At 40.2% G+C, this 286,791-nt stretch overlaps 1 protein-coding gene, 2 long non-coding RNA genes and 1 pseudogene across 5 annotated transcripts; 3 read left to right on the forward strand and 1 right to left on the reverse strand.

Annotated features, from left to right (window-relative positions):
- Positions 1-48,560: 48,560 nt before the first annotated feature.
- Positions 48,561-208,318, reverse strand: CDH8 (cadherin 8). 3 transcript variants are annotated; one of them, XM_085589455.1, is made up of 13 exons: positions 207,766-208,315; positions 192,252-192,342; positions 191,897-192,158; positions 146,972-147,266; positions 129,897-130,016; positions 116,203-116,370; positions 112,352-112,539; positions 109,410-109,663; positions 101,696-101,832; positions 83,246-83,367; positions 75,722-75,839; positions 52,330-52,581; positions 48,561-50,620 (listed from the first exon to the last, which is right to left on the reverse strand). In XM_085589455.1, the coding sequence occupies exons 2-13, from the start codon at positions 192,260-192,262 to the stop codon at positions 50,127-50,129; spliced, it is 2,421 nt and encodes an 806-aa protein (XP_085445581.1). In that variant the 5' UTR covers positions 192,263-192,342; positions 207,766-208,315; the 3' UTR covers positions 48,561-50,126. The 3 variants fall into 3 exon arrangements, with proteins under 3 accessions (XP_085445581.1, XP_085445582.1, XP_077642395.2); XM_085589456.1 differs by lacking the exon at positions 207,766-208,315 and adding an exon at positions 205,824-206,216 and having other exon boundaries at positions 192,248-192,342; XM_077786269.2 differs by lacking the exons at positions 191,897-192,158; positions 192,252-192,342 and having other exon boundaries at positions 207,766-208,318.
- LOC146766380 (uncharacterized) lies at positions 83,258-90,036 on the forward strand. The gene is made up of 3 exons (XR_014957820.1): positions 83,258-83,394; positions 83,497-83,591; positions 84,745-90,036. It is a non-coding gene; the product is annotated as an uncharacterized LOC146766380 (long non-coding RNA).
- Positions 208,319-208,451: 133 nt separating the features above from the next.
- LOC146766381 (uncharacterized) lies at positions 208,452-219,707 on the forward strand. The gene is made up of 2 exons (XR_014957821.1): positions 208,452-209,461; positions 212,364-219,707. It is a non-coding gene; the product is annotated as an uncharacterized LOC146766381 (long non-coding RNA).
- Positions 219,708-226,547: 6,840 nt separating this feature from the next.
- LOC146766382 (peptidyl-prolyl cis-trans isomerase-like 4 pseudogene) lies at positions 226,548-231,612 on the forward strand (annotated as a pseudogene).
- Positions 231,613-286,791: the final 55,179 nt, after the last annotated feature.

A 286,791-nucleotide genomic window follows, 5' to 3' on the forward strand; every position in this document is an offset into this window, starting at 1 on the left:
TTTGGCAGCAATTTAACACCCTGTTAATTCTGAATTTTCTTGCTAAGTACTTCTCCCTCATTTACTTCATCCTGACTTTGATGAAAGATTTCTTCACAATATCCAATTCTAATGCCATGAGAATGCTCCATTTCACAAGGGCTCCAGGAGCATTCATGCTTCACTACATTTCTACTGAGTACCCCCCAGGTAGCACCAATGCTGTGTGAGACCTTGTAAAGGCCTTCCCACTTCAGGAAAAAATCTCAAGCATGTGCAAATATAAAGTTGACTATCCCTGGTTTTCATGGTCCCCCAAAATACCCTTCTATTTCTAATCTCCTTCCTTTCCTCTATTAAGCCACACAAATATATTTTTGTTCTTCATGCAATTTTCAAGCCACCTTTTGTTTTATATACTTCAAGGTATTCTCACAGTGGTTCCCACTAGCATCTCTCTCGATGTTCTGCCACCAGCTATCAGCATGCTCTGTAACCTGTACAGGCTAATAAGATCTCTTTGCTGATGGATATTCCTATCAATAATTTAAATTCCTCACAGGTATCCATAACTGAACATCTTCAGCAGTTTCTTTATTGTGACATGGCTCCTCATCACCCCCAGGTTCACAGCTGGGGAGCTCTGTCACAATCATATCTCCCTGTATTTATCTAATGTATTTATCTAATAAAGTTACAGGGCACTGATCAGGGGCTTATCTTAAACAACTGGCAAATTAATCCATTTCATTTGCCTGCTATTAACATCATTCCTTGTTAAGTGATTCCCAAACATTTTTCCTTCCTATTGACTCAGATACAGATGAAAACTATAAACAACAAAGTTCCTGGACAGAAGGCTGCATTTGGCTTACACCAATCTAGAGACACTTCTATGAAGTGGTATCATTTTTCTCTGCCTAAACAGTTTCCACTGTATTTGGACAATCCCAAATCCTTCAGGCCAGTTGGAAGTTGGCTTGAGAGGCAGCTTGGCCCATCAGCATGTGGCAAACTTGCAAGCCCTGCCCAGAAGCTGAAACTGTACCAGCCCAAGCTCTAATTTTTTGCAGCAAACTGGATGTGAGCTATAATTCCAATTCCCTCCAGCTTCCTACCAAATCTGTTCATTTGAGGCTGCCATTGGCCACCTGGATACATGGGACACCCTGACCAGACGTGATACAGTGGTGTTAAGGAGATTTCCCTGTTCAGCCTTCCAGGGGCAGCTCTGGCAGATGAGATCCACATGGTCCTGGAGATCCCATCCACCCCAAATTCATTCTATAATTATATGAAACCGCCCTCTGTTATTTTCAGCTCTCCACAAGAAAATGTTCTACAGCTGTTCTGTCCCTGACTGGGGGACTGAGAAAAGGAGGCTTTTCTCCAACAGTTAAAATGGAACCAGGAGCATAAGTTTGCTTTTAATCCTGTTTTACAGCAAAGTACAAACATATTGCAAAACTTCTGTTCCCCTGCTCCCTGGGACTCTGTGATATGTTTCCTTTCCTGAAAAGAAAGACAAAACACTCTCATACTTCAGCCTGGTGATTTGTATTATCATTTGCTATTTATAAACCTGATTTTAGTTCTCTAAATAATTCTGAGATTTTAATAAAAGAGGTACCCTGAAACAAAAATATAATGAAGGCAAACAAGCAAGGAAAGGATAATTGGATTTTTCTCAGGCTATGCTAATCTGTAGACTATAACTGCTGTGTGGTTACACTTGACTACTGTTAATTTGCATGTAGCTGGGAGCACTGGCATGAACCACCAACATATTAGATCACAACACCTGACACTGGATTCTTTTTCAGACATCAAGCATTTCATCCTGGAATTAGTTGATTAAGCATATTTAGACACACAAACCTACATTTCTTTTCTACAACTATAAATCAGAGAAGTTGCCAGTATTTGATCAAATGCTTCTAGCAAGGAGGAGCTAACTACAAGCTGTAGATGCAGTGGCTGTTTATGCCTTGCTGGGCAGAAACAATCATTCAAACATTGGTATTCAGACAGGAAAGTGCTTGTCAAGTTCAAAATGCTAATCACTGCTTGCTGAGAAATGCAGTTGTTCCCAGCCGTAGGGAGAGCAACACATAGCTGGCAGCAGGTGCAGCACGTTGTTCTCTCTATCCAGGGAAGGAATTCCTGGTCACCAGTGTGTCCTGGAAAATTTACAGGGTAAGAAACAACAATGCTTACACTAAACATTAAAAATAAAATTAAAAAATCATATCAAAAGGTTTGTAATCCTTAAATCAGAACACCTCCTTTTTAATCAGCAAAGCAAAATATGCTCTCTGGGGTTCACCATAACACTTCTTTGAACAAAGAGTTTGCTCATTGAATCCAGAGTAAACAGTGTTATTCAATTATATTAACATAATTTTATTAATTACTTAAATTACATATACATAATTTCTCATGTCTGTTTTCCCTTAAAATACCCTTTCTGTAAAAAAACTCAAAACCAAAACCCAATCTAGAATATTATTTTTTAATTGCTGAATATCTTTTTCTTGCTTATGTATTTGAAAAAAAAAACAAACCCTAAGTTTATGGTCTAAGTGAATAAGAAATATGATAAAAGGACAAGCCTGGACTCATCCCCTGTTTCAGATTTAGCCTGCAAGCAGATATATGTGTAAGGATCTTGCATCAACCCCATAGTTTTAAATCAATTTTGCATCTTTTTCCCCTAATCCTGGCAGCCCACTAGAAAATACGGACATGCTATGGTAATTGAATAAGTCTTTAAAAAACCCAAAACCAAACAAACCAGTGAACATTTATGAGATATGCCCAACAGAAGATTTCACTCAGTAGCCAGCCTCACCATGCAGCTCAGCAGGCCTAGCAAAGAGAGAACTTCCAGCACCTTTCCTTTCCTGAGGAGCTCAGCAGGGAGAGCTGCCAGGACTCTCCTCATTCTCCAAGCCCAGGGAAGAGCGTGTCCTGTTTGCAAACACCTCACCACCATGGTGCCTCCCTAGCACATAATCCTGCATTGAGAAACAGCTTCAAAACAGCTTTACAAAAGCAAGCAAGGGACCAGCATGACAAAAGAACTGTATAGGAATATTTCTCCCAGACCAAGCTCTGGCTTCCTCTCGGGGATACAACAGCAATGCTTAGTTTGATCCCAACTTCTCAGGCACACAAATGGTGTCTTCACTCTGGACATTCTTGATCTTCACATTCAGTCTTCTTAATCTTTGAGTATTTTGATCTACTTTTGTCTTCCTGTGTCATCCTTTTCCCTTGTGATACATCTGACACTGTGTCCATCAAACTACAGTGCCTTGCTCTATGACTGAGCTCACTGAGGTTCCTCTGATCCTTAAGTGAATTAGGAATAACACCAGATAAAACAAAAATGTTTCCAACATTCCATAGTCTGTATTGCTTCATATTTTTGGAGCTTTTTATATTTTGGGAGCTACTATAACACCCTGTAGTTATGACAATAATTTTTCTATATGGAAACTACTGATAGTCACAACAGAAACCAAATCCTGAAAACAAACATTTCTACTCCTCCAAGATGCAAACACCACTGACATCAGAACAACCCAACAGGCAGAGACACAGGACTTTGGAGTTCAAAGTTCCATGTCAGGCTCTGGGTAACACCTCAATGACATTGATATGTCACTCCACTCACATTTCTTACTGGTCTTTGTGAAATGGGGATAATGACAGCACTTTGAGATCTCTATAAGAGCCAAGGAATACAAAGCTGGTTATTACTATTAATAGCACAGAAACCAATATCAGCCTCTACCCAACTGCTGGGAAAACTCAAAACCAAAGCAATTGTTGCTAACAGTTAAGTTATTGTATTTCTAGACAGCCATTATCATTACATAATTAGAGTAACCAGGATCACATTTGCTGACTCATTCCACTGCCATCCTATCCTTACATGCTTTTCTGCCTATATTTTTCTTTTTGTTTTTCCCCTCCTCACATTTGAAATATTAAATGTAGAGGCTTTATGTATGCAAACAGTTTAATTTCCAGAAACACTCCACTCCCCTACCTGGCTGTTTAATATCAATGATGTTACTTAAAATAAAGTACAAGTTGGCTTTAAGATGCCTTGTTATGCCAGCTGACAGATTTTATAACAGGAGGAAATGATGGGACTGAGATGAAGCAGCCTGGATGTTCAGGCTATTTATATTTCTTTGACATAACTCTTCAGGTACAGATATAAATAAAAACTGTACATCAGGGCCTCAAGAATTGAACTCTGTATCTGGAGAAGCACCTGATATACAAGTTCCAGTGAACTCAGCTGAGTAGTAACATTTAGAAGTACTCCTCTGTCCCATTACTGAACACTTAACTATCTGCTTAGACACCAAGTTCCACCAATCTCTTAAAATTTCCTTAAAAGGGTGAAGTCTTTAAGGGAAATCTTCATTCAAAAGCCTCTAAATATCAGGCTCTTCAGTTCATTAAAACCTGAACAGCATTATATTGCTATGAATTCTATCCATTAAATTCATCTACATAAAAGCCTTCAATAGCAAATAATAATTTTTGAATGTAAGTTTCCAACCTCCTGTTGCAGAGGAAAATCTTATTTTTGCACATATCACAAGAAATTTTACTAAAACAATTCACTATATGAGTTCAGCAGTACACCCTCATTAGTGCTTTGTATTTACCCCCATGAGTTTCACTGGCCCTTCAATTTCTCAAGCATTGCATTTTTGGATCCCCTGGTGTAACAAATCATGACATCCCTAGGAAAGTCCAAATAATGCTATTACATATATAAAATACATGTCCAGTGTATGTGATTGAAATCAAGACCATTCTAATGCAACTTCTGAGGTAAATATTAAGTATATTTTCAAAGTCAGTGTTGCATTTTATTGGCTACTGCACATAAAATTCAAAGACTAAACCCAGCGTGTTATTCTGGCAACAAGCAATTATTTGAATAATCAGATCCTGAGCAACTTTCTGAGGTGCCTCAGGAGTCATAATTTACAGCACAATTGCTCTGTGTCAACTGCTGCAAAATTTATAACTTGTCCTGTGAAGGTGAAATCAGTTGTTCTGCACCTCCTGTTTACACGCAGTTCCATCCATTTTGCTCTTAAGTTAACACAGTTATCCCACTGGTTTAGAGCAGTGAGACACTTCTGACAAAGCCACTTCTCAATTCTAACAAATATGCTTTAAACTAAACTTAAATGCAACTTCTGGCACAGGGTACAGCTTCAGACTCTGTGAGCCACCAGCATCTAAACTCAGTTTTCTCAAATGCTGCTGCAAAAGCATTAAGGGAGAATTTGTCCACAGTTTTGATCCCAATTGCAAATAAGCCACACTAATTGCAAACATCAGAAGAGCAGAGCCTCTGGCTGGGTGAGAACCTCGCTTCACAGAATCCTGGAGTGGGAAAAGGCTGGGGGGGCCCCGGGGCTGCTCTGGTGGCACCTCCCTGCTCCAGCAGGGCCAGCCCAGAGCACAGGGCCCAGCAGTGTCCGTGTGGCTCTGCAATGTCCCCAGGAGGAGACTCCACAGCCTCTCTGCTCCATCTGCTCAGGGCTGGCACTGCCCAGGGCAGGAGTTCTGCCTCCTGGGCAGGGGCAGCTCCTGGGCTCAGCCCTGCCCGCGGCTCTGAATCAAGCGTTTAAAGGAGCTGAAAGAGTTAAAGGTTTAGCTAGATTTAGCTAGGGGAGATAAAAGTAATTAAGAGTATAGCAAGAAGAGCAGAAATAATAAGGAATAGTTAATTATTAGTGGATGGAATAATTAAGGCTATGATATAAATCATGTATTTGTCTTTATTGTGTTTAGACAGGATGGGATGTAGATCTAATTGTGAAAAAGAAGAGGACCATGGTGTGTACCTGGGCCCTAAAACTTGAGCTACAGCCAAGGGGTCCCAAGCCTGCCAAGAAGGCAAAAGTAAAGGGTCACTGTGACCTCAGAAGACCATTGACCCATTTCAAAACCCACTGACCCATTACAAAACCCACTGACCCATTTCAAAACCGACTGACCCATCTGAAGTGAAGGATATTTTAATATGCAGCAGGGTAGGTGGGGTTAAGTAATTAATATGTATAAGGCACTTTGGGCATTATATGAATATATAAGACTTTTTTAGATCAATAGAGAGCTGGAGCCTGTGATTTTTTTGCACTTGCCTTTGGAAATATTCCACTTGTGCCCGGTGATGTAATAAACATTCCACTTTTCAGCTGTAATTAGTTGAATAGTTGTCTGTCCATGCTTCAGCTCTGGGGCCATCGCTGGGGCTGGAGCAGAGCCTGGGCTGCTCTGACTGCTGCACACAGGGACAGCCAGGGCTGAGGGTCCCTCTCAGCAAATCCATGGCTGCCCTCTGTCCTGCAGGGCCACTGAACCCAAATGTAAGGGATAACACACGATTTACAACCAGCAGCTTGGAATTATACAGGAGATCCTTCCCTGCACGCCAGCTACTCGTGCTTTGAGCAAGAAAAGACAGCACTCAGGAGGACAGGAAAACTTCCAGAGGGCTGATACAATCCTTCTTTCTCTCAAATATTTAGGTGCTGAAACACCAATAACATGGTTATGGCTTTGTAAGCACTCAGTGTCCTTTATGTAGGATTGACTCACTTAATGCAAATTCTCCTCCAAAACAACCCAAGGAGACAGGACCCTGCTCTGCAGAGCTACATTAGACTCAGCACAGAGGGGTGAACTGAAAGAAATCACATCCTTTGTAGGAAAAGACTTTGGTCCCATCTATTTGCCAGAATTAAACCCCACCTTCTGAAAGTTTTACCTATACACAAAGTATCTGTAAGAGTATGGAAAAACTAAGTGTAAGTCTATCATCAGCCAGTGACCTCAACACAAATATGCCTTTACAGCTCACCCACAGAAAAGCACTTCAAGAAGGAAAGATGTATCTATAAAAAAATGAGGCAATGGTAGCAATTTTCAGAATTTAGGAATTTACAGCTTAAACAGACTTGTAACAAAGGCAAACACCATTTACCTTTGTTGCAGGGTTAGAAATTCAAGGAAAACGAAACACTTTTCTGCAGATAAAGTGCCACTAGAGATGAGAAATCATGTTTTCTATTATTCACACATTCATATCAAAATGTGTTTAAAGTGTAGACGTTAAAAAAAAAGAGGGAAAAAAGGTACTTAGCTTCCAGCAAAACAGATAAATGGTCAAGTATTTGATAAGTACAGACTTCATTTAAAAAAGAAAAACAAAACAAAAAAACCAAAGCAAAACAAAACAAAAACCCACCAAAAAACCAAACCAAAACAACAACAACAACAACAAAAAAAAAAAAAAAAAAAAAACAAGAAAACAAACTACAAAACCATTGAAGAACAGGGTGGGCAGCCCTGGTCCAGGTGCCCAGAGCAGCTGTGGCTGCCCCTGGATCCCTGGCAGTGCCCAAGGCCAGGCTGGACACTGGGGCTGGAGCAGTGGGAGATGTCCCTGCCATGGCACCCTGCCAGGGAACAATTCCTCATTCCCAACATCCCATCCAGCCCTGCCCTGGGGCACTGGGAGCCATTCCCTGTGTCCTGTCCCTCCAGCCCTTGGCAATTGTCTCTCTCCATCTTTCCTGCAGCTCCTCCAGGCCCTGCAGGGCACCCTGAGCTCAGCCCAAAGCTCCTCCTGTGCAGGTGGGCGATGCCAGCTGTGCCAGCCTTTCCTCCCAGCAGAGCTGCTCCATCCCCTGCTCCTCCTGTGCCCCTCTGGGCTCTCTCAGCAGCTCCAGGTCCCTCCTGTGCTGGCCCAGGGCTGGAATGGTCTGTCCCCATCTATAGGATTCCAACAGCACAGAGCACAAATATTTGCGTAAGATTTTAACTAAGTGACCACAAAAAGCAATTCAGGACTATTCAGGTTTTTTCTCTGTGCACATATAATGAGAGTTGTGTCAGCACAGCCACTCTGAGGAGCCCATTGCACTGTCCAGGATCTTTAGCCCAAGCTCCCTGCAAGCCTTTCAGATTGCCAACAGCTTGAGGTAAATGCAGCTTGAAGGACAGTGAAATTGGTCCTTAGGTGAGTAGATTTACTGTGCTTATTCATCTTAGCTACAAGAACATGATCTAAAGCTAGAGAGGACAGTGAATTATCACCTTGAAGTATTTTACACACAAAATATGAAAGGAAGCTATCCTACAAAATGTTGACTAAAGGTACAGTTTCAACATTTTTCTACACTGTAATCCAGGTTTGCTTGTTATCAACACAGACGCAGCTGTTAAACCTGCTTGGATGCAACTCCAGAGGAACTCAGTTGGATACACCTGTCAACAACACCCCAAAATATTCTTTAATTCAGAAAATGCAGCATTCTGTACCACTCTCCCATTTACATCACAGCATCACATATCCTACAGTCACTTTTAAGTCCTCTTTATCAGAAATTCTGCCATTTGCCTCTTAAGCCATAGATTTGGATTCATTATAATTACAAATATATTCACATGCCCATCAGATGAGGAGAGCTTTCTGAAAACCCATCTTTATTTGCAGTTCCTCACCTCTTAAAAGAGACAGGAACTGTGCAAGAGGGTGGCTCATGCAAGGCAAGAATGCTCTGCACAACTTCTGCTTCTCCAGCAGAGAACTGAGGATCCTGCATCTAAAGAACTGCTGACAATGGTTGGGGTTGTGGCACTTACTGCTCCTCCGCAGAAAAAGCAATACATTTTTTTTTAAATTAAAGTAAATAAAGATCACTGTAAAACATGTCCCACTGAAATATTGAACATGAATGAGGTCCTACTGCAGTGCAATTATTTAAACTTATTAGCAATAAAACATAGGTGCATATTATAGTTCAATATTAACTGCATTTTTATGCATTTGCAAGCACATATATTTAAAGAGAAGATAAACAGGGATACTGGACTAAATTCATGATTTTCCAACATGGCTCATCTCTTTTCCTGCCTGAATACTGCAGGAATTAACTTATCCATTAATTTATCTCTTATAAACATCATACTTTAAATTAGCAAATAATTTGCAAGACTCCTTGTGCAGATAGACAAACACAAGAGTAAAAAATAATAAAATGGTCATATTTTACATGCTATGTCTCATTTGCTCCAACTCTATTTTTTCCCCTCCTATTTTTACTAAAACTTTTTCCTATTGCATGGAAAAAGAGTTTTTAACATATACAGACACACATACAGGGTTTTATATATATGTATATACACACACATATGTATGTGGGTGCATGCATATACACAAACACAGGGAAATTTATTTCATTTTCTCTTGAGAAAATGAGTTTTTATATTTTTCCAACTGGCACTGGAGGGGAAAGCACAAAAAGAAAAATAGCTGGCAGAAGATCTGGTAGATCTATGCCAAGCATGGCTTTGAGCAGGATGAACTCCATGTGCTTCTCACCTTATGACAATATTTATATCTCATTTCTTCATAAGCTTTATTTTGTTCCCACCAGTCTACGTCAAAGTCACATTTGTTCGTGTGTTTGAACAAAGCCCTGCAGTAAAGACAGCATCTGAAAGGTTTGGGGAGGATCTGTGAGTGCATTGATCCTTGTTCCTGTTCGACTCTGCCAATGTTATGGAACGCTGAATGCATTCACTGTGACAGGTGATCTAACACAGCCACACAGCTCAGGCTCTGGGGAATTATCATTTTGCCCATCTGTCCAGGAGTAGAAAGTAGACTGTGTGCTTATGGCACAATATTTCATTTTCCATGTGCTAGGCTGAGCATGCTGGAGCTGGATGTGTCCTGTGGCACGGGGAAACAGCCCCGCAGTGCTGGGAGAAGGCAAAGGCACAGCACAGAACCAGCAGAAAGCTGCAGGCACGCACAGCTCCTGCCAGCTTTTCCTGCCAGGCAGGTTCTGCACAAGTGGGAAAAGCCAGGAGGGAGCTGAGGGAACCCTTGCAATGTAAATGCTTTACTGGTCTGGAAACCAAAATCAGCCAAACACTAAAAGTAGCTTTTTCGTTGCAATTAATATTTACAGATTTGTAATATGCTTCAGTGGTAACTCAATTCAACCTGAGTCAAAGCTGTGGAAAATGAATTTGTATAAGATCTTTAATGTTTGATAGAAGGTTTATATGGTATGTATTTGTATATAAATTTTGAAATAAGAAATGCCAGTTCTGTTTATTTCTTGTTTAAATATTTAAGCCACCACCTCCCTTTTTTTTTCTTTTTTTTTTTTTTTGACCCGACCTGTTTAACCAATGATTGTCCAACTAGTCAAAAACCTCATTTTTTACTTTAACTGGCTTCCCCTGGCTGCACCAGGGAAACCATCAGGAAGGCAAAACTCTTCTCACAGAAAATATCTGAATACCAATTCCAAAAAAAAGGTTAAATGGGAGTAGGTGCTATGAGCCAGGCTAAATCTTGACAGGATAATTTGCAGAATACATGAGAATATTTTTGAGATAAGAAATGGAAAAAAAAAAGAAGATTCACTACAAGGAGCTATTGTATGCTTTGCACTTAACACACTAACCTCAGTCACCACACACATTAATATTCGAACACTAAGGCTGGGAAATATCTGAGGTCTCCAGCATCCTGAGGCCTCACTGGGGAGCTGTCCCCTTGGTACTGAGGTTATGAACATTCTGCTGGGAGAACAAACCAGAGTTCTCCTCCTTATTCCCTTTCCAGGAGACAAAAATACACACAGGCAGATATGTGATCCTGGAAAATTGTCTAGCTCCTCAGCCAGCTAATTTAACTTTCCCCCAATCTCAAACATTACCCAGTAGCAAGGAAAGTGGCAGATTTGTGGGCATTGCTGTGTTCATCTCTACTTTCAAAAAATAAGTTTTCATATTTCTAAGCAAGAGGAAAAATATTAATATTATTTCCCCAAACACAGACCCATTAGTATTTTATTGTGAAGATAAATACTGAATCCTTCAACAGTCCAAAAGTGCTTCAAGTAATTCAATTTTGAAGAAGGTCTTAATAATATATGCAGTAGCATTTTACCCATAGCAGCAGGAATATTGATCTCACACCATTAAGGTTTGCAGCATTTTTAAAACCCATTACCTCTGTGCACATTAGCTCTCACTGGCAGAAAGGGCATCACATTTGCTGTTAACTTCTGGCAGGCATCAACACAAAAAGGTGATTCCACCTGCTGGAGTGTCTGCCTGACTGCCTGATAATGTCAATCAATAAACAAAATCTCTTTCTTACAGTTCTCATAAAACAAGACGTCTGCCACACACATGAATACAGAAGCTGTATTTCTGTACTTAAAATATTAATGAGCCTTAAAATACCTACGCTTACATTTGCTAACACACACCTCATAAATATCAGCAGATGCTTTATAAAGTATAAAAAGGAGTGGATCAGTGTAACAGGGGCTGGATAACAGCAGAACAGATTTAAAACACTGATGAGCAGCGTGTACAGCAGGTCAGCACAGACACCACTGAATCATAAAAGAAAGACCTGTCAGCTTTCAGATAAAGCTGGCACTTGATGATGATAAATTATTGACCAAGTGCTCTTTTTGAACCATTAGGAAAATTCTCTCTTCTTCCTCCACCATCCATTCAAGTCAGGAGTATACCACATGCTCATTTTAAAAAAAACACACAGCGAAAAGCAGAATTTTAGAGCAACAACAGTGGGAGTGTGAGCATATCAGCTAGGAACTACTCTTTGTTACAAATCTGTTTGGGTTTTCATCAGCAATGTCAAAATTACCCAGAACAATGCACCCTGTGAAAGTGTACCATTAAGTTGGCAAGGGGACTGGGTTGGTGAAAAAACATTAAGAATGCACATAAAAAAAAAAAAATAAAGACATTGCAGCAATTCTAATATCAGTGGTTTTCCTCCAATTCTTAGGATTTCCTAGGAATGGCAAAAGAAAAATAGTTCTGCCCTAGACCCAGGCAAAATTATTCCATCCTAATAACCATCTAATCAGTATTTCTTTTTTATACCATGAAATTTTATGCCCTGACACCCATTCTATAAAGAAGAGTCTCCTGCCACCCTCCCAGCTTGCTGTGAGGTCTGAGCTGTGCAAGCAATTACCTGAAGACTTCAAGCACCCCAAGAATTTCAGCTCCATTCAGCTTGCCTGGGTGTACAGCTGAAACCCAGACAATTCAACTGTGAAACAACTTGTTTTTAGGTTCACAACACATCTCTAGCAGCAACCATGGGCCCCAGAGGATTCTGGACACGCTAAATCCAATCCCCTTATCTAAAGTTGGTATTAACAGAAATACTTAATCAAAAAGTTAGATAGGATTTGCAAAAATATAGGAGATTATTTTGAAAGTGAATTAGTAATTTGTTACACATCAAACACATTAAAAAACCTACCAAAAAAACCCTAACATACCTCAAAAAACACAGCAGTAAACTTTCAATCTACTCTGGGATTAGATGTAGTCTGAGCCACTAAAAACTGAAATATAATGAAAGCAGAGAGTTAAATAACATACACTTAGTGCATTGATATTACAGGAACCCCCTATATTGTTTCCACCTGCTTATATAATTGTTTACAATTGGATGTTGAGAAATCAATGATCTTCAAATGTCCAAAAATCCACAAAACCCTTAATTTTTCAAAATAACTCAAAATTGAAAATAACTCAGTGATTCCATACATCCTGTGTTTCAATTTCTAAACACTCTGTTCTTATATTAAAGCAGGAAAGCCTTCAGTTTCACCTACCAGCTTTCCTATAAACCCCCAAAAAATGCAAATGAAAGAAAGAAAGGAAAAAGAAAAACCACAAAAACCCCCCAAACAAACAAAATCAAACAAACAAAACCCCGAACAAATAAAACCAAACAAACCCCAAACAAAAACCATGGAGACATCTTTAGCTGGGGCACACCTGTTTTTCCATGAGTCACTAAACCTATGGAAATTTACACCAATATAAGATTTTTCTCTGAAAAACTGCATTCTATAGTATCTATATACAGGTTGTTGTCTGGACTCTAAACACTAAAATATGCACATTATTTGCACTGTGTTTTTAATAAATAATCCAGCTGAGTCTAAAAAAAATACAGTTTAAGGTGTAAATTCTAGTTATTAATATCACATTTACTCTGAGGTATGAAGCTATGTAAGGAAGAGAGGAAGGCTTATATATGTACTTGACATTGTCTAAATAATTTGCCACAATAAATAACAATGCTCAGTATTCCTGTATAGGGTAAGCTAAAGCAAGACTTGAGATGACTTTAATCCTTTGAAAATAGATGTACTAATATAGACACATATGCCCATCAACCATTGTTAACAACTTACTTTAAAGGGGCAACATTTGAAAGCTGATTCTGCCTTTATAGCAAGTTCCAGACAGGACTTTTGTTGCCACAAATTTTCAGCACACTAAGGTTCTACCTAGGGCATAATGACCCCAGGAGAGACATTCAGATACTTGTCAAGGGCCTGACGTGGTTTGGAATGCCAGAATGCACAGAAAAAATTCATTTTTCACCTTACGCCCACCAAGACTTGGCAGCACCACGTAACAGTGACACTCTTACCCAAAATAGACATTTTTTTAAATAGTAGAGTTACTGATCACCTGTCAGTGCAATGTCTGACTGCTCTGCTGCAGGTACACCCTAGCAAATTTGGCTCAGTCGAATGTATCAGCTCATACTGCAGCATTCATCCAAGCAATACAAGGCGTTAAAAGAAAATCTAAAAATAAAAAGAAATACAAAAAACACCACAAGGACTGTTTTTTTAAAAATTTAGTCATAACCAAGTTCCTTATTAAAGGAATATAATAGTATAGATATAAGATGATCTTGCTTTTCATCCATTATATTCATAGGAAAAAAATACATTCTATTTCTGGTGCTCAATCTAACCACAGTGAAAAAAGAACCTTCTTTCTCAAATGGAATTACAGAAGCTCAGGCCTTAATAGAAAACCTGATCCAAAGTCCTCTAAATGTTGATGAGTGTTTCTGAAGGCCTCAATGGCCTTTTTGTCATGTCAGCCCATAATTAATATCACCTTCTAGGAAAAAGATTTAGGCTACTAGACATGGTTAAGTACAAAAATCAAAGCTCACTTGCACCAAAGGGATTATTGCTTCTATCCCCTCCTAGGTCAAAGACATTTCCAGCTTCAACAGCAAGGTACTCTGGTTATCTAGTTCATTAAATACTGGGAAGATTTTTTTTTTCTTAAATAATTAACGTACCTGAAGTTTGATATGATTCTGGCATCTAATTTACATGGCAAGATGTTTGTGTTTGGAATTCCTGAATTGCTTCTGCGTGAGAGGCAGGCTTTGATAAGTTTTTAATTAAACTGATAATATCACTTTAAAAGCTAAAACACCTAGAGTATAAAGGACACAAGAAATAACAGATTTTATAAGGCTTAGCTTTATAAAGCTTGCTTGCTTTGTGGAAGAAACTGCTTTTGTGAAAATGTGTGTTTGCCATCTGATTACTTCTGAAGAATATTTTAAGAAGGTTAGACACCTCTGACTTTAAGAAGTATTGTGTATTACCATTCCAATAATACAGTTTTGTTCTGTATTTCAAAGTGGGAGTGTTGTAAACCTTTCCTACTGAATTAAATAGCTCTGCATTTCATGCTCTCTGCTCTTTTCAGAGCGAGCTTTGCTTCAGTGTTAAATTCTATGCTGTAAAGTGACATTTCTACTTAATTACATTGTACTTGCACTTTAACTACTACAATTATTTAGAAAATATTGCTAACATCCTAAGATGGGGCCACCTTTTAAACAGGTAAGTTCCAGTTTGACTCTCAAACACTGAAATGAGGCACTACATCATCTGTGGAATGTTTTACATGCAGCTGAAGAAGGAAGAGAGCCAAGCAGCTTTCAAAGACACAAAAACCCTTTAACTGTGGGTAATGTATCTCCAGCATTCTGAGCTGTTGAACACATCAGGCAAAATGACCAAATAAGAACAGAGGTTAAAAACTGGCAAGACTCAAACAGGTCAGCCTACATGGGAATCTACTAAATTGAACAAAATAATCTCCTAGACAGGAAAGGGTATCAACCTAAGTCAGTGAAATCCATAAATCAAGCCTTCAGCTGCCCCACTGACGATTTTTGAGAATTCCATCAAATTCTCTTCACTGAAGACAATATAGAATGATGCCTCAGGTTTTAGCTTTTACATTTTTCAGATTCTGTGCTGCTTTAGTGTGTAGTTCTGAGCTCTGTATTAGGGGATGGTGAGCTCCCTTCACAGAGCAGGGAGACAAAACAATTCCTTCTCTAGCTGGGGACCAAGGACAAATGATCCAAATCTCAGACCCAAGAGCACAAACAGTGGTGGGCTGAAGAGAGAAAGACAAGAAGGGTGGGACTTGATAAGCCAAAGCTGGAATTGGACAATTCACTCCAACGTGCAGATGGGCCAGATCTGATCAAAGTGAGATACCTTGTGAGCGGTCGTCCATTCTGGGACCGTTCTGGGTCCATCTTGGGTGTGGGCCTGGCTGGGCTCTTGTGCTGCCCAAGGTGGATCCATTGAGGCCTTCTAGCAAATCCCTGCTTTATTCTGTAACTCTGTCCAGCCTCTGTTCTAGGCCAGCCTTCTCAAGGCATCAATAAAACGCCAGGTGATGTAAAAAACAGAGCCATCAAAAGGTTCCTGCTGAACATTTTGCCCAAAGTTTCCACATCTTCACCTTCTTAAGACAAAAGCAGATTTTTATCAGATACACTCAATGTTGGGCTGCTCTTCCAAAGAACTGATGCTTCCAAAGGCAAATATCAGAGTGGAGGAGACACAGGGCTTAGGTCAGACACCTGCTCTAAATCCAGTCCCAACTCTGCAGGGCTTAGCACACACAGTCCACTGGCATCACCGTGACTTTACACAAGGACTAAGTGCAAAATTCTTTGGCAAGCCACAGCACAGAAAAGGCAAATACTGCAATTCAGCCCTTGCTTGGATGGACTACTCAAGGCAGTATTCCAATGTTCCCTTAGAGCGTGATTTAAACACTGCCAGGCTTGGGGCTGATCTCACAGCGTGTTCAACACAGGGAGAACCTGACACACAGAAGGGTCAGACCTTCCTGATTGTTGTGTACTTAGCTACAAAATCACTGGGTTTTGGTTTTGTTGTGTGCTTTAAAAAAAAAAATTCCCTTAGATCTTTCTTATTTTACAGCAAATCACCACTACCACTGCATTTCAGAGAAAGTAGCCTATGACCAAACAACTGAGAATTGTATTTTATAAGTAAACAAATTAAGTACTATCATTACCTAAGAAGCAATAAATTAATAGATTAAAAACTATGAAATAATAATTAATAACTTGTTTGAGACAGATTTCAACACATACATTTATATTTTCCAAAATATCTTTCTGCAGTACAAATGTATTCATTCTGATCTTTAACAAAAAAAAAAACAGTCACAAAAACAAAAGATGAAGCCCAAACACTAAACAGTTTTACAGGAACTGATTCAGTGCAAGTTATTTTAGTCTGGCTTATACAAACTCTCATGTGGAAAAACAGTGTAACGTGACTATTAACTGAAAGAGTCTGAAAAACACCCTGGCACATATTTTCATGCTCCACATCAAAACAGAAATTAAACCTTTTTTTGTTTCTTTTGAGGAACAAACGTAACAGATACCAGCTCTGGAGTCCAATCTCTTGCTGTGCACTTGGGCATTGAGGCTGCCATCCAGCAGGGATCCTACCTATGGAATATTTTCCGTAAAGCTCAGGCAAACTCAGCAATCTCTCTCCACTTGTATTTAGCTTTGAAAACCCCTGTTTCTATTTCAGACTCTGAGAAGGGTTTATGGGCTCTAAAACTCTCACAGCTGGGCCAATAAAAGCTATTGCAACCCTTGGTCTCCACTACTTCCTTACAGCTCCATGCCAAGAGCAACCTTCTATCCTGTACAAACCTTCAAAAATAATTGGAAATGTTTCTTCTCTGAAATAATCAGTTTTGAGTTTCACTCATCAGATCATTACCAGTAAGCAGAAGACAAAATATGTGGTAGTTTTCTTTATCAAGCACAAAAATAGGGGGATTCTCAGGAATTCTGATGTGGTTGAACACCAAATAGGGATAAAGGATACACACAGGAGGCCACCCAGAACTTTTCACCTAAGAAGAAAAGTCAGCATGGTTGGAATTTGTTTGCATTGTCCTTAGAATGGTTTTTTTTTTTGTTTTTTTTTTTGGTTTTTATTTTCAGAAGGCTCTTAAGGCTCAAAATACCCTTTTCATGTTGCTGTGCATAAAGCCCTTTCCTAAACCATTCAGTTCTGCCAATAGTCCCTAGCTGCTGATAAGATACCAGGAGCAGTGCAGTCAGAACTCTCAGCTATTTTCCTGGGTGTTGCTTTCCCTACCAGCAGTGATTTTTCAATATACAACCCCACAGAGAGCAAAACACACTCAGACAGCCAATATTTGTGTCCAGGCTATATATTTATAACATTCACAGAGTACAGTTCATTCGATTCTTAGCAATGCCAAACTACAGTAACAATTATCTTATTAATGTATCATAGTGCAATTTAATTTTTTTAAATCAGTTTTATGCATAATGAATTCTTACTGTTCAGTAAATTATTACCTGAAGGATTTATTTACAGGCAACCAAAAAAAAAAAAATTGTGACTGTCTAATAGCTGTTTGTAAGGCTGTGGAGCTTTTTTCATCTTTCCGTGTAGAAAATATGTAGCTCATGGACAGCATCTCAAATTTCAGGAAAGATATTTTAGCCTAGTTTCATACAGAAATAAAGCTTAAAAAAACCCCAGCCCCTTCATGTACCTCTTCCTCCCAATCACTCCTTAATCTACAGGCCACTTTCTTTTCTTTTTATTTTACTTTTTTTGAGATGTCTGTCTAAAATAAATGACAGTAATTTACATTTCAGAGAAAACAGGATAGGCTAACAAATTATTAAAACCTTTCTTAAGAGACAAAAGTATACAAGGAAATCTACCTAAGCAAGCCCACAAGAAAGGCTTCTGTACAAGCATGCTCATGACAAGGTATTCTGCAAGACAAACCCTCACAAATTTTCTAGTATTGGTGTTTGCAGGCTTAACTGCAAGTGTTCCTACTTTCATTACAAGAATGAGGTAATATACATGCAGAGTATCTTAAAAACCATGATAATTTTAATATGTAGCTGAATTTAGGGTTATAAAAATATGCATTTTGTGGCAAGTAGAGCCTGGAAAAAGGACAGAAGTTAATACTTCAGAAGTAAGTTTTTGAGGCTTAGGATTTATATTTCAATAAAATCCTTTTTTTTTTTTTTTTTTCTATAATGTATTGTCCTCCTCTGGGAAATTAGGTACGCTTTCATCCTTTAGAAGCTTTAGTAACAATCAGCTAAGGCAAACACCTAAACCTGGATGAAGTGACTTTATCACTGGAGCTTCAGAACCCACCCACACCCTATTACACCTCCACTGACAGCCCTGGGGACACACTCAGTGACATTCAGCTGCTCACCAGGCTAATTCTAGATATGGCAATAATATTGCTCAGTCACCACTTATTTATGACAATTTAATTCCTCAAACATAAGCCTTATACAGTTTGTAGCTACCCAGTGACTGACTGACATCAAACACTTCTCTCATGCCAGACCTGAAGGATAGCTCTGCTTGAAAAGAAAATCCTACATTTTTCCTCTGAATAAAAATAAAAGGGAGAAAAAAAAATCCCAAGCAAAGCTCAGAGTGAAAGAGAAGAGCTATCCCATTCCAACCTCCAAAAATTCCAGTGATTCCTTTGCAGAAAACACTCTAATCATTGTACTGAAATTTAATCATCTGTAAGACCAAACTTGTCAGAAATCCATTGAACAAAGTTGAAAGTAAGAACCTGCCTCCATAATCCAAGCTGCATTAGGCCTGTGCTGAGTCCCAGAGGGGATAATTAGGTTTGCAAGTGTAATAATCCACTGTAATAGAACAGCCTTTGTTCTCACCAAGCAGGCCTTGTTCAAGCTCCCCATCTGAGAAACAGGAATTTCTGATGTCAATAATCAATTGACCCAAAGAAAACGTCCTGCACTTCAAGAATTTCAGAGGTTCTGAGATAAAGAGTTCTCCTCCCCTCCCCCTGCACCAAATACAGCTATTTGGGAAGAATAGTCACAACTGGCTCTTTGAACCCAAATAATTCTAATGCATCACACAACTAATTACAGATATAAAGTACAGATCACACAACTTCTTCCTATGGAATATGTAATGTGGCTGGGTCTACTGTAACTTTTATTCCAAATTATATGTAGCTGAGAGATATCAACTAATATATTTATAAAAATTTATACCTCACAGTCTCAAGCCCCCTCTCCCAGATACCTTCCAACAATGAGCCTAAAACCAGCAACTTGGATGATACAAAAGCCACTAACACAACACAACAGAAAGGACAGCAAAGCTTCAAGATCAGTTTCACCAACTATTAAAGAAACTGTGACTGTGCTCTTTTTCCAATATTAAATTAATATGACTATTTCCTTATCTCCTGCATCCCTCCAGGTCAGGAGCTGCTCATTTGAAGACTCCCTCAGCTGCAGCTTGTTCCTGACCCTCTGCATCCACCTGCAGCTGCCTGGGCTGTCCCTGGCCACACTGGCTGGATAATTTACTTTTCCTCTCTCATGGCCAGCTCCAGTGGCACTGTTCCCACCACACCTGCAGCCCCTTGAACCTTGCCTTGCTCAGAGTGCCTGCACAGCAGCTCTCTGGGCAGCTGGCTCTCTGTTCCTCCAGGAGGTTTCCATCAGCCATCACTCCAAACCCATGGAGCCTAACAGGGAGCAAAAGGAAAATTATGTAAAACCTAAATGTTTCTGCCAAAATTGTTCATTTTACAAAAAAAAAGAAACTTTTTCTTATTAAAAAAAAAAAAAAGGCAGAATTTTACTGTTGCTCACAACACCTCACAATAAATCCCATGTAATAGCAAATCCTTTGAAATGTATGGGCTCAGCCCAGCCACTCCCTCTCTGATAGAAGACAGGAACCATTAACAGAATAAATTTGTATTTTCTTCTCTCCAAGCACCCATTCTGCATCATATGTTTGACCCCACACCTATCCCTTCCTTACAGACAAAAAGCACAGTGTAGCACAGGAAATGCCACTCCTTGGAGCATCATTCCTTCAGCAGCTCCCAGTCACTTTTCCAAGAGGTGGAGCAGGGCCTGAGCAATGTTTTGGAATCACTCTTCATGGAAAACATGGCAGGGCTGATGGAAATTAAACCTCTGGGCCCAGCCTGGAGACTGATCACCAGGAAAAGCAGCTTGGAGCTGCCCTGAGGGCACTGCTGCAGACCTTGAACCCAGGTTATTCCCAGTCCATACACACCCCTGCAAGTGACTCCTGCTAATAATGGAAACTACAATTAACTCTGTCCTTCCATCTCCTGCTCTTTTTCAATTTGATGAAAATCCAATCTTAATCAAAGAGCATTGCTATGATTAATTCCATATTTTGTAGACTTGAGCCTATCATGAAAAAGAACATCCTTTTGGTGCTCGACTACAACAGGGTTTAATTTATTTTTCTAATATATAGTAATCCCTCTCTTTCCAATCTCCCATCCTCCCAAAAAAAAAAAAAAAAACCAAACCAAAACCCAACCAAACAAAAGAAAACAAACCCAAAATATGAAGCATTCTTTTTTTTTTTTTTTTCCATAAAATGCATGCTAGGACTGAAGCACTCTATTAGTTTTACCTCTTAAATGTGAAAAAGGTATATACAGAGCAGTTAATATCTGGGACATGTATCTCAGCGGAAAAAAATAATTTAAAAAATAGAAAAATCAGGGTTTTATCAGCAGTTGGAAGCAAACCAAAATTCACAACTGATTCCCTAAAAAGGGATAGGCCTCACTTCCCCAGCATAAAAAATAAATATACTGGGAGTTACACAGCATTGAAATATTTAATGCTGTTGAACTGAAATGAGAAAGATACTGCTTTAAAGTATTTCATCTTCCATGATAATTTTTCTCTTTATTTTAAAAAGAAAGAGCTACTTCAATGTTTTAACAAGCAGAATATTTTTAATACAAAACAAAGAGTCTTTGTTTCAATCATTTTTTTACAAGAGCTTAAAGAATTGCAAATTTTCTTTTTAATGAGTAATATAAAAAATAGGAGTTGCCATGGATATGAAACAACTATGTATTCCTCCCTACCCCCTCCAGGTAAAACACAAGTATTTCAGATTAAATTTTAAGTGTTTAAAATAAAAACACACTCAATGTGCATTAACAATGTAATTGCTCTATAAGTGTTAACTAACAATAGGCAAAAGTCTTGGTTCCATCTCTTGGTAATTACTTAAACACCCCCAAAAAGCTGAGAGGCTGCCTGTAGGTGTAGTCAAGGACCCTTTTCCTCCATTCTGGACAAAACCTGAACTCCAAGGGGGTCAGTTTTGGCCAAACTCTGCATTCCTTTAATTGCCATTTGTAACACTACCTAAAACAAGAAACAATCTGTTATCCTTTGGAAGCAAGGAGGGAGAAGAAAGGACTAGAAAGCAGGGGCTGTAGGGAGTTATGAAAACCCACTTGAATATTGAAGATATTGATTTGGGTTTTTTTGCCATGACCCTCAATCTATGGTTTCATGTGTTTACTTTGCTTTAAATTAAGCTGACAGCACAGCACTGAAAATGAAGCATTGGAAGGGGTAAAACTTTGACCCCTCAAATCTCAAATGAGGATGAAGAGCTATGTGTTTTGTAGAATCAAATATGGAAATTTTGGTATGGGCAGCATTTTAATAACAGACTTATAATGTTTACTAACAGAACATCTCAATGTGTAAATACCTGTTTAGACCCTAAGGTATTTATCAGAATTTTTAATTTAGAAAAAAGTCACACAAATATTAATATTCCAATAGCATCTCCTAACCAAGAAAGGAGAAAAATATCCAGTCCACATGCAAGAAATATAGTACTTCCAAAGGAAAAATTGTCTTTCGTCCCTCAACACAGGCAAAACCAAGACCCACTTTTGTAGCTGCTTCATAAACAACTGTTCTGTCTTGTCTGCCACTCTCAACCCCGAAAGCAGAAAAACATCCAAGCAGGAAACATTTTAACTTTTGTAATTGAAACTTGCTGAAGTCAAACTCAAATAGAAGTAGTTTCTTTGTAGAGAATAATGTCAGAAAACTTTAGTGAGAGGTGACTATGTCTCTCCCTGAGGTAGATTCCATCCTGCTGAAAGATCCAGCAGCAACAACAAATGGCCAATTCTGTCCAAGATTTAAAGCTTTTACTCGAATCCATGAAGAAAAATAGTCCAGAAGGGGATAAAGAGAGAAGCCAGCCGAAAATCAGCAGCTGTTAGGGTTAAATTACAGACCACTTCAGGGGATTGTAACTACTCAACCTCTAAGTGAAACGTAGAGGGATTTCCAAGGCATCAGTCCCAGTTTATATTTGCCCATTAGACACAGACTCAATAGGCTGTGAAGGAAGGGAAGCTGCCCAGTTGCTTTGGCCATTGGAACAGCAAGAGAGGTGAGAAAAGATCAGTACAGCATTGGGTGGAAACATGGAACTTGCCAGAGCTCACCCTAGGTCGGGGGTGGCTCCGTGTGGTGGGAAAGTCTCTCCTCCAGCCCGTGCTTCCAAAGAAAGGCTCAGCAGTCTCTGTTGTTCGGTCTCAAGGCAGTTTATTGCAATTTATCTAAAAGATTTTCTCCTTGGGCTGCTGTGGTTTGCTCACAGAACAGGCAGAGGCACACACACACCCTGACATCCTCTCTGACCCCGACTGCTTCTTCTCTCCCTGCCAGGGCTGCTGCTCTCTTTTATATGGGACATTACGTGTTACATGTTTACAGTTTTTCCCCAGTGCCTATTACCTATATTAAATGGTGCTTTTCTATCTTTTATACGGTACATTACGTGTTACATGTTTACAGTTTTTCCCCAATGCCTATTACCTATATTAAATGCTGCTTTTCTACTCTAAACCAATCTGTGAGTGCCAACATCACCAAGAATGTGGAGGTAAGGAAGGAGAAAGAGGGAGGACAGGGCAGGCCCAAATCCCTCCATCTTAAAACCTCTGACCCCCATGTACAAAACTAAACCCCCCCTGTACAGGTGTTAAAACCCCCCTGGTACAGCACTCACAAATTCCTCCCTCTACTTTGTGACTACTTCTACACTAATATCTAAACTTTTGTGACTTCTTGTTCTTCCTGCAAGGTTGGTAAATCATTCCATGGTTCAAACCCAAAATCACAGCTGTTTCCAGCTGCCTGCCAGGGTCTCAAATGCTTCTGACCTGGGCCTGGAACCTCCAAAAATGTCTGAGGGACATTTTGAGTTCTGACAGAAGTGATGAAAGCTGAGGAATTTCAAGCCTTGAGTGAAAGGAATATTTTTTGTCCCATGTGCTGGTGCAGGAGATGTTCCTGGGGTTGATTAGGCAGAGGTGGCTCAGGGGCGAGGAAATGTTTTGGCTGTTCCTCCATGCCCTGAGGAGCAGAGGTAGAGAGCTGCTCTCAGCTGGGTCAGCCTTCAGCCAGCCAGGACAGCACATTTCTGTCACTGTTTGTGTCACTGGGCAAACACATAGCTCTGGGGGCCACCCTGGCAAGTCACCTCCTGCTCGTGTCCCTGCAGTGGAGCAGTTCAGAGCCAGAGAACAGGGCTCAGTGTAGCACCAGAAAAAGGGACTCGGTTTCACAGGTAGACTTTTCCTGAAAATTAGCAGGCCTTAAGCAGTACTAATAGATAGGTAATTGTGTAGTTACAATGAAATCAACTAATTAAAGAGAAGCCAAATGGGAAATATCCAGTGTTCTCTTTTGGCAGGCAACACAGAAGAAAAGAATTCCCAATGCTTATCGGTATCCCTAAGCCATTTATATCTCTAATTCCAGACCTTTTCTCTGTCAGAGTTAAGGATTAAAATCTCTTATGAGAACAGTGTTAACAGGAGAAAAGCAAACAGGAAAGCTTAGTTTTGAGGTGGTAGTTATTTTCTGAAATTTCAGTCTGGAAAGTCTTATCCTCCCATCCTGATAAAACTTAATCTTTACAGTTACTCAGCATTTGGTGGTTTATGGCAAAGCCGAAGTCTGAAAAGAAACTGAGAAGTCAATTACCAAATTAGAATAAATTCATTTTGAATTGCTTTTTATGATTTTTTTTAGCCTTCTGAAACAAGTATGAAGAAGTAAATTCTATCCCATCCTCAGGCTCGGTATCAAACTCTTAGTAAATTGAGGCTACACAAGCTGTTGAGGATTACTGATGACAAAAAAAATATTAAATTTATCTTATCTTTTCACTATTTAGACAGTATTTGGGACAAGTATGGTGAAAAACAAAAACAGAAATTGTTTGACTGAACAACAGTTCCAATCTCTGGGCTATGGATCCAACTTTAACCTCAGTGGTGGGAAGGATGAAGCCAAAGCAGAAAAGGTGAGAAAGAAAAGACATTTATTCAGTAAGTTCACTCACATTTATAAAATGCTGTAATTTTAATGAAAATATGTTGTGATTTTTTTTGTTACACAACAAATCTGAAGTGTGATTTTTTTCCATCACTTTTATGAAGGGAAAAGGGAGCAAACACTGTTTTAACCTGGAGAGTCTTTAGCAGAACAAACCAGCTCTAGGATAATAATAGGATGAAATAATAATAAGAAAAAAAATATTTTCATGCAAGCAAGAGGGATAAGGATAATGTCAAAGAAATACTGTAAATCCATTTTCTCAAACTTTTTAAAGGTAGCCAGACAAGCCATCAGTAAAACTAATGTACGGTATAATTCCACAGTAGCAAAAATGACTACATGACTTAATGCATCTTTTCCATTTTTCTGTCTCCCGTAGTCCTTTTGATAACCTTATCATTGTGTAACCATCACAAGCAGCATCACCAGAAGTAATGGTTAGCTATTCTCAGACCACTTTTAAATTATTTACAGCAGCTCTGTTTCTATTTCTCTGACTCATTCTTTTAGACATAACAGGAAGTAGAAAACATGGAAATGGAAGAGTTATGACATTATATTTTTAGAAAAAATAGATAGCCCAAAATTATCCAGTCTGTTATTTCTTTTTCTCAGCAATACAAGAAAACACTGGCATCTTTCTGAACAATGACCCACCAAAGCACTGGAAAAAAACCTCTAACACCAGAACTTGCTCAATACCAAACAGATCCAGGTTCTGTTCTGCAACTTTTACAGGAAAAAGGAAAGATGAGACATTGCTAGGAGAGAAAAAACACTTATTTCTTTTAATTAATATGAAGGAACCTCAGTGATCAGACTAAGCCCAAAAGGACAATCTTGTTTAGTGCATCTTGCATGGGAAGAATGCTTTAAATGTCACAGTCCTCCCACCCTCCCCTTATGCTTCAGCACTAATTTCTAGTTTTTGGTTTTTTTGGGTTTTTTTAAAGCCTAGCAAAAAAAAAAAAAAAAAAAAAATTCAACTTGTGCTTTTAGCAGAGTGGTAAAGTGATTTACATAGGTCAGTTTCATTATTCATATTTTGGGGAAGAGAAGACTGAGGAAAGAGGAGAAAAGTCTTGGCAAGGAGTTCAGGCAAAGGAATGGAATTGAGGTCTGAACCCCAAAAGGCTACACACAGCTCTCAGTGCCATCTAGGAGCTGGGCAGGTTTAAAAGAAATCAAATTCGCTACAATGCATTTCAGTGTTCTCATTTTTTTAATTCTTTTTCATAGTATCATAAGACAAAACTATATCAAATGAGTAAAGAAGTATTTCTAAAAGGTGTAAGAAAGGGAGAAGACAACAAACACGACAAGAGATGGGGATCATATAAACCCTTCCTGCCCCAGGAGGATTTTCTCTTCCTCTTAGAGGAGCTACTCTGAGGATTTTGCAAATTGGCTTCAGGGCTGATCCCCTTTCTGAAATACAGAAAAATACAGGGGAAAAGGAAAGGAAGGTCTGGCTCAAGTAGTAATAAACCATTGGACAGCATGCCTTACACAATCTTCCAAAAGTAATTCAAAATGCCCTGGAAAGAAGCCAGCTGGCCTGGGAACTGGCTGCAGCACTGCAAACAATTCTGCCGTTCCACAGCGATGCACCGAGTGCTGCGCCCAGACACCAGGGAGAGCAGTGTTCTGTCAGCTCTTATCTCCAGCACTGCCCTGCTCTGCAAAGTGACAGGCTGGAATGGCACCTTCCTCCTCAACAAATCTCATCTAGAGATGGACCCAGTCCTGTCTAATTAGTGACTAAGTTTATTCCTACTGCCAAAATGCTCTGGAGTTAACTGAGGGCTGCTGCTGCCAGTACATGATGGAAATATTTTGGTGGGTTCCAAACACTTATAGAGAGCTCCAGACTGTACAAGGGGTTCCACTGGCAGTTTAATTCAGCAAACAGACCCATTATTACTGGGAATAATGCTTGAAATGGGAAAAAACCCCAAACCAACATCGGGCAGGCTTTCTGAATGTAGGCAGTGTGTCTTGGTTTGCAAAGACAGGTGTCTGCTAAGGAAGGCAGGAGCCTCCCTTGAAATGGAAAATGTAAAACCCCTCCCTTCAAATTGTTATAATTTGGAAATTAAGAGGCTCTCAGGCAAAGATACTGGGAGTAGGAATAACAGTTCTGTACTAGGAATATTAAAAATACAAATGCAATAGTACAAACAAAAAAAAAAAACTACTGACAGAGTCAGAATCCAACCTGACAGCCTGTGGGTCAGGAAGGTGACTCAGTCCCATCCCAGGGTGGCTCAGCCCTCCTGCAGTGCCAGCTGTGCTTCTGCTGGAGCAGGATCCTGCACAAGGGGAGAGTTTTCCTCTGCAGCTCCAGGGCTGGTGGGGATGGGCCTGGGCTTCCCCTGGGAATGCAGTGGGAATAAAGCTGCTCCTCTGGGAATGCAGTGGGGAGAAAGCTGCTCCTCTGGGAATGCAGTGGGGAAGAAAGCTGCTCCTCTGGGAATGCAGTGGGGAAGAAAGCTGCTCCTCTGGGAATGCAGTGGGGAAGAAAGCTGCTCCTCTGGGAATGCAGGGGGCAAAGGCTGCTGTGCTGTTCCCAGGTCAGATTGTATCCAGGTAGGAATGCTGGGCTCCTCCCCTGGGCAGAGCATTTCCCATGGATGATGGAATTTTCTCAGCCATGCAGGGACACTCACTGGCCATGAACAGAAGAGATCTCCTGAGGGAGGATGGGCTGTGGGAGAGATAAAGGGAACTGCCCAATGAACAGAAGAGAACTGCCCCAGCTCTGATAGATGACAATAGAATCTGTTAATTATGTTAGAACCCAGGACACAGGGTTTGGCAGACTGGCAGCCAGATCCCCTCTCTTGAGGGACAAACACACTCAGGAAAGACTCAGCAAGGTGAAACAGCAATGGATCTATAAATGGATTTGTGATTTACAAGTGGCAAGACAAGGGAGTTCATCCCCAGGACTAATTAACAAATGTGAAATGATCACCTAAGAGGAAAGTTAAAACACCTTGAAAAGCTTAATATATAGTACATAATTTGACCTTTAAGCATGATTTCAGAATTTCAGTAATTTTGTCCTTGAAACCTCTTTAAATGCTTTTAGCATTCTATTTCTCTAAAGTGTGCATAAGCTGCTTTAACTGGAATTATCTTAAGTGATAAAAAAGAATATATATACATTGTGATTGGGAAGTCATTTCCTTAGCCACAATGCTAGTAAGTGCCTTGGAAACTAAGAAATTCAAATTCAGCAGGTGTTATTGACCTATCTTAAAATAAACTAAGCTAAACACAATATACTACAACTTTAAATGCTATACCATACAATATATGTATATAAATAGATATATAAAAAATAGTTTTCTTGTGGTTCATGAGTGTCATGCTCATAATAAAAAACCTGTTATCACAGTTTATCACACAAAAGGAACTCTGAATGCAAACTTCATTGTTTCTTATAGAAAGGATCTGGCGACAATTTCAGCATGTCCATACTACTCCAAACTTTGGACTTCTATTTTTCATTGTGACTGGCAAAATGAGACTGAGACCAGAAGGCTACTACCATGCTGGATTACAAACAGAGGCTCTGTAATACTAATAGCAGTTTAATTAAAGATGTTTTTTTCTCAAAAAAAAGACCCCCTATTTTTTGCACCCTCTTACACCAAGTCTCAGTAACTCTCTATGGCACAGCTTTGAAGTTTTGCTTCTGCTTAGAGCAGCCATATGGCTGAATTTTGCACTTTACTTCATGTGACGTGTCTACTGCTATTACTACAAAATTAGTCCTAAAATATCAATATTACTTCAGGAATCCAAAAGACACTGTCAACTTACCCTAAAGAACACCAATTTTCCTAATTTTAACCAAAGCCTAGAAAACTTCATCTTTTTCTTTCCCTCTGTTTCTTGCCACTGCTCACAGCAAGAACTGCATGGTATAAAACCAAGTTGTTGTCACCAAAAATCAGTGAATGTGACTAAACAGACACAATGGGTAAAGAAGCTTCAACTTTCATAACTCCTTGTCAAGTGAAATCACACTTTGGAGCAGCACTGAGTGATGTTTCAAATATCTCTAAAAATAGCTACTTCCGTTGTGCAATTTTCTCATTGTTAAAGATTCTCTTTTCTTAATGCTTGATTTAGGTGTTTCCTTTTATGTGGTCATTTCACACTATTGCTCCTTATTATGCCCTGTTCAGCCACTGTCAATGCTACAACAGGGATTGCTGCAGCTCAGCTCTTTGTAGACACTGATGTCCCTGCCACAGTCCCTGTGTGGTTCCTTGCCCTGGTGCACCTCTCAAAGTGTGGCTCAGACTGCACACTGTAAATTGCATATGCTGGGACACAGATTTTACCATCCAGCATTTGCCTTTGTACCAAAACCATGCAAAATTTGCATGTCAAAAACTCCTCCAACTGCTCGAGCAACAGCCTCAGTCTGGGCTCTGAAAGTCAAGCTGTGTTCCTTCTGCTTCATACATCATCTTTCTAATAAAAGTTCTCAAGTGCAACCCAGCTGCAATTCTGCTGCTGACGCACATATCAAAACACCCCAGCTCGCCGTGCCATTGGCTGGGCAGGGGAGCAGAAATAAAAACCAGAAGCCACTCCAGGGATTGTGAGGGACTTGAATTAAGCACGTGGGACAGAGTGATGTCAGTAGATGATACCCAGGATCAGGCAGGAAGTCTTTAGTTGAGATGCAGATTCTGGAGCTGAGCATGGAGTACACAATACTATCAGTGAAGAATGTGGAATACCTAACTCCTAAAACATTTGCATATGTTTAAAGTAATGATTATTAGTATTATTTTGCTCTTTTCAGCTGAATTGTTTTCCAAAAGCTCTCAGCTGTCCTTAAATATCATTCCTTCTTTAACATGAACTCCAACTGTGGGATTTAGACAATGTTCTTCTGACGTGAGGGGAAAAAAACCCAATGTAAATCTAATAGGGAGTTTTGTCTGAGTAACAGTTTGTTTAACTGAATCTGTTTGAAAGCTATTCAGAATTGATCACAGAATTTAATCACATTGAATCACAGAATGGCCCAGTTGGGAAAAAAACCTTAAAACTCATCCAGTGCCACCCCCTGCCATGGGCAGGGACACCTTCCACTGTCCCAGGGTGCTTCAAGCCCTGTCCCACCCATCCTTGGACACTCCAGGGATCCAGGGGCAGGCACAGCTTGGAACATGGCAATTTGTTCAATTTTCTAGTCCATGACAAATATATCAGAAGTTAGGCACAGACCATGCTTTTCTAGAGGTGAAAATTCCATATTCTCTTAGGCTTCTCACCAGTCTAAACTTAGATTCATCTTTTAATGGAAACCTAGAAAAAAGTAATGATATTTATAAAGCCACTATCCTAAGGTTCTCTCTGCAAATAACTGGGTTTACAATCCTGCTGTGTAAGAAATTAGAATAGTTTTATGTCATGTTGTATGTCCTGCAGGGTATTTTTTGTATGTTTACCATGAATTTAAGCACAATGTCAGCATGCAGGCCTGCTGTGGGTGGTGTTATCTGTTACAGAGTCACCAGACTTCTCAAAAAATCATTGGTTTTGATTATATTTGGGAAGTTAGTCTGGCATTGATTCAGGTCATAGAGAAAGTGAATTATCAAGGACTGTGGCACAGATTAAGGCAGATCTCACAAATTCCATTTAGTTCTTATGCAAATTGAGCATTGTTTTGCTTGGATTTACAGCATCAGGGATGAGTTTCCCCTACCCCACCTGCCAAATTCCAATACACTAAATAATAAACTGTAGGAAATCTGGGAGGAGGTTGTTCTGGTTTTAAGTACCTGACTGTACTCGGTTTCTTTCTGTTTCTTTTCCAGAACCAGTGGCCTGTAAGGAACTGAGCAGCCCTGGATGCAGCTCTCCACTTCTCTGCCTATCCATGTGCAGCCTAAAGAGAGGTCAGGACAAGCACAGTGACTTACAGAAGAAGCTTTTCTTTGGAGTTGTCTTGATACCAGTGTTTCTCCAACAAAAATGAAGTCTGGAAACAAGGGAACATGATAGATTAGGACCATACCATGGTGGGTTTTTTGGGGTTTGTTTGGGTTTTTTTTAAGGATAATAAAAAAGAATGAATAAAAGTGAAGTAAGCTCAAACACACGACAGCACAATGACTTAAGACTTCTGCAAGTTAAGCAATTTGATTGAAAACAGATCTATTAACAGACTTTGCATGAGAAGACTAATATTTAGGAGTGACATACCTGAAAGATTAAGGCAGAAACAGCAAAACATGCAAAATGAAGGGTCCCTGTGAGAGTAACTGAAGTCCTTGTACATAAAAATATGTCCATGTAAAGCACCACCATCAGACACACCAAAAATCTGCCCTTCCTGGTCTTCAAGAACATTGGATGTATGATGTCACAACATATTTCTTTATTATATCACATCATGCTCCAGCTGACAGGTTATTTAAAACAATACTACTATTTTCAAAATGCATAGATGCAAGCCTTTCCTAAAGCTATCTTCTCCGATTATTGCTTTTTAAATATATTTAATTAAAAAAATGTTAGTTAATGGAAACTGTAAATGCACTACGGAGCTGCTCTCTATTTGTGGTATTTTAAATTTGATTGAAAACAATTAGCAGATGAGAGAGATGCCTGTGAGCATTCATTAAAATGAGGCTTGTGGTTTGTGACTGTTGAATTTCACTGTGCATCTGGAGCTGTTTGCACTGGTGGCACAGTTTCCTGTCATCATAAAAAAGGGACTGTTCCCTATAAAGGTTATGCTGGAAAAAAATAAATTCTATTAAAAATTTTTCCAAAACTTCCCATTGAGAGAGCAGCAGCTTATTACCCACAGGGAATTTCTCTATCAGATGACGATGGCTCATGGACAATTTAATTTGTTATTTAGCAACAGCTTGTAAATCCCTCTCATATAAATAACATGCAGTTGTAAAAGCTGACTGCTAATGAGATGATTGACCCTAAAGGTCACACTGGCAGAATCCCCCATTGTTTGCTTAAGGATATAATTTTCATTTCATCTAACTGAAAACTGACACCCGAGCCTAACATGACAAGATATTAAACAAAAAAATTCTGAATTACTGGAAGAACTCTGCCATTGTTTTGTGTTTGAGGTAAACATTGTTAGCTTGGGCTGAGCTGCTACCAAGGCAGTCAGCTGATGGATATGGGACTCTCCAGTGGACCATGGGGAGAGTTGAATACACTGAAAAATATCTGGTGAGCAAGTACAATATCAAAGGTGAGCACGGTCTGAACGTGAACATTCAATTTTTCAGTTCATTAAAATCAAGTTCAATTCCAAAACTCATCTCAAGGTGAGGTGATTGGGGTAAGGAGGTTTTACAGAGGTTTTGCTTGTGTTATATTAGGAAATTTTTTGCTGCTGCCTGCATTTTTAATATTGAGCTGTTAGAAGAATCTCAGGCAGCTTAGTACACTACAGGACAAAATTGTATGGAAAACAGTCCTGACTTAAAAATGGCCAACACAGTAAAAATATTTAATTTTCAAAATCTGTGTGCTCAGTAGTCTGAAAATAGCACAAAATTAAGTACAAGGCTGCTGTGACACATTATACTTTCTGTCACCTTCTACTTTCTCAGTACCTAACACAGCACCTGTCCTCATATTTCTTTCTTTTTTCTGCAGTCATGCAAAAAGCTTCCAAATTAATCCCGCATTCTTCCCTGTGTAGAGATTATTTGGGGGTTTTGTGCCAATGTCCATCCTGAATCATGTAATACTTGGCTGATGTTGAACAGTATACCAAAAAGAGAAATATTTAACCAATACAGGAGGGAACAAGCATTACTGATCTGAGCTAATCCAGTAAGACTAAATAACGTAAATGAACTGTGCAATACATTATAATTTTCAGCACATTAATTTGGGATAATCATGGTGATTACATAACTAGTTATCTGATCAAGAAATCCATGGACAGATCTGTAAGAATATTTCAGATATAGCAAATATATTGACAGTTATCTCAGTGCCTTTGTAAACCCCTGATATCTACTAGGGAAAACATCTCCACAAGACATAGCATTTGTAGTTATATATTATTCTAATCAAAATATTGGTTACATATAAAGCTCAAAATCATGGTCCATTCGGCAAAGTCTACTGATTTTACACCAGATAACTTTGGGCACTGCTCCAGCTCTTGGGAACACATTTGAAAATTCAAGGTAATTTCAAAGGGCAGCCTCTGCTGTTTAGTTCACATAAAACACAACATACACTCTCAGAAAGACTTAAATTAGCACTGATACTCACCAATCAATCTGAAGGAAATTACAGGCTGCATGCAGTGGATGATACCTCATCTTTATATTTATGCATATGCAGACCTTAATAAGAGCTCTGTGCTCTGCATGTCCCATTTCCATCTCTAAGGGTTCAACCGGGTATTCAGGAATTCAAGGTCTCTTGATAAAATAATAAAAGAGGATGACCATATTTTGAACATACTTGGCATTGATTATCTTGGGGTACAGTCACAGACTAGTTGTTTATGAGAATTTCACACTCCATCAGGTTTCTCTGTATTTTAGAGAAGTGAAGAGGTCATATTAATTGACAGGAAGAAAACACAAAACATGCCTGCTTGAGCATAAAACAAAGTAAGGATGACAAGAGTTTTCAGACCAGATGTGTGTCTAGGCTGACTTTCTGATGCTTGTATCCCCAGTTGTCTGTTCTGCTTATGCTGGATATTGAGTTCTGTGCCATACCCTTCCGTGTTATTATTTAACAAAATAATAATGAAATATTCAAATATCTTAAAGTTTCTTTTTACTTTGGAATCCTGCACCGACAGACAAAAAGCATCAACAAGAATGAGTCATTTGCTTAATGTCCCATTCTTAAGCTCCTCTCTCATTTTTGTCTGTTTTTCAATAAAAGCCAGCTCTGCCACTCTGCAAACATTAACCTAATATTGCAGGATATGGTTTCCAGTGCATACCAGGGCATTTATACTGCAGCACCACCTGGATGTACCCTCCCACAAGATTCACATTCTTTTAGTCTACGGCACAGACTTGTACCACCTTAACAGAACTAAAACACACCAATTTCTAGTGTGAGGAAGATGTCAATAAATAATGAGGCAAATGTATTTAATCCACTATAGACACCATTATTTTTCAGTGTAATGGGATGGAGAATTTTTCAAAGACATCAAAGTAAATATCAGGTTTTTGATTTAAAATATCCCCAAAGAAAAAGTTAAATGTAAAATTTTAAACACCCAGCCCCACATAAAATTAGATTACTTGCAATATTTTCCTTAATATATTTATTATGCTGTTCAATGTGAATGTGAAATTTTTCCCATATCAATTGTACCAGCACCTTCCTAGGAAATGTCAGAGCTCAGCAATGTCACCTGGATGGACAGGAGAACATCAACAGAAGGGTGACAGAAACCTCACTCACATCACAACTGTGGGGCTGGGGTTTCCTCCTGTGAGCCAAGGCCATGTGAAGATGGGGTTCCCATGGCAGATTTGGGAGCACACTGACAGTGGGTAGAAGAACCCTTCTAATAAATTGAGATTATTTAATCACTCCGCTCCTAAATCTGGCTTACAAGAGCTCAGGAGAAAGGGCAAAGCAATCTTAGATGTTGACGTGTAGCTGAGCTGGGCAAAATGCAGCAAACTGTTCACAGGGCTCTTCTCCTGGTCATGGGTTCTTGTCCTGACAAGCCTAGAAGAACACAATAAAAGCATTTAAGGCTCAAATGTTTTGTATCAATGAGAAAATAAGTGCCTGTGGCCAGAATAAGTTTATTTTATTCCTAGGCTGGCAACACAGGGTAACATCCTGTCTGAAAGAATTGCACAAAGGATTTTATTGGACTAATCAGGACCCCTGGTGAATAGACCTAATTGTTAAACTGTCATGGAAACATCAGCACAGTTCCAGGTGATTGATAACTTTTGTTATTTTCAAAACACAGAGAAGGAAATATTTAGATTACAAAGAATGCATAATCTGTCATACCTTTAAAGAATGTTGATCTTTTATGGAACTACTATTATCTCATCCTTTTATCCATAATCAACACAAAAAGCAAAGCAGAAGTCATTTGCATTCTCCTCAGTTTTACTGCTTTTCCCTAAAACTAAAGGAACAAATAGCTAGGACCTTTTATCATACAGGACAAATAAAATAGCAAACAAGATGAAAGCAGAATTGCTAATGGGGGCTGTTGCACAGACATTACCAGGGTCAGTGTCCAGGGAAATGGAGGAGCAGGATGTTAGGCAAACTCAGTGACAGCTCCTTTCACTGGCTCTGGATGACCACACTGAAATTACTGCAGATTCTCACTGGTGAAGGAAGTGGTTGGGAATTGGGATAGTTTATGGAATATTGTTACCTGTTGTGATCCACTAAATAGTTATTTAGTTGTTGTTTTGCACTGGGTGATTGGGAATTTGCATTGAGTAGTTTTTATATTGCACTATGTTACCTTGGTCTATTCCACACACCTTTCCCCTCCCCTCCCCAAGCCTCAGGTGTGATGGGCTCTCCCTGACCTGCTCCCCCCTCCCCTTCTCCTCACCTGTGTCCCATAGGATGTGGCTTCCCGATTCTGCCCCACCCAATTTTTCCCTGGGCTCAAAACTTTCCGGATCATGACTGTTGGGAAAAAATCTCATTGTCCAGAAACCCCCTGTTTATTTGGGTCACAGCTGGCACACTGGAGCAGAGCAGTGGAGAGAAGGGTCTCACTCAAACACAAGAAATCCAGCACTGCTTATGATCAGATTCATTGCTGATGCAGTGAAGAAATACGGCCAGTGCAGTCTGCAATAAGAGCAGGTCTTGAGGGTGGTAACAGAAGGGGGTTTGGGTGGGAATGCACAGGTTGGCAGAATGCACAGGCACAGAGCCCCTGTGGAGCTGCTTTGGGGTTTTATCTGCCTGTGTGACAACCTGAGAGCCTTTATTCACCCATCCCAAAGGGAGTGTCCCCAGAGGTCAGGCTGGACCTGGACATAACCTGCAGGGGCCCCTGCCAAGGAGGGGATCCACTCAGAGTCTGCCTGTAACCTTGGGACACCAGTTTGTCCAGTTGGCCCAACCTCCACTAACATTTTATACCTTTTTGCAGGTTGATGTGCACCAAAGTCAATTAGCACAGCTCCCCATCTCTGGAATATATTCATTATTTGAACACCCAGGGAGTTCCTCATGCAATTCCCACATGTGTTCTTATCTTAGGACAATTCACACTATCAGAGACAATCCCAAGGGAGAGGGGGTGTGTTGAGGGGGGAAGTAGGAGGGACACATCTGATGACTCTCAGACTGTCCCACACATTGGGATGCCTTGAGAAGGCTGGCCTGGAACAGAGGCTGGACAGAGTTACAGAATAAAGCAGGGATTTGCTAAAAGGCCTCAATGGATCCACCTTGGGCAGCACAAGAGCCCAGCCAGGCCCACACCCAAGATGGACCCAGAACGGTCCCAGAATGGACGACCGCTCACAAGGTCTCTCACTTTGATCAGTTCTGGCCCATCTGCACCTTGGAGTGAATTGTCCAATTCCAGCTTTGGCTTATCAAGTCCCACCCTTCTTGTCTTTCTCTCTTCAGTCCACCACTGTTTATGCTCTTGGGCCTGAGATTTGGATCATTTGTCCTTGGTCCCCAGCTAGAGAAGGAATTGTTTTGTCTGCCCACTCTGTGAAGAGAGTTCACCATCCCCTAATAGGAAGCCCAGACCCACTTGCTAAAGCAGCACAGAATCTGAAAAATATAAGCTAAAACCTGAGGCATCATTTGTAATGAAAAGGAGGAGTAACAGACTTGTTACTGGCTAACAGACCATACTGGGTATCAAGAATTTGAGTGAGAAACCTGCAAGCTTTCTCCCAGTGTCACCCAGAATGTGTTACTTCCTCCCACAAGACGCACCCTCCACTTTTCCCAAGCCCCCCTCCCTCTGTTTTCTCCTCACAGCCCAGCTGAGCACAGACAATCATGGCCATTTTCCCAAGACCTCCCCATGCTGGAGCAGCCCCTCCAGACCAGCAGGGCCTTGCTGTGGGTGCCACTGGGCTCCAGAGTGGGCTCCCAGCAGGTGCCACCACCTGGGATTCACTGCACTCCCACTGAGCACAGGCAGGGCTCCGCTCAGCAGCACCCACATCCAGAATCCTCTCCTCCAGCCACAACTCCCTCTGGAATACCAACAACAAACCTGTGCTGAGTACATTGATTCCCTAACTCCAGGACAGCACATTCCAGATTCAGGGCATGCTCAAATCACTACTTATCTGCTTAGATCTAGTAATACAAACATAGCATTGAAATGTAAAATTTCTGAGCACAGGAACACCAGCCCATGCCACATGATCTCCACTGAGATTGCTGGAGAGTAGAAAAAAAGCCAAATTCAAACTAATGTCAGAAGGAAATAATTTTAAACAGAGCAACCTTTATCATCATTTCATCTCACTGATGTGATGGAAAAAGGGCCTTTTATGAGGGAGGGATGAGTGTAAAATTTTTGAAGGTTCATTTCAAAGGCTTTTAAACTGATTATCCAGAGCATCCCTTTGGTACAAAAAGCAAACCAGAGTGATTTTTTCATCTCTTGAGACTACCATGCCCATTTGGACTACTCAGAAATACCTTTCCCACACAGTCCTTCCTTTGCACTCTCAGGAGTGCAGGGACATGCAGACTAATTTGCAGACCCAAAAATATCCAGATTTTGAACTGAGAAATTCCAGACTGGTTCATTTAAAATATTCGTAAGGAAAGAGGCAGCTCACTTATCTGAATATTGAGAAATCATTAATTATTAATTGGTCACACTGGTAAGACTGTGAGATGTTCTTGTTCACTTCAGCTGAACAGCATCCCAACTCTGATAACACAAGAAATAGTAATCAAACAACAGAAACACAAAATCTGCAATTTTCTGTTACACTTTCTCCAGCTGTGTTTTGTTGGATTGTTCCAGCTTTTGTCTGCTTTAACACAAATAGGGAAGAAATCTCTCCTGGTCTTACTGGACTTGCACAGGTTTTTGGTTAAGGTTCCTGCTTTATTACACTTTCTGTGGAGCCCTGCCCAGCTCCCTCAGTGTCTCAGTTTCAGGTGTTTAATTTGTGCAAGGTGTCAAACAGCATTTTGTTACAGCTCTGAGGTGTTGTGCAGGTAACTAAAAAAAATTATGCATCCAGCATAGTTGAATGGAAACTTCCATTATTGAATGGAAACTCAAAGGAAACTTGTAAAAATGTGTATTAGAGAGAAGAGTATTGGTCCCCTTCAATTCACTTTGACTCTTGATGGAACCAATCTCCAAGAAAAAATTGTTACAGGGCCTTGCAATGCTGGAGCCTCTAAAGCCTGCCTATTAATTAAACTCTTAATGTGCTCTTTCTTTGCTCCAGTAGGGAGGTAAATACCCAGATTAGTACTTGAGGAACCTCCTGTGAATAGCAGTGGTTTTTTACCCTCCATTATTTTGTCTCACCAATCCGGTATCTTTTGCTCCTTTTTCCCTTCCACCGTTCACTAACCTCAGGCAATACAAGAGCAAATTGTCCTTATTCTTTCTTTACTGTTGAGATGGACTTCAGAATTTATCCAGCCCGAATGTCACATTTTAGTTTTTTTTTTCTTCCAGAAACTTTATCATTTAAACCAAGTTTATCTTCTGCTCTCCTTGCACAGTTATCTGTTCACACAGTCCCAATTCCTGAAAGGGACACTATTTTGGCGCATAATATTTTCATTTAAATGATTGGTGTATGTTTAAAAATAATTTATCACCCAGGATTCAAAACACCTGCTGAACACACAGTTCATCTCAGTACCAAGGGGGTGATAAGTAAAAAGATAACTGACTAAATGGTGTTTAGCTCAGGAAAGTACATCTGCCTTCTTGTCAGAAACCAGAGTAGAGATGGGAGAGGAGAATTGGCAGGAGGCTGAATTTTTTTGTTTCTGGCCACATTAAGGTTTGGCATGCAACACATTCCACAGGAACATCATCAGCAAAGCACAGAGGTATCAGTCAGGAATATTTTTTGAGAGGATTGCACATAAAATGAGACATGCTCAGAGTAAAGGGTAACGAGGAATGGACCATTGTTCTGAAGTATCTGCTTGGGGACTATATAAATCCTCTTTATTGATCCATGTATTACAATGACAATTCCTACTCAAAAATTCAAGTTACTTATAGTCCCATAGATCTGCTTTAAGCTTAACGCATATTTTTTTTTTACAAAGCAAGATCTGAAAGTGCTTTTACCTTAACTTTCAAGAGGGATTAATTTTGCAAGGGACTGGACATTTTGTTTCTAATCTTCACCCGCTGTGGCTTGGGTTATAATACCCTTATTTATTTACACTCAGTAATGTGCTCTGTGTTACTGTGAGAGAGCAAAACTGTCCTGCTCTGGTCCCTTGAGTATCATTATCACTGCTAATAATGAAGGGATGGGACTATCATTGGGTTAAGAACGATTTATTGCTCAGATAAATATTTGTTTCAGAGGCTGTGAGATTTTAGAGGAGCAAGCAGTCAGCCATAGCTTAAAGTAGCTACAAGTTCTTTGTTACAAGATAATATATAACTTTCTATGTCTGATAGTTGTCAAAAGGTGTATTTTGTTTTTCTAACTTATCACTTTTACTTACTTCTACTGTACTGAGGATACTTTTGTCTAATGGACACCTGTCACACGTGTACACGTATGCTTCTATTATAATTTGTAAATTCTCTGTTTACTCTATAGAACTACACCCTTACATTATAAACTCTTCACTATCTTATTAGTACAGTTTTTCACTTATTTAAGGAATATTCTGACTCGCAACTATAGAAATATCAGTTTATAATTTTTCTGCTTAATGTCTGTGTATTGTATTTTTATGTTAATCTAAGCTCCTTCCAAGGCTGTAGATCAAATCCTTCAGGGTCTGTGGAAGTTTCTATTTTTGATTCCTACACCTGAGGATACAGAACAACCTTTTCTGATCTAGCTGAACTCATTTAAGCTACATCTAACTAGGGAGTTCCAGGAATGCATCCCATGTCCATACACAGATCTTGGCACTGCTTTTCCTGGAAAGGCATTCCAGCCTCACAGAGGGAAGGAAGCCACTACTAAGTCTGGAATTGCTTAAAGCTTGTACCAGCAGTGAAGCAGGACTCTGGAGCTTTTTTCAAAATGCATTTTTCCTCTTATTCTAAGGAAAATATGAGAGTGGCATCAGGACTTGGGGATGCTCAGTGCCTGCAGACAGCTGTGCAGGGGATGCAATTCCCAGCTCAGTCAGTGCTGTCCACAGTATCTACCAGAGTGAAGGATTCAGCTGCAATCAAATTCAGGCTTAAACTTCTGAATTCAGGGAAAACTTGGAGTTATATACAGCTCTTTTTTAGCATCAATAATAAAATCATCAGGATTATTGTGGTTCTCTCCCTAATACATGTGAAAATCAGTGGTGATGCAGAAATCCGTTTGTTCTATAAAACAGTCAATAAGAAAAAAATTGTTATGTTCTTTGATGGTTATGAAATTTTACCAAACTGAATGAAATTTTTTTCTTCACTCCTGAATTGGACCTGTCAGAGTGATTCCTTATTTTAAAAGAAATCCACCCCATATATCATTCCTTCAGTTTCCAACAGACAAAGGATTTGTATAAATATCATCAAATCAGAGGGATAAAACACTGCAACACCAGAAAGAGCTCCTGTGAGATGTTTGATTCTTTCAGCCCTGGGTGAAAGGCAATCTGAAACACAAAATTCTGTTTAAGGCATGGTCAGACTGTGAGCCATATATTATGGTTCAGACCATGTGACTGTGATTATGATTCCTTTATATCAAGAAAAAATAAAGTGTTTGTGTTGCAGTAAAGAAAATAACTTCAGTAGATATACAAATTTTCTAGGAGCTATCCCTCAAGACTAGAAATGCTAGAGAACTGTATAAATTGACCTATCAGTCCTTTTTATAAAGGGTGCATGTCAGGGATTTAAATGTCCATGTTTGGAGAACCTTTTTCAAAACACTGATAATTTCTTCGTCATTCTCTCTCATCCTACACACACATACTCATATTTATGAGTATGTCTCATTTACAGTGTATTTTCAAGAAAAAAAAAACAGGGTTTTTCTTCTTGTTTATGCTGCTTTCTGCTTTGCTACTCATCCCACAAATCACTACATTCCCAATCTAATTTGAGGCTTACTACATAGACACCAAAAACAACTGTACTCAGCCCCAGACTGCAGCACAGAGATTGGATTACAAATGGCACCTTATGTTTCAGCTGCTCACTCCCTTTCAGCTCCTGTGCATTATTTGGATTTCCATCAGCTGCCTGATACAACTCTGAGCATTTCCAGCTTGCACTGCACAGCAGAGTTGTGAAGCCACTGGGTACAGGCAGGAAAGTTCCGGTGATGTATGAGACTGCCAGAGGAACAGCAAGAGCTGCAAGTTTGAAACTTATTCTCTGTGCTCATGTCCTCAGAGAAAATCACTGCAAAGCACAGGGACATATTTTGTGGGTTTAAGTGTTAATTAAGTGCTGAATAGATCTCACTCTGGTTCCCTGCACAGAGGAAGTTTTTACCCTTTGAGGCAGGTGAACTACTCACAGCAATAATTCTTTTATTTTTTCTTTTTTTCAGCTGTAGCCCTTTTTCCTCATTAGCTCCTCATCACTTCTAGAAACTTCTTTGAATGTTTTATGTGTAACACCCAGTGCATTGAACACAATATTTTATCAACACTTTCAAAATTTGAATTTCAGCTTTTAAGGGAAATTCTTTTAGTAAATATGAAAATTGTTGGTGCGCACTTACCTGAACAGGAATAAGGATAGACCAGGATACTGTCCTGGCTTGTAAGATCAGCATGTATTCTATTTGCCATCTGCTGGAGGTTGGGCAGTTTTCTTATCTCTTCCAAGAACAATGCCTCCCTCCGGGGAGATCTCTTCTGTTAATGGACCATTGAATGACTCCCTGCATGGCCGGGAAAGTTCCATCATCCCATGGTGAGATGCTCCGCCCAGAGGGAGGAGCCGAGCATTCCTACCTGCATAAAATCAGCATTTTGGGGGACAGCAGGGCAGCCCTTTGCTGGATTCCCAGAGGAGCAGCTTCTTCTGTGTGGGATCCCCAGAGGAAGACCAGGCCCACCACTCCATCACCAGACCTTCAGAGAAAACCCCACCCTTCTACAGAATCACTGCTCCAGCAGCATTTCATCTGTCACTGCAGGAGGAGCAGCCACCATTTAACTGGACTATTACCACAACCTGACTCCTCAGGGTGTCAGGCTTCTGACTCTATCACCAGTTTTGTTTGTACTAATTACGGGGGTTTTTTTTAATTTAGTTTTTTCCTAGTAAAGAACTGTTATTCCCATATCTTTGCCTGAGAGCCTTTTAATTTTGAAATTGTGGTAATTTGGAGGGAGGGGGTTTACCTTTTCCATTTCACAGGAGGCTTTTGCCTTTCTTCACAGACTGCTGTCTTTTCAAACTAAGACAGATGCATTGAATTATATCTGACTTTATGCCTTGCTGAGTTCTCTGTGCTTCACCTACCATCTAAAAGCAATCAGAAACATCAAAGAAAAATAGCAAAATTGCCCTTCACACCTGCACCTGGCATGGGGTGGTACCAGGCCTATCACTGCCTTACCCAGCTTCTAACAAATCAATGCATCCAAGCTCTCCATGAGGACTACAGTTCCCAAAGTTCCTTGCCAAAAACTGAATTGGTATCAGACCATCAAATTCCATGATGAAATGAACACTTGTACCAAAAATGTGCCTTTTCTTCATACAAATTATTTTCTCATGACTGACAATATTTGACTGGCATTTCTTGCCAGAAGAAAATCCACAAAACACACTGAAAATATGACTGGAAATGGAAATCAAAACTAGAGAGAATCATTCTGAAAATTTAGAAAAATATATCTTTCTGTTTTAAATTGTTTTTTCTTTCTCTTTGCAACTGTAAGTTGGTTCTGGTAATAAAAGTCTTCACATCAATATGTGCACATTTGCCCATCACTAAGCATAAGAGGAAATAAATTCTCAAAATTGCTAGATTCTGTTTGTGTCACATTAGGATCGTCAAAAAGAACCCCACCTAATCCTTTCATAAATTTTTAAGTGATAAAATACTTTCAGAAACGGAAGCTGTGGGAAAACTTGAGAAATAGTTATTAAGGCAATCACAGGTTTGTAAGATATTAGCAGACTGCCTGAAAGGACAGAATCTTACTAGATTCTGAATTTAAAAGCTCTCAAACAAATTGCCACATGGACAAGAGCAGACACAATGCTAAATTAAATTAACTAATTAAGCCAGAACATTCATGAGGATGGGACAGAAAGAAGAGAGTAATGGAGAATTCAGTTTTAGTCAAACATTGGACTGGGTCTGTATAATCATGGGCTGGAAATTCTCTGATTTTTAGGGTTTTCTTGTAAATTATGAAAACAGAAGCAGCAGACATTTATGGCAGTCGAAATAAAGCCCCTTTGTCATCTACTGTTACTTTTATTTATGGAAGAAGCATTATATGGAACTAAATGAATAGTTGCTGTTTCAAGTAATCTAAGAGGGTTGGGAAAGATCAATTAAAACCCTACAGCATTTGATGATTCATCCTTGACCTTTTTTTTGCAGGGATTAATTGTACCTCCTGCTCTGTGGTGCAATGATATTTTACCCAGCCTGCCTTTATTTGGTGCAACAGGTGATTCTGGGTGGCCACAGCCAGTTCACACCTGACACTGCAGGAAGTGGCAGGCAGTGAAATCCTGGGACAAGGATCAGAAGGTCCCTCTGTCCCTCTGGAGGTGACAGGCTCTTGGCCACCTTCCCCACCCTGCCCTGGCAGACACTGGGATGAAACCCTGCAGAATCACCCTGGGCTTGAGAGCTGCACAAGAGCTCTGGGCTGTAGGAAAGAGGAGGTCACACAAATTGCCAAAATAATCTGGAGCATAACTCTAACCAGCTGCCCTGTCTCACACCTGAGACACTTGGAATTCAGCTCTGAATTCTACTTGTTCCTGTGATTTTAAGTAAAACATCCTGTTTCTGTGTTCCTGGGTTAAAGCTGTGGTATTCTTCTTTTATAAAATATGGGAAATATTCCCCAGCAATGTCTAAAGTGGTATTCCCTTGTGTATAAAACTCCCAGCACTGGTATATCAGTATCTGAAAATGAGTCCAAAAGCAATCCCATCTGTGACAGGAAATGTGGAAGTGGGGTTTATTTTAAAGGTGATTCAATTGGCTTTGTTGCTCCCAATCATATAAATAATATTTTAGTTTAAAAAATGCACATCTTTTGTTTTCATATTCATTGGTAAAACTGCCAGCTTGTGAAATTTGGCAGAATGAACTGTGTCAGTGTTGCCATCAGGGAATATTACACTAACAAAGGAAGAAATGACAAAAAGGCCCCCCAACCACAAGACCTGCTTTATAATTCAGAAACAAGCTGTTATGAAAGGCAGGGAACTGACTTTTTTTTCGCTGTAAATATTTTGAAGGTAAAAAATTCAAGACAGGGCTTGGCCAACCCAAAGACCCAAGATACAAAATGAGAACCCAGCCCAGATTCACTCATCATTTTGCCACCACCAGTTACCAGTGCTGCCTTTCTGGCTGTTTCTTCCAGGCTTCACAAATCAGAACATTTCCACAGGAATAAAGGAAGAAATCTATGTGTTCCTCAGCTCCATGGAATGAGTCTGTATTTAGATTGGATGTGAGTCAGTGGCAGTGTCCAAGCCAGGTTGGACGGGGCTTGGAGCACCCTGGGATAGTGAAAGGTGTCCCTGCCCATGGCAGGGGGTGGAAAATGATAATTTTTTTCTTTCTTTGTCATTTTCAATCCCACCCATTCCATGAATCTACACAAAATATTTGGCCTGGGACCTCCTGATGAACAGGAATTTGAGCTGTCAGGATTAGATTTAATTTGTATTTTGTGAGTGTCCAGAAAAATATCAGGGGAAAGTACGACTGCCCCTTACTAGAAATGCTTTCTCTAATCATGGAATAAAACAGGCAACCTCTATTCATCCCTTCACTGTGCCTGTGGTCTCACAAATCTCCTTCAAACTGGCACCAGAAACAGTGACAGGCGACGAAAGGGAATTTTGCAAGTTATTCCATATCCCCTCTGAAGAAAAGGCTGAAATTTTCATGTTGTTGATTTCACTGGTTTAATGTTTGCAGTGTGGGGGGGTAGGAAGAACAAAAAAAGAAGAGATAGTTGTGTTGCAATGCTAATGAGCACATTTACAAGGCTCTGCCAGCAATGCTGAGCTTCAGCTCGCTTTTATTAGCCATTTTGGAAGATGTCTTAGTTGCAGTTGCACAAAAAGCATTGTCAGGAGTTTTATATTTTCTCATTTTGAATACTGTGACATTAGTTGGAGAGGGTCTGGTTCTGCAGCACATAAGCCAGTATCAGTATTGTATAATAGTGCAGCTAGACTCATTTTGCAGTGTGATTACAAAACCCATCACTGTGAATTATACAGCAAGTTAAATTGGTTTCCACCTTCTGCAAAGCCAGAATATTATCTTGCACAAATAGTATACAAATGTAGAAATAATAAAAGTCCAACTTATCTGAATGATAGAGCACAGAAAGCTTTCATTGCTCACTCCATCAGTACTTTCTATTTTCTGCTAATGACACATGCTGTGGTCTGAAAGCAAACTCTAACAACAGAGAATGCTCTCACTTTTTACTTTTTACATTTTTACTTTTACTAAGCTTCAGTTTACTAGAACATCCTAAAAACTTTCCATGTCTGAAAAACAATTTTTCGAGCAACATTTTTACATAGAATCACAGAATGGCCCAATTTGGAAGGAGGCTTAGAGCTGATCCAACACCACCCCTGCCATGGCAGGGACCCCTTCCCCTGTCCCAGGCTGCTCCAGCCCCAGTGTCCAGCCTGGCCTTGGGCACTGCCAGGGATCCAGGGGCAGCCACAGCTGCTCTGGGCACCTGGGCCAGGGCTGCCCACCCTGCCAGGGAACAATTCCTCATTCCCAACATCCCATCCAGCCCTGCCCTCTGGCACTGGGAGCCATTCCCTGTGTCCTGGCACTGTATTGTCTGATGAACTTTAGATGAACTTTCCACTTCTCTTGATCAGAAGCACTTGTGAATGTCTGCTGCTAATTAACTTTTTTTTCCTATTATTTATATTTTTCTATTAATGAAAAAACACCATCATTAGCTTCAGATTTTTCAGCATAATTTAAATACTGGATAAGTACTTCAAATCATATGGGAAACTCAAGACTGTTCAGTCTTCCCTATAGAATGAAGGGAGCTTGGTGGATTTCACTCTCCTGGTGAGCTGCATTTTCTAGTCCCTGAACACTGACCCACTGAAAAAGAGCTACATGGTCTTAGTGAACTTCATAACATTATACTCCCAGTATTCCAGCTCAGCAGAGATGTGGTGAAGAAAGGAGCAGTCAAAGGAGGAGAAACAGCCAAGCAGCTCCACCAAACTGAAATTATATCCCAGGAAAACCAGATACAGGAAAAGTGCCAAACATTTCTCCTTCTAGACAGACCTTGGAGAAGCTTTCTAAACCCATTTATTCAGTTCTAGAATCCCATGACCATGCAGGCTGTTAAAAAAAATTGCCACGCACATTTGTAGGTAGATGCATGGATGTAGTAGAGCTGATTTATTTTTCTCTTTCTATTAAAATCAGCAGCTCAATCTCTAGCAGAGCTGTACAAATAGAGTTATTCCAAGCAGACTATTTTGCAGACATCCTGTCTGCTCTCCAGACTGAGAATTGTCACTGCTGTGCTGCCACAGAGCTGATGGGATTTGGAGTTGCCATAGTGTTAAATGTTTCTCCTGTGATCAGCAACTGCTGATTTAAATGAAAGTCTTGAGCCATTTTCTCTCCTCTGTATTTCACAGTCATTTCAAAGTCATCATAAACAAAAAGGTGTAATGATACTGGGTAAAAAATGTATTTAAATGAGCTTGCTGGGATCTGATTTCAAGGTCAGAGCACACAAACAGCCTCTGCTTTCAGCTGCTGTAAAAGACAGGACACACTGAGGACCTCCAGCCATCTGAGTTATATTTAATAAACATGTACACACATTTCCTTCACAGTGCTTTTGTGTTGAAATGCCTGAGCTGAATTTTGTGTCCCTACAATGTGCACAGAATTCCAGCTTTCATGGGTGCCATGATTTACTTTAGTGGTTGTGACAAACGATGTGAGACACAGGCAGGTGAAGGCAGGCCAGGATCAATGGGTCTCTAAGGCACTTGGCACTTGTAAAAGATTTTGAGTATTTACTTCTCAAATTTATCAGTATTAATAATTCTAATTTAATGCATTTTCCTTGTCACTTGCAATGAGTCAGTTGCTAATTAAATGCTGTTGAAAAAGATGAATTACACATTTACATGCTTAAAAAGAGTGCCACTAATATGTCTAAGTCTAGATGTGAAATGTAGAACAGTATGATCTAATCCCCCTAAATACTGTTGTTATCCAAAATAATTCTATGCTGAATTAATTATCAAAAAAGGAGAAGTACTAGAAAACTGAATGATTGACATTTAACCCTCTATTGGTTAAATGGTAATTGGCTATTGGTATAAATTTTATATTCAGGTTACATGGAATTAGTTTGCAGAATTAATAATTTCTGTTCAGTGGGGAGGCAATGACACAAGAAACAGCACATCTCTATTGACAGGTCAGAAATTCATTAATTCTTTTTCTCCCCTTTGCATTGTAGCTATTCCTGTTTAAAAGCTGTAGAAATGCCCAATTTTGAGCTCTGCCCAGTAGCAGTGCCTCTCATCTCTTTTTGACTGACAATGATGAGATTTCTGTCATGCTTTGCCTCTCCTACAGGGCCAGTGATGGGATTTTTTTTCCTGGAAATCTTATTACTGAATGCACTGTCGTGGTCTCAGATGGAACTTTCAATCAGAAAGGCAATCAGAAGGTTTTCTATTTGTGAGTTTTCCTACAAGAGAGCTCTGCTAAACTCTCTGGTGTAGCCTCTCACTCACAGAATGCCTTGCCCTGAACGCTGAGGTGGCCCCAGCCAATGCCATGATCCATGTTCACAGCACCTTCCCTGGCTCCCACCACTGGGATGTACACAGAAACTGGCCCAGCTCCCAGTTCCTTTCCTGTTTAAGCTGGTGTTGGATCTGCCATGGCAGCTCAGAACAGCCTGGCACCCAGAGCAAGTGATGAGTAAGAGTGTATTTGGTTTTTCTTGTAGTGAGTTACAGAAATATGTTTGATTTCATTGAAATCTGCAGGAGATCTCCTTTCCTACCTTTAGAGGACTTCACTGTTTAGATCAGTGTTTTGCCAAAAGGTTTAGATTCAATTATTCAAAAGCATTTTTGTTTTACTGCAGTGCAACTTAAATGTATTGGGTACTTAATGAAAGAATTTCAATAAAATCCTTATTATATATATCAAAGTTGTATATATATACATATGTATATATGTATATGTATATGTGTAGCTGCCCATAGACTACAGTCACTAAACCAAGGCGTGCTGCAGCTAAAAAAAAGTCAGGGGGTGATGTGTTAAGAATTCTTTGTTTGCAGAATAAGTGTTATTGAGGAGCTTTAAGTCAGTGGGTTGTTTTAACCAGGAATGCTTAAACAAAAATCATGTGAGGTTATTTTTCAGCATGGTGCAGTGAATCAGACACTTACAACTCCTGTGCTCCCATTACTGTCAAAATTCTGCAATCACTGTCAAAAATGGTTTCAAATATTCTCCTTTTTTTCCATTTTCCTTTTTTAAATTTTGTCTATATTCAACTAATTAATAAATAATTTTGAAGAAACGCCATTCCTCCAAAAATTATGAAGTTATTCTGGCAGATTCATTTTTGCATTGCCCAGGTAAACCTGAAAGAAAAGCAATAACAAGAGAAGTATTTATAAAAATATATTTCACAAAGTAGGAAACAATACAGGAGTTTCTCTGAATACAATACATGGAGTAAATAAACAAATGATAATATAGCTTCGAAACAAAGTAGAAAATTAAAATGATTTTGATGTAATACGTAGTTTTCTTATACAATTGCTACTTCTAAATGGCAAGTTTGCATTACAAATTGAGTATGCTTGCAGCTTCTAGTGTTCTTTCTCTGTGTGCAAGAGCCCTGGTGCATCACTATGAATATTATAGAAAAAAATGCTAATAACAGAAGCAGTAAAATTATGTACACACTGGTTCCTGCTCTAATACAGTGGAGAACTATAAGCATGTTTTTTTTTTTACTGTACTGTGTTATGTGTGGATTTCTAAAAGTCTATAGTTTAAATATTCACATGAACCAGTTTACTTCCAGCTGTTTGTGCTTGTATTAAAAACACCAGGTACTAAGATTTATGAAGAAGATATAAAACTGTCAAAAGTTTTCTCTGGCAATGTTTAATTCCTGCCAGCATTCTCTTAAAATTCAGCTACTGCAAATGGACAGGGAACTGCTTTAACCTGCAACAATTTGTCATTTTTCTTTTCAAAATGTACATGTATGAAACATTCATTATATATAGAAAAAAAATCTAACTGATATAATTTAATTTTCTTCATAATCTTACTCTATAGATTATCAGTCTTAATAAATAAAAGCAGTAATGGACATCAATAAAATATTTATTTCAAAGATTAAACAAATAAATTCGATCTTTAGCAATAAAATCAGCAATTCTTTCATTTATGTAAGTCCATCCCATTTCACAGTTTTTTCTTTCAGAAGATGAAGCACAGGGTTGATCCTTCTTCAAAAAAAAAAGATCCTTTTGTGAAGCAAGGTTTTGCAGCCCTGCCTGTGAATCTCTACACATTAGTATTTATTACCCATCACTGGAATGGATTAAGAACATGTGAATATTTTAAGGCTTGACACAATATTTAAAGATGATATTCAGTCTGTGGTTGCGTGGCCAACAATTACTGTATGTACAATGGATGGTCACTGCACAGTAGGAGCCAGTAGGAATTGGCAATGCTATTTCTGCTCAGCATTGCTAAGAAGACCAAGATATTGCTTTGAACATTTCTGTGGCGGGATCTTTGTTGGCAATGCAGAAACAAACCTTTAGCTTTACACATACTGGGCAGGAGCTACTGTTCAACAGCAAATCCCTGCAAGTCCATTTCCTAAGAGAGCACCAATTTCTTTTTTGTTCTTTTCAATTCACTGAAGATAATCAAAGATCCAATCTCCATCTTCTGAGTGGTCAAGTGAATATCAAATATCCAAAGACTTCTAGACACTCCACATACTTTACTTCACACTCCACAAGACTTAACCTCCTAACATATACTTTTTTTTTTTTGGTTCAACATTACAATGTAGTTGATTTTATAGATGACTGGCGCTAAACTTGCCTCTAAAACAAAAAGCCACATTAGTTTTAACTAACAGCAGTGGCCCTAGAATATTACATGATCATTAAGTCAACAGGGAAAAAGTTTGTAATCCACTGTCAAGTTTCTTTGTCACTTTCTCCGACTGAGTAAAGTTCTCCGAGTCTTTTAAAGCGAGGACCCCATTCACTGAGGTAGTCAAAATTCTGGTCTGAGTCTGATGTGGAGGACTCCAAGGAGCTAAGGGAACCAGCCGCTGACCCCTTTCCTTCATAGCCATAAATCTGGATAGAGTCATATGGCGGAGCTGTGGGGTCATTATCAGCTTCATGAAGCCTTACATTAATAAATTCATCAACATCAACACCATTAGGAACAGGTGCAAGACCCTGCCTGGGCATAAATTGAAGATCAGGCTTAATATCCTTACGAGGCAAAAATCCATTAATTCCATCTGGATTTTGCAAAGTTGCAATGTCAAAGGCTTCTGTGTCTTCCTCTCCACCTCCTTCGTCATCGTAGCGAATAATATTTTCCCTCACATCTTCATCATCTTTGATGATCAGAGGCTCATTCTTATGTCTTCTTAGTGTCACAAACAGCACCACAATGACTGCAAAGAGAGCACCACAAGCTGATTAGGCAAAACATTTCCAACCCAAACACCACATGGTGAGTGCAGCTGGGGAAGGTGAGAGGCTGCTTTTTGTGGGATTGGGAGTAATCAGGGTGAAAAGCTGAAAGACCTATGACTTCAACCCCCTTCACATGAAGGAAATTGGATCAGAAGCTCTAATTAGTCATCTAGTCTTTGATTATCAGCTCATATTTACATCTGAAGCTCAATTTTATAGAAGCAATAAGATTTCCCATACTTGTAATTTCAAGCCTCGACTTTTCCCTTTGGAAGTGAAGTCGTGCTATCATTATTCACACAGTCTATAATGATCTACATTAGGGATGGTGCTTTCAAAAATTAGAGGGTGTTTTTCTGAAAACATAGCCCTAATGGCAGAACAAAATCAGTGCTTTTTTTACCTGTTGCAAGAGAAGACTCCTATTATATAACTAAAAAGAGAGTGAGAAAATAAGTGAGATAGAAAGAGCTCAGCTCAATTTCAGAATCATGAATAGATGCATAAAAAACTCTAGACGGCTTATGCTTCGTTTTGCAGTTTAATGCTTAAACCGCAGTTACTGATGTAAATCTCAGTCACAAAGTGAAGCAGCAAAGTGCAGAAATAGGACTCTCACTTTTCTCTCCCTCACTTGATGTTGAACACAAATGTTGTATGTTTTATTAAAATATACCACAGTGCTTAACTTGTAAAGATTAAGTCTCTTGTGCCATTACAATCCAGAATAAACATCTAATAGAAAAATACAAATATAAATATATATAGAATAGAGAGAAATAAAGCTATAAGAAGGCATCCAAAGGAGGGAGCCCAGGCTGGGGAAGGGCCTGCAGCAGCCACCCGAGGAGAGGCTGAGGGCACTGGGCTGGGTCAGCTGCAGCAGCGGAGCTGAGGGCAGAGCTCCCAGGGCTGCAGGGGCAGCTCTGAGCTCTGCTCTGGGCTGGGGCAGCACCCAGGGAGCAGCTGGGGCTGGGCAGGGCTGGCTCAGGTTGGAGATCAGGGAAGGTTCTGTGTCCCCAGAGGTGCTGGCAGTGCCCAGGCTGCCCAGGGAATGGGCACAGCCCCGAGGCTGCCACAGCTCCAGGAGCATTTGGACACCAGGGATGGACAGTGGGGATGCTGGGAGTCTGCAGGGTCAGGGGCTGGATCAGTGATCCCTGGGGGGATTGTTGGGGGGTCTGCAGGGACAGGGGCTGGGTCAGTGATCCCTGGGGGTCTGCAGGGACAGGGGCTGGATCAGTGATCCTGGGGGTCTTCAGGGTCAGGGGCTGGGTCAGTGATCCCTGGGGGTCTGCAGGTCAACAATCCCTTGGCTCCCTTCCAGATCAGGACATTCTCTGATTCCATGATTCATACAAGTCTTGGGATATACAGCAGATCCATTTTCCATCAGGTATAGTCCACACTATGTTCACCTTGCTGCTCAACACCCCAATGTGATTTTCAGCTTCCCATTCCCCACCTGTTTATTCTGTAACTCGTGTGTGTGACTACGCCAGAGCAAGACTTTGCTCTCTCGGCTTCTGTCCAGCTCTTAGCACAGGAGGGATTCAGTGCTGCCAGCACTGCCAGTGCTGCTGCACGTGGTGCTGGACCAGACCATCCCTCCTCCTCCTCTCTGACCCCCACACCTCCTCGGAGCCCGCAGGGGATTTGTGAGGCCGGGCCGTGGCCCAGCACGCACCGAGCAGCAGGATGATGCAGGCCAGGATGGCGATGAGGGCGCCCATGCTGAGCCCGATGGGCAGCACGTAGGCCTCGGCGTTGCAGGACTGCACGGTGCCGTCGCTGCTGCAGCCGCACACGCGGATGGTCAGCGTGCCCGTGCTGCTCATGGGTGGCGTGCCGCTGTCGCTGATGACGATGGGCAGCAGGTACACCTCCTGCTTCTGCCGGCTGAAGCCGCTGTGCTTGGCCAGGATGCTCAGGGTGTTGTCTGCAAGGCAAAAATCTCAAGATGCGTCAAGGGAAATTTAGGTTGGAAACGAGGAAAAAGATTTTTACAGAAAGCGTGATAAAGTCGTGGAGTGGCGTGCCCGGGGAGGCGGTGGAGTCACCATCTCTGGATGTGTTAAAAAAAGCCTGGATGTGGCACTGGGTGCCAGGGTTTAGTTGAGGTGTTGGGGCTGGGTTGGACTCGATGATCTTGAAGGTCTCTTCCCACCCAGTGGTTCTGTGAAGTCTGTGAAAATGGCAGCGTCTCAGCTCGTCCTCAGTGCCCTCAGGAACCTCAGAGCAAACGTTCTGTGATCTCCTCGTGTCAGCAGCACGTGGCACAGAAATGCCTCCCCTTTCTGTCCAGCTGCCTCCAGAAGCTGGAATATATATGTATGTATATGCATATGTATATACATACATTGTATATTACATATATATATATATGTAATAGATGCATTTTCTTGTGTGATTAGAAGATCATGATCCCTTATTTCTCCTCTGCCTACAGCACTGCAGATATCGTTCCATCATGATTCACCACTTTTTTTTTTTCAAGTCATGCAGTCAAAAAAATCCAGCCAGTAAAAAAACAGAGAAATGAAATGTTAAAGAAACCCGGACTTAAAGCATATTCACCAATTAACACAAATCTTCCTTGCCTTACAAGCACAAACTACACATTTTCCTCTGCTATAAAGGATTTTTACTTTTTATATAAAGAGAAAAGTAAAGCTAAATGCATTAAAAGTTGTGGGGCTAATTTTAAGAGATCTAAATATTTATTTGACCTCAATGAAAACAAGAGAGCAAACCAGGCTGTATCTCCCATGGAGGCAGACAGCAAACGAGTCTAGGACATCTTACCTCTGCACACATATGCAGAAAGTTAATTTTAGAAATATAAAGAGGCATCTGACTGCATGGGATCCTACACACCCATAGAGTTACACAGAGAAATCTTTCAGAGTCAGTCAGCTCTCAGTTCACCTAATGAATACAAGCTGATTTTTCATAGGATAATCATACAGATTTTAATTTGCATAGTTACAAAAATTACAGATTCTAGACAGTTAAAAACACACATGTATGAGATATCAATAATCTTGTATGTGTCATAGTACTCAGGTATAAATCATGATTAGTGGCATGTCAAATATGCAGAAAATTCTGATTTCTTTATATAATTAAATATTCTCTAACTTTTAACTGCTTTATTCTGTGGAATAAAATAATAATTCAATATTAGGAATCATAATAACAGAGTGCATGTTGACTTCCACTAGTTTGCTGTTGGTATTTTGTTTAATAAAATGATTCAGAGGCACAGAGAAGAGGAAAGTATGTGTGTTTGTGTGTGAGTGTTGATGTGGGATCCAATGACAATTTAAAAATAAAGCTGCACACCTTGTTTGGAAGAAGAAGTTGAGGTTCATTTTCCTGATGCATCATGAACAAAAGAAAGCCTCCTGATATTTTATGCTCTAAAATGGACACGTGCAATGCTAAATGTCATTCCATGAAATGAAAGAAAACACTGGGAGTGCTCATATGAAAATAGGCTTCTCCTGAAGATCAGGTCCCTTCCCACACAAACATTCTGTGATTCTATAATTTTCTATTATAGAATCACCTACCAACCACATTTACAGGGCCTAGAGAGGTTTTTACTATAATTTATGTTGAAGATGATGTAACCATTTCAGCATTTTTCATAAATTCAGATTTTCAACACATGAAGGTCAATCTAAAAATTAGCTCCTTCATAGAGCAGAATAAATATGGTCACTTTGCAGAACAAAAAGTATTCCTAATATTTTTTTTTCCACAGGAATCCTGAGGTTTTATTTATTCCAGTTGGAAACAGTCACATCAAAACTGATGGCACCCTGGAGCTAAATAAATAGTCTAGTTCTTCCTTGTGCCCTTTTTAAAATGAAAGGAAGCATATGTGTTTACTGAAGACAAATTTCAGGTATAAGCTCTTAAGAATTCTGACAACTCAAATAGGACCAAAGTCCCTGATGACACCCAGTGTCACATTTGCCAGTGTGCTGCAGTGGAAAAGTCACGTGTGTTTGAAGTCAATAATTAACACACATTTGGAAGTGAGCAAACCCTGCACTCCTCCTTGCTTGGGTGTGCCAGAGGTGTTAACACACATGTGCAAGTTAAACCACTTCCATACTTGTTCTCTGCAGGGCAAAAAGGGAAAAGTCATGCTGGGAAAATAATTCTGTAGCTCAGTTTGCCTGAATATGGGTGTGTGGAGCTCTACCAAAGTAAGAGTGATTACATGATGTGCAAATGTTCCTTTTTTGATCTGATAGCCTTCTTTTCCCTCTCAGCACCCCTCCTGTTTTTCAAATACTGGAAAATAAATTCGTCTGCCTGCTGTCATTCTCCTGCAAAATTAAAAATATCCCAGCATAAGCTGCATCCTTAATCCTTTTGCTTTAACCTTTCAAAAGAGAAAATAACTATATGGCGCTCAATTTCCAGCTCTTTCTTTGAGACAAATCCCACTTAGAGGTGTCACATCTGTAGTCATTTATTTGGAACTCCAGAGACTTTTACACTTCTATAGCACAGTGCTCTAAAATCTGTACTGATACAGCCTGTTCCTTCCTGTGAACCTGCTGCAGCCCTTCTCTGCCCAAGCTGGAGCACAGGATTGATTACTGAGCCCAACAGCCCTGCACTTTACAGATATGCAAAAGAGAGAAGGCACCTGCTTTAGGAAGAACTGCAAAAGAGAAGCTGCACTTGTTGGGAACAGCTTCAGATCCCTTCCATCCTCCTGAGATACTCACTTCCATCCTGTCTGCTGCAGAAAATTCTAATAAGCCAAAACCAGAGCATAACAGAGTGAAAAAAGGAAGGATGCACTCTAAAGAGAAGGGGGCAGAAAAAGTGAGAGAGAGGAGAGAAGCATAAAATAAAAGTGCTCATCAGTGAAGCTTTGCTGAGTGTAAGAAACCAGCTGGTTTCTTGATTCCTGGTTGGAATTGATAGCCACCATGGTTATCAATTCAAGCTCAAAGTAATGAGAGAAAGCAAAAGAGATGCAAGATATTTGGGATATTAACTGTTAGTTAAGTGCAAAATAAGTTGCAATGGCTGGACAGTCAGAACTATTCAGAAGAGATGTCAAACAATGAGAAGAGAATAACTTTCTTTTCTTACAGATGGCTTGTTTAGTTGTGGTTTTTGTTGTTTTGTTGTGGGTTTTTTGTTTGTTTGCTTGCTTGTTTTTGTAAGAAACCATGTTTGATTAAAAGTGAACATGTTATGCCTGGAAAAAAAAAGAAACTGCCAAGCAGAACATAGAAAAAGCAAAATTAAATTACCAAATTGTTTTGCCAATGGGTGGCAAGTCCTCCATTTGACTTAGGAATTTTGTTTAGCAATAAATTCTTTCCCCTTCATTGCTATGTCTTAAAATAAATATACCTTAGTGTTGCTGGAGATGTGGCTCTTGAGTGAATAACAATGACTCCCTGGGTTAACATTTTAGTGGGTTCTTAGAATTTGAAGATAAATCCTGGCAGCTGATCAGCAATAAACTCAATTTATCTGATTTGCTTTCTCCTTTCTGGACATTCCAGAAGGAGCCTTCTCCAGGAACAGCCTCCAGCACTGCTGCATGAATGAACTTGGCAGCAGGTGCTCAGCAGGAGAGGGGACAATCACCTTCCCTCATCTTCCCAATTAACCCACTGATCCTTCATTACAGCGCTGCTGCTCGGGTTGTTTATTTATTCATGGTACTTTTAGCAAAACAAGGCAAAGCATGTGCACAAAAGCCCCAAAGTTCTCTGCTCACAGAGCTCTGAGCTGTCTGCCACAGGCAAAGAGCCACTGAGAGCTCCTCCAGCCAGGGAGGCACATCCAGGAGGGGCTTTGACATTCTCCATCTGAATCCTCCCACAATTCTGTGCCCTTCTCCGTGGGGAAGGGGCTGAGAAATTCATGGAAATGCCTGAACCCTATGAAATACCCTCTCCCTGGTGATGCAGCAGCCACCCAGGATGGAGTAAGATCTTAATAACTCTCACAGCATCAGTGTCAGAGAAGCACAGCTCTGGGCATGCACAAGTACAGCTCAGAGCCGGAGCTTACTTCTGCCTTTTTTTACACAGAACAAAACCTGGTGGCTCAGCTCCCTGGCTGACTCTCGGTCTCTGAAATTCACAAGCAGATTCTTGAAATAATCACGAAAGAGACTGTTTTGGGAATATCGCCCTCACAGCTGGAACAGAGGATGACAATGCAAAAGGTCTTTAAATCATATCCAGGGTGGTTTCTAGACAAAGGTAGTTTGCATAACCATAGCAATTACCACAGGGCCAAGTGCTTTCTGCAGATTCCCCAGCTGTTTTCAAATCTTCCAGATCTCTTTTGAGGCTCTTGGATGAATGATTTTGAGAAAATGTAAATGCAATCATTTTAATACAAAGCTACTTCTGGATTTTCTGGACTCGAGTGACTTTAATGGCATCAACAGCAATCAGGATGTGAAATTAGCAGGCAGGAGTCAACCCCTTCAACTCCCACTCTGTGCAGGAATGCATCTTGCAATTTAAAGCCAGACAATGAAATAACAGAACAAAAGTAAAAATCAGAAGCAGTGAGTTTGCATTCAAGTGTCATTTTCTCTGCACACTTTATTGCAATTCTTTAATTCCCATGCAGTCTCTAATATGTTGAGATCAGTGGAGTTCCCTGCTGTGCCACCTTACACCTACAGAATTCTGCCTTTCTTTTTTTATCCATTTTATAATGCCCTCAGGAGGATCAAATAATTAATGATATTAAGGACTTTGTGGTAGAAGTTGTTATCTATGCTTTATATATTATTTATGTGAAGAAGGAATTTTAATTGGAAACTCTACAGCTGGAAACAGCAGAATAACAGAAATATATGTTTCTTCCTGTTTATTAGAGCTATCATTCTTTGTACATTTTTAAATCTCAGATTCTCTGTAAAATATAGTTATTTGACACAAGTAGAAGAGCAGCAGGAATATCCTTACTCTGACACTCCCTGCTTTTTCTGATAAGGAAAAGACAGGGACAGCTCATTCATCTCCCATGTCTGTTCAAAGGTAGCACCCTTTCTTAAATAAAAACCCAAAACTTGAAATAACTGAGCAATTGAATTATTATCATCAAGGTTTCAATGGAAACTAGAGAAAACCAGAGCACATGACATTTGAAGGAATGTGAGCTCTAGAACACTCAGCAACCAGCTATAAGGGCACTAGAAAAGAACATTCAAGAGAATGCTGATGCCATTTCAGCTTTGTATAACCATTAATAACTGTAATTAATATGCATATGCCTCTTATAATAGTTAATATTCACTCGTGGAAACCTTACAATGTCAAACACAAATTTTTAAAAGATCCTTTCAAACATTATTATTTTCAGTTTTCTTCAGAATTCAAACCTAATGACAGAGAAATTGATTGATGATAGGAAGATTCCAATCCCCTTTTTGGAGCCTGAGTATAAAACTGTCAAGAGATACAGAGGTGTCTAAACAAGTCACTGTACAAGTCACCTTAATCATTATTATTTTTGAATATTTTCTCAGTCATATTTTCTTTCTATGAAGAGATTTACAAATAACACCTTTTTAGATGGGTAGGATTGCACTGCAGGAAAAACCCAATGACTGCAGCTCTGACAAGTCACTGCCCACAGTCCCACGAGTGCTAAACCTGTGATTTCAAAATTTCTCTTTTTTTCCTTTTGCAATTACAAAATCCCTGGGAAAGAATACTCCTGATCTCATTTCTGATCCACCACAAGAACCAGAAGTGACAACTCCAAGCACACCCTCATCCATGCTCACCTTTGAAAAAGCCACTGCTCACAATGGGCCCTGAACTGGAAAACTGAATTATTTGTCTCAGGCTCCACTTCAGTACAAGTTGGAAGCATCAGTTTCCTGCTTCCAAAAGAATGAAATTAAAATGCTTTATGAGAAACACCCATGTAAGACAGTGGTTTTTTTCTGTGTCTTAGGCTGAAACACATTTTAAAGGAATATTTGATTAAAAGGGTACAATTATAAGTTTGTATGTTATAAATTTGGCAATAGTTAGTAGCTGAAAAAATAACCTATTTGTTCATTAGAACTGTTATAACAATTTTGTTTCATGATTAAACTTAGTGTTTTCATCATGGCTGTATTTATAAAAAGTACATTTTTATGATGACATATATATATGTATGTATTTTAATATATCTATATGTAAAATTTGTAATGTGTATTTTTACAGCTGTACCAGGCCTTCCATGATGACTGTCTAAAAAAATCCTCTCGAGCAGGAATTTACAAGAAAAAGAACCCTTTGTCTAATCTGTATGGTAAAGACATAAATGTTCTATTCAAACAGAAGGCTTACAAAATCATCTGAAAATAAAGAGAAGCCATTTTTTACAGTATAATTTTGCTGATTTATGATGGCCAAACCATATGGACACTGAAGCATCCACAGGTATTTCAAACTGACCTACTTTTCATATATGTCAAGAATTTGTGATGTCTTCAAAAAAAGCAGATTGATGATTGCTATCAAATTTAATAACAGACATCACGTTCAGAGGAAAAAACTTTTTGTCATAAAAATTCAGCTGATTGATCAAATTCTCTTTCCTGTCCCATAGCAAGTTGCATTCCATACTGGCATATTTAATGGCAATTCACAAAGCATTCCTATGACAAATTAACAAACACTTGAATGATTTTGGCTTTTTTATAGACCTGAGGTGTCTGCAATCCTTTAAAACACCAATAAGGGCACAGGAAAAGGAAAAGCATTAGTGTGAGAAAATATATTGGTAGAAGAATAATTGAAAAATGTCACATATTTTTTATCTTTGATTATTTTCTCCTCTTTACCAGTTGGCTTAAATAATAACAGTTTATGCCAAAACTGAGCAGCTGAATCAACTAATGAATAAAAAAACCTAAACACATTTCCATGTAGTCCTTTGCAGAAATAAAAAGTACTGCTGGGAATTTTGAATAATGAACAAAGTAATATTTAATTGTGTATACATCATTCTCATATGTTAAAATTTCTTGGAAAGGGGAATAATTACGTTAGTGCTACTCTGTAATACAGAACTTGTAGTAAATAAATTCTTGACAGAAGAAAAAAAAAGCCAAATTAACAGCAAAGTGATGATGAATAAGCATTTCCTCCTACCTTTTCCCTTTGAAAATGTGAACTTTAGATAATAGTCTGTATAATTTCTAGTTCTATTCCTTTGGAAAAGTCTGAACTTTAGATAATTGTCTCTTAAGTATTCTAAAACTTTCCTTTGACCTTTAGGCCAGCAGAGCTATAATCAAACATAAGTATATGGTCCCTTGCAGTCTAGCAGAAACTCTTGTATTTTGTACCTTGGTTTTTTAACTCATTGAAGAAAGGACAGAAAATCCCTGCTGAAGAAATAATGATGTAGAACACATTGAGTCTGAAATAATACCAGTTTTATTGTTAACGGAGTAGAGAAATAATTAGTACCTCTTTCTCTCTTTTTAATTTACAGACACATAGAGCAAGTCAAAGCAGGAAATTTTGAGTTCTGGGTCTGTTTAAACTCCACCTTGTCTGAACTGCACCCAGCACATCTGGCTGAACCTCACTCACTCTGGTTTGTCCGTTCATCTCTTCCAAACCCCTGCTGCCACTTGGGCTTGACACTCCCATTTTGGGAAGCAATCCAGGCAGTGAGGGTGTGAGATGTGCTAAACCAGCACTGGCTTTTGCCTCTCTTTTTTCTCTCCTGTACCCCAGCAGCCAGTCACAAAGCTGTTTACTAATAATGCCACTGCTGTGACATGCTTTGCTTCATTCAGATCACATCACTGCGTGGCACGTGCATTGAATGGTACATCTGTAAAGTGTAAGAATTAATGCAGGTTGCCAAGCTCTGCTTAGAAAAAGAGATGAAATGGCTGTCAAATGTGCTCAGCATTAAAAATACATTATTAACACAGCAATTTGCATAGACTGATGGATCATTTTTGAAATCTACATATTCTAGTTAATTCTATTCTGTTGTTATTTTAACCAAAAAAGTTTCAGAAAGTGATATGGTGTTTTACAGCACTTTGATAAAATAATGTCTATATTTTGCATTTGAACCGAGAACTTTTCAATACTATATTACCAGATTCCAACAAAAATGCTGTAATGATAAATAAAAAAGCCAAGATATCCCAAGGCTGTGCCATCTGCTTTTCTTTGGAGGGATAATGGATTCTCAATCTTTCTATGAATACCTACTTAACAAACGCAGTGTGGGAGGAGAAGCTGGTGTGAGACAGGGATCTGAGCCCCTCAGGCCACAGTGACAGGTACAGCTTTAATCATTACACTGACTGCATGTTCTCTTCTGTGTAGGGCTAAATCTCCACCAGGTTCAGTGAAATTCAGACTGATTTTGGTAGGTGATGGAAAAGCTCCAAGAATTCTTGCCCATGTTCTTCACCTTCCTCACTTCAACACATCCTCCAGTTCTTATATCAGTGACTTCTAGATCTGGAAAAGTTCACAGACCTCGGGACTATGAAGACAATCGTGGATGTATGAAGTGAATCTTTCTTTCTACAATATAAACTGTCACTATCACAGTAAAAACAATAAAACTTAAGTAGGAACATTTTGGGTCTCGGATGTGATGTGTTCTTGCCATTTAAGTAATTTAACATCCACTTCTCCATGCCATAATAATCACCTTTTCCATTCCAATTCTGAGCTGAATGTACACAGGGGCTTGGTAGGGATTTAAAACAATTTACCAGTAAATCATACACCAGCCCTTAAAAACTAAATCTGTAATCAGACCTATCAACCATATTGAAGTTTTGTTGCAACAGTAAAAGCCAAATTCCAGCCCTACCAGTGTATTTCTATTATGCCACTTACTTTTTACATAATGTCCACTTTGAAATACAGCATCAGAAAGCAACCAGCAGACTATAAAAACAGCAACCAGCATTTATTGGAACACTGCCTTTTGGTACTGGTGTAATAAAAGTCTTGTCAGCACTTCTATTACAAAATGCCAATTTTCAGAGGTTTATAACTCTGACATAACAACTTCCTATGAAAAGAAATTTAGAATGCTCTGCCAAAGAGCATTGAAAGTTAAATACAGCTTATGTTGGCCTGGGCATTTTAACTCAGAAAATAAATTAAAACCAATTCTGACTTAACATTTTCTTGAGCTAGTGCCACTGAAGAAAAAAAAAAAAGTGTCTTTCATTGTAAAAAGTGCCAGATCCTGCAGTTCTTATACATGCAGAACTCCCTTGAAGTTCCCTGAGAACAATTTCTGTGAGAGCCCTGAAAGGAGTGCCATTATACATTTTTGTAAATGTCATCAAGAGTTATATTAGCTTTTTGTAATTTGAAAGACTGAAATGTTATGGTGTAACATTGCCCCTGGGCACACAGGCAGCATGATAATGACTTTGGGAAGACATTCTGATATGCAGATTACATATAACAATAACAATTTGTTATCACCAGACCATTAATGGCAGTAATTCAGACCTCTGTCTCACACCCGAAGGATTCACAGGATGCCTTATTACATGCACACCTCTCAGGATGTGATTCCCATGGGGAAAACTCATGGCCTTTTGAAATGCAGGGAAGAGCAAAAGGCATCCAGAGAAGGACTTCCAGGGAGGGAAAAAATACCAGTTACTCATCTATAGAGTGGAAAACATAGCTTGAAAAAGTTTTCAAATGAAACATCCCAGATATTCTTTGAAATGTTTCTGGACAGCATGCAAATATTACACAGAAAAAACATGGAATAGCCACAGGTTCCAGACTGGGGCCACAGCTGGATTATGGAGAATCACAGCAGGAACACACACACATCTGAATTTAGATTCCAAGCCCAGGACATACTGCAAGACCCTGCCTTTGCTCTGTACATGGTGTGACACAACACAGAACTTGGAAAGAAGCAGCCAGGGAAAGATGTCAGCCCTTGAATTCTGCTCACCACAGAGATGTTACAATGTCAGTGCTAATATGGGTGAATATTATCAATATATATGCTCATATATTATGAATATATGAAACTACAGCACCAGTTCAGAAGTTGTTTAGAGTTTCTCATGGAATCACAGGATGACTGAGGTTGGAAGGGACCTCCAGAGGTCACCTGGTCCAACCCAGCTCACCACAGCTACCCAGAGCCCAGGATCATGCCCAGCTGGCTTCTGAATATCTTCAAGGATGGGACTTTTAAAAATAGTAAAATATTCGTATTCACAATTGAAATATAAATGTGACAAAACAAAAAAACATCTTATTCAGTGTTTCTCTTCATGCCATAAAAAGAAGTTATGAGGTATAAATATATAAAGAATCTGTAAGCTGAGAGAACACCTTGCAAATGGTTCCTTTTTGTCTTCTAATTTGTGATGAAGAGTCTGATAAAGTACAAGTGAAGTGTTTAGGCAAAAGCTGCAATAGAAATACAAAGCATGATCACATAAAAATATTAGAAGTGATGGGGATTCTACTGGCAGAGGAAAATACATCTCAATATGTCAAAAAGACCTCTGTGATCATGAAACCATATAAAGTTTAAAAAGTATGTAAAAAAGCATATAAAGGTGAGCAGAAAAAAAAACAAAAACAGTAAATACCTTGAGTAAATACCTTGACAAAGTAATATTTCCTTATTGGGGAAAAAAACCAAAAATATTTAAGAAAAAAAATTAAGTCTAGAAAAAGCTATGGTCTATATATGAATTTTTGAAGAAAGTGATTCTGCTAGAGAGACTGTATTAGAACTCTAGAAAGTTTTTAGCAACTACATCTTTTGATCTTGCCTGATAGCACAAAAAAGGCACAAAACAATAAAAAGTTGATTTGTCTTTTTTTTTTTTTTTCATTTAAAAATAGAAAATATTAGTACAAAGAAGCCATAACAATGTGGATTAGATAAAGAAGATACAGAAGGAGATGTCAGGGGTAGAACTGATTCTCAACTACCTCCCTCTGTCTTCAGTATTGCAGCTCATATCAAAGATGCCAGCTGCCATCAGACTGGGCTCCACCATCTCCTCCCCTGACAAGCACATTCCTCATGTTTCCTATCTGGGACTTCCAGAAGAATCTAAAATATCCCTCCCTTACAGCACCTGAAACTCTCAGCCTTTACCAGCCCCACTGCCCACGGCTCTGCAGTGTTTGCACAGCACAATGGCAGCACAGACATTAAATGTTTTATCCAAATGCATACAGAAAACTCACATCCAAGCTAAACAGAAGTGTTCCAAACTCCAGAACAATTCCTCAATCAAAAATCCATCACTCCTGCAGAGTGCTCTGAGATCACAAGGTCTTAATGTTCATTGGGGGAACACTGCATAGTTTACAGGAGGGTCACATATAATGGATGAAAAGGTTATAGAAAGTGACAGGACCCAGCTAAGCAAGGTTAGGGAGCAACAAGTTGGAAAAGCCTACATGAATTAGTTTTATTTTTTATTATTTCCAACAAGCTATAGCTTAGCTTCAGTTTTAGGTTAGACTGAATGAGAGTTTCATAACACAGCACAAACAAAGCCAGAAAGCTTTACCTGTTTTTATGAAAGCAATGTGAAACTGTTATGTCATTAAAAAGAAGAAAAAATTCAGTGTTCATGTTCAAGACAGCCCAATATTCTTAGAACAGAACAGAGAACTTCCATCAGCATTCAGAGATTACTGTTGGTTCTTCTTTTAAGGTTTATGACTTCAACACCAAACTCAACTCAAAACTCCACCACGGGGACTTCATTCCTGATTTAGCTTTTAGAGTCAAATTACAAAAAAAACACAGTCCTACAGTTACAGTTAGTGTAGGCAGGAGCACAGTCCTTAGCCTACAGTTTGCTAGTCTGAGCCCAGAGTTAGTCAGGCCAGGCTGGGGCTCAGCTTTGCTCTCCGAACATGGGCAGCCAGCTCCCACTGCTTCCCTGATTCCTTCAATCTGCCCATATCCATCAGTTACCTTTGGAGGACCCCACCAGCTCTTCCTCTTCAGTGCCATCAAGCAGACATCTGGTCCTTTTCTTCAAGTTCTATTTATCTCTCCCTAACAAGCTGCCTTATTATCTCACTTCAAACAGGGGCCCATCTTCACTCCCTCTCTAATCAGTGCTGATTACCAAGTGTGCACATCCTATCATTTTAGGATATGCAAACTCTCTCCCCAGACTAGACAGGTCAACTGATGCATTTCATTTCTTTGCTGTGTTTGGCTCAGTGTGTAAGATCTCTGTGTTCAGTCAAATCATGTATTCTACCTCTTCCCTGCCCTCTGAATGGATTGCCTTCTAGGCAGATTTATTATATAAATATTACATGCTAATAATTACATAAATATGTCGCTAATTACTGGCTGCTTGCCAAATAAAGTACATCCTAATTAGACAGAATTAAATGAAGACTAACAAAGTGACATATTTTACCACAAGATCACCCATAAAAATTACAAAATGAGGAGTTGATGGTAAAATAACCTAAGTGGTACAAACCTCCCCCACCCAGAAAAAGTTTTGTCTCCCTTGTTCTCCAAAGGTTGATGTCAGAAGCTGCAGTAAAAATCATTGAAAAAAATCTCCTGTTTCCTTCAGTGTGTCACTGCTTTACTTGCTGTGACAGAGAAATACAACCCGTTCTTAAACAGTCCCCTCCTCAAAATGAGTAAGGAGGAAATAAAGGGGTATGTAAAATATAAAATATAAACTTATTTGAGCACACCAGACAGGTTCAGGAAAATGCAGAGACACAGAATTCACACAATAATCAATGTTGTGGTCACCCTGCAGGAACAATGACTGTGATTCCAGCAGTAACTCCTTCCTTGTGTAAAACACTTGTTGGATTGGTTCAAAACAAGATACAAATTAGAACATGATGTGAGCCTTTTAAACTCACATTATAATGTCAGTTGTATAGTAATTAATCAGATAATACTAAAGGCTAAGAATTAAAAATCAATACTTTCTATTTTTTAATGGAGCATCCACGTGCAAATAGTCTGATATAATGACAAAAGGAGATTTTTCTTAATCAAAGGAAAAATTAACAGTTAATAAGTGATGATTCCTGCTTAATTTTTTTTCTCTTTTACCCTGTTTATTTTTCCTCTAGTAGAACAGTGTTGGTGGTCTTTTAATCTTTACTGCAACTGAAAGTTTAAAATGAGACTCCTATCTAGTTTCTCATTAATTGACAGAAGTGCAATTAGAGCAACGACTAAATTAATTCCTCCTCAACAGTCTGCATTTAGGATATGATACAACAAAGAGATATTCCATAATGAGGGCAACCAAGGAAGGAAGGAAGGAATGAAGGACCAATCAGGTTCTTAGGGATAAAATCCAAATAGTCAAACCAAAACAAAAGCTAACCATGATGTGAACACAGAAGAACTTCTTAGATGCAATATGACTCTGCTCGGCAATATGTTGAGGAGGTGATGTGGCAGAGGTTCCACCAGAACCTTTGACCTCAGGACGTCTTTCCTCCTACTCAGAATTCAATCCATTTCCAGGAAATCAAACATAGTCAGTGCAAACATCCATGAACATTTCCATGACAGAAATTGCTTTTTGTAGAAAACCTTGAGGAATTAAATGTACCCATCAAGCCAGAAGTGGTACTTAGAAATCTCTTAACTCTTTCAGAAGGTAGCTGATTAAAAATCTGGAAATTTATTTCCAAAGATTATATATTCACTTGGCTATAAATACTACTATGAAATACTTCTAAAGTCCTAGAATATCATAATCATGGGTGCTGTGAGTTTTTAAGGAGTTATGTTAGAGCACTTAGGGAACCTTTGATTAAGGCTGCTGGAGCAATGTTTCACAGAATCCCAGGGTGGCTGAGGCTGGGGGGGCCCCGGGGCTGCTCTGGTGCCACCTCCCTGCTCCAGCAGGGCCAGCCCAGAGCACAGGGCCCAGCAGTGTCCGTGTGGCTCTGCAATGTCCCCAGGAGGAGACTCCACAGCCTCTCTGCTCCACCTGCTCAGGGCTGGCACTGCCCAGGGCAGGAGTTCTGCCTCCTGGGCAGGGGCAGCTCCTGGGCTCAGCCCTGCTGTGGATAAATCCCAAGGAGCTGGTACTGCAGATCTTACTGCTGTTAGTGTAGAAGTTTTGCACTCAGTAAGAACACAACCCTGCCTGCTAAGCAGTTCAGTCTTGAGACTTTGAGTTAATGTCTATTTTCCCATTATGTGTCTGAAATTAAGTCATACTGAAGATTCAATTTGTTTTTCTCTGCTATTTCTTTCATCCACGTTCCATGTTATTATTAAACCAGACAGATTTTCAAGCTAACTTACTGACCAAATTCTTTTGCTCTTCTGTTTTGTTTTCACAACCTTTTATCTCCTACTCACCCTTTAGATTTATTATAAAATTAATGCAATAAACTGGGAAAAGAGAGCTAAGGACGTTACACTACTGAGCTTGATGAAACTCCTACAGCAGGAAAATTCACAGCTGTCCAATCCATTCCCTCATCATGAGTAAGCACTGTCGTGCATATGGTGCACAACACTGACCTCAGATCTTTTTCACTCAGATTGCATCTGGTTCTCAATTAGTTTGATTTATAAAATGAAACATAATTGACATCTTGGCAACATTCTGTTGCTAGCAGCACAAATAATAAATTAAGAACGAGTGAAGTAAAAGCCTCTTTAGTCATGTATGCATAATGGCAGGCTGCATGTATTTGGGATTAGCTGGGTCTCATCACTCCCACTGGAAGCTGTTTGGGGCTGGGTCATGTTTACACTAATGCTCTGCAATAACTGTAATTGTGGTTGATTCAAATGACCACAAAAAAGGCAGTCTCTGAAAGGATGGGATGCTGTGGGAATTAGTCTGATTTTCCAATGTGCGTATACAAATCCTCTGTAGCTGTCTGAAAATTTGCATTTGGGAGGCTTGGAAAGAAGTTGTCACCACAGAGCTGAACTGAACCAGGACAGAAAGGTTAAACAGCACTTGGAACAGAAGCTCCCAGGAAACACTTGGCCAGTGCAAAACTGTAAAAAGTACAGACGTGCTGGGGAGCACAGCAGGGCTGAAGAGGAGCTGGAGATGCTTGCAAGAGGACAATCAGCTTACCAGATGGCCCCCTCCTTGCTGGTTCATCCATCAGCTTGGCCTGTCCAGTCCAGTGAAGACTTGATGGATCACCTCTGGCTTAGGGCGGAGGAGAGAGGGAATCTGTCTGGAGTCCTGCATCCTGAATACAGGAGAGGAGTGAATAAGGATTCAGGCAGACAGAACAGACAGAAGGGTCGCAGGGGGGAGGAGCTGGCAGCTGAATTAGCCTCTGAAGAGTTGATCCTAGTTCTCTGTTTCAGCTGTGTGCACCAAGAAGGAGTCACCTCTTTAGCCTATTGAAGTGGTGAAAAGCACATAACCATTGTAAGGAGCTTAAATCACCCAGACAGGGATAAAAAGTGTTTGCAGAAGAACTGCACTGACTCTTCACCTGGTTTGTGGTTCTAATCAGAAAGGAGTCTGGAAAGAGCAGTGATCTGCATGCAAGAAGAAAGCTGGGAAAGACAGCAGAAAGATGTGTCAGTGAAGGACAAAGGATTGGAGTGGAAAAGTGCTGGCTTCCCTTCTACATTAAAGCAATCACTTCAGAAAACAACACCACAGCCATCCCTGCCAGGGAAGTTGTTTCAAATCTCACTCAACTGATAGTCAACATCAAGGCAAAACAGAACTTCAGGGAATAACAGAACACAGCTGATAGTGATTATAGTAAAGAAATAAGGGGGAAAGGAAGCAGAAAGTTATCAGCAGAAAGACACTGAGAATATTGTCACCAGCATTCTCAACTAGGTGGGACTAACACTGCAATACCGGGGAAAAGTGTAGCCTTACTAGGAATAGTAGACAGGAGTCAGATATTTCACTTCAACTGCAATATAAAATCATACCATGAAAATGGAAATTCATCCACTATCTGGCAAGACAGAACCTCTGAGCACTACTAGAATGTACTGGGGTCCCTTGGGAATATCATCATTAACTTGGAATTCTACCAAGTCTTCTAGAATTTGAGAATAATCTAAAGATGTATAACACTGATTTCCTCCTTACGTAGCTCATCACTTGTCACTGAGAAAGAGATCCTCTCTTTCAGTTCTTAGGCACAGTCTTACTTCACAGGATGACATTACATCTTAGAATTGTCAGATATGCAAATAAGAAAATTGATTACTTCTCTCACAAAGGATGATCTAGCATGTTTTCTGATCCAAAGCAGTTTCAGGCAGGTGAATTGTCTAAGGACCAATGGTAAAGGAACCTGAGTATAAGAAAGAGGGAACTGCATGAATTATTTCAGGGCTTGCCACTTGCCACCCAATGCACAACCACTCACTCCAGCAAAGCTGTTTGCACTGGCTGAATATCACTTTTTGCATATTAATGGAGTGGAAGCTTGAATCAGTCCTGGCCTTTCCCGGGTGTCCCTGCCTGCTGCCACAGTGAGGGGGTGCAGCAGCACAGTGTCCCCAGGTCCCCTCCCAGCCCCACCATGATCCTGATAAACTTTCCAGCAGCAGAGCAAAGCACACCAGAGACATAATTCTTAAAAGGGGGCTCAGCAGTTTAGGATAACTTGCAGACCAGACTGTGTTACTTCACGCCTGTAAATCACATACTGTTTTAAGCTGAGAAAGGCAAGTAGGCATCCAAAATAAAATTAAGTATTTTCCAGAAAAAAAAAAAAATGCCAAATTATTCTTAATTCACAGAATTACAATGTTTCATAGAACTTAAGTACCTTAACTATCACATGATTTGTTTTGGCAATTTTTAGCCCTTCTTACTCAGCAAAATAACATCTTTATGCTTTGTTTTAATTTCTTTAACTTATAATTTCTATTAAATGTGAAAAAGGAACATATTGTACAAAATCTTTCAATCACACTACAAAGGAAATATTTCAATAATTTTGTATTAGCAATTTCATTATTCACTCTATTATTCATAAAAAAATCAATAAACTGAGGTTCTTCTGGCATGCAAAATTTATAAAAATGTTGAACTTTGCTATTTAACAACTCCAGTTTAAATGCCATGCTGAGAAAAAGATTGATAGTATGATATTTATAATACTTTTTTCACACTATGAACACTCCTGGAGAAACATGATGTGTGTCTGTGGATGGCAGATCCTGACACACAAGTGCCAGATAATAAGGTACTTTGTGTTTGTTATTTTTAATACATTGCAATGCTTTATTTTTAACTGCTCCTTTCACACTGCTTGCACCTTGTTATGCAAGTATTCCTTGTGATTTCTGGTGACAAAACCACATCTCTTAAAAGAGATGTTGATCAATGCTTTCCCTTACATTATGCCTCATATTCCTTTACATCTTCTGGATGCTATTCCATACCACTAATATTGACAGATGGTAGAAAAATAATAACTTATAAGATGCAAGACTGAACACATCACTTAATTTGAAGAAAACCACTAACAAGGATATGATTTGGAATGTTTTGGAGTTTGAAAATCTAATTACTGATATATAAAAGAAATGAGGATGATAATTAAACCCATTAGAAATACATAAGCATGTGCTTTCCCTTAAGCAGTTCCACTGTGGAACACCCTCTGGCATGTGGCAGCTGGGCCACAAAGCTTCCCAAAATTACCTGAAACCGCAGCAATATGTGAGGATGTGCTGCTCACATCCAAGGCACTGTTTGGGTGCTGTGGTTCTGGATGCTCACTGCACATCCACCCAGAAATGATGGGTTTAATGATGTCCTTGGTTTGGCAATTTGTACCTGGGGTCAGGGGGTCGACTTTGAAATTGGGCAAAGTGAAAGGAGGTCAGTGAAACAGAGGAGTCACCTCAGAGCTCCCTGAGGGATATATTTGGGGAGAAAAGTCAATCAAAAACACAGAAGGAGCTTCAGCTGGCAGCTGAGACAATGGCAGAGAGACTTATCCAGAAATGCCAAAAGAAACTGTTTCAGGGAAAGACTTATTTTAACACATGAGAGGTACTCTGGTGGGAACAAAAGACTCACCCTCCAGTTATGTATTTGACAGATGCTGCTAAAAATACATTGATGAAAATAGCTGGGGGAAAATCCAGGTTTTATTGTATTAAAATCACAGTGACAGAGAAGAACTTTAAAAAAAAAAAAGTTATAATCATTTGTCTTATTATTTGGGATATCTAAAAGTGCTTACATGTAATTGTTTTCCTCAGCTATTTTGAAACTTTAGAAATATTTGGGTTTTGATGGTAAAGAGGTGATGAAATATAAAATAATCCATAATATGCAAAGGCATGCAAGGCAGTGATTGAAGTGATTATACCAGGCCATGTCCTTTAAGACACCAGACACAGTGCCTGCATTTTCAAGGAAGCACAAGGAGGATATAAGCAAGATTTTAACTTGAAGGAAAGAACAAAAGAAATGGGAATTTAAGCATGATCACTCTTGGAGCTGTTATATGTATTGTAGATGTAATAGACTAAGCATGGCAGAGAATAAATACTAAGTTTGTTACAGAGAAACAACAGAACAGTTCATCGCTCAGGTGGATATATAATGAATGCTTCAATTAAAAAAACCCAAAATATTTTACTATGCACTCACTAGAATCAGGACCAAATTCAGAGCTCAACTTGCCAGATGGACACTGAATATTTGAGGAGAGAGGAAGCTGATCATTGATAATCACCCTATTACAAGCCAAATCAGGCTATTGGATTTCTTCAGGAATATGAGCTCATTCCAGTGAGGTTCTTAACCCAAAGGTAAGCCCTACAAATGGGCCAGGCAACCCCAGGACTGCTCTGCTACATAAGCCCTATAAGTAGTATGGAATATCCCATTTATCCAGGAAAGATGCAGCATTTCTCCTGTCAGAACAATTACTGTATCCAAAGGCACTGTGGAATGTTCAATTTGGGATTTATTCCATTAGGAAATAGATTATGGCATCAGAAAAATGGCATAGCAATGGCAGCTTCTCGTGGGAAAAATTTCGGTCTCTTTATGGCAAAGACATGTTTGGTAGTTTTTGACAGCAAAAATTGCATTGGCAGCATATCAAAATGTTTGCATGTGTGAAAATGCTCCCATCACAGAATTCTGTTCTCACTTGAACAATCCAAGGGAACCTGAAGGGTTCAATGCTGAAAACAGGTACTGCTGTGAGAGGGTTGTTTGGGATGCAGCAGGAGATCCATGTACTGGCACAAGGTTTTAGGTAACGCTCTGTGAAGACCATTCATCTGGAAAAAAAGGCTGTCTACAAATTCTAATTCCATTTCCAAAGGTCTCATATCAGTTTTCTGATGCCATGACAGTACAAAATCCTCATCAGTTGTCTAAATTTCTGTAATTTTTTTTTGTCATTTATTGTAAGCCTACAGTTCTTTGGAAGGGCTAATTCCAATCAGTCTACAACACATTGCTAGAGTGTACCAACACTTGTCTAAACATGAGATATTTTCATCTGAAATTTGAGGTTTTCTGGTTTAAAGTTTTTCAAACACACCACACAAAACACTAATTTTCATTTTTTTCCTGCTTCTGCTCCTATGCAGAAAACCCAGCACAAAAGCACGTGAAAAGTGCCCAGAGATTCAGTCAGGAGTTTGTGCAGTCAGGGACTTATGTCACACAGTCACAGGTTTAGTCACAGGTCTAACACAGAAAACATGACATGATTTTCATGTAGCATTAACTGCTTATATTTTTTTATATAACTCTGTTATTTCTCTTGAGAGAGGATAAAGGTTTTTGCACCTGGCATCCAAGTGCTCAGCATGCCTTGATTACAACTTGAGAGGGCATGATTGCCTGGATTCGGATTTTCACAAATCCCAGGAACCCAAGGCACTAAACCTATAAACCCCACCCAGTAATGGACATTTGAGCTCAGAAAGGGACAGAAGAAAAGCATCAGGAGAGATGGAAAATAAAGATGGCTAAGAAATGATCTACAGATATTCAGTGAGATGCATGATGGCATTTAAATTTACATTTTTTACATTATTTACTTCAGAAAGGCACCACAGCCTCTACAGTTTTAGGTATCTTGTCTACAGAAAGAATATGGAAATTCATAATATGGAAATTAATATGGAAAAAATAATATGGAAATTAATATGGAAATTCAACAAACCAAGCAAATTAAGAACACCAGTGCACCATTTCAAGGCACAGATTCTGCTGTGAGCACAGCATAACTTCTATATATGTAATAAAATTTTCTGAGAAGCGTTCTGGGTTTTTGTTTTTGGCTTTTCTTTTTTTTGTGTGTGTGTGGTTCCTGATGAAGATACCTGTTGTGTCACTTAGTTAAACACATTTCTCAACAACGCGGCCAATCATAATATTTGCAGTGCATGTCAGCAGCACAGTTAATTACTGACTATCATGGGAACTTGCCTTAGGGTAATCTGGAAGGTTTGAACAACAGAATCAGCCTGTGTGCAACAAGCTAAATTGATTAATGGTTATGCTTATGTTCTACACAGGAAGGCAACATTCCAAATCACAGACATGTTATGTATTCTTTGGCAGGAGGGACAGAAAGAGGACACTGCAGCTTTTTCTCCTGGCAGGTGCCAAACTGCACTGTTGGCACGCCAATGTCACCACAGTCAGCGTCATCGTTACGTGGTGGCCAAATGCCACACAGTTGCCTAAAGCACAAGGGAACCCAAAAGGGCAATATCATTTTGAAGGAAGGGGAGGTATTAAAAATTATTTAAATAAAGAAAAGTGCTAATTCTAGTAAGTAGAAATTGGGTTTCTACAGGAGGCTTCCTGAGAAAATGCAGTCCCGGTGTTGTATTCACATGTAGACAGCATTTCTTCAGCAACCATCAAGTTTCTGCTGCCTTGAAGAATTAATTTGTCAGGAATTAATTAATCTGGGAGGAAACTGAGGCTGAGGACACAGTCAGGAAGATGTCAAGGATTTTGGCCACCAGTGTGAGGGAGTGTTTTTTTGTTCCAAGCTTTACTGTGTTGAGCATTGATCTGATCTCCAGAAAGGAAAGGAGAGTTTGTTACAGGCATTTCCTTACAGTTCCACACCACAGCAGCTGGGTTATGGACAGCCCAGACACTCAGTAATACAAAAAAGGAGAAATTTCACTTGTGAATTCAGGGTTTTTTAGAGATCTTGATGTCTTTCAACAAGAATAATCACTCATGCTCATCTGGCAGATATATTCAAGACAAAGTCATGGTCAAGTTCATTGTTTAAGTGGCATAACTAAATAAAGACTTACTGAAGATCTATGATGTTTAAAGGACATAAAACTCACCTCCGCCAAATTATACCCTGATTTTGACTCTGACATGAGTATTTGCTTCCTGTGGGAGATCATGTTCTAACATCAACTGTGCACTGCATCCCTGACTGAGCAACTTTGATAGACAAGGATGGCATGCATAGTTGGAATTTCATTATTGGATACTGGAGGATTAAATCAGAAAAATCTCTTCAGATTTTTTAATTTCAAGATATTTCAGGTAGTTGTTTTAAGAGGATTTTCACATTTAACTGGTCCAAACACCTTAAAAACTGCATAAAACTGAGTGGCAATGATGTAACAAAATTGAACTTATTTTTCTAAACCTCGTTACATAGAAAGTTTCCTCACTCCTCCTCAGCTCAGGACTCATTTTGCCATTGTCTGTGAGTAGGAGCAGGAGTGGGTCTTAAATACGTAACAGATTGGAAGGACAAGGGTAATTAACAACATGAGCTCAGTATTTAAACATGAAGAGAAATGCTAAGATCTTTTTTACTTTGTCATGCTGTGCCAAGCAAACCACCTCACATTTAGGATGCTTAATTCAATTTGTGTTACACTGCTGATGATTATGAAATGCATTTTGAAGAGATTTGTTTTATCTTCTCCAGAAAACACACAGAGACTCATTTGCTACAAGAAAATAGAGATATAAGTAGAGCCATACTTTGTGAATGCTAGAAGATAAAAACACACCTAAAGAAATGGAAAATATAGGATATATTTAAGCAGTTTTAAGAATATAGGTGCAGTGTCATCTAGCAAAACAGTGTCATCATGCTTCTAGGTTGGAACAGATAGAATAAAAAAATGCAAACAGCATTTCCGTTTTAATTGACATTTCATGTGTTGGTTTTAAACCCCTGTGCAGCACACACATTCATCTTCCTATTAGTAATGGCCTAAACAGGGCTTTACTTTCTTACAATTTCAAGTAAAAACTGAATTTGTCTAGAAATCCTGGCAGGAGAGTGCCAGGAGTCAGAACTCCTGTGCTCTATTAAAAAGAGCCAAGACAGAACAAATTTGCTGAATATTCAAGTACAAACACATCAAGCACTCTTTATAGTGTTCTTGGGATCAGTCCTAGCTCCTTCTCTCACCTGACCTTCAAACTGATCTGTGTGCCAAAGAATAGGACCAGTATAAATTTACTGCCCAACAATATTAAATGGGTCTTTTTTTCCCATCACACGTCAATGGTCCTTTCTACAGCCCTGCAAAATGACATTTTGCCCTTCCAGAAGTGCTCCAAAGCACAAGGACTCAAAGTGCCCTTCTGGGCTTTGCTGACCTAAGGGATTTCTCTTTCTAGCAAAAGTTCCTCACCAAAATACTTTGGAACCTTTATACACACAACAAATCTTTGGGAGATTTAATAGATACTTAATTTTATGTTCCCATCCATAAACAGTCAATGTAGGAATCAAGATTTATTTATCAACATAGTTTCAGATTTCTATTTTACACCATATCTCTGGAATTTCAAATTAATAGGAATAATAGGGGCAGTAAATCCATCCTTTCATTTTTTTTAAGTCATTGACCTGTCTTCTGGATCTAAATTCCACATTCATATTACTTTCTTCTTATCCACTGTAAAGTTATTGAAATAGCTTAAGTGATATAATGAAGGTACCATTCAGCAGATTATTTACATTTTAATTGCACAAAGAACACACTGGCAAAGTAATTGGAAATCAAAACAATTTGAAAGTAACTTGTTGAGATACACACTTTATATTTGTTCTATTTACCTTCATTTTTCTTGATGGTGAAATTTGGGTTGTTGACCATTTCAGGAAGAAGGCTGTACAGGAAATAATGCCCATTTTTAGGATCATCCTTGTCAACAGCACTGACAATCTGAATTACCTGCAACATAAATGGGCTCATTAAGTTTTCACACTCCTGATAAGCAGACAGTGCTGAAAAGAAATTGTATGTATTGGACATATTTCATTTCTCTCCATGTCAGATTTAAAAAGAAAATTTCTAATTCTGCAAGGCTTTTGTGGACCTTAGACTGAAAACCTTGGGAAGAGGAGCTGTATCTGCCCCTTTTAAAATGTTTCCAGAACAAAGAGCCAGCAAATAAGGAGAGACAGGTAAGAGAGACCAGCAGATACTGCTGCTGATTTAGACAAGTAATAAATTATTATTCAACAAAAAAAGGAAAATTGTGCTTCAGAAACACTCATATTGCCTATGGCAAGCTTTCATTTCCATGACCACCCTTGTCACTGGACTTGGATATATAATATACCTTTAATCCTTTCTCCTTCCCCCACCCCATATTTCACTTCATAGACTAGTTATTATTTTTAAAATTAATTTGGATGTGAAATTTTGGATGAGAAAAAATCAAAAATTAAAAAAAAAATATATATAGAGGGTTGTATTTTTTCCCCTCAATTCTAATAATACCTCAGTTATTCCTGCACTAGGAAGATATGCTTGTGTGTTTTTTAATAACATCATTATTAATTAATGATTCATAGAATAATGCAAGGTAATTAGGTGAGAAGAGAGTTTTGGATAGTTCAGATAACTTTGAATAATTAAATAACTTTGTATGAAGTACCTCATATGATTTACATGACCAACTGCAGTGTCTGAAGTGGATTTACCTCTATTTTTAATTTCTACCTTTTACATTACCCAGGTCCTACAGCTGATCATCTTCAAATCATACAAAGTTGCACAGGACTATGAAAGAAATAAACACTATTTTTAAATAACCAAGTTTGGGTTTTTTTGTTTGATATTTTTGGTTTCTTTGTGATTGTTTTGTTTTGATTTGTTGGGAATTTTAAAATATTTGATGCATTTGATTTTGATTCCAAAGGTTCTCCAGAGAAGCAGAAACAAAACCAGCCATGGATCCAGATCCCACCCTCAGATCTCACTTTCAAGGCTAGTTAGCTCATGCTAGATGAGGTTCATAAGAAATTTAATTAGAATTATTGACCTTTTCCATGTCCATTGAATCCAATAACAATTGTCTTATGTATTTATTTGCAATGTCTAAATCAAAGCACCAATAATTTCTTGCACAATTAAATTCAAATTAGGAATCACTAAGAAATTTAAAGTATAGAGTGAAAAATGGAAGCAGAGGTTGATGCTATCCAAATTCATAGACTTTTATTTTAAAATTTCCATATTTCCCTAAGAAAATGACAATAACTAACATTTTATTCTGGTTTGACCACAAGGACTATCAGTCTGTATGTGTTATATACATGACAATAGTCCAAATCTTATTTATGTTGTTCAGGAGTCAAAGAAAAAACAAAATCTTACTAGATAACTACAAGGATCAACACCAAAACATAAATATTTTAAATTATGTATGTAAAAAAATTTTTGAGCAAGTAGTGATATCTGTAGCACAACCCAACATAGGAAGCAATGTGAAACAATTAATTCCTAGCCTAATCATTAGCCTAATCATATCATATTCTGGATAGGTCAGCTTTATTATTATTATTTTTATCAAAAATCTACCAAAAAACAAAACAAAACAAAAAAGATTCCTTAAATCCCTCATAAATAGGGGTGGTTTTTTTGTTTTGTTTTTTTTTTTTGTGGGTTTTTCTTGGTGGCTTTTTTTGTGTTGGGTTTTTTTAGGGGTTTTTTTGGTTTTGTTTGTTTGGGTTTTTTTTTGGATAACTGCATCTATCAAGGTGGAAACCTTGGCAGGATTCCAAACAAATGTATTAGAAGAGATGGACTAAAAAAATAGGCCAAGCTCAGCTTTTGCTTTTTTTACTTTATGAGGTAGATCTTCAATTTAATAGCTGAATAACAGATCCTAAAGTGGGAAAAATATAAAGAGTGGAAAAATATCTAAGTAGCTTCTGTCTGTCCCAATGCAGAGCTGGAGCCATTTGCAGATGGGAAGTATTTTCAGCTTTCTCTTTGCAGAGGAGTCAGGCACTAAAGCACCCACTGTGATGCGCCCAGGGCTGGAGCAGGTACAGGTAATTCATCATCACAGGGAAGTGCAGTTTGGGCTGGGATCCTGAACAAGCAGATATATTTAGACAGATATATATTTTATGGCTGTTCAATTTTTCAAACAGGTAGAATGGGAAAGCAATAGGGAAAAAGGATTATGACACAGTGAAATCTGGAAGGGCAAGTGCACATAACAGCTGCAGTTTGTCAGATGGTTATAATATTTTGTATGTACTGGTATTCCATCCATTCCCTACATTGTGAGAAGATCCTTTTACTGAAAATGCAAGAAAAATTATATGCAAAAGACAGGCTTAGTGCAATACTACATTTGTTGTGTTATACGCACATATCATGGAATTAAGAGTGAGTTCCCATAGCAACCTTATTTCTTTGTGTGTTTGCATTAAGATAAGGTCTTAAGAAAAAAACCCACAACAGAAAACATAATATATATGCAGTGATATTAAGTTGTGGTATCTTTTACTCCACAGGGGTCAGAAAAGTCCACTAATTCTCATTTCCAAGTTTTTATTAGTGTGTTGATAGGCACATTTTACTACTCTGTGTTGTGTGCTCACACAATGGAATACTACTGAGGTAATTCTCCAACTCTTAATTTGTGGTTCACAACATGGTTGAGAATCACAAAATCACAGAGTCACAGAATCGCTGAGGCTGGAAAAGCCCTGCAAGGCCATGGAGTCCCAGCCGTGCCCAATGCCCACCTTGTCCCCAGCCCAGAGCTCTGAGTGCCACCTCCAGCCCTTCCTGGGACACCTCCAGGGATGGGCACTCCAGACCTCCCTGGGCAGCCCTGCCAAGGCCTGAGCACCCTTTCCATGGGGAAATTCCTGCTGGTGTCCACCTGAGGCTGCCCTGGCCCAGCTGAGGCCGTTCCCTCTGCTCCTGTCCCTGTTCCTGGAGCACAGCCCGACCCCCCGGCTGTCCCCTCCTGGCAGGAGCTGTGCAGAGCCAGAAGGGCCCTGAGCCTCCTTTGCTCCAGGCTGAGCCCCTGCCCAGCTCCCTCAGCCCCTCCTGGGCTCTCTTGTTGTGTGGGACCCAAAACTTCCCCCAGTGCTGGAGGTCCCTCAGTAGGGCCAGCACAGGGGATGGACTCTGCCTTAGTCCTGTGGCCACACCATGGCTGGCACAGCCCAGGTGCCACTGGCCTCTTACCCACTACAGATGTCTTTCCTTTCCTGGTAATGACAGGCACCCCAAAAATGTTCCATTATAGAGAAATTGGTCAATATTTGTCATAAATAAAACAAGAACTGACTTTTTTCACTACATATCCAGTGAAAGTTAATAACCCTTTGGCTGCTCAGTCTTGAAAGTTCTGAAATTCTTACATGTAAAATTCCAACTTTGATGTTGTATTAATACTTCATGCATGCATTTGATTCTGTACATACATTTAGCAGAAACTTAGCAAATCAGCATATTTTGTTTAGCAGACAGCACTGGATTGTAATGAATAGTTAAATGGTCCCCTAGGACAACCTGAGTTTCTAATTTGTAGGTTTGTATTGCAGTTCTACAAAGCCACATGTGCCTGAAATAATTTGTACAAGGATAAATAGAAAAGCAGAGTTATTTTCAACACATCATAACTAGCTACGTGCAATTTTAGTACATGGTACTGTTTAAAACACTGTTCCTGTGATGCAACTCGTTAACCTCATCTAGAATGGGTCCTCATCACTAATAAACAATTTTCTGATTTAAATAAGACTTATTTTCCAACTCTGGAAAAGCTTTTGCAGTCCCATTGCTGTTCATGGTTATTTCTGCATATTTTGCAGACTCAAAACACCAGTAAGAGTAGAGTCACTACAGAGCAATTTTAACTTTCTCTGAAGAGTCAAATGCAGTAAAGGGATGGCTCTAGCTGAAGAGGCAAAGATCTACCTGAAGGTTTCACCCATTAGAAAGAAAAACAATCTAGTAGGAGAAGTGAATAAAATAGAGACAAACTGTGGGAAGCTGGAGGAGCACTGTCCTCAGTTTTATATTGCTCCAGTTTAAAGCTGGTTTCAGCTCTCATATATCGCTGTCTGTACTGCTCAAGTGAAAATTTTGTAGCTTTGTTTCCAGCAAATAGCACTTCCCTGGAAAAGTCTGAGAATGGACTGGAGAATAGTGAGTGAGGCACTTTTGTTACTCAACATTATACAAGTTCTGTTCTAGGTCTACAGGAAAATAATTTTACTGTGCTGGAGAACAACCAACAGCACAACTATAGTCAGCAAACCATTAATGTTCTGGATTTAGTAACTGGAATTTTGCAAAAAAAAAAAAAAAAAAAAAAAAAGGGATAATAGGAAAAGGCAAGAACTGATTTGTGGCTAACTTAGAGGTACTGTAAGAGTACATTCAAATTTTTGGGGTTTGTTTTTTTTTTTTTTTTCCCCTTCCTAAAACTGACATAAAACATTTCTGGCAATTCTCTGTTGTGTGTAAAAATGTGAAAAGAGCACAGAAATACATGCATAAAAATTAGATTTCCTTCTTCCTCCCTTTCCTCTCCTATCAGCCTGTGGTACCTTTACTCAGAGGTAGGTCAAAACAAGGAAAATGCATCTGGCAGCATTACACATCAAGAGTTTTTAATCCACTGTGTCACCTCACCAGCAGCTGTATTTGCTACTGCAATTATATCAGAACCCAAAACAGAATACTTAGAAAGTGAACTGGAATAGATGTTGCAATGTATATAGTAGCTGCACATAAGATTTTACCAATAGTTCAAATATAATTTCCTTTATGGTAAATTAAATTTGATTTAAACTTAGATTTAAATGGAACTGCAAATGTCAACAGATGGGAATACCTTAAGACAATTGTACCTTTCCTGCACATGTAACATTTGAGTTTAAGCTTTGGACAACCATCCAAATTAGGCTTTTGCTACTAGTAGTATCTTTCTCATATCACCTATTTCATAATTGAGATATATGTAGTTTCTTTAATTCTACATCCTGACTTATTAATAGGATTTCTACCAAAACTTGAATATAGAAATAAGCATATGAAAATACAATAAGGCAGTGGAGTTACAGAAATCTTTACAGGAGCTGATGATTTTTGAATGACAACTTCAATTCAGAACCTAACCTTGGTGATTATTCTGGACTGGTTACTGTTCCAGTAGTGTTATTTGTTTAAACACTGAATAAATTGCAGGATCAGTGCCACCTCATCCATGCTGGCAGCCAAATATTTAATAACCATCTGTAAAGTTCACAAGAGGATTCATACTCAAGAGTGACATCTGCCATCACATCAAGAGTGTAAGAAGTAATGGTAGATAAAGAATATTGTGCTTTAATGAAAGTTTTCTGTAAGTGCTTAAACAAAAGCCTCTTTTACCTGCTGACTCTTAATAATCTCATTTATTGTTTTATTCCAAAATGAAATGTGAAATTTCTCACCATCTCTTAAACCACCTGAAATTCAATAGGAATACCTAGATTAATCCAGTCAGAAAGCACTGTACAACAGAACTTTCTGATTTTAGGGAAACTCACTGAATCCTGCATATAGGAATAGTCATTAAGATTTAATATATCCTGGAAAATGCAGCTACTCAGCATCAGAAATCCACCCTGAGCTAAACAGAAATCCACTCTGAGCTAGAAGAGCTGAATTGCCAACAGGAACATGACTGTCTGCTCATAAGGGCACATCTCTTCAGTGGATAGAGAGAATTCTCATTCCTTAAGTGGCACATTTTTGACACCGTTTTACTAAACAAAAAGGGGTTCTAGAAGTCAAATCATCCTCTGTAACAATACAATCCTGTATGCAGAGCTGGGTTGTCATACAGTGCTATAGAGGTTGTCATTTAATGCTACTAAAAAGAAAATAACTTCTAACTCTACTGTCAGGTAACCTTCTTTAGAGAACAGTGAATTTAATGTCTAACACCCACATGAGACACAGGAATAGTTGGATTAACAAGCCATGTCAAGCTGTCAGCTGCTGTTTATTTACATAAAATGTCACAATCTAGAAATAAATTGCAAAGTTTAAAAACATTGAATTGTTGTAACACCCAATGTTTCTTTTGCTGGACAAAAGTTACATCTCATTTACACTTCATTACTTTCTAAATGTCTGTGCATATTCCTGAATCTTCACCTTGTCATTTAGGTGGCATATGAGATATTCTTCCTTCTCTGCTTCACTCTGCTTCATTTCTTTGAAAAAGACTAAACAGTTTAAATCCTGCTTCTGGCATGTTGCTGTTTACCTCACCTTGGCAAGTATTGTGTGCATTTCTTCATCAAGCTTTTCTTCATTAAATGAAGGAGGTAATAACATTTTCAATATTTTTTTAATATAATGAAAACTTGAACCCTTCTCCAACACCATCTTCAAACACAATCACAATTTACTTCACTTTCCATCAAGTTCTGGTTTGCTGTCTTATTTTTTTTCCCCAACTATCATAGAAAAGTAAGAATTGAATAGAGATTATAACAGATAAGGTCAAAGGGAAATGGGTTTAATGTTTTAACTGTTTAGTCTAAATTATACCTGGGAGCAACCGCAATGTAAGTCAATAACTGAACTGGAATTCAGGTTGGATTCTATTTTCACCTACTAACGCACATGAACTTAAGTGCTAAGCTCCATCACACAGAGTGTGACATTGGGAGACATTTGGACATTAAAGACACTCAGGATTTTTTCAGGATATTATCCCAAAGTAGTCACCTTTTATTTAAAACTATACTTAAGGGAAAAAAAGTTTATTTAATTATAGAAGACATTCCACAGAAAGTGATCGTGGGTTTATCTTAAGTTAATGCTAAGAGCTAAGAACACATGGGCACCCATTTTGTAATAAAGATGACATCAGGTGACAGGGAGAAACTCCAGCCCCACCTCACACTGTGGCAAGCACATTTATCTCACTCTCGGGATTTTTCATAGAGGTGCACAGAGAGAAATGAAAGAGGAAACAATTTCTATTTCTGCTCCTTATTTTTCCTATGTGGAATGTGTTTGGAGAATTGTTTACCTGTAGTGAGTGCTTGATTGGATTCTGGTGAGGATTGTTTGAGCCTGATGGCCAATCCAACCCACCTGGGGCTGGACTCTAGAGAGGGTCACGAGTTGTAGGAGAGTCAGAGAAAGTAGTATGTAGTTTTAGTATCCTCCTTTTATATGGCATATTAATGTTCTTCCCCACAGCTATAATAAAGAAATAATTCAGCCTTCTGAATTGAGTCAAGCCATTGGCATTTCTTCCCATTGGGTTCACCTGCATTTTCAATATCACACCATATAAAACCTGGGATACTCACTTGTCCAGGCTTGCCATTCTCACACAGGAAGGCCTCGTGCTCTGATGCAAACTCAGGGGCGTTGTCATTCACATCGAGGACCTTGATAGCAACAGGCACCCGGGACACCTGGCTATGGTTCCCTAAGGAAAGAAACCAAAGTACCCAAGGTAAGCATATTTAATTGGGACTTAAATACAGCAGTGCTGCACTGTGACCGTGCTCTTCCTGTCTCCTGCCCTCGCTTAATTGGGCTGCCTCATCTGCAACAGATCGTGGAGCTGGAGTGCCAGCTGAAGAGGGATGGCCAGGGCTTTGTGGCTGAAAAGAATAAATAGATCCCTGCTGCAAACAGCATTTGTTGGAGGTGAGCTCAATGAAGACCTTTCTTGGTCTAAATTGGTAAGATTTTTCTTTGATGAAGTTTGTATTGTTTTATTGATAAAGTCCATTATATATGGAAAAGGGAAGGCTGCAAGCAGCAGAGATTTATTTCTTTGTTTATCTTTGGCAGAGAACAGCACATTTTACTCCATTAATTGTTTTGACTGCATATCTATTATTTCTTCATTGCAGTTAAAGTACTGACCCACACTGGGAAAAAGATGGATGGGAGACTGACAGGGGTGAAACTAGACAGTAATTTGGACTATTAAAGCACTTTGATCATCTACCACTGACCAAAACAGTGACCTGTTAACTTCTTTTTTCACTGAAGTAACAACTCATTATTTATAATATAGAGCTATTTTGCATAAAATTGCTTATCACTGTGAAGAGTAGAATGAGTTGTAAGGCAAGAAAAGCTAAATCAACAGTTTGCATCTACTTTGAATAGCCTTCAGAGGCAGCTGCCTGTGTCTTTCCCTCAATTCAGCATTGTTAATTTACTCAGAGACTACTTATAAATATTTTAAATTATTTTTCCCCAAGGAGCAAGCCCATTAATTCAGTTTAAACTGAGGTCACCAGCTGATTTGGAGAGTTTGATAAACTGTTCCACAGCACAAGCACACCTCCACAGGTACCTCAACCCCAGTGTCAAAGTCCATCTCCCAGTGAATATTATTTTCTAATCATTTTCTACCTCATTTGTATCCTCAGTAATGACAAATCTCAATATTCAGTGCACTTCTTGGTACAAATGACTACAAAGTATAAGAAGATCAGGCTCCACCAGTGCTCAGGGACCAACTGGTGGCAGCTCTACAAATGACAGAGATGAATAAAGGCAGAATCACCATATACACAGTGGGTTTTGTGGTTTCCATCAGGGTTAATTCTGTTGTGACCCAATCAAATCCGATATCTTACAGCCCTTATTCCTCCTTGTGTGCTAAAGACATCCACAAGATGGGAGGCTCCACCCAGAAATCTAAATGTGCAAATGTCAATTGTTCTACTGACATTGAAATGGCATAAAAATAACAACTTTAAAAACACAAACTCAAATATACCAGTGCTATAAAAGGCTTTATATTTCTGGGATTGTTTGAAATATCAAAATTCCTCCTGGACAGGACATGGAAGATCACCACACATCAGAATGTAAATGTTTTCCATCTTAAGGAGCCAAAGCTTTAATATGAAAAGAAGCATATTACACAAGAAAAAGAAGCACTCAACAAAATATTATATGAACAATATTTATGTTACTTTGCATCTTATGATCTTGCTTACTAACAGGTGAGGGGAACACTTATGCCATGAAATAATAATGTATTTGAAACCAAATAAAACCTAATATGCAAATCATGAATTCCAAACATTTTAAACACTTTTTAAATCTTCACTTAATAAAAATACAGACAATTAATCTTAAGCTTATCAGAATTCTCAGCACTAGTGTCATATTTAAACACTAAAGATTTACTTTTATCTAAATTAATGAAATGATGGCAGTTCAAATTTTAAAGACATTACAGAGAAATGTAATTAATTAGATAAGCTTCTAAAGAAATTATTCATGTCCCTTGTGACTGCCCCCAAAATGTTTGTCTTTCATCAGAAATACAAACATTAAATTTAAAGATATTATAATTAGAAACTTGATGAGAATTCATTTAAAAAATTAATTTACTAAACACAAGAGAGACCCAGTTGGTTTGGAAATCTCCAAACAAGGGGATATCCACTGTCTTTTAGGCTTCCTGTAGCTGTGATGAAATTTGTTGTTGAGAAAAAGAGAGATGGGGGAGGGAAATGCATCTACAGCTTGTGCTGTCCACCACTCTGAATACACTTCATTATTTTGTCATCCCAAACTTGCCAGGGAAATTCCATTTTGTGCTAAGTGTTTTCCTGCACCCTGAGCACACCTATTCAAACACATTAATGAGTCCTCACTAAGCAAGCGCAGGTTGAAAACGCTGTCAGGATGGAAGAGTTCCATCTGTTCACCTCCATACGTTGCATGTCTGCAGGCTCTCGGTGCTAAACACGTACAGAGGATGGCCAAGCCTAAACCCAGATCTGCTGGCAGGGCCCCAAATGTTTGGGCTGGGAGTAGGAAGGGATTGGAGTACATCCAGAGTGGTCACAACATGCCCCAACTGCATGGTCACTGCCCTTCAGGGTGTTGGGTGTCTCACTGGTTACTATTCAACCTTCAGAACTTTTCCTCATTTGTATGAATGGACAGTCAGTTCTTCCTAAACTAAGAACAAAACTGAGTTTAATTACTGCGTGAGTTTATGTTTCATTTGGGTGTTTGCCCAATATACCCCTCAGTTAGTAGATTTAAGGGAGACTGAATCTTCTTGCATGCACCATGTAGACAGCTAGACTGACTGCTTAACTTCCAATCTGTTATTTTATGCAAAATCATAGAAAAAGGTGAAGTCAGAGACTCTTTAATGAATTAAACAGATTTTTAAAAGCTTTAGCACCATTATTTATTGTGATGCACAGTTTAAAAAGACCTACCTAGAATTTTGCAATATAAAATGTCATTACGGCTGTCACTTGAGAAACATCAGCTTTGAAAATTTAACACTCTGAGATGCAAAACTGAAAAATATTGAGAAAACTTCTACTAGTCTAGTTAAATAAAAGTCTTTTCAAGCTAGGACTGCACAGAAGGGCTTGGCCATCTGAGGACGCCACTCTGTGTCTAGATGAGCACAGACCATTTCTGAACTCCAGCAGGGAGATCCAGATGAGCACAGAACACACACACAGAAAGGAGCATCCAGACAGATCCGAGGAAAGGAAGAATCAATGCAGCATAACTAGTGGAACTTATTTTGGGTTGATAAATAAATTTCCAAAAATTATGGAAAATCCACTTGGGATTAGAAATCCATATTGAAAGGTTTGCAAGGGTCATAAGGACTGAAAAAGCTCTTCGGTTTTCTCCCCAGTTCACAAGACTCTACTAGAACATTAAATGCTTGAAATGCCCAACTTGGTGGTACTTCTCTGAGTAACCCACTGAAACTGACTCAGGGTTTAAAAACACTGTAGAATTTGGTATCAAAATGATGAGGCAGATCAAATAACCAAAGTCAAATTAAAGCAAACAAACAAAAAGCCAAACATAACCACTTGTTATTGGGATCAACACTTTTCATCCTTCCTGGAAAAGGTCCTACATAACTGTGCAGTATTGTAAGAAATTTGTATTACAAAGCACTGAGTGATATCAACATTGTTACTACACACAACAAGAGTTTCTAGGAGTAACTAGAGCTTATAAATATAATTTTTGGTCCTGTACCACAACTAACAAAATAAAATACAGCTTTTCAAATCCCATAAAAGCTTAAAGAATTCATAAACTTGCTTAAAATATGTTCTCCATTTTCCCTTGACTGATAAAATGCTTTTTGAGATAAAGAGAATTATTGTGGCCCAAAATGAAGTTTGTAATTTATTTAAATTGAAGAAATCCAGTTTAGTTCAGTTTTCCTTTAGGTAATTAAATAATTCAAAATCACTTCAACATTCTCTATAAAAAATCATTAGCTGTCTTGCATTTTACCTAAAATTTATTTATATGAATAGAAAGTAGATTCCTAGAAAATAACTCATTTATTATTATTATTATCATCATCACCACCACCACCACCACTTGATTTGGAAATGGTTATTTCATGCTTCTCTTATTCAAGGAAATTTCTACAATAATAATATTTTAAATCAGAAGTAAAGGAAGACCTAGTTCTAACAAAGAAATGAAAACAAAATCTGAATCAGTGACTTAATAAAAAACAACAGCACTTGGTTTACATCCCTTATGTTTCAAACTTATTAAGTTGTATTTTAACAGCTCCAGTCCCCCTGACTTTATCAAAGTTTTATCTGATGACTTCATTAAGATAATCCTCAGGATAAGTTTTTTCTTCTGTTACAGTTTATGTTGTTGTTTTCTTTAGGCAATCCTTTACTTCTAGAATGCCAGAGCTTATAACAATCTTTCTGTCATATAAAACTGACAAACCTGACTTAAAGAATCCTTAGATACACAGATGCTATTGTGAAACAGAGGTTTTATTTATGTTGAAGCTTAACTCTAGAAATCACATAGTGCAGCAAATACTGGGCTCGTTTGTCTGCAGCGTTGGGTAATGATCTGATTCAAGAGAGGCTGCGTGCCTGAAACCCTCTCCAACATTGTCAGGAAGACAGCAGTAATTGCCAGCATTTCTCTTAAAAATACCAGAACACAAGCTATTTCTGAGCTAGGACAAAATTCAGACAACAAGCTAAAAACCCAGACAGAACTGTTCAGCAGGAAGATTTAGATTCCCCATTGAAATGATTGTCTTTTTAAAGGATGAGAAGTCGTGGATTATTGAAATAGCAATATAAACATATCAGTACTTAGTACTTACAATTCCTGTATGAAGTGCTAAGACAAGAAACAAACACGACCTCCTAATTATTATTCCATTTGTATTTCTTTAGCACATGGATCTCGCCCGAGCAGCACAGATTGAGGCGAGTGTCTGTGTATACATGTGTGTGGGAGGGGCACTGAAGGGAAAGGATGTGGAACATATTTCTCAGGTTTGTTCCTTCAGTCATTCTTTGGGAGAAAAATAATAACAGAATCGAGAAGTTTTGTCTTCTTTCTCCAGCTCCCTGGGTTTATTTTGCTGTGGGCTCCAGAAGGATGAATGAGGCAAGAGCAAAGCTTTGTCACACTCTATTTCTATTTCCTCACCAATAGGCTATTGCAAGTTTAACTAAGAAGTGGTTTCATATCATCCACCTCTTCAAAGCTGAATTTGGAGTTAGGAGGTTCCCAAAGTTCAGCAACTCCCTCTGTAAAGAGGTGACTCGGGGAGGCCACACTCACCTACCTTTATTCAATATATGAGATGTGTCACTTAGGACTAAAGGACTGATTTTACTTTCAGGTTGCTAAAAATACTAAAACAAAAAATAAAGCTTGAAACTTCTTTGATACGTGCACACACCATGGCAGAAAATGTTAATTAAATACACCATATCCTTCAGGTCTTGTTTTTACTCACTTTCTTTTTCTGTGGGATATTTTTTTGGTACATAAGTGCACATGAGATATTACAATTATTTCATATAACCCAGCACCACTCAGATTCTGAATCAATTACCTAGATTATACAGAAAATGGAGACATGCCTCCAAAAAGACCAAATTTTTTTCATAAGTGATATTCCACCTAGCCCTGCACTCAGCTCTTTGCTTGCCACTGATTTATTTACTACATTTGAAATAATTTAGGATTCAAATAAAAATATACTTTAAGTTAAACCAGGGATTTCAGCTGGATACTTTGCTAACTTCAAAGGATCAACACTGATTTATAAAACTTGATAATAAATGTTTAAAAGGGAGCCTATTGCTTTCTTACAGGTACAAGGCATACTGATAGAACCAGTTAGCCCTCATTTTGTTTATCCGAGGTCAGGCTGTAATTTGACATACACATACAACTTCTCTGCTATTTTTCATGCCATGAAGATGTGCAGTTATTCAGCAGCTTCACAAATAGTTACTCTGTAATTACCTCTGATACTCTGTGAATTGTAAGATCCATTTGCAAAACCGGGAAAGGTTTGCAATTTTCTGCAGAAGTATCTTATTTTGCTTGGTGTATTTGCATGATATTGCCTTGTCTGAGTGCACAGACAGATCAAAAGGGCTTGGAGAGGAGAGACTAGATCAGAAAAGCAAAACAACCCCTCAAATGTAGTTCACAAGAATGAAAAAGGCCTCTTCTACCACAACCCTGGCTATAAGGGAAAATCAAAAGATCCTCTTCTATTTAGATTTAGCTGTGCATGATAAGAGAGAAGTTATCCTCTGCTGCAGTGAGAATGAGAACATGGGCCACACTGGGTGAGCTCTAAGTTTGTCCTGGAGGGAGCGGAGGATGCTGAAAGAAATTCATATCCACCTCGGGGCTGGAGGGGATTGGGAAGCAAAGACCACCCCCACACCTTGTGCCATCCTTCCAAAAACTCAACAACACTGAAACTCGAGGCTTTCTGGTTATTCCAAATGACTCTGAATGGTGATTTATCTTTAATCCCAATTATTTTTTGAAAGCTCCACCTTGGTGTCACCACTTGCTATTCAGTGGCATAAGCTCCAACAAGCAAATACTAGAAGAGACAGGAGATGCTCCATGTACTGGATAACACAAGTGCTGGTTACATGGAACACACCTATTGCATCTGAGAGGGATTTGGAGACTGCCATGGCATTCTCCTGGACATGCTGCAGCCCATGGCTTGGACAGGTGCACATTCTCTGGATGAGAAACTGGCTGATGGCCTGATCCAGGAATGGGGAATGGTGCCACACCCAGCTGGTGCCAGGCACCAGGGGTGTCCCCCCAGAGCTTAGTGTTGGGCCCACTCCTGTTCAGTTTCTTTATGGATGATCTGGATGAGGGAACTGGGGCATACTCAGTCAATTTGAAGACAACATCAGTCTGGGTGGGAGTGTGGATCTGCTGGAGGCAGGAAGGCTCTGCAGAGGGGCTGGGACAGGCTGGGTCCATGGGTGAGGGACAGCAGGGCCAAGTGCCGGGTCCTGCCCTGGGTCCCCCCAGCCCCATGGAGCTGGGCTGGGCAGAGGGGCTGGGAAGCTGCTGCTGGGAAAGGCCCTGGGGGTGCTGGTGCCAGGGGCTGACACAAACCCAGCTGTGCCAGGGGCCAGTGGCACCGGGGCCGTGCCAGCCCGGGGTGGCAGCAGGCCCAGGGCAGGGCTGTCCCCTGGGCTGGCCCTGCTCAGGGACCCCGAGGGCTGCGGCACCAGAGCCTGGAGGGGCTGGAGCGTGTCCAGGGCAGGGAACGGGGCTGGGGAAGGGGCTGGAGCCCCAGGAGGGGCTGAGGGAGCTGGGCAGGGGCTCAGCCTGGAGCAAAGGAGGCTCAGGGCCCTTCTGGCTCTGCACAGCTCCTGCCAGGAGGGGACAGCCGGGGGGTCGGGCTGTGCTCCAGGAACAGGGACAGGAGCAGAGGGAACGGCCTCAGCTGGCCAGGGCAGGCTCAGGTGGACTCCAGCAGGAATTTCCCCATGGAAAGGGTGCTCAGGCCTTGGCAGGGCTGCCCAGGGAGGTCTGGAGTGCCCATCCCTGGAGGTGTCCCAGGAAGGGCTGGAGGTGGCACTCAGAGCTCTGGGCTGGGGACATCAGGAACTGGGCTGGGACTCCATGGCCTTGGAGGGCTTTTCAGTGATCCTGGGCTCCTGTGAATGCACGGAATATGCAGGAGGAGAGAAAAATGGCTATGAAAGCAATGGGAATAAATGGATAGGATGAGACTTGGAAAGAGTTGGAATGGGCATTCTAATCAGAAATTGCAACATCTTTGCAATATTTGAGTAAGAATTACGGGTCCTTGTCTCTGGACATGTTCTGAATGCAAACTGCATGTCCTTAGAGGTTGCTCTGCATATCTAATTCTGACCACAGTGAGGTTTATATTCACAGTGGCACATAATAAAGATATATAACACATTAATATGAGTAAACAAATGCATAATTCAAAATAAAGTATTAGTAGAACTGCTTGAGAGAGTTGTATTGGAAGCTGCTGAAGTCATATCAGGTTTATGACAATGAAGCAATTCCAGTTTGTTCACTGATCCTAAGGAAATCCTTAAGGGAAAACAATAAAAAAAAGCAACACTGCTGATATCCTTCCACCCACACATATATCCAGAGACCAAACTGAAACAACTTCTGGCAGAAAACAACCTGTATTTGTGATAAAGCACTGTCTAACTGAGCGTTATTTATCTCTAACGAGGACACAAGTCAAGAGGAAGTTTGCAGTTATGTCACACTCAGTAAATTAGCTGTGCTACGTACTGAAGTGGGGAATCATTACAACTGCAAAATTAAAAATACAGCTCAAGTTTTAACGCTTACTAGCAATGCACTTATTAACAAATACAAGAAATGGCAACCTAGACATATTTGAAGTTTTACAGTTAAATTTTTGTGCAAAAGGCCAATGCAAATCAAACATGAAGCAAATGGAAAAATGATACTTAACTTCAAGATTGAGCAATATAAAAGCAACATTTGTGATCTCTAGAAGCATCTCCAAGAAGGAAGCATTGCTCTACAGGCCCAGCATTTCAGAAAAGAGGCTACTAAAAGATTTTGAGCTAAGGCTTTCCAATTTCTTGTGGCAAGCACCACTAGGAAGGAAAAAAGTTAGGAAAACAAAGAACCTCAGAATCATCTTTCTGATACTTTCATTATACACTCTAGAATAATAAAAGTGTGATGAAATGCCACTGGATCTGTACTTTTGTGGATCAAAGCACCACAAGCCTAATTAGGATTCCAGATTTTCTGAGGCAGTGTAATGCCTTAAATCATTGTGAGGAAGTAACAGGTTTTAATTTCTAAATATAACAATGAGAAAAAAATCCAGAAAACAATATGGTGTCTTTGAACAACAGAAAATAATTTGACCTAAAAATAAGGCAGTGGACAGGCAGGAAAAGAAATTGACAGAAAAAAAAAAATTATGACACAACAAATGTACCAGGACATGATTTGCTGCTGTGTTTTTCAATTCCAGCTTAACCAAGGGAGTTGTGCTGCCATAAAACAGTCAGGAATCTGTCCCACACTTTAGAGCAATTATGTTATTAATACACTAATACCTCATGCATATTAAAACCTTATAAAAATATTGACTTAGATATGCAAGGTCTTATTGTCAATTATAATTAGCTATGAAATTTCCTAATGACTAGCAACAATAATAACAACAATAAGCAGACTGATTGAGGACAAGCTGTCTGGAATATTTGGGGAGTTTTATTTGAAATTATTTCATGATTGAAGTAAAATAATTTATAGCTCAAATAAAATCCCTCCCTTACTCATAGACAAAACATCAAAATGCTTTAATAAAGATTTTTATTAAAGCAGAATTTATTATGGAAGCATTTAAATGTCATTACTTTTAGAGCTCATATTGCTTTCTGAGACTGATTTTCTTAACAGTGCAATTTAATTAATCTTATGTTTCCTTCACAGATAGAATATTGCTAGATATCCTGGATATGAATTGGGCTCTAGAAGTTCAGCATCAAACCTTCTTACTTGCATACCTTCAACAATAAGCAAAAAAGACCTCTACAGCACATCAGAATGCACCTTTAGAAAGACCCTCTTCTTTGTTTTTCAGACAGAAAACAGTTCCATTCTTTCCTGCCCTGCACCTTTGCCAAAGCTCAGAGCATGCTGCTCAGTCTTTATTCCAGACAGTAAAGCGCCTCAAGAAGATTGACTGAAATTACACTGAGTTACAAACCCCTCTGACCTGCTCTCATGCAGGAGAGCCAGTGGAGATTTCAGACAGTCCCAATCTGCTCAGAACTGATGAACTCAGGTTCTCAAATGAGGTGAATTCCACACAGTATTTCTAAGATTAATCTTATTTTCTTTAGAAGTTCTAATTCAAATGTTCAAAGTGCAGATGGCCAGTTGGTCAGGGTAAAGATGCACTTTGCTAATATAACATATATCTATATATCAGCTATATATCTATATGGTCAGCCTCTAAATTTTCTCAAACTAATAAATATTCTGTGCACTAATTAGTCATGTAAATTTCTTGTACATTTATTCCTTATTCCTTGTATTCCTTACTTGAATTCTTCCCTGCTTTATGCCCCAGGAAACCTTATTTCCTTCTCAAACACCACCCAATGCCCCAGTCTTTTGTGTTTTAAGCTTTGAACAGTGTTCCAACTCCTGTACAATTTTACAAAATGAGTATTTGCCAATCTAGAACTTGGATGTTCAGCCTGGATTTATAATGCCCAGAAAACAGAACTATCATTTAGAGTGTTGCTGCAAATCTCTCTCTTTTTCCTTGTCATAATGATGTTCACTATTTTCTTTAAACTTTCTTAGGTTTGTTTTGTTTTGTTTTTTTTTTTAACCTGAATGACTTAGCTGCTTTATTCACAGCATCTGTGAATCAGAAGTCTCCATCTTCTACTCAGCATCCATACCTGAATTTTAGTGCTTGCTCCTGAACTACTGAGGCCACTTCACACAGAGATTGTTTCACAAGCACACTCCTTTCCCATTTATATTTCCTCATAATACAGCCTCTCCCATGCTATTATCCATGTGGATCACCTCTCCTGCTCTTCTTGAGCTGTGTGAAACACTCATGGGAAAATCTGTGCTATGTTTGAGCATTATTTCACATCTGAGAACTGCAAACTACCTTGACAAGATGCACCAGCCCCCCACGGCCCAATGGCAAACCTTCCATGACCCGTTAGGATCTGAGGAGCTCTGTGTAACCCTCTAGTTACGTGCAAAAGGATAAAAAACACCTTAGCAAATTCCATGTTTTAGTGTGAAAATGATGGATTATATAGTTTGAGTTCCACTAAACCAGAGCAAAAAGGTCAAGCAGAAAAGGTTAATATTCCTGAGCTTCTCTTGTTTAAACCTCCATAAAGGCTTATTTCCTTCTCTTTCTCAAACTTACTGAAATTTACTCAGCCCTAAGTTAGAGATAATTATATGATGTACCAAAGTAACTCTAAAATGTTAGAATTATTGCTAATAATGCCTATAGTTATTTTTACCATAAAAGCCTAAATAATATTAAATAAATGAAAGCATAATAAAAGCAAAGGTATTCATGGCATTAAAAGTACATTGTAGCTGAAGGCTTGTTCTGAAGAAATATGTCTCTCTTCCTTTTTAATTAGTGTCCTTGCATTTTTTAAAGGAATACACACTATAGATAACTTTAGCAGTGCATGTGCTGGGTGATGATTCAATTATTCTATTTATGTTCTCGGTAAACCATATAGAGCCTTTCTGGCTTTATGCCCTTTCCCATTAGGTGACAAAATTGCCTCATACTTCTTCATTTCCAAAGAATGCCATTGGTGTGGGTAATTACCTGTGTCAGAGCCCACAGGTTTGTCCTTGAGATGCCTCTGCTCTGGGCCTGGAAAATATTTATTGTGGTCAAATCACCATTTACATTTCAATATCTTGTCTAGATTTTCACCTCTTGCTTTGAATAATTATTCAGGAGAATTTCTTCTTGTTGTGGCAGTTCTGAGGCTTTGCCCAGCCCTTGGGCAGGGGGCTGAGGCTGCCAGGGGAGTGCTGCTTGCTTGGCATATGGGGCTGAGTGCCAAGAACCCTTTGATCAAGAAGTCAATCCCAATGAAAATAACATTTCTGTGACTGCAGTGCCTGCAGAATAAGGACAGCAGAAATTCCATTTAAACCCTTCATTCCGCATTTAAACCTTGGCTAAAAGCACTGCTCCAGGCCACAGGCTTGTCCCAGGCACTGGCTTTGGAATTCCCTAGTGGACTGCTCTGTTGTGTGTCTGTGGCTGTGATGTGCAGAGTGTGAGGAGCACAGGATCCCAGAGTGGTTTGGGTTGGAAGGACCTAAAAATAATCTTCTTCCACCCCCTGCCACGGCAGGGACATCTCCCACTGCTCCAGGCTGCTCCAGCCCCAGTGTCCAACCTGGCCTTGGGCACTGCCAGGGATCCAGGGGCAGCCACAGCTGCTCTGGGCACCTGGGCCAGGGCTGTCCACCCTGCCAGGGAACAATTCCTGCCCAATATCCAGCCTAAGAGAGAGAAGTGCTGCAAATAATCATAACACAGCTCAGTGGAAAATATAAACTTTGAGTAGTCCACTCAGTGGTACATGGAGTGAAAGCAGGCTTGGAGAGTTTAAAGGGATCATTATTTAGCTGTCTTTAGAGATAATGAGCCAGGCTTTCTGTTATTTATTGATGTGTTTGTCACAAATATGAGCCAGCCAAGTGGAATATATTTAGAAGTCTTTACTTGTTGAAATCTATGGTGTCATTCAAGGAAGCTGAACTATGTAATATGCATATTCTGGGGGAAAAATTACTTCACTTTTAAAAAAGATAATTTCAGATAAGCATTGCTAATACTGAACACATTGCAGGATATTTTGTTTCCAAAGAATTCACTAGAATTCTGTATCTCAAGCAGATCTCATCTTCAGTTTTGGAGGGATGAATATGCAAATATCAGGATATTAATATCTAAATCAGAGGAATGTTGTGCAGTCAAATTCTATTGCTAATAAATTTCTAGGCTAAGTTAAACCAGGTTCTCTGAGATAAGTTATACTTTAGTTTCAAACTACACCAGTTCTCCATTTATTACTGCTGTTGTTATTTCAATTAACCAGCAATGATGGGCATTTTCCTAGTATTAATGGCCCACATTGTGAGTGTGCTAGGAAGTATCTGCAAGGTGGCTGTTCCAGCCATTAGAAAATGGAAATGGAAATCCATGGACCTGGAAGCAGAAAGAGAACAGGGTTTAATTATTACATGACTTATCCATGTCTGGCAATCTGATCTCTTGAATGATCAGTGATTCTGAGCTCCATTCAGAATCTGTAGGAAAAAATGGTCTAATAAATAAGTCATGGCTATTTGATTTTCTTTTCCTCTGACTAGCACTGACAACACGTAACGTGGTAAGTGCTGGCAAACCTGTGCAAGAAGCTGGGAGAATACTGAGGAGGTTAAACCCAGCCTGAACCCTGCTCTGCTTCACTGCCCAGCAAAATTGGCAGCCAGTTAACACAAGCATGTCAATGGGAGCAGGAGCTACAGCTATAATTGTAATCTACACAGTGAAAAAATGTATTTGTGGGTTCAGGAGAATGAGATCGCATCTGACTTTTAGGATCCTGACTTCACCAGATTTTACTGAATGGTAAAAAATTCATTTCAAGCAAGTAGCAAAGAACCAAAGATGTGATGAGCCTTTGTACACATAAAAAAAGATGCACCAAAAGAGACGTCTGTAATTTAATCATTCATTCTTACTGCACTGCAATTCAGGCTGTCAAAAATCCTTGCACATGTCCCCAGATTCCTTTCCTGTTCAGGATACAGCTCCAGAGAGTTCAAAAACATGAGCAGCAGTATCAACCCTGACTTACAGAACAAGTCTAACATTCACCCCTCTCTCAAGCATTTAAATTTAAAATAAACCCCCCAACCTTGGCTACAACTTTAAGCTCATGTAAGTCTCAGCTACACCACAAACTAATGAGAAATCTCATTAGGTCAGTGTTTAAAGTCCAGGGTCAGTGACAACATTCACCCTTTATATCCACAGAGCACAAAGGTTCATTCTCAGGGAATCATTTTGCCAGTGGACCTTTTTCCTCCAGACTTTCACTACCTTGATATTCCTGTTCCTTTCCATTCAGCAGGGTAAACTTGGTGAATGGCAATGTAGAAAGAAAATTTAAGAATCAATTCACAGGTTCAATAGCTTTGAGTCTCACCCTTGCCATGAGTGTATTTCTTCTGCACGCCCTAATCCTGCATTTCAGATGTATCTTTCAAAGATGTCAAGGTTCTTTCTAATATTATCTTCTCTTGAAAATCCATAAGGCAGAATTCATCAGCACAGAGGAGACAAGTGAGGAAAAACGTTAAGCAACAAAGACACAAAAATTAATTTGATCCATAAAAAAGAGATGTAAGAAATCACACAATAGAAAAAATGTGCAAAAGATATTTAGGAGTAGACAAATTTAAGGGTAGCAGTTGAGAGGATTAAAGCTGCAGAAAGAGTCTAAAGGAAAATGTGTAGCTAGATCTGACATATTGAAACCAGCAACTAAATATTACCTGTATGACCTAAACATCATCTGTACCATGTTAATCTCATTCAGTTCATTCTTTTCCACAGATGGCTCTTTGCTTGGTTTAATCTCTAGTAACCACAAAAAGATTAATGAATTCACTCTTGTGGGCATGCAACTATTAAAGGGAACTTCCCAGTGTGACCATTCATGGGACTCTCTGCCAGGTACATTCCCACCACCCTACATTGTCACTGCTGGGACTCATCAGCAGCTCCAGGTCCCCTCTTGACTCCCCATGCCCCACTCACAGCCAGAGCAGGTTTCCTCACTGGTTCCAGCCCAGGTTTCCCTCAGCAGAGTCTCAGATCTCTCGTTCCATAAAGCCATTTATTCCCAGCACAGTAACACAGCCACAGCCTGAGGCTGTGCCTCTGAGGAGGGACCCCACAAAGACTTTTATCCTGAGCTTTTATCCCTTCACAGCCTGAGCACAGGGAAGCTTTGGCTCTTCTTCCTGAGCCCTGGGCTCCTGCCCTGGCTCTGGGTGTCCCTCACCCAGCTGGTCATGGGACCCCTTGGCATGCAAAGGGTCACAGGTCACATCCTCCTGTCTCTCTGAGCTCCTACCCAGAGCTCAACCTGCAGCTTGCAAACCAAGCCAGTGCACCAGGTGTGTCCCTGAACACAAGCAGAATGCACCGTGGCTTCTGGGATTTTAGCAGGAGGCAAAAGCCCTGTGCACTGGCCACGCATTTCAGGAACCAGAACGCAAAGGCAAGACAAAAGTCTGGGCAAAGATGTGAGGGAGAGCCACCCAAGGCAGCTCTTCTTTAGTCTGGCTGGCCAGTTTAAGTCCTTGAAAACCAAGGCTGCAGAGAACCAGAAACTCCTTCAAAAGAGTCTGTCAGCAATGCGAAAGTAAAAGAGGGAACAGCACCATCTAAAATGTCTCACTTTGCACAAGTCTCAGAACACAATGGTAATGCTACTTGTTACCAATAGCAAGAATTATGTCTGAACAAGTATTGGCCAGACACTTGCCTATGAATTAGAACAGAAAATGTCTGTCTTCTAAATAAAAACCCAATGAAATGAAAAACCCCACAAAAATCCCACAAAACAACCCCAAACTGGTATTTTGCCTGTCAAGTACGTGTAGAAGAATCACATTCCCCACTGGCTCACACTTTCCTCTGCCTTGTTTTGCTAGACATGAAAGAGTAAAATTAATATTTTGGAGCATTAAGATTAAAAATACTTAAAATATTTAAAATATTTTAAATTTAAAATTATTATTACTATAACACATTTTAAATCTGATCACTCTTAAAAAGATCAGCCAGTCTGAGCCTGAGGATCTTCACCCCCATTTCAAGTTAAAATGCAGAATCAGTAACGCTTCATTCAGCCACACCAATCCTGCTTTGGAATATTCCTACCTGAGACAGTGGCTGAGGGGCTGATACAAATAAATAATTTGTCTTGGCAGGAAACTGCCAAAAATTAAATCAACTTAGAGCACAAATTTAGATGCAGGTACCTTACCATCACAAAGCTCTGAAATAGTGAATTATGGTTTGCCAAAAGTTGGTGTTTATTTATGAAAGTGTTGCTAAATTAGGACATATTCATATGATCTAAGATCTACCATGCTGGAAATTAAGAAATAAAAATCCAGCATGATGGCTTATGAGTAGTAAGCAAATTTAATGGCAGTTAAATGGCTTGGTCATTGCCCTGCAGATGGAGAGGAGAGCCTTGCACAAGCCTTGGGAAGCAGCCAGCCCAGGAAGAGGAAATGCTCCTGCACGAACAATTCCCACAAATTTATTTTCCTGTGAGAGATCAGCAGTCCATTAATAAGACTGTCAGTGAAGGCATTATAATAACACACTTTGCATTTGCATTTGTTGCTTGTGTCTGCCTCCAACAGTTTCTTTTATTTTACAACAGAGATTTTGTCTATTACTGTCTTGGAAAAAAAATCTAAAAATGCCCATTTTTCCCTGTTTGACAGTTCTACAAGGAAATTTAATTTCTGCTTGAGGAGCTTAAAAATAATTTCACTTAAATAAGCAAAGACAGTAGTCTATGAAATTAAGCTCTTGTTTTATGTAAATGTTAAATAATTATATTAGGAATGCAAAAATAAGCCATCAGCAGGAACACAAATGCTCAGAACAAGATTTGCATTATTATTTTCATAGCCAGTCTGATAAGAGGCAATTTTACAATAGCAGTAGATGCTGAGGCTCCCATGAAGTCTAATGACAAGGCTGATTTCTTACAAAATTCTTGAGTATAATTATGTTTCAAAAAAATGAAAATCCAACAGGAAGACTTCATGCTCGTGTGGCTTAGTAAAGTACAATTCTGGCAGCTTTGCTATGACACACACATGTAAAGGAGATATAAAAATGAACTGGAGGAGTGTCTTGCAAAATTATTCCTTTTATCTTGTTCCTTTTTGACTTTTTGGAGAAAACAAATTGCAAAATGACTTCACTTTACTTTTACTATTCCAACATCTGAGAGTGATGAATCATAAACTAATAATTCTGCTTTTCATGGTGTTGGTAAATCTCATGATCTGAGAAAATTTGTATGGACATGTTATATATTTTTCCTTTAAAAATATTAAAATTATTAACTGGTTAGATATGAAGTGGAAAAAGTATGCCTGATGAAACCACACCTTCCTTTCTTTCCTCATGTGCTTCCCTGTGGCTTGGCTTCCCTGCAAGCAGAGAAGTTTAAATTATTTTTGCTAGTTTATCAAAGTATTGTTTGGCTGCAAGATGGCACAATGACAGGGCACTGTTGGCACTACTGGCAATGAAATCCCCAAATTACTGAGGTGGGTCAGAGGAACACAGGGTACAAGGACTGGAGGTTGGGAGCTCAGTTCACACCCAGACCCACCTTTCCCATGTGTCAGGGATTCCTAACAGGTTTGGTTTTGAAAACAAGTACTGTTGTGATATTGGGACACAAGACAGATGCTGGACCTTGGACCTGGTTAGCATAAGAGATTTGATAACAGGATGCCTTAGCAAGAGCAAAGAGAAGTTTTAAAAGAAGATTCAATCAGACTGGTTCACTGGAAAAAGAAAATCTCATTAAACTCTGCAAGCAAGAGATGTTGTAATATGCATAACTTTTTGTATGTGATTTTAACCTAATCATTGTAGTAAACATTACTAGTCTTCCTAAAACACTATATAAGCATTGGTAGTCCACAATAAATTCAGTTCTGATCACTGAATCAGTATTCCCTGTCTATCTTCATCACCAACAAGTACCACAGGAAAGATATTAGACAAGAAAAATGGGCCAAATAACCATATTTTATCCACCAATTAATTATGTTCATGTCTATAGCACTGTGAAACTGAGCTTCAAATGCTCTGTACCACAATGCTGTATCCTTCAAAGCAGAGATTTGGGGACAAGCAGACATGGCATGAGGCATCTCTCTCTGCAGGAGTGAGCAGCACTGGTCACCAAGCTCTGCAGGCAGATATTCCTACAGTGCTGGCTCTGTGTGTGCCCAAATGGGTCCTGCTGTACCCTGAGTGCAGAACAGAACAGAGGGCTCCAGGCTTTGTGTTCCAGGTCAGGACACCACACGGGGTGCCAGCCCCACCTTCCCCGCCTGCTCCTTTGCCTCAACACGCTTGTGTCGAATGCATTGTCTAAAATACAGTGCTAATATGAATAATAAATCACACTGCCGTGTGTGATCTTGTCAGCAGCTGCAAATTAATTAAGAATTCTCCTTGATTAAAATCTCTGACCCATATTGCCAGGCAAGGCAGATCTCCTGACTCAGGTTTGCAGAGCAGCCACCATGGCTCTGTGGACCTGAACAATGCAGGTTCTTATTGAGAGTAGGGTGTGAGTAAACTCATCCATATGTATCCAACAGCACTACTTTCATGCAACATTACCCCTGTGCTTAATCATTTATGGCTCTGAAACATAATAGCACTCAGAATTAAGAACGTCTGGGTTGAGCCTTCAATTTACTTCTACAATAGCAAAGCTTTAATTTTTTTCTGTCTTAATAGAGCTAACTATAAGGCTTTGGTTTGTGCTTTTTAAACCATTTTTTAACGTTTACTCTGAATACCCTGTACTCATCTACTGCTTCAGAATATCTTTTGCCATATTCACTGGGAAAAAAAAATGCTGTTGTGAAAACTAAAATAAAATGAGCTTGCACAAAAATTAAGCCTTATTTCCAAAATTCTCTATCTTGAACACCCAATACATTTTATTTTACTGAATTACATAAAGTTTCCACTGCACAGCCTGTCAAAATCAATTATAAACCCACCAGAACAGTCAGAGTACTCAAACACTTACTGGTTTCAGTGGCTACAATAGTGATGTTGTGCCACGTGCTGGTTTCTCTGTCCAGGGGTGTTGCCAGAGTTATTTTCCCATCCTCTGCGTTGACGTTGAACTGTCTCTCAAGGTCAGTGTGGCGATCAATGGAAAACCTGCAAAACAGACATCCCTGTAATCTACTTAATGAAGTTGGTGTAATCCATACAGTCACAGAGACAATTTAGGGAGCCCTCTGAGAGCTGCAGTTTTATAGCCAAATGGATTGAGAAGCTCAATAGCATAATAATTTAGAAGACAAAATGACAAACTGAGGCTAAAAAAACTTAATAATTATTGCCCAAGGAATAATTAGCTGTATACCCAGTGTGAAGGTCGTAAAGTGTCCTCAGGTTCACTGGGTAGCATCTCTGAAAAACAGTGCTGATCAAGAGTTAATTACACAATCCATCACATTTATTGGACAGCTTCTATGGTATTTCACAGTAACTGATGATAATTTCAACAGTAATCTATTAAAGCAACAAAAGTGGTGGGCTTTGTGGTCATTTTTTAAAAGGGATGAATAATTTTCTTTTACCAATAAATTTCAGATTAACGAAGCATGAACGATTCACCAAACACATTATTTGCTTATGGCTCAAGCAGCTCCATGGGCAGAGCACAGTGAATCACCATTTTTTCCTATAAATCACTGCAAATGCTGGGGGCTTGATTCTTTTGTGGGTGGAAATCACTGATTTTTAACCAAACAAGTTCCATCTGACAGGTAGTCAGAGTTTGCAAATGTGAATGTCCAGGTAAGTTCTGCAGCCCAAGCAGGGAGCCAGAGCTGCAGTGGATTGCTCCAATGGTGATTAAGCAGGATGATGATTTAAAAGGCTCAGGTCCAGATCTCCAGAAAGCTTTTTATGTTTGTCCATTTGCACAGAGTTATTTTATTAATGAATTATTCACCAAAAGAAACTAAATTACAAAACTGAGCCTTCAGTTTCTTGACAGGAAAGGTAGGGAAAGAGGGAGTTGAATGATAAACTATTGATATGGTTTAACAGAAATTGACTTCAAGGGGTTTTACTGAATCCTAATTGTGGATTTCTACAAAAGCCTTTTAAGCCTTTGTGTCTGTGTATTACAGAAGCTACCAACATGCGCTGGCAGTTTTTACATCTGTTCTGCATTACAGCAAGGCAGAATAGTTAGGTGAGTTAGAATAAGGTATCACACTCAATTACCTTATGGAGTGGCCAGAAAAGTGTTTCCAGACTGTCACTTTCTCATCACTTTTCTACCTTCTGCAAGCACATTATTAAAATACCCCAATAAAAGTAAAAGAATGCATTTTACTACAGTGAGAATGGCATAGTTATCTGAAAATCAGCTATTCCATTCTGGTTTGTGCTTTAGCAGAAGCAATTTCCAAAAAATATTCTGATTTGGAGGTCCCTTTATACACTACAATAAATATATTCCAATGAACTCGAACTCATTCCAGCCAACACAATCAATTTTAATAGACACAGCATTAGCATCTGATTTCAAAGCTTAGGATTATTGTGTTCATTTTTTTTTTAATTTCAGTATCAGACATTTTCATATTTAGAATAAAAGTTACATTGCAATTAGATTATTTGTGCAATGCAGTCTGTAAGATACAGCTCACTCTCAAAAAGAGCTCTAAATGATGAAAACTTATCAAAATCTCAAAGTTTAAGTGTTTAAATATTGCATTGCCAGAGTTCAGAACTAACCTGATCACACTGCTAAGATACTTAACAAGTAATGGATTTAAGAGGGAAAACCCCAGTTTAACTATGAAATGGGATTTGTTAGATATTTACTTGTTTTGTTTGAAACTGAGAAGAACTAGTTTTACTCATTGAAAAATTACTAGTTTGGTAAGAAGAGTACCAGAAAAAATATGAAGTCAAATTCCAAATATCTGTGCCTAAAGCTGGACACATGCATGTGTATTTGGACATTTAAGTAAACTGATTTTCTCATGAGCTCCACATACTCAGTTCTCTATGGTTTAATGGGAACTGCACTAAACTCAGTATTTCTGAAAGTCAGGTCACTTGTGTGGATGAATAAAGCTGTAGGTACTTAACTTCAGGCAATCAATTTTGAAGATAGATCTTAACCATATTTTGATGTCTCCCTAGTTCCAATTAAATAATTAGAAGTAAAATTCTGGTACTAGTGAAGTTAGTAAAAATACCTTACAGCCTTTCACAGATTTAGGGTTTCACTCAAGAAAATACCAGAAAAGACAGCAGTCAGCTGTTTGTAAGAAGTCATCACTTAAAATTTTCTTTTCATTTTCAAGTTTTAGGCAATGATGATGAAAGAACTCTACTGATCCCAAACATATAAGAAATTTTCCCAGTCCACAAACAAAATAAAATGTTAAATGCTCATATGGTATTCAGTGATTAGTTGACCTGGGGTTGACATAAATTCCACTTTTTTTCTTTGAAGAAAGACAGTTTTTCTCTAAGGATCCTTAAACTTCTACTCACGGCCTTCCTGCCATGCAGGTTTTGAAGTTATAAAAGAGGGAGTGACACATTTGTGAGTTTATTATATCACATTTCATCTCATCCCAGCAGTATTTACTCACAACACAAACCCAGCAATTCAAGAGGAAACATTTTTAACATAAGCTGTGTGTCTTTGCAAGACAACAAAGAGGTAAAACCCTCTCCTCATTTTAATATGATAAATATTTGTTACAAAACCAAAAAATAAAATCTGCATTGTCATAAACCTGGGAAAACTAATGATACATTGGCAGTTTCCTCTTCATGATAATGGTGTTGTAACTCTTTTTAATGGGAATGCATTGTCAGATCCATAAAACATACATAAAACATATATTTCTCTAAAAATGAGAAAATAATATCTTGGGAAATAATATTTTTTTGAAATTGCCATAAAGCCAGCACATGTTATTGGGAAGTTTGGGTTAGTTTATGAGTCTGCTATGGCAATTATAGGAACAACCCCACAGTGGTTTAACAGAAGCATGGAAAGGATTCTCAGTCCTGCTCTAGCACTGTTGCTGTTATGACTTTATTTGATTTACTCCTTATTTGCACCAATGTAAATAGGAGCAGAAATCCTTTTTTTGCTGCTCCTTCTGTGATTTTAACCTCAGCACTGGCACCCCAGGAGTGGTAAATCACCATTTTTATTAATGCCAGACTGACTGGACAGGGTACTTAGTGTCAGATAAACAACTGCACCATTGGGGAGGCACCAAATACTGGGTCTGGGTTTTTAAGGCCTGCTGTGAATTAAGAAAATGATCAACTGCTGCCAAAGATGAAATCTCTGCCGAAAGGAATGAGGAAAACTTGTTCCAGTGACTCTTATCTCTCCACAGAGAAAGTCACTGAAGGGCAGTGATTTATAGGAGGGCACTTGCAGTAGAGAAGAAGCATTACTGCTCATGCTTTTGCCATGTGCCTGGATCATGCTTTATCCAAGATAACTCACTGCAGATGAAGAGAGCATCGTTATCAAGCAACACCAGGAGCATGGAGTGAGCACTGCTGGAGCCACAGCTGTGGGCTAGCAGGGGATGATGTCCCCAGGCCAGAGCTGCTCCCAGGATGTGCCACCCTGCCCACAGCAGAGCCTCACAGGCCCTTTCCCAAAAGACAGGCATGCATCCTGATGTGGCCCTGACACTAAATCCTGGAATTACTGGGCTGGAACGCAACAAACTGCAATTATTTGCAATTATTACCTAACTCTCTAAAGTTTTTTCACCATCAGCCTTAAAAATAGGAGGCCCCTAAACATTATGCACTGCACAATGGCAACTAAGGATCAAAAAGAGCTTGTGTTGCTTATTTTAAAGCTGATGAATTAAAAGAAACATCACAGGATCACAGAATATCCTAACCAACAAGGATCATCGAATTCCAGCTCCTGGCTCTGCACAGGACAGCCCCAAAATCCATCTACACACCTGCTTGTAAACCTATGAGAGGCTTTCTGCCTTCAGATCAAGTGGGAGAAAGTTCAGACAATGCTTTATATTTTCTAAGCAAGCATTAAAAACAAACTACTGGTGAATTGGCCAGAAATTTGGATGAACAATTCTTTTTCCTTAAAAAAAAAAAAAAAAAGAAGAAGAAGAAAAGAAAAAAAAAAAAATAAAGTAATAGAATAGTCTGGGTTGGAAAGGACCTTGAAGATCATCTCATTCTAACCTGTGCCTTGGGCAAGGACACCTTCCCCTAAGACCACAAGCTTCTTTCCAGGCTGTATTTTATAATAACTTTTTAAAATTCTTTAACATTTTATCTTTTGACTCAATTACCAGACTCTTCCCATGTTCAGAGACATCCAAGTTTGATTTCATCTGTGGCACTGCAATCCTCTGAATGTGTGGAGCCTTTGTGTACCAGACTAATGCAAAGCAGACGTGGTATTGGGAGCACAGAAGGTGATTCATATTTTGTTTGTGCTGCCTGGCTTTTTATAACAAATGTACACAGTAGCTCTGTCTAAGCTAAATATTGATAGAACAGATATCTATTGAGAAAATGTAATTTCCTTGAAATACAATTCGTTGTTGCCTGCTAAAATTCTGTCTTGAAGGAAAAAAAAGGGATTTTAAAAGGCCAGGCAACACTAACATTAAAAGAGTCCACCAGTTTTAGAACAGCTTGTTGTAATTTTTCAGATTTTTAACTAAAGTTTGATATTTTTGGTATAATAGAAAATATGCATACAATCTGTATCATATACATGATTCAATAATAGAAGAAACATCTGAAATGTAGATTCCAATCAATAAAACCACTGCTTGAATATGTTTCTGTTAGAACATGCCAGCTTTCTGTTTCGTTCCAAATTGGAAAGAAAGGAATAGTATTCTGCTCCCTACTTGTCTCCAACTACTATTTTCCCTCTTTTAATTGTAGAATTACTAACTTGAAATTTTTCCTGTCCTTAAAATATTTTTATGCAAAAAAATCCCTGAAGAATCTGAGCTTTCTAGAGCTCTCCCAGATAAATCGAAATTAATCAGGAAAGCAAACAAGCGCAAAAAAGTTGCACAGAAAATTTGGCTCTGTATGTTCCTTAATTAGCTATTAAGCCAATATTTTAGATAATATTAAATCTTATAAAGTACTGTATCTATTATTTAAAGAAAATATACAAATCATACTAATAAATTACCTTTTAAAAAATTTAATTTATTTTGGCCATTTCTGTTTCATGTATGCTAAGTGTTTTTATATGACCTGATGAGCAATAACATTTCTAATTCAGTTTACAAACACAAAGTATTTTTGTTTTTAGAAGTTTGATGGTTTCTTGATTTATAAAATGATGAAAAAGTGGAAACTAGGTAAATCTTTTACTCAGATCCATTTTTTTGTGGCTTGGACAGAACAAAAAGGCTAAGTTTTAGAACAGAGGTAGGTTTGTAAAATTATTATGTTTTTTTCTGAATTATTAAGAGTTTGAGACAGGTGAGAAAAAAATTCCAGGGCAGCAGAACAAGAGTGGAAAAGCAGGCAAGGTAAAAGTGAGGCAGGGGTGGAGCAGGCTGGGATGAGGAGCAGAGGGGATGGGGCAGAGGAGCCAGGACCCAGCCAAGAGCAAAGCAGGGCAGGGCAGAGAGAAGGAACTGACAGAGAGATTGCTGAGGAGCTGGAGTGCAGGGAACGGAGCCCGCTTGCTGTCACCATGGCTGGTCTCACATTCCTTTCAGGGGATCTTTTTTGTCCTTTTCACAGACACCAGTGGGCAGCAGCAAGAAAAAAAATCAGGGATGGAGCCACTGCTTCAACTGTGACAGATTGAACCCTGCCGTTCTATGGTGTTTTTGTTTAGGAATCTATGGTAGCTGATGCTGTTTTTATCTGCTTTTGGGTCTGATTCAGAAATGAGAATCATAGAATAAGAGGATTTCCTGAGTGGAAAGGGACCCCCAAGGATTACTGAGTGTTGGAATCTGAAATGCAAGGAACTCTCAGAACTTTGGACTTGTAAGGCAAAGCTTAGAATTAAACACAGGATTTGATCTGAGACCTTGGAAAAGGCCTCCAAACTTAGGTGACAGAAGCAAGGATGTGGATTTATAGTTTAAAGCAGAGACATGTTAAGCTAAGTAAAGTTTAGAGTTTCAGAGTTTAAGATACAGAAAAAATAGAAGTAGCTACAACGGTAAACAAGGAGTTCAGAATGCAGTATTGTAGGTTTGTGTGTTATAACATGATTGGCTAAGAAAGCTCATGCTGTAGCATGGATCCATAAGATGAAATATTTAAGGATTGGATCAAAAAAAAAAAAAATCCTTGTTGACAGTGTTTTATTGGTCAATAAATACGTAAAAGACCTTGTAACTAAAGGTCTTGTGACCTTCTGAACCACTCAGTGAAGATACGAGCTGAGCTCACCCTTCCTGTTTATGTAGAAGATAAGAAAAATAAACTGCATCATCTGAAAATCTCAGAGGTCCCATCTCTAACTCATTCAAAACTCCTTCAAAAAACCCCATAATCGAGTCTGCCTGCAGGCCCTGCCCAGACCTCCCAGCATCCCCCTGTCCATCCCTGGTGTCCGAACGCTCCTGGAGCTGTGGCAGCCTCGGGGCTGTGCCCATTCCCTGGGCAGTGCCAGCACCTCTGGGGACACAGAACCTTCCCTGATCTCCAGATGTTCCCTGGGTGCTGTCTCTGACCCAGGGAGGGGAGATCAGAGCTGCCCCTCAGGAGGAAGTTCTGTAAAACTCAAACATACTCTCCCAGCATCTTCACACGCAAGTCCTAAAGCATCCAAACATGTTGGCAATTCTCAATTTCTAATTCTGAAGATACTATACTATGATAAGTGTCATGCAGGGCCTCTATGTAAAGGTTTAAAGTCCAGCTCTGCAACAAACCTGATGGAAGTGACAATGATTAGAAAATCACAGTGATAGAAAATGATGAATTATAACAGCTGACATCATCCTCTCATCGTCCTGATGCTGCCTGGCCTAAATTCCCTGAGGCAGCAATGCACAGTGATGACAACTATTAAATAGACTCTCTCCACATATACTTTTGCTATGAATTTCACATTTTAGTATTGGTTTTCCTAATGTTTTAGCAGGCAGTACTACAGAGCAGAATGTGCTCTGGAACACTTATCACACCATCCAATCACTACCAAAGAGGAGGGGAACATGTGTGCCCATAAAATTAGATAAAACTCACTGATCTGATCCTACTGGAATAAAATATTTTGTTCAAATTAGATCAAAAAGGGAAAATAGTATAAACTGAAGATGCAGAAGTCATATGGGCATAATCATCTGTGACTTTTGTATCTTTAAACCAGGAATGGGTTTAGACAAAGGGATACAAAATACGTTTTAACAACTCTACAACTGGCGTGGCATAAACTCAGTATTGTTAATGCAGACACTATTAGATTATTTAAATTCACTGCAGAGATACTCTCTGATGATTCAACCCCATCCAACCTCATTTCTCATAAGAACCACTCACATTTCTTATTTTCACTGCATTCCTCTGTTTTATAAGACCACTATTGCAAGGAGCATTTGGGGACCTTGAAAATGATCTGAGCTGGTAAATCTAACATCACAAACCAAATCCTACCCAGGAATTTTCCCATAAAAAGAACAGCAGGAAAACAGTCACACAGTGAGTGGGGTCAGCCAGTAGCATTCCCAAAGAACACCTGCAAGCAGCCCTACCTTATAGGGCTGGAAGACACGTCGGGATCATGGGCTGCCACCTGCCCCAGCACGGAGTTGAGAGCAGCATTTTCATGTACTTCCAGGAGGTAAGTGGGTGAGGAGAAGACTGGGGGCTCATCAGCATCCTCCACCACGATCTTCACGGTTGCTGTGTCCTTGAAGGGGCCCCCGCTGAGGAAGCGAGGGTCAATGTGGATGTTGGCTGCCTCCACCTTCAGGGTGTAGGACTTTTTGGTCTCAAAGTCCAGTGGCTGTTGAGAAGGATAAAGATAAATGTCATTTATTGATGGCCACAGAAAACAAGTGCTAGAAATGCTGATGGATGGGAGTTATGTGCATTTTTAAGCCCATGAAATGAGTTTTAATGCAGTTATTTCCCTCTCCCAGAAATTCAACCTCCAGATTTTCTAGGCACATACTGATATCTATTTGTTTACCAGCCTCAGAGAAAACAGCACTGTTTCCTTGTTTTTCACAAGAAATTTACTGAAATATTCCCTCTCGTGAATTACACCATTACAATTACATATCAGACATACACTACAAATTTGTTTGGGATGACACAAGTTGCATACCAATAATGCACTTCATCAGTGCTTTCCTGGCTGGAGATAAGAAAATAAATTCCACTGGCTTCACAAAGAATAAATATTTTATTACTTCCAGAACAATGTGAGAAATGCAAAGAACTAGAAATTATTATTTGTTGGACAGAAGAGGCAAAATGTAGACCTAATCATATGAGAAGGTACTTCAATATTCTTGCACTACAAGTACCTCTGTATTTCCATTTATAGGAGTAAATGAGGTAGACCTCTCTCAGGAATTTCTAAAAACCGTAGCAATTTCTACTTTAGTATCTTTTATCTTTATTTTTTTCCCCACAGACAGAATCACAAAACAAATTACTTTACTCTATCAATATACCTGCCATGTTACCACTGCTTTTTACTATTTTACAGTCCTATATTAACTCATAAAAGATGAAAACTCAGTGGATTTAAGGGGCTGAAACACCAAATAAACCCCAAATCTGTGACACTTTTGAGTGTTAGACTTTTTCATTATGGGAGATTCAAGTTTGTGTCTTGAAGCACATCAGTATATTCACTTCATAATTCTCTTGTGTCTCACAACGATTCAAATTTCAAAGATGCAAATTGCCAAGCACTGGAAAGATATTAAGATTTGCATTATAATGTCTCAGGGATAAAAAAAAGAGGACATAGACACTCTGAATCTGTAATGCAAATACCAGCAAGAGCACAAACAGGAATCTTCAGGAAGTCTGTCAAAGCCTTCAATATGTATATCTTCAAATTCTGTTGATTTTTTTCAGGTATGAATCAAGCTCTAATGGGATTTGCTCTTTCTCACAAATTCTAGTAAACACAAGAAAATCTTGCTTCTTTTGCACCTCTTAAATTAGTATGCTTTTGAAATTATGAATGGGGATTTATAAATCAGCATATTCACAATTTGCCAATCATGGCTCCTGTAGCACTTTTTCAATTGCTTTTCATAAGCTTTACAGAAATGACAGCACCCCAATACATTTAGTCATGCTTAATCAGAATATCATATTGAAAATTTACTCAGCATTGTCTAAAGCCCATGATTTTATGCTGAAGAAAATCTGTTGGTGAGCAGTACCCTCCATACATCATCTAGTGGACTAGAACCAAAATTATTATTGCTGTCAAAATGAAAATATGAAACAACATTATGGTTGAGATTCAGTTATGAAATAAAGCCAAGGGAAGTGGGGCAAAAGGCTAATTGCCTCAGCTTACAAGAGAGGCCACAGCATACAATAAATAACAGTAAGGAAGAGCTGGGATGTATATCATAATTTTCTCTTTAGAAAAACAAATGTGAATTTAGATAAATATACATCCATTTATTATAAATCTACAGTGCTGACCTACTCACTGAGAAAGAGAAAACACAAAGTTTTGACAGGCAATCTGCCTGACCTCTTTAATGACAGGTACAAGTGGAATATTAATTACCTGTGCTCATTGGATTCACCTTTTCTCACTGGAATATCATGGTTTGGGTTTTGCTTACTTTTGTTTTTTATAAACAAAGATTCATTTAGAGTGATCTGTGCTATGCAGTTAAAACCCTCTGCCACTGCTATAAATTATATTAATATCCTTTTTCAGAACACAGCATGAGGAACAGCTTTTTCTCCTTCCCTGGAAAATAATGACAAATAAATCTGCAATTAATGTTTCTCTGGCTTTACTAGAGGAGTTGAATTCTATGCTGCCTCTCCCCATATTTCTGTACATAATTGGGTGGTGTTTTTGTTGTGTACATGCAAATACCCCACCTTATACACATCAAGACTGTAAAAGCATAGAAGAGATAGCATGGTTTTCATTAGGGCCCAAATTTGGCATTTCTCACGTGAAACTACTGAAAATTCACTGAAATCCCTGTTCATTGGGTGAAGACAGTTCAACATGAGAGACAGGTAGAAGACTAAGCTCTCACATATCAGGTAATTTAATTAATGCTCTGTGATTTATTTTTCTCTGAACAGCTACACAGGAAATCAAATAATTGAGAGAAGTTACTTGATGAATACTCAGCCAAGATTTTTCAGAAGTTTAAACCACCACCACAGTGGAATTTAATCTACTCTTCTCCTTTGGATCCAAGGAAGCAGAATCTGCACGATGCAACCACATGGGAGCCTGGATAAGATTAACATTTCCAGCACCCATGGATGTCTCCCCAGTGGTCAATTTTCTCTATGAAAATTCAGAAGAACATGGCCAGTACACCCCTTTTCATCTCTCCACTGGCTTGACACCTCATCCATAGATAAGAGAATCCCTGGAAATCCAGCATCTTCTGACAGAGCCAAATCTGGCTGGGTAGTTGCATGTACAATGAACATTTATGTTTTTAACAGAGATATGATTTACCTTTCTCACTCTAATAATGCCGTCCTGAGTTTGGGCATCTGTAGTAATCTCAAATACATCCATTCCATCTCCTTCAATAATATCATAGGATGATTTAGCATTTTCTCCGATATCCAGGTCATTTGCTTTCACCCTTCCTATTGGTTCACCAAGAGCAACATCTTCCATTACTGAGAAGTGATAGAGACCTTACAAATAAGAGGAAAAGACTAAACATTAAAGCTGGTCCCAACGTCCCCTGTGTGCTCTTCAATGTTTACAGGTCCCCAGTGCCAACTCTTGAGATGAGCAACTGATCCAAGCCCCATTTACACAAGTTATTGCCTGGAAGCAGCAGAGCATGGTCCTCACACAAGAATATTCACTTTACTGCAGGTGAGTGTCTTTTCCATTCCAGCAGTCTCCTCCTCCTGCCTTGCAGGGATGTTTTGTGTTGGCAAACACAAGTATTGAGCTCCTTTCAACACTGCAGAACTTACCTTTTTATACAGATGTTTTATTGACAAGGAGTTACAATTCAACCAAGAAACTTTTGCTTTTACTTCACAACAAATTTTCACATAACTTGAAATATTTACTACTTTTTAAAATGCAATTTAAGTTTGTTTAAACTCTTCCACCTCTCTTTTGTGGTAAGAAACTAATCAGGAAACATTCAAGGAAACTCCCTTTTTTTTTACTGGAAACAACTTTTCATAGTAAACATTACTGTGTTTCCTATTTGTTGCAGAGTTCCACTAAAATCCATTTGAAATTGCTATTCAAATTGTTGGCATTTTATTTTTTGTTACACCTGCTTCAAACTTTTTAAGCAAAAAAGCATCAAAAATCTATTTAAATATATTATTTTAGGTAGATTTTTTTTAAGGCAAAATACCCATTTTCTTTTGTATCTCCCTGCTCTTAACAGTACTCTAAAAACCAGAAGATAAGCATTTTATACCCACAATTCCTTCTAGAGTCCTTATATTTCTACCTCTTTATAATATACTCTCATTGAAGTTAAGGCTAATGCTTGGTCTAATCAAACAAAATGCTGCTCAGGAGTTAAAATAGGCAAAAAGAATTCAAGGATAATAGAAGAGACCATTAAAACAGTTTTTAACATGGGATTCTGGCTTTGTTCTTCTCTGTCCTCCCTGATGTTCTAAGACAATCTGTTAAGTGCAAGTAATAATTTGCCAAAAACAATGTTCTGGAGTTGTTGTTTTACCTGTTGTAGTTGATTGCAGTAGCAACAGCTGAAAATAGGAAGGAGACTCAGGAATTCATAAATACATGTATTAGCTACACAATGAAGTCCCAAAGTGACTTGTTTCTAATGTTCCTAGGCTAAATTATTAGAGATAATTTGGAGATCATCAAGATTCCTCAGAATATCTATAATGGCTCAAAAACAATGAGCAGCCAAAGCAATGAAGTGCCTTGGGAGATTAAATTAAGCATTCATCATTTACACTGCTGTCCACACTTTGTGGTCTGAATCTCCAGGCACAGCTGATTGCATTGTTAACTTGAAATTTTGCTCTCAGATTTATTAAAATAGTTTACAAAATATTAAGGAGAAAATTAAAAATTATGATGCAGCTTACTCTTTTACTCAAATTCTTCTTCAGAATTATGAATTTTGTCATAGTGCTGAGCTGACCAAAATATCCACACTGGGCACCTTTGAAAGCCTTGGGTTTCCACAGCAGTGCACAGTTCCTCTCATTACAATTCTGTGGTAAACTGCCAGGTTAAAAACTTCAGTGACTTATAAAATGCCTCTAAAATTATTTCAGAGAGATCACAGAAGTAGTGAAAGTTCATCTTTTTCATTTCTAAAACCCAGGAGACTAACGCTCTGAAATCAAACCATAAATATACATTTCTGTCCTGCCTGGAAACAATAACCCGATCTAACACCCTGTTTCCCGAGCTCATTACCATTTATTGTGCAAGCAGTATGTCTTACATCTTATGAATTTCGATTTCATTCTGGCTAGGCTTATTGTAAGTTTGATCCTTTCTTATTTTCCTTTCCAGGCAAACACAAACTGTGCTTCAACAGTGAAAAAAAAAAAAAAAAAAAAAAAAAGTCAGACTTGCTCAGCTCTTGTCCAAGGGCAGAGTTGTGGCTAATCTGTGGTACTGGGCAGCCAGCTCAGAATGCTGCCTTTTAAAACATAGAATTTATAATAACACCCAGCTCTAAAGTTACTATGGCTCATAATTAAAGCAATAAATACAAAATACTCAGTGATAAAACCAGCAGGGTTTTTTCCTAAAGAATTTGCATAATGGTCAGTGGGTATTCCCAGGAGGAAGCTCAAATCCTGCAGGATTCAGAGGCAGCACCTTCCTTGTTGCTGCAGGAAAACTCATCCAGGAGCAAATGCATTCCAGGGATAAGGATGCAGCCCTGCTGGTGCCCCCAGTCAGTGCCACTGTGCCCAAAAGCACTGGGAAAGGGCAGCTTCACCCCCACAAGCTGTGCTCCTGGGTTTGGATCCTGCCCCAGTTTGGACCAGCAGTGCTGCTGAATTTCAGGTCAGATTTTTGCCACGTTGGGCTTTCTGAGGCAGTGCTGGACAATAGAAATGCCAGGTAAGCTGGCAAAGGCAGGGCTGTGCTCCCTGAGCTGGAGCCACAGGACACTGCAGGTATAAAAGTGACATCCCTCTGCAGGCTGGTGATAGAGTTCATCTCTAGGCATTGCATTGTTAGGGAAATTCTTGGAAAACACTAACACACAGGGAAAGGCAATGCAATGGGACACAAAGTAAAAAATTAATGCATTTCCTGCTTTATGAGAGAAAACCTTTTATTGTGCAGAGTGCTTATCTGTTAAAACCCACCAAGATGAGGTAATAAAATATATATTTTGAAAATAAGCTTTTGCCTCTGCTTATTTGTATTAGAATTCTCTCTCTCTCTCCATTTCTATGTACATTTTCTACAGGCTACAGAAGCAGATTTATCATATGCTGAGCACTAGGACAAACCCATTTTACTCTGTGTCCTCAGAAGAGGGCAAAAGTGGAGCTGAAGTCATCCATAGATGGAAAAAAATTAACTGTACACTGGGTCTTCGAGCAGCTTTTTAGAAAAACATACTTATAAGAAAACAAAAAATGATGAAAAATCTAGATGCAGCCTCAAATACTTTTAACTTTAATTTTCCAGAAGAAGCTGGGTAAAATGCTACAGTTATAATAGTGTATTAGGTTGCACCCGCTCCAAATAAAATCAATCCAGTCATTATGCTTTTCTTCCTCTTTTTTTCTTTTTTGTCTTCATCTTGAAAATAGACTACAAAGCTTGAAGAGAATCTCAGCAGGTTGCCAAATCATTTTAACCTAGCTCAGCAAGATACCCATTGGAACCACAGTAGAAAATATGGATTTTGAATTAAAGATCAACAATTATCTAGATTCAGACTTATCTCCTTTGTTTTCTTCAGTATTGCCTAATTAGTCAAGGCTTTTATTCCTTTTATCTGTTATATGTGTCTTTTACTGGTGGTGTCACTTGTCTGAATGAGATGGAAGCAACAAAGCACACAGAAACAACTGCACTGAGAGGAAATGAATGTTTTCAGCAGTCTCCGGGTCCTTTTTGGTGGATGTAAGAGGGGTAACAAGGAAGGCAGAGATCTGTACACTGTTGTGGACATAACGCCCTCTTTCCTAAGCTCTTAGTCAGGCAGAGGACGATTAACCTTTCTCTAGTCACAATTTTATCTTTTAAATTACATTAAAAACCAAGGCAATATGAAGATAAAAAAATACTTGATCTTAAAAAAAAAAAAAAAAAAGAGAAACATTAGCTTCTCAAATAGAAGCACACACACATATAATGGCACTTACTCTGTGCAAACTTAGGAGGATTGTCATTCACATCACTGAGGGTAATTGTCACTGTTGTCGTTCCAGAGAGTCCACCCATATGTCCTCCCATGTCCTTTGCTTGGATGACCACAAAATATTCTTCTTTGGCTTCTCTGTCCATGTTGGGAAGAGCTGTTTTAATTATAGCTACAATAGTGGGGGGGGGGGGGGGGGAAGAAACAAATTCAGTTTGCAGCTGTTTTTATGGATACATGCAAATATTGGTATACAAAAAAATGTCCAAGGTCCAGTTAGGTTGCCTCTTAATACAAAGGATGAAAAAGAATTGGAGATTTTGAAAAAATTGTATTAGAGGTCACTTACCTTGATTTAATTAGAAGTGCACTGAAACTGTGGTTCAAAACCCAAGAATTAATCATGGATCTGATACATATTTCTTTTTCATTTTATTCCTGACAAACTTCGTAGTTTCTGCCCTGCCTCCCACAGAAATCCATCTTTTCCCCACAGAATTCCCAAACAGAAGACAACCACATAGAAAGCTGACTCTGTGAACACTATAAACCACATTTGTTCAGATTGTTTGAAATAATTTAAACCCAAACCCGTTATTTAATCTGCTCTTGTGCATATTTCAGGCTACAGCTGTTCTCTTTAGTGTTAAACTGAGTGCTTAAACTTGAACAGGAGAAAGACTCCACACTGCTCAAAGGAGGTCACCTGTGGTACAACCTCAGGAAGCTGCCATCACCTACTTTATAAGGTTAGAAGCTTTTAAACCTACAGAAGTTCAATGATCTGCTGTGTACCAAACTATAAAATGTCAGTGGGCTGAAGGAAACATCAGCAATGGAGAGTTAGGTTAATTCCATGGCCAGATCCACGGTAAATTCCTAGAGATTTCAGGGACATGTAGTAGAAGAAATAATCAAATAATTTTTTCTTTCCAAAATTTTTCCACCTGTAATGTGGTATTACATTCACATTATGTATTTAAAGTGTAATCCTAAATGTTTAAATTAATCCTAAATGTTTAAAGGTAAATTTAAATAGTGCTCACTGCAGTTTAGTAAAGTCCACCATAGTCATAAGATCATTACACACTAAAGACGCTCCACTAAACTTAGGGAAAACAATTCAAAATGTTCCATTGAAATATGGCTTTTTTTAATCAATTAAAAAGGAAATAATGTTTCCTTGCACATATTGACAGTAACAACAAATCTTTGGTTTAGTTTTGCTTTCTTTGTTGGGATTGGAATAGCTGTGGAGGCTTCATCTATCTCAATCTTTTGTCTAGCACAGGTTCTACTAACCAAGATTTTTAGGAAAGACACTCTGAGTGAAATGCTGAGATTACCTATTCATGTAGAATAAAGGAATAGTCTTGTTGCATTAATAGAGATGCCTTTTAGTAAATTCTAAAAGCTTCAAATTATAAAGAAAATGCTAATATTTATGAAATATACATTTATCTTTAACAATATAATACTAAGAACCTGATCACACCTTCTTTTCATGGCTGGGGACCACACTAAGAGCCAGGGGGTGTAAGGCATTTAAAATAAAGCAATACACTTCCTCCATAAACCTCCCAATATAACATAAAAGCAGGCTTGGAACCTACACTCTTGTAATTTTTTTCCATGAAATGTTTTTTGTTGTTGCCTCACATATTTTATAATTCTGCAGGGAAACAAAACCTCTGCCTTAGGTGTGCAGCAGCTGAGGCAGAGAAATCTCTTGTTCCTGAGGAACTCGGAGCCACAGGAGGGCTGGGGTTGGAAGGGACCTCTGGAGATCAGCAGGTCCAGCCCCTCTGCCAAGGAAGGGTCTCCTACAGCAGGTGACACAGGAACATGAGCAGAGGGACAGGAAAACTTTCAATTAGTGAGTTTTCATTCCAGAACAGGCAATAAAAAGCCCACCATAAGTGGGGTTTGGAGCCTCAAGACCCATGGCCCAGCAGGTGAAAGTGCCCCAGGAGGGGGCCCACATTTATTCAGCCCACACTGAAGAAAATGCTTATGTTAAGTTTTCTGAGTGAAAACAGGGGAACAATAAACCCCATTTATCAGATTTGATAGGTGCAAAATATAGTCAGTGAAGGAGTAGGGTCATTTCCTCCATGGCAGCCTGGATAAGGAAAGTAAATGATGCTTAATTCTAAAAGCATCTGACAGTTGTGGCTGGTTTGGACTGACTGGGTTACTATTGATGAATAATAATGATGTATTCTGCAAATAAGTCTATTGTTATAAGTGAAATGACTCATAAAAAGCATGCTAATGCAAACCTAGGCTATCAGAATTTGGTCCACATTCATTTTTTTTTCACTAATATAGCAGATCCAAATATCAATGAACCCTTATTTCAATAGGGCTTGCATTAAGCATACTGTACTTTATCTCCATTATTTTTTTAGGCAGAGTTTCTATGTTTGTTTGTATTTTTAACCTAATTTACATAGTGAATTCTAGCCTACAGATGAGTTGTAGGAGATGCCATATTTTGTATTCTGCAGTTTCCACCAAGAAAAGTCAATTATTTCACTAAATTGATGTTTTTTCCCAGACAGGTATTTTAATTTGTCTCTTGATGCATTGAACAGTTTAGCCCTTGCCTATGGTTTGAAATATATCACACAGATTAAATATCTTTAGAAGTGCCAAGAAAAAAATTAAAATTTTGGCTTTTAAGACATACAAATTTTTGGGTTCCTTTTCTGTATAAAGGTACTAACACAAGCTGTTGTTTCAACAGTTTTATACACATCCACTGTCACAGACCATAAACCACTGCCAGAAGCTGAGTCGAAGTCAAGTTTCAATTTCAAATACAATAAAACTCTAAAAAGAAGTTTACTGTTTAAATTACTGTAAGAGGAACTGAAGGTTTTTAAGAACCAAATCTATCCAAATTACATGGACTGATTGTTACCACTACATTCAGAATCTATAGAATTGAGGTCAGCAACAGGGAAGTGTTGATACCTCTTAGGAGGCAAATTTCTAAACACCAAAAAGCTCCATCCTCATCTATCATGATCAAGACAAATACAGGCTAAGAGAGTTCTGCATATAGAATCTCAAGGATATTTATTTGCTCTTTTGCTTTATTCACCAGTCCTCAGGAAGCACTGAAACCATCTGTTTATTTTTAGAACACAACCCAGGCTCACCAAACACCAACACACACCCAGCACACAGAACATTAACTCACTGAGCATTCAACCTGCTCTGCTTCAGTTCAGCTCAGAAACAAATGGAGAATAAAATCATAATCACTTTCAGCATGCAGTGATGGATGAGAAGGAGATGTGCCAAACAGGAGTAGTTCAAAAGAGAGAATTACCATAAACTAATGTAAGGCAGGTAGATGCCTGTTGAAAGATTGTATTCAGAACAGTTATCAATGGCTTACTGTCAAGTGGAGAGATGGATGACGTGGTTCATGGGGTTTGTTCTGCTTCTAGAATCATTCAATATTTCCTGAAAGCCAGAAGGCAGGGAGAACTTATCAAGCCTTTCAGATGACACGAATTTGGGAGCCATTGCAAGTACAGGAAGAACAGGATTAGAGTTCAAAACAATTTTCACAATTTGGAGAGTCTAAATTAGCAGGATGCAACTCAATTTGGCAAGCAAAAAGCATTTTTGTGTGAGGGAAACAATTAACTTCCCAATTACAATAGAGCAGATGACTCATAAGACAGAAGAGAATGTGGAGTCAAAATGAGCTGAATGAGAGACAACAGCAACTTGCTGATAAAAGTGCTCAAGCATTTCCTGCTGTATTAGTTAGTGTGTTATGTGGAAGAACTGTGGAATAATCTTTCCAGTGCACTCATACAGGTAAGGCTGCAGCTGGAACAGTGGGTCCAGTTTTGAGAAATATTGATTTATATAGTCAGGAAAGTATAAGGAAAGCCTTTACAGCCAAATATGTAAAAATTAGTGGGTGCTACTCTCCTTTTCCACTGGGGATAAGAGAAGACATAATGGACCTAAAATATAATCCCAAAATGAGTTTCAGCTGCACCAAGAGAGATTTCAGTTGAACATTAGGGGAGTACACACAGAAGGCTGCCTGTAGAATTTGCAGTGTTCCCATTCCTGCAAGTTTTTAAGAATGTATCAGTCAACCATCTTCCCCTTACAGAATGGGAAGGGAAAGTCTCATTCTTTCTGGGGCCAATGGCACTCACTGAATTCTCACTCAAGGTTCCTTCTCTCCATAATGTCTAAGTCAAGACTTTGTCTCCTTGTAGCCTGTAATAATTCCCAAACCTTGCTGCCATGAAAACATCCACAGACATGTGGTACAACCACTGAACACCCCCCAGAACTTCCCTACAGATCCTCTCCCTCAAGCTGGAAAGATCAAGAAACAGCTTGGAAGATAAAGAAGTCAAGGAGCAAACTATTCCTCCCAAGGATGAAACATCCAAATATTGAAGTACCCTTCTTTTTTTTTAGCTGAGTTGCTTTTCCTGAACATCCATCGCAGTCCCACTGCAAATAAAGCAGCTGCAGAAGGGGATTTACTTTTGCAGTGGTCCTGACTGCACACATTGAGCAATTTGCACAATCTGCCTCACAACTTGAATCAGTTAAAATGCATCCCTAGGGACTACATTCAAAAACCCATTTGGAAGAATATCCACATCTCACTCTGAAACAGTCCAGGGGAAAGGAAGAAAAGTGGCAAAGGCTGCAGCTCATGAAAAGAAAGAAGTAAAAAAAGCAACGGAAAGAAGGACCTGGCTTTCACTTTTGTCTCCATTTTTTTAAGGATCTCTTTATGATAATGCTATAAAACTATACATAATAATAATTGAGCACATGGAACAAAACCAAGCAAGCACTATGCAGAATTGGAACCTGGCCCTGAAAAGCCTTTCTCAAACATCCCATTCATCTCACACATGCTTTGTTGAAGACTTCCTGCTATTTCAACCTGCATACTTTGATACTTTGGAACTTTCCAGACTTCATTTTGCAAGAGCTAAGTAATTGCTTTGATCTTCCTTCCATGCTAGAATATTGGAGATTCTTATTAAATATAACAGCCATTTAGGACCCAAACTCCTGAAAATCAATCTTGCAATTTCTTCAGAGCCATGAGTGGCATTCTTTGTATTCCCGTGAAGCACAGCAACCTCAGTGATGTTTTAGCAGTCCATAAAAAAGGTTTACCTGGAGATCTGTGGAAAACCTATGCCACAATTTTTTAAAAATTTGTAGATCATATCTACCTTTACTCAAAGGTTAAAAAAATGTTGTTTGATGATGTCATACATGAATACTGATCCATTATTTTTAATTTTATTTACCTTTATCATAATCTCCATAATAAGAATTATCATAAAATCTTTTAATTTCTGGTTTTGTTTCTAAGCAAGATAGGAAAAATATCTGCAATTACTAGCAAGGCTGCCTAACTTTCTACAAAAGTTATTAATTACAGGAGTTGTATGAACTAAGACATTAAACACAGTAAAAATAATGACTAGCTAAATAACCAAATGCTATATTACATTTTACATTTCTGTGCCATTTTTGTATTTTCAATAGAGAATCTAATAGTGCATGTATTTTATTCTAATGCTTATTTTTAGAAAGTGTATGGGGAAGATGGCACTTTTTTGGTAAACAGAGAGCTCAAGGTTGAATGTGGTTTTATAAATTTGGGGCTTTTAACCTAGGATTTATTGTCTTTTTTTTTTTCCAGGCCACATTACTACAATTTTTGCAGTTTCTGTCCTTGTTTTCATTCTGAAATAGACCCTGTAAGTTTCTTACTGCATGTGAAATTACCTGCCTTTCTCTATCTGCGCTCTGCTAGAAGTATATCCTGTAGGACGTGACGATGGATAACACCTATTATAATGTTGCCTTTTTAATTCAGGTGAACTTGTCACTGGGTTTTAGAGAATGGGTTCAAAGCTTTCAGCTCTACTTACCAGCTGTTCCCTTTTCCCTGGGACCCTTTCACTGGCATGGTGAAAGGATCACTCTCTCACCAGCTGAGAACAAATTCAGTAAATAAACATTTGGCACTGCATTTACGACCTCGTTTCCTTAGGATTTTATTTGTAGCAATCTAATAGCTGTGATTACACCAGACACTTTACAGAAAGTAGCCTTGGATTCTTTTTCAGGTGCTTTCTAGCTCCAGCTGTGTAGTTCAAATTCCTCTCTCTAATTCAGGCCCTTGAAGCACATTATTTAGATATGTTGCCCGTTTTCCTAGTCAGCATGAGGAACAGTCAAGTTCAAAGTACCTCACGAGCATTCTGAAATGATGGAGCTATTGCTCTGAAATGCAAGAAATATATGTGGGATCAGCTTTTTTTGTTACTGCTATTATTTGATAAACTCAAGCAGCAAAAATCGCTTCTTTCCAAATGCCAATCTGCCTTGATCTTAAGCCACTCAGCTTTACCAGCTGCAGGCCAGCAGAATTGTTTCCAAATGTCTGTGCAGTGATTTTACACTTATTTTATTAATCAGCAAGGACAGCTCTTGGTGCCACTGAAGGGCCCCATCCTAAATCCCTGATCCATAATAGCTGCACTTTATCCTTGCAGCTAACGAGCCAGAGCTGCAGGACTGAGCGAGCTCTGCTCCGGCTCTGTCAGCCCAGCCCTCTCCTAATGGGCTGTCACCAAGACAGCTCACAGGGCCACCAAAAACTCGGTACAAACACCCTGACACCTCTCCTCGGGTTGCACAGACTATTTGGGACACAAAGACATGAAAAGATTCCCAGCAGTGGGAGAACAGCCCTGCTTCCAGCACTGTGCCCAAGTACTGCAACAGCAGCAAGCAGTGGGGTGCTCCAGGAGCCCTTGAGTGTGCTGGAACCACCCTGCTGCCCTGGGATGAGCTGGAACCACCCTGCTGCCCTGGGATGAGCTGGAACCACACTGCTGCCCTGGGATGCAGCTGGAACCACCCTACTGCCCTGGGGATGCAGCTGGAACCACACTGCTGCCCTGGGATGAGCTGGAACCACACTGCTGCCCTGGGAATGCAGCTGGAACCACACTGCTGCCCTGGGATGAGCTGGAACCACCCTGCTGCCCTGGGGATGCAGCTGGAACCACCCTGCTGCCCAGGGATGAGCTGGAACCACACTGCTGCCCTGGGAATGCAGCTGGAACCACACTGCTGCCCTGGGATGAGCTGGAACCACCCTGCTGCCCTGGGGATGCAGCTGGAACCACCCTGCTGCCCAGGGAAGGAGCTGGAACCACCCTGCTGCCCAGGGAAGGAGCTGGAACCACCCTGCTGCCCTGGGGATGCAGCTGGAACCACACTGCTGCCCTGGGATGAGCTGGAACCACCCTGCTGCCCTGGGGATGCAGCTGGAACCACCCTGCTGCCCTGGGGATGCAGCTGGAACCACACTGCTGCCCTGGGATGAGCTGGAACCACACTGCTGCCCTGGGATGAGCTGGAACCACACTGCTGCCCTGGGGATGCAGCTGGAACCACCCTGCTGCCCTGGGATGAGCTGGAACCACACTGCTGCCTTGGGATGAGCTGGAACCACCCTGCTGCCCAGGGGATGCTGCTCTCTGGGCTCCATGGATCAGAATGCTGCTGCACACACCTGCCTTCTTTTAGGGGAAGGTGTCCCTGCCATGGCAGGGGTGGAATGACATGAGCTTTAAGGTCCCTTCCAACCCAAGCCACTCTGATTCTGTGGTACTACAATTCTATGAAAAGGAGTTTCTACGCCCCTATTGCTAAAGCAGAACAACATCACCCATCCCAGTTCATACCTCTTTTTATTATTTCAGTTAGGAGTTTACTTACCTTTAAATCTGCAATAACTGGCTCAGCCATGGCAGCAGCAGTAGTCAATAAAATGAGCTGGAAAGCAGCAGCTCAATCCACGCTCTGACTCATGTCTAACAAGTACTTTCTCTACACTAATCCCATGAGGGTTTAGATCTAAAGTATTTAGAAGCTGAACTATTTAGGAAGGCTCTGTTGAACACGAGTGAGTTCTGTTCCTAGCAGCTCATTACTTTCCCCTTACAGTAGTAGATTCCTTCCTCGACCAAAACTGTTTCCCCATTTCTCTCCAGCCTGAAGTGCTTCCTTCCTTGTCATTGTATCATGAGTAATTACAAAAACAGTCCCTGTGTCTCTCTTTTATTAACACCTCTCAAATATTTGTGCAGTGATTTCATATCCTTCTTTAATCACCTCTGATCCCGTTTATACAAATTTAGTTCAATCAATCTTTCATTATAAGTAATATTCTCCTGACCTTAGCTACCCTGCTTTGAACTTTCTCAGTATCTCAGCAGTGGATTTTTTTTATGATGACAGCTCTTATCAGCCCTGCACACAATATTCTGAGGGCATCTTGTACCACTGGGAATGAGCTGGACATTAACAACCAGACAGAAGAAATAGCCTGAGCATCCCAACCATATTTGTAACTGAAAAGTAGCTTATTCCCTCTTGCTCCCTTATTTGTTTTCATTCTGCTGGACTCTATCATAAGGTCCTAATGCAGGCAAGACTGCAAATTAAAATAAAAGATGCAAACCTGTCTTCTGTTGAGTGACATTTTCATTCTTCCTAGGCCTATACATTTATGTTCTGATTTCAGAGATTCAACACTATGGACCAGAGAGAGCCATACTAAATTAAAAACTCTGCTGTTTAAAGCATGTGCTCTTCCAACTGCAAGTTGAACCAGGTATAGGAGAAAACCCCACAATTATCCACTCTCCAAAGATATCCATGTTCTATTAGGAGAGGCTTCCTCTTTCTGGGTCTGCTGACTCTTCCATCCATCTCTGCTGCACCTCCTTAAGCCTTGGCTTTGTACCAAATGCCCATATCCAAGATGGCACTGCTTAAATGCTGGTTTTTTTTCAGCCAAATTAAGTGTTTGTGCTCCATTAATCCCACGTGCTTTCCAGTGCAGTAGGGCTTTGCAGTAATTTGCCTTGTTCACATAACTACATTTCAGGTATGTGTAGGAGTGACATTATTTAAGTTCATGTGAAATGTAAATAAGTCAGACACAGCTGAAAATGTATTTCCTCTGCCATCCCTATATTGTAAAACACGGTGTCACTTCATGTTACTTTTCATTATGATAATCTTATTTTAAAGCTGACAGTCATGATTTAATATCCTTGAAAAAGCTTAAAAGTGAGAAGTGTACTCCAGCTACTTTTAGCAGTCTTAAAGAATCCCCTTTCCCAGCATTTGTATTGTCATCATTCAGATTATGAGAGAATCCATACAGCTTGTGTACCTTTGTAAATAAAACACACCAGGCAGGGAGCCTGGCATCACTTACTGAGATGGAACCATAATGATGTAAGGAATATATTTCTGCCCACCATGAGTTTTGTTACTAATCTGATGCCATAACATTGCAAGTTTTGGCTCTCACAGAAAGAAATCTAAATCTGTATATTTTTCATGTATTAATTATATCCTCCCTCTATCCAACAAAGCAGTGGACATAATAAAATTCACCTACAAAAAGCAAAAAATATTCAGAACAAGCCATCAAAAAAGCATTTACCCTAAGCCCCATTCAGAGCACTGAGTGTAAAATAACATCCAAATTACCTCCTTTCATGTGTCTATAACTCTTACAGAAGAACTTGCAAACTGGAACTGCAGCAATATATGCATTTTTCATCTCAGGTAATGGGAAATTATTGTTTTATGGGTCACTCACCAGCACTTGTTTCTTAGTGCCCAGCATTATAGAATTGTTACAGTGAGGAGGTTGAGTAATGTGGGTTCCAAAATGCAGGAGGGTAAACCCCTGCTTCCCTCCCATTTCCCCTCAAGTGTGACAGCCCCTCCTGAGCACAGGCACAAACCACGCCCTGCTCCTCTGCTCTCTCTTTTTGCTCTCAGGGTTCCAGAGGCAGAGCAATCAGGAGGCATGGCTGGGATCATTCCTCATGGCTGGGATCATTCCTCATGGCTGGGATCATTCCTCATGGGTCACTCTCCACCTGCCCTTAAAACCAAGCAGGAAGGTCAGACAATCCTCTGAGCCAGGAAAATCAAAAATCACAGGCAGTACTGCCCTGGTGCAGGTATCTGCACAGATCCACATTTACTCTTGGTTTCTAAGAAACAGGATAAAAGGCCAGTAATCTAGAAAACCTGTAAACAGATCAGCTCTCAATAGCTATACTTTTGATAACACTTGATACACTCCTATGAATGACAGAAAATATTTACATTCTGAAGTGAATTGCTCTCAGCCCATTTCTTGAAATGCTGATTCCATTTAGGGGAAGACACAATATCTGTGTTCAGAAACAATTCTGCTTCAAATTAACTGAAAAGACTTTCAACTTATCAGGGCACTAATGAAGTACAACCACAGAAAAAATGCAGCTATACATACATCCACATTCTCTCTCACACCCCAAAAAAATCCCAAACAACCCTCAGACCCTAAAATATGTACCACACTTGGAGGATCATCCTCAGGTTTGATTTGTTTAGTGTGATACACTATTATACCTGCTGTGCTTTAATTTGTACACTGTCACAACAGTATCCAAACAGCTTCCCACGTGAAAATCTCCCCTGAGGGTCCCGAGGACTACAAGAAAATGTGTTTTCCTGGCTTAGCTGCTGAGAGTTGTGATGGTTCACATTGCAAAGTTTGGACAAATAGAAAGAAACAAACATCTGCACACTTCGTATTTGCTTTGGACATTGTGGTTTAGAGCAATCTTTTTCACCCTGTGTATGTGGCTGCAGTTTCTACAAAACTACCTGCATCTGGTTTGATTAATGATTAAACTTTCATGTATATTTATATTTTATATGCCCTAAACAAACAGAAGTGTGCTGTTTGGTGAGAGCAGAATGATGATTCCACTACAGATAAAGGGCACTACACAGGGATGGCAAAGAAACAGGGAACAGCCTCAGCACAGAAACTCAGCCAGTTGCAGTGAATTAAAGAATATAATTTATGTCCTCCACAGATCTAGAAAAATGGGGCATATGAAAACATTTATTCACTCAGAAGCTGCTCCATTAGATGAAGCCACTTAGGGACTGTGGCCACAGTTGAATTCTTTGTCAATAAATTCCCCTTAGACACTAACATGTTATTTTCATGGTAACTGAACTGCTTTGCAAAGGAATATTTGTAGCTGGAAATGAAGGAAGGAGGGGGGAATTAATGCCAGTAAAACAGGAGCAAAACCCTGATTTTCAGGTTCACCAAGAGGCTTTGGAGCTCTCTCTGGCTTTTGTGATAACAGCAAACACTTTCCTAGGTGAGAAATAGTTACTTCTTTAGATTGATCATAAGGGTTTAATGCAATGCAAATAAGAAAAATGAGTAAAATGAAGCAATTTTTAACATTTGGAATATTTCTTTCAGGCCATTTTTCTGTGAAAGAAAATCTGTGTGGGTGGAGAATGCACTTCTCAGCTCCTTTAGGAAGTTGATGTGTTCCCATGCTAAGGCACTAACTTTCCTAAGTAGAAACTGAGAAAAACCTGACAGCCAATTCCCTTCTAATTAAGACAACTCACACAAATCATTACTGTATGCAATAATTTGTAATATTTAAGAAACCAAACAGTACATTTAGATACTTGAGATGGTCACAGGTCTGTTCAGAGTTGCATTTCCATTTGACTGTGACAAATGAGCCACAGGAACCAAGGGCCTTCACTAATAAACACTCTCTTAACACACTTATTTTTGGAACAAGCTGCTCTTTTGCCATTGTACTGTGCTAGAATTTTTCTCTGTAAAACTCTATTTTACATGCAGTGTAAAAGTAAAAGGCTGAATCACATTCCAGAGATCCCTTTCACATTTAGGATAGCTGTCCTTCAACCAGAAAAACCTACTTTGGACTAATCCATTAATATTTATTGATGCACACTATTTACATAAAGTCCTATAAAGTTAGGTCATTTCTAGGAATGGGAAATAATTTTTCCATGCAATTTCATCAGAAAGATTTCAAGAAATTCCAGCTTTTAAAGCTTACAAGAGTACTGTGTTTAATGTTGATGAGAAAACTTAGTTCACTTAATCTATCAAAATCATCCTTTAATAATTTTCTGAGCATTTTTTTTATAATTTTGTTACTCTGCACAAGGACAGGAATTTTTACTCCTGTTTTACTTCTTTACAGCTGTATAAATTCAGGTAGATATATGTATGTTTTAAAAAGAGTTTTAGTTTTCTTCTCCTTAGGAGATCACTAGTAACAGGTGACAGAATATTAGAAATATTATCAAATCACCTTAAAATTTGCTTTTTACACATAAAGAATGAACTAAATGAATTAGCTGTATGGACAACCTATGTACAGAAAACAAGAGGGAATGGATTTATTGGCACTTCTTTCAGATGACTTTCAAGGCTACAAAACCACAGAGAAATAAAGTCACCCTAAATACATGCTAATAAAACTTCACACCAACACTCACGATTGATGTTCTTTCTCTCCTCAAATTGATCCAACCAATCAAGAAAGAAAAAGAATTTTCAATGAAAACATGAAATATATTCACTAAATTCCCAAGCTAAACTGTACTTTAGCTGGGAATGCTGTAGGCTGATGTTGAACATTACATTATGCTCCTCAAACCCCTCAGGTCAAGCCCTGCATTCTCTGAGCAGTTTTGTCACACAGCTCCTCCTCTGCCTTCAGCTGCACCAGTAACTTCTGTGACATTGCCATCACCATCACCCCATCACTATTAATCCCTGTTTTTCCGATGTTTTTCCCCAAGATCAAACTCTGAGGAACACAAGTGAGATCTGAGTTACACCTGGGTGATGAGATACACAGAATTACAGAATTCACAGAATGACTGGGTTGGAAGAGACCTTCAAGATCATCGAGTCCAACCGAGCCCCAACACCTCAACTAAACCCTGGCACCCAGTGCCACATCCCAGCTTCATTAAACACATCCAGGGATGGTGACTCCACCACCTCCCTGAGCAGCCACTCCAGAACTTTATCACTCATTCTGTAAAAAACTTTTTCGTAATGTCCAACAGATATTGCCCCTGGCACAGCTTGAGACTGTGTCCTCTGGTTGTGTCTGCTGCCTGGAGAAAGAACCCAACCCCACCTGAGCACAGCCACCTTTCAGGGAGCTGTAGAGAGTGATAAGGTCACCCCTGAGTCTCCTTTTCTCCAGACTAATCAACCCCAGCTCCCTCAGTTGTTCCTCACAGCACTTGTGTTCCAAGCCTCTCACCAGCCTTCTTGCCTTCTCTGGACATGTTCAAGCATCTCAATGTCCTTCCCAAACTGAGGGGCCAGAACAGGACACAGCACTCGAGCTGTGACCTCACCAGTACCAAAGACCTCCCTGCTCCTGCTGGCCACACCATTGCTGATACAGGAGGCAGGGGATGGTCACCTCTGCAAATATAACCAGAGAATTACTCCAGTTGGAAAAAGCCTCTGCAACACCAAGCCCAAGCATTCCCCAGCAGTGCCAAGCCCACCTGGTCCATGGCCCCAGGTGCCACATCCACACAGCTTTAAATCCCTCCAGGATGGGCACTGCCCACCACTGCCTGGGCAGCTGTGCCAGCACTGCACAACCCTTCCCATGACAAAATTTTCCCCAAGCCCCAATCTAAGCCTCCCCTGGAGCAAGCTGAAGTGATTTCCTAAGCCAGAGGTTGCTGTTCAGAGTCACCTACCTGTATGGGGCTCAATAGAAAAGTAAGGCTGTCCTTCCAGAATGCTATAAACCAGCTTGGCACTATTTCCATACACTGGATCATCTGCATCTGTAGCTGTTACTTTAGTAACAAAGGTGCCTAAATAGAAAGAATACACACAATTAATGTTTACATTCACTAGAAATTTGCATATCTTATTCAAAAATTAATTTGAAACAAAAATTCATTTCCTTGGGAGCTGTATAACAATAATAAAAGAAGGAAAAATATCAGTACAAGTTAAAATATTACTTGTGGAACAGAAACAAAACATTTTGCTTCAAGCTGGTATGTGCCAGCAGCCTGAATTTCTGGGTAAAATAAAAGCCCTTTTAGTATCTGTATTATTTAAAGTTTCTTTGTAGAATGCATTTAAAGCTACCCAATAGATCTGTGTAGACTTCAAGCATTTGCAAAAGAATCATATCAAAGGGATACAAAACACAAGGTTAATAATACAGTATAATATGTTGCATTTAAGACTTGCAAATTCACATTCGAAAGAACTTTGCCAAGTTACAGAGACCAGATAGAAAAACAATAATAAAAAGGGTTCTTTTTTCTTTCCTTGGCTTGCAGCCATGATAATGATTTGATGTGGCCACAGTGACAGAGTTGGGACAACAACAATTGTCTCTGAAATGAGTCTCTGTCACTCAGGGGGCCATTGTTCAGCCAGAGTTATAAATTCCATACTCTGACAAAAATAAATAGAAAAAAAAAAAGGAAATTACCCTTTTTATTTCTTAGACAACATAGCATTTGCCATTTCTGAAAGAAGCAAAATGGAATAAAATTCAGTTGGTTGCATTAAGATTGCTGCAGAGAGGTTTTTTTTGGCTGACATAAAAGTATGACGGCATTAATTAGCTGACAATAAAGACAATATCTACAGAGGGAGAGAAAGCAAGAGAAGGAGAAAGGTTAAGGGCTGAATTATGTTCAGAAAGGAAAATAATTACAGCACCCACCAAAAAACACCCTTTCTGGATATGCTAATAAAAATAGCCTCCTGTTCCTTCTCTGTGTGTGCTGTGAATCCTGATCCCACAGCCCTTCAGGACAGCAGAGCAGAGGGAAGGAGATCTCTTTGGCACAGCCTTGGTCCTTGCCCTGTGCTCCCTTTCCCTCTCTCCCTGCATGGCAGTTTTGTGGGTTACAGCTCATGTAAATTATTTAGAGAACACTTGCATATCCAGATACAATTTGTGGGTTACAGCACATGTAAATTATTTAGAGAATGTTTGCATCTCCAGATACAATTTGCATATGACCCAAGAGCTGCCATTTCACTCTTTCCCACCTGGCCACTTCAAACACCAAGGCAAGATGTGGGGCAAGGCTTTGGGAGGGCAGCACGTGGGAGGATGGAGAACACCTCTCTTTGGGAGCACAGGGACTGCAGTTGTGGCAGGTTTGCCATGTGGAACTAATGGGACAATTCTCAGTGAAGGGAATGTGGGTTGCAGAAATACATCTCACTAGAGGAAAAAAATGGCTTTGGCCAGTCTTGGTCTTTTTTTTTTTTTTTTTTTTTTTTTTTGTGTGTGTGTGTGTGTGTAAATTTATCCATTCTCACAGGGGAGAATATCAGCAAAGGGAAGCAGAGGATGAGTGCTCCCCCAGCATCTCTTCTGGGCTCTGCAGGGGCCAGAGGAGTCCTGCAGCTGTGCACATCCCATGGAAAAGGAATATTATGTCACATGTCTCTTTGACAGATGCTTGCTGAACCTATTTGATAAATATGCAAACTGTTCATGTTTGAAGCTTAACTGTATCTGATGCTGAAAGGTGATCTTACACCTAAGCTTTAACAGAATAATTTTTAACCTGTCACGGGGCCTGAGAAATGGAGTTTATCCTCAGCTTGGTGGTTAGTTTTTAAGGAATTAATATCAGAAATTTATTGTCTGCCCAGTGACAGCAACCAGACAGTAGCAGACAACTCCTGACCGTTGTGAGTGGAAATGACAAAGGGGACAGGTGACACATGTGGTGCCCAGCCCTGTGGCAAGTCCAGCAGCCTCAGCCTCTGGGAGATATCCTCAATGCCTTCCTTCAACAGAGAAAGGAAGAGGGGAGCAGCCCTGGGCACACTCAGAGGCCATGGCTGCAGAAAACAAGCAACAACTACGAGGGGGTTTGCAGGAAGCGTGAGTGTGGATGTGCCAGGAAGAGAGTGACAAAGGCCTCGTGGTGGCTTGGCCACAGGAGTTGCAAGGCTTGAGGAGCTGTAGCTGATGGGATTGTCTCACATGTTTGATGCCCTGAGAAGGCTGGCCTAGAACAGAGGCTGGACAGAGTTACAGAATAAAGCAGGGATTTGCTAGAAGGCCTCAATGGATCCACCTTGGTTAGCACAAGAGCCCAGCCAGGCCCACACCCAAGATGGACCCAGAACGGTCCCAGAATGGACGATCGCTCACAAGGTCTCTCACTTTGATCAGTTCTGGCCCATCTGCACCTTGGAGTGAATTGTCCAATTCCAGCTTTGGCTTATCAAGTCCCACCCTTCTTGTTTTTCTCTCTTCAGCCCACCATTGTTTGTGCTCTTGGGTCTGAGATTTGGATCATTTGTCCTTGGTCCCCAGCTAGAGAAGGAATTGTTTTGTCTCCCTGCTCTGTGAAGAGAGCTCACCATCCCCTAATATGGAGCTCAGAAGTACACACTGAAGTAGCACAGAATCTGAAAAATAGAAAAGCTAAACCTGAGGCATCATTTCCCCCTGAAGGTGTTGGCTCACCTTTTGCACCCACACCCATTACCAGGGCTCTTTCTGCTGTTCTTACACGCAATCATCCCTCACCCCAGTTGTACTCCCATCTCTGGAGCTGAGCCCCAGCACATCCCAGCACATCCCAGCACATCCCAGCACATTGCCCAGGCTCCCTGCAGCCCAGGGCTGCTGTCCCAGGGTGGCACCAGCCATGAATGCAGGCTCAGAGCTTCCTTCAGCTGGATTCAGGCTGGTGTAGCAGGTGATGTGCTCATTTCTGTGGCTGCTATCATAAAACTGGTGGTTCATAATCTCCTAAAACAGAAGAGGTTTGTGCAAGGCATCATACAGTGGGGCAGGGCTGGAAAAAGATAAGGCTCATCACAAAGTGAAAATTTTAGTTGGAGTATTTTATCGAGATTGCTTCATTTTGTTTCCATTATATATTTTATATACAAAGGAAAATAAAGAAATAAAACTGTTGACTTCTTGGAGATTGTGTTTGATTTTCCTAGCTGGCTCTCATTTCAAAGGCCTTCAGAAATAATTACATGGCTTGTTTAGAAAGATTTGATATATAATTTCTATTCTTATCTTACTTCACTTGAGAATTCCTGAAGTTTTTCTATAGATATTTATTTCAAGATTCCCAGACTTGAATGGATATGCTGATTCTTTGATAAGCACATTCTTTATCCTAAGTGCTCATTAGATACTAAAGTTGAATACACCCTAATAAAAAGAGTTAATCAGTGTCTAGCATTGCTTCTAATCCTGCTGCTAAGCTACCAAAGTTTTCTTCTTGTGATATAAAATATTTCGATCACTTATTGAGACCCCAAGTTCCACTGAATTTTATAAATGTATTAAAAATACATGGGTAACGTGTGTCAGTATTTCCAGTTACAGTACAAATAAGGCAGGGGGAAAGGCATAATTGTCTTTTCCTTTCCCTTACAGGTCACTTGAATTGTGATTATAATCTCACCTAATAAAATTAATTAAGGGAATGGACAACTGAAATACTCTCCTGCCTCCTAGAAATCCATTATTCCCCAGCCAATTTCTGCCACTCAGCACTTCATTTCCAACCATCACACACTTTTGAGACCTGTCAAACCCAGTAATTTTCTCCCAACAATCTTACTGATGAAAATTGTTTAGGGAAGATGCGAGCGATCATGAAACAGAAATTAAAGAAATTGCTTCCACTACTGAAATTAGTTAAGCTTTGGCATAGTTTAAATTTTATCACCTTCCATTTGATGATTTTTTTTTTTTTTTTTTTGCTTTATGCCTTGAGTCAAATTTTCTGCAGGTGTGAAACACACCACATTACGTTGTTCACATTGACAATAATCAGTATATTCAGGAGCAAACCCTGTCCCCTGTGCAGCTGCAGGTGATGGTGATAAGTCAGTGCTGCCCTGGTTCTCCTCAATGTGCTGAGAGTTCACATGAAGCAACCAATCCCACTCCCACAGGACTGAACCTAGGCAAAAATAAGTTTTGGAGAACTGAGAGATTCCTGATGGTGAAAAGCAATGCAGAAAGAAGGAGCTCACAGTCACCATGGCTGTTTTTAGCCAACCTCCAAACCAGAACTGTCCAAGCTTTGGATTGCCAATATTTAAGCAGGATTTTACTCCATTACTGACACTGCAGTTATAAACTACATGTACATAAATATTTTTTGCAAGCATAATGCATTTAAAATTTTAAAGATAAAAAAGCTTTGCATTGAAAAAGCTGAAAGTTTGCAGGGAAGGGCATTTATAAAGTAAATGCTCTTGGAAAATTCTGGGTTCTGTTCAGCAAATAAATTGCTATGGTTTTTGTTTGTGTTTAATTTTGACTGCATTTGGCTTGTGTTTGTTTCTTTGTCAATGCTACAACAAACTATTTTAGCCAGAGACTATAAATTTGAATGGTGCCATTTTTATAAGAAAGCCACTATTGTAGTCCAAGTCACTGTTGTCCTAATTACAATAAAATTGCAGTTTTATATAATCTGGCCCAACAACGTAATCACTGTTTCTTTTTGCTTTATGTACCTATTGTTGCCTTATGTAAACCAAACCCTTTTATTTCAGAGAGATGAGGAAAATTTTAAGATGTTCTGTTAAAGAACTGCATGTGTTTTTTCCTCAGATACACTTTTGCAATGCTAATGACCCTTAAATATGGATTTACCCACCGTAAATACAGACTTACAGAGATTCAACAGATTTTAATTAGTGAACGCTTCTAATGTGCTTTAACCATTAGCCATTGCTGATTGTTTTACTCTGTCACTGTCAGATTGTTTTACTCTGGCAGGCCAGCAATCAGAGACACAATTAACAACAGGAGTATTTTTATATGGCTAGGTGAGAAAGCCTGTGTTTGCTGGCAAACTAAGATTAAAACCATCATAAAAAATAAGATGTGTGCACTCAGCTACTGCTTTTCTGTTGTTTTGGCTGTGTTTTTATGTGCAAGTCAGGGTACAGATTCTGCACATTAGTCAGAAAGAAAAATGCATATGCTGCTACAGGGAGTAGGAAAGCAAATTCTTTTCGTGTGGCAGTGAAATGTGCGTACTGAGAAAAAAAAATTCAAAAAAATCAAATTTAAATGTTCTAGAGGAGGTAATGCATAGTTGGTGCCAAGAATTTACATGAATCCATATTCAGTGAACAACCATTTTGTTGAAAGATTATAATGGCTGGTAAAAATAAATAACATGACCATAATGAAACCTGGTGGGACCATGTTTTCTCATCTTCCCAGGGACTTCTGGGGATTTTTTTTTCTTTTTTCTTTTTTTTTTTTTTTTCTTTGCTGATGCCCTTTTTGGTCTCATACACTCTTTCTCTCCTAATCTTCCCAAACCTTGTCAGGGTGAATTCTCCATTTCATTCTGAAGATCTGATTACCAGCGTGATGGGGTATTAGAAGAGTATTTGCATGACAAAGCCTCACCATTATTTGTCAACTATTTTGTTTTCCTAAGCACATCCTGTGCTCCAATCCTTCAGCTGGCTTTGGAGTTGGGCTGATGGAAGCCCTGCAGCCAGGGGTGGTCACACAAAGCATTGTTTGTAGCCAGCAGGTCAGATAAGCATTCTTTCCAAAATGAAGCCTTTTCTTCACTGTCCTTCTTTGCTATAATCTCACAGGTAGCATGACAGTTGTTGTCATGGTAACAATTTTTTATTGAATAAAACTGCAATAATCTCATAAAAACCTGCATAACTTCTTGACATGTAAATTATGACTGCCTCAAAGCTGAAGGAACTTATTCTTATTTGTTTTTCATTCTTGCTCATTTTTTTAAATGCAAAAACATCGTTTGAAGCCTTATCACCCTGCTTTATTGCATGAGACCATTTCTAAACACAAAACCTATGAATTAGAGGTTTCACTAACCAAATAAAGAAAAAGTATATGAAATAGGAATCTGCATAAAGCACTATAGAACTTGTTAACATATGCAAATCACCCACATAAAATATCATTGCATATCTTGGTATTCATGCAGATATATAAATACATACACAAATTGTGGGAATTTTGCATGAGTTTTTAAGGGTTCTTGCGCAGATCACAAGTTATTATTTCAGCCCTACCTTCTGCACCCGTATTTGAATGTAATTTTATTATTATTAACAGCTGCTTCATTGCCAAAGCTCTGGGGGTCCAATATGTGGATCAGATCCCACAGTGTAGGGAAGTTCTCTCCCAGAAACCCCAAGAGCCAAGTACCAGGAAAGACAAACACTAACAGAAGAGAGACAAGGAGCTTGTTGGACTCAATGATCCCTGAGGATCCTTCCCAAGCCAGGAATTCCAAGAGGAGAGGATGCAAATCCCCCTGGAAGCAATGCTGCCAGCACATGGTGCTGCTGCTGCTGCCTACAGAGCTCACAGGCCCTCGGAAGCACAGAAAATGTCAAGGACTGCTTTGGGGACAGAGGGCTTGGGGGAGTGTTTCAAATCTTCCCACGCTTAGACGAAAGAATAAAAAAAAAAATTCTGCTTTTTAAATATCCAGTGGACCCTTAATGAATGAGGCAGGAGATGACACCCTAAGCAGAGGTAAAGGAGAGAGATACAGGTCAGAACAGTCCACTGAGGGAAAAATGGGCAACTTGTGCTAGCCATGCTGGAGAATCGGGAAGGCCAGCATGAATTCTGCTGTTTCCATGGCACAATCCAATATGCAATAATTTCTAGATGCAGAAATGAGAAAGAAAATTTGTGTATGTTACAGGTGTAATACTGGTATGTTGGTGATGAGAACCACATAAATATACAGATACAAGATTTCTCTTTATCTTCTGCAAAGAGAAAAACAACAAAAGCTTCCTTGCAATGAGAAATTGCACAAGGAGGAATAGCTTCCCAAGGGAAATAACAGAATCCTCCTCAGTGAAGAGTTCACTCTCTTGCACAGGATGCTGGAATAATGTATTCTAAGGGAAAACCCTAGAAAGACAAGAAGATTAACTAATAGGGTAATTTGTCTTTCCCAGCTGTAATTTATTTGACTCTAAGTAGTGAAATAGTGTGATGCTGTCATGATCTTGTTTATGATGATTAAGGTAAGGAAGAAGGAAAAGAGGGTTATTCACACAACTCAGTTTTAGGCTCAACTGGCTAAATTAGATATCTTGCTGCACCAGCTGCCTGTTCTACCTGAGGGAGGAAGACAGAATCATGCTCTCCTGGAATCCTTCTTTTTTTGGCTGACCAGAGAGGAACAGAAATGAAATTGGCCAGCTAATGTGAATGATTAAACTTCAGTCCTGTGAGTTCTCCCTTTTGTGGATGTACCCAAAACACCCCAGTCTCTAATTTCAGCCCTCCACTGCAAGTGTGTGAAGCTGACACTCCACCAAAGAGAACAAGGAGAACCTTGCAAGAATTTCAGGTTTGTTTACATTAAATTCTGTCATAGAATCCCAGAATCATAGAACCATTAATGTTGGAAAAGCCCTCCAAGGCCATGGAGTCCCAGCCGTGCCCGATGCCCACCTTGTCCCCAGCCCAGAGCTCTGAGTGCCACCTCCAGCCCTTCCTGGGACACCTCCAGGGATGGGCACTCCAGACCTCCCTGGGCAGCCCTGCCAAGGCCTGAGCACCCTTTCCATGGGGAAATTCCTGCTGGAATCCACCTGAGCCTCCCTTGGAACACTTTAAGGCTGTTTCCTCTTGTATGTATCTGTCTAAACACCTGTGCATGCTTATATACTCATATAGACACCTGTAAACACTTTCTGAAATAAACTGCAACTGATATGTTTCATATTTTGTTTTTAATATTAAACATGACTGACAAAACATTATTTGCTTGTTTTGCCACTTTGTTTTATATAAGCAGTTGACTGTAATCTCACTGAAATGCACAGAAAGATTTTTCAGTACTTTGCAGACCTATAGGAAATGGCAAATGCTGCCCTAAAATATTAGTAATCTAATCCAAAGGTTTTAGCACCTAAAAATCTGGTTTAATGAAAGAATCTAGAAGACTCTAACAGCTTAGTCTATACTAAATTATGTAGTACCATGCAGGAAAATTCAAGAAGCTGTTTCTTGGTTCCAACAGAAAAATAATCCTTTCATACCTTTAAGTGATGTTTAGCTCCATAAGCAGAAGAGGTATCCAGACAGTTTCTCCCAAATGTTACACATTTCTCAATGCTGGAATAGATACTTTAGGAGGCTAATGAAACCTTTAAAGAATGTTAGTGTCGTGCAGTACCTGCTTGAGTGAAAACCTCTGCGCAAATGCATGACCTGCCACATGTAACACAACAATGTTTGTGCAGATTGCTCATGTGCCATTTTAAGGACTTTTTATCATGTGAGGGAAATGGGAAAAAAATATTGTATGCAAATGTGTGACAGCAGAAGTATGAGAGGAGCTGGCTATGCCTGGAGAAAAAGGCTGTGTGAACATGAGGGAGCGGGGCGAGCTGGCAGCCCCGCATCTCGCAGCTGTATAATGAGGCTGGGGAAGTGTGGCTGGGAAATCTAATCAACTGCATATTTTACCATTCCTGGTATGCATAAACTAATTGTTTTGGAACTCTGATGCTGCCTCTTTAACATAACATTTAGGAATCAGAAATAGTTTACAACATAAATACATATTCAGATTTAGGGATATGGATTTCTCCCTGGCAATTATCCTGGCTGATGTTACCTGGGTTTATCTGTGTGGATCTAGCAAGAAGGGACCTTCTTCCTTTTCAGATTTAAGGCTGGTAATTCTTTCTTGCTACAACTTATGAGATGGTGCCATTAGAGAACCTGCAGGTATTCCTTTGCAAATTCCCCTGGGTGGCTGTTTGTTAGGATTAGTACACGGTTTGAAACATCACAGGCAACAGCAGAAGGGTAAAAATATATTTTATGTTTGGCTTAAAGAATTATGTTTTCCTTTCATGCTATTTTTTTATTCTCCCTTTAGATAACACCCTTGCTATAGAATATTAATTGATATTTGTGAGAGAAGTGGGAAATAGCTCCTCTACTGTTCAGGACATTTTGAAAGACTGCTTGTCTCTAATCAATTGACTATTTCATCAGCATTCATTCTGTGAGGTCCCCAGGCAAAGGCAGTAAAATTGGATGATCACTGTACACTGTATTACCAAGCAGAAAAAAAGGTACTGTAAGTCTTGTTGATTCCAATGGAAGTTTCAGGTTATGCTCAAGTGTATTGTAAAAAAATAGAAATAAATAATAAAGCAGCCTAGGCTGTTTACTGCAGAAATTCTTTCATTTATGACTTTGTATGGTAAGAACAGAAAGTGGCTGATATCATCTCACAGCTAGGATACTCTGCTGGCTTTGTCTGGGAGAGTGAAGCCTGGAGTGCCAGCAGCTGTAACCCAGGGTGCAAAAGCAGGGTCTGAAATATTGTCCCCCCAGGCCACTGCGGGGACAACAAAGGGCAGCAGAGCCCTTCTGGGCCCCTGCCCAGCAGCCCCGGGCACTTGGGAACTCTTTTCACAGAAAAACAAGAGCTGCAGATTCAGCACTTAACCAAAGACAGAGGTGTCATCAGGGCAAGGTGGGGAGTAACCAGTGCCAGAAAAAAAAAAAAAAAAAAAGGATTCTGAATTGCATCTCATTTTGGTAAACATCAAGTGTGTCCATCAGAGAGATGTCTAACTCAGGCCACTTAATGAAGAATTTGAGGAGTATTGGTCCCTGATGTTCCAAAGCCAAGTCTTCATGCTAGCAGAGGAATAGAAATGACAGTAATTAAAGTTTCTGTGAAAATATTACCACACTGAACTTTATTTTCTGACCTAGAACTTTCTACCTTTTGGTGAGACCTTGTCTACATTTCCTTTGATTGAGAAGGGTGAGATTATGCTCCAGACCAGTTTTGTGAGCACCAGTCTGGCAGGAACCTGTGCTGCTCCACTTCCTCTCGTCCTTCTGTTTTCCACTTAGGCATCATCCCCTGGCCAGCAAATGGGTTCATGTCACCAGCCCAGCTGCTTAGAAAAATGAGATAACACAACTTTGAAGCCTGCAAAACTAAACCATACCACTCTTTGAAACATCTTTTTTTCCTTCAAAATTTTACATTTGGGGAAATTGTGAAAAATCCATGCTGAGAATAGATTTAAACTTGTAACCAGAAGAGAATGCATCAGAAACCTGAGTCAGAGACTTATTTTCACACAGTGACAGAACACAAACACGATGATGCATTTGATATATACAAATGGAGGTGACCACAAAGGATTTCAGAAGTAGAATATCTGCAACAAGAACAAGATGTTTGTGACTAGGAGTCAAGAGGAAAAACCACAGTAGGACAGATTCTTGTAGGTACACAGGACATTCACCTTAGACTGGCAAAATTTCCTCTGCTCTGCCATCACATGAACAACATGTGACAGCTCTGTCTGTCTGTCCTCATCCCAAAACTGGAACAGCATGGAAAGATGAATTTCTCTATATGGAAGAACTCCATAAGGAACTATGTCCTCAGCTCTGATCCCAGCAGATTTTTCCTGCAGCGTTTATCTTCTCTATGTGTCATCTGCACAACTTTCCTTCGTGCCAAGTGAATGCATGTGTGCAAAAAATGCACAATTTGTCACAAATTACTGCCAGTGAATGGAGAGGAAGAAAAGCAGTGTTTGTCTCATAAACCAGCACATATCAATAGCTCCACACCTTGCAGAGGAAAGTCAGACCTTGCTCCTAGGACCAGATAGTGCCTTCAGAACCTCAACACTCATGAACTTCCTGCCATTGGCACAAACTACTTGGAGCAATCTCACAGATTTTGGTAATTCTGTATTGTCAATTAACTGGTTTAGTACAATAGGACAATATAGAGAGGGATAACTAAAGGATCAACCTATAAACTCCTAAAAAGTATTAATTCCATCATGGTCCTCGAGCTCATAATGACCACATAAGAACAGTAAGAAAGATAACGACATTTTTGATCAGATCTCATGAGAAATAAAAGTACAAAAATAGCAGCAGGTGCTCAGAACTGTGTTTTCTCAAAGGTCAACATCCAGTCAGGTTAAGGAACAGCCAACCAGCTCTGTTGTTGAATGTCTGAGCCCTTCCTGAAAGCTGTGTGTGACAATTTTAAATACACACACACACACACACACACACACACACACACACACACACACACACACTCACCAAAGAAATCTCACATAAAACTCCCCGGTGCCACAGCTCCTGTGTGTGATTATGCACAAGAGGGACAAGTGGAGGAACAAGACAACATGAAATTATACTTTTTTTTTAAAAAACAGCTGTTACACTGTTGCCATATTTTACAACATCTGATGGTTTTTCCCTTAGATTTTGCACTGCCTTTGCATTTACCCTTTGGGTTAATGTGTACTTGACCCCAGTGCTGTAGTCCCCTTACTCCACAATTTTGTGACAAACTATCATTGATTTAACAGTCATGCTCAGTGCCTTAAAAATCAATGATAAAAACCCCAGCAAGACATTGTGGTTGATGTTGATAGCATTTCAAATCAGGTTTTTATTACAACTTTCTGATTTGTCAAGTTATTCTATCCCTATTCATGTCAGATGTTGCATGTTGATCTCATATGGAACAGATTTTGTCCTTCTGCAAAAAATTTGTAAGTGGAAGAGAGTGAATATCTTTGGGAGAACTGGAAAGCAAAGCTGCACTATGTAAAGTGGTCCTAATACACCTGGCTGGAGTAAAGAACTCTGTTCTGCTTTAAAAAAAAAAAAAAGAAAGAAAGAAAAAAAGAAGATTATAGAATTCCTTATCTGCAGTGGTGTAATGAAGGGCAAACCTTGATTCAAGGGAAAGCATTCCTAAGTAGATGAGCTTGTGCCAAAACTGAAAATTGATACTCTGACTCAACTGAAAACCTAAACACTTTCCAGTAAAGACCTTTCATGGAAGCATTTAAGGACAAAAAAAAAAAAAAAAAAAAAAAATTCTAAGCTTTTCGATATTGTTACTATTTTCAAGTGGCAAAGGCAAAAGCATTTCTAGAGCAATGTCAGATTGAATTCCACTGTGTGTATTTTTTATGACTGCCAGGAGAAGCCTTTATATTTGGAAATTATTAAAGTTTGTCTGTTTACCTTAATTCAGGCAAACTATGAGAGAATTCTCTTCCCTTATGGCTTTTGTTCTTTTTCCATCTGTGTCCTTTTTTATTTCACCAACATGTTTGTCACTCTGCTTCAGTCGTCTCCTGTCTTTCAACATGACACTCGCTGTCTAAACATTCCCGGCTTCACTGAGAGCAAAATCAAGAGATTTCACTCCTCATTCCTCTCCTGAAAAAAGGGATCCCAAAACTTAGAGACAATATCCACCTTGGCTCCCATTACCACCTCTGCACCTGTTTTGGGGAATTCATGAATCTGTGTGTAGCTGAGAAGGTAACACAGAAACAGAACATACTCAAGGAAAGCTGTGGGGTTTTTTTTCCTCTTTTCTTTCTTTTTTTTCTTTTTTCTTTAAATATGCCACAGAACCTGTTCCATTTACCCTTATGGATCTTCTAAGCTTGCTCATTCATTTACATAATATTCTGTCATAGTTGCAGACATAGATACAGAGCTCACAGACAAATAGGGAGGCAAAAAAATAGTCTTGGGGTTTTTACTCCCAGAAAAACAGATAATTTTTTTTAAGGTTTTAATTGAGTTTCTACCCCAGTGTACCCTTTTATGTTTAAAAGTGATTAAACATGATTTACAGAAAAAAATAAATTATTTCCCATTTGTAATACTTGCCATAACAAAGTAATTCCACAGATTTCACTTTTTGATCTTTAATTCTTTAAGAAAAATTAATATCATAATTCAAGTATTAAAGTGCACAGTTTCAGCAAAGAACATATTCTCCATATACACTATTAGCTTTCACAAGCAAATTCATCATTTTTGGAGGTGGGGAGCAGAGCTGACCATGGTAGATTATGTGGGAATTACAGTAAAGAAATTCAATTTAGTTCTCAAAACTTTTTGGTTTTTTTCTGGAATGTGCTGGTGTCTTTGCTCAAAGAGAGAAATAAGTGATTTCAGACTAAGTCTGAGCGCAGTGACGCGGCCGGCAGCGAGCGCGTGTGTGGGAGTGTGTTCTGCACAGACAGCTGAGAAGTGAGCAGCACTCCTCCCAGAGAGAGCTCCGGGTAATACTGATCCTCTTTGCACCAGGAGTGGGAGGAGAGCCATGCAAATCCTTTTGTTTCAGCAGGGAAGCAGGATTTTCCAGAGAGCACCGAAATGCAGAATAAAAACCAAGCAGGGAAGCCGTGGCCGTGTGCGGCTCTCGGGGGCTGGCACACACAGAGCCCCACATGGGCTGGCACACGCTGCAGGTAGGGACAGAATCCCACAGCTGGGGTGGAAGAGTCCCTAAAGATCATCCAGAGCCACCCCTGCCATGGCAGGGACACCTCCCACTGTCCCAGCTGCTCCAGCCCCAGTGTCCAGCCTGGCCTTGGGCACTGCCAGGGATCCAGGGGCAGCCACAGCAAATCTGGGCATCCTTTGCTTCCCCCACCCTCCCAGGGAACAATTCCTTCCTAATCTCTAATCTCAACCTGCTCTCTGTCAGTTTGAAGATGGTTTTCACATCTCCATAGTGTTTCATTCCAGTTCTATATAGTCAAAATAACACCTGACATTGTTATGTTCTAGGCAGGAACATAAGACCAGGTCTAATTAGAAAAACTGCATCATGTTAGAACCTTAGAACAATGAAAGGTTAAAGCTTTCATCTGTATTTCATGCATTGCCTTCCCCTGAGGCCCAAAAATAAAATGCCTTGTACTGCATCCTCATTACATAAGCACTATATATAGAGAGCATATGAGTCCTCTTCTGTTTCAGAGCAGAAAATTGATATAAGCATTTGAGGAAAGAAAAGGTTCAGCAGAACTTTGTTTTAGCCTGAGTAAGAAAAACTGCATAGTGATGCCTGTGTTGTACAAAAGTCAAAGCAAAAAATTGGCAGTGGGTGGAGATCTCTTTAAGGGAATTAAGTAAGTGCATAATGGTAGTGAAATTCTCTTAGTGGGGGGAAAGTAAAAAATTCCTTGAACTCTGAAAGGAGACAATTTTTTTTTTTTTTGTTGGTAAACATCACAGAAGAGTTAGTCTATTTTTAAGAGAAATTAAAAAAAAAACTGCAAAAAAACCTGAAATAAATTACAGAGAATCTTTTCCTTCATCTCTTGATGTTGCTACCTGTGGATGAAGAGAAGAAAGCAGAAGAAAATAGTAACAGCAAAATTAATGAAGGGTAACACTCTCATATTCCACTTTCCAGCCCTGACATTTGGTTCCATCAGAGATTAAGACACAGATTCCACTGCCTCTGCTTCAGAGATTTCACACTCACTCATGCCCCATGTAATGGAATCAGGAACATTCTCTGAATTTTGAAAGAACAACTGAGAAATAGATTTTGTTTCTCAACAAAAGATCTGGAGTGCACATTGGTGCTTCTGTAGAGCAGCAGCCTCAAAACCTGCACCCCTAGGAATGTCCTGTTCAACACCTGGAAGGGCCAGGGATCCTAAGGGATAATTGTGCAAAACTCTCAGAGTTACAGTAATAAACCTCAGATCTGTCAGATATCTATTGCAAATCTCTACAATATATGTTATTTTAGTAATGGCAACAACCATTTTTGTTGTTAGAACACACTTGCTTTTGGACAAAACTCTTTCATGCATCCTAACAAACCACAAGAATGTGGAACTTTGTCATTTCAGAGGCAGTTCAGTGTCTCTTTTCCCCAACATGCTGGGGGAACAGATGAAACATTTTCCTGTAGAGCCATCCCCTTTTGCTATTTACTAAACTACATCCAGCCATTGGTAATTTCTACTACAATCCTCTAGAATAAAGTTTTCCTAAATGAATTTTTAACTTATAATTCATCTCTCATCACCTTTCTTCACATTTTCCCCTCCTCTTCCATTCTTTTTCCATTTTTACTTTACCTCTCTTTCACTATTATTTCATCTTTTATTCCCTTTTATTCCCTTACTATCATTGCACTTACCATTTTTAAAACTCATGCTAACAATTTTCCTAGATTTTTATTCATCTCCTGATTAATTTCCCCTCAAAGTTTTCAGGGTTTTTTGTTTTGTTTTGTTTTGTTTTTTTCTCCTCCTCTTTACAGTGAATAGTGCTTGGACAGGGGCCATGTCTTTATCACAGATTATAAATATGCACAGATATAAATTATTTTTATATAGGCTTTGTGATCAGAAGCCATCTTTTCTTGCATATATCTTTCTCTTTTTTCTCCTGGAATACTACATAAATGGCATTTATATAAGAAATGACAGCATTCAATTTCCCTTTCTCCTTCTCCCACACTGTTTTGTTTTGGTTTAGTTTTCTATTCTCATTTTATTTAATTAAGTCATTTGCTCACCTAGAGCTTGACTGAAATATCTTCTGAAAGCAGGTCCACATTATATTTGTGCTGCTGTATAATTAAAAGTAACTCAACATATAAAAGCTATGGTCTAGAAAGTAATTGAAATGCAGGCTCAAAAATTCAGGTATCATTTTTGGCACAATGAAGATTTGAAAATCTGTTGGAGCAAAGTTGATTTAAAAGATGAAGCCTCAGGTATGACCATGCAGTCAGCACTCACACTTGTATTTGACAATGACTTGGTGTAATTCTCTGTGCTGTGAGTGAGAGGATGGCTCTGACTCCTCACATTCCTCCTCTTTTAGCTAAACAAACTCTCTTCAAACCAGAGAGAATGGTGATTTTTGAAACTTTGTGATAGGATGTTGCTTCGTTCCACGAAGTGTCTTGGCACTCCTTCAATTACCTTGCTTTGACAGATGTAGACAATCACTGAAAAGCACATTATCCTCAACCTAACACAAAAATGCATTAGAATTTCCTCTGCATTTCATAGCCAGATTTTGATGCCTTTGCTTATCCTGAATTCTTATATTGCCCTGAAATGGATTCTCTTGTTTTGTTGTGTTTCCTTCCCTTGGCTTCAGTGACAGCTGAAGATGAGCTGCACTCGATTCGTGTCCTGGGGAGTGTCAATATCTGCCTCTTTAAGGACGTTCATTTGCAAACACAGGGACAAACTATGCAGAAAAGATTCTAATATATTAATCCATGAGGAAATAGATTCACACTAATCCGACAAAATGAATAAATATAAGTAAAATATATTAAGAAGATTATGTTCTTCTCCTTTCTCTTTTCTGCATTCACACAGTTAATTTCCCTTTTCACCATCTTTTTCCACAGCTTTCTCTGCTTTTCCCTTCCATCATCCATGCAAATCCTGTGCCTAATTGGTTAAGTCCACTCTACAAGCTAACCATCAGTTCCCAGACACAGCATCTTTAATTTCAATGTTTTTGCCTGATTACAGTTGCACTTAAAGGAAAACAAATAAGTATGTATCAATGCCCTGCAAGTGTAGGAAAACAACAAACAGATAATTAAACATCAACAAACTATCAATAGGATTAAAGCATCATGCTGGAGCAAATCTTGATAAATCCTTCTCAATAACAATTCTCTAACTGCAATGTCAGAAGGGAAATATAAATTTAGCCCATTAAAGTGTTGTTGGACAAAGAGACATTAATACAGCTGTTAATCATTTCCTTACTACTGAGGGACTCGGCTATTGTGCTGCAGATGAAAGCTTCGGCCAAGAAAAGATTTGAAAATATGCAAATGAATGCTAACAACATAATAAATACCTTATTATTCATCACCAACTCAACAGCCTCCTGGCAGGGCCCAGGCTGTGAGCAGGGAGAGGCTGGGCTGTTCTCAATACGTACCCACAACAGACATTTCTGGCACCGTGGCGTGGTAGGGGCCCTCTACAAACTCAGGAGCGTTGTCATTGATGTCCTGAACCTTGATGATGAATTCTGAGGGGGGCTCCAGGGGCTGGTTTGTGTCCCTGTCCACGGCCTGGGCTGTGAGGGTGTACTCAGCCTTCTCCTCCCGGTCCAGCCTTTTCATGGCGTGGATGTCTCCAGTCTTGTCGTTGATCACAAAGATGGTCCCAGCTCCATCTCCTGACAGAATATACTTGATTTTGCTGCTGCCAGGGTCCAGGTCTGTGTGTAGCTAAAAGGGGGAAAAAGAGAAAAAAATGGCATTTTAGAGACAAAAAAATGTACACACAGAATTTTGGTTTTTTTGGGGTTTTTTTTGCTTTGGTCTAACTATACATTCTGTCAGCTGATCCTTTGTGCTTCAATCCCAGCAGCAGTGATCTATATCTCAGCTTGAATACACACGGAGAGCAGGGATTTGTATGCATACTAATCAAAAAGGGATGCAATCATAGGCATAATTAGACTTTCTATTTAAAAAGCCGCTGTTATATATTTTTTAAATGCCATTCTAAAATGTAAATGCCTTCAGAACAATTATCAGCCCAAATGAACAAGTACAAAACGTCCTTAACCTATTAGATCACAGGGTGAGGGGAGGGTTAACCATAACATATGTTTTAATCTAACTACTTTTTTTAGTCATTACTTTCAGCTTATTTCCAGGTGACTGGAAATGGTTGAACACTGGCATCTATGGAATCTTGTTCACAGACAGCAGTCACAGAAAGTAAGAAGACTAACACAACTCAGATCTTTGCAGAACCTAAAAGGTTCTAAGATCTTTATTCTAAAAGTATGTGCCCTGGTAGAAGAACCCTTGCACACATCTTCCCATTCTCCTCAAAGCCACATCAGGAAAAAAAATTGTATTAAATTTGTACTTGGCTTTAAAGAAAACAAAAGAGAATTATAATAAACTGAAGCAGTATGAGAAATATATTCATTATTTTTAATGTTTTTGTTAATTAAAAACCTGGGGAAAAAGGACTTCCATTGATTTTTTTGGTAGGCCCAGTGCCAAATACTGAATATCAGATTATCTCCAATAATTTTTAAGTTGTGAAAGTGTGAATTGGTTGGGTCATATGTATCCCTGTCAACACATTCAAAAATACAGGATAATAACTTGAATACACAGTAATAGGAGTTTCAATTCTGTTTACTGTTAGGTCTAACACACTCAATATGATCAATAAGAAGTGAATAACGTCATTAAAAATGTAACTTCCATCCATTATTATTTATCTCTGCCTCACAAAAGACAGTCTGAAGGAAATATGTACAACTTGCTTAGGTTGCAGCATGAGTTACAACCAGCACTAAGGATTTTTTCCTGTTTGCTCATTCTGTGCAGACAGCTCAACAGAAGCTGTTGCTGGTTATGCATTTTACTCTCAGCTGATAGCAGAGGCTGCCAGGGCCAGGCAGAAGCATCATTTAGAAGAAGAGCTGGCATTAGGATATTAAAATAGTGCGGAAAAAAGCCTTGTAACACCAGCTATGGCCAAACCACAGGAGATTCTGATGTCACAAGTGGCTCTGCAGGTCCTTGCGTCCACAATTGGTCACAAGCAGCTGCATCTGCAGCTCACCTGTTCAGGAATTCAGCTGTTCAAGGGCTCAGAAGCACAAAGCTCTGTCTGCTGCAACGAGCACAGTGGACAGCACAGCCAGGGCTGATTTCATGTTGGTCTGGTTTGCTACAGACACAAAATCCTGGCCACCAGTGCACTCCCTGCTCTGCAATAATGGCACTACTCCCACGAGCCACACGAGCTGTAAACTTATCCTCTCTGTTTTGCTGGGCAGCGTTTTATTACACCACCATTGTTTTAACAACATTTCAGAGCATTTTAGCTGTGAATATGCATGACTCAATCGAGTTCACTCTTCCTACCCAGCCCACAGCAAAATACACAGAGATGTCAAGCGACAGCTGAGTCCCTTTTCCAAAAGTTCAATCTGGTTTTCTTTTTGCACCTGCCTCAGCTCCTGCTTGAGAACAATCAGCCTCATTTCCTGAGCCACTGCCCTCTCCTCTTGGCTGGTGTCACAGTTTGGTCTGCTCAGAAAGTTAATACAACTCCTTTTGCCTTTAAGATTATTGTCCTTATGACCCTAATTTCCAGGGCCCCAGAGCCTGTAAAGATCAATCCAGAATCTGTGTTTGAAACAGATTGTTTATAATTTAAGCATCTGTTTGCTCCCTGAATAAAATCTATATGGCATTAACATTGCATATGAAGGTTTTGGCAGCATATTCAGAGCCGAGTTAGAGTGATGTAATATCACAGCATTGTCTGGACACCCACAGCTCAGCAGAGGCACTGGGAGCATCTCAACCACACAATAAAAAGCTAAAATCTGAACTTTTAAGAACAAACCAGATATCCCCCACAGACATTTGAGAAGGCTTAAACATTCTAGAATTTGCTATTTGCTAATAAGTAAGGGAGGCTGTCTGTAATCTCAGGTTTTACCCATAATATCCAACAGCACTTATGGCTCATAAATCAGTTCTGGTATATATTAATGCAGGGCTATAGAACCTTTTCAGTTCTAGTGATATAACAACAGTTAAAATGATAAAAGTGTCTATGATTGCCATGAATTGTTTTCTCTAATAAGTTAAATTCTATTGTATCAAAAGCAAGAATTGCTATTTGTTATTCAAGTATTGCTATTTGAAACACTACAAGGTGAAGGGCTAAACATTAAACAAAGTACAAGAGATAAGGGTATTTTATAATATTAAAGTTGAAATTAGGTCTGATGAGTGGAAGATCAGTCTTTTACTCAAAGATTTATAGTAGCAATATTTATTTCCTTTTTTTTAGTTCTTTAATAAAAAAAATAAAAAGACATAAATGTGGCATTTACTACAATCTATAGGGAGCATCCAAATTGACTTAAATAATTTAAATAGCTTTTTTAGGTTGAAGTCCTTACACTCTAACATCAAAATATTATAACGAATTACCTGAAGAGCTACTTCTCAAAAATAATTTTATTGTTTAGATTTAAGATTAAGTCATCATCACCTACTATAAAGTTATACCACAGACTGAAATCTTAAGTCAGATAGCACAGCATTTCTTCCAAGTAATATTTCCTCTCTTCTACCAGACATGAATGATAATTTACTGCAAGAGTCAAGCTTCAGCAAGCTGTGTTCGTGTGAAGGGGGAAGATCATTAAACACATAATTATATAGGATCTAGGTGAATGAGAGAAGGGCATAATGAACATTAGAATTGAATAGTGCTTTCTGCTCAAAAAGCCTCACAAATGTAAATATGAAACTGCTTTCCACATCTGCAGCTTTATTTGCTGCACCTATACTTGAAAGCTGACCTTTTTCAGAGCAACACCCACATGCAACAAGAATTTCTGCTTAAAACAGGAAATGTCTGTATCTGCCCCAATGTCCAACTGGCAGAGAGCACCCCAAAACAAACACATTTACTGGAGAACCTCATCTTGTTCAGAGAGAGCTAAAATCACTTCTATTATGTGAGATTCACTTCATTAGACTTCAAAGGAAGTGAAATCATCTTCCTCCATCTCTGCCCTGCCTGGGAGGCTATAAATCCACACACCTCTTTTTCTTAAAGCAGCAGATGCAAGTCCATCACCCAATTCATGCCTGGATTTATGGAGGCAGGAGTGACTTTGGAGCAGCTCTGAGTTTTCATGGTGATGCAGATACCCTGTATTAAAACCTTACTAATAGCTCCCCTGTAGCCTCAGATCTCTTTTTTCTCTGAAAAATTACCTTAATTCCAAATGAACCCTCAGATTAGAACAATTTCTAGTCTTTATTAATTAATTTGCTGTTCTATCTGATAATACAGATGGTAATCCTGGACTGACAGGAACAGCACATGCAGGGTGCTGCCACAAAATTAACATTATTTTCACTAATGACCAATGCACATCTCAAAGTCTTGCCAACACACTATCCAAGGGTATAAAATGCATTTATAGTCTTTCAGGTATATACATTGCAAGCATGTATAATTAAAATCCATCCCAGAGAAACTGCAGAGACTAAACTTATTTTAAGAGCATCTCTGCAGATGCAAAAGTATTATTCTGCAGTAAAACACAACTCCAGGAGTGTGGGACTGTTATTAAATTTTCCTGATCCATAACTCTTTGTTCAGCATATTTTAAACAAGGTTTTCTTAGCAAGGCCTTGGCTCCAAACTGCGTTTGCAGCAGGGATTTAATGCATGGACAAAGGCTGGGAGTGAGGTTGGTGGAGCTCCTTTGCAATTCTGAGCAGATGCACGAGTCTCCTCTGCAGATGGGAGCTGTCTCACCTGCTCTCACTCAGCTACCTGGCAAAGCCATGGCAGCCAAAACAACAGGTTTTTCAGCACAGAGAATTCTGTGTGTTCACCATCAGGAGAGTGCATCCTGCACTTGGGGCTGGGCCATGCCCAGATGAGCAGAAAGCTGCTGGTTTTCCTCTGCAGGAGGATTGGGCACTTCCAGCCTTCTCGGGTGTGTGGTGCTGATGCACAATTTGATACACAACAGCCCATAATGGATCCCTCATCAGTGGGAGGATCTGTAATCCAAATTTCCTTGTATCAGTAAAAAAAGCATAAATATATAGATATTTAATGTGGGGAAGTAGCGGGGGGAGAATCTACACATTATGAAAATGCTCCTGGATATTTTTAATTAAGGCAAGAGAAGGCGGTATTATATAGTCAAGGTTTTATTTGAGTTTGTTAGAAAGTAATTAATTCATCCTCATGTAATTACAAGGGAATTACCCCATACTTGTTTCAAGGGAAAAGGAATCATCTGCCCTTAAAACTTCATTTTAAAATTTGCATAATGTTTCCCTGTCCTAACTCTGGAATCTTTTCTTTTAAGGGTGCCTCACTTATTTTCACCTGAGACACAAGCACAACGCACCAGCACTGTCCTAATGTTTCAGGTTCTTCTTCTATTTTTTACCTTTGCCTTGCAATAAAATTCCTCATTTATGAGGCAGACCCCATTTAACGGACTTTGAGATGGAATTTTCAGCTTTTTATGACTTTTCTGAAACTGCAGGCTTCTAAGAAGCTCTCACTCATTCTGTGAAAGTATGGAAGGGTTTTAGTGACTTTTACAACCATTTTTTATATATATCAAAACTGTAAGCTGTGCTTGAAAATGCTTTCAAAAACTGTAATGCACCTTACTCTTCAGATGTTTCTTTCTGTACGTGGCTTTGCAGGGATGTTTTTATCCTAAAAACATGAACCTCTTTAGGAGTTACAGAAGCTTTTCTGTGTATTGTTGATGTGCTCTGACACATCATGGACAATGAACATGTTTATTGTTGACCCACAGTTTAAAGAGACATTCCAAATTAAACTATTATAAATAGATGTGATTTGCTTACCCACAACACAGAATTAATAAAGTGAATTTTATTTCAATTTAAAATTTCAATCTTTCATTTTCTCCGTGGACAGGCTGGTCCCATCTTTAGTAATGGTAATTATAAGTGCACAATGGGGAAGAGGAGAATCAAATATTCTGCATTAGTATTCAACTGGGGCACAGAGCTGATGCTCTTGACATAACGTCAGTCCTTGGAACACTTTCAGAAGGGAAACAGGCATGTCCATGGATGACAAAGGTTCCTTTTAAGATCCAGGAATCATGCAAGTTGAAGCCTGTGGAGTAACTGTCAAAAAACATTACTGCCCACACTCCTCAGCTGCAGTATCATAACCAGATTCAAAGGGAATTAAAGCAATAATATCCCTAACAATTTCATTTAAGAGTGTAATAATCTCTGCTTTTGTCTGCCTCAGTTTCCTACCATGTCATTTGAGTATCTTTGATTCCAGATGGCTTCTTTTATGTTTCTGTTTAGTCTTTGCTACTGCTTTTTTATTCTATTTGATTTGCTAATTTTGTCTCTGTATATATTTACGATGCAACTGTGCACAAATGACTTTTCATTGCTTACCTTTTGGTATCATCCCACAGAACACTGGAGTGAACTGCTATTTGAAAACTGCAGACAAGGCTGGGTTCTAACAGTCAGGTTATTGTAATCCACTGATTATGACCAGCTGATGTAAGGAAAGAGCTCAAGAACCTGCCTGAATCTTGATCTAAGTCCTTCCTGGTCACAGTGCCATAGGTCCTTTCTGTATCATGTATTGCCTTCCTCACCAGGCTGAATTAACAATCTTTAATATCTAATTTTGTTTAATGTCTTGGGAGAAAAAAAATACAGCTCTACTTGGTTTTACAGATGGGAGGAAGAGATAAACCCACATTCAGTCTCACATTAAGAAAAAACATCCAGACCGTGGGACTACTCAAGCCATTCTTAGACAGCTTCATGCATTTATCTCCAGTTAGTCTCTATATGAATTTGCAATTAGAATGTTTAGGTATTTCTGGCACTGTTTCACAGTTGTGTTCCCCCTACCAGAGGAGTAGCCTCTGAACGAGGAAACCACATCCCCAGATGCAAATCCTTCCCCAGCTCCCCAGCCCCACCCGTGGCTGTGATGGTGACAAGGACAAGGTGCTTTGTTCCCACCTAAACCACCCTCAGGCTGATTTTTCCTGCACGTATCGCTTACATACCTTGCTGTTTCTGAGTCCTTATGTTAAGCCAGATGATACTAAAGCTTTCTGCTTCCCTGGCTCTGGCCTTGGCCCTTCCCATTTGGGAATACCACCTGTCTTCCCTAGTGTGCTGAGAGCGCCGTGCCACACCTGACCTGTCCCACCGCAGCTCGGCCTGACGCCTCCGCTCCCGTGGCTCGAGTGCCCGTGTCAAGTCCCGTGTCAAGTGGCCTCAGATGGCTGGCACCTCTTTGTAGCTGGCTCTCTGCCCAGCTGGGACTTCGTGCAACTATTTCTGAACCCAGACTGCTGTTCCTTTCCCCTGTTCCAGCACACACCGCTCCTGTAAGCAGCTCTGGATTTTTTTTAACCCAACTGTTTCTGACACTTGGAAGCATGAGATGAAGTTGTGTCGCACTGCCGAAGAGGAATCCTTTCCCATCTCATTTACTTCCCTATTATTTCATCTACAGTGAACAGTGGTTCACCACAGGAGATCTGAGAGCTGGGCATAGAGAGCCTCAAAAATTGCATGCGGCTTTAGTCTTGTAAAACACATTCCCGCTTTTGTGTCTTTATGGGGGAAAAAAAGTGTCTGTCATCTCCCACTGTTTGGGGTCAAGCTCTTACATTAACAATTCCAGTGCTTCAGGCATTATAATTAACAGTGCCTCCTCCTGCACTTGTCACTCTTCCCAACTCAGTGAAAGAGCAGCAAAGCTATTTGCTCCCTCCTCCAGCTTGTCAGTCTTGGACACAAACTATGCTACAGTTTTTTGCTACATGTAAGGCTTGTGAAGCCTCCAGGAATGACTTCAGAGGGCTCTTCCCTTTGGGCTGTCAATTTTATTGCCAGCAGAGGCTAACTTGATGATCCATTCTCAATATAGACAAAATATGGAGTTGGCTGTACAAGACTATAAGCTATAGGAATTCCCATTCCACAGCCTAGCCAGAAGCTCAGCAGTTCCCACATCCCAAATCCTACTGTGTTGTTCATTTAATCATCATCATCCTATTCACCATGTTCTGAGCTTTTCTCCCGTGTTGTTTGAGCTGTATTTTTCCTTTCCTCCTCAAAAGCTTATTAGAACTTGCCAGGCTTCATTCTCAGGCCGAGTTCACTGCAGTTGAGCACCAAGACCTCTTTGTGTTGTTGAAACGATTTCCTCAAGTGAATGTCAAAGCTCTAGCTCAGGACACATAGTCTTTGAATTGCAGAAGAGGAATAAAAAAGTTAATCACTATGTAGGCACAGCAGTAATTTGAAGGCTGCTTACAAAATCTGCCAAACTAGACAAGCTTAGAGCGTAGATCAGCTGAGGCACAGAAAAGTACAACAGGTCACAGTGGTCAAAGGGGAGAAGATATTTCTATTTATTTAAGCATATTTAGTTGTCATGATTTCAAAATCCTTCAAGGACCTGCTTTCAGCTGCTTTCACCAGCCTGGCTTCTTCCCATGTTTTGCTCAAAATGACTGTGAGGGTCCCAGAGATAATATATTTAACCTGTCTTCCTTTTCAATAAAAGAATTTCAAATCCATGCAGGATGCCTTCTGCTAATAATATTTAATAAAACCAGCCTGAAAGCAGTAAAATACCTTTTTTTTTTTTCTTTGGAAGGTAATTTTTCAAATTTAAGATTACTGCTTAACATCCTTCAGTGTCTGAAAAAGGAAGTAAGTACTATCTAAAACTACATAATGTGTAAAGCTGGCAGTGCAAATAGAAAGCTCTTCTCTAGCAATTGGCTGTCAAACACAGCTACAGTGCAGAAATATAAACATCAGCTCTGCAGCCAGCTCGAGCTAAAATTGAAAGCTGTTGAGAAGGTAACAGTGAAATAAAGAGAGCTGAAAAATTAAATTTTGGGTACTTACATATTGCTTCTCTTATAAACTATCTGCTTACAGGTGACAATATGACTGATTTCTAGTGCACTTACACTAACCTGTGAACTGTGCACAGGGGTGCAGTAGCAATTTTTTCTTACTTGAAATATCTTTCAAATTACTGAGAATGTGAAAATAAACACAACTAGGAAATGCTACAAAACAAATTCCTTATGAGATGTCAAACAAACCAGAACCAGCTCTTCAGAGGTGCTCTGTTTGCAATTACATAGCAACATCAGAGTGTCATACATCAGAATGAATAGATGTAACATGAGGATAATTTGATTATTTTTCCCTCTTTTCCTGCAGTTAGATGTTTATTAGGGGTAACTCATGCAGAATTGTAAGTTATTTGGAGGAACCTGGTTGAAACTAGTTATTATCATTTCATGCAGTTTCACAAGGAGTTATTTGCCTCATCACTTGTGTGGTTTTCAAAGCTTCCTAATGTAATTTCCCATGCATTTCCACTAAGTCATGCATTCCTGTGAATTTCTTACAAACTCACTCGCAAAGGTTATGTCTCTCATAATGTGATCAATTTGCAACACCATTAAATTTGAAATATTCCTTAAACCACTAGAGAAAGATCGTAGCTTCTGCCGTTGTTAATGCTTTTCTGGAAGAATTGAACAGGGCGAGGATGCATAAACCATTACGCATCGACAGTATTAAATATGCAGAAATAAACCACCGTGCCTGCTCCAGCAGGGCTTCATTCCTAGGGATGTATTACCTCTGATCCTCTAGCAACTTGTATTGAGCCCTGCAGTCCCCAGCCCAGGACATTTGGAGACTTCAGTCTCAGGAGCCATTATCACCTTTTTTTGACACATCAGATAACTTAATTTGTTTCAAAGGAAGCAGAATTAGCAGTGCTATAAGTGTAGGAACTGTTCAGAGTATTTGTGTCATTTGCTACAAGCACTTGAGCTACCGGTGATTCCAAAGATCCAAAATCTGGGGTCAGCATCCCATCACAAAAGAAGCTCTGGCTCAGCATGGAGACAGGCAACTTGTATACAGATCAGTATCCCAGGAGCAGGAAGTGTGTAACAAACCAGCCAGAATCCATATAGACTTAGCAATGATTTAGTCTAGACCTTTATCCAAATTGTCTGAGCTCATGGAAAACTCCTGTGGGAGGCTGCGGGAGACATCTGCACTAATTTAATGATGGCTGAATCACTGTCGGTTTGCTCTGCCCACACGAGCTGGGGGGAGCTCGGAGCACCCTGTGAGCACAGAGCAGCCAAAACCCCACATGGCCCTGTCCCCAGTCAGCTGTTCCCTGCTGTCCTTAATGCTCCTCGCAGGCAGGACCAGGTGAGCAGCTGTCCTGCATTCCCCTCTGCTGGGGAGGAAGGAAAGGATGCTCACTATGGTAAAGACAGGAGGCAAAGAATCACAGAATGGGTGGCGTTGGGAGAGGCCTTGAAGCCCACCCAGTGCCATCCCCTGCCATGGCAGGGACCCCTTCCCCTGTCCCAGGCTGCTCCAGCCCCAGTGTCCAACCTGGCCTTGGGCACTGCCAGGGATCCAGGGGCAGCCACAGCTGCTCTGGGCACCTGGGCCAGGGCTGCCCACCCTGCCAGGGAACAATTCCTCATTCCCAACATCCCATCCAGCCCTGCCCTGGGGCACTGGGAGCCATTCCCTGTGTCCTGTCCCTCCAGCCCTTGGCAATTGTCTCTCTCCATCTTTCCTGCAGCTCCTCCAGGCCCTGCAGGGCACCCTGAGCTCAGCCCAAAGCTCCTCCTGTGCAGGTGAGCAATGCCAGCTGTGCCAGCCTTTCCTGCCAGCAGAGCTGCTCCATCCCCTGCTCCTCCTGTGCCCCTCTGGGCTCTCTCAGCAGCTCCAGGTCCCTCCTGTGCTGGCCAGGCTGGGGCAGCACTGAAGGTATATAAGGCTAAATAATGATTTCTGAGGGCCTTTCAAGGACACAGGACATGTATTCCCCCTCCTTCAAAGAACTGATCATCAGGCTGCCCACAGGAGGACATAAATTCCATAAAAGGAACAACAAAAGGGAGAACTTTGAAGGACTTCACCAAGGTTCCTCTAATAAAATGTGTGCTCAGGATAAAAAGCCCACAAAATAAGCACCCTTACAAAGATGAGGAAGAGGTACAATACTAAGTGAAGCTGAGTTCTTAAATGATCCAGATAATACCCTGGATACAAGAATGAAACAAAATCCAAATATCCTATGGAGGTTTCTGCTATTTCTGCTGAAGTTCCTGAGGGAAATCTGCTGAGCACCAAATGGCAGCCAGGCAGGGGACAACTGCAGTCAGTACTGAGCTGTAAATAATGGTTATTAATTACCTGTACTGCAATAACACATAGAGCTCCTTGCTGTCACCAGGACTCTAGATTGTGTGCTATAGCCTTCCCCAGCTTACCTCACTCTCCTCTGCTATGGAGAAATAGCAAATGGGGCTTTTTCCCCTTCCCTGTTTCTAAACCAGGGAGGTTTATTCAAGGAAGAATGAACACAAAATACATAATTTAAAAAAAAACCCAAACTTTCTAAGGCATTGGCTAATTTCTACAATTGCCACCTATGGATTCAGTATGAGTCAAATTCATGGGAAAAATAGAGCTGAATGTCTTCACAAATTTCTAGACCTGCGATGATTTTTTTAAAAATTTGAATGGTTTTAGGGCCTGATGTGAAGACTGAGTAGGAGTCTGTCTCAGATTTGAAGGGACAAAACTCTATGAGAAGCACAAAACCTATAAGAATTATACAGAAGCAAAGACACCCCCTTAAAAAAAAAACCCTTCACAACTAATATCTAGTTATTAATTCATATTATGACTCCACAATTTATAGCCCAATTAAAATCAGAGTTTAGTACTGGCCTAAAAGTTTATTTTTTATACTTCTTATGATAACTAATGGAGGTGTAACTGACTTCCATACAAACGAGACAAATAATAAGATTAACAAGTATCTGACTGGCAGATAATAAAGTGTTGAAAATAGCAAGACCCTGAAGTAAAGTAAAATGTTTGAGATTATTTATTAAGTCAGTAAAGCTACCTTTTTACATTTAAGCAGGAGATAGGAGATGGAATGTTTTGTTCGCCTATGGAGATGGGATTATTGGGTATGTAAATGGACATTGATGGCAAAGTTAACTGAAAAGATAATCTGCTGCATGAAGTTCTTCAACAAAATATCAGCAGTGTCAAATGCACTGTTGGTCACAAATATTCTGACACAAAAACTTATCGAGTTAACAAACATATCTTGGCTCATCAAAGGTTAACTCTGTTTTGAGACATGCTGGAACCATGGCCAGTCAGGAATCACAATCACACCAGCATGAAAACAAATTCTTTTTCCACCCACACTAAAAAGGCCAGGCTGTTTAAACACCTCCCCAGTGGCCTGTGGCTTGGTGTGTGTTTAGCAGCCCAGCCTTGCCTGTCTCAGCTGTGCCAATGCACTGCCTGGTGGCTGCTCTCAGGAGAAGGCAGAGGGACAGGAATGCTGGAGCCATCACTGCCTCCTGCCTGGTTTAGAGCAGTGCTGGCGAGGGGGCTGAGCAGGGAAACCCCCGGAGTTCTCCAGCCTCCTTTCCTTTCCTGACTCTGTGATGAGGAAGTGTGAATGCAGTGCTACAACAAGCTCAAACATTTTCAAGACAAAATAATTAGGTTGAATGAAACCCTCAGCTCCTAACCAGCACGAAACCCAAGAGAAAACACACAGCAATTCTGTGGGACTGCAGCACTGACATTCCCAATAATAGGAGAGAAATCCATAAGAAAAGCAGAGTTCCTGGGCCAGTAATATATTCTGATTTGGTTTCATATATTATTGATATGCAGGTTTAACAGGCCCAGGTCTGTGAAAGAATCCAGAAAGACCAGGAAATTCTTAGGTTTCAGCTGTTACACAAGCAGCCCCTTGCAGATGGATCCCATTTGTGGAAACTGTAGTATCCATAGGGATGGATGGAAATCCCCATTTAAAGATCCAGTGCCACCAGATCCGTGAATATCTGGGATTTCTTACAGCTGACCTGGAACTTTTTTAAACCTTGCTTGCTGTTTGCTGCTCTGGTCTCTACTAAGTCCAGTTCTAACCGTTCAGAGGAACATCACATTAATTCTAATCATTCTCTAGATCTAATAATAATCTGTATTTTTAAGGCAAAATGAAAAATTGTGGTGAAATTGTATTGCATGCAGTGAAAAATAATTTTTTGTATAAGAGTTAAATAGTTACAAGTCTAACATCTGTCCCTTACTAATAAAAAGGAATGAGGTTATGCAGATTAGGTGATGGATAATAGAGAAAAATGTAAAAAGCCTCCAGCTAAATTATGCTATATTGTCACAAGAAAAAAATAATCCTCGTATCTCGGCTTTCTTCTATCTGCTGAAATGTAGTTCCAAAGGGACACTGGTAGTGAAACTCAAAGGCCAAATGTCAGCCAGTTTGGATGCTGAAAACAGCTAAGAAGTAGAAATATCTGGGGTAAATACATGGCAGAGAAGGAAGACTCAAAAGAAAATAAATACCAAGCATATGGCTCCTAAAACACACGGAGAAAAAAGTTACAGGAATGTTAGGCAATTTAAATCTTGCCACAGAAAATGAAGCTGAGAATATTTAACTTCCAGATGCCAGTTTATTGATTACAAGATGGTTGGAGCTTTTCTTTTTCCTTTTTCCTTTATTTTTTTTTTAATAAAATCCAAACAAACTTTTCACAAAGAGGATAAATGCCTAAACAATCCAAGAATACTTGGGAAAATATTCACTCTAAGGGTTACCTGGACAGTTTTACATTTGATAATTACATTTCTTTCCATTTCCTTCTCTTGTCTACAAGAGATTTGACAATTACTGAATTTTTAGGCCTGTGGGGGATGGGGGAGTTGCTTGATGGGAACTTTTTCCAGGAAATCTGCATGAAAGAAAATCAGGATAGCAGCTGGTTGAAACCAAGGAGAACACAAAGAATTACAATCTGTAAGGCAAGCCACAGGTTGGCAGAGATAACATGGATTTCAATACCTTCTCTGACTGCAGAAGAGATGGATATGGAGCCTCTGAATTGTTTTTTGTTTTTATGGTTTTTTTTCCCAGAAATAATACCTGACTTCAATCACCTTCTATTCAATAGTGACTGTATTTTTTTGCTAAGAATACTCCCAGACTTTATTTATTCTTCCTTGAATCTTACTGCCAAGCTAGTTTCTTCTCCCTGCCTGTGGCTAAAGTCTCTTCGGGCTTGATTCTCTTCTCGAAGTGACACTTTATATTGATAGTCCAAGCAAAGAGAGTCATCACCAGAGTGGCCATGTCATCCAGCCTGGGGTGCAGAGCTGAGAGATTACCCTGAACAGCAGCAATTCACTCCCAGCTTCCCAGAGACGAGAAAAACCCTTTTATTTGTGTCCCAGCAATCAAGGGGACCTTGTCAACATCCAGATCTGAATACAGGGACATCAATGCCAAATGTGTCACCACGGTAACCAGGAGAGCACCTCCACTGCTAAGTAAAAATCACATCATCTGCCCACTCCACTGCTGGGGAAACTCCCACAGAAATGGAGGCCCAACACTCAGAACAAACTGAGCACTGAAAGCTCCTAAGGATGGCTGCTCAGACCACCAAGAAGACACCCTCAAAATATCACTTTCCCTTGGAGCTGCATAGATTTTTTTCACCTATTTTTTTTCCTGGACAAGAATAATGATTCAGTGACACCAATCATCATATTACTAAAAAGTTGATTTAAGAAAAAAGAGTTTGAAGAAGAACCAAGGCAGTATTTTTTCTCAACATATTGCTTTCTTCAATGTTATTTTTCATTGAGAAGCAATGTTATTTTCATTGAGAAGCTTTTTACACCTGTATATGCATTAATTTTATTCTTCTAAAGTGCTTCTCTTTCTTAGGATGTCTAAAATGTAAACAGAATGTTTCCTCTTAAATACATTTTATTTGTTATCATGTAAGGGGTCTCATTTTCATCTAATTAAAATACTATCCTTACCCCAAAACATTTTTTGATATTTTAAGAGTTTGTATTTTAAGTGACACAAAACTATCTTTTCTCCTCAACTTTTCAACTGCACATGAAATGAAAATCTGTCATTCATCTCAGAAAGAACACTCAAGTTCTAGGAGAATTAAATTCTTATTTCCTTTAAAAGCAAAGCCATCCCTACTGCCTACACAAATCCTCCAATTAAATCTTTCCCTTCCAACAAAAATAAAGCAATTTCATTTCATTTGTTTATCATAATTTAATTATTTTCCTTATTAGAACCAGCTTTATTTTAATGTTTTAGTCCTTTTAGGTGATGACTCATTCTGTAGATATTACAGCAGCTTTCTGCCGTGCCTTTACTTCTGCACATAATTAAAACACATTTGCTGTGATTATATTTCAACACATACAGATCAACATGTATTTTGCTCTTAGGTAGAGAATCCCCATTGTTCATGTAATTACTAGGAGGAAATAATGTAAATGAGTCTGCTGGAGACAATTATCACACTTTCTTTTTAACCTTATAATGTTATAAACAAGAATTGGCATTCGACTCAGGAGTGGACAGCAAATACTCATTTTATTGAGTGCTGTGAACACTTCATGGAATCATAGAACACTGGAAGGGACCCCAAAGATCATCTGGTTTAACCTTTATTGGCCAGAGCATGGTGAAAGCATTGTCTAGACAGACCGGGCCAGCAGCATGGGCAGCTGAATCTGAGAAATGCCCAATGCTGGGGAATCCACCACATCCCTGGGGAGATTATTCCAATGGCTGCTTGTTCACATTGTGAAAATTATCCTTCTCATGTTCACTTGGAATATCCCCACAAAGAACATTTACCCATTACTCCTCATCTTTTCTATGTGACTCCTGACAAAAAAGGGGAATGGCTTCAAATTAACAGGTTTGGATGAGCAGCTGTGGCTGCCCCTGGATCCCTGGCAGTGCCCAAGGCCAGGTTGGACACTGGGGCTGGAGCAGCCTGGGACAGGGGAAGGGGTCCCTGCCATGGCTGGGGTGGAACAGGATAATCTTTGGGGTCCCTTCCAGCTCAGGCCGATCCATGATTCTAAGATCTTCCTTGCAGCTTCCATTTAAATACTGGAACACAGTGATAAGTTCTCCCCTAACCCTTCCTCTCTGAAGGCTGAACTCAATCCTCCCGGTCTTTCTCTGTATGGCAGCTTCCCAGCCCTTGGATTACCTTTGTGGCCCTTCTCTGGGCCATTCCCAGCCTGTCCACCTCTTTTTTGCATAGCAGGGACCAAAACTGAGCCAAACACTCCCAACATTATCCAGGAGAGCGATAATGACTCTGTCTCTGCTGGTGGTGCCCTTGCTGGTGTGACCCAGCAGCCTGTTGGCTTTCTTTGCTGCAGCACCACTGGTCACTCACATTGAGCCTGTTGTCATCTGCCTTCAAATTAACAGAAGATAAATAACCACATCCTAATCATTTATCTAGTACATACTAATTTATCTCTAAAATAACATCTAGATTATACTCCTGAGTTGTACAGATCAAGATATCTCCTATTAGTATATCTTAACAGACAAAATTGTGTGTTGTGTGTCTGTAATAAAGGACATCACAACTATGACCCAGCACCTTTCTGCACAATTTGAATAAATAATCCCAGCAGGAAGAGTTAAGACTGGAGTAAATTCCACATGCAGAATATCTACTGAAACTCCTTCTTGTGTAGGATTTAGAAAGACCTTTAAAGTGTTACTTTTTTTGTAACTTATAATGAAAATCTTTGAGCTGCATCACGGCATGACAAACATCCCCACATTTCGCCTCCTAAATTGCATTACATCATTCCCAGTGACAGGAGTCCCTTCCAGTTCCTCAGCAATCCACGATGAGCCCAGAGAAATCTCACCTGTGAAGGCAATCATTTTCCCCCAGAAAACATCTCTGGAAATCAATAGCCATGTTGTTAGGTGCCAAGGAACACGGAGCTCAGAGGAAGGAGCTCAGGGGCTCGGGGAAGGACGGGCACAACTGGAGTCAGTCTGTGCTCAGACACTGCCAAGTGACAGGGTCACCCCATGGTGCCTCACACGTTCAAACCAATCTCTCAGGTTTTGTTTTCTCCCATTTGTTTTTTCCTTTTTTTTTTTTTTTTTTTTTTTTTCCTAGTGTGCCCTTTTTTCCCCATCATTTGGGGCACTGTGCATAAGGGAGCATCCTGCTTCTTTCTCTGAGACCCATCTGGGATTTGTGACGAGGACGGTGCTTTGTGACAGGGATGGGGACAGGGCCCCTGTGGATGAAGGATCCCTTCCTCAGGGTCAAGCACTGATCTCAAGGCAGCACAGGCAGCTTCCTGGACGTAATCCTTTGGCTCTCATCACCCCAGGCTGAGTGCACAAACACTACAGGGAATCCAGCTGCTTTTTTTTTTTTTTTCCAGAGATGGAAGTATTAAATTTTCAAAACATATTCTCACCTTATATAGGATATCATTAAGGGTCAAGTCAAGTTTTCATAAATTGCAAGTCCACAGGAGTGTGGAAGCTGATGGACTGTGTTTTGGGAAGGGAAAATAAATAATTATTAGACCTGATATCTCCTTAGTTCTTTAACAGTCTCTTCTTAATAATTTTTTCCTGCTTGTCTTTCACAGACCCTACCTTGGCCAAAGAATTTTGAATTACAAGTTTTTATGCACAGACCCAGCCATTCCTGTGCACAGCCTTTTCTGGAATTGTTATATTAAATATATTTCACTAGCAAATTAATTTGGCTGAATTTGCTCTTGCTGTGAAAACCTCCAGCCATACATCTGATGTTCTTTTTGAAGATATCCACTTGCAATCCATATCTGCCCCATATTGCTGCCCTTTGAGAAAAATGCATTCAAAAGACTCAGCTCTGCTCTGAACATGCCAGATGTCCAGCTGAAGTACAAACTATCAAAATTGGAGATGCAAACAAACCAAAACCCAAGGAAAAAAAATAAAAGCCATTTTAACCCTGCTGTACTTGTAGGCTCTGCCATCATTTCAAAAACAGAAATGCACTTAGATATCTCAGTATGGTCTCGAGTAGCAAATTTTTGTCTATCCTTAAGCTGAACAGAAATCCAATGTAATAATTATTCCAACATTCTAAGAATCTCCCCAGATGCCTGTATTGACAAAATTGCTCTTTGATGCTAAATCTCGATTTATATTTTAGTGATTTTTTTTTTTATTTTAAGCAAGGCAATGGGGAAAGAACTCAATTGCATTTGTTCACATGGAAAGAAGACACATTTTTTTGAGAAAACTAAAATTAAACTTCAAGAGCTTTGATATATTTCCTTTTTTTGTGCCTCATATTATAAAAACAGAAAGGAATTTTTAATTGATGCATATCTAAACTCCTACAAATTCTGTAGTACATATGTTTGAATTAAAATTAGAATTCTTTTTGAAAGGCTAAGAAGTGCTACCATAGTTTAGCTCTGTTCAACCAAGCAGTGCCTGTGCTTTGAGCTGACAGAAGCCTTTAAGTGCAGAAGCTTAGATAAGTTGATAAAGATGAAACCAGCCGCATCTGCAGTTACTTAGATCCAATTCAATTCAATTCAGCCCTATCTACAACAAATCTCAAATATTCTTGCACATTTTACAACAGCACTACTCTAGGGTAGTAAATAATAAACTTGCACAAATAATGAGAAAACCCAAAAAGAGAAAACCCAATAGATTATTTCTTCATTCCTGCTTCCCAGCATATAAATTGCTACCACAACAACAAAATAATTATTGCAAATTAAAAAAAAAAAAACAAACCTGACTTAAAAATTCAGAAATTCTTCTTTAACATGGAAAGAGCTTTCTATTTCCAACATAAAATTAACCAGAACAGCAACACATTTTATATGTTGATATGATTGTATAAGATCAAGCACTGTAAATACAGGAAAACCAAGAGTGGCAGGGACACCTTCCCCTGTCCCAGGCTGCTCCAACCCCAGTGTCCAACCTGGCCTTGGGCACTGCCAGGGATCCAGGGGCAGCCACAGCTGCTCTGGGCACGTGCCCACCCTCACTTCTTCCTAATCTCTGATCTAATCCACACATTCCATCCATTCATCTATGTCCTTAATTAAGATATTAAATAACACTGGCCCCACGCTGAGGAACCTGTCACTTAGAACAGTTTGTGTAGTTCACTTTCCAGAAAACAAAACAGATTTTGGGTCCTCTTCCCCCAGCCCCGCATCTGAAGGTCATTGGTATTAAACACACTGGCTAGGCACCTTCTCTTCAGAAAGCTAAACAGCTCTCTGTGCACAATAGCAGAGAAATAATAACAGGAAATATAACAAAAGGAAATGCTATAGCCCTGCCAGCCGAGCATTCCCAAACACCAGGGTAATCAGGACAGAAATGAGCCCACACCACCACACAGGCCCGCGGTGGCCAAACCAGTTGAGTAAAAGTCTTTTAGCAAAGTCTGGCCTAACACACTCGAGCTGCATTTTACCCTCCTTGAACACAGGAGAACAATATAAATTCAGATGTAATCAGCCCCACTGTGCCCTTACCAAAGTCGCTGCAACTCCACAGTGCCAACAACTTTTGTGATGGCTTTTAATTAAAGTAAATGAACAATGAGATTAAAATGTAAATTACCAAAAAAACACCATTCAGATAATTCCATGCTGGCTAAACTTCTTTTCTATGTGGTCGCCAAAAGCTCACAGGTAATTTAGTATTTCAAACTGATTTTGCAAATAGATTCGCTGGTAATGTAAAATTGTTAAGCAAATCATTTCAGGAGAAAACCATTCTGGGATACAGTCACAGGAAGAGGTCTCATATGCAAAACTAGGCTTTGCCCAATTGATTTCCAATTATAAAATCAGAGGCTCTAGAGTTTGTGGTTAATAGTCCTTCCCTTTAGCCTGAAAAAACAAACATGCAGCTTGTGCTCCCAACAAATCCAGCACTCCTCCCTGCATGAAGAGCCGGGTGTGCCCTGGCACAGAGGGAAGCACAATGCCAGCCATGGAATCAGGCCTACAATGCCTCACTGATGACCAGCTGTGATATGGCAAATTGCTTCTCAGAATAAAGCTACAGTAATGTCTGTCCGGGGGGGAAAAGACGCCACAGGCAGATTCTACAAGGGCTGAATAAATTTAAATGCCCATACTGTGTAATTGCATAATGTTATGTTTTCCTTTGCAGAAAGATAGTAGCTAAGAATTTCATATATTTAATCCATTCATTGTTCAGCACCAAGTGTGGACTGCCAGGACATCTGAATCTCTTGTCTCATTTGATCTTTGTATGAAACTGGACAATTCTCAGGATGAAGAAAACTTACTAAGTGTGCTTAACATAAGGACATTTTTCTGAGTACATTCTGCACCTTCATCATGGATTAAAGTGGCACAAACATGAGTATTCTTTGTCTACAGCAGACACAAATCAGGAAAATCTTTAATGTATGATGTGCAGCAGCATTTGATTCACAGGCCTGCTTTGTCTGATTTACATTATAGCTTTATTCAGTGTACAAGCATCACAATTTAGAAACTAATAATTTTTTTTCTGAGTTCATAATTTTCTAATGAAATACTAATACATCCATACATTCATAAACATTGCAAATCTTTTTCTTGGGGAATCTAAATCCTGTGGTGTGCTGCATGATTACTCAAATAATAAATCACTACTCCTCATGACAAGAAGAGAAGAATTGTGATCTATACAACTTGTCATCTCCATCACTGATGTTTACAAATGAGTGCATTTAATGATTTAGCTGTTAGAAATTTCACCTTGTAATACTTGCTAAAACTTACTCATCTTCATTATTTTTCTCTTTAAAGCTGTAAAAAGAAAACTTTTTAAAAAGAAAAATATTTTCTGAGTAAATCATTACTTTCAGATATGGGCTTGATTTTCTGCTGCATTATTGCACTTGAACATCTATGAGAGTTGGCAGAGATGACATTTTTTGAAGAAGCAGGTTTTTCTTTGCTCTGCTCCAACCCCTTTATCACCCATTCAAAGCTGGACAGAGTAATCTGGAAAACAGTGCCACGAATTCAGTTCATATATCTGAGCAACAGGTTTTTAATCACATATTGATAGTAGACCAGCTTGCGAGCCAGCAGTCAAATTTTGTGGTGGCATCACCCACAGATGTTTCACAGAAAGTCAGACACAGGGAGTTGTCAACCCACTGTGAATCAATTTATTCATTCTCACCAACTCTCCAGCCAATTTCCTCCTTCAAGGTGCAAATTAGCAATACAGATGTATTCTCTGAAAGATCTCCAGCTCCAGGTTTTTAAGAGCAAATTCAGAGCTTGTTGGCTCTCATCCAGTGTAGTATCAGTTTAACACTGGAGGAATTCTTCTGCAGGGAGCCACATCCCCAACCTTGAAGCAACCTTTATAAACACATATTTTTATCAGTTATTATCTCTCTGCAGACCTGTCTTAAGACTTCATAGACACAGCCAAGACCTGGTAAAAGGCTGTTGGATTTTCAGCCACTTCCACCACAAGTAAAGTTCCAAGAATTTGCCACTGTCTTAAACTATGTTTGACATTGTTAATTCTAGGGCCCAGAATTTGGAGGACACCAACTATCCAGAGCTATTGCACAAAGGTGGAGCTTTAGTAATTTAAGCTATGTAGTACATTGAGATACCTTCTGCCAATTCAAGATGTACTCTGTCTGCAATGACCTCGGATGGAAGGAAAAAAAACTGGAAGCTGAGTCGATAAACTACCCAATAAAGTCATTAAAGGTCTGTGATGAGATGAGCAGAAACAAAGGATAAACAATGGTGTGTTACATCTATTGCACACAGCCTAAGGCCTGTAGAGTAGAACTGTGTCCTTGTCATTTGTCTTTCCTGTGAGAACTTTCATAGATCAAGAGAGAAATAAAACACAGTCCCAGGGTGGTGAGGCTGGGGGGGCCCCGGGGCTGCTCTGGTGCCACCTCCCTGCTCCAGCAGGGCCAGCCCAGAGCACAGGGCCCAGCAGTGTCCGTGTGGCTCTGCAATGTCCCCAGGAGGAGACTCCACAGCCTCTCTGCTCCACCTGCTCAGGGCTGGCACTGCCCAGGGCAGGAGTTCTGCCTCCTGGGCAGGGGCAGCTCCTGGGCTCAGCCCTGCCCGTGGCTCTGGGGCCATGGCTGGGGCTGGAGCAGAGCCTGGGCTGCTCTGAGTCCTGCACAGGGACAGACAGACAGGGACTGACACAGGGACACACAGGGACAGACAGGGACACACAGGGACAGACAGACAGGGACAGACAGACAGGGACACACAGGGACAGACAGACAGGGACAGACTTGGACAGACAGGGACAGACAGACAGGGACACACAGGGACACACAGGGACAGACAGACAGGGACTGACACAGGGACACACAGGGACAGACAGACAGGGACACACAGGGACACACAGGGACAGACAGGGACAGACAGACAGGGACAGACAGACAGGGACAGACAGACAGGGACACACAGGGACAGACACACAGGGACACACAGGGACAGACACACAGGGACAGACTGGGACAGACAGACAGGGACACACAGGGACAGACACACAGGGACACACAGGGACAGACACACAGGGACAGACTGGGACAGACAGACAGGGACTGACACACAGGGACAGACAGACAGGGACACACAGGGACACACAGGGACACACAGGGACAGACTGGGACAGACAAGGACAGACAGACAGGGACAGACAGACAGGGACACACAGGGACAGATAGACAGGGACACACAGGGACAGACAGACAGGGACACACAGGGACAGACAGGGACAGACAGACAGGGACACACAGGGACAGACAGACAGGGAGAGACAGGGACACACAGGGACACACAGGGACAGACAGACAGGGACACACAGGGACAGACAGACAGGGAGAGACAGGGACACACAGGGACACACAGGGACAGACAGACAGGGACACACAGGGACAGACAGGGACAGACAGGGACAGACACACAGGGACAGACAGACAGGGACACACAGGGACAGACAGACAGGGACACACAGGGACACACAGGGACACACAGGGACACACAGGGACAGACAGACAGGGACACACAGGGACAGACAGGGACAGACAGGGACAGACACACAGGGACAGACAGACAGGGACACACAGGGACAGACAGACAGGGACAGACAGGGATCCCCAGGGCTGAGGCCCCTCTCACTGGGCTCCTCTCCAGGCTGAGCAGCCCCAGCTCCCTCAGCCTTCCCTGGGCACCCAGATGCTCCAGTCAAAACAAGAAAAGTCTGTCAGATTCTCTACTACCCCTAATATTTAAATATTTTTTCCCCTACCATTGCAGGGCAATATTAATAATGGTATAAGTCAGTATGACTGATAGAAAGTCGATTGAATTTACCTGCCTAATTATTCCTCACTTTGGCTTAACTGTGAGCACTGTGGAGTGCAGACAACTAACCCCAGTAGGCTACTAGCTGTTCTGCCTTAGCACTCACAACATTGGTTTCTCTTGATAAAATATTTCAGAGGATCAAAGAAGACTATGTAGGTAGAAATCAGCAATGAAAATGTTTCATTCACAGTATACTTGCTACCCTTTTTTGTTTAGCTAACACAGCTTGGAACAAAATATTTCATTCCTGCTCAGAGATGCTGTAACATTTGTATTAATATACATTGTTGTTTTTAAACCCCACAAAATTGAATCCAAAATAATACTACCCTGGGCCCTGAGAAAGTATTTTTGTACCTGTCACAATGGCAGTGCTCTTTTTTTTCATATTCACCCCTTCTTCTAATATGCAGATTATAACAATCGATGTTATTTATAAACATAAACACCAGAGAATCCATTTTAATCAGGGCACATAAAACAAATATACAGAGGTGCAGAGACAAAGCAGTGCCTCAGAGATGTAGGGAGCCATACAAATACACAGTTTACATGTTTATTACTACCAGTGTATTCTTGACTCACTCTTGCAAACAGCCTTAGGGTAGTGACTCCAGCAGGGTGAGCATCAGCTAAATCCAACAAAAGGGAGAAAAACAATACATACATTTTTCATTTTTCTTATGGCATAAGACTGAGTATTCTACTCTGGGCAAGAGTCCCTCAAGAGCATGAAGAATATGTGCTACAAATGTCTTTAGGGTGCTCATGAGTGACTGTTTCCTTTCCAGCTACAGGAAAACTTGTAATGGATTCTTCTGTCTCCAGGGAAACTTTTAAAACCAAACCAAAATTTCAATATTATTTTGCAGATAGAGTGAATTTGTTACTGTAAACCTAACTGCAGATGCAAGATTTTATTTAAGCCATATTTTTTAGAACAAAGAAATCAAAAAAACAGTTTTGAAGAGGTAAGCTTTTATTGAAATTAATAGGGCAGGACATGCAGCTGGCTGAGGTACGGCTAATGTGGTATTTCTCAGAGCTTTTAACACACTTTGCTGATTGTTTGCTCAAGGCATATGGTTTGAATGAGCTGGGCAGTGCACAGTGCAGCTGGCAGACTAGATATCCAAATCTGGCAATAAGACTCAGAGTTATGTGGCACTAGGTATCAAATTTGCCTGAATTTTATGTTATGAATTCTGCCATACCCATGGAAATTTGAAGCTATTTCAGACTGTACTACAGTAGATGTCAATGCTTCAAACCTTGCAGCAATAACTGCAGCTGACCCATGTGGTGGAGGAATAACCTGAAAAGGGCAAAAGCTTTTTTATAGAACAAAAAAAAAAAAAAATACAGAAAGCTTTCATTAAACAAACACAAAAATTTCAAAATAGGCAAGCACCATTTTCTCTAGTGCACAGATTGGGAAACTGTGGCAGGTGCTGTTCCAAATACACATTCATTTCAATCAAGCAAAGAATAGGAAGTTTTTGGCAGCTTGTCCTGTTTTCCATTACCTCCCATAACCCAAGTCAATGATTTCAGCCTCAGCTCTGATATTCAGGAAGGTCTACAAAACTCTCCAACACTATCTGAATACCATTTTTGTATTAATTTAATAAATGAAGCATCATTTTTGGACTCTCAGCATAATAAACTCTCATTTGCACTGAGTAGATTCATAAATTCATGCTGTTAAAACTGTTTTCATCAGAAATGGGCAAACCTCCTGTGGTGCCCATTCATATTCCAGTTCTGAGCTGCAGGAGTGTGTTTGCCAGTCATAAGTGCTCAGTTATTATTGCAGAGTTTCCTTTATTGCTGCTTGAAAAGCCAATATAGATACTAAAAGTGACTCTCTCATCTCAGGGTACACACAACTGCATATTTCTGAGGATAAATTCACATATTTTCAGTGAAGTGCATCCCATTTTTATGCCACATGAACCCAGTGTGATGAATTAAGATGAATACTAAAAGGAACAGAGAAGCAGCAAGTTGCCTGCTCCAGACCTGCCCAGCTGAGTCAAAGTCTTGGTAATAAAAGGTGTTTGTGGTAATGCAAATGTTCACTGAGCTGCAAAAGAATTCCAAGAACAATGGATGTCTCAAACAAACAAATACAACAGCACAGAGTCTCTATTCAGCTCAAATATTAATCTCCTAAGTTTAGAAAGAAACTAATTTTCTGAAATTCCTGTTTCCAGCAGAGAAAGTCTCATCCATTTGTGAAGCTGACCAGTATCTTAAATAACAATGAACAGCTGGACTTTTTTCTTTTTTTTTTTTTAAGTAAAAATAAAGATTAATTCCTTTGCAATCTTCCTTTTTGCTATTCTCACAATCCTTTCTCCCCACTACCTAAGTTGTCCTAATGATAATACTGAACATGGCACAAATATGCCACAATTGGACAAATTGAAAGTAAATGGCAAAGGATTTTTGAAAAAAAATTATCTCTCTCAAACTTCAGTTCTCTTATCAGCATAAAGCAATGCAGAGAAGGAGAAAAAAAAGTATGAGGAGCAAAGGTTTCCTGTCTTACAACAGAAGTGCTCCATTAAGTTCTTGAACCTTTTGAAGCTGACCCTGAGCAAGGAATTGAATGTGCAAAGGACACTATTTTACAGGACAAAAGGATACAAAACACAACAAAAATGTCAAATACACTGAAGTTTGTGGAAGCTCATTTCAGTAGCAGGGAGGCACAATGCAGCTGGAAAAGGTGCATGGTGCCATTTCTGGTTGTCTTGGTTAGACAAGACAGGAGTCTGTGAAAGAGGGCAAAGCCTCCTGTGCAATGGAGAACGGCAAACCCCCCTCCCTCTGAATTACGAGGATCTTTAAATTAAAAGGCTCTCAGGCAAAGATATGGGAGTGGGAGTAACAATTCTTTACTAGGAGAAAACTAGACAACAATTTAAAAAGGCAAATACAATCGGTACAAACAAAACTAGTGGAAGAAAAAGTCTAGAACCTGAGGAATGCCAGTATCAGGTTTTGCTGGGACAATTGCTTTCCCTTGCAATAGTTGGTGAGTTGCAGCTGAAGTGGTGATCTTTAGAAGGGTATAATTTTCCTCTGAAGATCTGGTGGCAGTGGGGGCCGGTCTTCCTCTGCGCCGGGGTTGCCTCTGAGCTCCGCTGCCGTCGGCTCAGCGCGCGCCGGCTGCTTCGCTGCGAGTGCCGCCGAAGAGAGAGCGAGAGAGAGCTGCTTTCCCCGGGAATCCCGCGCAGAGAGAGAGAGCTGCTTCTCTCGGAGTCCCGCGAAGAAAGGGAGAGCTGCTTCCCCCCTCTGGGTGGGACCCCTCACTGGTGTTACATTTTTTCAGCCTTTCATTGAATCAGTCAAAGGTGTATACACAAACCATTGTCTCTGAGAGAGATAACAAAAACCTGTCCAACCGGTTCGCCTTCGACAGATGGCAAATGGAATACAAGCTTATCTTACAACCCAGGACATTATCCACCCCTTATTCTATTTCCATCTGCACACCATGAAATCTTACACCCAGTTCTCTCTTAAGACTAAGTTTCCCTGTGGTACACAGCGGGTCTCCCCATCTTCCTGCATTACCCACCAAGTGTAACCAGGTCCTTGAGCAAAGACAATCCCACAAATGGGTTGGTCTTTGCCTGAGGTGGGATTAATCCAAACAGTTTTCCCTAAAATACCTTTCATATGTACTACAGGGACCTTATCTCCATCTACTGCGTGTAAGGGTTCTGACTGAGCAGGGCCAGCTCGATTGACAGACCCCCGGGTGTTGACCATCCAGGTTGCTTTTGCCAGGTTAATTTCCCAGTTTCTAAATGTTCCCCCACCGAGTGCCTTCAGGGTAGTCTTAAGGAGTCCGTTGCACCGTTCAACTTTGCCGGCAGCTGGAGCATGATAGGGAATATGATATATCCATTCGATACCATGTTCTCTGGCCCAGGTGTTGATAAGGCTGTTCTTGAAATGGGTGCCGTTGTCAGACTCAATTCTCTCAGGGGTGCCGTGTCTCCACAGGACTTGTTTTTCCAAGCCTAAGATGGTGTTCCGGGCAGTGGCATGAGGTACAGGGAAAGTCTCCAGCCATCCAGTGGTGGCTTCTACCATGGTCAGCACGTAGCGCTTGCCTTGGCGTGTTTGGGGCAGTGTGATGTAGTCAATCTGCCAGGCCTCCCCATACTTGTACTTGGACCACCGCCCACCATACCATAGGGGCTTCACCCTCTTGGCCTGTTTGATGGCAGCACACGTCTCACAGTCATGGATAACCTGGGAAACACTGTCCATGGTTAGATCCACCCCTCGGTCTCGTGCCCACTTGTAGGTGGCATCTCTGCCCTGATGACCTGAGGCATCATGAGCCCATCGAGCCAGGAACAACTCCCCCTTATGGTGCCAATCTAAGTCTATCTTTGACACCTCTATTTTTGCTGCCTGATCTACCTGCTCGTTGTTCCGGTGCTCCTCATTAGCCCGACTTTTGGGGACATGGGCATCTACATGACGGACTTTCACCGTCAGCTTTTCCACCCGAGAGGCAATGTCTTTATGCAGATTGCGAAGACTTTCGTACGTCAGGGACTCGGTGATGATAGCAATCTCTGGCTCCCCTGTGGGTTGTGAGGTTCCTCCATTCCTGTCCCTATCTGCAGGGTGCTCTGCTTTCACCTTAGACTTCCTTGTTTCTACCGGGGCCACTGCTGCTGACCGTGACTGCCTTTGTGGTTCAGCTGGAACCTGGACAGTTGTAACATCTGTGGGTTCCACAGCTGTACTATTAGACTGTCCCTCCTCAAGGCAAAGGGCCGGTTTCTCACCAGCTGGGGAAATGCACTCCTTCAGCATCTCTCGTATCTCCTTAACCAGAACCCTCACCCAATCTGGGCGGTTCATTTCTGAGGTGGGCTGTGGGGCAGGGTCAGGCTCTGGAGCAGCAGCATCTCGAGTCTGTGGTGTAGGTGTGAGGGTAGTTATCCAGGTTAATCTTCCCTTATCTCTGAATGCTAAATATAACAGGACTATCAGCAACACCACCCATTGTATGGTATCATTAGCACTTATAAAGGATCTTAACCCTTTGAGAACTGGTGGAACAGACCCAAAAAGATGGTTAAAAGGTTGAGAGAAAGTTTGCCCAGGTGCTATTTCCTCGCAGTAGGTACCGTTATTAAAGTAACCCCAAAAACATACAGTTAACGTGTGATAGCTATGAATCCATGTACCTGCCTTCCAGAGGAAATTAAAGATCCATGAATTCCTCACCCAATTAACCCAGAAGCCAAACTTGATAACAGACACCGTAGCCTTAGTCATAGGACCCATTTTTAGATAAGGGTCTGCAAATGGGAAAAGTATAGCTACGATCACATGCCACCCAAACCAAGGTAAACTAGACCACATGGTGATGCTGAAGATGTTTTTACACACAACAAAACCAAATTACTTAAGAACTGTTAATCCTTTTTCCCTCTCAATGCCCTCGGGCCCCACGTTGGGCGCCAAATTCTGTCTTGGTTAGACAAGACAGGAGTCTGTGAAAGAGGGCAAAGCCTCCTGTGCAATGGAGAACGGCAAACCCCCCTCCCTCTGAATTACGAGGATCTTTAAATTAAAAGGCTCTCAGGCAAAGATATGGGAGTGGGAGTAACAATTCTTTACTAGGAGAAAACTAGACAACAATTTAAAAAGGCAAATACAATCGGTACAAACAAAACTAGTGGAAGAAAAAGTCTAGAACCTGAGGAATGCCAGTATCAGGTTTTGCTGGGACAATTGCTTTCCCTTGCAATAGTTGGTGAGTTGCAGCTGAAGTGGTGATCTTTAGAAGGGTATAATTTTCCTCTGAAGATCTGGTGGCAGTGGGGGCCGGTCTTCCTCTGCGCCGGGGTTGCCTCTGAGCTCCGCTGCCGTCGGCTCAGCGCGCGCCGGCTGCTTCGCTGCGAGTGCCGCCGAAGAGAGAGCGAGAGAGAGCTGCTTTCCCCGGGAATCCCGCGCAGAGAGAGAGAGCTGCTTCTCTCGGAGTCCCGCGAAGAAAGGGAGAGCTGCTTCCCCCCTCTGGGTGGGACCCCTCACTGGTGTTACATTTTTTCAGCCTTTCATTGAATCAGTCAAAGGTGTATACACAAACCATTGTCTCTGAGAGAGATAACAAAAACCTGTCCAACCGGTTCGCCTTCGACAGATGGCAAATGGAATACAAGCTTATCTTACAACCCAGGACACTGGTTCAGCAGATAACACAGAACTTGTACAAGCTCACCCAGCAGCTGCATGTGCCAGGGACTGTGCCACCCTCTGACTTCCCTGCTGTGGCCTTTGCAGCACACTAAGGAGGGGCTTTTCATTATTTTAAATTTGTGCTTTAAAAACTGAACCCGTTATCCAACCCTAAGACTTGGCAAAATGTGCAAATACTCATTCTTTTATCTGCAAAGTCTGATTTACAGACTGGCTCAAAGCCTGTACAAGCTTCACAGGAAACAATGACTAATGTTAAGATCATCTATATATAAAATAGTCTGAGGTATAGTTGAAAGAATATTGAGGGGAAATAAGGAGTGTTAGAGGTCATCCCACCTACAAAGAAGAAGTGCCATCAGAGGATGACAAAATTTGATTTCCTAAGCAACGCCCAGGTCATTTAGCTCACAGGTCCAGGTGAGGACAATTGGCAGGTGGCTTCTGAGGGTCACAAAGACCTAGAAATCCACCAGCAGCTTCAGCAACTCTACCTGGATTCTCTCTAGCTCTGAAACAACAAAATACCATTGTCCAGGCTGGAAAAGAGCTGCCAGCCATCCCTTTGCACCAGTTTCTGCATGGCTGGGGTGTAAAAGCAGCCACAGCCTCTCACAGAGGGCCTGATGGGCAGAGTTCCACAGCCAGCCTTCAGAGCATCAGGACAATGCTGACAATGTCCTCTCTCTGTTTTACCCACATGACTAGACAGGTATTTGAAATTCCTCTCCCCAGGACAGAACAACAGCAGCTCCCACCCTTCTGAATTCCCTTCCCAGTTGCACCTTTCTCTTTATCCCCGGTCTTCATTCCGCTCATGATGTTCAATTCTGCTGTGCAAAGGGAAGAACTTGCAGAACAGAGCCACCTCAGAGTGTCAGGAGCCCTTGGAAGAAGGTTCTTGCTCCTCTGGGGAAAGAATACTGGCCTGAGCTACAAGCCTGACCCAGGAGAGGGTCAAAACCAAAGCTGTGTTACACGTGCTTTCTACCTTCACTTAAATTCCAGACAGAGACAGGTGATCTGGGCTTGCACCATCAGCAAATAAACCCAGCAGATTATCAAAACCATTACCAAGCCACCTCATCTCCATTGCTGTTTTAACTCAGGCTATAGAAAAACATGTTTTTTGTATTGAATATATATATATTATATATCTAAAAATATAATTTCTGTATTGAATTTTGTTCTTTCTTGGGTTTTTGAGGGGTTTTTTTAATCATACTTGCACCAGATTTAAAAAGCCAATTACTGAATATCCCATTTTTACCAATGTTGTCCCAGTGAATTAAGACAATAATTAACAAAAGGCTCACTAAGCATATTATCTTAGAATTCAAGTGTTATAACTGGAAGAACTCAGTGGATATTTTCATGGTAATACAAAATAGAAAAATCTTGACTCAAGCACATAAAAAAACAGATTCTGACCTCAATCACCAGACTTTGCATAGGACAGCCATGGAATAAACTAGCTAACTGAAAATGGAATTTAAAATCATCCAAAAGCTGGTCTTGAAGAAAGAGCATATTCACATAAAATTCTGAATTACCAACTGCTGCATTTAAATATGCAACTAAAGTTAAGCAGAACTTTTAAGCTAGAATAGAAAAAAAAAAAAATAAAAAATCTTCCCTGAGCCACCTAGAGTCTCCTTTAGCTTAAGCACAGTGAACATGGCAGCTATCTTGCTGGGTTATACACTACACTACAGAATCCTGGTGAATTATTTACAGCTGGGGACTCAAATGCTCTCTCAGTATCATCTTTCCCTGGGTTCTGTACTCACCAGAGCCCTTGATACTGGAATGAGTGAGAACAGAAATGAGAATGTTCAATTCCACAACAAAAATGGAGGCTGAAAGGTTTCATTGTAGGTCCAGCACAGATTAAAGTGTCTGCTCAGCCTGAAACCAGTCCTGAGCTTTGTATCTGCAGTCCCTCAGGGCTTCCTTGTCTCCCCTTCAGTGTGATTTATGTCAGAAAGTTTGGAATAAATTAACTGTTCTGCTGGGTATTGCAACTGAGAGGAATTGAAAGACATGCTGATTTCTTTCTTTATTTCCCTCCCCCTCACATTTATTTTGCTCAGCACAGTAAGATAAAACCTGCATCAAGATGTGGCTTGGAGTTCTAAGTGGGCAAAAATAGAACTATTTAGAAGGCTGTAAACTCCTGATATAAGCCAGTGTTTAAATAATGTATTAGACATATCTATATATACACAAAGACACAACACATGCACTTAGACTAATATATAGTGTGTGTGTGTGTATGTTCCCTTGTAGTTCTGCATTAATCAAATTGAATATTCTGTAGGAGAAATACAGTACTAATAACTCCAAATAGCACTTCTGTTCAAGATGCCTTGTACAAGCTTATTTGAGTTCTAATTGTGTGCTGAAATTCTCCCCTTTAATGACTAGGTCTTTTTGAAGGTTGGCTTTTGGTCCCATGGAGATAAAGGAAAATGTGCCAACATTTGAGAGATTTGATTACCTGTACAAAATTATGCTTGCTCATTTTTCCTTGGCAAGATACTCTTGGGGAAAGTTATATTAAAGAGAGGATAGAAATAGTGTACATCCAAAGAAAATATTTTCCAATTACGCTTCACAAGATGCAGAAAGTATTACTTGTTATGGAGGATTATGAATGAGATAATTACTGAGAGCCTAATGTACCTGAAGCTACAATAAAGGACAGAGAAAATCATTAATAAGTGGTTATTGACTGTTCTTCCTGCTCTTTGTAATAAAAGGCCAGAACAGTAGCAAGGACAAACCTTTCCCCAGTTTGGCTGTGACAGGTCATACACAACAATACCTTTTCTACTTACATGGCCCATCATTAATTCCTATAAGTGAAACCACAGCAGCTTTGATTTAGCACACAAAACACTTCATGCCTCTCCAAACAGCCTTAACAAGAAATGTTTCATATGAAGAGTCAATTGAAAATAGTGGAGATTTAGAAATACACAGGATGAACATTCCCTCTCTTAAATTATGTCATTGCATGCATTCCTAATGAGCAATCTGCACTTCCAAAGGAGCCAGACCAGTGTTCTGTTGGTAAGGCACAGAATGGCAAAACACTTTTAAAGATTAAAGGATGTCTCATTACCCCTTTTTGATACTCTGATGAAATAAATGATAACCCAATTATTTCTGAGAAGCAAAGAATGTTTGAGCTCCCACGTTCAGGATTTCAATACAGGTGTGATCAATAGGGGAGATTATAAAATAAAGGATTTCTGAGTGGCTGCAAATCTTTTCTTATTGCAAAGCAGACCATGGTACCACGTGCAAAATTACCTTCAGTGCATTCACTTTTTTTTCCCTCTTTCCCTTTCAGCTCCCAATCCTGCTGCATTGAGGATGAAGCACAGACACTAGACAAAAGTTCAGCAGCATTTTTAAAAGAACAGGAAAGGTCACAAATATTACAAGGGTCAATCTACATGGACTTGCAGTGCCTGAAGGAAGCCCACAAGAAGGATGGGGAGAGACTATTTACAGGAGCCTGGAGAGACAGGACAAGGGGGAATGGCTTCAAACTGATGGATTTAGGTTTAGATTGCATATTAGGAAAAAATTTATTCCCTGGCAGGGTGGGCAGCCCTGGCCCAGGTGCCCAGAGCAGCTGTGGCTGCCCCTGGATCCCTGGCAGTGCCCAAGGCCAGGTTGGACACTGGGGCTGGAGCAGCCTGGAGCAGGGGAAGGGGTCCCTGCACCTTTGGAGAAGCTTTGGGGTGAACTCAGTGTGGCCATTCTACCTGACAAGAAAGCCACCCAAGTGCTGTAGTTTTCTTGCTCTCCTACATTTAATTCATGCCAGAAAGAGCCAGAGTTTCCCTAATGAAACCCCTGCTGTTCTGGTTATTGTGGTCCCCCTAAACAGGAATCCCTTCAATATTCCCTTACACACCTACCAACCTGCTCACACACACCACTTTTCATCTCATTGTAGTCAGGTCCCTTTGTTTCACCTCCCTGGCTTCACCAGACCCTGCATAAACTGTATTTTAGATTTTACATCAAATACATTAGGATGGACTGGATGCCTAGTGAAACTGAAAAACAGAGCCTGGTTTAGAGTTGGAAAAGCATCTCCTGTCTTATCCAGTTATTCAGCAAGAATCACAGATGTATTCCTGCTTCTGAATAGATGTTGTCTGTGGGATAAATAGTGCCTCAGCCATGCTATGGTTTTTCTCACTCTGTGAGTGTAAAACACATGCATTTCATCCCCTATTCAAAGCACTGCAATGAACCTACTCTCCTGGGGGTGACCTCCAGGCTGACAGAGCAAAGTTTTGCTTTACTATCCATCAGTCTGTCCCCCACAGAGAATTGCCTGCTACAGGGTTTGTGCAGAGTGCATTTGATTTAGATAGAAACATCTACTGAAAAATTCCCTTTAAAACCCAAATATTTGGTTTTGCATCTAGACTGCTCAGTTCCATGCAGTCCTTGGCTTACCAGTGATAGGCAGGAACAAGCAGGTGGTCTTTTGGAAGGGCAGAATTTAGATCAATTACAAAATAATTATGTAATGGAATGATCAGTGCCATTGCTTTCTGCACAGAAATAGAAGATTAATGTTTCCTGACAATTTAGTGTTGTCCATTTTCTTTCTTTATTTTTGAGCTATGGTAACTCCACTGGGCCAACATATTGAAGTATACATATATTTCCTATTATATCTCATTTCAGTTATTAATAAATTACATATCTCAATTAGACAGCAACAGCTTTGAGACAGGAATTGTCTCCTATTCAACAAAATGGTTCAAAATTTTAGCCAAAATTTATTGATATAAATGGCAGTATTAAGAATTTTCACAATTACTGCTTCTTAGTGCACCAGTCCTCATGATGAGGGTGCATTTTTAAAAATTGCTGAAAAAACGGTTTTACATTGAGGGTTTTTTTTAAAAACCCCATAGTTTAAATATCAGTTTGGTCTTACAGACCAAGTAAAATCCTGGTATATTATTTAAATTATTAAAATAACTTCCATTTTTTCATATGAAAACTCAATAAAAAGTCCTTGTAGAGCACTTGCTGTCAGTTCATGTGGGATAGCCAACAGCATAATCAAGACCCATTAATTAGCAGAAATAAATGAACAAGTTGGAAATATTGTGTTGGCACTACGTCTTGTTTCAGATGATTTTATGTGAAGAAAGAAGCACAAGCATTTTCCCTTTGCCTGTGGACATTGTATTTTCTCGTCAGTATGGAAGGGCAGCACCAGGAATTGCGAAGTGTGCCAGTGGTCTATGTGAAATGCTATAGGCTGCATAATAATTAGAGAACAGGTGGCCTGAAAAACAGGTAATTTAAAATTTAAAAAAGGGAAATAAGACTGAAAAGGGAATAGCAAAATAGCAAGTATGTCAGCAATTCCATTTAGAAGCTTTATTCTATAAAAACATGGCAGATTTTTAATAAACTCTCTGAGGTGAGCACTAGGAGATTCTGAACCTTTTGCATCATGCTTTAATACACAGGTTCATGCTGCACCAATTCTGCTGCCAATTATCTCAAACTAATTAAAAAAAAATCATACAGTGGTTTTACCCATTAGTTTTAAAATCCTGACTGCTTGTCTTGGATGTACAACATGGCAAAATAAAATGTTAAATAGATCCTGAAGATGCCTGTGGCACGATGACTTGGAAAACATTGGGATTGAGAGGTGTGGTTTGGTTCAACCCCTCTGTGCCCCGTGTGCTGCACAGCTGGGTGCCTGTGAAAAATGCATATTTTATGCTTGGCTTTTTGCAGATATTACAATGAATGTTATATGTGTAATGTTGGAAAGTTATACTGTATTAATTCTCTTAAAGAGTGTGTTAAATATAGTTTTAAGTTCCAACATAATGTTAAAATAGAGACTATGTATGTGGGGGGATTTTTCTTTTTAAGAATGAGATCCTTGCTTCAAAGAACACCTAAATCTTCCAAAGGAGAGGAATTTATGGCTTCTTATCAGAAGAAACTAATTTCTGACACACAACAGAGTTTCTTGTTTTAAATAAAATGTATGCACAACCATGAAGGATATATGAATATGCAACAGGTGTATTGTTTTAAAAGTAATTCCTTTGTTCACAAGACATGCTTTTCATAACTTAGTGTCTGAAAGCATCCAGATGTCCGTAATTCTTTACTTTTTATTGTCTTGCAATTGTCCTAACTCTAAACTTTATTACTCTAACTATATTATTATTTTTATAACAATTTTATTATTATTAAACTTTTAAAATTTTTTGGCACATACCCAAATCAGCTGAATTTGAATTTGGTAAGATGAGTAACATCTGTTTCCCACAGCTGCAAAGCCTTTAGGCCTCTGGGATTTGTCCCAGCCAGTTAAGGTGCAGCAGGTGAAGCCTTGGTTGGCATTCATCAGAGTTGCTTTTGCAATTTTGCTTGGAACACAAGCCCGACGAGGAATGTTTGAGGGAGTTGGGGGTGTTTAGCCTGGAGAAGAGGAGGCTCAGAGGTGACCCCATTGCTCTCTGCAGCTCCTGAAGGGAGGTTGCACAGGTGGGGTTGGTCTCTTCCACCGGGCAGCACTGACAGAACCAGAGGACAGTTTCAGGTTGTGTCAGGGAAGGTTCAGGTTGGATATTAGGAAAAAAAATTCACTGAAAGAATAATAAAATACTGGAATTGTCTTCCTAGGGAGGTGGTGGAATCACCATCTCTGGATATGTTTAAAAAAGACTGGACCTGGCACTTGGTGCTATAGTCTGGTTGTGGTGTTAGGGCATAGGTTGGACTTGATGATCTTCGAGGTCTCTTCCAACCTCATTATTCTGAGATTCTGTGAAGGTGTGTGCACTTGATAGAAGAATCATGCAAGGCTCTCCCTGTGCAATCATGCCCTCAATGGACAGCTTGAGTGATGAAATTGAACTCGGGTCCAAATTACATCCTCAAGCTTCCAAAACAATTGAGCGAAACTGACCCAATTCAGAACCGACCAAATTCACAACACTTGAGAAACCTCTGCAATGCCATGAAATCAAAACCAAGCGATTGGCTTTTTCCACAGTGCCCGTTCCAAAATCCCCTTTTCCCGCTGGCAGCAGCGCTCGCACGCAGGGAAAGGAGAATGTGCGGACGCGGCTGCTGGATGGGAGCGGCGATCGCCGGCGCTGCTCGGGAGCGCCTTTCCCGGAGCCCTTTAGCGGGATGCTCTGGGAGCAGCCTTTTCTTCCAGCTCCTTCCCGGGCTGGAACCAGCTCAGCTTTGCCTCTGCCCACCAGGGGCTGCCCGGGAAGCAGCTGCTGAGCTCAGAGCCCGCAGCAAGGAAAGGGATGTGTTCTGTGGCTCCTAATGATCCCTGCGGTTAATTCAGGAATGCCATTGACAGTCTCCAGGGAGAGCTGCGCTCACTTTTGCTTAGCTGCTGGCATGACTGCTGTAAAATAAAGGCTTTAAAAGAAATCCTTGCAGGGGAATTTTTACACTAATAGGGAGTCCTCAGGAAAAAAGGAAAGTTATGAAGTACGCTGTATCACTGCAGGTGTTCCTCGGGGATCACCGAGAGGCTATTCAAACATATTAATATTTGCCTAAATATCTTTAGGAAAATTATCTGCATTTATTTTACAATTCTACATGCCTCACACATTGCTTGCAAATAGCAGTTACCTTTAAACACTACCTAAAATATTTATTTTAGCAAATTATTCCTGTAATGAAACCGACACTGTAAATTGTCCAACATCAACATTCCTGGCTTTGTCAAAAAAAAAAAAAAAAAAAAAGCAAAAAAAAAAAAAAAAAAAAAAAAAAGCCAAACACCAAACAAAAGATCCTCAGCTTTGAATTCCTTGGTCTGTTGCACCACACACATTATGGCTTCCTTTCTCTTCTTTGACTTTACCAGAATAGGAAGAAAACCTAACTTCTAAACCAGAACTTTCAAGAAACAAGATTCATGCAAACTCATTCTCATTATTTTCACTCAAAAACTTATTTTTCTTGTGATTCCTGTGATTGTATATTTATTACATCCTAAAAATACAGTGCTGCCCAGCAGCTACAAAGCCTTTCTCAGGTGTGGCTGAGTTCATGAGGCATCACCCACTTGAGCTCCACAGCTCTTACTGGAAGCCTGAAGCCACCAAAGGAATTTCTCCTTTTAATACAAAATTAAGGTTTTTGTTACACAAATCCATGGCACGTAGAGGAATATCCTATCTGGATCTGAGAACAATAAAATTTCCCTTTCACTTTACTGGTTGAAAGACACATCCCAGCACTTTTGGGAAACCACAGCTACCTGAGAGCTCATGGATGGATGGGAAATATGCTTGTCAAGTTCAGCAAGGACAAACTTTTAGCAAAAAGCTCCCCTCACAATTGGCACTAATTGGTAGTTAAATTGACAAGTGGAACTGAAGCATCTTGACAGCTCGAGGGGTGGGCCCTACAGGTAGAAATTGAAAACCATTTACTGAAGCAATGTTGGAAAGACTAAACAATCATAGAGCATGTCAGAATATCATGGGGAAAGCTCAACTCAATTTTTCATAGTGTCACTTCAGCATTTTCCATGCACACTTGGACAATGTTTCACTGAGAGGAAGATAAAGTTTTCAGATCAATATATTGAAAAGCACACAAGCTTCTAATTCTTTACAAACAAACAAAATGTTCAATATTAGCTGCTCTTTTTTCAGAATACCAGAAATTTTTGTGGTTCTAGAAAAACATGACCAAGAAATTTAAGTGAATAATGCTAGAGTAACATATACCATCCCTTTTATTAAAAAAAAAGAGGAAATTTTAAAAAAACACCAATCCCAAAGAGAACAAAGCAAAAAATAAACAAACAAAACCAGCAAAACCCTTGCCCAACTTTTAATTTATTCTTCACATCATAGATGTTTTCCTACTCCATGAAAGAAAATACAGGCAGCTGAGGAGGTGCCTGTGTTTTGCAGTTTGACCCTTTAAGATGCTGGATTCATAACTAACTGATAAAATGCCTCTCTGAAGTTATTACCAGTCCTGTTCTATAGCTGATGTTCAAGGGGTTTAAGTTGTGTCTATGCTTAAATTGTGGTTATATCATGCCCCGGGCTGGAGATGAAGGAGCATGAAAGTGTTCAACTTCATTCAGTAATAATCCCAGAAATATACAGAAATGAGATTTTCAGTGTCTGGAGAGATGCCTTTTTTCTTAAATCTTAGAGAAATCAGTAAAAATGTTTTTTACACTGTAGTAGGAAATGTGGACACTGTTGGGTCAGTCAAACTGTTCTTGTTTAAATTTATGCTTTATATTGAAATTTCTTCTTGGAACTTGTTCTCAGTTAAAAAGAAACAGATGAAAGTTGTGCAGGCTCAGGAATATTTTTTTTTTAAAAACCAAGACTATTAACAGACTTCTATAAAATGTTGTCTGCTATGTTTATTTTCTTTGCAGTAACATTTAATTACAGAGAGTTTTTCTTAGCTAGTTATACTCCTGCTTACTAAGCTGATTGAGACTATGCAAACTGGAGCATTTTGTGTGTGCAGTACACAGTCACCTCTTCCCTTTCAAGCACACAAAAGGCAGGGGGAATTTGTATTTTTCATAAAGAACACAGTAACAAAATAATTGACACATTTCAGCTTCTGGGAATTTATTAAACTTTAGCAGGGAAACTAGTGTGTAATTATGGTTGCAAAATAACAACAAAAATCTAAGGCTCAGAAGGCAATGTTGACTTTGCAGCATTTCAGATACTGAATATTTTATGGCATGCATTTAAATCATAGAAAAACATACAAGTGTGTATTAGAAAAAAAATATTAGAATCTATTTTAAATGGTGTTGCGATTGCTGTTCTGTGAAAACTTTACCAAAGCATTAATGTAGGATTATGCTGTATCCTATGAAACATGCCAGGACACTGCTACTTCTACAAGTCACAAGGATTTTTTCACTCAGGGGAAACAGCATTTAATGAATTCCTCAAAATACTGCAAGCCTTAGTTATATACATTTCTGGTTTGCATCACTTGAGTACAACAGTATTTTCAGGCAGCCATCATAATCACAAGCTCAGGGCAGGAATGAAAAGCAAAATGTGAGGAAGGAACTTGTTTCACTAAAACCTTATTTATTTCACCTTTTTGCATCACTTGTGCTTCAACAGAACTAGCCATGATTTTAAACAGTAATATTTTATTTACCATTTCCTGGTGAAGGTAGAAAATGCATGTTGGTGAAGAAATCAAGGATTGCACAGATAATGTAGATTGCATGGATAATGTAGAACATACAGCTCCAAGATGTTTGTAAGTGCTCTCTGCATTTCCAGGTTGGGGTTTTACAGCAGCTCAGCCTGAAGCACTTGATGTGAGAACAGGACGCCTCTCCACTGCTCCTCCTACAGGAAAATTGTTTCTCCTCTACAGCCCTGAACCCAAGCCCCAAACATCAAGGGGAAAATCTCTGTTGCGCCAAACAGCAAAAGTTGCCCAGTTCCCTCATCCCACAAACCATGCAAGAAAATCTGCATTGAACAGAATGCAAAGACACAAAGCAGGCACGGGTGGAAAACCTCCCTGAGCTCACCACAGCCTGGCCATGCTTGCTGAGCCTCACCAGTACAGTCTCACTGCTTTCCTCCCATCCAGGATTTTCAGAGCACCTTCTCCAAAGCCCTGGACCAGGCACAGATGTGCCACAGGGGCTGCTCTTCCCTGCCACACTCACTTCCCAAATCTCTCCTCAAACACAAAACAGGCAATCAATTTTTTTGGGACTGGAAACAAGGAAATCCAAAAAGTCTAGGGGAGGTTCTGAGACAACCTGGACAGTGGAGTGGTGTGACACAGACAGCATCAACCTGAGTGACTGCTGGTGGAATTTTGTGTCTGGACCTAAATTTGGATTATTTTATCAGTAAGAGAGAGAACATAAACACAAACAAACAACTCTTGTGGCCTTTATTGCCTCTTTCCTTCTCTCCATGCTTCATGAGGTTAAACAAAGCCAAACAAGTGACAGATTCTGCACCATGGATGGAGCACCCTGGGTGTATGGACAGGCTGGAACAAGAAGCTGGAGAGATGACACAGGAGGGTGCTGGCACTGCCCAGGCTCCCAGGGAATGGGCACGGCCCCGAGGCTGCCAGAGCTGCAGGAGTGTTTGGACAGCACTGCCAGGGATGCCCAGGGGGGATTGTTGGGGGCTCTGGGCAGGGATAAGGTGCACTTGGATGATCCTTGTGCATCCCTTCTAACTGAGCACATTCTACAAGTCTAACTAAAAACAACTGCTATTACATTAATCCCAGAGTTTTGCTTACATCTATTAAACCAGGTCCTAACCCGTTTAAAGCATCACGAACAACACATGTTCCATAAAACAGGAGCTGCAGTACCCCAAAAGCAGCTTCCTAATGCTCTTTCACTTTATTACCTATGTCATTGTGAATTCAGAGGCTGTCTCCTGTGAAAGAACAGTGGCATTTGCTGGAGCCCAGATTTCACAGCACATCTGCCGTGGTGCTGTACGAGCATGCAGAGGAGATGAAGAAGATGCAGCAGGGTATAGCAAGTGGAAGTTCTACCCAACTAATCAAGTCCACAGGGACAGCATGCAGTGTCACAAGACATATCACTCTACACTTGAATGAGGTTGTCAGCCACAGGGAGGCTGCTAGCTGCTGACAGCACCGTGCAGGATGGGGAGGCTTCTAAAAGAGACACAGAAGCTTTGCAAAGTATGTACCTGCTTCTGTGAGTGAAGGGGAAAAAAAAGGAATGAAGTACAAAAGGGTATTTGCAAATCTGTCACTCGGTATTCTATTGCTGGGAATAAACCCAAACTCATTTGACGTGTGTTGCATGAACACAAAAAAGGTTACCTTGCAGGTTTCTCAAAATGCACACATACATTTTCACATGTGCAGATCAAAATAATATGGGACTTACTTGAATAAGAATGATATAAAGCTATTAGAGAATGTCCAAAGGAGGGACACAGAGCATGAAGCTGTGCCAGGGGATGGCTATGCTGAAAATCAGAGAAAGGTTCTGCTTCCCCCAGAGGTGCTGGCATTGCCCAGGCTCCCCAGGGAATGGGCACAGCCCCGAGGCTGCCAGGGATGCACAGGAGGGATTGCTGGGCATCTGGGACAGGAGCTGGACTGGATGATCCTGATGGATCCTTTCCAATACAGGATATTCTATTCCATGATTCTATGAAAATGCCATGTGGCAAAATAAATGTCATCTGAATATAACCCTAAAAAAGTAAGTTAAAACCTAGAATATTTGTGGCTTTTAATAGGAAATCTCATAAATTCAGAAAGCACTTCTTTGCAGATGTGTGAACTTGGGTAGAGTTGCTCACTTTGAGCTTGATCCTACCAAACATAATAACAAAAATTGGCATCAAAAGTGCATATTGCTCAAATTCATCCTAAGAGGTTCAAGAATGAAAGCAAAATATTTGCTCCAGTCCTTTACTCGAGCCATTGAAGAAAGACACATCATTTTAAAAGGTGTTCACATTAATTCCTCTTATTAGTCTCACCCCAGTTTATTTCATTTATTAGAGCAAATACACTGGGAATGCATTTATTACTCTATATCCATGCAGAAAAGCAATGAAGAAGCACCTCTGAAGTGTGTGCAGTTGCTTTGCACCACTTAAAACTCCAGAGAAGAGTCTTTAGGTCTGGAAGCTGTTTCCCCTGGAAAAACTGAGCAGTTTAATAAAAGATACTACAGACCTCTGCAATCCTGTCTTGCTACATTTCCCTGTACTTCACAAACTTTGGTATGAGACCCTTTTAACCAACAGGAGGAACTCGAAGACTCTGCATTCAGGCTTTTATTTGCAAAGTGATTTGTACCCTATAAAATTAATCTGTTTTCAGTTTTATTTTGCTGATAAATTCCATCAATTCCATTAGAACCAAATGTTTCTACTCAGTGCCTTTCCACCCACTAACACAAAAAACATTATTTAAGTATCAGTTCTATTCTCAGCAGTTCTTAAGAGCTGAATTTTCAGTGGGTTTTAAAGGTCCATTTGAAAACATAAAACAAATTTTGCTTGTGTGTGTATTGTTTCTGTTTGTGCAAAACTTATTTTTGTATTTATTCTCCAAAGCACCTAATTAAATGTTTGTACAAAACACACATGACTATGAAAAGCACCAGGTACACTCTACAACAGCGTAGAGGCAAAAATTGCAACAAAGATCTACATTATTAGATTTGCTTCTAGAATGTTTTCTTTGAAGTGATTAACCACCAAATAAAAGATTTGTTTGAAGATTGTACTAGAACTTTCAACACAGAGAAACTTTCACAGAGCAAGCAATACTGGCTCTGTAACAGGATAAAAGTACATTTACATCCAGAAAATGCAGCAAAAATGGGGCAGACATTTAATATCACTCTCTCCACAACGTTAAGCCTCTCTGCACTCTCTATATCCTGTTTTACTGAGTGTCCTTCATTCAAAGTCTGGCAAAATAGGAAAAAAGAAAATCGAGGTAAATCATAGGGCAGCAAAAATAGTCAATAAAGTCCCAGAATGAAGGAGATACCCCAGGTGTTCAAACCCTTTGGCAGGGGAAAACCTCAGAAGGTGGATGAAGAGTGTAAGTGGAAAAGCCAGGAGGAGGAACCAGGTATGTGCAAATCCACTGCGAGTTCTGAAAAGGAGGTTATTTTTAAAATGCACAGTGGATAAGAAACCAATGAGGGTGACAGAGGACAAACCACAGCCCAACTTCACGGAAAAAGAAAGCATTTTTCTTGTGACTTTCTGTACACCCTTAAGTTTTGGGAAGGATTGCCAAGAAGTATAATTGAGGGAGTCTCTGCTTTCCAGTCAGGAAGGATTAAAAGCAGCTCTGAAAGCTATGGAGTACCTCTGCTCCCACTGGCTGCACACCAGCCTGAGAGCACTCTCAGTACTCACAAGCCTTGGGAAAGAAAAATAAGTCAGAAATATGGATGATTTTTCTGGAGAGGGAGAAAAAATAGAGAGAATTCCAAAAATATTCTATGTTGTTCTAATGAATAAACCAAAAATTCTTCCCTATGGGAACAAATTCTGCTTCTTGCTCATTTCCGTCTATAACGTGCAGTGTTTTAATTATGCAGCAGTCTCAACAAATAGATTATCACAGCATTTTAGCTAATTCTATTTAAAATGCCAGAAGAAAATGGGATAATGTCTTCCTTGGTTTGGCTTAGTTTAACCTACCCACTTCTATTCACCAATGACTCAAACAATTCAGGATATTATAACCACCAAAAAAAACCCTTAAAATAGTAGAAATATTTAGACCTGGATATACCCTGAAAATCAAAATAACACGAAGTACAAACCCAGGATTCTTCCCAGCTACTCAAAATAATTTTAAAAGCTCAACTAAAAAAATCCAGAAAGAATGGGTTGAATAAAACATTTTAAGATGTGAAATATGAACATTGCTGTCTCTGTGAAACTGAAATACGTTACTAACCCCAGAGAAACAAATGAGAACAGATACCAAAATCCTGATATAAATGTAAATTGACACAGCACCAAAAGTCCCTGGATAGAAAGCTCATTACACCTTCTGACCTTGAGTCTCACCTGGAAAGTGGCTGCACTAGGGAAGATTTGGAAATGCACTTGATCTCTGTTCTCTTCAATAACTGAATAGAGCTGTTGACAGTCCCTATATTATATATTATACTATATGCTATTCATTTATCCATGGAAATTCCAAGATTACCATGAAATTAACTCTTATCCATAGTTTGTCTAGAATTTTTTTTTTACTCAACCTCAGTAGCCAGCTAGTAAGACTATAATGCACTTTGTTGTTCAGTGGGAATTGAACTTTAGTGATAAACAATTAAGGTATTTATACCTGCTCATTGCCAAACATGCATTTATGAACAGATCATTCTTTTCTAAGAATAATTCTGATGGCAATTCAACCCTGATGGATACAGATGGCTCATACAAGTGCAAGGCTGATTCACTGACTGGAGGTAACACCCTGAGCTACAGAATAAACTAATGCATGGCAACAAGCAAAGCTTCAGGGCAGCAGAAAAGCTGTGACACTGAAAAAGATGATAATTTGCCCTGTGTTATCTTCCTAACTTTGACATTAAATTACAAAATCTGCAGCAATAATGTTATTCCATATGTGTGCATAGACCTCCATATAAACTAGGACCTTTGTTGTACAGTCCTCACTTTCCTTTTTGGTTCTTGTTTTTTAAAAATCCTCAGAGCATAAACACTTTGATTCATCAGACTGTATGACCTATACAATGACCTATAGGTGTAACAACCTTTAGGAATGCACAAGACCATATTGCAAAGAGCTGCTTTGGTAAAATTCAGCTGACAGAGGTGAGGAGTGTTGACTAATGATACAAAAGAAAGGATGTGATCACGCTTGTGGGGCTTTTTGACAAATGACATATGCATATTTTGGTTGGAAATAACAAGTTAGCCAACTAGGAAATCATGTCCTTACAGTCTGGTATATTTAAAGCACAAATCTATGGATATTAAGAGAATTATTTTGGAATCACAAAGCACCTCAGTCTGAAATTCCTTAGAAGAGTCTGAATGACTGAGGACCTTCTCATGTCACACATTTATACATTCAGAGAAAAAAAATCCCAAATCTTGTCTTACCCGGCCAACTAGGATTGGTTCAGGTCCAGAAAATTCTTCCAATACAAACATTTGATTCCAAACCCAGCCTCTCTTGGAACGGTGCAAAATTCTTTGTTCTTCATTTAGCCTTTTTAGTCCTGTACTGGATCCACTTGGTAGTACTTGAGATTGATTCATTGGAGCCATATAAATGGAAGGAAGGACAGTAATCCATAATATTATTAATGGAGTCCACGTATCCATAAGCATCTCCGTTAGTCTTTCTGGCATTGTACCACAACTAGGCAAATCACCACAGAAATGAAATTATTATTTTGCTTTCCTCCAGACTGTAGCAATCCAATTCATCACGCAGTACAGAACATTTACTTACAGCTCCTCCATGTGTTTACAGCACAGTCAATGTAAAAATAGCTCAGATGAGAAAAACATGATCCATTGAGTTTTCCAGTCATTAAAGATTCCTGGTGGGGGAAAGAAAAAAAGAAAGTTCAAATCAGTGACTAAAGAGCTTAGGAAAGCATTCTGAAACATCTTATTTACTTTTACATTATAAATCAGCCATGTTAGGGTTTAAATTTGTAGTTCATAATATTATTGCACAGTCAAATTGATTCTGTGTGTTCTTTCATTGCCTGAAATACCAAGAGAAGACCCAGATAAATTATTACATGCACTTAGGAAAATAATCAGGCCTAAGAATTGGATGGGGTTTGCAGTAACCTGGTCTAGTGGCAGGTGTCCCTGTCAGTGGCAGGGAGATGGAAATGGAGGATCTTGAAGGTCCCTCCCAACCCAAACTGTTCTGGGACCTTGCAGTTCATCTGAGAGTCTGAAGAAGCTGCCAACCTTCTCTGCACTGTTAATGTGGTCAACTACAAACACATATTCTGTCATATAAGCAAATCAAAATAAAGTTCTTGCATCCTTATGCTTCTTTCCTCCACAAAAAAAACCAAACAAACAAAAAAAAAAAACCAAACCAAAAACAACAACAACAAAACACTAACTCCTGAGTGTACAAGGCTCCAGCAGCCCACTGTCTGTTCAGCCATCACGTCTCTGCAGCAGCACCACTGCCCAGCAGAAACAGCACTGCTAAATCCTCTGTGAAATCCATGATTCCCAGACCAGACCACTACCAGGACCTAAAGAAACCCATTTATGCACATCTGCACTACAGGTGTCAGTGTCTCTCCTCTCTCAGAGAAAGCACACAGTCGTGTTTCATTTCAAAGACATTTTCCTAGATGGACACTTGGGAGCATTTTGTCTTTCTTTCCTTGCCCACCCTTTGATGTACTAAAAGGTCACACCACGTTTCATCTCAGATTAAATATTCCTTGAAATGGAAAGGCAAGTTAACATAGCAGGGCTGATGCCAGACGGATGGGCAAACCCAGAAATGCAGCCACAGATCATATGGAAAACTAGATGGGATGCAGCTCAGATAAATGGGCTGCATTACAGGGTTATAGAATTACCTGAAAAGAGTCTTGATACATTTTCTTTGAATCACATCCAAACAATCTCAGGAGAAACCATTATATACAAGAGAGTAGGAACAGCTATTCTTAAGCTTACACTGTGTTTTAGGCTGGCTTTCTTCTACTTTAAGATTAATCACTAGTGTTGCATGTTTATGAAAATCCTGAGAGCTGAGTTGTTTGTTAGGTGGGTTTGGTTTTTTTTGTTTTTTTTTTTTTGGAGGGGGGGGAGTAGCAGTGGTTTGTTGTTCAGCAGTTCTTTTAAAAGCAAACAATGTAGAAAGTATTTTTTTTAAACTTCAGTAATTGCCAAAGCAACTGTGAAATCTGTTGCATGAAAACCTGAAACTGTGAGAAATTTGTCTTGTTAGAAGGGGAGAGGAGCTGCTACCAAAGTGAAACTCAATCCCTCAAGCAGCATGGAAGAATGGTGAGCTAATAGTGCAGTGCTTTGACAATGCCTCCAGAATGAGGGGAATATCCATTACAGGAGAACCTGGAGCTCCATAGGCCTCACTGCCAACTGGGGTGGAAATAACAGAATCAGAGAATACAGCAAGCTCTCGTGAGGAAGTTTTGGGGAAAATGTGAGAGAAGTGAGATGCTTTAAATGTCTTGACATTCTCTCAATCCCAGAAAAGGAAGAGGAGCACACAGTCTAATGATGGAATGCATCAGTCACCCTCTGAAAAGCCTCTTCAGTCCAGGGAATTAAATGGATTTTGCTGCTGCTGCTTTCTGGCACATGTTAAACAGAGATTTCCAGGGAAATGTTTGTAGGTATAAGGTATTGAAAGAGAGAAACAGCCAAATTTCAGTCAAAGTGATTGGTTTTGCTCTAATGGGATCCTCTTTATATCTCACTGTATGAGTGGGTGCCTGTGCCTGCCAGGACACAGATTTCTCTGATTTCTTCAATGAAGCAAGAATCAAAACACAGGAGAAATAGAACCACTGTAAAATTAAGCAAGAGACATAATCTTCAACCAACACCCAGGATTAAATTCAAAATGGGGTGGCAGAAATCTGAAAACACAACTTAAGGGTCTTTTTTAGGGGTTGAACAGAACAAGATGTAAGTACTCTTCTCTTTTTAGAGTGACTGTTTCTGGGTGAAAAACCACTTTGTATATAAACCCAAAAAACCCCTTAGAGAAAAGGACCCAAGTGGGCATGACTGACTTCCTTACACTTCCAGCACAAGTTGATATAATTCTTCTTATCAACAGGACCAAATAATAATAAAGCACTTCCTTTCATATTCAAGAAGCTTTTTGAAAACAATTCCTAATTAATCTCCACAGCCTTCTAAAAGAAATGAAATAAATGTGATAAAACAATATGATGCTCCCAGAACCATTTTTGGTTGAAGAAAGAAGAGGATATTTGGTTTTCACACTGCCACTCTCAATCCTTAGAAAGCATTAAGTTCATTTCAGTGCATCCCTCCTCAGTTCCTCCCCCAGACTTCCTGCTTGTTACTCTTCATTTACTCCAATCAAATTGAGGTCCTATCCACTCACACTAATACAGAAGATTCACTGTGACTGGGCTGTCCTCATGGTAGCTGTGTGTTCAGCAATACCTTAAGGCAAAGGAGTCCAAAGCACATCAGAAATATCAGCAGTACCATGAAACCCCCTCAGTGGAACAGCCCCGTGAGGAGCAGAGTTACACAAGCTCAGAGCACTGGCAGCAGGGTTGGGCAGTGCAGGAAAAAGGGAAAAAAACCCAATGGGACTTTGGCACATCCCAGTCCTGCAGAAGGATGTGACCAGTGTGGAACCATGGAGCTGGATTGTCAGAACTCAAAATGTCCCTCAGACGTTTTTGGAGGTTCCAGGCCCAGGTCAGAAGCATTTGAGACCCTGGCAGGCAGCTGGAAACAGCTGTGATTTTGGGTTTGAACTATGGAATGATTTACCAACCTTGCAGGGAGAACAAGAAGTCACAAAAGTTTAGATATTAGAGTAGAAATGAAGTAAAGGGGAGAATTTTTGAGTGCTGTACAGGGGGATTTGGGTTTTGTACATGGAAATCATTAGTTTTAAAATAGAAAGATTTAGGCTTGTCCTGTTCTCCCTGTTTCTTCTTACTTACCTCCATGTTCTTACTAATGTTAGAACTCACAAATTAGTTTAGAGTAGAAAAGCACCATTTAATATAGGTAATAGGCATTAGGAGAAAACTATAAACATTTAACACATAATATACCATATAAAAGATAACACCAACCCTGGGCGGGGGGAAAAAAGAAGAAAACAAGAGTCAAAAAAAATGTCAAAGTGTGTGTGTGCCTTTGCCTGAGCTGCTGAACAAACTGCAGCATCTTAAGAAAAAATCTTTTAAATAACTTGCAATAAACTACCTTAAGACCAAACAACAAAAGACTACTGAGCCTTTCTTTAAAAGCACAAGTTAAAAAAATAAATTTTTCCACCACACAGAGCCACCCCCAACCTAGAGTAAGCTCCAACACTGGATAAAGTTTGCCACAGCTCAAGCTGGACTACAGGAGTCTTGTAAGAGTTATTTGAGAAACAGACTCTCATTCAGGCTCTATCAGTGACTCAGGGCATACACTTTATGTGATGCATGGAGGTGGGATTTCCCCCAGATTTCTTTACCAAACTTGGAAATTACTTTTCTGCCCCATTCCTGAGAGCAGAACACCATGTATACGGCTGAGAGCTGATGGAAGGCATTTTAAATATGTGGCCCAGCAATTTACACATTGGCTAATAGGAAAATTGAGAAATGCCTTGCACTCAAATTGCAATCCTCTGGGTTAGATGTGTAGGAGGGGATGACAGGACTCTTGAAGCAGGCTAAGATAACATTAAAAGCCATATGTAAAGATAGACTTGGAAATCAAGGAAGACCAGGTGAGGAACAGTAGCAGTTTCCCTTCTTACATTATGCCACGGTCTAAAGCAGTGGTGAGAATGGAATGGCAGCAAAATTATTCCAGTGAAGCCAGAATGACTTTTTTCTAAGCAACAATAAGAAAAGAAGCATGTGGCCCTTCAAGAGTGTATTTCACAGAATCATGGAAACACAGAATGGTTTGGGTTGGGAGGGACCTTAAATCCCATCCAGTGCCACCCCAGCCATGGCAGGGACCCCTTCCCCTGTCCCAGGCTGCTCCAGCCCCAGTGTCCAACCTGGCCTTGGGCACTGCCAGGGATCCAGGGGCAGCCACAGCTGCTCTGGGCACCTGGGCCAGGGCTGCCCACCCTGCCAGGGAACAATTCCTCATTCCCAACATCCCATCCAGCCCTGCCCTGGGGCACTGGGAGCCATTCCCTGTGCCCTGTCCCTCCAGCCCTTGGCAATTGTCTCTCTCCATCTTTCCTGCAGCTCCTCCAGGCCCTGCAGGGCACCCTGAGCTCAGCCCAAAGCTCCTCCTGTGCAGGTGGGCGATGCCAGCTGTGCCAGCCTTTCCTCCCAGCAGAGCTGCTCCATCCCCTGCTCCTCCTGTGCCCCTCTGGGCTCTCTCAGCAGCTCCAGGTCCCTCCTGTGCTGGCCCAGGGCTGGAGGCAGTGCTCCACCTTCAACAAGATTTTGCTTGTGTTGATAAAAGTATAATTTTTGCTTTTAATCTCCACATATTCAGATGGCCTTGGGCTGTTGCCTTAAACAAAACTTCAGTGATCTTCTGAGTGGTTTCCCTGTACACTGTCAGGTATATATAACTCCAGATCACCTCTAATCCAGCAAAGCTGTTTACAAAACAGCTTTAGTTCTCTATTCATGCCTGAGAGGAGAAAGTGATATTTAAAATATAAAGAATGTCTTTAATGTAGCAAATAGATGAAAGAAAATGCTCCACTATGTCATGGAGTAGAGATTCAAACAACTGCCTTATGTTTTCTAAAACTTAAAATGTATTCATAAATTTTGTTCTCTGTGCACATCGCATAGAGAAATACAGATAAAGCTGAGTAGTTTGTTTTGCACTCTGTGTGTTGATGGAGTTTTAGAAAAATATTATTCTGCTCACAGGAACTTGCATCTTGGAACTCTACTCATAAAACTCAGACATGTAGTGTGTAAGTCTTGTACAAGTACAAGACAAGGTGATTACAAAGAGGTTTATAACCTAACAGGAGGACATAACCAGCACACAGCTTCAGTAAACACTGAGACCTGTTCTGGAGCTCAGATCTATGCAGGTCACAGCTGGGAGTTCATCCCTTGCACAGAATTTCTAACAGGTGTGGCAGTGGGCACTTACAGAGATATAAAGCTCCTTTTGTGCATGAGTGGAGGAAAGTGCTTCTGACAGAGTTTATTTCACTACAACCATTTTAAAATCATCTTGTAGCTTTAAAAGGTGACCACTGCAATCTGTTAAATAGATTAATAAACTTAATAAAAGTATTAAGGTATAAACTTCCCATTGAAAAAGAAGCAAAGTAAGATCATAAAAAGCTTTAACAATTTTTTTTTATTTCTTTTTAAAAGCACAGAATATTCATCTGGTCAGATAAACCCCTTTATTAAATGCCAGTGCATTGATTTACACTGTGATCTCAGTTCAAAATATTTTAGAGCCACTCTAGCATTTCTCCACACTAGAGACATGGAGGGTTGTCTTTAGAAGTGCAGCAAAGATTTTTCATTATTTTATTTGCAGTGATGATATGCAGCATCTCAGTCCTTTGAACTCACTATTTCATTGTGATGAATTTTGTGAGTTACTAAACAACTGTTTTTAAGGTAAAATAAAACCCTTGGGTACTGCTTTCTTTAAATTAGTTACTCCAAAGATACCAAAAAATAAAAACCTGATGATTTTTGCCCAAAAGGATGTTTTTGGTAGAATTTTCAGTATTCACTATATTTTATACATTAAATACCTAATTTCTATTTTAGATGCTGATTTAATATAAGCAAGTCCTTATTACAATACAAGAAACCTCAAATAATTGATGAGAGGTCTTCATTTAATGACTGCCTAGAGAATGCCAGCCAGTGCCATTTCTTACCTTTTTTTGGTTTTTGGTGGGTTTTTTTGTTTGTTTGTTTTGTTTGTTTGGGTTTTTTTTTTGGCCCCACAGGGGTGGAATATCTGTTAATTTTACAGGTTTTTTTTCTTCTGCACATTGTTCTTGTTTCTTAAACTTTTTAGGTTTCTTCTTACCTCTCTAGGTATTGGCTACACTACAACTTTTTCTTCCTTGTCCCTTTTCTCAAGGACTCAGAGAAGGTTCTTTCCCACCAAAAGCAGCAAAAGGATGCAAAGCCTCCCCACAGTGGGCACAGTGATTATCTTTGCCTCACTCATCCCTGCTTGGCAGCACAACAGAGCTTTATGTTTTCAGTCACAGAAATGAAAGGCCTTAATGCTCCAGTGCCACTTGTAGGAATTCTTCTTACTCTTTCCATAGAAACCCAGAGTGGTTTGGGTTGGAAGGGACCTTAAATCCCACCCAGTGCCACTCCCTGCCATGGCAGGGACCCCTTCCCCTGTCCCAGGCTGCTCCAGCCCCAGTGTCCAACCTGGCCTTGGGCACTGCCAGGGATCCAGGGGCAGCCACAGCTGCTCTGGGCACCTGGGCCAGGGCTGCCCACCCTGCCAGGGAACAATTCCTCATTCCCAGCATCCCATCCAGCCCTGCCCTGGGGCACTGGGAGCCATTCCCTGTGTCCTGTCCCTCCAGCCCTTGTCTCTCTCCATCTTTCCTGCAGCTCCTCCAGGCCCTGCAGGGCACCCTGAGCTCAGCCCAAAGCTCCTCCTGTGCAGGTGGGCGATGCCAGCTGTGCCAGCCTTTCCTCCCAGCAGAGCTGCTCCATCCCTCTCACAACAAAACTGTGGTTTTTAATTTGCCATTAAAGCAGAACAAACCTAAATTCCATCTGAAAAGAACTATCAAAACACTATATCCAACAAATAAGCATGTCATCCTTGCCTGCATATCTCAGCTCCATACTCATCCTGTTTCCAGTATGTATCTATTAAATTGTACCTGAACTTGATTTAAATCACCTTGGATAAGGCAGCAAGCTCATGTTTTCTTCTGCAAAGCAACGAATACTTCTTGCCATAAATAATAACGTTTATTCCTCAGAGGATTTTTCGTTTGTGTAAAGATTAGTCACTTACTCACAAAACAGTCAAATTAAGAGGCAGTTCTCCACCTAAGAGCAAGATGAAGAGGGAGTGAGGCTGTAATCAGCCACGCTGCCATGGCAGTGGCTCAGATCCTGCTCACAGTGCCCACTGCAAAGTGCCACTTGCATGCCCTGGCTAGGCTCTCCTGCCTCTTATCTGCCAGCAGAACTGTGTGCAGTCACTCCCTAACCCAGTTCTGTCAAAATGATCTTGTTAACTTAAACGCCTTTAATAGTAAGGTGTTTTTAAACCAAATCATTTTGACAGAGCTGGGCTAGGCCATTGCTCATGCTATAATTCCTCCAAGAACAATTTTCATTTAAGAGGCTCTTACCCCCCCTCAGCCCCTACAACATGCAAGCTACACGTTCCCAATAATTGGTCTCCATTCCCATTCCTTCTCCACTGCACTTTTCTGTCCCTCCAGTTGTGCAATTTGCAATCAACACTGTAAAAGGGGCTAGTGAAATGTGGGTTAACAAACACAATTTGCAACAAAATCTTGTTCCAAAAAGTCTTTTCCCTCAAGACTCTAACCCAGATCATTGCAGAACTAAAAAATCCATCAACTATAGGACAACAACAGGAGGTTTTGAGAACTGTGCTGACAAAAAGCACATGAAGTTTCACTATGTAGTTCAGAAAGCAAAGAAATAGTTGAATCAACAAAATTGAGTGGAGGAAAACTTCTGGAGAAGAGGAGAAACAGGCAATTAGGGACGGAAAACTACTTAAATAAATGTCTGATGGACTCCTGCTATCCAGTCATGGTAACCTGCCGTGGTTTTATTCATTGATGCTGGAGGTTTTAGGGACAGATGTGCTGGTCTGAGAGAAGGCTCCATCAGGAGGGAGCTGCTGTGGGCCAGCACAGCCCAGTGCCCTGGAGAGGGGCTGGACAGGGCACAGAGCCAGCAGCCACACTCCGGGCCGGGCATGGCCCAGGCACTGCTGCCAACCAGAACGACCCCAGGTAGCTGCAGCAGATTGCACTAACAGTGATTTTAAGGGACTGTTACATCACCTGGACTTAGCTGTAACACAGAAAAGCATTAAGGCATTATCCACACATCCTTTCCCTCGGCCACACACCTGAAATTGCACAGGGAGGGAAATGAGCTGGGAAATGTTACACGAAATCCTTGGTGCTGGCAGAGCTTCCTGCCAATCCAAGTGCAAATCCGTTCTCCGAGTTCATTTTGATGTACTACTCGTGGCAATTTACTTTTGGCTGTCTGGGAAATCAAAAGCAGGTTCCTAAAGCATTATTTATTTCAGCAGCAATGGCAACAGGAACCACCCTTCTCCTGCTTTTGTCTTAGGTGTTCTGCTCTACCCACACACAGAGTAATTCAGTGAGCAAAGACACATCACTTTATCTTTTTAAGCTTAGTCATACTCTGCTACCCTTTAAAGACTTCTGCACAGTTCTTTAGGTTATTAAGTGAGTTCCTGAGCTTGTGTCAAATGCTAAAGGACTGGTTTAGGCAAACTGTTAACCTCTGCATCAGATGTAGCTGAGGGAATCCATGCACTGGGAAAATATGGACATGCAGCTACAGAAATGCAACAGTTTCTTCAACACCTAGAGCTCTAATAATTACTGAAGGATTTATTAATCTATCAGGAAGATTAGCATTACCAAAAAGCAGGTTACTTCTGTTTTAGGGGGTCTGTTACAGAGGCAGACAGACAAAGGTTTAGAAAAGCCTTTCTAAGACAAATTCCTCTGCCTTCTTTCTCTTACTTGGCTGCTTTACTGGGAAACATCTTTTGGTGTTCTGGAGTGGAGATGAGGCTGTTTTAGGATATAGGTCCTTATCTGTCACAGCTTCACTGAGGCTTTGGGATAGAGAGAAAATGACAACACCCATCACATTGAAATATATCTCCATTATTATTATTATTATTAATTATTTGTTATTTTGTGCCTGCTTAACATGGTACTTTATCATATCTACAAAGTATTTTTTATGTGACTGGCTAAATATTTTTTTCTAATTTTTGACAAATGTTTACTATCAGGTAATTCTTTCTTAAAAAAACCAATCCACAAAAGAGTATCTTGACCCAGTGATATGCCTTTTGTACAACTCCTCTTGGTATCAATAGAATTTCTTTTTTTGTTAGTCTTTGATAGTAAAATCAATATGGGGCAACTTTAAAGCTGTCAAGGCTCAGACTTTTTGTATATAAAGCTGTCAATCTTTCCAGAAGCAGCCACTACTTTATGGAACCAGAATGCTTTTAAAGAAATACACCAAGGGTGTTGTCAGAACCTTCAAACTATTTTTATTCTTTATTATTCCTTGCTTTGTGCAGTGCTCTGGACTTCCAGTGTGCTACACATGCTTAGGTACAGGACAAAGAGACAGCATGTGCTACGAAGTTTGCAGCTGAAGGTGAAATGTCCTCCCTAATGAAATAAATGTTTAAAATATTTTAAGGTCATTTTGGTTTTGGTTGGTTGGGTGGGTTTTTTGTTTGATTGGGTTGGGGTTCTTTTTTTGTTGTGGATTTTTTTTCTTCATGACAGCTGATACTAAAGCCATAGGTATTAAAATGTCAATACAGCTATTCTAGCTCTACAGAGGAACAAAAGGAAATTGCAACCTTCCCTTTCAACTTCTTATACTTAGGCAAAAAGAAAGGTTTGGGTTTCTGGGAGTCAGACACTCCACTGATGTGTGTCAGAACATCATCTCATTATGCAGGTTCAAAACGGAGAGACAGAAAAGGCTTCCACAGTGGTCCAAAAGCTTAAACAGAAGAAAACCAGTTGCATCAGCACTGTTTTCACCCTATAGCAAGAGGAAGAAGCGGTCTGAAGTAATTTTTATTCCCTGCAGTCCGGCGATGAAAGCCGTTTTCCCGTGCCCGAAGCAGAAGCGCAGCTTCGCTCCCTCCTCGGGAGGTGAACGCCAACATCTGGCACCTCTGGCACTGCCACCAGAGAAGGGACAAAAGGCAACCTGTGCTCAACGTGCAGAGCTCATAAAAAGGCAAACAGATTGGCCTGCGACTGAGAATGAGGTGTTAACCGTGCTCTGCCTGGGGCATTGTTTATCGGGAGACTTTCAGCAGCTGGGATGTGCTTATCCTGTACTTCCTGGGAAAAAAAAAATCTTTAAATATTAATCGGGGACATAAATATCTTGCTTTCTGGACTTCTTTTTCAGCCTTTTTTTAAATACATAAATATGTACAATAGAACTTTCACATCCTTGTTTAATGAATATTGTGTATTCTCTACAGAATTAAACAAAATATAATACTTAAGGAAAGACCCATGTTTCCCTGACATGTATTCTGATTAAACTAAGATTATAAATTATGATGGGACATCATGATTTAGTGGAGCTACATAAACTCTCCAGGCATATGCATGAGCGTGTGTGTGTATTAAAAACTCTTTAAAGAAGAAAACTCTGAATATACCTGGACTTTTCTAACTGTATAAAGTATGTCTTCAGGAAACCTCAAGTCTCTGTTGAGATATGTGAAATTAGAAATGAAGGTGTATAATTTTGCATTACTGAATTTGATGGCACTTCTACCATCAATTTAGATTAGTTGTTTGGAAAGAATTAGGACTCTCCAATGTTAAATTTACTTCTTCTGGAGTTGCCAAGCTGGGATTTAATGGGCTTTGGCCCCCACTATTCATTTGTTTTTATCTAACTTTGGGAAACACACAAAAATAAAAGTCAGAGACCAGAATGGACACGATCTAAACTTCGGTGACATTAAGTTTTGATACTCTGTTACTTACAGTCAATCATAGCTGTTACATTAATCCATAAGAGAGATTCTCATCTGAAGTGTTGCAAAATCCAATTAGAGAATTGCACTTCCTCTTGAGTGCATGCACTCCATTTGCTGTCGTATTTAGGGCTTTGAAATAACAAATATGTATCAAATATATGTTTTATATTTTTATAAAACATAAAATATGTGCATATGATTCTGATCATCAGTGGCTGCAAAGGAAATAGTGTAAATGGGAGTTGTCAAACAAGGCTGAGCGTTGCTTCCCTGGAAAAAGCCACTTCGTGTGAATGTACACAAAAGCTGAAACTGTGAAGTAGGGACTGCCAAGACTGTTTTCATACTGTTTTGAACTTCCATAGCTGTTGCAAAGACACACTGAGAAATGCCTCTGTGAGCTTGTCTGGGGCTTGGGCACCACAGGACCCAGCAGACACTTCCCATGGGAGCTTTCCCTTCTGAGGGGCATTGTTCATCTCAAATCGGAGCCAGGGTGCTCATCATTCTCATGAGGAATGATTTCAAACGATTTCCACAAGACACATCATGATCAACACCTTGGCAGATCAGTTCTGTGAGTGCTGTCACTGCAACCTGGCCATGGATAAAGGCCGCTCTCATGGCTAAGGCAGTGGAAATCAGATTTTTATAGCATCTGGCTCCAGGTAAAAGACTATCTGTTGGGAACTGAACTGGTTCACAGATAAATCTTTCCTTTTCAGCTTGCACTTTCTGCTCCAGGTAACCATCAGTACCCAATGTATTTTGGGAACAAAATTTTATTCATGTAGTTGAAATGCCACTGAGCTGATGTTATTTACAAAATGAGAAACATGCTGGACAGATTCGAGAACAAAGGAGAGGAAAATAAATGGGTATGATTATATATAGACACACATTTGTAATCTCAAATTGGACTTTATTTTGTTCTCTGTCTGTCTACTGCTCAAATGGTTATGTTCAGAAAGCTCTGAAGTGAGCCACGTTTTCTATGGCAACAACACTAAGAAAAATGTTGAGTTTCCTTGATCTAATTTAATTCTATTGATGTGATCTTATGGTAGCAATGATGCTTAAAATGCTCCAAGCTGAAATTGCCGTAGCATTTGCCTCCCACTGAAAGAATTTAGGTTTTATTATTTTATACTCATAGATGAAAGATTCTTATGATACCACTTGAGTATATACTACAAGCATACAATTTTATTAATAGTAGGTCAGGCTTTAGTAATATTGAAATGGAAAAGAATACTGCTGAGATATGATAGGTATGGGGGATTTATAAAAATACCTGCATGAGCAGTTGCATTCTGTCACAAAACATGCACAATCATCACTTGGAAATGCACAGCTCCAGGAAATTAAAGGACACGTTCACATCCCTGCTTGTCCATAGCCTCAGAAATCACTATTTCTCTCTCTTTAACACCCCTCAAGTTTTGGAAATCAAATCATCTGTGTGTACCAAGAGTCAAGTGGAAGGGGTCCAGGCCCCTGTTTTCAATAAACATCCAGAAAAGTCCCAGCTAAAGTCTGCGGGAATGGTCTTCCTAAGCAAAGATTCAAAAGATGAACTGTGCAACACTGTGAGAGGAAATAGAAAGAAAAAGAGCTTCAGGGGCTAACAGACCTAAATTTATGTCCATGGCTGACTGTGAGTTCTCCCTTGAAATAGTTCTACATGCTGAAGAAGGGAGAAGGATATTTATTTCAGAGAAGACAATGACTCATATGTTAAGAGTGGTGCAAATAAAGTGCCCAAGGATCGATTAAATTGATTTGATAAAGGTGCAATGTTTTTAGAAAAATCTTGAGGCTCACAAATGACAAAAATTTAAAAGAGAACAAATTTTGCAAAAAAGTGAATTTCAATCTGACTGTGGGACTACATCCGCTATACAACTCTTTTTTGGACCTCAGTAGCAGGAGCTGATGGGAATGACTAAATAACATTCAAAAAGCACCAGGAGACTTCATCTAAGGAGGGTTCTACCTCACCTCGCAGAGATGAGAACTTGGTTTATTTTTAAGGAAAGGCATAAAAGGAGTAGCTGTCATATGCAGCTGTACTTCTTATTAAAATCAACTGCATTTGTTAAGCAGGCATATGGAGTGTTATTGATTTTTTAATATTGAATAAAGTGTCCAAAGTTAGTTTCTTGGCTAGCAGCCTGCCCAGTTAACAAAGTGCTCACCTGGATAATTTAAGAACTAATTTATACAAAATGCCTCAATCTCCAAGGGCACTGAAGGCCATCAGCTTACAACTAAGCATGGAAATCAAAGTTCTCCACAGCCAGGATGCAAGCTGGGACAAAGAAGGGAGTCAATAAATAGCTTAGGAGGAAGCTACCAGAAATCTGTGCTCCTTCTGTAAGCACTGAGGGGGAACAATAAGGCTTAAAGGATGAAAATGTCATGTAATAATCACTTCCCTTCCTCTGGTTCTTCTGTCACAACCATTCATACAATTAGACCGGGAGGTAACACCACAGAGAGCTTTTGGGTTCTGATGGTATCAGATTTTATGGGTGTGAAATTTGCTAATTTTACGGGTATGCCAAATACTAACTTCTTCCAGAAGATTCATCATCTTGTTTAAGACAGGTAAAATGTACACGAGAGTAATTTTCCACTCCTGAATCCTTTCATTATTTACTTATATATACTGAGGAGCCTATTGTGAAGTCTCTTCTCGTTCACAGCAGTCTGGTATTGAACAGAGAGGGGAAATATCACTCATACGAGAGCACTGCGTATTTCCCCTTATCCTTGTTGCAGAGAAACTCCTGAAGAATTTCCAAACGAGGATGAGTGAAGAGGGTTCTTTATCTACAGCTTGGGCAGTTAGCAGCTCTGTTCTTCAATTGAAGCTGAAGCCAGCAGCTGCTCACTTCCCTGCCATTAGGCGCCGACACGTTACCTTTAAAACAATAAACAGTTGTCGCTGTTTGAGTTCTTGCCACCAGCACCTCCCAAAAAACAGCTGTCCGCGGTACCCAGCGCCCCAGCGGGCGAGCCTCTGGGCGCTCAGGTTGGCTGTGCCCAGGTGTCAGCCTTTCTAAAAGCTGCGGCAGCGTTTCTGCCCCCTCGGAGAAAAGAGACGGGCTCGTCTGCAGGAACAGAGAGTGTTTGTGCCCGTGTGAAAGGGAGGAGAGCCGGGCACAGTCCGATACCTGTTGGCAGCGCCGTTCAGCGCCAGCTCGGATCGATTCCGCTCTGTTTCGGCCGCTACGAAACGCGAACTGTTTGAATGGAGGCAAATTCCAGCCACGGCTGAAGGGCAAGGAGCCGCCAGGGAACTGCTGCCCGTGTCAGGCGGTGCCGCCTCCATGGCGGCAGGCAGAGCCCAGAGCAGGATTCGAATCCGGCTCCTCCGTGCTGGGCACCGGCAGCTGCCCAGGCTCCTGTGCCGGAGCCCCGCAGCGCCTCCCGGGCGAGCCCGGCGCCGGTGCTGCCGAGCGGGGACGCTGCCGGCGGCTCGGGCTCCGCTGGGTGCTGCCGGCCGGCAGAGCCGGAGCCGAGCAGGAGAGAAGGATGTGCCCCTCCTCTGCCTTCCTCACGGAGAAGACGAAGCGTTCAGCGGCACAGCAGCTCCAGGGGGCTGCGGGCTCCTGCCTTTCTGCTGCGGGAGCCCTGGCAGCGAACGAGCGGCTGGGGCTAAGGGCCTTTCTCCCTCTCCCAAGTTTCAGCTGGGTGCATCCTCTGTTTCGTCAGCCAAAGGATGGGAAGGAAAACAACCTGTGGGACAGGGATGACTCCTGGCTAGTTAAGGCTACAGATTCAAACCCATCGCAGCTTTCCAGAGCGCTATTTCTCTCAAAGTAGGAAAGGAAGCTATGAAGCCATGCCTATTTATTTATTTACTTACTTAGGGGGTGCAAAGCTCTGCGGTGAGGGAAGGTGATAATAAATCGGGGGGATTTCCCCCCCCCCCCCCCCAAGCTTCTTCCAGCCTCCTCCTCCCTCATTTACATATCTGGCTAGTGGATGATTTTTATTCTCAGCACGAAAACGGCAGTCTATTTCAATGCATGAATGCAGCCCTGCATCTATTCACAACACAGTGAAATAGCCCAGAGACTTATTGTACTAAATAAGAAAACAAGGAGAAGAAACGGGTTCGGCAGCCTTAGAAGCGAGCCTCTGTGATCCAAAGTCCTCCTGACTCTTCAAAGGAGGGTTGTAGAACGGAAGGGAAAATAAACCTCCTCCCAAAAAACACCAACAAGCAGGAAGACAAATACAATTACCACCCCTTATTCTCCCGAGAGAATAATAATGATAATTGAAAAATACTAACAAGCATCCCACATTTTCATTATTGGCAATTTGGAAACATCCGACTTAATGAGGGACCCCAGTTCAGTCTAATACCGCACCTACGGACGAGGAAGGCGCTCGCCCAGCGCGCCTTGCACGCACAGAGAGCCCAAGTCAGCCAGAAACCCACGGAGCGAGAGCCCTCTGCCAGGCAGGCAGCCACAAATTGTCTGAATAAAATGAATACTCACTCTTTCAAGGAGCAAGGAGCCGCTCGCCCGCAGCCACTTCAGGCGCGGATTGAAAGGGTGAGGTAAAAAAGCATCAGCCGGTCCCTGGGAACGCGCAGGATGCTCCAAATTTTCTTCTCATGCTTTCCGAGGCTGCCGATGCTGGCGGAGCCGCTGCTTGCTGGGCTTCCCGGCTCTCTGTGCCTGCATGCTGCGTGCAATTCTTAATTTGTCCCTTCGCACGAGCCAGCGGCAGCCGCCCGTCTCCAGGAAAGCAGGGATATTCCAAATAAATCCGCTAATCGCGGGATGAGAGCGCTGCCGTGCCTGCCTGCCAAACCTAAGTGTGAAGCGATGTGTAAAAGTGAGCCGGGAGCCTCCCCTGGCAGCTCTTATTGGGCTGATCTCGGAGGCAGGTCTAGCGCTGGGAAATCGGTGGGAGCGCTTTGGGGCGGCGTTTTCCCCTCCCTCCGCTGCCCGCCTTCCCCCCGGCAGGCGCACACACAACTTTTGCAGGGCCGGCGGCGCCGCTCGCTCCCCGCGCTCCCGCCGGGCGCCCGGGCCGCCGGCTCCGCGCCGGGGCATCGCCTGCGGCCGGGCGGCAGGGAGGGAGGGCAGGGCAGGGAGGGAGGGAGGGAGGGAGGGAGCGGGCCGGGAGGGAGGGAGGGCAGGGCAGGGAGGGAGGGAGCGGGGCCGGGCACCGGGCGGAGCCGGGACGCGGCCGCCGGGGCTGGGAAGTGCCCGGAGCGTCGGCGAGGAGGAGCCCCCCTCCGCCTCCCTGCCCGTCCTTTGGGAGAGGGATGCGGGCTGGATGCGGCAGCCCCCGACGGGCCGCGGGCAGCCGCTCGGCTCCGTGCGGCAGCGCTGCGGGCGGGCGCCCTGGGCACAGGGAGAGCATCCTTTACAAACGCTTTTCCCAGCACGCTTTTCCCGGGCAGCTGCGGGCGGTTCGGGGCTCTCCGCAGCCTCGGTGGCCTCGGGCGCAGCGGGAGCTGCAGGGAGGCAGCAGCGCGCAGCGAGTCCTTGACCCCCGGCCCGTCCCCGCATCCTCCGTGTGAGCCGCAGCGCCGGCATCCCGCACAGCCCCGGCTGCGGAGCGCTGCGTGCGGCTCCGGGAGCGCAGCGCTGGGCATCGCCGCCTGCCTCGGGCTTCACGGAGCCGGAGGGGCTCGTCCCGACCGAGGCCGACAAACAGCAGGGCCAGCAGCCCGCGAGGGACACGCCACTGCCATCCCTGCCCGCCTGCCTCACCCACCGGGCTTTTCTCCTGGCCATGTTGCACGGATTGTCTGTGAGCAGATTAAATGCATCGGTTGTAATAATACATCCTAGCTCTGAATCCTCCCACCTGATGTTTGCCGCAAGGGAAGGGGGGAGAGCACAAGGTGTAGACATGGTCAGGTGCAGGCAGGGACTCTTCAAATGGAGGGCTGGTTCCACACTGAGCTGGTGCTGTTGGGGAAGTTTAATTGCACTCGGTGCCATCCTTCTCCAACTCTCTGTGACAAGTACGATGGTGTGGTTGAAATGAACGTGTTGTGTGGTTCTAAATTAATGAAGCAGGTTCCTTGCTCAACTTTAGTTTTAAAGGGCTGGTCATCTGAACCTCCTTCAGAGCACCTGCAAACCTTTCCACCTGAAGCAAAAGATAAGATGACTGCTCTGTTGAAGATCTACCTAGGATTACAGAAAGTGGCCCCTAATATTCTGCTATACAGTAAGAATACCATATAATTTAGTTTCATTATTATTAATCTTATTTTCCATGCTGATCCTATGAGTGCATGCACATGTGTAAGACAGTGCATGAGACCCTCCATGTGTAGCTCTTGCCTGCTTGACTTTATCTTGACTAAATGCAAGCTAGTGCAGATCACAGGTGCATTTCTGCTTGCTCAAATCCTCCTTCTGAAAAGTCTCAGACTCATGGGAATGTAGTAAAATGCACCCAGAATGTGCCATTTTTCAAGGTCAATGAAGAAACATCTAGCTATCACTTTGTTTCCCTCAGCCCAAGCGCTTACTTTCTGAGCTGTGAGCCTGGGAGGATTGCTTGGAGGAGGATGGATATGAAAATACACAATACTTGAAGCAGGCAGAGAGCCTTGAGGGAAACACAAAACACTTGGTAGTGCAATAGATAAGATCAGAAATGTGGTTTCCTTTTACCTGGGGTTCTGCTGAGGCAAAGAGTATTTTTCTCCCCCATCCTTCTACCAACTGAACAGCAGCGAAAATACGGATCTTGTCACAAGGAAAGTGTGAGGATGCTCAACCTGGCTTTACTCCTGAGAATTTTACTCTTGGGAACAGGGAAAAGCCAGTTTTCAGACTTATTTTAGGTTCGGTAAGAGTTGTTACACACCTTGTTTTAATTTCCATTAAAAACACCTAAAGGAAGCAACCAAGAATAAAAGTTGTTCCTGAAAAGAGAACCCTCATGTCCTTGCTTTAAATAGGCAGCACAGTTGTGTGTGGGAAGAAAGCTAATGGTAGAGGCTGCACCTCCAAGTGCAGCTTAAAAGTTGAGTTTTTTGTTTTGATTTCAACCTTTGACTTGTGCCATTTGTTCTACGTGACCTTTCTTGCAATTGGAAATTATCAGGGCAAAAGCTGTGCTCTTTCATCTTCAGGCTGTGGGAGAGGATGGTAAGTGTCTTGTTAAAATGGATTATGCCAGCCATGGATTCCCCTGCTGGAAAGCCTTTCAGATGATGGAGTAAATCTTGACAGGAAGAACTGTATAGATTAAAATTAATGTAAAAATAAGCTTGGAATAGCAAAGGAACATTTGCAACTTTCTGCATCCTACCAGGATGAAATGATTTAATGATATTTATCAGAGTGAGATATATATATACACACACTACTGAATTACACTGATGAATATGCTGGCTAAAAACTGTTTCCTCTTAAATAAATATCATAAGGAAGATTATTCCTCTATCTTCTAAATGGCCATTTCATTTTTTAAGCAAAAAGCAGCTCTGACTCCAGTTGCAATGGGATAAAGATATTTAGTTTAATGACTGTACTGAAGAAAGAAATCTGCAAAATGCATATGATTGAATCCTACCCTGGATCAAACTGGAATGCACTTTATCATATTAAATTTTGGGATCAGGGGAAAAAAACAACAAAGCAGAGTATTTAAAAAATGTATTGGCTTGTGGTATGGATTGGTTATTTGTTTTGTTATTTTGGGGTTATTTTTCATCTTGGATTTGTGTTATCTTTTGCTAACTTTTTTTTTGGCTGGGCTTTTGTGGGGGGTTGTGTGATTGTTTTTTCTTTTAGGTGGGTTTTAGTTTTTTGGGGTTGTTTTTGCTTGGGTTTTTTGACTGGTTGTGACAGGAGAATTGGGGAAAAATTAACCTCAGCTTGGAAGAGAACCAGAAGATTTACTTATATATTTCTTTGCTTTTATGAGTAAGACAGATTAAAACCCCGATGTGATTTCCCATACATAGCCAGGAAGGATCTGTCACCTAAAATATGTGGCATAATGGAATTCCACCATCTTTTCTCACTTTCACATTTTTGTGAAAACAGTTCTTGATTATAATTCAATTCTTTGTTCCTCAGCAGTGCAATCAACTGTTTCCTGAAGACAGAGTGTTTAGACCTTACTGCATAAAAATATTCAGTAGGAGTGGCTTGAAATGAGCTCTTCAGGAGCATCTCAGTCACAGCACAGCCTTGCCAGGGTTACTGCTGGAGTCAGTGTTTGGGGTTATCTCATTTTAAAAAAATGCCAAAGTCACTTGAGGGTGGAGGAAAGAAACTACTGTGCTAATTCCTCCTATTCACATTTTATTCCCATCAGATCACCTACCAGTGAGATATTTCCCTCACAGCATCAGTAGCTGATTTCAGTTTTTAATACATGAAATGGGGCCTGATCCAAAATTAAATGCAATTAATGAGTCCAGAGTGAATTGCTTGATCAAGATAAATGACTTTACTGCAAGCTACTTTTGCTTACAGGGATTGCCACTAAAATGCCACTTCAAAGTAATAAGAAATTAATAACTCATTTGAAAGTTACTAAAGCAAGTTTATGGACTAGTGGCATCACCTGCCATTGTTGCATTAAAGCTTTAAACACATTAAATGCTGTTTTCTTAGACAATACTCATTCTGCATCACTGGCACATTTTGCTCAAATTACATGAGGGATTATTCCTTAATTTAATTTGCTTTGTATGCTAGAATTGACATTCCATGAAATAAGAAGAAACAAGAAGGTTTATCTTAAGTACAGAACATTTTTTAATAAAATATATACTTTTATCAGCTCCCTGTGCCAGCACACAGACATAATTACCTTTAAAACATAGGTTCTTATCACTGTCTTGCAACCTTTAAAACCTGCTTGCATACAGTTATCACAAGTTGGTTATCAGGAAAAATAATGATCTCCTATGTTTGGGAAGTCACTGAAGACATCTGTAACTTCAAAAAAAAAAAAAAAAAAAATATAAATGCTTACAAGTGATCGTATAGATTAAAACAAGAAAAAATTATACAAGCAGCCTCTGAGATAAAGGTACAGGGTTGGGGTAGGCATGGTTTCAATTTTTTCCCTCTGAAAGAAATTTATGTTTACATTTTAACAGGCAAGGCTAGAAACCCTGAGAGACTGAAGTGAGGGATTGCAAAGGAATGCCAGGTTCCTTCAGAGATCACACATGGTTAAAATTCAATATCCAAAACTGGAACAGAAAGCTTGGAAAGCCCCACCGAAGAAAGAGCAGCAGCAGCCATAAGTGACAGAAGTGATTCTCAACCACACAAAAATTCTTGCTTTTGGGTCTGGGCCTTCTGAGAACAGCATCTAATCCAACTCCAGCCCCTTGTTACTTGAGATGTGAAGAGAAACAGATGCATTGATTTTGGAGTTACTTTTGCTTTGACTGGACAAACATATTCCAGTAGCCATTCAAATTCCTCCTCCAGCCTAAGGAAAAGTCTGTTCTGTCAGACAGAGACAGAGGTTTAACCCAGCAGCCGCCCTGGGCTCGTGGGCCCTTAGCACATCCTTTGCCATCCCCAAACACTTCATTTAGCACTATAAAACACAACTGGCCCTGAGCCGATTCCACTCTCCAGAGATTATAAAATATAACTCCCCCAATTACTAATTTGTGTACCTTTGCACCAGTGATATTAGGGAGTGCATAAAAATAACAATGCATTATCAGGTTTTATTATTCCTCGGGCACTGTTTGCAATTTTGACTAGTTGCTGTCAGGTTGGCTGTTAGAAAAACAATTATTCCTTTAGTACATCAAACACTAGGAGAAAGACAAAAGGAAATTATATCCAGCAAGGCATCCCACCGTTATTTTTTTTTTTTTTTTGTACATTAGTGCAAGTTGTACAGGATGCAATTTGGGAAGTTAATCTTTTGCTGTGGGTTTTCACTCTGCCTTGTGAGCATCAGGAGCTGGCTCAGTCGCAGGAGCTGTGCAAATATTGTTTGCTCTACCTCAAGTGCCCTCTAGTGTGCAGTAATTAAGCAGGTTAAAATAAGTTTTTTCTCCTTTTTTTCCTAACAGCTACTCTCTTAAATCCCAAAGTAATATGTAACACTGCTTTTCTTCGAGAGGAAAGAGAAATTCAATGTTCACTGCATTAATTGTGTGGCTATAAATGAATTATCTCCTCCATGCAAAATCCAATCACTCCTGTTGCTGTCAGATTTTTATTCTCAGAGGTATAAGTTAAATAAAGGCCAATAATTCTTTTGGGCATTTTGCAAATGTGAAAGTACAAACGGTTTTAGTGTTATCAGAATGAAAACCACAGCTTTCTCTCTGCAAAAGGAAATTCATCAACAAAACATGACCCTAGAACAAGATTAACAACAAACCCCCTAATTATGAATCTAGGGTATTTTAAAAGTACTCTTTGTCTGCAGTTTAGAAAACAGGCAAGTCTATATGAATACAAATAAAATAATGAGTGGGGGACACAGATAACAAGTTCTGTGTGTTCTCATCTGTCCTGTGGTATTGATGTTCTCCCTCAAAATTCTGCCATCAGCTGGCTGGACAAATCCAGCTGTGTCTGTCAGCGAGAGCAGCTTCTGTGCAGCAGCAGCCTGACTCCAAAGAACAGTGAGAGGAGAAGTGAGACGAGGGGAGGTAAAAGTGTGGGGAGGTAAAATTACCAGCTGCAGCTCCAAGAGGAAAGAATGAAAAATTATGAGGAAGCAAGAGGGAATTTAACTTATAAATAAGTTTTAATAAAAACTTTAGATAAGTTTAACTTATTTAAGCTTATTTCTAAGGGCTCCTCTGCATTTAAAAAGCAGACTTAACACTTGAGTTCCCCACATAACTTTCTCCACTGCACAAATGAGTTCATTTTGGGGGAAACCATTGAAGAGTTTTTTTTCCCCCATTCCTCATTGCACTGTGCTCCGACCTCAAGTATTCAGTTTCAGGCAGGATTTACCATAAAATTCCAAGATAAAAGCAAGCCTAAGCATACTCTAAACAAAACAGATTTTTAATGGACTTCTGAAAGCTGAGGTAAGAGGGATGGGTGGATCCCAGGAGAGATGAAATGGTTGCCTATAATAGGGATATGCTATGCAGGGTGAGAGAATTGAATCTTTTATGAGTTGTAAAATCAGTAGGACTTCCTATAAGTGGAAAGAGTCATCATCACTACTTTTGAGCAGGGCTGTGGTGGCAGAGTTGTGGTTTCCAAGTGAGGTGCTGAGAGAAGCCCACAGGATTGCTTCCCGTTTGCCAGCTTGGCTCTGCTGAAGGTTAATTTTTGTTCCTTGACTGTTCCTCACGCATTCTGCAGAGAACACACAGTTCTGGTGCAGTTTAGCATCCAAGGAGGCAGGCAGGACAGAACAAAGCAGCACACTTTGCCAATACATGGTTTTCTAACACATAATGCTCAGTTTTAACAGCCACGCTGCACCCAGGCACCGAGCTGCCAGCAGCACAACAGCAAGAGTTATTCCAGAAACAATGCCAGAATAGGTGCTCTCAAAATTGAAAGCTAAAGTACATCAGGGTTAGACAGGCCTTGGCAGGGATCTGGGCAAATAAACTGCCTTCATTTCCATCAGATTTGAGTCAGCTTCCCCAGCTGTGCCCAGCCCTCATCAGTGCAGGGATAGGAGTGGACTGCTCTGACAGCAGCAGCAAATGCACCCACCTGCTCTAGTACCAGGAGAGTAGAGGAAAGGGCAGAGCCAGTCAGTGGCAAGGGCAGCTCCTTGCTGTACAATGGATGCCTTAAAAAGGGACAGCATTCTGCCACCTCTGTCCTGAAGACAATAAATCCCTTCAGTTCAGCCCAGCTCTCCATGAAGAGCCCTCCTTGTCTGGAGGAGAACAGCAGCTCTCTGTGAGAGGTGACAATTACAGCAGGCAGGAGATCCAAAGGGAGCTGTGCTTACCAACAGAAGGGAAAGTAGCCCAAGCCCAAACACAAAAACAGCACAAGCCCAGGTTTCAGCACGGGCCACCTCAAGAAACTGCCTGAAAGGTACTTTTGCACACCTCATCATGCAAATCCAACAGCAGCACAAGCTGAAATTTGGCTGCTAGCTCAAATGGTGTTTGTTTTTCCATTCTGAATGCAGTGACAGATTAGGAGAATATGCTTATTTCAAAGTATTTTTCTCCAGAGAGTTCTGCTTTTTTTTTTTTTTTTATTTAATTAAGAAGGTAAGTCAACATATTGCCCATAAAGTGATTTTTTTCAGCAGCTGCTGACATTGTAGTTTGGCAGACTGATCTTAAAAAAAATCGTAATGCTGTGGTAAAATAAAGCATCCATTTCCCCTAAAATATTTCTTGTGCATATGGAAGAAATACTGCTAATGAAGGAGAATATCAATCATTTAAATGCACAGGACTCAATGCTGAAGGACCTTCCTTCTTCATGAGGACCTAAATAGGCAGAGCATATAGAGGGAGAATCATGTTACTCAAAACAACTGGTTTTATTGCCCGTAATTTAATTAATAAAGTAAATACCTACTGAAATATATTCTAAATTCATTTACCAATGCTGACAGGTGCTTTTTATTGTCAAATGCAGTAAAATCAAGTGAATAAGTGCCTGAGACAGAGATAATGCAAATAATGCCCCCCAGAGAAGACAACATGGGAATGATGTGACTGATCCACAGCTTGGTGACTCTAAGCTTCTTTGCAAGCCTTTAAAAGTGCAGAGAGAGTGGTAAAAGGTGTGTTTTCCATGGATCACTCAAGTCAAAGAAGCCAACTTGGGAATAACGGGAGGAATAGCAAGGCCTGACTCACTTCTGTGCTAATTTCAGTAATTCCAGCTTAACACTGGAGTAACACTATGGTAAAACATGACCTATATTTTTATTTAAATTAAAATCTCGAATATACATCAAATATTTATAAGAATATATAACAAATAATTTTGGCAAACATTGTATAATAAAGATGAAAGGGAAATTAACCTTGTGAATTTTTAAACTGAAGAATAAAGACCATTACATTAATAAGACTTAATTATATCATTAAATATTTAAAATTACGTCCTCCAATAAATGTTTTTATTTAACATATTTCTTTTCTATTTATGACATTAGTAAAATGCCTTTAAGATGCAGGAAAAAAAAAAGGAAGGACTTTTTTTTTTTATAGCCATGCAAATACAGAGAAAATGAGAAAGGAGCCATGTTACCTCTTCAGCTCAAGGTCAGCCCTCAGGAGAGAACAATCTTCCACAAGCCTCAGCTCCCTGCTTGAATGGGCTGGTAAGGGGCTGTGCCTTTGCTAAGCATTTTTCGTCAATTAGAATCTTTTTCAGGTCTAGCTTGGCTCTCTCTATGCTGATGAACTTGAGTTAATCCAGCACAAATAAACCTTGTCTCTATCCATGTTTCTTCCATTGAGCATCTAACTTATCCCTGACAGAACAGGAGCACTTGGGAACTTCCAGGGAATCCTCAGGAAATTCACACCTTGCAGCCAACAGAAAGGGTCAATTGGATTGCAAAGACTGGGGGGTACAAGGGGCACAATCACCCCATCATCCCTCTGGAGATGTCACAGATTCTTTTCTCAACATTAATTCAGTTCACCTCATGTCTCTAGAATGTTCTAATTATTCTACAAACAGCAGAAGAGTTAAAGCAAAAAGCTTCTGAATCAACCCAAATTCAGCCCACAGCATTACACTCCTACCAGAAAGAAGTTTCTTTTCCTAGCACATCTCCAAAACTTTTAATATTCCCCTCCAGATATGGCACTTCAAAGCAATTTTTGTTTCTTCAGTATGTTCCAGTCCCCATTTCTGCCTTGGCTGTGCACACAAACCCCACATCCAGGGAGTCTGCCTGTCTCAGCTTTCCCCTGAAAAGGCAGGTTTTGCATGCACTCACAGAAACACTGATTAAAATCAAATGGCAAACAGTGACAAACCAAATTTAACTCATCAGCGTTTCAGATTTATCAGAGGCTACAGTCTAATGATGCTTTAGTGGAAATTCTCTTCATTTGCAAGCACACAAAATTCTGTTTAGTTACTGTGTTTTTTGCAGTTAAACTATTCTTTCTGTTTACCACAGTAATACTTACTCTGATCTAATTCCCACAAGTTTTTGTTTATTTTTGTAATATTCTTCTGACTTCTGTAGACTGTGCATTTTGTAGCTATGTTTGTCTTCCTGCTGTCCCTCAGCACTTCCCTCCCCTGTACCCATCATCACCCATCCTGTAATTACAGAAATGTTATTTTTTGATAGACAGATGCATAGGGTTGCTGGCAGAAGTACTGCCATTATGCAGTCCAAATACTGTGCAGAATATTAAAGAATCATACAAATCAAGTCTTAGTGAAAGAATAATCTTGTGAATTATCAAAAAGTTTGAACTAAGTCTGGTTTGCTTGTTTACACATGGGATAACTCACCTCAAACTAGTTAATATTTATTTACATATGGCAGCTAGGACTGCACAGGAGATAGAATCTTCTAATTAACACTCCTGATGCTGCAAACATAAACAGGGATAAACACACGTTCCATTATGTGTAGCTGCCACTCACATTGCCACAGTATTTCTTCTTTTCACTGCACAAGTAAAACAATGCTACAAAGCAAACAAGTACTGAGCTTTCACTTCAGTACCTGCCTAATAATGTCATACCTTATTTCCAGGAAATTTACTTGGAAAAGTTACCAAAAAAAAAACAACCAACCAACCAAACAAAAAGCAGTGTCATATCCTATCACTTCACTTAACTAAGGTTCAAGAGGCTGTAGGAATAACATGAGAGCTTATGTTATGTATTACTATGCTTTAAAGTTTCCACAAATAAGGCACCTGTTTCTGCCTGGCAGGGTACAGAATAGTGAAAAGTGACACTATGCTCACAAATAAAAAGCTTAATCTGCAGAACAAATGAGGAATAAAATACATACTGTGTGTCCAAATGGCTCAGCGCTGAAATGTGGAGTAAAGGAGTCTGCCTGGCACAGGTACAGCCCAGCAAGGGGAAGGGAATGTGGAAAATTCCATGGCAACCACTTCCAGCTGTGCCCCCACCAAGATCTCACCTGGGTGTGCTTCAGGGATCTACCTCAGCACATTCTGAAGGGCCTCTGCCTTATCTCTGTGTGTTTGGGCTGGCAGGGAAAATGAGAAGATGCTGCCAGCAGAGGCAGGAGGGCTGGGGTCACCCAGCTGAGGGAGCTTCCCCATGGCAGTTCTGCCTTTCCTTTTCACTTCAGGGTTACAGGTGGCTCCCAGCACCATCCCCAGGCTCTGTCCTCCCAAACCACACCCATGTGCACAGAAGATTCAGTGAAAGGTTTGCAAACCTTCCTTCTGCTGCCACTGGGACTAATTCATTTTTATCATTTCCTTTGTGGTTGAGCCCAGACACGCTTGGCCAGGTGTAGGGCCTTCACACAAACTCTCTGAAAGTGCCTTCACACAGACTTCCAGTCTCCACACCACAGTTCACTGCCCACCCTTACCCTGAGCTGTCTCATATATAATTTAAATGTTTAATGTAAAGTGAAACTAATGTTAACAATACATATTTTTGAAGACTGACAGTATAATGCTTTATTTCCTAAAGGAATAACTGGAGTGATCCATAAGCAAATAGAAAGCCAAGCAACACTGCCTGAACAGAGATAATTTGTGCTCATCCTTGAGAAACCTTAGAGAGCATTCATCCCTTCCTCCTTCTCAGCTAGGCAAGGTGGGATTGACTGTGGTTTTCTTTCAGATGAGGTATGAAAAGCTGCAGTGCACTTTGTTCTGCACTGGTATTAATGATACCTTCAGAAGTGGGATGTCTTTGATATCTATTGTGTGCTGCTGACTGATGGCTCTTTCTAGCCTGGAAAGGTACCTTGTCTTAGCAGCTTTGTGTGGGCTGAGAGTGGAAGCCACAAGAATATTTTGAAGTTGAGGAATTTTAAATTAATATAAAGTATCATATCATTAAAGCTGAGATAGTAATACCCTTCTAAATTTGCCCTAATTTTCCCCAAAACTTTCTTTGTCCATTCAGGAAATGATTAGATATTATCCTATCTTGGTTCTGGATATTCTTTATTGCTGCTCATTCTCAGTGGATGAGAATCCCCAGCAGCAAGAGCAGGGACAGCAGATTCACTCTCCTTGTGCACAGTCTCTTGCTGCAAGCACCCCCCACCACTCCCCCAATAGTTCTTCTATAGTAAAACACCCAGAAGCAGCAATTCTGGTAATTATCTGACTAATATCTTCATCATCAGGAAGTGTTCTCTTTCACATACAACAAATGGAGATGGTGCTAACATCAGCACTGAAAATAAGGATTACAGAAGGGGAGCTACTGATCAAAGAGAAAAATAAACTGCAAAGGTTAACTTATGGCACCTCTTTTTCTTAACCTGTGTTATAACCTGCTGTATGTATTAAGGAAACATTAAATAAACAACTTGCAAAATGTTATTTTCTTATTTCTTTGACTATACTAGTAATTCTTAAAATAATTTTGCATGAGAGAAGACCCACATTCTGCTCCTAGATTTTAATTATGCCATCTGAAGTGCAGCAGTGAAAGACTGGAGACAGAATGAAAAAGAGTGATTGGGGCAGGAATTCAGATGGGTGTTTGGAAGTGCAAGCCTGGAGCAGCTCGGCTGGTGGGCGATCAGTGCAATGTCTGGGAGGAGCTGTGGGCTCTGCAGAGCCACTTCTGCTCTGGCACTGAGCATCAGTCACTGAGCATCACCTGGGCAGGCTCGGCAGGAGAAGGGCTCTGGGCACTCCCGAGGTCAGGGCTGACACCAGGAGGGCAGTGTGGGCAACAATCGGGGCTGCTGCCCACACCAAACCTGCTCTATGAATAGACAGCCTCATCCTCTAGGCTTGTCAATCTGCCACCCAGAAAAAAATAGAAAGGAAAATTAAAAGGTTATGATGTTATCGTCTCCAAAAATAGGATTTCAGTCATCCTGGAGAAGTGCTGTGCTGGGATATTTTCACTCAGGTTCTGCTGACATCCCCCAACTGTCAGCAGCACTGAGCCTCCTTTTGGGACTGCTAAAGGTCACCGAGCACCAGGGAGGTGGAGGGAGACCTCCACTTGGGTGACCACAGGAAAATGTTTTCAGGATTAATCCAAAGTAGAAAGAAATGAATAAGTTTGTCTGTGTTTCTCTTTACTGGTGCTGACAACACCCAGAACAGCAGTACCTCCTGTTCTTCAGCACTGCTTCAAGTCCACCAAAGACCAAAGGTTAGTTCCTAAAAAAGGAGCTGCTGCCTGAACCAGTAGCCTGGTTTTCTTATATTTCAGAGCTAACATAGAAAACAAAGGATCACAGCATGCAAGACTAGTGGAAAACAGTCTAAGAATAAAAGGGAAAAAAAACTCTGTAAATCTCACTTATTACCTTTGAGAATGAAGAGAAACTCGTGAATGCCACTATCCACTTTACTTGGAAAGACAGGATTCAACAGAGTCCATTGGAAGAAAATCCTCTGCTCTGAAAGCGAGAGGCTAATTCAGTTCCCAGGGCACAGCAGAGGGTGGCAGGGGCAGGAGTGACCCCTGGGGTGCCACAGGACAGCCTGCGAGCTCCGAGTGCTCAGCACTTCTGAGGGTCAAGCCTCTGGCACTGTGGCATTTGAGATTCAGTCCCTCTATAGATTAGGATTGATCTCCCCTGTCTCTGGATAAAAAAAAAATAAACAAACTCTAACCTTGAAATTGTCATCCAAACCTGGAGTCCAGCCAAAAGAGCAGAGACAAAATCCCCTTGAGAAGCAGAACAGCAACCCCAGAGGTCACTATCGATGCGTCAAACAGAAACAGTGGATTTTGATACTGCAAGGACTAAAGTAATTTCATTTTTTTCAAAAACTAAAGGTGTAATCATTTTTTTCCCCCTGAAATGCAGAATTGCATCCATTTCCATTTAGACACAGATACTCAGAGGATACCTGAAATATTCTCTTGGAATTGAACATGCACATTTGAAAGCAGTGCAGTTACAGAACACGACATTCTCCTCCATGCAAGAGGATGGTGTTGTGCTGCCCTCTTTACTGATTTGGAGAACAGAGGGAGTTACCAGCAGCTTCAAAGCTGTAAGGAGGGAGAAAAGCAAATCCAATCTAGGAATGGCTCCAGTTAACTCTCCAGAAGGAGGGATTGCAACAGGGCTAGCTTTTATGGGCCACTGCAAAACAAAGGGATTTGTTGTCTTGTTTTCAGATTTTTTTTTTTGCTTTAGGTGAGGCCATCTTCAATAAATAAAGAACTCAGGCATGCTGTAGGCTCCGTTTCCACAATAGCCTCAAACACTGCTTCAGATTCACTGAAAGTGAGGAGAGCAAAGCCTGCAGAATGACATTTCAAGTGCTTGTGCTTAAATGTTGCTCATGACAATGTGGGCATCCAATTTCATTACTTTTAATGGGGCAACACCCAGCAGGCCCCAAGCAAATGTGCAGCTGCACAGAAAAACACACCCTCAATTCCCAGTGGTTACCCCAATCCAAAACTCCAGACATTTGAACTTTATTCCTTTATGGGGAATATCAATCTAAAAAACAACAACCAAGCAACAACAACAACAACAACAACAACAACAACAACACACAAAAAACTCTCCCCCAAAGGTCCCCCCAGGTAAACACATGAGAAACCATTCAATAGTACATGTTATATATGAAACAGCTGCAAAAAAGCAAAGTAGGAGGCCCTCAAAGATTCAGCACTAGGAAAATAGGAAGGGAGGTGGAGGAAATGTGACTGCTCTGTCCCTGACTGTGTTGGTTACGCTGTGCACCTACCAGAAATGCATTTTATTATCTAATATTTATCACTTTTGACGGTCACAGGTGTTCCTACTTCAAAAAGATTTTAGCAAATGCCCCTAACTGTGTGACATCTGGATACTGTCATCACTGTAACAAGAGGTAACTTTTGCCACTAGGCTCTGCTCTGGCAGATGTGGTTTTAGTGCCACTGTTCATTTCCTTCCCTGTTAAAATGCAAAACATTAGCTTTTACTTACAAACAGACATAGCCTGTTCTATTCCACAACGTGAAGTCAGATCCTTTTATACTCTCAGTCCACCAAAACACACATTAAGTGGAAAAATGTTTCACTTGTTAGGATACTGTGTTAGATTCTTCAGTAATATAAATTAAAGACAATGAAATTTTTACGATCATGGGATCCCTCCCCACCTTCACAGGGAACAATTCCTTCCCAAAATCCAACATAACCCTGCCCTCTGTCAGTGGGAGCCATTCCCCCTTGTCCTGGAATTCCATCCTTTGTCAATTGTCTCTCTCCATCTTTCCTGTAGGTTCTACAGGGACCACAATTAAGAAACCACCTATTCTCCTGGTTGAATTGACACTTTTGGTTAAATATTTCTAGTATGTTCTCCATGTTGTGAGGAATATTTAATTTAAAAAAAATAAACTTAAGAGAAAAAACACACAGGAAGGAGATGGAAAATTTTCTATAAACCTGCAGAGGGAAAAAGTTGTTTTGAAGTATGGTGCTAAGCTTAAAACAATTTGCAAATGAAATATTTTTCACAAAAGCCTTCAAAAAAATTAAAATCTTTGGAAACCTATTGTTCTTGGAGCCCTATATGTAGCTGAGTAAAATTAACTTATTGGTAAATGCCAAAGATTATCAGTTCCATTCAGCTGCTCAGGCACTTGGCAGGGCCAGGGGAGCCATGCCCTGGGGACCAAGTGTCTTTTTATCTCTTGCAAAAGAAAGTAAAACTACACAAACAGAATCTAAAATCCTATAGCAAAAATACAATTATCTGTGCTGGATGACTGTCACGTTGGGAACAGTGCTCTGGGTTACTATTAGCTGCAGAAAAAGGCAAGAGAATCAACAAGTTTATTATTGGTGCAACCCAGCACAGATCTCAATAATCCAGCTGGAGTAAAGAACATGAGTATTTTGAAAGCAGAGGAAAATTATAGGGCATCTAATGAAGCAAATTACTACAGTTTGTATAATACGAAGATGGACATGAACTTATACATTTTTTTAAAGTGTGAACATCAAGAATGCAAAGAAATACCAGAGGTCTAGGAAAATTCCAGTTTTATGTAGTGTATTAATACCAACGTGTGTCAGATTAGACAACCTGTAGTGACACAGATAGAAGTTCCATTGTCTGATCTGAGGGTTTTTTTGCATATTAAACGATATAAAGCATTCTACACCTATGCCCAATTCTACAGGAAATTAAAGCCTATGATTATCACTTGTCTAACAGCATCAATGTAATAAATTAAAGGCTTTGAATAATGGCCAGCAGGCTTCTCAGCCATATTTCAACTTTTAGAAAATAATCCATTTTTGGCAGATCATCTGACAAGTTCACAACTTTAGATCAAGGCTTATATTATATGTCATCAGTATTCTTTTGTTCATCTCATACCTATCAATTTTTGTTCATCAAAGCCCAGGGCTGTTTAAAATGTGGAAGAAATTTGGCATGTTATGTGGGTCATTTATGGAAATCAAGAACATGATTTAACATTAATATACATAAAAATTACTAGAAATTATGCACCACAAATCTAAATCAGTTTGTGGCTTTTTAAACTCCATTGTATAATACAAAGCATTTTCTCTGTGAGGGACAGAAAAATTCAGGTGGGAAAAAAATAATTACCAGATAGAAATCTTGGCTTAGTTAAAGCTATGTCATATATTAATGTTATTCTCAACACAGCAGGGCATTGGTAAATAAGATTTACATCTCTGAATGTTAATTTTTAAAAGGAAAAACCAGCACCTCTCCTTCGAATGCAAACTAACTCTCATGGGTTTGTGAATTCAGGTAAAATTTACTGCAGAGCTATAACCACCACATATGGAATGATCCTTGCTTTAAAAAGGAGGAAGCAAAGAAAAGGTATTGCATTGACTGAAAAGAAATGCAAACACCAGAGACAGGTGCTTTCATTATCTGTGAACAGCTGAAAAGAAGACATTTGGAAAAGAAACGTTTTCCACTGGAATTAGAATCACAGAATCCCAGAATGGTTTGAAAGAGACCATCCCACCCCTGCCATGGCAGGGACCCCTTCCCCTGTCCCAGGCTGCTCCAGCCCCAGTGTCCAGCCTGGCCTTGGGCACTGCCAGGGATCCAGGGGCAGCCACAGCTGCTCTGGGCACCTGGGCCAGGGCTGCTCACCCTGCCAGGGAACAATTCCTCATTCCCAACATCCAACCAGCCCTGTTCTCTTGTCCCCAGGGCTGCTCTCAATCACATCTTCATCCCACCTGTAGATGTGCCTTTGATATTTGCTACAGAAAATATCAGAATTTCCCACTTTTGTGATCCAGTTGTCTCTGGACTGGAGTGAGAATGGAACCTGTGAAAAGAATGCACACCCAGAGCCCAGGCCTGACTGCCTGGCATGGTGTGGAGCAGCCAAGAGACTCCTAATCCTTAGGGTTCAGTGCTGTCCTGTCTTTTGCTACTGATTTATCACAACTATTTTTTAAGAGATTTTATTCCATGGCTAAAGTGCAAATATTTATGTGCAACAATGAACCAACACAAACTGAACACAAATTACAGGCTCCTTCCAGCCCACAGCCAGGTGAGATTTCTGCCTTTATGAAATTTTTCAAAGCTAAGAGAGTTGAACTTGGACACAAGATTCCTGGTATGTCATACTAGGAATAGTGGCCTAGCATTTATTCTGTTTCCTCATTTCATCCTTTCAAAACCACAGTTAATTTATGCCCTTGATTTTCTTCTCCTTTCTGCATTTGTATTTGGCTCTCTGGAACATTAAAAATATTTGAGCAGGGATGGGGGTTGACACAAACCACCAAAAAAAAAAAAAAAAAAAAAAAATCAATCCATGAGCTCAGTATATTCAGGAGAGTGTTTTTGTTCCTTCCAGGCTTACACAGTACATCACTTTCCTACAGCCACACACTCCTTGTGTGTAAGCTGCCCTGGCTTTAAGGTGTTTTTCTTTTGCATCATCACCACAAAGGAAACCTCCACATCAAAAATAATGCTGTATGAAGACATCATCAAATAGATTAAAACACTTCACGGGGGGAAACACACACAGGGAGCTGCAGACCATGTTCCAGTGCTTGGGAGCTGTGTCAGTACCAGCAGGAAACCCAAACCAGTCACCTGCTGCTGCACATTCCCTGACTGCTGAAGATAAACTCCCCAAATTCCTCAGATTTCAAATATGGCTCCTCCCTCCAGAGAGCTATAGCTCAAACCATGCCCAGGTAGATGCCCCTGGGGTCCTGGTCCCCTCCCTCAGCACACAGTGCCACAGCGCAGGAGGGGGAACATCTGCCTGCACCTCCCTCTCCAAACTGGGGCCAGGCCCGTGGGGGGAGATGAATGCCTGGGGTGCTGCACTCACACTGCAGCTGATGGAGCTGCAGCCTGCCCTGATGGCACCCATGCCCTGATGGCATCTGTGCCCTGATGGCACCCGTGCCCTGATGGCATCTGTGTCCTGATGGCACCTGTGCCCTGATGGCATCTGTGCCCTGATGGCACCTGTGCCCTGATGGCATCCATGCCCTGATGGCACCTGTGCCCTGATGGCATCTGTGCCCTGATGGCACCTGTGCCCTGATGGCATCCATGCCCTGATGGCACCTGTGCCCTGATGGCATCTGTGCCCTGATGGCACCTGTGTCCTGATGGCATCCATGCCCTGATGGCATCCGTGCCCTGATGGCATCTGTGCCCTGATGGCATCTGTACCCTGCTGCTTCAAGGAAACACCTCTCATGTCAGCTCCAATCAGACGTTTAGCCCAAACATTATCCTTATCCAAAAAGGATCTCTGCTGCAGCAAGGCTTTGGTCTGTAGTGGAATTGCCAGGGAATTGAGGAGTCTTTGCAGCAGTTGTTCCCTCAGTGCTGCCAGAGCAGCCCTGGGGCTGGCTGGAGGCTCCGAGACCCCTGCCCGGGGGTGACACCAGTGACAGCCCAGCCTGACACCACCCGGCTGTTGCTGGGACTAATTTAACATCCATTTGTGCTGAGCAGGGTGACAAACAGGTTTGGGAACCAGGGTGTGCTGCTGCCGTTTCCCCAGGTACTGTGGGCAGGCAGGACATCGGTACCAGCCCTGCCATGGGTGGCACTCGGGGTGTGCCAGGGGCTGGCCTGCCCAGCCAAGGGGCTCCGTCTGCCCCTGCACCATGCAGGGCTCAGCCAGAGCTGCTCCTGCCCTTTGCTGCTCCCTTGCCTGCCCTCTGAGCTCTGAGCCCCTTTTCTGCCCTGTTGGACACCACATCTCTGGGTCTCAGAGTCAGTCAAAGAGAGAAACGGAGAGTTTCTACCCAGGCAGAAGCCTGGGAAAGAGCTGGGGAAGAATGTAAATAATTTTACATTTTAATTTTAATCTTGTTATTCACATTGTTTATAGTTTAGTTCTATCACTGTGCATCAAGCACTTTGCACCAATGGCGTGGGTTCTTTCCACTTCAGGACCAATGGAGTTGGTCCTCACAAAGCTCTGTATAAAAGAGCAGTGTATTTTGAATAAACCAGAGTTTTACTCTCAGCAGCTTCTGAGTCAGAGTCTTCTCATTCCCGTCCTGCCTTGGCAGCGACACACATCTCCCCTTTTCCTTGGCACCAGCGCGTGCCCATGGACACAAGGCTAAATTCAGACAAACTGTAGAGAAGTCTGTAATCCTGCTGATGTCCAAATCAGTGCCTTTGCCATTAACATCCCTCTGAATGAAGTCAGTGCACTGAATTCACTATTGCTGAAGGTACATTTCCTCAACAAACAAAAAAATTTAAGAAAAATCACGTGGTGTAGAATCTACCCATGTGGTGTGTGCCTTACCTGCTCTTCCTTAGCAGACACCTGTCTTTCAAACCTAGACATTAACAAAATCTACAACAACTCAGATTAAACAACACTCAAACTTGGTAGAAATTATCTTTGACAGAACAAAATGTACTTACTAGAGCTCAGTTGTAAAAGGATATCAAATTAATAGAATATAACTTCACATTATTCTAAATATAACAATACCGGGGCTTAACTTTACATAATTTTACCAACGCTTAATTTGCACTAAATAAAAACATAACAGAACTGCAAATAAATCTCAATAAAACTGGAATAGAACAGGAAATAGCTTAAAGTGAATAACAATTAAACTGGATATTGTCCAAACTCAGTAACACTCAAACTTAACAGAGATTAATTTAACAAAATCAACTGAAGAGAACTCATCCTTAATCAAATTAACAGAACATATTTTAGTATAACTCAAACCTGACAATATTGGACCTTAATTTTGCTTAATCTTATTAACAATAAATCTTCAGACAATCTGTGAATAGAATTATTTTTCTGGAGGGATTAAAAAGGGTGTGACAAATCCATTATAAATTTATGTAATGTAGATTCAGGTATAACAAGAGATTAAAGACTACTTGCTGCAAACACTTTTAGATATATACATTTCTAGAGTTGTGGCAATAAAACTGGTGCATGATTAAAACAACTTTGTCTGCTTGAGCAGTAATATTTTTCTCATGAGCTAATTATTTCTAAAATTTAAAGAACTGATGCAAATAATATTCAAGGTTATAGGAATTAGTTAAGAACTCAAAATTGCTAATAATCCAATAATCTTGGGAGAAGGGGAGAGCTTTGGGCTGGGTGTGTGCAGCCATGGCGCTGCTGCTGGAGACCATGGTGGGCAACCTGTACATGGAGGAGCACCCCTGCACTTGTCTGAACTTCCTGAAGCTCTGCAAAGTCAAGCACTGCAACTATTCTCTTATTTATAACGAAGAGCAGGATTTTATTATACAAACTGGTGACCCCATGGAAGCTGGCTGTGGAGGGAAATCCATATTTTGTCGACTGTATGGTGATCAAGCCAGATTTTTTGAGGCAGGAAAGGTGCCCAGAATCAAGGACAAGAAGAAGGAAACTGTGTCAATGGTTAACAAGGGAAGTGATCAGCATGGATCACAGTTCCTTTTTACCGCAGGGGAAAACCTGATTACCTTGATGGTGTACATACAGTACTTGGAGAAGTGACAGAAGGCATGGATGTACTGAAGACAATCAATAAAACCTTTGTAGATAAAGATTTTATCCCATATCAAAATATCCATATAAATCATACAGTAATTTTAGATTATTCCTTTGATGATCCACCTGGCTTTTGTGTTCCTGATCACTCACCAGATCCTACAAAGGAACAGCTTGACAGTGGCAGAACAGGAGCAGATGAAGAAATTGATGACATGACAAGAAGGTCAGCAGATGAAATAGAAGAAGTTCAGGCAGAAGAAGAAGCAAAAACTCCTCTCATTCTTCTAGAAATGGGAGACTTACCAGATGCAGACATCAAGCCACCAGAAAATGTGCTGTTTGTTTGTAAGCTGAATCCTGTGACCACAGGTGAAGACCTGGAGATAATATTTTCATGATTTGGTCCCATTAAAAGTTGTGAAGTGATCCAAGACTGGAAGACCAGTGAATCTCTTTGTTATGCTTTCATTGAGTTTGAAAAGGAGGAAGACTGTGAGAAAGCCTACCTTAAAATGGACAATGTGCTGGCAGAGGACAGACAGATACATGAGGATTTTAGCCAGTCTGTTGCAAAGATCAAATGGAAGGGAAAATGTGGAAGGAAGGGAATCTACCAAGGAAGATTTCAAGAACTATAAGAAAGAACGTGACAAACCTTTGAAATTTACTCTGAAAAGAAAGGTAAAACCAAAGCAAGATACCAAGTACAACCTCGTGCTGGATGAGGATATAGAAGAGTCCAACAAAAAAAAGAAAAAACATCACCACTCTGAAAATGGAGATGATGACAAGACGACCAAAAAAATCTAAGGATTTTGACTGAAAGCATGAAGAATGCTGTAGGAAGAGGACAAAGGGTGAGAAGAATGACACAGAGTTGCAGCTGTTCTCAGGAGACACATTACAGCAGACAAAAAGACAAGTACAGATGAAGAACAAGGAAAAGACAGAGGGGAACTAAAATAATAAATTTAACTTTCTTTTATAATTCTTTTACCTGTCTATGGCACCCAAGTTTATGATTCAAGAGATGTTACTGTGTCTTTGCAAATTCTACAGAGTTTATTCTGAATCCACTGCTGCTCTTTAAATGTCTGATTTTCTGCTGCAATACATAAAGCCCACTCCCTTCAACATGTGTCATATAAAAGATGGAGGAAAATCATAAATAATAAAACTATAGCTCTGTTTTTTATCTTGCTCTGTAAAAGCAAAATGTGTTAGCAAGAACTAATCCTCCAGTCTGCTGCTTTGGCTCTCTTTTATCTAGTTTTTTGTTTAGGTTTTGTTGAAATCAACACCTTCTATCAGGGTAAGAATTCCTGTTTCATTTGTTTTCTCATTAGGAACAAGAAAGTGCATATTCCAGAAAGGCTTGATGTGCAGATGAAGCTGTCAAGAGCAATGTGAATTCTAACAGAGTCGCTTCTCAAATGTGATAATTACTGTTTATTTTATAGGCTTACACATGACATCCCATTATTAAAGTAACTCCCACTTCAGCTTTTATTATTACCCACACTTTTCAATCTCTTATCGACCCCAAGCAAAACTGTATTTTTCTGCACAGCAACAACAAAAAGCTAACACTCAACATTTACTTTACCAGGAATTATTCTCCAAGCTATTTCCACATTTTAAAAGGTGCCTCATTTGAAAATACCGATGGCTTCCATTAGGGATTGAAATTGCCCTTTAGAATAGACTGGATAAATCAAAGTGTGGGGAGAACTAGTAGGACTTTCAAAAGCATTTTGGAGCTGGTCCAGCTGAGCTCCCACACAGATCAATAAGGAGTTTAACATCACTTTCCACGACAGGAGCAGAAGAAAGGGAAAAGCCATGTAGTTACTTTATGCAGAATTCCATGCCATAACCTTGAATAATTATGGGGAAACTACAGACCTCCTAAAAATCTGTACCTGTTACATCTGGGCCACCCCATGTTCTGTGTGTTCAGAAACACAATGTGTGACCCTTGTGCTTCACAGGAGCTGATGGCAGGAGGTCATAGACCCTCTTCAGAAGAGTTTGGCAGCAGATCCTCTCCCCAGACTATCTCCTTTATTATTCCATGAGTGTGAAGTGATGCCCTGTCACGATTTGATTTAAAACATATTTCTCCTGAATGAAATGTTACTGCAAGTGGAAAAAACACAGCTGTCCCACCAGCTACACACAGGAAACACCAAAGCTCTGCAAACAACCAAGGGTGTAGCTCACTCTTCCCTATGCTTGTGCCACTATGGCAGGAGAGCAGGGAGAAAAAAAAACCATCCAAAAGATAAAATTGGCAAATACAGAGTAAATTAAAAACCCAATAACCACAACATTAGGGTGAATCTCTAGCAGGAAGGGGGGAAAGGGAGAAAAAAGTGTAAATCCTGTAGATTAGATGAGAAAAGAAGAATAATGAGGTGTTCTGTGCAGGGCCAGGATTTGTATTTGATTATCCTTGTGGGTCCCTTCCAACTCAGGATACTCTATGATTCTATCACAATCTGAAAGGACCAGCAGTGATTAATTAATAACAGGAGCAGAGGACATGCTAGATTGTGTCCAGTGGGAAGCAAGCAAGGAAAGAGCAGAAAAAGAGCAGAAAAGTCAAAGGAATCAGTGCAGAGACCACGTCTGAACTTTGTCAAAAGGGAGAGGAGATCAGAGGGTCAGACCTTGAGATCTCACCTGGCCACTGAAATAGGTGCTCTTTTCTCTTCCATGCACAGTAGCTTTTTGATTAGATATGCTTTCAGAGACACAGTGTCATGGCCAATACACAAGAAATCATCACAATACCATGAGTTTGGCAGCAAACGTAGGATTTTAGGGGATTTTCACTGAAAAACCTCAGAAAGCAGAGTTGACTGAAAACTCTTTTGAGACCTGTTTGAGATTCTAACAGTGAAGGCAGCACATGTACAACAAACAGATGACCCCAGGATTTACCTGAAGGATCTATGGGAAAGATGGGCAGAAGTTATTTGCAAGGAATGGAGTGCCAGGACAATGGGGAATGGCTTCCCACTGCCAGAGGGCAGGGTTAGATGGGATATTGGGAAGGAACTGGAATCCTTATCACACTTTACAACTTCCTTATCACTCTCTACAGCTCCTGAAAGGTGGCTGTGCTCAGGGGGTTGGTCTCTTTCTCCAGGCAGCACTGCCAGAACCAGAGGACACAGCCTCAAGCTGCATCAAGGGAAATACAGGTTGGATATTAGAAAAAACTTTTTTTACAGAAAGGGTGATAAATTCTAGAATGGCTGCCCAGGGAGGTGCTGGAGTCACCATCCCTGGATGTGTTTAACAAAGCCTGGATGTGGCACTGGGTGCCAGGGTTCAGCTGAGGTGTTGGGGCTGGGTTGGACTTGATGGTCTTGAAGGTCTCTTCCAACCCAGTCATTCTGTGAAAATGTGGATTCTGTGTGAATTGTTCCCTGTGAGGGTGGGCAGCCCTGGCCCAGGTGCCCAGAGCAGCTGTGGCTGCCCCTGGATCCCTGGCAGTGCCCAAGGCCAGGTTGGACACTGGGGCTGGAGCAGCTGGGGCAGTGGAAGGTGTCCCTGCCATGGCAGGAGTGGCACTGGATTATTTTTAAGGACCCTTTCAACCAAACCATTCTGAGATTCCATGATTCCATGATTTAGCCAGGCTTTGTCCTGACAAACATTTCATTTCCTCATTGGTAGGGCACCACCACTCCTGAGTGCCAAAGCCCACCCTGGGTCAGGGGTGGCTCCGTATGGTGGAAAAGTCTCTCCTCCAACCCGAGCTTCCAAAGAAAGGCTCAGCAGTCTCTGTTGTTCAGTCTCAAGGTAGTTTATTGCAAGTTATCTAAAAGATTTTCTCCTTGGGCTGCTGTGGTTTGCTCACAGCTCAGGCAGAGGCACACACACACCCTGACATCCTCTCTGACCCCGACTGCTTCTTCTCTCCCTGCCAGGGCTGCTGCTGCCTTTTATATGGGACATTATGTGGTAAATGTTTACAGTTTTTCCCCAATGCCTATTACCTATATTAAATGGTGCTTGTCTATCTTTTATACGGTACATTAAATGTTACATGTTTACAGTTTTCCCCAATGCCTATTACCTATATTGAATGGGGCTTTTCTACTCTAAACCAATCTGTGACTGCCAACATCACAAGAACATGGAGGTAAGGAAGAAGAAAGAGGGAGGACAGGGTAGGCCCAAATCCCTGTAAAATCCATCTTAAAACCTCTGACCCCCATGTACAAAACCAAAACCCCCTGTACAGCACTCAAAAATTCTTCCGTCTACTTCGTGACTACTTCTACTCTAATATCTAAACTTTTGTGACTTCTTGTTCTTCCTGCAAGGTTGGTAAATCATTCCATGGTTCAAACCCAAAATCACAGCTGTTTGCAGCTGCCTGCCAGGGTCTCAAATGCTTCTGACCTGAACCCGGAACACCCAAAAATGTCTGAGGGACATTTTGAGTTCCAACACTGAGGATCCTGGACTTTCCCTTCAAGCCACACCTACAAACACACATCCCCACACTGCTGCCTTGCTCCTTCACCTACAGCTTTGATAAATGCTCCATTATTTGGGGATGTTCCCATTTTCTAACTGTGGTAAAATTCCTGAAGAGAGGAACACTAAGGAATATAAAAGATATTCAGTAGAAAATATGTTCAGTTACTGCCATGTCCAGGGAGATGCCCAGCATTCAGCACTGATGTTTATCTGACTTCTCTGTTCCATTTGTTATTCTTTCAGTCAACTGTGCTGTTTTTCTTTTTCAGAAACTGAAAGTTCCTAGAATGTTTTCTAGCATACTAGAATTTTTAACTTTTTTTTCTTTTTGGGGTCTGAATTGCTATAATTATACTCAATGTCTTTATTGCCATCTACCTTCCAGATGGCTCTGATGAAAAAACAGAAAGGCTAATATAATACAGAATAATAAAAATTACCAGTAAATCTCTTATTCTTTAAGTGATTGAAGGATTCCACTCCCAAAATAATATGCAACATACTCCAAACTAGCCAGCATATTCTGTAATATAGAAGAATGCAGAGATTTGTAAACCCTTAAGAAGCACTTTTGATGTTTCTTTGATCAGAGATTAGTTGCTAAAAATGCAGCAAAAAGGATCACTTGGTAATACACAATAGTTTTTAAGAACTAAAGAGGAAAAAAGCCTCTAAAATACCCAATTTGTAGGCCACTACAGCTGAAATTGAACCCAACTTTTAGCATGAACATATAGAAAACTGTTTTATAATTTCACCTAAAACATTTCCTAAGTGATCTCTTTTATTCCACTGACTGGAATATGATAAATAGGTCTCAGATGAACATTGGCATGTTCTATTCTGAATTTCATTATATCATTGAATTCTAATGTTTCATGAGACATGTCACATAGAACTGAATTAATATTCACCAAAAATGGCAACTGTAACAAAATTCAGGATAGGATATAACACCCATCTCCTATTGTATTTTTTCTATTACCTCGTCAGACACCCTGAAGTCTTCATAGTAGCAAGAATATACCACTTTCAGTCTTGATTTCTTATTTGATTTAGGAAATATGTGGGGTTTTTTAAAGCAAGATAGTCATATCAAGACAATATAAAGTCCAATGATTGAAGGCTGCTTATATTAATTTTTCTAAATTATTTTCCCCCTATAAGATTATCCTATTCATTAAATAAGGATACATAAGCATCTCACAGAAAGGTATTTTATATAATCATTTAGAGCTCCATAATATATATTTTGTCAAGGAAAAAGACTGTAATTGCAGGCCTGGAAACTCCTTAAATAGACAACTCAGGCTGGAACTCAGGGAATGAAATGAGAGTCTATAATCTTTGGAGGAGTAGCAAGTACCTTGGAGGGATTAAAAGAATGTTGAGAGGTTATGGAGGGAAAAAAACTAAAAGGGCCAAAGCCAAACTGGAACTTAATTTGGCCACTGCAGGTAAAGACAATGAACATTATATAAATGCATTGGCAATGAAAGGAAGACTCCATCCTTTGCTGGATGCAGAGGCCAGGAGAGTGCCATGGGATGAGGGAAAGGCTGAGCTCCACCATGCCTTGTTTGCCTCACTCTTTAACACCAAAGCTCAGGACACACAGATCCCAGAGCTGGAACTTAGTGACTGAGTGAAGCCCCCATGGAATCACCAACACTGCATTGGAAGGGACCTTAAAAATCATCTTTTTGCAGCCCCCATAACCCAGGGGACAATGGCTAATGACCAGTTAGACACCCACAAGGCCAGATGGGATTCACCTGGCAGCATCCATCCTGCAGGACTCAGAGCAGCCCAGGCTCTGCTCCAGCCCCAGCCATGGCCCCAGAGCCACGGGCAGGGCTGAGCCCAGGAGCTGCCCCTGCCCAGGAGGCAGAACTCCTGCCCTGGGCAGTGCCAGCCCTGAGCAGATGGAGCAGAGAGGCTGTGGAGTCTCCTCCTGGGGACATTGCAGAGCCACACGGACACTGCTGGGCCCTGTGCTCTGGGCTGGCCCTGCTGGAGCAGGGAGGTGGCACCAGAGCAGCCCCGGGGCCCCTCCAGCCTCAGCCACCCTGGGATGTCACAGAAGGGTTTGGGTTGGAAGGGACCTCCTTAAAGCCCACCCCATTCCACTCCCTACCATGTGCAGGGACACCTTCCACTGTCTCAGGTTACTCAGAGCCCATCTAGCCTGGCCTCACACACTGCCAGGGATGGGGCAGCCACAGGAAAACCTGTGCAGGAGTCCCAACTGACAGCCAGAGCAAAATGAAGGAAAAATGCAACCTTCTGATCTTTGATGTGGGTCTGTAAAAGTTAGGAACCATGTTTAAATCCACTAGTAATTTTTTCTCAAGTGGATCATCCAGTCTGAGCTGAGGGATGCTGCCCCCCACATCCTCTTGCTAGCTTGAGGCACAATGTCACAAAGCATGACAAGGCAACATTTTTATGAACAAGCCTAGTGTCTGTGATCTGCCTTCCTATGAAATTAGTTTCTTCCCAAATGCCTGTTATTCCAGTTGCTAAATTACTCTAAGTCATGCTCCAAGGCATGTATAGTATACTACAATAAAACAGGAACAACACTTTGCATATCATTAAATGCCAAATTCTTTCTGCCACTCTGGAAGCAGAACTGCAGCCAGAAATGTCTGCTTTCCCTGCTTCTTTGCAATTCCAATTGCCAAGTGAACACAGGCTGGAGAGGCAGTGCTGCCAAGTGTCAGCGCTGCGTTAATATTGTTATTATTCTCTGGGACTGAAGTATATAATGCTATTTTCTCCAAAGCCATTATTGATACCACGGATTAGCATTACAATTTGTATAATTATTGCAGTGCCCACAGGAGTTTATGTCATCAAATATTTATACAACTCAGAATAGTTGACTGCAAATGATTTTAGATGCCTTGCTGGACCTTTGGAAGGAAAAAGTGGTTGGATTGGGAAACTAATTCAAAGGAAAAGCATCACAGAGAATTGTCACAGGATACTCAAGAGATATTTGTCTTGGAATAATCTTGAAATCTCTTCACAAGAATCTTCCCCTTCTCTTGTGTGAAGGGGACCTTCAGCTTTTGAGTTTATTTCTCCTAAAAGCCCACCTAATTTTAAGTGTCCAGTGTCCCCTTCTCACTTCCCATGCTATGACCTGTTCCTTGAGTATCCAGCATTTGTTTTTTCTGCTTTAGGCCTCCATCCCACATACACCTGCAGCAGAACACAGCAGGGCTGAGTTGTCCAGTTGATCCCATCTAATGGGTGTGGATTATCAAAGTGGCCTCAGTGACAAAAGCTTCTTTGTTTTTATTAAAAGCCACTGCAGGATTGCTTATCAAAACCCAGAATAATTAAAAAATATGTGGTGTATAATATTTCTAAATTAGGAAGATATCAATGCAGTCTGTTCAAAACTCTGTAACATTGGAAGTCAAAAGCAAATGTCCCAATTTTGTTTTATAAGAGATATGAGGCAGTGCTTTTCATCTTGCCAAGGCTGCAAGAACCAGAAAGATTTTCAAATGAAGATATATGCAGACTGAAAAAAAAATATATTAATTCCATACTTTATTCAGTCAGCTGTTAAATGAATGTGCCTTTTTATTAATCTCTTGCTCCAGGCCAGATTACACCAAATTCACAGGAAGTGCTCTGTGGTTGCTCCATCCCTGGAAATGTCCAAGGCCAGGTTAGATGGGGCTTGGAGCAGCCTGGGATAGTGGAAGGTGTCCCTACCTATGGCAGGGGAATAAAACTTGATGATTTTAAGGATCCTTCCAAATCCTCCTATGATTCCATGATTCTATGATTTTTTTTTTTAAGCAACTAATGTCTATTCAGCTAAGATTGACATAAAAAGGTCTACTACATGATTGATTTTCATAAAACCAAAACCTCTGGAAATCCTAAAGGCAAGATGACTATCATAGAACAGAGTTCTATATCAGAACAGTCAGAATTTCTTCATTCTTAGAGGCATGAGCCTTTTTACACAAAAGGGCTCCTCTGTTATCTCAGGTTACACTATGGCTTTAAAAAAAAAAAAGGCAGAAAAAAAGCAGCCTCACAATGCTGAGTATCAGCATGTTGGAGGTGGTGACAGAGAACAAGACATTCAGAGAGAGTGAGGAGTCATTTCCACTAGATAATGCATGATGTTTAATCAGCCGTGTCACCAACTGGAGGTAGTGGGCAAGAGTTAAGCACTAATAGGATAAATCTGTCCTCTTCTATTTCAGTCTTGAAAAGAACTGCATTTGAGATGGTTTAAACAGATAATTTTGAAAAGATCAAGAGCAAGACCTAATAAGTAACACTCCATTAAAGACAGAGCAATTAGAAGTTAGCAAGATACCACACAACCCCAAGTTTAATATCAGCATTGTAGAAGAAAGAGTATAATCATGGGCAAGGACATCAGCAAGACCTTGCAGTTAGATTGAAAAAAAACTTCTATTTTTGTCTTCAACAACTCCAGAGAGCTGCTTCTCTCTGGTTTTCTTTCATAGTAAACTGTAGACAACATTACTTCTACAAATAGCCACAGTGTGTGGAAACCCTGTCATTTCATTTTGTAGTCAAAAGAAGTCTGAACATTAAAAAGAATGCAAATATAACATATGCTGCCTTGTATTTTCACCTCTGCCCCCCTTCAAAGCATAGACTATTCATAACAAACATTTTGGAATACTGCAATAAAAGCAGTATTAAGATCTTCAAAAACAAAATTATGAAGCATGAGAGAGAGGGTGGGACAAGATCTTTCTTGTGCCAAGTGGGTTTCTATTCAAAACAGATCAGGACATGGATGAATATTTCCATGGAAGATAATGAGATTTGATGTCACTTTGAAGCAGCAGAAATAATAGACTCCAGTGAGGTCAAATCAATTTAAGTGAAGCAGAGAGCCTGGCCCACAGTTTTACCACTGTGAAATATTGTCTGTGTCAGGAAGGTCAAGTGATTGATTAATTTTAGGTAAATATCCAAACTTACTACCCCAAGTCATTCATAGATACCTTGCACTAAGTTAGCTAATAAAAGCAACTACTGAATAAGGAGAGGATCACCAGTTTCTAGCTCAATTCTCCTTTTAGCTTGTCTTAACCAAAGTTGTATCACAGTAATTGCAAATGACTTTACTATCATTAACATCATTAAACTTCATGGAGAAAGCAGTCTGCAGGGACATTAAAATAAAATCAACTATGCAAAATTAAAAGACTCGACAACTATTCTTTAAGGCAGTGTGATACTAATTAACAACAATTGCTTTCTGGTTGAGGATTTCTCCTGGCTGTGTAAATCAGGGGAAATGCTGTGTTGTAGTTTACAGCAGACAAATCTGGAAAAGAAGGGAAGAAACCCAACCACACCTACAATTCAATAAAAACAGGTAAACAATGCAGTTCAGGGAAAAGGTATTGGAATGCAAAACCTTCTCAGCCAGGATACAAGATTTACACAAAACCCTTGGGGTCTCAAGATACCGATTAAGGAAAGAACCAAAATGTCAGAATAGTTTTATGGGTGAGCACCAGGAGTTGCTCTTGATGAAGGCTTTCCTCACTCATCTCAGTTTTGGCTGCTCCTTACACCTTGTGTCAAGATGTTTGTCCTTTCTGTAACTGCTCTGTGTGTGGAATGAATGCAGAGAATTTGAATATAATGCTAAGGAAAATAATAGGGGCTGCATTTTCCTTATCTTAACTCCTTCAGTTGCCCTCTTGAGATAAAAGCAATAACAGTTCTATAATTTTAATGAAAAAATATACTGCCATTATTTGATAGGATTAAATATGGGATCATGTTTTAACTTACTTTTCATAATTGCAAACCAAACTTTTACCTTGTTTTAGAAACAGTTGAAACTTTTAAGCTCGACTGAATTTTTTGTTTTGTCTTCTGCCTATTGAGCAAGAATAGTGACTTTGCAGATAAGAAAGGGACATCTCTGGCAATGCACAGTACCAAACCTCAGAGCAGGGAGAATGATCTGGCAGAAACTGAACCAGAATTCAGACAGCACAGAAGGGTCTTACTCCAGATGAACAACAGCTACGGAAGGAGGTTTAGAGTTAATATTAGCTAAACCAATCTTAGGATGAATTATGATCATTATAATGATCAAGTTGTTACTTAAATTGCTTCCTTAAATACAGAACAAATATGGGACTTGTCTAAAAGTAAAGAGTTGTGTTTATTTGTGGGGAGTACATTTTTAGTAACTGAGTGGATAGAGTTCTTCAGCTCACAGCAAAGTACTTCTTGTTTGGACTATATTAGCACTGCAAGATTAATCTCTTTCAGACTAATCTTTCATGACTTTAACAGGAGGGGTTTCTTTGGTTTTAGCTCTTAATGTAAATAAACATTAAGATGTAGAAGATATGAAGGCAACAATTTCTAATAAGTACTTTTAGCTACACAGCTGGGTTATAGAGATTTTTTAAATTTAGAGCACCAAACACTTAGATCTCACTCGCATTAAAGAGAAAAAAGAAGGGAAAATATTTATGTAATAGTGCATTGTCAAAGAAAGGATATTTAGACACTTTCAGTCCTTAATTGCAGCACTTAATATCACCAATAGAATGTTATTTTAGTAAAACAAGTATTTCTTGGAATAACAGTAAAGCAACAGAACTGCTTAAGTGGCTGAGGCTGTACAATCTCTGGGAGACTGACTCAGGTTAAATTCTGATAGCTTTTATCAGCTTCCTGACAATACCAGCACCTTCAGTGGGATGCTGGACACAGTGTTGGAGCCTTGGCTGCTCCTCCTTCCAGAGCAGATGCCACAACCTCATCCTTTAGAGAACCATCTTTCATTGCTGATACAAAACTCTTGAGAAGATAAACCAAAGCCTAACAGACACCCACAAAAATCTGGATACAGCCTTCAAGAGGAGTCAGCTCTGCTATCCCCCAGTGTGGCAGTTGGACAAAGCCAGCCCCATAGCACAGAGGGCAGCACCCTCAAAAATAAAAAGCAGCTTTTGCTTCTGCCAGGAAAGGTTGGACCAGATGATCCTTGAAGTCCCTTCTAACCTGGCATTTTAGTATTTCCATTGTACCAGTGTGGAAATGGGTTCATTAGAAAAAGGGAAATTTCTCTTTTGAGTGGGTGCCTAGTAGGTGGTCTCTCAAAACAATGCTCAGGAAGGCACTTAGCTGACCCAAACAGGTATGAGTGACCCTGTCCTCTGCCCACCCCAACAGTGGAAGGGAGGATCCTTGTCTCTCCAAGGACTCTGGGTCACACTGAACAGAGGCAGAGACACCTCAAGGCCATCCTTGCTTAGTGCACTTCAACTCCTGAAATTCCCCATCCTGACCACAAACTCCTCTGACACCCTCAATGTCTGCTGGAGTAACCCTCTAGGTCAGGGGTGACTCCATGTGGTGGAAAAGTCTCTCCTCCAACCCAAGCTTCCAAAGAAAGGCTCAGCAGTCTCTGTTGTTTGGTCTCAAGGCAGTTTATTGCATGTTATCTAAAAGATTTTCTCCTTGGGCTGCTGTGGTTTGCTCACAGCTCAGGCAGAGGCACACACACACCCTGACATCCTCTCTGACCCCGACTGCTTCTTCTCTCCCCGCCCAGGGCTGCTGCTCTCTTTTATATGGGACATTACGTGTTACATGGTTACAGTTTTTCCCCAATGCCTATTACCTATATTAAATGGTGCTTTTCTATCTTTTATATGGTACATTACGTGTTCCATGGTTACAGTTTTTCCCCAATGCCTATTACCTATATTAAATGGTGCTTTTCTACTCTGAACCAATCTGTGAATGCCAACATCACCAAGAACATGGAGGTGAGGAAGAAGAAAGAGGGAGGACAGGGCAGGCCCAGATCCCAAATCCATGTTAAAACCTCTGACCCCCATGTACAAAACCAAAACCCCCCTGTACAGCACTCAAAAATTCTTCCGTCTACTTTGTGACTACTTCTACTCTAATATCTAAACTTTTGTGACTCCTTGTTCTTCCTGCAAGGTTGGTAAATCATTCCATGGTTCAAACCCAAAATCACAGCTGTTTCCAGCTGCCTGCCAGGGTCTCAAATGCTTCTGACCTGAACCCGGAACATCCAAAAATGTCTGAGGGACATTTTGAGTTCCGACAAATGTTCCCTGTCCTACAACTCTGCACCTTCAAGCTCTCTTAAACCAACTCTTTCTGCAAAACAAACAGCTTTACTTTCTCCATGATGTGTATCCTTCCCAGCTACTAAAAAAAAAAACCAAAAAAAAGTTGTAAAGAGCTGAGGTCTTCCCTTACTTCAGGAAACACAAGAGCTCAGAAGAAAGATGTTGGACTAGAACAGCAGTTCCAGAAGACCGAAATTTTCCAATTCATATCCATGGTAAATGCAACAACTGAAACCTGAAAGAGCTGCAAGAGTAGCACAAGAGCTGAGCTGAAAGCAGCCAACTCCAGGCTTCTCGACCACCAGTTTGATTTGTCCTCCCATCCCAAATTACAGCTTTGCTCCAACCTGCTCTGTGAACTCTGAGCTTCATTTGTTCTGCAACAAGCAATAGCATTTCTTGAGATTCTACTGGTTCCTAATGATGTGGAATATAACTTGCCACTGCTGAATGCAGTTAAGAAATATGCAAAAGAGAAAATGCCAAACTTTGAAAGAAAACCCTGTCTTAGCACACTATTAGACTAATCATGTGAAAATGTTTATTTGCCATGAAGTCAGAGCTATTAAACAAATTGGTCCATTCTGCAGTGCCAGAGTATTCTCACATGGGTTGCAAGATTTCTTTAAAATTATGTTGAAAAAGATACATTCAGCTAATGAAATTAATGAGCTTTAATACTCCCTTGAAGTACAGGTTTTCAGCACAAATTTGCTTCATTATCACAGCTCTGTAAACCTTGTAATGCATAATGGTCACTGATCCTGCCCAGAACACAGTGAAACATGGCAAAAGTTTAATTGTACATGCACCTACATTTTAAAGCAAATAAGTCAGTCTCCAAGGCTATTAATATTACAGATGCCTTTTATAATTAAAGGGATAATGTCCAAAGATTAGCTGGAAAGTATTTTAATTAAAGTTAGTAAATTACTGTTGAAGTCATCATTACATGGAAATTCAATTAAAATTAGATCCTTAATGCTGCAGCAGCACAGCAACAACAGTAAGTTTCCCCACATTTTTGTCACATACAGAACCCCATCTCACATTCTGAAGCACCTGATTTGGTACAAGTTTTCCTCATTTCTGTAATGCTTTATTGTACAGAAAAGAACCAAAGCTGGTGCGCTGTTAAATGGTTTGTATTTTTCTCTCTGCTGTTCTCAAGCAGAAGACCTTTTAAAATCTCATCCCCAAAGAGGAGCACTCACATAAAAAGTAATTTTAATGAGTTTATAAAAATATATTCACAGAAAATACAGCATTAGCACTGGAAAGCCCTTTCTATGGCACGGTTTGAGTGAATGGGTAAAGAGGCACTGAAGGACTCAATAATTTCTCTTGAATGCATCAGCAGTACAAATACAAATCCATTTCAAGAAGTCTATCTGAAAGTGTATTTCAATAGGTCAGTTTAGGAAAGGTTTACAAGGTCTTTGGATGGTACAAAGTGACTCTGGCAAGTAGTTAATATAACTAACTATAAGAACACATTTTTCTTCTAGACAGAGGAAAGATTAAGGTCATCTATTCCTTTTTTTTTTTTTTTAATAATGAGCTGAGGAAGAGCATCCACTTTTTGCTTACTTTGTCAGTTTTATTAGACATCAGACTGCACTCTAACAGTTTGCTTTCTGTGTCACTGAGTTATCTCTTCAACACTCTCCAGACCATCCACAGGCTGAAAAAGGTCAGTCAAACCCAGAGTTTAAGCAAACAATTGCATGGATGTAGCCTGTCGAGCACTAAAGTGAAATCCTTGAATGAACATGAGCAGCCCTTTGCTCACCACAAGCCTGAAATTAGATTTGCAGGTGGTACCTGCAGGAAGCATCAAATGCCCAAGTTTTTGGGCTATAAGTCAGAATATGTGACAGGAAAGGGTTTAAGGCAGTGATCACACATGAACATGGCAGAGGAGCTGGAGAACTAGAAGTAAAGCTATTTTACTTTGCTGAATAGAAACTCCCAAAGTAAAAGGTAAATTTAAAAGCACATACCAACTCATAATTGCTGTAGCACAGTTAGCAACTTGAAATGGTGAGCAGAGGGATGGAGCAGCTCTGCTGGGAGGAAAGGCTGGCACAGCTGGCATCGCCCACCTGCACAGGAGGAGCTTTGGGCTGAGCTCAGGGTGCCCTGCAGGGCCTGGAGGAGCTGCAGGAAAGATGGAGAGAGACAATTGCCAAGGGCTGGAGGGACAGGACACAGGGAATGGCTCCCAGTGCCCCAGGGCAGGGCTGGATGGGATGCTGGGAATGAGGAATTGTTCCCTGGCAGGGTGGGCAGCCCTGGCCCAGGTGCCCAGAGCAGCTGTGGCTGCCCCTGGATCCCTGGCAGTGCCCAAGGCCAGGTTGGACACTGGGGCTGGAGCAGCCCGGGACAGGGGAAGGGGTCCCTGCCGTGGCAGGGGTAGGAATGAGCTTATTTTAAGATCCCTTTCAAACCAAACCATTCTATGCTTCTGTGAAATGTCTCCTTTGAGAATAAATTGATGCCCTACAGTTCCCTTCACCTGCTAGATTAGAATTTCTGCTTTTGCAATGTGGGGAGAGCACAGATTTGGGAGAGCACAGATTCGGCTGTCAAAGCTGCCCAACAAACACAATCAACTTCAGGATACCAGAGTTTACTGCATGACCTGCACATCCATGGCAGAAACACCTCCCATTGAGCCAAAAGCTGAGATATACCACAGAGATAAGCATATATCTAAATGCACTGTCTGAAGTGTTATTGATTTCTGTAGCCTTAGAATATGTCCAACAAAATGACTCTCTTTTCACTGGTTTTGACCAGCTCTGTTGATTCCACTTACAGGAGTGTCTTTGCATTTCAAAACAAGTGTTTAGTGGGAATATAGGGAGGCACCCATCAGGAAACAGCATACCTTAAACTGCTGCAATCAAGAAAGCTGTATTAATAGCACTGGCAATGCTGAAACTGCCTTTCATGTTTGTTTGCTGCAGTCTTAAAATGTATATTAAAAATGTAAAACCATCCTTTCTCCATCTTTCTCTCAGCACTGGATATATTTTGTAACTCGACTTGCTTGGAAAATTCTTGCCAGCATTTTTAACCTTTTTTCTACTGAGGTTTCTGCCAACACCTTCATTATACCATTCCAAATTACCCAGAAACTTAACGATTTCTACCAGTTTGAACTTATCTCTTGTGATATATTTCTTGCTTTTTCAATAGCATGATACTAATTAGCATTTAACATTTACTTAATACATTCTGTTAGAGCAAAATGAATTACGATCTTTATTAACCTGAACTGAGAAATTATGAAATTGTCTATTCAATCCCTGGGTATATTCACTGCATTTCTATTGTGTTGGTTTTCTTAGGATTCTACTATATTTTCCTCACACTGGGATAATGAGTCTTCTAAATTGCTATCTGCAATAAATTTCTTGTGAAATGATTCAGTTTCCTTTTTTCCACTCTTTCATTTTATGCTTTGAATAGAGAACCCTAGAGTGAGATAGAGATTGCAAAGAAAAAACAATTCAGAGAAGGGAAATCACTAGAGTTTGGAAGAGGATAAACCCAAAAGGTTCAGGGATTATAAAGCCACCAGCTGGTCATATCAGCTGTATTCACATCAAGTCCTATGCTGAAATACATTTGGTAACTGTCAATAGTGTCATTAGCTTTCATAGAATTGTTTTGCCTCTCTCCAGGTCTGACTCTAACCACTCTGCCAGAAGCACATCCCCCATTTACAATTTTACAATGACCTGACTCTCCTCTCTGCAGAACACTCCCCCCCACACACACACACATCTTGTGTACTCCCCAGCCCTTTTTTTTTTTTTTTTTTTTTTTTTTTTTAGTGAAAGCCTCTACACCTCCTGGCTGCTTTTATTCTTGTGCTTCAAATACACTAGTTTTTGGACTAACTAGTATTTGGCAGTTAACTCCTCCTCAGAGCCACAAAATAAATTAAAGTGAGTGCTATTTCAGGAGCTTTGGGGGTTTTTCCCTCTACGTGTAATCCTAATGACTATAAATTACAGTGCAGAACTCCTTTACAGGAAGACATAATAAGCCTTCTAAAGCATTGTCTTCCACACAGGGGTGCTGAGAAGATCAAGAAGAGAGTCAGACGGGACAGAGACTGAGTAGAACACCTGAGCAGCTGACTAAGTGCAAAACCTGGTGGCTAATTAATGGCCATTTAACAGATATTGAGTAAAATAATATTCTGACAAAGACCAAACAAAAAAAGAAGCTCCAAGATCTTTGCTTTTCTCCTGTTCACCCAGCAGAACCAGCACTTTTACCAAAAGTCCTGAGTGTACAGTAAAATGCTTTGTTTAGTCCTTATTACTTTCAAACTAAGTTCAGTTCAAGTCAGCTTTGTAGCAGCAGAATTGGCCTTAGCTGCAATGGGATACACAAAAGACACCTTTTATAAAATGGTCCCCCACAAGCACACACTGCTTTGTCCTTTTCTTAATTAGAACAACAAATTAGGGGGACTAGCTGAACTGCTGATCTCATCCATGTTACCTGCATGAGGAAAAATGCTCCATGTCGGAACTCAAAATGTCCCTCAGACATTTTTGGAGGTTCCAGGCCCAGGTCAGAAGCATTTGAGACCCTGGCAGGAAGCTGGAAACAGCTGTGATTTTGGGTTTGAACTATGGAATGATTTACCAATCTTGCGGGAAGAACAAGAAGTCACAAAAGTTTAGATATTAGAGTAGAAGTAGTCACAAAATAGGCGGAAGAATTTTTGAGTGCTGTACAGGAGGGTTTTGGTTTTGTACATGGGGGTCAGAGGTTTTAACATGGATTTAACAGGGATTTGGGCCAGTCCTGTCCTCCCTGTTTCTCCTTCCTTCCCTCCATGTTCTTGGTGATGTTGGCACTCACAGATTGTTTTAGAGTAGAAAAGCACCATTTAATATAGGTAATAGGCATTGGGAAAAACTGTAACCATGTAACACGTAATGTACCATATAAAAGATAGAAAAGCACTATTTAATATAGGTAATAGGCATTGGGGAAAAACTGTAACCATGTAACATGTAATCTACCATATAAAAGAGAGCAGCAGCCCTGGGTGGGGAGAGAAGAAGCAGTCGGGGTCAGAGAGGATGTCAGGGTGTGTGTGTGCCTCTGCCTGAGCTGTGAGCAAACCACAGCAGCCCAAGGAGAAAATCTTTTAGATAACATGCAATAAACTGCCTTGAGACCAAACAACAGAGACTGCTGAGCCTTTCTTTGGAAGCTTGGGTTGGAGGAGAGACTTTTCCACCACACGGAGCCACCCCTGACCTAGGGTGGTCTCCGGCAGTTCCCAAAGGAGCATTTGAGTCAGTGTTTGGGCTCTCAGACATGACAGAGCTTAAGAGCAACAGCAGGGTAAAGCACGCCACAAAGAACTGCTTTTAGAGCCTAATTTAATATATTTTGGTGTTTCTTACTGCTGCAAGAAAAACAAACATGTATAATTCCCCCTCATGAGGACGTCCAGGTATTTTTCCCTGAAATCATCACCTAGTTAAATGACAGCTCTTTAGATATAATTAAATTTATCCACAAAGAATTGCTGCTATGTAAAGCATGTTATCCAAGCAGTATTGCTGGGTTTGGCTTTCTTTCCAGAAGGTTCAGCTAATAAAAGATGTTAAGCTTTTATCACATAATCAAATAAAATTAAATACTAAATAATTTGTGATAAAAGGCAAAAGATATTATTTCCTGATAATCCTTCTCACCTGATTATATTTTTGTTAAGATAGTGCCCAATAACAACTTGCTTGGTATTTCGGTAACAATGCCTACTCTTCAGCTAAAAAACACTGTCCACCAAAAATTCTGAGGTTTTGGGTTTGTTTTGGGGATATTTTGGGGGTTTTATCTCATGTAAGCTTTTAAAAATCATGGTTTCCAACAGTTTTGATCATAAAAAGCAATACACAACAGGTAGTGGAATTGCCAGTATATTCTGCTTTTCCAGTTACATTTTTATACAGAAGATTCAGAAATTAAACTTCATCTTTTCCTCACAAGGAGATGAAACTGAACACAAGAAAATCTCTGAAGATATGGAGATTCAGATGCATTGTTTGTGTGTAAAAGAGAATCCAGTTAATGAAGCATCTGTGAATTTCCCCAAAGGTAATCAATTTTAACATCCTTAGCTATTACATTTGGAGGATAAAAAACAATAGTAAAAAGTTAAGAAATTGGATAAAATCCAAATAAGACCAATTTTGAGAACACCAGGATCTCATCCATGAAAAGGCTGGTCATGGAAGCACTGCAGCCTGATTTTGGAACAAGATACCTAAGCTTGGCCTACATTACCTTTTAAGATTCTAGACCTTTCCCTCACCCCTGTATGATTTATTTTAAGTAATTTTAAGCTTTGAAGCTCTTCCCTCTCAGGACAGAATTTCCTGAGGATCCAACAGCCTCCATCATAAAACCCTTCCACAACCTTACCTACTTCATTTATTGTCATGGAGTTGGGCAGTGTGAGGGTATGGAGGGAACAGGATGAGGATCCAACAGATTTAGGAAAATGTCAAAAAAGACTTGATACAGATGCATTCAAGCAAGTCCTTCCCTATTGACTCCAAGGGAAAAAAGACAATGTTAAAGGAGAACAGTTCTGAGAAGACACTAAGAACCACTCTTATATACAGCTATTAATTCAGTGATTGATTTCTGCTTGTTCTGTCTCACAAAGTCATTCAGAGAGTTGCTCTGACTTAAAATATTGCACTAATAAAGATAAGACACTAAGTTTCAACAGAATTTAATTTTAAGTAGAATGACTAAAATTTATCTTGTCTTACTTTGTTAAAGGTAGAGCAGAGCTACATATGATTACACTTTCTAGTACTAAGCTGATCTTCCTCCCACTCTAAAAAAATAATTAAGATTCTCTACAATCTGAGTCAGCATTCTAGTTCATTGAAAGAGCTCAGCACATCAGGCCCTGTTTCTTATTCCACATTACTTTTTACTTGCTTGATATAACATACTCTGCTAGAATATTCTCCCCCAAGACACATCATCATTTCACTCTTGGCATTGGTTTTGCTTCTACTGAGCTAAAGAATCAATATCTGTATAAGCCAATTTTTAATTAAGCAAGATTCTATACAGATATTTTCCTGGATTTAATATTTATGTACATCCACAAAAAATAAATGTGTAATTATTTTCTATAAGCCATATTCAAAGCTTTCTGAAGCAAATGGGAAGACTTTTGATTTTCCTGAAGTTTTGAATTATGTCCTAGAAACAAACATCACCAGAGATCTTACTCAGCCAAGTGGAAGAAAAGAGATCAATGTTCTTCTATTCTCCCTTGGCTGGTCCATCCCTGACTGCAACAGAAAGAAAATCAAATGCTAAAGAAACAGATGCTTTGATTTATTCAGTGAGGACTGTGGAAAATTATCTGTCCAAAATTTTAGATAAAGATTTAGTTAAGATTTAAGATGAAGAGTTGGAAGAGTTTCAAGGAGATTTAAAATATTAATATTTAAGATGTGGTCTCTGATAGAAGGCAAAACACAGAGTAGAGAAAAAGTGAGACAAGATCACCCAGTTAAAAAATATGTCTTGTCCCCCTCAAATATCCTTTGCTCTTATCTTCAATACCACACTGAATTAATTGTTTCAGGACTTGGGGTACAACTGTATAAGCCAGGCCATTCTATGATTTTATGATATTTGTCAGGAAAATGAGTGATGCTGTAGGAAAGCCTCTACAATCTGCTTCTCCTCTTGCAGTTTCTGCTGTCACACTGGACTTGGAACTCCATCCTTATCTCAGGTCTGTTATCTGCCACAGGGGATTTAAATCCACCAGCTCTGACTCAGGCTCCCAGCTCATTGCTCAGGCTGTGGAGAGGGACATACTGATAACAAACATCCAAAATTCCACCTCTGTGCAAAAGGTTGAAGGTCAGAATTTGAGCTGTATGTGCATCTCTGGTGTCCACAAGGTTAAGCAACAAGTGATTCTTCAGCATTACAAGTTTTGACTTGAGCAGAAACACTCAGCCAACTTCTGATTTCAGGTGCTGCATTATCTTCCTGCAGAGAAACCCAGTGGCTGGGCACAGCTCCCTGGGACATTCTGTAAAGGTGCTTAAAGTAGGACTAAAACTGTCTTTTTTATCAAATTTTCTCATTAAGAAATACTGTGCAATGGGAGGGAAATAGTTTTGTGTCAATTTACAGAGGATTCAATAAAAGCAAATTAAAAAGTTGTTTCCTATTAAAATCTACACAAGTTTTCTATTATCATGAGTATTATTAACTGGAGATATATGTGCCAGATCTTCTTTTAATTACAGACATATAGCTTACACAAAGAGAAGTCATATCTTCCAAGTAATTACAGGCAGCTCTAAAGCATATTATTGTATTATTAAATTAAAAAATCTGCTAGTAGAAAGATCAGAAATTAAATATAGAATCATCGAGCATTCAAAGAAAAAGTATGCATAGACAGACATGAAATAAGCTAAATTATTCAGATTTAAAACACAATTTTCACACAGGAAGAATTACATACAGCAGCAGTGTTTTGCTGGTTTTCTAAATCAGATGTAGGTACCAGCAAACTATTAAATTCTCGTTAAAACAAACTAAGAAATAAACCCAGCCTGTCCTGAAGAGCAGCCAAAGAACATTTATCCCCCAGTGAAGCCATTTCCAGAAAGATCCCCATGCCTAGCAAGAGGAGGAAAATGAATCACCACATCATGGAATGAGAGGACAGAGGATTAACAATATCATCTCTACTCAGCTCTTCAGAACCTGCACACGTGGGTGGTTTAACCCCCCTTTTCAAGCTCAGGACTCAGAATTCCTGATCCTGCCCAGTGCCAGTGAGACAAGGTTGAAGAGGGAGGCACGAGCCCCACTCCAGATGGATTCCACAGGCCTCTGAAGTCCTCATTAGTCAGATACGAACAATCCAAAGCTGAATATTTTATCCATGTCTTTGTTCAGCCCTTGGAAGAGGCAAATCTACCTGTGCAGTGACCACAGAGGATGTGGACTCCCTGAACTTGTTCTTCTTCATTCACCTCAGCCCAAACTGCTCCAGAAGTTGTGCTACCCCACCAAAAACCAGTTCAGCTTCCACAGCCTGCAGGGCTCACTCTGAATTAATGCTGAGCTTTAATAAGATGGAAAATAGTACAGATTAAAAAGGATAATAATGCATAAAACTGCATTTTGAGGTTGAGTTGGATGTAGACTTTTAGCTGGCTGTTACATATTTTACTGTAGCTTTAGAGAAGGATTTCCAGGAAGCATTTTCAAAAGTAGTTCCAAGAGCCTTTTCTATGAGACCATGGAGAGACAAATATGTGCATATATTAGATACATATTCAAAGTGTACATCTATTTTTATACCAATGTCAAAGGTTTAAAATATTTAAATATTTTATCCTTTTTCCCCCACTAATAGTTTCCAGTAATGGGCAGATCCACAACTGCCATAATATTGCAAGAATGTTTAATCAATGTTTAATCAGATTTCCCTTTTAATTTGGTAAGGTTAGCAGTCTTAGAAGTTTGTGATAAGTTCTGAACTTCTGGATGTTTATCTAAGCTGAACTCAAAGCAATCCCTTCTAAAATCTACCTTGCTATAATTTTAGTCCTGAAGATCTAACTTAGTAGATCTGCAGCTTACATGTAAACCTCAGTTTTTATTGTTTTAAATGATAGCCACCAGTGTGTTTTCTTGTGATATTAAAGTTACTGCCTTTTCTTAGATTCACTTTATTAATGTAAACAGAAATCCTCTAAAATAAAGCAAAATATTTTTCTCTTCCTACATGTCAACAGCACACCTTTTTTTTAAACAAGTACCAACTGCATTCATAACAAGATTAAAAATCAGTTTTACTAGTAACCTTGGCAGGTACTCTGCAAATATAAAGGCTGTTAAATTTGATGAGGCATTAATGACCTAGTAAGCTCTTGGTATGTCCATCCCACCCCACAACTGGGCACACATCAGAAGTGAAAGACACCACAAATTGTATTTGGATGACATAAGACAAAGGATGTGCTGGTTTCAACACACTGCACAAACCTGTTTTTCTTCTGGCTAATTCAAAGTGTCGTCAGAATGGATTAAAGAGCAAAGGAAAGAGAAAGAATGAGGGAGAGGAGGTAAATTAATTCCTCCATACCAGAAAGCCAACTTTCAGTCAGCTTTTCCCTGGATATTTGTATCTGCAAGCCTACTGAGGATTCCAGCAGAAGGAAGTCTATTAATTTTCCATGTACTTGTTGACGAAAAAGCTATCAGGATTATGGGTTGAATATTTCTAGAGTAGGGAAAGTAAGGGATGCAATTAATCTCTGTGAACTAAAATATACCTCTTTTCATTAATCTTTTATTGTAAATGAGCAAAGTAATTGAACCAGTACCACACTGTCAGAATAAATGCAATGCCAGTGGGATATGCATGAGAGAGCACATACTGATTGAGTATTAAATATCTAACGGCAATAATTTATGGTTCATTACCTCTTTTTGGAGTTCCTTAGTTGCAGAGTGCTTGAATTTTAAGTAGCCACACTTTCAGCAGAAACTGCTTTCAAAAGCTGAACATACCAAATGTGCAAAACCCTCCGCAATCTACTTAAAATTAAGAGTTTTGTATTTAGTTGAGCCAGCCTCTGTACCACCAGCAACATGCATCTATTTGCAACTTGGATTAATGCAATTAAAGATGCAGTGATCAATACTCAAAGGATCATGTGAAAACCAAGCCAAGTGAAAACCAGAGAAATGAACAGAATGTTGTACACAAGCAGATCACAGGTAAAAATGGCCAAATACCTTCTTACCTGTGTTCCTGTAAGAAGACTTCATATAGGAGACACAGCTTTGTGCTGTTCCCTTGGATTCTGTCACTGGAAACAGGACCAGAGGGTTGCTGTTGCTGGGGCTGGGCAGGGCTGGCTCAGGCTGGAGATCAGGGAAGGTTCTGTGTCCCCAGAGGTGCTGGCACTGCCCAGGCTGCCCAGGGAATGGGCACAGCCCCGAGGCTGCCACAGCTCCAGGAGCATTTGGACACCAGGGATGGACAGGGGGGATGCTGGGGGTCTGCAGGGACAGGGCCTGGGTCAATGATCCCTGTGGGTCCCTTCAAAGTGAGGATATTCTGTGATTTTATGACTTCCAGAAGACTAAATTTTAGATAGGGGACAGATCATGACCACTTAATACACTGTGTCACATGGCATCATCTAATTGTCATGTAACACTGCACCTGTTCAAGGGAAAAATATTCAGACAACCCCTTGTATAATTTGAAGTATAAATAATGTTATCTCTTTACTATGACTTGAGCATTCCTGACAGCACCAGGCTTACAGGGAGTTGTGGCAAGAGTAAAACAGTGAGAGCTGCAATGAGTTTGGCCTCTTCCCTTGGCACCTCTTTCCCAGGCTGTGAGCAGAACCATCTTTTGCAGGGGAGAGATGTCACCTTTGCTAAATTGACACACCATGACCTCCTTCTCCAATAGGCCTCCTGACAGATTCCAGCTGTCGTGCTTTGACAGAATCTTTCAAGGATCAAAGAAAAGATCAAACTGGAAGTGGGAAATAAATGCTTCAGAGTTTTTATGCCCTCTTCATCTTGGCTTCACAGGGCTGTAAGTGATGAAATCTGAGGGAAACAAGACAGGAGTCAGCCCAAACCCACAGATTTTAATCCTTTCTGAATTTTACTCTTTCTTTTGCCTACTGGAATTGGTCCTGCAATGCACACCGGGCTCCTAAGCCTATATGCTCATCTGTTGAAAATTAAACTGTCCTATTCAGACACTGCTCACTTGGCAACAGACTACTTTATGTTTACTGTTTATTGATTGTTGTTAACTGGGACTATAAGGAAGAAGCATTTCAGTTTCAAAGTCGTCCCAGAGGACACTGGCAGGTTACAATCACTTATACTGTAAAAAAGCTTCATATTAATTGACTCTATATTTACATATTATGAATGCATATTTTAATCTGTTTTACATTAATAAGTCCTCCACAATGACGGTTTCATTTCCTTTTTTAAAACAACATAACTACTTGCCTTATTTGAAGAGACAAATCTCTTCTAAATTGTTTTGACCTTTCCTTGTGTCCTTTCTTAAAGTGGAAGTTGTATCTGCCTTCTCAGTTCAGGAATTTCTTATCTTAAAGCAAAGGGATGAACTCAACTTCAAACTGAAACCATTTCATTGTGCTCCCTCCAGTTTGGCAAGTCACCCTCTCTGTCTGTATTTGAAACAGCCAAATTCCTGACTAGCTCAACTCAACTATTTTTAGCCACAATAGACAAAAGGCTGAGAATAGATCAACTAAGCACTGTGCTGGAAAAGGTCTCTGGTCAAACCCAGAAAGATGTGGAGATATCCCAGACTAATAAAATACAAAGGTCAGGACATTAATCTGGAACAGAGCAGAACTATCTGAACATGGCACTCCTGTTGCTGTTTAATATTTTACCCTCAACCTTGGCAAAGTTCGTTCTCCTCCTGTAAAAACTTTTCATTTGGAGTTTCCAAAGCCAGCCCATTTTAAGATAAACCACTTTCTCACCCACCTCTAATTCCATCACCATCAGAGCAAGTCTCGGTCAAGAGGATTCAATAAAATATTACCCACTTATCCAACACACTCTCTGGACTCAATGCTTCCATTTTAGGCACAGAAGGTTTGGAGTCATCATTATCCCTACCCAAACTCCAAATATTTATCAATGTTCTGCTGTTTTCCAGGACCACAGGAAGTATTACAAGCCAGCTGCACTGGGTTCTGAAAGCAGAGCCAGACAAAGCTTTCCACAAAGTACCTGCCTCCCTTAGCAGTTTCCAAGCCTTTTCATAAATTATTGGCTCACACAGGACACTGCTGCTAGCAAACACAAACACCTCCATCCTCAGGCCTCAGGAGAAGGAGGCATCTTACAGCGTCCTATTTGTCAGGCACCACATTTAAAGCACTGCAATAAAACAATTAAGCACATTCACAGATGTGAACACTACAGCCCTGAGTGTTACTATTCCTTTTCTTCATTCTCAAATCACTCTAATATTCCTCTAGTAAATGTGTACTCTGGGGGCTTATCTGTTACTGCTCTGTGTCTTCACAGCACCTTTGTAGCAATGTTCTTTTGTGTTTGGAATTACACCCTGCAGAAATTGCTTCCTGCCAGACCAATTCATTTTATGACTACAAATCTATATTAATGTCTTTTCTACAGTATTTAATGATGCAAGTCCTTCCACTTGTTACTCTTAAGCATATCAAGGCCTGTATTTCTGGAAACAGTAGTGCATGCAAAACATCACAGTGGTTTTTATTGCAGTTAGAAACTACCTGATGTTGCTATGATGGATACAGTGAGACCACGTGTGAGTTACATTAAAATGTTAAATATGGACAAATAGAAATCAGGGTCAGGTGACTCCAATGGAATACTTATAAAGAAATAGTTCAGTTTATATTTTTTTCTAAAATCCATTCTAGCATCATAGCAGCAGAACAGAAGACAGTAGCAGAGTGCATATGGAATTTAATTTTGAATTATATTGAAAGGTCAGTACAGAATTGCTCAGCTCATATTTTTGTGAAGATAACATGTGTGAACTAGTTATTTCCTCCTTTTAACATATAATGACCTTGTCCTTTGATTTAATGAGAAAATTATACCTGCTGCACTCAGATATAACAAACTCTCCAGAATTAAAGATATACCAAAGGATGGGAGGAAAAAAAAGAAGAATGAGAAATGAGACCTCACACTTACAACCCAACCATCTGGCAGAAGAAAGCCCAGAGATACCAGCACAGAGACCTGTGGAGCCTTTGCAGTGACAGGGGCAGGAGCAGAGAGGGGGAAAGCTGTGCAAGAGCTCCTTCCCCCTCAGGTGCACTGACCTTATTAATGTGATATAATGTGAACAATGCACATGTTAAATGCCAAGTCACATATGTGCTGCTGGTAGCAGGGAATGCAAAAAAGAAAACAGTGCATGTAACAGTGCACTGTAATTATAACTTGAGAAGGCTTCTATAAGCTTAACTAAAGCAGGTTGTCTAACTTGTGTTAAGGCCATATATCTCAATTCTGAAGGTTGCAGTAGTATCCCGTGCCACAAAGGACTGTTGATTTGTTCATTAAAAATCCTATTTGAAATTTCAATGAATTTAAATGGTTCTCCTCAACTCATGAAAAAATATTGAGGCCTGACACCATTAATCTCTTCTCATGTGTAGAAGTGGAAGAGTGAACTCCTAATTCTCATTCTAGCTCTGCTTTAGACACAGTATACTCCTGTCTATGTTTCTTTTACATTCTGCCTTTTAGAACTATGAAAACTCCCACGATTCAAAAGATTTGAAATTTGTGTGCCCAACATCCAAGGAGCTGTTGCACAAACAACATAACAATGCAAGTGGCTGCACTTGCTTTCCACTGATTTTACTTGTATCTGAAGAAATCAGACTGGAGATAGAGAAATTCAAATATTTTTGACTTCAGTAAGACTTCTCTCTTGGTGAGCCCTGTGCTGTTTCAGGGGCACAGAGAAGGAAATCAGAAACTTTAAGGGAGTGGTTTGTCCTTCCCTCCCTGCTTATTTCTTTGATTTTGTGCAGGGTTTTAATTTCACAAGCACATTGAGTGGAGAGACAGACGAGATCAGAAGGAGATTTCTGAGGATGAACAGTTCCACAGGGATCACCTAGGAGAACCCATCTGATGCCCTAATGACAGATATATTTTTGAACAATCAATTGGAAGAATTGTTTAATGAATATTAGATTATTTTAAATATACAGGTTACATCTAAAGCAACTGGATACTGACACTTATTTTTCTTTAGAAAAAAAATGAAAACAAGAACAAACTGAATATTACTGAATTTATGTTGTTTCTCCTGATATTCCCCTCTGCTGACTTCAGAGCAAGTTACTCATAAGGAGATAAAAGCCTCCCAAAGCCAAGTGCTGGTTTCAGTGAAACGCAGAAGGGAAGCAGGAGGCGAACAGCCCTGCTGGCAAAATCCCAGGTATCAGCTGGGTATCAGAGCTGTCACAGCAGCGCTGGGCGAGGCACAGAGCCCTGTCCCCGGGTTTCAGGGGTCCTGCCAGGGGTTTCCTGCCTGTGATCCATCCGACAAGCCACCACAGCGTGGCACTATCACATTCCGGCTGCAAACCTGGGCTTGTCTCCCCGCAGCCAGGCTCTGCCGCAGCCCAGAGCAGCCCCGGGACGGGCCCTGGAATGAACAGAGTCTATGCCTTTATCAGTGTTCAGCTCTTTGTTAAAAAGTCAGCTCGGCAGGGGGGTGGTGTAGCTTCTTTTGTAGCTTCTTCTGGCAGCCGAAGGGTGAGAAGGCTGCAGTCTGTCCCTGAGTCTCTGTGGCACACTGGTAGCCGGAGGTGAAGAGGTGTCCAGTCTGTATCTGCAATCCCCATCAGCAGACCGTCCTCTCTCCTTTCCTCCTGGCACACTGCTAGCCTGAGAGTGGGAGGATGTGCAGAGCCTGCTGCCGAGGTCCAGCAGCAGCTATCCCTCCCCTGCCCTCCTGGTAACACCAGGAAGGATTGTTCCTTTGTTCCTGCTTCCCACAGCCCAGTCCAGTCTGGTCCTCTGCAGGCTATGGTGACAGTTCAAACACAGACCAGGGATGTGGTTCCCTTTTCCCCAACCAGCTCACCCATCCAGCCCCCTCCACTGTGCCCAGCCTTCCATTTAGGGGTGTTTTCATCCCCAAAACCCCCTCCCATGATTCCACCGAATTATTTTGCATCCCAGTCCTAGTTTGGGTGGGGGTGTAGGTGATTCCCAGGAGCAATTAGGTAATTAACATTTCAATGTCAGTACTTAGGTCGAGCCAAGTGTCCCAGCCAGGCTGTTTTGTTCATAACAGGCCCTACTGTGGCTGGGCTGGGGCGTTCTGCAGCTCTGCTCCCCATCCCCATCAAGGGGCTGCAGCAGCAAGGGGCAGTCCCAGCGCCGAGTGACTGACAGAGCTGGGCTTTGGGAGTGTGCAAATGGAATACAGGCTGCCTTTCCTTAGTTCTCAAAATAACCCCATCCTAGAGCTACTAGTTTATATGCAGCGAAACGCTTCTGACAAACCAATATTTTCTATCGGAAAAAAAAAAAAAAATTATCAAAGACCTCCACCCTCAACAGTCCCATGGATATACACAAAGTCCTGGCCCGCTCCAATGAGTATTTCTGCATCATTGCAAAGTATTTTCTAAGGGACCCTTAGAATTCTGAAGAATTTGTACTTGTAGATCACAGAATGAAACAAAACAATCATTCAGCACTCTCAGAATAGTTTGGAATAAATATTGCAACCAGCAAGACTGCAAAAAACCTGTTTATTATAGAAGGTGTTACAATGGTTTTGTTGATTGGTGGCCAACCAAAGCCTTCCAACGTGGTTTGTGAGTTAGTTTGGTTACTTTCTTCTTCATCTTAATATAATATGCTCTCATATTATAGAAAAGCTGCAGCCATTCTGCTTGCATCTCTACAGGCAGGAATTGCAATGAATTGTTCAGGGCCCTGTCACAGCCCTGCTTCATCTGCCTCGTGGCTCTCAATTGAAATACTGATCAAGTCTGGCCCTACTGAATTTTTACAATTAAAGTTTCAAGGTGACACACTATGGCATAACATTAAGCATAGATTTCATTTGTCCTTCATTAATAATCAACCTTACAGTCAAATATCCATTAACATGAACTGCATAATAAAATCAACAACAATTTCAAATGAATTCCCATATGAACAAAACATTTCAAATGCTTAATAGTTCACACTCTTCTTTCACCAGATACAGTTCAGTAGCTGTCTAGGTCTTTGAAATCTTCATAATGCTTTTTATCTTTTGAAATGAAACATTTCCCTTAGACTTTCATATCACCCCTATTACTTTACATCAGTGCCAAGTCAATTCCCTTTCTGGATTTCATCTTTCCTCTCATATCTCTTTTGCCATTTAGCAAACAACATCTTGTCTCTGGATCTTCTCAAGGTATTTACTCACAAAAAAGGACACTGTTCTAACCAAAATTAGCAGAATCAGAACAAAGGCAGCCCTCCTTTGCTTCATGGGCTGTCATGTGCAATAAGTGAAAAGTCAGAGATAGAGATGCATCAAACAAAGAAAATTAACAGTTGGTTTGCTATATAGAACTTCACTTGGCAATGGAGGTCCTCTAGTATCACCCACTATTGTACTGAATTATTATAAAAATAATCTTTCAACAATGCAAATTTATTTCTTTTTTGCTGCCCTGTAGATTTTTTATTTTCCCAAGCAAGAAGGATTATAACCCTCTTTGCTCATATAACCTGGTGCTATTCTGTTCAGGAGCACAACAGCTCTAAAGAACAAAACTCTCAGCCATTATCATTATTAATAAAGAAAAATTTCCCAGTTGTGACTGGAACCTTTTAAGATTTCAGATTGAGCTGCTTTTCCTGGTTGGGAGCAGTGTGATTGCTTGTGTTCTGGGGAGTAGAGGTGACTTTGTCATGCTCAAAATCTGCACTTTTTGATGTTAACTAACTTCCTATAAAACCCTGTGAATGCCAGATAAGGAGGCTTTTACCTGAGAGCAGCTAAGTCTGATAAGTGAGGTGTTTGATTAAGCTCAACTAAGATTAGGAGAAAGTTATTGATGCCTTATCTCTAAAGGACTATTCAGTTTAACAGCTATCTCAGTGAGAAGCTGTCCTTTTTCTCTCCCTGACAAAGCCACAATCTAACCATTTTAAATCCAATCCACTTACAGCACTCAGACAATGCTCTTCATTTACTGTAGCTGAAGTTGCCACATTCCCATGGCAGACTAGGATAATATTTATTACAAGATCCAGAATGGATATTCTATGGAATTCTCAGGCACTAAACACTTTAGACAATAAAGGTTTCCCAACATTTCTCTATCTTGTAAGGAAAGCACAATTTTTAAAGTACTGCTTCCATTACATAATGTTCCTCTGAATGTAATGCAGAGCAATTTCCCAGTACTTTATAAAATCTATTCCTTTAGGCTACCATTTACATCCTAGGAATTACAGCCATATCAAGCATTTGCATGGAGATCATTAATATTTAAAGTGGGACACAGAACTTAAGCAACTGAAAAAATGCTGCACTCATAGAAGGCCACAGCACCTTCCTTCTGTGCCCTTCTGCAGTGGCAGCAGCAGTGCAGCCCCTCTCCCCAATGATGGCTCTATGGAGAGGTAGTTGCTGCTTTAATTAAAAGTTTGGAAGTCTCCTGTGCTTAGACAGCCACTCCAAGAGAGGAGTCCTGGATCCCAGGCGGGTTTTGTGAAAATGTTGGCACTGCTGAGCATGGACAGAGCAAAGCACCAGACCCTGAAGCCCTGTGCTGTGTGACCAAAACCTCTCCTCTCCTCCCTGCAGCCCAGGGGCCCTGAGCTGGGACTGAGCCATGCTCTGCACACTCCATGCCCAGCACTCCTGGCCACATTCCTGCCCCTCCAGCTCCCTGCTCAGAACATCTGCTGCTTGTGAATCTCATACCAAGGCGCCCAGTTCCCAAAATATTGCCCATATAATGATCTGTAAACTTCAGTATGTGTTTGGGCAGCCCCAAACTTCTTGGGAACTTGATTTATTTCTGCTGGAATGATGTGAGACCACGCTTGGACTTTCAGTGAACTTGACCTTCTCTCCTGCTGTAAATTGCCTGACACACTGCTGGAAGTACAGAGACTTTGTCAAGAAACTGTAATTATCAAAATACATGAAACTGGAGATACAATTTGCACTTGTTCATCACACCATTCCATTTTCATACTGTTGTATTTTTTCTCATTTTAATTGAGTTCCTAGGCTGCAAATTAGTCTCATAGTGCTCCTGCCTTGTTCTGGCTTAAAGCAGACATCCATGAGGTATCCTACTGAAAAAGCTAAATTCTTCCTGTGAGGCATATTTAACTTTCCTTGCTAATTCCACTGCAACAGCTAATTTAACAAAGGTTTACTATTAGTTCTAGATTCTTTTCCAGGCTATGCCTTCTTCCAACATACAAAAGTGAATGTTAAAAACCCCACCCTAGTATTGTGGCTGTCTGTTATGAATAGATTTGTGAGATGATAATGACAAAAATGCATATGTGGTGTCTGAAATTTTTGCAGGTAAGCAAACTAAACAGAGCTAGGCAGTGCTGTATTTATCAAGCACAGATATGTATGTTCCACAAATATAAAAATAAAGTATTGATTTGCTACTGATACAAGCTCTCTTTCCCCCAAGCACTACCGACTTAAAGCCCTTTATGGAATATACTCTTGTTGATCATCAAATACAGCACATTCCTACATCAGCAGTGTAGGAGGGAAGATTATTCCTCTGAGAATTACTGTATTCAAGAGGCAAGTGATAATATCATCACAAAATAGACAAGTTACATTTAAAATTAAATAAAATAATGCACCAGAGGCTTCTGCATCTCCTAATGCTTTTTTATTTCCCAAACTTGTCTCTTACTGGATCAGGCAGAACAGTGGTTTACTTCCATGAATTTTTAATTTGATTTCAACAAAACTGTGGTGAATTTTTCCTACCTTTTCCCTATGCAGACTTAAAAACAGCTTACATAGTTTGTACAGCCAGAGCAACTAAAATAGGCTCAACATACCAAAGGAAAGCATTGGTTTTACTTGAGAGTACAACCACAATGCTTTGCTTAGAGCTCGTCTTTTGGCAAAGCAGGTAATTCACTTGTTTGCAAATTGCATTCACAGGCTTCATTCACTTCATGAGAGGTTGTAGGGCTCAGAGGTGTTTCTGCACTTTTTTCCTTGAAGCAAGAACAATGTCACCCACAAACCATTTCACCATTAATAACAATATGCACTGCATCCAGGTCTGTCATAGAATCATGGAATGGTGTGGGTTGGAAGAGACCTTAGAGACCATCCAGTGCCACCCCTGCCATGGCAGGGACCCCTTCCCCTGTCCCAGGCTGCTCCAGCCCCAGTGTCCAACCTGGCCTTGGGCACTGCCAGGGATCCAGGGGCAGCCACAGCTGCTCTGGGCACCTGGGCCAGGGCTGCCCACCCTGCCAGGGAACAATTCCTCATTCCCAGCATCCCATCCAGCCCTGCCCTCTGGCACTGGGAGCATTCCCTGTGTCCTGGCACTGCAGTTCCTGAAGAATTGTCCCTCTCTGGTTTCCCTGCAGCTCCTCAGATCCTGGAAGGGGCTGTGGGGTCTCCACACAACTTCTCCTGTCCAGGCTGAGCAGCCCCAGCTCTCCCAGCCCAGCTCCACAGGAGAGGTCTCAAATTCCCAAGTAGCATTGGAGTTTCACAACCTGTTATTCTCTAAGAAATGGTCATCCTGACATTTGTACTTTATTTTTTCTTCTCCAATGAGCTGACTCTGTTTCCTGATCCAAAACTTTTAAATGAAGCAACCATTCCTTTGGAAGAACCATAGTAGTGACACTTTCCACCGTGACAACCACCAGGGACTTTGGGGTTCAGTGAAGCACAGGGAGGTACTAAAGCACTTCAAGGAATGCAGGAAATTCCTGCAGCACTTATTTGATAAATATAGTCTGGGTTTAATTTGTCCATTTAATCCTTTCTCATCCTGGGGAGGCAGAAGTTAATTTGTTTTACATGCAAGCAGCAACCTTTTGGGTCAGCCTGAAGAAACCATTTCGGATTGTCAACATGCATCTAGGGGAGCCTTGAGACAGAGTGGGAGACAAATTGACCAAACGTTGATTTATAACAACAGTCAGCCAGAGAAGGCAGAAATGTGAAAACAGTGCAAGCAGAGTGTGAAACCCAAACCTGAACTGTCAGGGAACTGAAAGAACAACCAGATGCTTTCTGCAGTGACATAAATCGAAGCAGAAGTCACCAGGCAGAGATATAAGCAATGCTACCACAACACGTAAATAATCTGACTCACTCTAAAAGAGTTGTTCTGTGGTGCTGAAACCAGCTGCTGGTTGCATAAATCACATCCCCCCCAGACATAAACAGGGCAGGACAAGCATTCTTGGGAGAGAGGAAACGATGCCACAGAGTTGGAGTATTCTCTCCTGCTGGAAATGCAATCTAGGACAAAGAAATTGTCACATTCTGGGTCTGAAAGAACGCCAGTGGATTAGAGAGTAGCTCCTGCTGGCACTACTCTTTCAATTTATCCAAAATATCACATGAACTGTTACTGCTTCCATTCTGCATTAAGAAATGAAGAAATTGGTTACAGACCAGTGAGAGACCATTCAAACAAATGAACAGCTCAAAACTACAGAGGCAGTAACTCCTTAGTGTACAAGTTACAACATTCCAGGATGCAGGAATTTATATTTAATTCTACAGCTGACTGTAATTCTCTTGTTCCTGTAAGTCAACACCTATCATTAAGCAATAATCACTTGAAGATTCAGAGCACAGAATTGAGATATTCTATTCTTATGTCCCATTGCCAGGTAATCTTCCAAGCTGAAGTTTATATACAAGCACCTTGTGAACCTCATTCTGAAATAATGGTATCACTATTAAATGCTCATGATCAAAGATTTCAAGTATGTGAAGGCTGATTTTGAAAAGAGCATCTCCAAAACCTGAGATGTACCTGGATCACCTCTGGCCTCACCATGCACTTAAAAAGTCTGCTTAAACTCATCTACACTATTTCTATTATTAAATAATAATTTTAAAAAGAATTGCACTAGTCTTTACATCAAAATGGATCTAAAATTTTCATCTCCAAGCCCTTCTCGAAGGATAGCACACATTGATTAACTGAATTAGTTATTGCCTTTGTGTAAGAAGCAAAAGCAAAAGAAAAACCTACTCATTTTCCTCAAACAATTCAAACTTGGAGAAAGGCACTGGACTCTGCAGGGAAACATCTTCTCTCAGAGCAAACACCAATTCAGTAAACAAGAGAAAGGAGTAACATAATACTTGGCTATATCTCACTTTCTTTTCCACTTGTTTGCTTTGTTCATCCTTTAATGCGAGAAATAAAAGATACTTTCTCTATAAGCCTTTTTCATATAAAAATACAAATGCATACAAAGAGAAATCATTATTGGGAAAAGAGAACATACTGCAATCTTAGTGTGTTTTAGCACTACAGAGCCTTATTCACCCTGCCAGAAAATATTCACTCCACAGAGATATGAAGCAAGATAAGGTGGGAAAAAAGGGTCTGGCATTGAGGTATGAGCTAAAGGTCAGCAAATCACATGGGCATTCTTATGTCAAGACTGAGCCATGAGGTAAATTACTCTGAGCCCCACGGAATACCTTCAGAAAGTTGTTTGGAGATTCAAAACCTGTACAAACTAGTCTGCTGGCAGAGGGTGGAAATCAAACCATGAACTCAATCACTCCCAAGTGATCATAAAACCCAAAAATCCCAACAAAGCTTGAAAATATCCACAAGCAGAAAAGAAAAGCACGTGCTCATGTTGTCCACTTGCTGTAAGCTGCTGTTTAATATGCACAAAGCTTAGTACAATATTTTGCACTGATTGGAAACTTTTCAGATCATTCATATCAGAAACAAAAGGCTGTCTCTACCCCACCACCCCAATCTAAAAATATCTCTACCTTCTGAGGGAGCTTTATGTTGTTTTCAATGCTTCTTCTCTTTTCAAATGCTTCAATTTTGTCATCAGCTTTGTTTTGGCAAGTAGGTTCATTTGCAACTTGGAGAGTTTTTTGCACTATTTTATCCTGTTCCCCCTATCTCAAATATGTTGAAAGATTTGCCTTTAAAAAAAGGTTTTATGACAGCACATAATGGAGATCTTCCTTTTAACACTCAGAGGGATGAAAGGCTGGTACAACATGCCTTAACCTAAAATTGGCATGGAAAAAAGCACAAATACAGAAATCAGGAGAAATTCAGGCTTTTTGTCACTTCTCCTCATCACTGTTTTGCCTTTCATGTTTTATCTAAATCCATTGGGAAAGGGGAGCACAGGATTAAACCAACATGACTTAACATAAGTTTCAAGACAGGACCAGTATAAGCAAAGGTGTTGAATGATATTTTCATATTTTCAATGTCCACACATGCACACAATCTGAATCATGAAAAACTGTCTTGGTTTGACAGCTTTTGTGTTTTGGGAACACTGCAGAATTATTACATTTTCCTAGGAAGAGCTGAGCCTGTGAGGTTTCAAGATACAAGAGAAAATACAAAGGCTACCAAGACAATACAGTATTGTGACCAACATTTATTTTCTTTAAAGGAGCAAGGATAATTTGAAAAAACACAAAGAATCAATTTGCAGGCTCTGTTGCTTTAAAGCATAAGACAGACTTGTTTTTGTAGTACTAACCCCAGACAAGTGGCATTCCCAGTAGATATTGTGACTTGGTCACTGTACAAGAAAATATCAGAATTTAGAAATAATGGCAATGAAAAAACACACATAGTATAAGGAGGTATCTTGGAAAGTGGTTAAATATATAAGAGACAGGAAATAAATTCCTGCTTTTCAACCACTAGGAAAGTGTATGAGAACTTAATGAATTACTCCAAATTTACAACTGGAGAAGACAGCCTGGATAAGAGTAGGCTTGGGACAAGGGGTGGAGGGACAGGACAGGACACAGGGAGTGGCTCCCAGTGCCCCAGGGCAGGGCTGGATGGGATGTTGGGAATGGGGAATTGTTCCCTGGCAGGGTGGGCAGCCCTGGCCCAGGTGCCCAGAGCAGCTGTGGCTGCCCCTGGATCCCTGGCAGTGCCCAAGGCCAGGTTGGACACTGGGGCTGGAGCAGCCTGGGACAGGGGAAGGGATCCCTGCCATGGCAGGGGTGGCACTGGGTGGGATTTAAGGTCCCTCCCAGCCCAAACCATTCTGTGAGTCTGTGAACTCTACCCAAAATAAATGGGTCAGCAATGGTTGCTTTTTGGTTCTCTGTTTCTCATCACCTCTTTCACCACTGCAGTACACAAGCTGCTACCAGAAATTTAACACAAAAAAAAAACCAACACCCATCTTTCACTATTTCTTTTTGTTTGGCCATTAAAGCAATGACTTGAAAATGCCAAGATCTGTGGAACAAGCAATTCAAAAAGTGCCAGATAAGGCTGCACTGAGAAGTGCTGCAGGAACATGGAGGAGCTGCTTCTCACCACCCCAGCCAGGACAGCCGTGTCTCTGTTCTTGACCTATACCAAGCAAACACAAAATCAGCTCAGTTTGGTCTGAAGTGAACTACTCTGTCTACACCAAGACAATTTTTTTGCAATTGATACTGGCAGACAACTATTAAGCATGGCAGGAACACTTATCTTAGGTCAGCATCCAGCTCAGTGCATGACCTGCAGCTCTCGTTTCACATGAAGCCAAAGGTCTTGTGGGACAAACACATAACAGAAAAGAGACTTTGCTGAGTTCTTTTCTTCAGGAGCTTTCAGGATGTGTACAGCTCTGCTAATAGCAAACTTAAAACTATCTGCTAATTTATTGAGAAAACACCATTTCACCTGTACAGTTTCAATTCTTCCTTCTCCTCAGTATCAAAATTGTCTTAATGTCATTGAAAAAATATATAAACATGTTTCAGGCTTTTAGATCAATACTGACCATCATTACTCAATCATATTCCAGCACAGCCTTCAGGAAATTCGAGGCTCTCTCCCATATTCTCTAGAAATAGAACCTGATTCATTTCAGGCTTATTGAACACATACTTAATTTAAATTGAGAGTAATATGCCCAATCATTTCAGTAAGCAATCCTTTCATCTTGAAAATACACTTCATATATTTTTGCTTCATAGCAGGTAAATAAATTACAAGATAAGAGATGGTGTGTTTTGGGTTTTTTTGTTGGTTTTTTTTTAATAAATTGTTCAAAATTATGAGTAAATCATTACAGGAAAGGTGATTCTGGAGTCACAAGTTTTATTTCTCTGACTACTAAATCTGACACTTAACTGAGGGTTGGATTCTTGTTTGTGAGCTTGCACAAAGTAGGGACTTTGTGCAAGGATAAGGAACATGAATAGCAATAAATAGATTCTTAAACAATTATTTTAAAAAGTGGATTTAAACACATTTTACTCAGTAAAATAATGACTTCACAAAATCCCTTATTGTTATTGATTACATAATGCATTGCAGAATAAATTTCTTTTACCAACTACGATTTTAATGACTTAGTCTTAAACCAATCATCCAGATTAAAAGGCTAATGCTAATTTCACTCTTCTATTTAACAGTTACCACAGTTTCTTCATCAGTTATTAAGATTTCAGTTCTAGCAAAACATTACAGCCATAAAAATAGGGTAAAAGGAAACTCAGACATTTCATTTTTCAGAGCAGATATAACATTGCTCTGCTTTTCTAAACAGCAGCCTCCCTTAGCAGCCTTTTCTTTCTTGCACAGTGATCACAGAGTGACCACAGGTCCCTCTACTGGCAAATTAATTCTTGCATTCTAATTAAAAGCATTTTGAGCTCATACTTCTCCCTGGCTGTGTTGTTGTCAGCGTGGATTTGCACTCCCAGTGTGCAGAGCTGATCCCAGTCCCTGGGCTGCAAACCAGGCTCTCCAGGAGAGCACAGAGCCTGCACTTCCCACTGCTGTGTGTCCCTCCAGCCACCCTTCAGAAAGGCACGTATCCACCTGGAGTAGCTACTCCACGGTGTTCCAACCATTTCTTTTATTTGTGATTTTATTTTCGTTTATTTGCTTCCCAAACACTTTTTATTTGCTTCCCAATATCACTCAAAACTGATACCACGTTTCACTAAGTACCATTAAGTACTAAGTTTTGTATTGTCCCTGCAGTGATTTCTTTACTTTGCATATAAAATCTGAATTTTGGTTCATAAACAGAGTTTATACCAAGCAGATCCAGATCATTTAATTTACAACTCTTCATTGCACAGTTGCCTAGAAAACTTACACAAACTTGTTAATTTCTACTACTGAAATAACTGAACTTGGGTCTGAAATGCTTCCATTACCATTGCATCTCAATTACCCTTATATTTACCACTGTACTTACTGCTTTTCTTCAGCACTGAGAAATTTAAAAAAGAAAAAAAAAAACCTGTGAATCTTAGAAATTGCAAATTTGCAAATTTTAATGCCTAGGAACATATTCTAAACCACTGAGGTAAATCTTAGCTGCAAAATTGCAACAAGGGTTTCCAAGTCTTTACATGTGAGGATTGCTTCTGGATTTTTCTAAAGTAGGAAATCAGAAATGCAGCACATGTTCACACACAAAGGGTTTGAGGTTTGTTTTTTTTTTTTTTAACCACTTCATTATTTTAAATGAAAGAAAGCACCTGGATGAGTGCAAACAATGGAAGAATAATTTTGATCTCAGTTACTCACACACTAAAACTAAACATTTTGCCTGAAGTCAATCATAGAAGATTACAAATAGTCACACATTCAGAACCTTCTAACTGCAGCTAATCAAGGAAATTGGAAAGGTGTGATGTCTCTCAACTAGTGAAATCAAAAGCCATAAAAACCAGATGGAAGCAGAAGAGCTCATAATACAACAGTCTGAACCACATTTTGAGTTCTCACAGACCAGCAGCTCCAGGCAGCACAAACAAGCCAGGCTGTAGGGCTTTAAAACTTTGAGGAAAAAAAGAGGCAGTTGGTTACATGTCTTAATTGATTGGTGTTTTGTTTTTGATGGGTTTTTTTGTTGTTTTTATTTTTCTTTGTTGTTGTTGTTGTTTTGGGTGTTTTAATTTCAAGAAAATATTCTCTAATGAAAGGGTGCTCAGGCCTTGGCAGGGCTGCCCAGGGAGGTCTGGAGTGCCCATCCCTGGAGGTGTCCCAGGAAGGGCTGGAGGTGGCACTCAGAGCTCTGGGCTGAGGTCACTTCAACCCAAATGATTAAGTGATTAATTACCATTTTTCAGTGATCTTAGGAAGAAATGTTTCCTTCCAGAAGTTTTCTCTTTTTAGTTTGATCTATGCTGCTTTCAGCCTCTCACTGCCTCTCTTAGAGCATTCCCTCCTGTTCTCCTGTTGGTTTTTAAGCAGAAAAACAGGCTGTTTTAGAGCCAGGCATCCTAGTATGAATTAGATCATCATTAGCAGAATCCCCTTGGGAAAGCTGAATTATATCAGGTTCAAAAACAGCCCCAAAAAAGACTCCCTATCTTCACATGCAGACCGCTGATTTGTAAACCCATAAAGCTGAAAATCCAGGCAGATATGGCCACTTCTAAAAATTTTAGATCAGGTGATTTAGACCACCTGCTTAAAAGCACCATGAATCTCTTCACTGGACAAACACCAATTGTAATAATGCTAGGACAGTCAAAATGGTTAATCACTCACCCAATAGGAAAATTAAAACTAAATTCACTTCTGCAAGCGTAGATATCTCCCTAACTTCTCTGCCATTGTATAATCAGACAAATCTCCTTAGCCTTGCTTATTCTGCAGTTAAAGTTATGTTTTATTTTGGGAGAAGGACATTGGACAAAAACATCTTACACTTAGCAACCTAAACATTAGAGAAGTTATTTTAAGCTGGACTTCATTTGGCATCATAGTGGGTTTTTGGGTTTTTTTTTTTAGTTTGGTTTTTTTGGTTTTTTGGGTTTTGTTTTTTTTTTTTTGGGGGGGGGGGGTTTAGTGCCAGGTGTCCATACAAAGTGCAATTGTCACAACTGCTCATCCTGCCTCCTGCCCTGGACAGGCCATCCTGTCATCATCCTCAGCTCCTCCAGCAGTGCACTCCTGGTCCCCACTGCTTTCCTATTCCATGAATTTATCCCTGCTGCACAGTCCCAGGTTTTCAGAAGCAGCTGGTCAGGGCACCCCAAGTGACTCCAGGTGGGATCCACAGTTTACAGAATAAACATTTGGTACTTCAGGGTCAGCAGCTGCAGTTCAGCAGCAGGAAAATGGCTTTAGCAACAGCCAGCCCCACCACTGCAATATTACATGTATGGTGTGAGAAGAGAAAGAAGATGGTAATTTTTTTTCTTTCCCAGGTGTTTTCCCAGCATTTACTTTGAGGAGAAAGCTGCCAGTCTGGTACAAGTTTAGTCTCAATCCAGACAGGATTGAGGTTCACTGCTAGCTTCAGAAGTGACCACGTTGCTGATGGAGTTATGGATTGCCTCCCATCCTCTCCACTTGGTCTTCCCATAGAGCCCAAAGGGGTATTCTAATAGATCAAAAGGACTCAGGGAAATGTAGTATATCCAAAACCTATTCCAGACACAGGTGTATAGGAAGCAAAAGCTCCTGTAGTGAACTCTCTCCTTATTGGTTTCTTTTCCTTGGGGAAAAAAATCCCCACATTTCTAAATCAATAGGCATCAGTAAAAGGCTTTAAATTCAATACTATAATTCTAATGAAGATGAATTTATTTTTCACTTTTATAGTTTTTTTTGGATGCAATTCTGCTTCCAGTGGAAACCAATTGCCAAGAGTGTCACAAATTAGACAACTGACAAGTAAGCAGCAAGTTTGTTAATTACTAGGATTAATTTAATGAACTTAGTCTCATAAAGCTCCATGAGCCATACTGTCTATAGGAGTGTGTGAAGGGCCACACCAGGAAAGTCAGGAGGCAATTAGGGACACTGCTAGGAAATTTTGTGAGGGGGGAAGTGATTAACAAGGTAAATGTTATGTGGAAAACAGCATTATTACTGAAACAGCCAATGGTAGTAATAATAAGTTAAAAAATCTTAAAAATATCATTTTGGTCCAAACAAAGTATATTCTCTCCTAAAAGCAGATAAGCAAATGCTTCAGCCATGATGTTATCTGGCAGCCCAGGCCCCTCCTTAGGTGAGAAATTGTCTGACAAAGCTTTCCCATACCTGAATCTACTCACTACTGATTTCTGGCTACCAGTCCTATTAGGTGAAATCAGCATTCATATAAAAGCACTGCTAAGGGACTACAATTTAATAAGATGCTACAATACAATGTTGCTTTCAAGCCTTTTGAAATTGAAAAGATGTGAATTGATAAAATCATGAAGTACCATTTATAAAATAAACCCTACTTCTTCCTGTTCATCAAATCTACAGCAGGAAAGACCAGCTACCAACACAGACTCAAATCACTACAATTATACAAGAATCAAAGAAAAATTTTTCCTTTTTAAACCACAAGTTATAGCCTTCAAAAACCTCGAAGCTCCAGATGATTGGAGGTGATGTACCAGAGGAATTTTAAGCTTCCCCAAAATATTTAAATCCCCCCCCTCCCCAGTATTCTCAGGAGAAATAGCACCATCCATGACATCCATCTGATGACACCATCCAGGTGTCACAGATGGGACACTAACAAAGGCAGTGATGTCTCTGGGAAAATCCAGCTAAGCAAAGAGAAAAAGCACTTGAAAAGCAAGGAAATAAACAATCTTGTGGGCACTGAGGTGGGAATAAGGTGCAGGAGGGAATGTGCCCAGTGCTGGAGTGGACATTCCTGCAGCCTGGGCAGAGGATTGTCATGGCACAACCTTTACCTGCTGCACGTGGAAAGGGTCACTGCAGACACCCACACTGCATCCCAGGGAGGTGGATGTGTCCTGGAGGAGCTGCAGTCCCAAATCAGAGCAGCTTTGCCCTGGAGGACCGCAGCACACACAGGGATCTGTGCTGGAGCTGGGGAAGGCACAGGAGGAAGCAGCAGCAGCCCTGGAGAGACCAGGGCTCCTCTGAAGCAAAGGCCTGGAGGCACTCCAGGACCTGGGAATGAAGGACTGGAACAGAGCGTGGGAAAAGGAGGTGGGGGGAACTATTTTTGGGTTTGCCTCTGTTTCTCACCACCTACATCTTCTTTAATTAATAATAAAGGAATTGTCCACGAGGCTGCTTGGTCTGTGGAGGTAATGGTCAGGGATCTCTCTGGCTTTAGCTTTCCTGGGGGATGTTTCCCTCTTCTCCTTGAGGGAATTCAGAGCAGCTTCCCCAGGTCACCCAGCACAGCATCAAAGGAGGGATGAGCTGTGACACAATATCAACATTCCCTGGTGCTGAGTGCCATGCCAAATGCACTCATGGAGCCAGGGGAACACTCACCACAACCTTAGGAGGAAATAAACAACTGGTCTACTAATGTGATTTGATTAATTTGCTGTAGCAATTACTGTGTGGAAACCATGCAAGCCCTCTATAGTCCATTTCCTTTGTTATTATTTATAAAGCTTTCAGAGTCCTTTGTCTTCTTCAAGGGGGAATATTTAGATGGAAGTAAAGAGGTACTGTTTCTAACTTTTCCCTCTAAATAATTAAGACTGGATATTAACATTTGAATATTTTCTTTTTTCTATTATCTTAACTAAGATATAATTGATATTCTGTCCATCCTATACAGTTTTTGAGATTTTATGGTATGGATGTACTCACACTGATTGGGTTGAACACAGCCAGAAGAAGTAGTAACAAGTTTTTTTTAGCATGAACACAATAAAAGAAGTAGGTGGTGGAGAATAAATCTTAAAAATGGCTACCCTTGGGAAAGAAATGGAAATATAGCAGCCTTTTCCTATTTGTCTAACATATGGTAGAGATGAGTGTCTGTTAGTGAAACTGCATTAATTCCCTATAGGAAAGTCTTATCTGTAGCTCTGACCACTGCACAGACTTGCAGATATTAAATACTGATGACAAAAAATGGACAAGTTCTACTTTTGATGTTATTTAAGAACATAATTTCATAAAGTTAAGTAATTTCAAATAAGAAAAAGTGTTTCTCAATTTTACAGATAACTCATAATTAGCTGCTCAAATGCATAAGAGCCTGGTAACTACTCCTTTTTCCATAAATTATTCTATAACTGTAGATTAGATTCTGGTAGGGCTTTAAAAGTTTTTTGGTTTTTTTTTTTTAAATGTGAATCTAATTTGTTTAGAGCTTTTGCTGCATGTGTGGGTGGAATTATTAAAGTAACATATTAAAGTAACTATGTTAAAAAAACAAAAACAAAACAACCCTGGAACATAAAGGTGAATCCCAGAATATTTACATGGTAAGAGTTGACTCTGCTTTGGCTTGCGGAAAATGCCCTTTTAGATGATTATAAAAGTTGTAAAAGTACATAAATTTTAAAGGTTTTATGCTATAATTACTCTGACAATCACATTTCCCCTGGTAGAAATAGCAAAACAGTTGGGTACAGCTCTTGATGATATGACTAAAAGCATATATTTTGAACAAGTAGGTAACATTAATGGAGCCTAGTTCAAACTAAAATTCTTTTAAGTTCTGCTAAAATGCTGTGTATTTTACCAGGGCCAGCCCAGCTTGGAAAATGTGGGAAGGCTCCAAGACACTTTGTGTGCTCTTCCAGAAGCATTTCTGAGACCTGGGAGGGGATGGAATTTGGTATTTGTGACACAGTTGAACAAAATCTGACTCTCTGATGTTACAGCAAAAGGTGATTTTTGGTGTTTCATCTTTGCTGTTGCACTTTTACAGCATTCAGTAAAGAGGCAAAGCACAAGAGTAAAAATCAAATGCAATTTGGAAGAATTATATTGCTGGAATGAAATACTGTAGCTCAAAAAATCCTCAGGGGATTTCTGCCTGGGGGTTAGTGAAGCCATGAGCCCTGTGATTTTTCACTCCATGTTTATCTGTTAATGCTATTGTGTGTGCATATATATAAGTCTGTGTGTGTGTGTATGTGTATATATGTGTCTATATGTATATGTATGTATATATATGTATGTGTCTATATGTATATATATCTATGTATACGTATTTGGATGTGTATAAAATGAAGGAGTACCAGGGACTCCTTGAAGACTTCAAGGGCAGGTTGGATGGAGCTCTGAGCAACCTGATCCAGGGAAAATTGTTCCTGCCCACAACAGGGGCCTGGAAGGGTGTGATCAAAGAGGTTCATTCCAACCCAGGCCATTCCATGAGTTTACAACTGTTCTTCCCTCTGCCTGTGCTCCTTTTCCTTATATACATTTAAAAAAGTATTTAAAAATCACTGCATACCCTTTTGTACAAGTCATAGAAACACTCTGAGTCCAACCATTCAGCTGTAATGTTATTCTTATTTTGTATTAAATCCCCTGCCTCTAATAAAAATTAATTATCTCACACTATTCAATGAGTCATGCCCAGACTGCTAATTGTCTCAGCAAAAGTTTGTTGTGGTTATTTATTTCTCCTCTTCCACTGCTACTCTCACCTGAAACTCAGGTGTGTGAGAAATGCAGGATCACAGAAACACTTTTTTCTGAGAAAAAATGGTGTCTGTGTACTCATAGATTTATGTATTTTATAACATTTTAGAGCCTAATTTCTACAGGCTTTGGGGGTTTGTGCAGAGCTGCTGCTGCATTTCCCATCCTCACAGGTGCCACACCTTGCAGAAATTTCCCCACCATGATTAATGCCATAATTTTTTGTGAGGGGAAAAAAAGACCTGTGATTTGTTGTTACTCCAAAAATAATTACAAAATAAAATTAAAGGGTAGGAGATATTGCTTGTTTGTTTGCGTATTTTTAGTACTAATCTTCACAAAAAGCACTTCAAATCCAATATAAAGATGTCTTATCAAAGAGAAGTTACTTTCAGAATTTCTAGTATAATTATGATTTTAAAACTTCTAAGGCTCACATCCTCACCTAGAATCAGAAGCCCTTAAAAGCATGGAATTGCAATTTATAAGCAAAGTACCTATAACTCTTCCTTGGTAATTAGAGAATTCTTTTTGATGTTGAGCACAATTTATAGTAAAAATGTGAACAAAACTTTCACAGTGGTACATCCTCAGTTCTTAAGGTCTGTCCCAGGAATGCTGAAAAAAGTGATGACTATGGAGAGAAAATGTATTTAGGATGACAGGAAACAACTCTGCAGAAATATGAATAATAAGATTTAGATAAGCAGCTTCAGTAAAATGACTGGGGACAAAGCTGACAAGTCCTAGATTTTAAAACATTTAAGTGGAAGTGGATGAAAAGGTTCTTAAATTACTTGGGTACTGAAATCTAGCTTGAACATCCTATTAATTAATTCATTCATATATTAATTAATTGAAGAAGCTTTTAGTAACATGCACATTTAAAGCTGTAAAATGTCCATAGGCAAAGCTGCCTACTCAACTCCTGGGTGAACTCTCTGCTAACGAAGGGATGGAGAAAAAGATCTGGAATTTCATGACTGGATTTTGAAGGAAGGGAATTAATGTTTAAGTTGGTTGCTTTCCATTCCTCATGTTCCTTCAGGATTGTCTCTTAGGAACACAAATTGCTTTTGCAATGTGAAATGGTGCCTGAGATTTTAGAAGATTCTGGAGTCACTAAGATAAGTAAATTAAATTAACAGAGATAAAATAGTCTTTTAAGAAAAAATATCTTTTTTTGTTAGGAGAAAACCACCTTTTATCTAATATTTTACAGTCATTTCCATGGACACAAGCATTAACACATGTGAGACTGTAGTAGAATTAGTGGAAAAAATGGTGACAGCTATGGAAAATAAATACAAAATGTAGAGTAGTAACAAAAAAAACAGTCTGGAGTGTCCCTGCTCAAATGTTAAATAGAAAAGACATGCAAATGCAGATTATTACTCTAAGAAGATTAATCACAAGGTTTCTTTTCTTTTTGTTATCTCTCTGTTTATGTATCAAAATTTTTCAATTAATGGTCCAACAATGGGGAAAAAACTATTCAGGGCTGTATTTCTGCTCCTCAACACAGGAGACAAAAGTGTCTCTGATTAAATTTCTTTTTTGCTCTCTTACAAGTCTGTCAGGACGCTATGGGGAAAAAATCCAGTCAAAAAAAAGCAAACTTCAGAGGAATGGGACTGTCCAAAGAAAGAGAGAGGAAGTTAATCTGAGAACAATGAATGGCAAATCAAAAATAACCTTCCCTTGTGCTCTTTGTGTTTGGATTTACCAAGAAAGTAGCACTGAATACATCTGTAAATTATTGGCTTCAAATAGGCATTTGAACCACATCTCTCCCTTTTGTCACGAGTGTGTAATGATCAGTGACTTCAACTCACAGAAAAAATCTACGAGTAAAAAAGGTCGGTGCTTATACACTTTGCCTCCACTTCCAGAAGGATTTTTCATTTTTTGCTTTATCTTCTATTGATTTATTACTTTTAACTCCCTTTCAAAAACAATAACATAAATAGTATTTCTCCGACATGTAATGATGTTTATTTCTGTAAAAATATATTAATAAACTAAATAAAGATTAATGATAGGCAAAAATCTATACACAGATGAGATCTATTTCTCTTTCTGAGTCAGTTTTGTTACTTATACTGTAAAGCAACAACCATAACTCAGAGAATGGGTTTTCAAGTTTAAAGATTAAAAATTCCTGGTTTTGATTCACACCCTTCAAACATTTCCCTATTTTAGATGGATACTATATTTCAAAAAGAAAAGTTATTATCTGATTACGAGCCAAAAAACCCTTTATGGCAGAAAATAAAAACACCCATTAAATTCACATGAAGGTTTGTCTTTTTACACTTCAAAAAAAGTTTGGCAGACATTCATATTAAGGTTCCTTTTTGCCCTATCACCTGAACTTTTCCAGGCTTCTAGCAACTAAAACATCAACTTTTTCAACATTATTCATGAATAAAGTGGGACATGACTCCTCTCTGGTAGGTTGTTGTTCCTGTCCTGCCCCTTGCATTGACCACCCTGCCTGGGATTTGTTTCCTCACCGTAATTCTTTGCATTACAACACATTTCTTCTTTCCAATAGTTTCTAATGGAACTCAGGGAATCTGATCTTCCCTGTACCTGCATTTAGATCTCTAATTCTCAAAGTCTTCATGCTCGTATATGTCCTCTGTCACTGGGATCCAGAGCTGCTCACAATTTACAACTTACTGATTTGTCCTTTGTATTTTTGGGTAGAATTAGAGTAATTTTTGGAATACTTTCCTTGTATACAGAAAATGATTTTGTTAAGTGCTCTGGTAAATTTCAGTGAGGGATTTCCCATTTAATGCTCTTCAAACAAAGAATTTATAAAATATTTTGCAGCAATTTCTCTTTGACAAATGGATCCAGATGATCCATAATTAAATAATAAATTCCACAGATTTTCTTACTATAATAGCTGATAAATGTAGCTATGACTTCTTGTATCCAAACTCAAACTTTATTTGCTGCATCCAAGCTTGGACTTTCTTAGCTAGTACTCTTATATATAAAAATATGAATATTCTCCTTATCTTTCCTCCTAATTTATCCAGTGAAATTTTCTATCTCTATTTATTCACATCTGGATCTAGGAATAGATTTTGAATCAGGTCAAGCCATACATGTGCTCCACAAGTTATGATTTTTCTCCACTATTTATAGCAATTTTTCCCCAATCAAAGATAATAATCACTTTAAAAATACCTGATTATTATCAGTGTTACTTCCTGTTTACACCTTCCAATCAATACTACTTATTTCATGGTGCTAAATTTTAATTTGACCATCACTGCTGGTGTTGTAGCACAAACAAAGTCATCCATTCAACTTGGGCATCAGGTAATTAACAGAAAATTAATTAGAAAAGTATTTGCAATCTGTAATCTATTCTGTGTAATTCCCTGGATGAATATCTGTACTCAATTGTGAATACAAAATTCTTAAATTTTTTTCCAAAAGGGTCTCTCATGTCCAAAATGGTTGATTGTTTCCTTTAAACAGTAACCTTAAAGATTCTCATTAAATATCTCTATGACAATTTTAGGAAAAATGTTTTCCTCTCTTTAGCTGACCATTTTTGCAGTTGAACAGTATCATTGCAAAAGTCATTGCAGTTTGCTAGACAAGGAACATCAGGGAAACTTTAATCCTTTAGCAGACAGATAATTCACTCCTCTCAATGGCTCCTCTGTCCTTTTGTCCTCTATAAAATAGCTGAGGATGTATATATACCCAGGAATTTTCTTATGCCCAGTTTTTCCAGTACATTTATTTTCACTGAGCTAGCACCAATGTCCATTCCTATAGTAATTTCAGCCACTATTACCTATCTCTGCTCAAGTCCCAACTAGTCAAATCTACACGCACTGAGTTTCAACAAAACTGTCCTATGCAGTCCTTGTCCTTCTGGGCTCCTTTATGTGCTTTTTCCTTTACATGGGTAGCATGGCAAAGCTTCATTCATGTCCACTAATGCAGCTCCAAAACAATAAACTTAAGTTCAATTTCTTTCCTTAATAATGAACTTCTGAAGCCAAATTCTCCTGAGAAACAGCTCGTTTTCCTTTGGAGTCTATTTCTGTTCCATTGGAGGAGAGGGATAAGCCTTTTCTTAAACCAGTGCTCAGATAAGTTCTGACATATTTTACCCATCACTGATCAAGCACTTAATCTAATTAGCTCTGTAATGAACTACTCAATTGCAAAGCTACAGGTAAGCTGCTTTTTTCTTTTTTTATTTTTTAACTCCTCAGCAGGAAACCTTTGAAAAATTTCCCTCACAAGTAACAAAAATACCTTTTCCCCCTATTTTCCTTTCTATAGGGATGGAGGTGTCCCAGTGTTTCCAGATCCAGGTTTAGCTGACCCCCCTGTCTTCCACAAGCCTCTCAATGTGCAGCATGATGATCTGTGTGTTTCTCCCTCTTAACAGGGGCACACATAGAGGAGGAGTTATAAATTAGATTAAAGTAGGGAGGATAAACAGCAGAATTCTTTGCTAGCTTTTGAATGGGGCAGTGAAATGTTATGTGCCATCATTCAAAGCTGGCATTTTGTGTGCCTCGTGTAGGGCTCTGCAAAGGACTTGATTCCTCAGCTCCCTTCAGAATCACTTTCTTTTTTTTTTTTTTTTTTTTTTTTTTTTTTTTTTTGTGGTTTTATCCCAGCCCATGGGACCAGCAAGAACAACGAGCAGCGATAAAAATCCAACCACCACACTTCAGTGAAAGCCCATTAAACTGGAGCACACAAGTCAGACTTTACCAGTTCATGCAAATCGTGTCTTGCAAAGCAGACCTGGCTTGCCCAAGGAGCGTTGGGTGGGATGGTGCTGGAGGAGCTGCCAGGAGCATCCCTGGAGGGCTCTGCTTGCCTGGGTCACCCCTCTGGCTCTGCACACCCACCCTGACTGAGCTCTCCTCTGCAGAACTCTGACAGTCACTTTCTTTCTCATAACAAAACAAGTAATTGTGAGCATCTCCAGCTTCTAGGAAAGTTGAAGAGGACTCAGAAATCCTGAGGAGCAGGCTATTTAAAATTCTAAACCAAGAGTTTCAAAGTCTGACTTCTGACTCTTTTTTAAATACAGTATTTTTTTGACAACTAAAAACCCTGCCCAAGCCAGCCGGCTGGAGGAATATTATTTAGGTGATTAATACCATGGCACAGTGCAGGAAGCCAGTCAAAGGCAGCTATAAAGCAAACGACCTGCTTAACAAGGAGCCACAGGCAAGCTTTGAGCACAAATCCCCTAATCCTATTGATCCTGCTTCTGGAAAAAGGGAATCTCTTGTGTGCCACAGAAGGGTGACAATATCCAGTAAATGCCCACGGCAGGCAGGGTGTGCTTCAGGGAAGTTAATCACAGAAGTCATTACCTGAAAAATCACTTCTGTCAATACTGCAGCCACATCCTCCCTGACTGCTACTGTTTGAGATGCTGTCAATCTTCCCATATGATTTTGTGAACCAAATAAATTCCAACTCATTTAAAGGTGTCATTATCTCTGCTGACAGTGTTACCCCATTCAGAAGCAGCAGAAATAGGAAAATAAAACTTATTTCAATCCTTTTGTTTGCCAGTCTCCCAGGCTCCCAACAAAAAAATATAAGGTTTCAGCCTAGAATTGTAGCATATATTTTAACGTATTCTCACAGACATTAGTCTGTTTTTAGCATTCAACAAGGAGTATAATTCTATTATAAATTTAAAAAAAAAAATGATTTTTTTTTTCTTTTTTATAGACACAATTATCTTTGAAAGCAGACTTCATTCATACAGACTATCTGACATGCTAGAACAACCTGTTTGGTTAATTTTTCTGTAGATTTCTCCACCTGGATTTACACATTCCCCAAAAGAATGTAAATTATCCTCCCTAAAGTGATTGTTATTATTCATGTCAGAGATTAGTACTGTTTTACATATTTTGATATATCACTCAAACCACAAAGTCATTAAAAAAATTATTGTTGATTCTGATTTGATTAAAAGTGTATTCAAAAACATCTCCCTTTGTGAGAAGAGTTGTATCAAAAGCTTTTATCCACCTGCACTGCTGTTTTTATTTGTCAGAAGTGGAGCACTAAAAATGCTTATTGTAAAAGAGGCTGAAATTATTGTACTAATGGCAATTTTGATTTTTATTCTGGTTCAGTTGGTAAGGTATCAGCAATAATCAAAATCTTTAAGTAGCTGTTTTGGAAAAGAAGAGTTTTAGAGTTTTAGTTTATGGAAGAAATCCAGGGACTTTAAGTACATTCTGGCCCTTGAATAACAAGTCACAATTATCTTGTGTTGTCATAACACCATGGAAGCAAGAAAATTTTATTTTAAAAGTCAAAAAACGTCATTAGGTCTCTAGCTCTCAGAGAAAATAATCTGCCCCTGTGTTTCACAATCTTATTTTTTTTGCATGAAAGTCAAGATGGGGGTTAAAAATAAAATAAAATATACCCTTTGACCTTTCATGTCTATCTTGACAATGAGCACACACACCCCAAAAACAAATTAAAAAAATATGCTAATGATGAGATATTTGTTCTGCCACATATACAGTGAGTAATTATTTGAGTATCCAGCAAAGAAATTGAGCAATTAATTATTCCTACTTACTGTCCTGGAAAGAACAGAGAATCATAAAAACTAAGGACAGGAAAAATGTCAGATGAGGATTCATCTGTTTCTTGACTCAAGGCACAATCAATGAGTTCCAGGCAACAATATAAAATATGAGTAAAACTACACAAGAAGAATTATTATTCTTCTTGTTGGTGCATGTTCTTTTTTACCTTTCATTAATTTTCCCTGTAATTTAATTAAATATAAAATGCAGAAAAAATTTCTGCTAGATACCATGGAATGAGGACAGTTCAGTTGCAGGAATGGCAGTGAAATGGCTGCAAAAGGCAGGTGTTGTAGGTATGGGTTTTACACACTGAGATAAACAGATGGGCCCACAAGAAAATGTCTGATATGAGGCAGAGATTGTGGGAAACCAGGCTGCAGGAACATCATCCTATTCCAGAGGATGGAAGATTATAGAAGAACTGGAAATCTTCTGTGAGACCTCAATATTCTTGGTGAGTGTGTGAGTGTGTAGTGCGTGTATATATACAAATATACATATATAAAACATCAAAATGTAACATCAAAGAATTACAGAATCACATAATCCTTCAGGTTGGAGAAGATCCCCGAGGTCAAGTCCAGCTGTTCCCCATCACTGCCCCATGCTCCCAAGTGGCACACCTGAATGTCTTTGAATCCCTCCAGGACTCCGACAATTCCCTGAGCAGCCTGGGCCAGTCCTTGACAACCCTTTTGGTGAAGGAATTTTTCCAGATATCCAAATTAAACCTCCCAGCCAGCCTCAGACCATTTCCTCTTGTCCTGTCACACTTGTTACTGGGAGAAGAGCCTGACCCCCACCTCACTACCACGTCCTGTCAGGGACTTTTATCATCCTCCACTGAAAGTTCTGATTTGCAGGAGTCAGATACACAAACACAAAATCCAATCTGCCATTTCAGCCCCAGTGAAAAGGCACTAGCAGCTTGATTCAGTGAATCACACATGATCCCAACATTGCTGGTAATTAAAAGGTTTTACTGCTTGGAAGACAGAAATCCAAAATGCAAAAGGAATGGATCAGGAATACTCAACAGCACAAGAGAGCCAAAAAGCTTTCCCATAATTTTAACTTTGCATATGAATTAAATATGTAGCCTTTTTCCCTACATTTCTTTATTTCTGTAATTCTTTTATAATTTTCCTGATTACTTAAATGTATCATACTGCATTACAACACCCTTGAATCACAGAACCATAGAATCATTAAAGTTGGAAAAGACCACTAAGATCATGGAGTTACTATTAATAATAGATTATTTTCCCTGCCGATGGCAGAGGGTTGAAACTAGATGATCCTTAAGGTCCTTTCCAACCCAAAACATTCTGAGACTCTGCAAATTGACAACCCTTTTGGTGAAGGAATTGTTCCAAATACCCAAATTAAACCTCCTGGCCAGCCTGAGACCATTCCTCTTGTTCTATGACACTCGTTATCTGGGAGAAGAGCCTGACCCCCACCTGGCTACTGCAAGTAGAAATGAAATTTTGCAAAGCATTAAAGTTTGATATTTAAGGGGCTTTCTAATAAAGTTTGAATACAAGGATGATTCTAGAGATGTATTCAAAAAGGTCATGAAAAACAGCCATAAATTTGCTTGGAAAATGGATGAAAACTCACAGCTTTATTTTTGCACTGTTCATTCTCTCTACATACTAACAATTTGGGGAATTTGGCTGTGGCACTGAGGCTTCTGTCAGGGCCTTGGAAGAGTGCAACAAAAACTCCAGTCCCTAAAGGAGGTTATTAGTTTAACATCCTGTTGGAAAAGCAGCATCTTCATTGCCTTCTAATGCCAGGGTGAGACTCTCTTCAGACTTAAAAATCGCTGAATCACAAAAGACTGCATTGGTTTTGAAGGGACCTGAAAGATCATCTTATTCCAACCCCCTGCCATGGCAGGGACCCCTCCCACTGTCCCAGGCTGCTCCAGCCCCAGTGTCCAACCTGGCCTTGGGCACTGCCAGGGATCCAGGGGCAGCCACAGCTGCTCTGGGCACCTGGGCCAGGGCTGCCCACCCTGCCAGGGAACAATTCCTCATCTCATTTTGCACTGCTTTGGTTGTATTTTGTTTTTCTCTTGTTACCAGACTGTCCCAGAGGAGTCAGCCCTTAATGCATACATTTAGAGGCTCTTTGGAAGCTGTTCATTGGAAGTGAGGCTGGATTCTGACTGTACAGTAATAACTTCTGTATCAGCACTGAACTGCTTTTGAAAACTCTATTTGTAAGCCCCTTATACTAAACCCAAAGCAAGTGTACTAAGGTAAAGGAAACAGAATGGGAAATGCATGGATTTCAGGTTTCATTTTCTCTTCTATTTCATTTTCAAAGGATAATCCTTTACGTAGTCTTTCTAAAGTAAGCTTCACCATGAATGGAATTTCCAGAGGAGTTATAAACTCCTGAAAAATTGAGTTTATAACAGAAATGTTGACAGTTGGCTCTCAAGAGTAGACAAGTTACCAAGCACTGGTGTAATACAGTAGTCTCAAACTACTATAATTCTGGTGAAAAGTTACTGTAATGTGACTCTTTATCTATACCAGGCCACACCATTTCTCTTCTTTATGGTCCTCATTATGGTAAGGAAAATATATGTCCCCCTAGAGAGAGCTGCCAAAAGAGGTTCTAAGCACTTCTAAGCTGTGTTTCCTTTCCATCAGTGCCTGAATATAAGGCTAGGAGATCTAATGTGATTACTGTAATGAGAAACACTATCAATCCCCCTCAGAAAATGAACACTTAGGTGTGGGACAGAATTCTAACAGAAGTTAATCTATGGTGCCTTTTCCCTTGAAGGATTCCTAGGTGTTTTAATGAAGTGTCCCTGGGCAACAGTCATTCATCCCAAAAATCATAGCTACCTGCAGGATGGACAAAGGATCCTTTTTCCATTCTCAGGGCTGTGGCTCTCTCTCCATGCTCACAGGGGAGAAAGCAAACAGAAAGCAGGTTCTCAGCTGAACACAGAGAACATATTCTTAAAAATAACTGCCAAGTGGCAGGCACAGCAGTTTTGCATCAAATGGTCTCCAGATACTTCCTATAGGTACATCAAATAATTCTTTACAGTGAGCCAACTGCATATTCACTTTTATTAGAAAACAGAATTCCTGGTGTTTATGCTATTATTCTTTTCTGGAACAGCACCACAACCTCTGTTCCAACTGTTCAGTTGCTTTTGATATTTTTTCTGCTGGGGAGGAGTGAAAGGATGCAGATATTATTTTGAAAAAAATTAAAATTAAAAAATATATTTAATGAAAAATATTTTTATATTAATGTTTCAAATAGTGTTAGGCATTATTTCTTCACACTTGCATTTTTCTAATATGAAATAAGAGATTTTTGATGTAATGTTTGTGTTCATGAATACTATGTGTTTATCTGTGTTAGAGGGAGTGAGAATTTATGCACATAAACTGTCATTTCAAGGTCAGGTTGTGAAATGCAATTGCTAGTAATGACAGTAAACAACAGAGGTGGATAAATATGGGTAGCTTTTAGCAGATGAGCAGCTTAGACCATTGCTTAATATTTTTTTTAGAACAGACAAAAGTTTTTTTGATATGCAGTGGAAAACAGTAGCAAAGGCAGAGCAAAGTCAAAGCTATAATCAGAATGTACTGTGATTTAAAAAAGAATAAATCAGGTGGATATAGGAGATTATGACCATCTGTATATTTTTGCCTCACATATCACTCTCACACTGGCTTGAGGCTCCCAAAAATCTCATTCCCAACGTATTTGCCTAGGAACACATCCCATGTCAGCCTGGAGGGGTGACTTCCATTCCAAAGAACATACAGCTCCAAGGAGGCTGAGTATTAATAGCCAGTCAAAAAAGGAATTACCAGAGGGAGATGGAAAGTGCCTTTCACCCACACAACCTTGGAAAATCCCCTTTTGCACCAGGGGACACTTTCCTACAGTTCCCTGAGAGTCCCCCTGTAACTCACTGTTCTGGCCAGGTCCACCACAGCTGATAAAACCTGGCCAGTCCCCAGGCCTTCCTATCCAACACAGAACCTGAGAAATTCCTGTACAATTCAGAGTGAGATGGAAGTATATATAATGCTAATTACATATATATATATATATATATATATATATATTAATATAAATTGTATTGGCACAGAAGATTCACTGGTTTTTCTTCTGCCAGAGAATAAATTTTTGCCTATATTAAAGCACAGACAACTGTTTCTTTTATTTTGTCTAGCTCTGAAAATGGAGTTAAAAGTGACCTAACTCTGTCTTTCCATCCAATTGATGGTGCTGTTACCAAAGTGCAAACTACATTGTGACACAAGTATAGGAAATCCACAAGTTTACTCATAGAAAACATGGTGAATAACACATCAATTTTCTCAGAGTCTGCTTTAGATACAAAAGCTAGACCATTCTGTCATTCTGGTGATCCCTGCACTTTCAATTAAGTGCAGCAATTTTTATCCCCCCTCCTAATGACCAAATCTTTTAATCTTTCCTTAAATTGCAAAGCAATGTAACACAGCCAGTGAGGTCACTTACCTAATTAGAATGAATCTTCTAACCAAGTTTGTCAGATCAGAATTTTGATGGCAGGATTTGAATTTTTACCAGAAAAGGAAGGTCTCTGCAGATTTCACACTGATCTTTGACAACTCTGAGAACTCTCCCATTCACCCTCTCCTTCCTCCTCCTCCACAAGATTAAACCACAAATATTGGGGTTATATCTGCATTTGGGGGAGTATCAGTGGCCAGCTGAAAGTACTAAAGATATGAGGCTAAATAATGTCAGGAGGGCACAGCAGTAGTACAGGCAAATAGATTATCTAAGTAGGATGTATTATGCAGCTGAATCAGGAGGCTTATGGTGGAAATCATGCAGTAATAAACCCCATTTAATGAGCCAGAATTAATACAGGGTAATGTACACATGCACAGCATAATGGGATCTTGTAGATATTAAAACAAAAAATTAACAATTGTTGTGATTCCTAGAAATAGAATTAACTTCCCATAGACTTTTTTATAGCACAAAGGAAATAATCAAGTACTTAAATTACTGACAACTTGGTATGAAGGCCCACATAAAGAGTTGTTGCTTTGAAACAAAACCATGCAAAAATACTTTTAAATCTTGGGTACTTTACATTTATCAATAAATATTTTATGAAGTTTTACCAGAGAAGTTATTTAAACATTGGATAAGCCCAAATAATTAGTCTGGAGCACATATCATGAATAAACAGATTACTTGGGGGAAAAAAAAAGACTAAAAATGCCAGGCTTGCCTAAGACACAAAATGAGGACCCAAGATGAGGCACTGAAATGGCATTAGCCTTGATTAAGGTTACTGCCTAAAACTCATTGTCAACACAGGATCTTTCAATGCATTACGCTTAGTCCTGTTCTTATAGTTCATCTGAATGGAATTTTAATGGACTTTAAAAACACACGTTAATAATTACATGGAAAAAGAAAGTGTCAGAATAAGATATAAGTTCTTCACATGGTAATTTTCTCTTCATTTCCTTCTCCCCTCTGTAGTGGCTTTATTCCATTAAAGAAGGCCTTGTCCATAACTGTCACGCTCTGTACAACAACTGAGGCAGAGTTTTTTGGGTCACTCAGCTTTGACCATCTTGGATCTTGTTTTGCATGAAGGCTGGGCTCTGACAGGTTGACATGATTGCTGCTGCCTTTTCTTCTGCCTCTTTTGAGCTTCTCTGCACGAGACACAGCTTGGAGCCCCCGCCCTGGTAGCAGCAGTCTGACACAGCCCATCCTGTTAGAGCCCAATCACCCTCCCTGCCAGGCTGAGGGGAGCAGTGAAGGCATGGATTTGGCAGCATCTGCTCAGGGGAATGGAAGAAAAACCATCTAGGGACCTGTTCCTTCTCTTCCAACACTCCTGGGTGCTCTTCTGCTACCCCAGGGCCTGTGGCTCCTCAGCCTGGCTGGAGAACTGGTTCCTCTCAGTGCCTTAGAGTGCAAAGGGGTAACTTTGTAGAGGCACACAAAGCTCAGCTTGAACTGCATTCCAAACCTGCCCAGCAAGCCCCAAGCACGACGTGGTGCTCAGTGCTTTGTGTGACTGCCCCACTGCTCTGCTTTCAACCACAGCTGTGCTGCCAAACCCGCCTCTGCCTCTGCCACCACCACAGGAGAGCACACACGGGATTCCTTGCAGCTGTACTGCTGCTGGTGCCTCGAGAAGGCTGGCCTAGAACAGAGGCTGGACAGAGTTACAGAATAAAGCAGGGATTTGCTAAAGGCCTCAATGGATCCACCTTGGGCAGCACAAGAGCCCAGCCAGGCCCACACCCAAGATGGACCCAGAACGGTCCCAGAATGGACGACCGCTCACAAGGTCTCTCACTTTGATCAGTTCTGGCCCATCTGCACCTTGGAGTGAATTGTCCAATTCCAGCTTTGGCTTATCAAGTCCCACCCTTCTTGTCTTTCTCTCTTCAGCCCACCATTGTTTGTGCTCTTGGGTCTGAGATTTGGATCATTTGTCTTTGGTCCCCAGCTAGAGAAGGAATTGTTTTGTCTGCCTGCTCTGTGAAGAGAGTTCTCCATCCCCTCATATGAAGCTCAGAACTACACACTAAAGCAGTACAGAGTCTGAAAAATGTAAAAGCTAAAACCTAAGGCATCATCTAGATTACAGATGAACTTGGAAAGAATGTTAAAATCTCAAGTTTAATGCAAGCAGGAAACTTGCAACAACTATGGTTCTAGTGTGTTTTTATTACAGTGCTGGGAATACAGCTGAAAATCAGTCTTACATTTCATTCGAAGATAGAGGTTGATAAATACTGTATACTGTTTTTTTTTTTTCTTTTTTTGGCACATCTGAATTGTGAAAGAGAATGCCAAAGAAAAAGGCAGGATGTAATAAGGTCGGTCTTCTGGAGCACTAATTCCTGGCTGCAGATGAGGTGAGGAGCCATGGCAGCA

This window comes from Lonchura striata, chromosome 11 (assembly GCF_050655825.1).
Source record: "Lonchura striata isolate lonStrDom1 chromosome 11, ASM5065582v1, whole genome shotgun sequence".
In the NCBI taxonomy this organism is placed as follows: domain Eukaryota; kingdom Metazoa; phylum Chordata; class Aves; order Passeriformes; family Estrildidae; genus Lonchura; species Lonchura striata.

Excerpts from the sequence above, each read along its gene's own strand:
- CDH8 (XM_085589456.1), bottom strand. The coding sequence starts at position 205,844 with ATGATGAATCTTCTGGAAGAA. Across the intron at positions 147,267-191,896 it reads AACCAATCCTAGTTGGCCGG|CTACACACAGACCTGGACCC; the intron begins GTAAGACAAGAT and ends TCCCCCTTTTAG. Across the intron at positions 112,540-116,202 it reads TCCTCCTAAGTTTGCACAGA|GTCTCTATCACTTCTCAGTA; the intron begins GTAAGTGCCATT and ends CTTATTTGTAAG.